The 284,210-nt window shown below is 40.6% G+C and overlaps 16 protein-coding genes and 1 long non-coding RNA gene across 30 annotated transcripts; 8 read left to right on the forward strand and 9 right to left on the reverse strand.

The window, feature by feature from the left end:
* The first annotated feature begins 4,508 nt into the window (after positions 1–4,508).
* On the forward strand, positions 4,509–9,549 carry bend3 (BEN domain containing 3). 3 transcript variants are annotated; one of them, XM_058090558.1, is made up of 5 exons: positions 4,509–4,679; positions 5,149–5,230; positions 5,331–5,385; positions 6,218–6,396; positions 6,623–9,549. In XM_058090558.1, exons 3-5 carry the CDS (start codon positions 5,334–5,336, stop codon positions 8,792–8,794), a joined length of 2,403 nt encoding a protein of 800 aa, XP_057946541.1. In that variant the 5' UTR covers positions 4,509–4,679; positions 5,149–5,230; positions 5,331–5,333; the 3' UTR covers positions 8,795–9,549. The 3 variants fall into 3 exon arrangements, with proteins under 3 accessions (XP_057946541.1, XP_057946540.1, XP_057946542.1); XM_058090557.1 differs by lacking the exon at positions 5,149–5,230 and having other exon boundaries at positions 4,510–4,679; positions 6,623–9,548; XM_058090559.1 differs by lacking the exon at positions 4,509–4,679 and having other exon boundaries at positions 4,702–5,230.
* On the reverse strand, positions 6,587–11,675 carry mtres1 (mitochondrial transcription rescue factor 1). Its single transcript, XM_058090567.1, has 6 exons — positions 11,571–11,675; positions 10,158–10,602; positions 9,863–9,935; positions 8,459–9,774; positions 8,282–8,372; positions 6,587–8,181 (listed from the first exon to the last, which is right to left on the reverse strand). The coding sequence occupies exons 1-4, from the start codon at positions 11,587–11,589 to the stop codon at positions 9,592–9,594; spliced, it is 720 nt and encodes a 239-aa protein (XP_057946550.1). The 5' UTR covers positions 11,590–11,675; the 3' UTR covers positions 6,587–8,181; positions 8,282–8,372; positions 8,459–9,591.
* Positions 11,676–11,876: 201 nt separating this feature from the next.
* Positions 11,877–17,933, reverse strand: tmem151bb (transmembrane protein 151Bb). Of its 2 annotated transcripts, none has more exons than XM_058090563.1 (2): positions 17,482–17,933; positions 11,877–15,893 (listed from the first exon to the last, which is right to left on the reverse strand). In XM_058090563.1, exons 1-2 carry the CDS (start codon positions 17,551–17,553, stop codon positions 14,484–14,486), a joined length of 1,482 nt encoding a protein of 493 aa, XP_057946546.1. In that variant the 5' UTR covers positions 17,554–17,933; the 3' UTR covers positions 11,877–14,483. The 2 variants fall into 2 exon arrangements, with proteins under 2 accessions (XP_057946546.1, XP_057946547.1); XM_058090564.1 differs by having other exon boundaries at positions 17,795–17,890.
* Positions 17,934–20,446: 2,513 nt separating this feature from the next.
* grxcr1b (glutaredoxin and cysteine rich domain containing 1 b) lies at positions 20,447–21,173 on the reverse strand. Its single transcript, XM_058091372.1, has 2 exons — positions 20,723–21,173; positions 20,447–20,593 (listed from the first exon to the last, which is right to left on the reverse strand). The coding sequence occupies exons 1-2, from the start codon at positions 21,158–21,160 to the stop codon at positions 20,549–20,551; spliced, it is 483 nt and encodes a 160-aa protein (XP_057947355.1). The 5' UTR covers positions 21,161–21,173; the 3' UTR covers positions 20,447–20,548.
* A 923-nt stretch (positions 21,174–22,096) lies between these two features.
* On the forward strand, positions 22,097–28,215 carry utp25 (UTP25 small subunit processor component). Of its 2 annotated transcripts, none has more exons than XM_058090561.1 (12): positions 22,097–22,268; positions 22,579–22,618; positions 22,882–23,062; positions 23,126–23,365; positions 23,917–24,005; positions 24,094–24,504; positions 24,711–24,918; positions 25,006–25,208; positions 25,720–25,902; positions 26,381–26,490; positions 26,846–27,091; positions 27,624–28,215. In XM_058090561.1, the coding sequence occupies exons 1-12, from the start codon at positions 22,168–22,170 to the stop codon at positions 27,877–27,879; spliced, it is 2,268 nt and encodes a 755-aa protein (XP_057946544.1). In that variant the 5' UTR covers positions 22,097–22,167; the 3' UTR covers positions 27,880–28,215. The 2 variants fall into 2 exon arrangements, with proteins under 2 accessions (XP_057946544.1, XP_057946545.1); XM_058090562.1 differs by having other exon boundaries at positions 22,098–22,268; positions 23,135–23,365.
* Positions 28,216–28,406: 191 nt separating this feature from the next.
* Positions 28,407–36,417, forward strand: LOC131140289 (b(0,+)-type amino acid transporter 1-like). Its single transcript, XM_058090565.1, has 6 exons — positions 28,407–29,172; positions 32,388–32,521; positions 33,829–33,958; positions 34,037–34,161; positions 34,578–34,665; positions 35,237–36,417. The coding sequence occupies exons 1-6, from the start codon at positions 28,480–28,482 to the stop codon at positions 35,465–35,467; spliced, it is 1,401 nt and encodes a 466-aa protein (XP_057946548.1). The 5' UTR covers positions 28,407–28,479; the 3' UTR covers positions 35,468–36,417.
* Positions 29,315–31,640, forward strand: LOC131140290 (b(0,+)-type amino acid transporter 1-like). Its single transcript, XM_058090566.1, has one exon. It carries the CDS (start codon positions 30,338–30,340, stop codon positions 31,124–31,126), a length of 789 nt encoding a protein of 262 aa, XP_057946549.1. The 5' UTR covers positions 29,315–30,337; the 3' UTR covers positions 31,127–31,640.
* A 26,151-nt stretch (positions 36,418–62,568) lies between the features above and the next one.
* On the reverse strand, positions 62,569–105,186 carry LOC131140275 (uncharacterized). Its single transcript, XR_009132380.1, has 3 exons — positions 104,968–105,186; positions 103,394–103,428; positions 62,569–62,702 (listed from the first exon to the last, which is right to left on the reverse strand). It is a non-coding gene; the product is annotated as an uncharacterized LOC131140275 (long non-coding RNA).
* fndc5a (fibronectin type III domain containing 5a) lies at positions 73,987–103,170 on the forward strand. Of its 4 annotated transcripts, none has more exons than XM_058090542.1 (6): positions 73,987–74,105; positions 91,769–91,884; positions 91,984–92,182; positions 96,044–96,133; positions 96,971–97,104; positions 98,833–103,170. In XM_058090542.1, the coding sequence occupies exons 3-6, from the start codon at positions 91,999–92,001 to the stop codon at positions 98,878–98,880; spliced, it is 456 nt and encodes a 151-aa protein (XP_057946525.1). In that variant the 5' UTR covers positions 73,987–74,105; positions 91,769–91,884; positions 91,984–91,998; the 3' UTR covers positions 98,881–103,170. The 4 variants fall into 4 exon arrangements, 3 of the variants coding, with proteins under 3 accessions (XP_057946525.1, XP_057946524.1, XP_057946523.1); XM_058090541.1 differs by lacking the exon at positions 73,987–74,105 and adding an exon at positions 74,377–74,889 and having other exon boundaries at positions 96,971–97,099; XR_009132379.1 differs by lacking the exon at positions 73,987–74,105 and adding an exon at positions 74,378–74,889 and having other exon boundaries at positions 96,971–97,168.
* Positions 104,761–107,757, forward strand: LOC131140272 (uncharacterized). Its single transcript, XM_058090537.1, has 6 exons — positions 104,761–105,073; positions 105,705–106,624; positions 106,698–106,813; positions 107,022–107,122; positions 107,220–107,310; positions 107,392–107,757. Exons 2-6 carry the CDS (start codon positions 105,728–105,730, stop codon positions 107,519–107,521), a joined length of 1,335 nt encoding a protein of 444 aa, XP_057946520.1. The 5' UTR covers positions 104,761–105,073; positions 105,705–105,727; the 3' UTR covers positions 107,522–107,757.
* A 190-nt stretch (positions 107,758–107,947) lies between these two features.
* ldlrap1b (low density lipoprotein receptor adaptor protein 1b) lies at positions 107,948–131,019 on the reverse strand. Of its 2 annotated transcripts, XM_058090539.1 has the most exons (10): positions 130,774–131,019; positions 122,578–122,720; positions 121,235–121,347; positions 118,861–118,975; positions 117,613–117,685; positions 115,086–115,181; positions 113,386–113,519; positions 112,969–113,003; positions 109,811–109,842; positions 107,948–109,502 (listed from the first exon to the last, which is right to left on the reverse strand). In XM_058090539.1, the coding sequence occupies exons 1-10, from the start codon at positions 130,856–130,858 to the stop codon at positions 109,456–109,458; spliced, it is 873 nt and encodes a 290-aa protein (XP_057946522.1). In that variant the 5' UTR covers positions 130,859–131,019; the 3' UTR covers positions 107,948–109,455. The 2 variants fall into 2 exon arrangements, with proteins under 2 accessions (XP_057946522.1, XP_057946521.1); XM_058090538.1 differs by lacking the exon at positions 109,811–109,842 and having other exon boundaries at positions 107,950–109,502; positions 130,774–131,015.
* A 3,663-nt stretch (positions 131,020–134,682) lies between these two features.
* On the reverse strand, positions 134,683–146,435 carry maco1b (macoilin 1b). Of its 2 annotated transcripts, none has more exons than XM_058090550.1 (11): positions 145,990–146,435; positions 144,249–144,390; positions 143,780–143,906; positions 142,833–142,956; positions 141,541–141,719; positions 140,738–141,290; positions 140,257–140,415; positions 139,881–140,063; positions 139,656–139,776; positions 138,193–138,367; positions 134,683–136,725 (listed from the first exon to the last, which is right to left on the reverse strand). In XM_058090550.1, exons 1-11 carry the CDS (start codon positions 146,067–146,069, stop codon positions 136,523–136,525), a joined length of 2,046 nt encoding a protein of 681 aa, XP_057946533.1. In that variant the 5' UTR covers positions 146,070–146,435; the 3' UTR covers positions 134,683–136,522. The 2 variants fall into 2 exon arrangements, with proteins under 2 accessions (XP_057946533.1, XP_057946532.1); XM_058090549.1 differs by having other exon boundaries at positions 140,738–141,293.
* Positions 145,777–150,949, forward strand: rhd (Rh blood group, D antigen). 3 transcript variants are annotated; one of them, XM_058090553.1, is made up of 10 exons: positions 145,777–145,950; positions 147,826–148,012; positions 148,096–148,246; positions 148,323–148,470; positions 148,765–148,937; positions 149,017–149,154; positions 149,231–149,358; positions 149,427–149,506; positions 149,615–149,688; positions 150,297–150,949. In XM_058090553.1, exons 1-10 carry the CDS (start codon positions 145,887–145,889, stop codon positions 150,321–150,323), a joined length of 1,170 nt encoding a protein of 389 aa, XP_057946536.1. In that variant the 5' UTR covers positions 145,777–145,886; the 3' UTR covers positions 150,324–150,949. The 3 variants fall into 3 exon arrangements, with proteins under 3 accessions (XP_057946536.1, XP_057946535.1, XP_057946534.1); XM_058090552.1 differs by lacking the exon at positions 145,777–145,950 and adding an exon at positions 146,932–147,076 and having other exon boundaries at positions 149,615–149,726; XM_058090551.1 differs by lacking the exon at positions 145,777–145,950 and adding an exon at positions 146,932–147,076.
* Positions 150,950–151,417: 468 nt separating this feature from the next.
* tmem50a (transmembrane protein 50A) lies at positions 151,418–157,820 on the reverse strand. Of its 3 annotated transcripts, none has more exons than XM_058090554.1 (8): positions 157,668–157,820; positions 157,145–157,248; positions 156,892–157,004; positions 156,149–156,216; positions 155,073–155,165; positions 152,980–153,039; positions 151,719–151,779; positions 151,418–151,637 (listed from the first exon to the last, which is right to left on the reverse strand). In XM_058090554.1, exons 2-8 carry the CDS (start codon positions 157,244–157,246, stop codon positions 151,592–151,594), a joined length of 543 nt encoding a protein of 180 aa, XP_057946537.1. In that variant the 5' UTR covers positions 157,247–157,248; positions 157,668–157,820; the 3' UTR covers positions 151,418–151,591. The 3 variants fall into 3 exon arrangements, with proteins under 3 accessions (XP_057946537.1, XP_057946538.1, XP_057946539.1); XM_058090555.1 differs by having other exon boundaries at positions 157,145–157,279; positions 157,668–157,799; XM_058090556.1 differs by lacking the exon at positions 152,980–153,039.
* A 683-nt stretch (positions 157,821–158,503) lies between these two features.
* On the reverse strand, positions 158,504–159,983 carry mgst3b (microsomal glutathione S-transferase 3b). The gene is made up of 4 exons (XM_058090970.1): positions 159,755–159,983; positions 159,521–159,643; positions 159,223–159,295; positions 158,504–158,855 (listed from the first exon to the last, which is right to left on the reverse strand). Exons 1-4 carry the CDS (start codon positions 159,878–159,880, stop codon positions 158,755–158,757), a joined length of 423 nt encoding a protein of 140 aa, XP_057946953.1. The 5' UTR covers positions 159,881–159,983; the 3' UTR covers positions 158,504–158,754.
* A 423-nt stretch (positions 159,984–160,406) lies between these two features.
* On the forward strand, positions 160,407–163,168 carry rsrp1 (arginine/serine-rich protein 1). Its single transcript, XM_058090968.1, has 5 exons — positions 160,407–160,643; positions 160,951–161,475; positions 161,549–161,718; positions 162,693–162,767; positions 162,843–163,168. The coding sequence occupies exons 2-5, from the start codon at positions 160,965–160,967 to the stop codon at positions 162,999–163,001; spliced, it is 915 nt and encodes a 304-aa protein (XP_057946951.1). The 5' UTR covers positions 160,407–160,643; positions 160,951–160,964; the 3' UTR covers positions 163,002–163,168.
* A 1,039-nt stretch (positions 163,169–164,207) lies between these two features.
* Positions 164,208–170,944, reverse strand: syf2 (SYF2 pre-mRNA-splicing factor). The gene is made up of 7 exons (XM_058090969.1): positions 170,837–170,944; positions 170,453–170,551; positions 169,834–169,959; positions 168,875–168,992; positions 168,180–168,270; positions 165,288–165,386; positions 164,208–164,514 (listed from the first exon to the last, which is right to left on the reverse strand). The coding sequence occupies exons 1-7, from the start codon at positions 170,852–170,854 to the stop codon at positions 164,349–164,351; spliced, it is 717 nt and encodes a 238-aa protein (XP_057946952.1). The 5' UTR covers positions 170,855–170,944; the 3' UTR covers positions 164,208–164,348.
* Between the last annotated feature and the right edge of the window lie 113,266 nt (positions 170,945–284,210).

Below are 284,210 nucleotides of genomic sequence, written 5' to 3' on the forward strand. Positions count from 1 at the left end.
TTTTATTGCGACACCGCCATGAGGTGCATGTAATGCTTCTGGGCGACGATGGCAAGCTTGAGAACATAAGAGGAGACTGTCTGCCCAACACACAGCTGCAGATAACTGCTGGAGAATAGCATACCATAAGAGCATCTCAGCGTTGCATTTTGCTTGGTGCACAAAACAGTTACTTAAGAGAAGTTAGCTAGCTAGCCCAAGAGCCTCTAAAGTTGAACGCCTTTTTAGCAATGTTACCGATTGTACAATTACACCGCCTCTCAGCTCATCCGTGACCCTGAACAGTATAAGTGTTGACTTCATTGCCGAGTAATTTTGCAAAGTTGCCGTTTAGTTTATAAAATATAACTTCATTAATTTTAGGAAAGGTCTTAAATTATTTATTCTCAGGGAATTTAATCAATCCCAACTGAACTGTTCGGGTTGTTTTAGAAGACTTTTTGCCTCTCATCTGAGCAGGCTTCATCATGCTCATTCATGCTCAAAGACTAGATAGGACAGCTCGAGTTTGAGCAGATGGTGTCGGACCCAAATATTACTTCTCTAAGGTAGAAAGAGGCACGGCCCAACCAAGAATGTTAACAGTCTGTAAGATTCAGTAGAGTGAGGCCTCTGCACCACCTCTAATTTATCCCCTCAAGCTAGAGCTGTCCTATCTACAGTAGTCGTTGAGCATGAACTGATGAAGGTGAAATGTCTTCTAAGAACAGTCCTGGTGCGACTGATTCAATACCCAGAAAATACAATGACCTGGATGAATAAAATGTATAAACAAATGATGCTTTCAGAGGCACACTATTTGTGACATTGACAAAGGCAGAAAGTCAGGTAATATGTTAGAAATGCGTTCCTCTGTTTACAAACACGTGTAAAGTGGTTAGGTTTTCAAATGCAGTTTGGCATGGTAGTCCATCCCTCGAGAAGGAAGGGCACACTTTACAGTATCAGGAGTAATGCCATCCACGCCGCCTTATTACGTCTGCCCCTGTGCCTGTGTATGTGATCCCAGTCAACTTAGGGGCAGGGAAAGGTCACACAGCCTCCTCTCTTGGCCCAGCCAGCCAGAACATTTAAGCTCCGCCAAGCAGTAATTATTAATGAAGAGACCTGAACAAATGGACAGGAAATGCAGAGCTATTGATTGGGCTTGACTGCCTTGCTCTGAGCCGTGCAAGCTGGCGCCAGCCTGGTGGCCTGTGGTTTCCTATGGCCGCTGTCTGCAGCGAAGGGCCAGCCAAGGTGTGAAACCATGCAGGCCGCTGTTGGCAACTGTCAGTCACAGCCAGGCCGTACCTGAAGGAGAAAAATCAGGAATACACGTGAATATGGAAGATGCAGAAGTACATTAGATCCTTGTGCACAATGCATGTAATGGATGCACCCAAAAAAATGTGTATTTCTGATATGCTCACATGCTTATTAAATTTTAAAGTGTAAAAGGTGTAAGAACACAAGACTAATGAATTATAAAGATAAACTAATTGAGTCACAGTCTAGCCTTTAGCCCTGTTGTCAGTCTACACTTCCATCCACTGTAGCACTGCATCCATCTCCCTCTGAAGCAGTTAGCACTGGTAGGCTGCTTAAAAGTAAAAGTGTGGTTGTAGATAATTATTTACCGAAACATCACCAGGTTTCAGATTATAACATTATCTCAAAAGTCCTCATTATTAAGGTGCAATTTATGACAAAGTGTCGCGTAGTTTTTTGCATCTTGCAATGCATTGATGTACCTTAGGAGGCAGTCATGCTTTACCAGCTCAATTCCAAGCTTCCTGTGAAACTGATGTTTACATCCACTATGTGTGTTTTTCCCAACCTACTGGTAACTCACTGAAACCTTAATGTAGAGTACTAGTCCAGAGTATGCTTTCATTTGCTCACATTAAAACCAAAGCCCTTCAAGACTGGTGGATAAAGTACAAAATGAAGGACTATTGCAGTAAAAGGGGTTCCTGATTAGGTTGTTCTGCATCTACATCCTCTCCTGTTTGGATTTCCTCTGCCATCATGTCTTCTTGGCTACAGCATGTGCCAGGGAAGGCCTCAGGCAATGCATGAAATATTTATTCTCGCCGGGAGGAGACATGAGGAAAGTTACCTGAAAAGTTAAAGGAACTAAAGAAGGAAGGTAGCAGGGGCACAGCTAGAATGGTAAATACTTACAAAACAAAACTTTTTTCCCCAAACAAATGGCCTGGACTTAGTTTCACTGCCACTATGCGCTCATAGAGCCTGAGACCCTTTGCGTGGTGCTGAAGCACCCTTAATCTTTAACCTATCTTTAAATTTAAAAACTGATAGCATTAGATTAATTACAATGCATGTGTTTGATCCTCAAGCAAAATGTAACTTGAGAAACAGCAAGCAGACGTCATGTTTTGGAATTGGAATTCTCCACCCCTCCAAACTGGTAGATAATACCTCCTTTGTTTTTAACATCATTAGCACTCTGTAGACATGAAAAAAACATGCCTTTCTTCAAAACTTAAGAAGCCAAAAACTTACCACTTCCACACTAGATGGGAGAGCCAGCACTCTATCATGTCAGATATGCCATGGCATGGCAAATATTCAATATTTGCATATTTACAAATAGTCTGTAGAAATATGGTAAATACAAGTAAATGTACACTTTATACAAAAGAGCCCAGACAGTGCAATAATTTGGTGAATTATCTTTTTACAGACAGTTGAGGTATTGTAGAGCTGCATGGCATGTGGAATGAATGATGTCATGAAGCATTTACTGTGTGAATGGAACTACAGGAGTCTTTTAGAGAATGAGCTCCGCTTTGTTTGTTTGTCCAGTATCCAGTGCTAAAACACAAACCTGAACGCCTGATGTCACTTCCTGTCCGGAATACGTTTATTGCAAACACACACAAGCGTGAGTTGTATTTTGTCTGAATTGGCTTATATTCTCGAGTATGTCTACTACAGTATGTTAGTTAATACAAGTGTAATGGTGACTATAGGGGTGCTATTTCATGTATATAGGGCTGTAATGTTACAAACTGACAGACATCACACATGTCGACAGCTAAGTGATAGTCTTAAGGGTGAAGCACGGATGCATATCTTTGGTTAAGACAGTTGATGTACATGTTTCAGTGTTATAGGAATACATTTAATTGGGAAAAAATGTGCAGGATTAGACAAGGTTGCGCACAATGGTTGGTGCGTCGGCGTGATCACAAAGGAAAATCTAAATATTAAGGACAAGTCAGTATGTGTAATGAGCAGTTAAATATTCATGACATTCTCCATGGGTGCACTTGCGAATGCCCCCTCAGTAAACACCCCTACAGAAATATGACCATGTATTTGACAGTGATGGATCGGAGTCGTTCTCATGTGATGGCAGCAGAATGGCTGTGCGCCCAGCTTGGCCCAGACGAGCATATTGACTAAAAATTGACACTCTAACGAGCTCTTTCCTGAGTTAAGTGCCGCACGCCATCGCCTGGCTGACCCCGGGCCGTGCTTCCTCACGCACAGGCCGCACTCACACGGATGGCTGACACATCAGACTGCCATGGAGACAGCTCATTAGTTCACTAATGAGAAGCACATCAGCTACACGTTGTCTTGTTAGATCATCGCTCTATCGACATATTTGTAGTCGAGACAGAACATTGCCTGCTAGAGTGTGCATGAAATAGACAATGATGATTCTGTGTGGTTTTATACTCATGTCACTGAACACTTTGGTCATCAGAGGAAACCAGTTTTAATAATGGCTGCAGCCATTTCCTACAGTCTGGAGTATGGTTTCCTTTCTTCAACCTATTGTTCCTCCTGTTAAGAGTTTCACCTGTCATTTCAAATATCCATCCATTTTCACATATAGACAAACCATTCACACTCACATTCATACCTATGGAAACCAATTAACCTAACATGCATGTTTTCGGAATGTGGGAGGAAACCTGAGTACCTGGATAAAACCCACGCATGCACGGGGAGAACATGCAAACTCCACACAGAGATGCCCATGAAGCGGAGGTCATTTCAAATAGATATTGCTAAAATGGGCTTTTGCAAACATACACATGCACTCTTATTTTTCATGAGATTACATGTTTTCACATTGTTTATTACTCTGAACATTAAAAGTTAATATCACCCTCCAAATAATAGACCTCACATGCATAGTTAGTACATGCTTTTGCCACTTGAGGGCGCTTTTTCCCACACACGATGCAAAACAGCTTTTTTGTTCAAGAACTATATAATCCACTTAATTTAACACGTAAAATGACATGAATCACAAATATACTTATCATTCGCAATTCATAACATTTGAAACAAGGCTCATGTCAGTCAGTGTGACGACCCAGAGAAACATTTATGGACACAGGAGGCGGGAAAAGCAAGTCACCAAGGTTTATTGATGTACATTGGTATGAAAAATACTGGCACTGCATTTACTTGTTCTATATAACGGATACAAAAAAATGCCCGTATTTTTCTTCCCGCAGCCATCCGGAAGTGACACATCGGGCGCGCTCACTGTGACGTCACGCGAGAACACACAGGAATCGCGCAAGAGAGTGAGTGGGGGAACATTGTCAACAACGGTAGCAACCGTTATCTTCAAATAAAGCTTGGTGACATTCGGTAGACATGTCCAATACAATGCTAACAACCCGAATGGATGGCACGCACTCATGAAGGTGAGCTTTACCTAGCTGGCTCGTCGTCAAAACTAGCAACCGCAGTACAGTTAGGTGGGTTTGTTCAACTAAAATTCGTCGCCAATATACCAGTTTAAAAACAATAAATACGTCACGTGGTTATGAAATACCCTTCCATCCGCGCTGCTGCTGCTTTAGCTAATGTTTTGGTTCAAGGGGTTACCAAGGCGAAAGAATGCGGAAGTGGTGTGGCTAATGAGCGGCGGCTAGCTCAGCTGACACTGATTGACGTATTTGCGTCATATCATCTGGGCTACAGTGACACGTGACGTGATGACACGCTACGTGCTGTGTCATGACGGTAGCGTTGTAACAACACGGACCAGTTTATGGCTATCTGATGACATGACTCTACCACGTTGTCATCGCTGTCAGTGTGAGCAAAATAATATACAGTACAGGTATAAGCAAACACCTCGTTCTTTCCCATTTCTTCCATCACCAACAGAATCTGAAATTGCTATAAAGACGAGGACAGTTCATGAGAGATGTAGATTAGTTTAAAAATCACATCTGGAAACATTTTACAGGTGAGTCTAAACAACAGTGCTTGTCAGTCAAGAGTTAAAACTAAGTGATGCAATGAATACATTTTATTGATATCATACAATAGTATTTTTTTCTGTTTAGGCTATGAATTCCTCTGAGTATGGGGAAGCTTCAGATGAAACAATGCTTGAAAAAGGTAAGTTGAGCGTCTGTTCAAATCTATTTTTAATGTAAAAATAATTTATGACAGAAGTTCCTTAAGGGTGTCATATAGGACTGAGCATTTTTTCTGTTTAATATGAATTTATTAATTTATTTTATTGCTCAAAGTCAGGGTGTGTTCACACTTGTCATTTTTGTGTGATTAAAATGGAGTTGAGTACATTAACTCTGCTAGTACAGTTAACATGGTTAAATGTGAACGCAGTCCAGACCAGACATGTGGACTGAGCCCAACTAAGAGATGGGTCTTGGTTCTGCAAGCGGACTCTAGTCCTGAGTGAGGCAAGTGTGAACGCTGATGGCACCAACACTGCAAAGCACCGGATATGATGTCACCAAATGCGATCGTAACCATGCGATGCATAGCAACACCCAACCGAAACCTGAGTGATAATCATCATAACAAAATAAGAGTTAAATGTTTGTCAGGAAGCGTAAATCCAATAGTTATACATAAAGGGTAGCATCAGGCTATATGTAAGGTCTTAAAATGTCCCAATATATAAATATGTCCATATATATTACTCTTTTAAACGCATATTGTTTTGAGAAAGTCATGCAAAGTAAAGTAAGGTAGAACACTTTACTGTAGTGACCCCACCAACTAGCCGGAACTACTTTTTTAACACCAAAAACCGACAACTCTGCTAACAGGACGAAGTGGGGGGACTTTTAATGCAGTACACTGCTGATGGGGATGTCATACAACTTCATGTAAAAACAAATCCAAACTATCGCTTTCACAATTCACTTTTTTCCCAATATGACAGAACATAAAGCATAAATGATTATGTGCTTTTTGGCAGAACACAAGCATGTTAAAAAATGTAAGGAGGAGACTGAGGACTTTGTCGTATGTGAGGCACCGGGAAAGTGTGGCGGCGGATCTCCTGGGGCCAATGAAGCCGGTAAACGGACCTCTGCAGAAATGGAGCATGACACTGAGCAGTACTCATGCAGCAAGCGAGTCAGAATCACAGGAGAGGTGAGTTTTTCATTCAACTGCTCAAGTTGTTGAGGCCTATTATTTAAAAAAAAGTAGGCTAATACTCCAATCTAAACTGCTAAAAACTAAAGAATTTGACTAACCATTACCCAGATTATTTTCCTGTTTCGAAAATATAAGCAAGCATGACTGCGCAGAAAAAAGGCAAGCTCTCAAGGTCTGAAGTTTACACTTTTTATTTGGTTTATTGTAATTTACTATCTAGATGAGGCGGCACTTGGCAGATGACAGCAGTAGACATGAGCCTCTATGTCTCAGCACGAATGGAGAGAAGAGGGACAACATCCATGGGAAATCCAGAGTTTCTTATAGAAAGCCTCTCTTCAGTATCTCCCACAGGATATCAGAGAAGAAGAACACACCAAGTTTAGATCATCGGGCTGGCTTCTTCTCATCCTCGCTTCTAAGTTCAGAAGGAAATGGCTTATTGGAGGCTTTGCCAAGCCTTGACTGTTCAGGCCAAGCGTGGTCAAAAGACTCTAACCTTTATCCTCTGATTGAGAAAATGTTTTTCATTCTCAATAGCCTCAGTTCCAGCATGACTCAGTTGCATAGCAAAGTGGACCTGTTAAGTCTGGAAGTCTTGAGGATAAAGAAGCAGATCAAACCAGTGGAGATGGTGGCAGACTTCCAGCCTCCTCCAGAGTATCTGCTAACAAGCGAGGAGTTGACTTCTTTAACCGAAAACATATCCAGCGCTGGGGAGCTTGGGTGCCGTTTACTGGTTCATCTATTCCCTGAGCTGTTCAAAGCCAGGGAGTGCTCCCATGACTGTGTGACAAGCAAGAGATCACTGGAGTCTCTACATCTGCAGCTGATCCGTAACTACGTAGAGGCATGCTATCCATCGGTCAGGAACCTCGATGTTTGGCAGGGAGAGTGTCTCCCTCAGATCAATGACTTTTTTAATCGTTTCTGGGCTCAGAGGGACATGGAGAGTGCTAGACTCTTAAGGAAGCAGACAATGGTTGCAGAAGATATAATAGCAGAGCATCCCCAAACCTATCGTTTCATAAACGAACAAGGCCGTGAGGAGCACATCTCTCAAGTGACCCAGCAGAGCACCTTGGTTGGGCCTTTAAATGACCAAACAACAGAGGAGCTGGATGAGCTCGCATCTCCTGAAGACTTGGTCATTTTCCTTATGCATCGACTCTTCCCTGAGCTTTTTGAAGAGGGTACTAAAGTGCCAGAAGGCTCGAATTGTTTAAACAGTGTTGGCCAGCTGATTCTAGACTCAGACAGGATGGAAATCATTAAAAAGTATATGGAAACTAATTTTCCTGATGTGCCTGAGGAGAGCTGGCTTCAGGTATGCATTCAGCATATGGAGGATGCACTCGATGGCCCTCACAGCAATGGCAATGGAAGTGAGCCCGACAACAACATTGACGAGAGTTATGACCTGGCCAGCATTCCTGAAGAAGGTTCTGTCTTGAAAGTTCGTGAGATGTGTGACAATGAAAGGACCTCACGAAAGGCCAAAAAGTCGCTGCTATCGCCTATTGATTTTGACAATATGGAGATTCCTTTACCAAACTTTACTGTTCCACAGGAGTTCCTCTTGTCCAAAGAACAGCTGAAGTACAACTATGAATGTAGCTTGTCAATCGGGAACTTCGCCTCCCGTCTGCTGGTTCTCATGTTCCCTGAGCTCTTCACCCACGAGAACACTCGGAAGCAGTACAACTGCAGCGGTTCTCTCGGGAAAAAGCAGCTTGATCCCCTTCGCGTGAACCTGGTCCGTCACTATGTGCAGCTTGTCTACCCACGAGCAAGGAATGATCGAGTGTGGATGTTAGAGTTTGTGGGAAAACTTGATGAGAGGTGTCGTAGACGAGACACTGAACAGAGAAGATCCTACCTGCAGCATCGCAAAGTGTATGGTCAAGATGCAGAACAGGATTTTCTCCTGAACCAGCTCCAGGAGGATCCAGAAATTCCCTCATTGCCACCTGAGAAAAGCAGTAAAGACTTTTGCAAAATTCCTCTGGATGAACTGACTGTATCTAAGCCCGACTTCCCAGTTCCTTCAGCTTACCTGCTCTCAGATGCAGAGGTCCGGGAAATAGTCCAGCAGAGTCTTTCTGTTGGAAACTTTGCCGCAAGACTGTTGGTGCGCCTCTTCCCAGAGCTCTTCACACAGGAGAACCTGCGGCTGCAGTACAACCATTCAGGGGCCTGCAACAAGAAGCAGCTGGACCCAATGCGCCTCAGACTCATCCGTCACTACGTGGAAACAGTGTATCCTGTGGAGAAGATGGAGGAGGTGTGGCACTACGAATGTGTGCCAAGCATCGATGAGCGCTGCCGGCGCCCCAATCGGAAAAAGTGTGACATTCTGAAGAAGGCCAAGAGGTCAAACACTGTGTTGTAGGCACAGCACTCCCCACCACCAGACAAATACTTTAGCATTGCACAGCAAATAAGCTCAAATTTTACAAAACTGTCCTTTTTAGGATGAAGCCAACCTGTCATGTGTTTCTTCAATTCTTATTCCCACTTTGGCTACAGATGTATATGACTTGTACTATTATTGTTAAATATAAAGAGTTTCAAAAGCTATTTAAAAAGCCAAAAGTGTTGTAGATTGTCTAACATAATTGTTGTCGCCTTCAGCAATTAACAATATATATCAGTTCATGCCATAGTTTTCTATATGAACAGAAATTAATTGAAAATATGTGATGTAGTATTAACATTACAGTTGCTGATGCATTGTGTCACCTCTGTTTTAATAGCAGTTTGCTTATATTAAGCCTTCTTATGGATGTTTATATTATAGAAAATTTAACATAGTAGATGAGCACTTATTCTAATAAAATGACATTTATGGGTTGTTACATGTTAATTGCTGCTTACCATTTGTAAATCTTATTTGGTTTTTACATTGGGCGGCAGTACCAACTATTGCATTAAAAGTGTCAGTTTTAATAGTTTAGCATTTCCATCAACATTTGTAAAAACACAAATCAGGTTCCTTAATCCAAGTGATGCAAAGTTCCAGAATATCCAAACATCTTTATTGGATAGCAGGGAAATGATATCTCTCACCACCATTTTTCATGTGTAAAACCACATTATTTCTGGACACTTTGATGATACCATACCATGTCATTGTATTGTTGCAGTAACTGGCTGACAGTATTGCAATCCAAATATTCCTTCTGTACTTCAAGGCTTAAAGGCCTGATCCTGAGGTAACTCTATAAACTTCCAGCGCCTTAACGAAACTTTAATTTTTTCCGCATTGTTGGATTCACCCAGAACCTTTTTGAGGATGACTCTTTTTAGAGTAACGGTCTTGGCATCTTGGTTCTCTGACATCACCAGGTCCAAAGTGTCCCCGACTCTCACCTGAGAGTACATAACAACAGTCAGGGCAAAGAGAAAACATACATGAAAGGTATCAACAGGTTGACTCATTATTTGTAATCGCACTCACTGTTTTACTTTTCTTGATGAGCTTTTGTCCGTTTAGTCTGAGATTGTTGCTGTAGAAGCTGTCTTCAATTTTGCTGTTGTAAAAATGCACATATAAAGGTAATACATAATGACAATACATTTTGACACATGCAGCTAAATAAGGTACAAACACCTCACAGTATAATGTAGTGCAGTGCTACAACCCCAATTATAAACAAAATCTGGCAGTGGGAATAAAAACTGAAATGTGAAATGGGTGGTGCCACCATTGTAAAGGTGTATCTAGTGTTGTGGTCAGACATAGTTTGACTTACTTGCGTGCTATGTCCAGGCCAGCTCGCAAAATGACATCATAGCGGAAGGACTGTACATATTTCTCAATGTCTTTATAGTCTTTTGGTACATTTGGATCCTCATCCATTTCATCGTCATAATCACTACTCTCAGGGTCCCTCTCCTCTTCCTCTTCTTCGTGTATTGGCTTAGCAGCGCTTTTCTTTTTGTTGCTTTTGAACCTCAGCTGATGGATAGACCACCTTCTGACAGCATCCCTGCTACAGAGAGTCGGCCTTGTGCAGCCCAATGTGGAATACGTGGAGCAGCCCCACAGTTGCCGAGTATGAATGGTTCTAGGACACCATTCAGCCTGTGCAGGTCCATAACCGGCAGCCAGAAGGTGGCGTGGGTTCAGCCTTCCGAGCTGTCTCATGGCAAGGACCTGGACCACCAAATTGTGCATGCTGGAACTCCGCACAGTGACTGCAACACAAAGTGGGGGAAGCATGATCAACTGACTGTGACTGTCTCAGTTTGTGTACTTCCATATTTAACACAACATAATCACACAGACATACAGCAAAATGCAGTGCACCGTCAGTAGCTGGATGTTGCACTCAGCAAGCCTCAAATAGTAAGTTTAGCAGAAGGACAAACTCAAGTGGTTGCAATTCACAACAAAAAGAGAGAAGAATGTGAAGTCGATAAATATTGCGATAGTCATTTTGTCATGAATTTTAAGACAGCAATACACTGTCAAAATAGTCAAGTCTTACACTGTCAGGAACCTAATACAGTGTATATAGTATACATTAGGCCTATCAAAACATTTTCCCACTGAGGGCCGCATACTGAAAAATACACGGATGGATTTTTCAATGTCATAAAAATATTACAAAAACAACTATAAGTGTTTAAAGACAATGTTTTGTTATTAGTATCAAAATCCCTGCATTTTCTCTTTACATTGTTTAAACTGGTTTGTTAGCCCCGCCTCTTCCGCTACATAGCCAAGATGGCGTGCTGCATTTTGCCATATTATTTCTCTCACTGAAGTATCCCAACTGAGATGCAGCTAACGGCTGTGGCAGTAATTAATTGTTTTGTTGCTTTACAGTAGCCCTTTTAAGTGCTCCCACGTTTAACGTAGACATTTTGTTGCCGTGACTACAGTAGTGTCGTATTAGAAAACAATTAAAATGTCATTAAAATCTACCACGAACAAACGTATATGCGATGCGTACGGAGTGCATAGTATGCATTTATGTGTATATGTTTGGTAGTTGGTAGCTAATTTGACTCGCTGTTTATCTACGCCGGGCTCTCAGCTAACTGTTAACGCGCAACTATTTTTACAGACTGGTCCTCCTTAACGCATCATTAAAAAAAACACCCTCACGCCATAAATATTTCTTTAATGGCGGTAAAATGAAATCTACGGTAATACTCACCAATGACACAACCTCTCATATCCTGCTTCAGTCTTTCGTCGCCTCTTACTGTTACTTGTGTTTTAACAGCAGCTGCCCCCTATCGGTTAGGAGGCTATATTTCCACATAACTACTAAATGCAATTATTAATATTTTTAAAGGGCTTTCTCTATAAAACTTGCCATTGGCATATACAAATGTTTTAGGATGGATGATATTAAATAACACTGTTACAATTTTCTAATTTATAGTAAGAGTAAATAAAATAATATAAAGTAAATATAAAGTCCAATATCACAGAACAGTTCTTGAGCCAGCTCCTGTTGCACATTTAATTAAGATAAAAGACACATAGCCTTGCTCCCACATTTATTGCAGATATTATTTACCAGCATATGATTAAAATGGTTACATTTTTGGAGGAGATAATCATATTTTATTCAGTCAGTTCAATAATATGACAACAATCATTTTGTAACCTTGTCAAATAAGATTAGATTTGTACTGTTTTATGGTTATTAGTTGCATGTTGTACCATATATCAGCTTGAATAATGCATAATGAATTTACGTCAACATTCATCTTCAGTCCAATTCATAAAATCCAATGTAAATTCAAGTGCATGATACTGGTTTCACTACATTGTGGAAATTATACATTTATTATTTTCTAGAATACACACAATTTTCACCTGTTAGATGTTGTAAAAAGGAACCAATATTACAAAATTTATATGGTGTATAAGTGTGTAAACATAAGTGGATTTTTGCATCAACTGTACTTGAAAGGGCTACCATATTACTGCATACGCTACATATTTGATATACTACATGATGTATGCTGGTGGTGGTTCATATTTAGGTTTTATGCTTCTTAACACACAAATGTTCAGACAATCATGCAATCATGAGCATTGGTCATTTTTTGCAGCTCAATGCACACTTGAGTTTGGTTTTTTGATGGTGATCACAGTTGTGACCTTTTCATGGTATGGTAAATTTAAATGTAAACATGTCCTTGTCTTGTCTGACCTCAACATTCATGTAGGTGATCATATTACAGTTTTTAATCATGGCCCCCAAAAACGTTACTCTTCTTGTGTGTAAACCTTGTTCAAATTCAATGATTATAATCAAATGAGACACATTCACGTGATTCCTAAATCTACTGTAAGCAATTATGTGAGTGACAAAAATCACACAATTTCCTAAAACAGCAACCAAACCTAGTATGTAAATCAAATCAGACACTATACATTGAGTAAGGGTGTCATGAGATCTTGTGGCGTGGCGAAGCTGTAGTAATTCTACATTTGATCAACTTTACTTAAAGATTTGTCAGATCAACCCTCATAGATCTTCGGACTTGTCTGCACCCTTAATAACCGAGCAATTAAAATGTCACTCATTGCATTTGGCTAAGCACTCACTATGAAGTACCGGCGATCAGTGGTTCCGTTTAATAACACACCTCATACATAGAATAGGAAGAAGAAGGTAGAGCTTGGACGCAATGCTCTAGTCACCCCACTGCATCACACCCATGTTGTCCAAAGTGTAGCGCAAGGGCCATTTGTGGATTGTGGCTTAAATAAAATAAACAAAAAACCCACCAAAAGTGGAAATTAGAGCAAAAAGGCACACTGTAACTAGGAAAAGCTAAAATGTTAATACTAATAAATAATAAAAATAAAGTCAAGATTTGTCTATCAATGTATGTATAATGTATGTATATGTATACAGCCCTGACATGAATACACAAAAACAGTGCGCTATATTATTATGATTATTATTATGCAGTATATTATCATAATAGTGGTTATTTGGTCTCAAAAAATGTTACAATAATATTTAGAATATTTGTGGGACAATAAACATTTCAGAACGCACCTGCATTGTTTTTTATAATAATAATAATAATAATAATAATAATAATAATAATAATAATAATAATAATAATAATAATAATAATAATAATAATAATAATAATAATAATAATAATAATAATAATAATAATAATAATTACCCCGCCTGCTTCCCACTGCTCGCACCGGGGCTTGAACACAGAACATTCCTGAAATGACACATTTTAAACTGACATAACAGACTATTTCATGTTTATTGTTTGGCATAAATAGTATTATATGATATGATATGCATTAGTGTAACTAGCCGACTTGACATATTTGGTGTTTTTGTGATTATTGCTGTGGTTGAAATTCCTAACTTGACTCTTCCGATACTTTTGTCACCGATATTTTTTAATGACAGATATTTAAATCTGTCCATCGCTTCAGTCCAGCTCCTGCCAGGCAACTACACTGCCACTTTTACATGTAATCTCTCTACAGTATTTTAAAAGCTATGGCAATGATATGCAATGTTAACAGTCTCCGCCCACTAGCAGGTTTCACATGTCACTAAGTCACGCTTATTGCTTTGGTCATTCACACATTCATTTGCATTTGTTTGAGAAATGACAACACATAAATTAGTGTATCATGCTACAGATAAAGTTCCTGTCAGATGTGCTCATCATGGACATGAATGTCATATCAATTTTTATTTTATTTTTTGTTTTTGAATTGTTCTTTTTCCAAGGTGGTTAAATTAGACAACATTCAACTTCAATGATTTTTGAAGACAAATGTGAATTAATTTCAGTTTGTCCAATTTACATAGGGTCGGAATTACATATGTATATAGTCATCCAAGTCTATATAAATTTTGACCCTGTGTAAATTTTTGAAAATTCTAAATACATTCAAACTTGGTTTTGTTTTTAAAAATGTTGTAGATTCATGTTGTATAATCATTCCACTAACAGCTCATATAGATAATTAAGCTCCCAAAATGAATATGACACTGTGTCCCATGATGAGATTGAGTAAATGTCTGACTAGAGCTGTATGCTCATGTGTTCTTTCAGTGCAGTCATAGTGACGTTTCCACACAGGAGCCGTTTCGATGGAAAGACCTGTGATTGTGACAATTCTCGCTGCAATGGACAATAAGCACCGGGTAGCACAATGCATCGTCATAGTCCGGGGGCTCTTCATCATCTGTGGTGAGGCGCTCCGACAGACATCGTGTGTTTTCGCTGGGGCTCTCCTGGTCGTCCAAGCTACCGCTTCTCCAAAAGCAGCTTCGTTGTGATCCATAGCGTCGGGCCAGAGAGAACCTGCTGCCACTGAAGGGGATTCGGGAGCTGGCTCCTGTACAAATGCTGAGGGCGCTTCTGGAGAACACTGAAGAGCAACTGATGGCTCTGTGGCAGCGCTCACAATTCTGACGAATTCCACTAAAGTTGGAGGGGCACTGGGCTAAGTCCATGAGGCCTGCCTCTGAGTAACTGGGCACCAACTGCTGGTTGGAGCGAATGTGCCACTCCAACTCTGTGCTATCGATGGTGTTTACACGAGGGATACGTCTCCAATATGGGCGATCATCACACGGCGTCACTGGGATGTAATCATGTCCAAAGAGTTTCTCAACACGATAGTGGACATATGCGGTGCGGTACTCCGTGAAGACTCGTAGAGGCCATGAGAAGGTGAGGAATGAAGCAAACCAGAAGACGTAATGAGACAGATACCAAGGGTGGTGCTCCGGGTCGGAGAGAGCCATGATGTATTCCTTGAGCTCGATGTTTTTCAGGTGCATGCCCTCCCGGGCTTCCATGTAGTCATCAAGGCCCTCGTTGTCAGTGAAAAACCTGGCGCGTTGAGTAAGGTAGGAATTTTCAGACTCGACGTTGGCAAAACTAAAACACTTAGTGAAGCGCATCTTTGTGAGGGCGGACTTCTCCAAATTGAGGAGCTGTTTGGAGACGTCTTTGACTCCGCAGTGACTGTAGTCGAATTCCGCTTCGGCGACATGAGTGTTGACTCGTTCGTGGTAAACCTGGGTGCTGGTGTACGCATCGCCATTGCGATAGCGCGTGACCTGGCGGGTGCGACGCACATAGTGGTAGCTGATAGCCTTCCACCAGATGCACGGCTTGGCTTGCTGCATTCGCTGGATTCGCTCATAAATCCCCTCCACGTCTACTTTGTGCTGCAGCTCATTCTTGGCGTGGCAGTGCCAGCACTCCACCAGGTAGACCAAGTAGAGCATGCCCAGTAAGGCAAGAGGAATGTATATGTAGCCATCAGAGCAGGGACTGTCATGGTACATCATGGATTTCCCTTTGAATGCGCTGTCAAATGTGAGGCGGGTCACCTCTGTGACATGACACCAAACCATCGCCCCCATGCAGCCGTACATGAGAACGGACAGGAGAAGACATTTCCAGAAACTCTCCCGACACAACGACTTGCTCAGCGATTGCTTGAGAGGTCTTTGCTGAAGAAGGAAAAATAGAGAAAACGATCATTAAAAACCTCCTTGTTCTCACTCCATAATGTGGCTGTCAGGTGTAGTTTTACTCTGTGCTACTTTAATTTGACATTGTTTAACTTGTTTTTCTACTTCTATTACGCTTCATGATGTTAAAATGTTACTTAAAACATTGCTTGTACAGAAACAAATGAATTCACTTGATATTCATTTCTATGACAAACTTTTGTGTTTGACTTTTGTGTTTCACCGAGCAGGCAGCCATCTTTCTGTTTTGTGTCACAATGTTGGGGACCACAAATGGACACTAAGCAGTTATAACACTATAATCTGACACATTTACATCTGTATAATTAGCAGATGTTCATTAATATGCATTGTCCCTAATTAATAAATAAATGGCTACACGGGAGAGGTGGGTTCGATTCCCAGCTCGGCATCTGTTTGCATGATCTCCCCATGCATGCATGGGTTTTCTCCGGGTACTCCGTTTTTTTCCCACATTCCAAAAACATGCTAGGTTAATTGGCGACTCCAAATTGTCCATAGGTATGAATGTGAGTGTGAATGGTTGTTTGTCTATATGTGCCCTGTGATTGGCTGGCGACCAGTCCAGGGTGTACCCCGCCTCTCGCCCAAAGACAGCTAGCATGCCTGCAACCCTAGTTTTGTGGCGTAGTTTTGTGTTACGCCTTTTCTTATTAGGAGGTTTGCTGTTACGATGTTTCAAGTCTCAAAAATATTAACGTAAAACATGTTTTTCTAGTTTGACGTACATAAAACAATTATCAAATGATGAATGAATGGAATAAATAAACATTGAAGATTACTTTTACCTTCATTGAAAAAGTGATTGTAGACAAAGACACAATGTGGCAGTGAGATCAAGCGCTTTCAGAACATTGGAGGTGGAAAAGGAACACCACCTCCAGGCTAGCATATGTTACCGATAGTAGTTTCATATATTGTATGTTTTTCTCAATTAGGAGTTAAACAGAATTGGCCCTTAAAGGGGAAAATGGCTGTCACTCACTCATGGCTCGTGCACATGCATATGCTCATAATGTGCACGCACATACACACAATTAGCTGCCATGGCTGAGCAGGAAGAATGCTAGCACCCCCATTGTGGTGCCTAACCATTACAGACAGCATCTTTTATTGTGGTATTATCTGGGTACAAGTAAACCTGTAGAACCTTCTGTATGCATGTATTTGGACTGGGAGTGGGAGTACCCACTCAAACATGGGGCAACATACAAACTCAACACAGAAATTTGTTTTTTTTAATAAAAATGTTTGCTCTTTTTGTCTTGTTACTGTGTGCCATGAAATGTATTGCTTTTGTAACCCTAACATTTGACTCTCATAGCTTGGAAACCTGCAGCCTTCTGAGCTGCTACATTAAAGGAAATAGAAATAAGACTCCTAGTGTATGTATGGTATTCTATGACATTATGTGCTTGGGTGAGGTGTTAAGTCGTCATACCTGTAGACGTTTTATTGTTCTGACAAAAAAAACACATTCCTATATCAGTACAGTATCTCATGCTGTGCACCAATGCACTGCAGCATGCATGTTTGGAAATGATACCTCCTCTCTGGTGTCCTCTTCAAACACAGTCGTGGTGCTGCTTTCACTGGCAGCCGACGCCGGAGGGGACATGATGCTGATTAGCTATTGACGATAATGACAGGGCGTGGAAATGCCTCGCTAAGACCACCTAGACGCTTCAAGGAGGTGAAGAAAAAATCCAAAAACGTGTGGAAAAACGCATTCTGGACACAAATAACAGGATGCGGTGTCTTGAAGATGGATACGCGAGTCTAGGAAAGCCCGCATCCCACCTCCCTCCCCGTTTCCGGTGTGCAGCAGTAAGACGGAATCAGAGAATATTTACACATACTTGTTATTCCAAAGACAGCATGAACATTGGTTCTGTTTGCAGAAACATGAGGCGTCGTGTGGGGTTTATGGAGACTTGTCACGGCGGCTGTCCGTGGCACTTGGAGGGGGTGCAGGAAGCAGGCACACGGTAAGGGTGAGCGAGTCCATCCTAATGTCGATAGTGTCGATACCAAAAGTCGAGACAGTATCAACTGATACTACAGTGATGTGGTTGTTGTTTTTCAGTTCTCTTCTGTACTTATTTTCACAAATATAAATGTTTCCAGTAATTACTGTGACACAAGGTAGGGTTAAATCTGTTTCTTCCTGCTCCTTTTTTGGATTTTGCGCCAACTAACCATTATTGTCACTATTATATTGTCTTATAGGGATACAAAATATTGTTAAATTGTTCATAATTAAGTGTATGAATTTTCTTTTCTGTTTCCCTCTGCATTGTATTTCCATTATAATAAATTGGACGCAAAATAGCAAAATCATTCAATGAGCTTGTAGGATTGGTATCTGTATCGTCATACCTGCCTTTTCATGCGCTTGGTATCGGATTGATACCAAACTTTTTAGTATCGCCCAGCCATAGTACACAGAAGAGACTGTTGCTTAAATCACTTAAAGGGAAAGTCCACCCCAAAATTGTACCCCTAATTGATGAGTTTGTCATATTTGCCATAGTAAATGTGTTTTTAAAATGTGTATTGTTGTGAGCACTAGCGCAGGGAACAATAATAGATGCATTTATTTTGTTAAGAATCATCTTCATCAGAAGCTGAATGTGTGACATGTTAATGGATCATTTGGTATCATTTCTTCATACATGTCTGACCATACAGGTAGAAATTAATTTCTTTTGGTGGCATGGTACATACTATTAATATAGTATGTAGTTGTATTAATGCTATTGTACAAACTAACACATTTGAACCAAGTTTATTCAGGAAGGAAGAGTTGCATCTTTTTCTGCCATTGTGGTAAAAGCAGTACTGTATATATTCCTGTTGGTCTCATTTTCAATATTCAGATATTATCTTTTGTCATCCTCATGCAGTGTGTGTTAAGGGCTGCACGGTGGTAAGTGGTTGGAACGCATGCCTCACAGCTAGGAGACCCGAGTTCAATTCCACCCTCGGCCATCTCTGTGTGGAGTTTGCATGTTCTCCCCTCCTCTTTTCTCCGGGTACTCCGGTTTCCTCCCACATTCCAAAAACATGCTAGGTTAATTGGCGACTCCAAATTGTCCATAGGTATGAATGTGAGTGTGAATGGTTGTTTGTCTATATGTGCCCTGTGATTGGCTGGCGACCAGTCCAGGGTGTACCCCGCCTCTCGCCCGAAGACAGCACCCCCCGCGACCCTTGTGAGGCTAAGCGGTGGAAAATAAATGAATGAATGAATGGTCTGTGTTAACTGTGATTTTGGGATGCATTCTGTTACCATTTTTCATTAAATTACAAAACCTCACAAAAAAAGACCACAGGTGTTTGACTCACATGGAAAGTGAAGACATTCTTCATCTCTTACATTTTATTTACAGAAGTTGCAATCAAACAGTCATAATGTGAATGTGAATTAATGTCAGACAGCATATTATCAAACTGCAGCACAGAAACTAAAATGCATTTCCTCATTAATAAAGGAAGATCAACTATTATTTGGGGAACTACAAATGAAGAGATGAGAGCATCATCAATTATCATTAAAAATGTATGCAAAACATGTCAGTTAGTCCAGCTAATATATTGCATGTACCATGCAGACCTATACATCCATCTATTTGCTATATCATTTATCTGGAGATAGTGACGTCTGTGGAGTTGTGGACACCTTGAACTTAAAATGTTCTGCTTTGGCTTCAGGTAAATGGTTGTTTTGATAGCTGTAATGAAGTTCACTATTGGGAGTTGTTTCTTTTTCCGTCATCCAGTCACACCTGGCAACAAAGGACTTCAATTTGCTATATAATTTGTCTGGAGATAGTGACGTCTGTGGAGTTGTGGACACCTTAAACTTAAAATGTTCTACTTTGGCTTCAGGCAAGTGGTTGTCCACTATTGGGAGTTGTTTCTTTTTCCATCATCCAGTCACACCTGGCAACAAAAGACTTCAATCTGACACCCCGCAATGGACATTCCCACCGGAGACATAAATATGGGAACTCTGCATCTAAGCATTGAGTACTGAAGACATCTTTTGGATTAAAGGTAAACCATCTTGATCTAACAAGAATAAGTCCAGTTGCCTCCATTCAGCTTTTGAGGAGTGCCATGACCTGGATGACTCGACAAAGACATCCCAACTGATTTCAGGTGAGAAGCAAGGAGAAGCAAGGAGACCAGGGTTCAATTCCACCCTCGGCCATCTCTGTGTGGAGTTTACATGTTCTCCCCGTGCATGCATGGGTTTTCTCCGGGTACTCCGGTTTCCTCCCACATTCCAAAAACATGCTAGGTTAATTGGCGACTCCAAATTGTCCATAGGTATGAATGTGAGTGTGAATGGTTGTTTGTCTATATGTGCCCTGTGATTGGCTGGCGACCAGTCCAGGGTGTACCCCGCCTCTCGCCCGAAGACAGCTGGGATAGGCTCCAGCACCCCCGCGACCCTCGTGAGGAAAAGCGGTAGAAAATGAATGAATGAATGAATGAATGAACATGCGTATTATGGTTTTCATACAGAATCCTTGACTCAATCAACTTTGAACGACAATGAATGAAATGCCATGTCAGGTTTATGTTTCCAGTCACTTCCAAATTAACTACTCCTTTTCCCAAGGTCTCCTTTTATGATGACGTAGGGGTCCCTTAAAGAAAGAGGGAATATGTGTTATGGCTAAATGTCTTCACCTGAAAGACACATTGTTGTAAAGAACCATACATCATAATGAGGGTTTATTTATCAAACTCAAACATTTTATCGAGTTTCTACTTACGGAATACATTTTGGAGAGGTTGTTGAAAAGTACTTGGCCTGCGCTCACTTTGTTTCTCACCCCTCTTATGGTTCCATTTTTGCTGCAGATATTGATCCGTGTGTTGCTGAAAAGTATCTCTCTCTTGGCACTGGCGTACAAAAGCAGGTCATCGGGTTCACCACCATTCTCCTCCAGAGGAGATTCCACCACCAAGCCATTCAGGTGGCTATTAGCCTCACTGGGGTTAGACGAGACCCTCTGCTGTGTTTCTGGATTGTGCTTGCTTTCGAAGTCCACAGGTTCCGACACTGACCCACACCACCTTGTCTCATCCTTGAACACCTCGGCCAGCACGCGTCCACTGTTGGCAGACGCTACTCGGAACCTTACTGTCCTCCCACTCTTTTCCTCTTTCATTTTTGACCCTTCCATTGGAACACAAAAGACTTTTCGCATCCCGTTAAAAAAAGACGACACATATTCTATCACCCGAAGCCATTCAGTGCAATTATCAAACAAAAGCAACCCCACGGACGTGCCAAAATGGAGTGAAAATACACAGAGTAGAAAAACCAGACACTAGACTGATAAATAATAAATGTATCTCTGCCATGGCAACAGTTAAAATGCGCAAACAGTAAATTGATATCACCATCTTCAATAATTGACCGTGGTTACTTGTCAAAGAGCAGATATGTGTGTCTTTGTCTTTAAACACACAAGCTAAGCAGTGAGCAACAATTACAGTCGCTGATGAACTACAGATAACCTTGTGTTTGGACTCTCTGCCCTGCATGACTTTTCTTTGACCCTGCAATCTTAGTCAATTATGATGGGGATTACTCCATTCAGGAAACAACAATTAAAACAAACAAAATAAACAAGTGCAAGTCAAATGAACATTGTACAGTAGTATGTTGCATATTGAGTTACTTTTTATATTATATATCCAGTACAACTGCATCTAAATAAATTAGAATATAGGTCTTGCGTAAACCTATATTAAATTATAAAGGTTAAATTATATTTAACAAAAATCCTTAACTTTAAATATGTACAGAGTGCGGTTATGCGAGTAATGGACCACACGGCGGACTTTCACGCAGCCGGCTAAGTAATCGGTTCTCTCTCAAAGATTGCAGATGTGGATTTGAGTATAAATGGTTGTCCCTATGATCAACTGGCAACAGTCCAGGCCCAATATCAGCTGGGATAACCTCCAGCCTCCCTGACACCAAGATAAACAGTAGAATTTGTTTGTTTTTAGTTTAAAAATATCTGATAAGAACGCAAATTGTGAGTTATGAAGTGTGGGGATCATGTGGTTCTACTTAAACATACAGTACTGTAATTTCCTAAGTTTTACATGTATTTCCACCCCGGTCCTGTAGATGGCAGTAGTGTGTCAATATTGGCACTGACTATCAAACGAGTAAGAAACACACGTGGTACACTGTATCATCATGGGGAAAAGAAGGAGCAAAAAGCAACTTTTTAATAATCTGTCCAAAAAACAAAAGAAGCATTTAAAAGAATTCGGAGAGGAGCATCCATTGCATGATACGTAAGTTTACCATTTACGTCTAAAGGCTGTGTACAGTTTGTTGTAGCCGATAAGCTATGTTTTCTATTCTGTCATTCTCTATGTCTGAGACTTAATTTCGGTATTTATCGACCAACACGACACTTAAATGTGTGCGAAGTGTTTAAAATAACACAATAACTGCATATTAGAATTGGTGTTGAACAATGAGTACTGTGTCAAGGCTTCCTTCGTTCATAACAAAACAGGACGTACCCTGTTTATTTTGTTTGTCTGGGTTTTAGCGGCTATTTATGACCTGTCTTAACTTTTTGCTATGTTCACTTCACAGGGTCAGGGAAAGGTCCGAAAGGACACAAATAGTGGAACAGGTGAGTGAAACGTCTACCAATGTGCACTGAAGAATGTTTTATTGTGGTTCTAAGGCAGTGGTGTCCGAAACTCATTATTTATTAGCCCTGGCATATTGTAAAAACGTAATTCCTTCCAATTTAATGAGATGTATCATTAGACGGTCACAATCCTTAGTGGGAAAAGTTTGGACACCCCTGCCATAAGGCGTGCAGATGATATCACTGCACCTCAAAGTGCTTTTAATTGATTATAGATGCATGCTAATATTTGTAAATCCAAGGCACAAAGCCCGGAACACTCTGATGCTGAGCTGGACCATTTGGAGGCGGGAGAGGATGAACCAGAGGAGAAAACCGCTTATCAGAAACTTCTGTCAACACTCAGCCAACCCAGTGAACAAAGTGAAGAGGACAGCACTGATGAGGAAGACGATGAAGAAGAAGAGGAGCTTGTTAAAGAAGGTAAATGTTATACATGACATAAATTTCTTAAGGACTACAGACATGGCCAATTAATTGTTGCAGTAATTACAGAAAACAGCAATGATGTTCACCAAGAGGAGGGTGGTGATTCGGAGTTTGAGGAGGAGGAGGAATCAAAAGATTCAGGTGTAATTCTACCTCAAGTCTTAGAAGGTGAAAAAGAGGAGCAGGGAGGAGGTGATGAGTTCACTGACAAGGAGTATGAGTCTCAATTCTGCCTGGAGACCAACTTTATTGGTGAAAGAGAACAAGAAGACACTGGGAATGCTGACCAGGACAAAGGTGAGAATTTCCTGATTTTTTTTTGGTGTAGTACATGTGGTGTCATGTGGTTCAACCTCAGTGTTATATTAGTTTTTGCACAACTGGATGTTTTCCAGTGAGGAGTTGATCTGCAAAAATGATCCCTGACCAATTTGTTTCGTGGTTGAATTTGAATTGGTAATTAAACAGTCAATGATCAACCGTACCTGGCCATTGTGAGGCTTCTAACAGGTTGTCCTCAGTGGGAAGTGGCTGCTTAGCTTAGGGTGTCACAAAGTTGCATCATCAAGTTGCAAAAGAGATATAAAGAGAAGGGAATGTAAAAAAACAACGTAAAAGCCCATTGTTGTACAACAAAAGTACGGAAACATTTACAGTTGGACATGTGCATTCCGAAGATAAGATCACATGAAGTTCACCTTATAGTTGTATCGCATTTGAGCTTCATTTTGAAAGTTCATTTTCAATATCTAATATTGCTTAATTTTTTAGTGAGCAGTGTATTTTCATAACTTTCAAAATGTCTATCTTCAAATAAACAACTAAAATGTATATCTTTTTTTCCCCAGACATGTTTTTCCAGCATTTGGGGATGGAGCTCACTGAAGATGATGTGCAAAAGATCACATTAGGCAATAAAACAAAGACTCAGATCACGGTACAAATTAGCATAATGCCTTAAATATCTAACATGTATGCTGTAAGTATTTTCTCATCTTAACCACACATTGTGTTTTTCTTTTTAGTGGCCAAGTTTTGGCTCACTTATTTGCACCAGTCCCTTGGAGAAGTTTGGTCCTGTCAGCTCACACAAAGACACCGACCTGCCAGCTTTCCATAAATTCTTGGAAACCAGTTGGAAGAAACTAAACCGGACTGTAAATTCCCAGGAGGAAACCGAGGAAACCAGCGCTTTCCAGTTGGAGCTTTTGGCTCTCATGGGTACATATAAAGACCTTTACTACCCAGAGAACTGCCCTTTGAAGGTGGGCCCGCAGGTTCGAAGAGCGTACTGCCTCCACGCTCTCAACCACGTGCTGAAAGCCAACTCCCGGGTCCTCACTCACAACGCACAGCTCAGAGAGCAGCAAGAGCAGGCTACGCAAGGAGGAGACCTACAGCATGAACCAAGAGACCAAGGTTTGACTCGGCCCAAGGTAAACGACTGTTTACATCTGAGGTATTCTGTGTCTTGCCTTAATTTAGGTTTAATTTAACACTTGTGGTTACAGGCCACTTTTTAGGTAAACCTATGAATTGGAATCAATGGAATCACTTCAATATTTAAATTAATTAAAACATCAGTTTCATCAAGACTTTACACTTACAATATGCTACTTTAACATAAGATATTGTTTCACAGGTCCTAATTCTGGTGCCATTTCGAGGTGCAGCGCTACATATCATCCAAACTTTCATCAACCTACTAGAGTGCAAAGGCAAGAAGGTGGTGGTCAGCAACAAGAAGAGGTTCAAGGAGGAGTTTGGAGAGGATTCGGATAAGAAGCCGCACAGACCAGATGATTACCACGCCATTTTCTCTGGCAACGTAGATGATCACTTCAGGATAGGTGCGACTGGACTGAGTCGACCGAGGTCGGCCCACCTATATGATAGTTGTCCTTTTCTGTCTAATGCTGAGCTTGCTGTGTTTTCAGGCATCTCCATCATCAGGGGCAACATGCGCCTCTATGCCCCTTTCTACTTGTCAGATATTATCATCGCCTCACCGCTGGGCCTCCGCACAGTCCTGGGAGCTGAAGGAGAATATAAGCGGGACTTTGATTTCCTCTCCTCCATCGAGATGCTAGTAGTAGACCAGGCTGATGTCTTCCTCATGCAGAACTGGGAACACGTCTTGGTAGGAATACACTCACTTTCTGAATTTAATAGTCTTACATTTTATAATATATGTTCACTTCAAATTTCACAGATTATGCAGTAAACCCTGTCAGAAGTCAAATTGCAGCCTATATATATTTGTGATTTACGTGACTGATTATGGTCGTGAAGGTGTTTTTTTGAGATTGCAAACAAAAACAATGTTTTTGTACTATTGCGGTCAGAAATTTACAACACATCATGGGTTTAAACGTCATTTGTTTTGGACCTTTTAATTAATTAAAGGGGTCTTAAGTTGGAATGCATCACCTGCAAATCGCAGGGATCTTCTGTACATTGTGGAACCATCAACACCACTCAGTAAGAAGGTTCAGATGATTATAGAGCGTGGGCCAAAAGTAGGCTCACCTTAATAATCATGTTTTTAGATAGCCATCCCTTTTCTATGTCGCTTATCCTTATTTGGATAAAGCCGTCTAATTCAATTTCAGTGTTTTTGATCAATAATTGTTTTTTTTCTGCCTCACCAGCATGTGATGAAACACATGAACCTGCAGCCGCTGGATTCTCACGGAGTGGACTTTTCACGGGTTCGAATGTGGAACCTTAACAACTGGGCTCGACATTACAGACAAACACTCGTGTTCAGTTCCATTCAGGACCCACAGATCAGTAACATCCTCACCAAACAGTGCGCCAACTACCGCGGACAGGTACCAGTACTTCATTTCATTACCCATACTACGTATGCCCTGGTTTTGGTAGCACAGGTTTTCGATGACAATGATCGCTAAAAGTATATCTCTGTTTTTGTACCATTGGATTTTCAAATGTTTCAGTTTAGTCTGGCTTTTTGGAACAGATTAGTGACAAAAAACAAGATTCCACTATACTTTATTGTAGTTAGGAAGCCAAAAAGAGAAACATATGTACAATTGCATAGGCCCCATTGTAATTTTTATGTGACGTGCAAACTTTAATTCTATAAAAAGCTAAGACTATAATATTAGAATGTTGATTCATTATAAACTTTTTCCAGCAAATAGAGTTGGGGGTTGAATAATTTTGTGTGCAACCAAATGTTCATAGTCCTTCACAGTATACTGTCACACCTCAATGCAGACTGCTTATTATCCCACTTAACCGTGTATGTAGGTGTGATTACATGCGGTCTGTGTTTTTCTTCCTCAGATTTGTATTAAGAACATCCCCAAGTCAGGCTCCATCTGCCAGGTGCTGGTCCAGCTGCCACACGTGTTCCAGATGTTGTCTTCCGATAGCTTCATGGACCATGATGCACGGTAATGTAATTTATGATGCTGAAGTTTGTTTTACCACTAACTCACAGATGATGGTGTCATCACACTTCTCACACATTGCTCGGGATGAGCATTAAAAAACGGGAAAATGACTGTCTTGATATATCTTGCTTCATAAATTTGATATGAATGCAGGAAACGCTAAAGAAAGCTTTTTATTGTGCTTTTTATTCACATAATATACAGTGTATATTTCCTTTTCAACTCGTTGTTGTTTTCTTTGTTTCAAGATGGTTTTAATTTTTTTTTATACATTGTACATTGATTTAATCAGTTAAATGAGACATTTTAAATTAACTTACTTCCAAATATGATCACATTTCTCACTCTCTTGCAGGTTTCAGTACTTTGTAGATGAAGTGCTGCCTCAGTACAGGGATTCAATTATGTCGCACACGCTGATCTACATCCCCTCCTACTTCGACTACGTCCGACTGCGCAACTACATGAAGAAACAGGAGTTTAACTTTGCGAGTGTGTGCGAGTATTCCAGCAAATCAGAGGTGTCTCGAGCAAGGCACTTCTTCCTGAAAGGGGATAAACAGTTCATGCTCTTCACAGAACGCTTCCACTTCTATAAGAGGTCAGTCACACACACACACACACACACACACAGACTTTTGTTTTTTCTGTGATATGGTTATAGTTTCTTTGTTTCAGGCGTGTTTAACAAGTTACAGAGAAATACAATTTTTTTTACCTTGCACAGTTCACCATGTTTGAAAAGAAGTAAGAAGAAGCAAAGCTTTAAAAATGATATGCAAACAAGCTAACCACTCGCCAGCGTGCGGCCCATCTTTAACTAATTGAATGACATACATACAATTAATACATTGGAACCTTGGTTAGCGGCATTAATTCATCCCAGACTTGACTATAACTGAATTAATTGATATTAGCATGTCACTTGTTCAATTCACTGCTTCCTGAATCTGCATCATGGGAAATGTAGTTATTTTAAGCCATAAGTTATTTGCATCTCTGTTTAAGCCACAAGGTTCAAAGCGCGTATAAAAAGTAGCATCTTGTAATCCGGAATATATGGTATTTATTTAGGTATATTAAAAAATGTCAGGTTTAATTGACTGTTGTGTTGCATTCTGTTCAAATTTCAGGTACATCATCAAAGGAATTCAGAACTTGATATTTTACGGGCTACCATCCTTCCCCCACTTCTACAGCGAGGTGTGTAACATGCTGGCAGCGGGGGGTCAGGCAGAAGAGGCCAGCTGGACGTGCACAGCGCTCTACTCCCGCTTTGATGCTCATAAACTAGCTGCCATCACGGGGGCACAGCGAGCCAGACAGATGCTGCACTCGAACAAGAGCGTTCACCTCTTTATTACCGGAGGAGAAGATAAATCAAATTAAAAACGAGGACTGTTTGACTCTTCAAGGGGTCATGGGTGAGCTGGAACCAATGCCAGATGACTGACCACACCCTGGACCAGTGGATAGTGAGGTCATTACAGGACAATTGCAAATGTCAAATTCAGTTTCCGACTGTTTGTGGATGTCCCGATTACTAAAATCGTTTTCTTAAAACAAAACAAAATTAGACAGATTGGATAGATCAGGTTTGATTGCTGCCAGGATTGGGTTGCTCATACAGTGCAAATCCTGATAAGAGTCTTAACCTTCATATCAGTCACTGGAGTTGATCCATAAATATTGTGGAACAGCTGGCTCGATGTAGTATGTTTCAGGAATTTGAAAATAAATGTTTGATTGGATTTATTTAGATACGGTAGATTGTGTTTGGTGGTGCTAGTAGAGACTAAAGCACTTACTGCATGCCTGAATACCGTCGAACTCCAGATGCCTTTTTGCTAAGTAGCTTTTTTTTTGTCCCACCCACGTAATTATTAACTCATGGCTTGCTGCTAGCGGGACCTTGGCCACAGAATATTTTTTTCTCTAGTTTAGACAAAGGTGTGAGGCAGCCGACATTGTGTTACAGCAGCCGTCATTATGGAGGCTCAGAAGCTCAGCCTGAAACGTGATGTGAGCCTGGTGGGAGCCGTGTCCCTCATTGGAGGGACAATGATCGGTTCTGGGATCTTCATGTCACCACAGACGGTGCTCGCCACCATCGGCAGCCCGGGAGCCAGTCTGGTGGTGTGGGCTTGCTGCGGTCTGCTGGTCATCCTCGCTTCTTTTTGTTATGCCGAGCTGGGGACTGTCATAACAGAATCGGGGGGAGAGTACATCTATATCTTGAGAACGTCAGGCCCGGTGGTCGCCTTCATGTTAATCTTCAGCTCAGTCTTATTTGCGAGGCCTGCTGGAGTTGCCGGCATCGCTCTTAGTTTCGCTCAGTATGTAGTAGCTCCCTTCTATTCGGGGTGTGCGCCTCCAGAGCTGCTAGTCAAGTGTGTGGCTGCTGCTGCAATTATAACACTGGCTACAGTCAACTGCCTTAATGTTCGATTCTCAATGTCTGTGCAAGTGTTTTTTATGGTGGCCAAGGTCCTGGCACTGGCAGTCATCATAGTAGGAGGTGTGGTGATGCTCTGGAAAGGACACACTCAAAACTTTACAGACTCTTTTGAGAACACCAACGTTGGCATCAGTTCAATTGGAATTGCTTTCTACCAGGGGCTGTGGTCATTTGACGGCTGGAATAATCTCAACTATGTAACGGAGGAACTAAAACGTCCAGAGGTAAGCAAAAAACAAAAAATCAACACCAATAATGATAAACATTTTCATCGTGGTAGTTGCTGTCATGGTTACAATAGCTTAATTTATTTAGAACTATACTATAACTATACTATAGAACTGTACTATACAAGCTTATAATGAAGTATATTGTAGAAAAAAATTAAAACTCCAAAAATTGCTAAAAGGTAAAGAGAAAAAGCTGACATGTTAACTAATAAAAGAGTTGTGCCGTTTAGATATGAATTTAACTTGGAGACTAATAAAATATCTCTTCAAATCATAACTTTTTTTAGACTTGTAAAAAAAATGTTTTTACCGAACTTTCAAGACCCACAGAACCCAAAATAATGACAAAAATAATGACAAAATAACTACATTTATCATTCTACAAGGGCGTCATCAACGTTGTTCGATCCAAATATCGACACCAATGTTGGTATCGGTATTGATCGATATCATTGTGAAAGGATCGATACTTGGGCTTCAGTTGTTTCATGCAGTATAATATAATACTACATTTATTTCATGTTTTACGTTGAAAGCAATTAACACCAATACATTGCAAATGTAATGATCTAAAATCAAGGTGAAATATACTTGATATTTTACTATAGAACTATTTGTGTATTTTGAAAATGCACTACAATCTGAAATATGTTTAAAAAAAATGCTTGAAACAATCAAAATATCAAATGGATTTTAACTAAAACATTTCAGATGCAAGTCCATCCAACATTACTACAGAGAAGTGTCTTAACAAAGAAAGTGATTTTTGCCCACCAAACAATCTCCATTCACTTTAAACCTCAAAATTTGGCAAATGTGGTTAAATATCAATTTTTATACTTAACTTTGTATTTTTTTACTAGATTCTTACTTTGTGCTTTTATTGCCTTACTTTACTGCCCTGCCCTGCTTTTATTTTTATGAGCTTGTTATATTGTCCCAGCTTTAGTAAGCATTTTGGTAGACATTGTGTGGTCACATTCAGATAAGACTTTCGGAATTATGGATAAACATTTACAAGTTGAGCGGCGTTAACTTTTATCACTTTGTACCTTGATGTTGTTGCTCATCCTGCCCTGATTTTTGTCCTCGACTCAAAATTGACTATACTTTGAAGCGTGAACAGCGACTTAATTTAGTCTGAGCTATTTTATGCACCATGGCCGCCAAAGGGTTGGAAGGTGTGAAAATGAAGAGGGAAATCGGCCTGATTGGAGGAGTGGCATTTATCTCGGGGACCATGATTGGATCTGGCATATTCATGTCGCCACAGTTTGTGTTGGCCTACACAGGAAGTCCTGGAGCAAGTTTGTTGATATGGGCCCTCTCTGGGGTTGTGGCCATGTTTGCTGCGCTGTCTTTTGCTGAACTGGGGACTCTTATTCCCGAATCTGGTGGCGAGTTCATTTACATACTTCGTATCTACGGGTCATTTCCTGCGTTCTTTGCCGCCATTACGTTCATCCTGATTGTCAAGCCTTGCAGCGGTGCAGCGGTAGCAATCAGTGTTGCAAAATATGCAATGGCGCCCTTTTACAGCGGATGTGATCCTCCACAGGTGGTGGTGAAGTACACTGCGGCGGTGGCCATTCTGATTGTGATCATAGGCAACATCCTGAATGTGCGGCTTGCTGTGAGAATCCAAGTAGTCTTCCTGGTAACCAAGGTCTTGACATTGACCTTGATTGTAATAGGAGGACTAGTGGCACTCACACAGAGCCGTGATATCATTGTGGACAACTTAAATGTTGAGAATTCATTCAAGGAAACTCAGTACTCCTTCAGCACTATTGGAATGGCTTTTTATCAAGGACTCTGGTCTTATGCTGGCTGGTCCAATTTGAACTATGTCACTGAGGAGGTGAAGAGACCACAGGTGAGGCAGATAAAAGTTTCACTTCCTGTTCCAACCATTGTTCTGCGGTCAAATGTGCCAAAGTTTTACTGACGTCTTATCTCTGTGACAAAGGTGTGTTGTCATCTGTAAGGATACTGCAATGTTTCCTCAAGATCAGGGGTCTCAAACATGCGGCCACTAGTTTGAGGCCCCCACCTTGATATGAAAGTGTTAGTGCGGCCTGCGCAAGTTTGATATGGATGCTGTATGGTATCATGTACCCAGAAAAAATTATTACGTTTGATTAATGTTCATGTTAAAGGTTAAATAACTGTTAATAGTTATCCTCCCTATCTGTGTGGAAGTGGTAAGTTTTTGGCTATTTAAGTTTAAAGGAAATAACTTGAAGGCTACCGTTTAGGCCGCTAGCTCTCTAGTTTGCGAGTCAGCATGTGTCTCAAGACCCTGCAGTTGCGCAATATGTTGTAAATTTAAAAAAGTATAAATGTGACTATAGTCGTGTTTTGTCATGTCTACAGGGCTCTAATAATGCTTTGTTAATTTTAATCTGAAAAAAATAATTTGTCTACCCACCAACTATATGTGGTTTCTTAGGTTTTTATTATTTGCCGTTTTATTATGATTATTATATTTATTTATTACTGATTGATTGATTTTCTTTATTCTTGATTTGTTTATTTATTTTTCATCTTATTTTGTGTAGAAAAATAAAAAGTAACATATTTGAGAACAGTGGAATGTTTTATCAGAGCTTTTCTTGTAGAAAAGTGGAACCAAAGCGAAGTTTAAAAAAAAAATTGTTTTTAATATTTTTTTTTTTTTTGGAAAACCTGATGCGGCCCAGTCTCACCCAGGCCCGAGCTCCAGTGGCCCCCAAGTAAATTGAGTTTGAGACCCCTGCTCAAGATTGAGAAGATATTGTAGACCCCTGTAACGTGTCAAATTGAAGATTTATACTCTATGCTTCCATTCATTCATTTTCTATACTGCTTATGCGTCATGTGTGAGATGGAGCCTCTATTTTAGATTGTGGGAAAAAACCTGAGTACACAGACGAATGTACTACTTGAAGTACTTCGCAGAATTGCCCAATGGCGCTCTTTAAAAGTAATATTTTTGAAGCTTTTTGTGAAGTCTGAGCTGATTAGAAATGGCAGAATATAAAATAACATATTCAACCCAGCAGATAGCATTTTGGGAGGCCCATTTTCCTCTTTGGAGGGAAAAAAGGCTTTTAGACTGATCATCCGTCAATCACAGGCTGTCACAATAACCTCTTTCTCACTGTCTGTAAACATTTTGGTCTATACAGAACAGCAATGGTCACGCCTTTTCTTATTATTTCTTCCAGGTGAACCTTCCAAGGGCGGTTGTGATCGCCATTTCTCTGGTCACCGGCTTGTACCTGCTGGTGAATGTGAGCTACCTGACTGTAATGACACCCAAGGAGCTCATTTCCTCCAGTGCGGTGGCAGTGACATGGGGGTAAGACGCACGTGTCTGCACCAAAAAACGTCTTTGATTTGCTTACTTTCCTTTTTGTTTGACAGTTTATACAGTAATTATCTCGGTTAATTGGTTCCAGACCTGACTGTGAATTTTTGCAAAGTAGAATTTTAGAGCGCAGAAAATGCCAAAAATGTGGGTTTGAACATTATTAGATACATCTAGACATGAAAAAACAGCCCTATAGTCACCGTCACACTCATATTACCCAATATAGTATATATTATTATATTATTATTATAATATAGACATAAGCCATTTAAGACATAAATAAGATTTATGCTAGGCTGCACGGTGATCGAGTGTTAGCATGAAGGCCTCACAGTTAGGAGACCAGGGTTCAATTCCACCCTCGGCCATCTCTGTGTGGAGTTTACATGTTCTCCCCGTGCATGCATGGGTTTTCTCCGGGTACTCTGGTTTCCTCCCACATTCCAAAAACATGCTAGGTTAATTGGCGACTCCAAATTGTCCATAGGTATGAATGTGAGTGTGAATGGTTGTTTGTCTGTATGTGCCTTGTGGTTGGCTGGCGACCAGTCCAGGGTGTACCCCGCCTCTCGTCCGAAGACAGCTGGGATAGGCTCCAGCACCCCCGCGACCCTCGTGAGGATAAGCGGTAGAAAATGAATGAATGAATGAATAAGATTCATGCTTGTGTGTGTTGAAATAAATGTTTCTGACGTGTGGAGGACATCTTGTGACGTCGAAGTTCAGAGATGAGTTGAGGCCGCAGCAGAAGCTATTATTATTATTATTATTATTATGATTATATGCCTGTTGTGAGATAATTCAAACCTGCAATAAAAGCCAGTTGTTCCGGTGAGCCAGTCTAATGCTTGCGTGGCTCACCAAACATTACAGGAACATTACTGGCCCCTAGTGACAAGTGTAGAATATGACATCAGTGTTTTGGAACATTTCTTTTGAATGCTTTATATTTGCATTTTTGTTCATTTACACATTTTCATGTTTGAAGATACTTAATTTAATCACAAAATACATACAATTTGTGCATGTTTTTTGACTCGTGATTGGCACTGTGGGTAACGCTAACAAGGATACCATCTTAGAGTTTTTGGCTTTGCAAAGGCAGCTGTATTTATTGGGAGACTGGTCTATTGGAATAACCCAAACAACAACATCTTCTCAAGTTGAATTCTGCTTTAGATTCATTTTATTCCATATTCATTTGAATGGAGAGGAAATTCCCACTTATACAGTATATACTAGAAATATAACTAATAAGGCAATAACATCTGTGGTGATGGCTTATTTTTCCACAGGCACAAAGTCTTTGGTTCCTGGGGCTGGATCATGTCTATAGCTGCAGCTTTGTCAGCGTTTGGGTCATTGAACGGCACATTCTTCAGTGGTGGTCGGGTGTGCTTTGTCGCCGCACGAGAAGGACACATGGTGAGAGAATGTTTGTCTCCTGAGAGATGCTGTAAGCATCATTTATCAGAGTTTCCCCACTGTGTTTTTTTTTTCTAGCCAGACATTCTAGCTATGGCTCACGTGCACAGACTGACTCCTTCACCAGCACTGATTTTCACCACCATCATCTCCCTGCTGGTGCTCATTCCTGGAGACTTTCAGAGTATTGTCAACTTCTTCAGGTGAACACAGGCTGTGCATTTCCTGGTCATTGTTAAAAGAGATGGGCTGCACGGCAAACGAGTGGTTAGCACAAAGGCCACACAGCTAGGAGAGTTCAATTCCACCCTCAAGCATCTCTGTGTGGAGTTTGTATGTTCTCCGGTTTTCTCCCACATTCCAAAAACATGCTAAGTTAATTAGCGACTCCAAATTATCCATAGGTATGAATGTGAGTGTGAATGGTTGTTTGTCTATATGTGCCCTGTGATTGGCTGGCGACCAGTCCAGGGTGTTCAGCTGGGGTAGGCTCCCAACCCCCGCGACCCTCGTGAGGATAAGCAGTAGAAATTGAATGAATTAATGTTAAAAGAGATGCGTCGTATGTGTGGTTTTTGTGTTTGTCCCAACTAAATCCTTTTTTTTTTGCTTTTGTAAGTTTCACTGCTTGGTTTTTCTACGCTATCACACTGTCTGGGCTCATCTATCTCAAGATTAAGAAGCCGGAACTCCCAAGGCCGTACAAGGTCAGTGTCATACATCTCGCCTGAGAAGTGGTACATATCAACCCAAAGTCATTTTAAAACATCAGTAACCGCAGAGAACAAAAGTGTGATGGTATTCATAGAATCGTAAATTGAACTTATTTTGACAAAGTAGGTTCTAGCTGCTCAGTACAGTATAGTGGAACTCGCTTACTTTGCCAACCTGTCAACCAATTCATCAAGTGGTGGCCTACGTGTTACTACTAAAAGGGGCCTGCTAAAGACCACTTTGACATGCATGGTCCACCGTTTTTCTCGACACAAAATTTGATACCCAAAGGGGTCATTTCCTTGAGAAAATCGGGCTTGTGCTGTTGGCTCAGTGTTGTGGACGAGCAATGGCGGTTGAGAGAGAAAGGGAGACCTTTCAGTGCACAAATATGACAAAATCCGACATGACTTAAGTGAAACCATAGTGATGATGATGTCGCTCAGCCAGTTCAATGGGACTCAAAATAAGTGGGTTCCACTTTATGTATCAATTTGCTTACACAAATTCATTTCCTCAAGTAAATAACATGCAGCTAAAAGCTTAATGATTTTCTTCCTTCAGGTCCCCATCATTCTGCCCATACTGGTTCTCATTGCAGCAGTGTTCCTTGTGGTGGCTCCCCTCATTGACAATCCTCAGATTGAATACCTCTATGTGACTTTATTCATCTTCAGTGGCGTTATCATATACATACCTTTCATTCATTACAAGCTATGCCCAGGTGTGTTAAGCAGGTTAACAGTATTTCTGCAACTGTTTTTAGAGGTTGCGCCAACAGAAAAAAACCTGTAATGTTATTTTGTTATATTCAAGTTTTTTTTAAACATATATTAATGTGTTAGTGTTTTACCTTGACATTTTTTGACTGTCACCTGCAAGTGATAAAACACACTGGTAGATATGTTTTAAGCCATATAGTCACATAAGGAATACTATATCAATGGTTCCTTTCACAACTGTCACTTAAAGTGTTTTGTGGGCTCCTACTCTGTGGCTGTTAAATCAATTAAAGAAAATCCACATTTCTACTTTACATTTTACATTTGAATTTCGTAGTAATGATGACAAAATACAATATTGTCTGATAAGTTGAATTACCGTCCAAATCATCTTCACTTATGCCGCAAGATGGGGCCAGAGTGACGTCAAATACCAGCCAAAGAAAGAAAGGTGAAGTAGTGCCGAGCCAAGAGGCAACAAAGAGTTAAGAACGAATTGTTTACAAAAATGTTTAAAAATTTGCCGAAGGAGTGACTAATGGCGGCAGCCAATACAAGTTTTACAGACATCATACTAGCCCTACACCCTTTACTGTAGTGTATACTTCCGGCTGCCTGCTGTAGCGCTAAGCCTTTTGGGCAATGTAGTACATCTTGACATTTACCAACACACCAGCCACTATTAATACGTGTTGTGTGACACATTCATTGTACTGCTTTGTATTGGTGGTTATCCTATGAACAGGATTACATAATGAAAGTGTTCAGGTATATCTAAACTTATTACTATTGTTGCACTTTGGAACAGAGTGTCATGTTGACCAGGTTCAAATTCGTGGCTAATGACACATAACACAAGGCCAATAAAACTGATTCTAAAGATGGACTTTAGTGGTACTAACAATGACATTTTCAATGTATCTTTTTGTAATTTGTTTGCTATGATAAATACAAAGCTTTATGTTGATAATTTTTTCTTTTTTTGTGTGTTGTTTTGTCACTTATGCGGCCCACAAGACAAAATATTTGCCCACCCCTGGTATAAGATCAGCTGACAGCATCCATGCCTCAGTTGAAGAGGCATGACCCAGAAACACATTTCGAGGCTATGAAAAAAAACATTTTTTCTTCATGAAGTAGGAATTAGGACCATGTATTTATATTTTTTCTTCAAATTTTCTGACGAAATGTCGATCTGTTGTGATTGTGGATTGATGGATGTATGCCACAAAAGCACTGGTGAGAGTGGAACTAGGAAGTGCAAGATAAAGATAAAGATAGAACTTTAATGTAAATACAGTATAACCACGTGAGAGTCACTTGCTCTGATCGTGTAGCCTTTGTGGCTCAGTGGGTCTAATTTGCTGCAGGCTAGACCACATCTCCCATGTGTATGTCTCTGGCCTTTAAGGGAGCTAATACAACACTTTAAAGGTTAGATAAAGAAAGATGAGCTCCCGAAGGAGTCATTCTGAAAATTACTAACAATGTGTCCTAGATGAACGAGGCTTGATATGACTTGACTGAGTTTTTAAAGTGTTAAAATGGAACTTTGATGCATAAGCTACATTTACACTATGCAATGACTATATCCAAAAACTACACTAAAAATGTAGGCAGAGTAGGTGTGTCCCATTATGTGCATTGATGAGCTGTCTCTTTTTATGTTTGTTTTTATATCTTTAAAATGCACATATGCACATTATTTAACATAAGGATTGTGGATGAGGTATTATCGTGGGCAAAATTAATAAGTTCTAGACAGTTGGGGAAGTGAGGCGGAAGGAGCGCCTGTGGAGAAATCCCAAACATATGCTGAACTGTAAACAAAAGATTGTGACTGCAGGGATCAGGTTAATTGATTTGCAAAAATAGTATTGTCTTTGTCGACAGCACAGGAAGTAACTTCAGGGTTTATTTCAACAAAATAAATGCACTGGAAATGTCATGGAATGGAAAGTTAAGATGGAAAGTTGCCATGTAAAGAGTGTGTTTATGTTGTAAATGTTACAAAAATAAGCATTTTAATGTTGACCTTGGGGCTGAACCCGAGTTCAATTCCACCCTCGGCCATCTCTGTGTGGAGTTAGCATGTTCTCCCAGTGCATTTTCTCCTATATAGGCTGTTTTTTTATAAGCTCACAATTTTTCATTTGTATGTCTTTATGCTTCACTGATAATGTTTATTCATTATGTGTACAGATTTGCCACTTAGTTTGGCAGTCCTTAAACGCACCATTGTACTCTGAGACGCAGTGAAATATACGCAGTGCCCTGCAGAGGTGAGGTCACTTTCTTTATTTTTGCTGTGGACTAAAAACATTTTGGCTGCACGGCGGCCGAGTCGAGCCAGGAGACACAAGTTCAATTCCACCCTCTGCCATCTCTGTGTGGACTTTGCATGTTCTCCCCGTTTCTCCGGGTTCTCCGGTTTCTTCCCACATTCCAAAAACATGCTAGGTTAATTGGCAACTCCAAATTGTCCATAGGTATGAATGTGAGTGTGAATGGTTGTTTGTCTATATGTGCCCTGTGATTGGCTGGCGACCAGTCCAGGGTGTACCCCGCCTCTCACCCGAAGACAGCTGGGATAGGCTCCAGCACTCCCCGCGACCCTCGTGAGGATAAGTGGTAGAAAATGGATGAATGAATGAATTTTGATGTTGATCTTGGGGCTGAACCCAAGTTCAATTCCACCCTCGGCCATCTATGTGTGGAGTTTGCACGTGTTCCCAGTGCATTTTCTCCGGGTACTCCGGTTTCCTCCCACATTCCAAAAACATGCTAGGTTAATTGGCGACTCCAAATTGTCAATGTATGAATGTGAATGTGAGTGTGAATGGTTGTTTGTCTATATGTGCCCTGTGATTGGCTGGCGACCAGTCCAGGGTGTACCCCGCCTCTCACCCAAAGACAGCTGGGATAGGCTCCAGCACCCCCCTGCGACCCTCGTCGCAAAAGGATACAGAGCTTCATGAATGTGTTAGTTATTCAACTCCGTCAGAGCAGGACCTAATTAGCATTCAAAGAAATGTGAAGACGCTAAATGACTCCATTAGAGAAGGTGATAATGCCGTGCTAATGGCTGAATCGTGTTACTGATCAACGCCTGCTGGGAACAGTTTGATGGGTTTCCACAGTGATGAGAGAGAGAGCTGAGGTATCTGTGAGAGGTGGTGGGTGTGATGGGGTCTCCAGGGATCGTTGTGGAGGAGGATAAAGAGTCTCCGCTGAGAGATTTAAAAAAAAAGAAAAAACCCACGGGTGGAAAACAAAAGTGTCTCATCATACTCAACATTTTAATGACCAAAAAGTCCCCCAAAATGGCAGCCTTTCACATCCAAAGCCCAGATGATCAAAAATATCTCCAGCTTTTATATGCACTATAAAAAGCATAATATGTAGTAACCTAACCTGCATCACATTAACTGTTCACAGTTTTTTCCATTCTCGCCTTGAACCCGCTAACTCTCTTCTAATCTTGTGTGTCCCCATTGTGGGTTGGGTCTAATTAGCTGCGCTGTGTGTAATGGCCCACTCTCTCTGGAGCCCAGAGAGGTCAGCTAAGTCAGGGTTCATTAGTGTTATGATGGAGGAGCCACCATAAGCCCTGAGGGACATGTATGGGTTTGTAGTCTATACCTTTGTGTTTTATTTCAGATGCCACTCAGAATACAGGAATGGAAAAGCAGCTATGCATACTAGCATGTTGCTGTCTATATGTACATATATTTGTATTAAAAAATACCCCAAACTATAACTACAGTTTGTTGGACTAATACCTCCTTTATCCTGGTTAAATGGTTCCAGACCAGATCATCAGGGTTGCCACTACATGTATGGTAATTGACTGTGGTGCAGTGCCACGACAATATCAACACAGCGTTCCCTCATTTATCGCGGGGATAAGTTCCCAAAATAGCCCCCAGTAAGTGAACTCTGCAAAGTAGCCAACTGAATTTGTTTACAATTATTATATACTGTATGTTTGAAGGCTGTAAAACTCCATCGCCATAGTTTGTTGTATACACTTTTCTCAGACGTGCATTCATATTTTCTCACATTTCTCTCTTGTTGAAACACTGTCAAAGTTCAAATTGTGTTTGCATTTTAATTATCAACATACATGGGCACAAGAAATTATTAAGTGACTCATCAGCTGTAGCGTTTTTGTATGCTTGTTAAAACATAATGCTCTTGTTAAAGTATTGTTATAGCTGCATAACTTCTGTCTTCCTTCAACATGTCCAGAAGTCCAACTTTTTGCATCATGGGTGGATTCCTCTACCTTCTGGCTGCAGAACGTTTCATCGTCATTGTGGGTTTTATTAAAGAAAACGTAAAAATATAAGTGAGTTCAGAATCACACTGCTGTTCTATTATTGCTAGCAAACAACACAAAACATGGCAGTGCTGCATTGAAGGTCATTGATCGGCATTAGTCTACAGCCAATCATAACACAGAACACAATGGGCGGGTTCTCCCTGAGCCAATCAGGACTGTTATGGCTCTATATTTAGTCGGCTACGCATACCGAGATGAGGTGGAAGGACATCTTTATTCTAGCTGCACACTTCATCAACTCTCACATGAGTATACAATACCCTCTAGTGGTAGCAGTAGTAAATACAACTACATACATACAACACTCTAATACACCACAAGGATGTAGAACACAATACACGTTCATACAATACAAAAGGGTTGGTCCACCCTTGGCAGCAACAACTGTTCCAGTGAGGCTAAGAAGATGGATAAATGAAAAAAAAACACGATGGAGCAAAGCCACAACATTCGAACCACGACATGCCGAGGAATGACCAAACCTTGACCCCTTTGTAAACTCACGCCTCACTCTTTGCACACACATCACATGCACAGCCACATGCTATTATTCGGGTCCTGGTTTTCCAGGGTATGGTTGTCCCAGAGTCCCACAGGCTCCCTACTTGTACGGCGTTTCTTACTGATGGGCTTCAAGTGATGGATGAGGCACTCCGAAAGCACAGAAAATGAACCTTTCATTAGACAAGGAAAGAAAGCAGTTGTAAGCCGTCACCAGAGTCCATCTCCCCCACACGGAGACACATTACTTGCACCTTGCACAAGAGCGTCTTTTCAATGGAATCAATGTGTTGTTTTCTGCACTCGGAGTGAGCAGAAGAGAAGGAGACTGTTAATGCATCAGCAGGTTCTCACTGCACTGCTTTCTTGTGTGAGTGGGGTTTTAATATCCGTCCCCTGGCTATTTTAGGCAGTAATGTAAAATGGATACAACGGTGGGAGTAGCTGAGGACATTGATCTTAACTAGATCAATGGCAAATTATTGATTTATAGAAAGACTTTGACCCTTAGGCTAGTGTATATACACACAATTCAAAGGAGGGGAGGTGTTTACAGAGTATGTAAATACCAGCATCTGCAAAGTGGATGGATTGCTCAGCTTTATGAAGCTAATATTCTTATGCAGGGCTCTGTATGCTATGGTTATTGTACAGTCAAAAGGACATGAACTGTATATTTTTTTAAACATAGTTTCAGTTGGAGTATTTTTTTTCATCTCAACACAATTTGTAATATCATTTTGTCTTGACACTTTTGAGGAATACTTATGGATTGGACTGTCCAACTATGAAAACGTGTACAACAAGCCGAAGGTGAATTCAAGTTTGTTTGGTAATACAAGAAGACGAGAAAATTTGTGCTACTTTTTTCTGAAACTTTGAACTCTGCTGCTTTTACAGTTTGTTTTTTTTTTACAGAAATTATGACCATGTTGTAATCTGGAACATCTCCTATACTTCAGAGCTACTACTAATCGTTTAAACAGTGAGACACTTCTGAATCAGTGTTTAACAGGAGCCAATCATGAGCTATAAATGAACTCACAACGAGTTTGTCAACCTACATTACTCAATATGACAGTCTGACTCAAGGTGTGATTTTAGGTAGTAGGCTAAAATCATCACACAGTAACTTAACACCCAGACAATTACATTAAAATGATGGCATTTCAGTGCTCACTTCTTTGGCTCTCTTCAAGCATGCTTGATAGCACTTTTGCTGTCTTTCGGGATCTTTTGGAATACAGTAAAATGATCTCACCTTCCCATTTTCTCGATTGTCCTGGCATCCTGACAGCTATCTAACATTGCTGCCTTGCTTTGAAAAAAGACACTGAAAAGAAACGAACTGCTGGTAGATGTTCAACTCTCGCTTGCTCCTGCCAAGATGGCTGTGTTTTGATGCGTGATGTGCAGAAAATGCTTGTGAAATTACAGAGTGCCGACCAAACTCATTGGTATGATAAGTTTAAGATAATCTTTGTTTCAGCATATTATGGGTCACTTTAAAGGTATGGTGAATGAATTCTATATGTAACAAATACCAAACAGTGTGGCTATGTGCAAGTCCAGGGTGTACCCGGCCTCTCACCCAAATATAGCTGGGATAGGCTCCAGCATACCCCTGTGACCCTTGTGAGGATAAGCGGCATAGAAAATATATGGATGGATAGATGTTTATGACCAAAGGAAGAATGTTAATTCATTCATTCATTTTCTACCCGCTTATCCTCACACGGGTTGCAGGGGGTGCTGGAGCCTATCCCAGCTGTCTTCGGGCAAGAGGCGGGGTACACCCTGGACTGGTCGCCAGCCAATCAGAATGTTTAATGAATGTTAAGTTTTGAAACATAACCAATGTGTTCCGGAAAAATGTGTCCTTTAAGTCACAAAAGAATTCGAACCTCCATCAATTTTAAGGTCAGAGGATGAACTGTGTGCGTATGTGCATATGTTTTGGTTTTTCTTTGGCTTTTTGCTGCTTTTTGGCAACACTAATTCATAAAGCCGCCCACACGGCACGTGTAAGGTAGCAGAATGCTCACTAATGTTGCTCATTTTAATGGCCCAATGAAAAATATATTATAAGTGATGAATATTTTCATCACTTTCTAAAAAAAAAACCCAACAACAAAAAACAGGACCAGTACATGATGACAAAACAGCATCTTTGGTCACCCTGATTCGTGGATGATCTTGATATACCATAATGATTAAAGTGTCTAAATCATGTGTCAATAGTGCATACAGGATCTCGGGTCATTGGCTGCACTTTCATGCCAAATGCTAAAAAATAATTTAAAAACATAATAATTGTGTTCATAACTTCATCAAATTTTATGTAAATGCATATATATATTTTAGAAATTAATGCTATTGTTTTGTTTAAAAAACTATAAAGAATGTGTCATTGTGTTTCAGCAAACGGTGACCCTTCCCACTTTGTTTAACGGTCCTTGAATGCACCGTAGTAGTGCATATTTATTTGTTGCATAACCTCAAACTTCAGACTGTATTCATTTTCTGCTTTGAATTTGATGTTGTGCCTGTTTTAGATTTCTACACAATACTTATGAAATACATAAATAGCATCACTTTGCTACAATGTACAAAACACCCATACTGTACTTTCCTTGACTTGAAACTTTGCTCTTTAAGAATTCAGACGAAGATTATAGAGAGAAAGACAAGAAATCTCTATGGACACGTAGGCCGTATCCAAATGGTCAAATTCACCACTTTTATAGCAGCTTGACATAAACTGTTAATAAATGAGAAAAGCGACAAGGTTAAAAGTGCTTCTTGCTGTAACTGTAACGACAACCTGTAAACGTGGGGAACGGTCCGATCATAAAAGGTACCACCTCAAAAGGTAGCGAGGGAGACGTCTAAGTGTGTAGGGCAGAGGTTTAAAATATGGTGATTGTGACAGAAGCAATAAGGCAGCCTGGCCCTGCTGGCTCTTTGCCGGTCAAGCTCATCGCTGGGGGACCCATTTCAATCAGACCCATTTAATCAGCACCGCATTCACAAGAAAAAACTTTATGTGTCAGCGTGGGGCTTTATGCAAGGACCTGTTTATAGTCCAGAGAGCTCTCATCGCAGTTGCATATATGCAACTCATATGAAGTCATAAAAAATGTCAAATAAACTTCAGACATACACACAGTGTAATGAGGAAATTGTCATTATATTATCCTAATATACTGAATTCATGGAAGGTGTGACACTCCTATATAAGCACAGTGTGCCGTGTTCATGGAATTGATGTGTTTTATAATGTAGCAGGTAGGTCACCTCTATGCACACACCTATAACTGCATCCATTTTAGTAATTGCATAAGGAAAGATAGAAGATAAATATATCGTAGAAGTCATAAAATGACAGTAAGTCAATAAACTGCTGCACTACCATAGTGCTTAAGGTAAAAGAACGACCTCTTTGTCCTCGTCATTAAGATGTCCCGTCTATATTGTGGATTGCATTGCTTCATGAGGACCTTCAGTCAGTCTCATTTAGGAGGTATAGTTTCAGCCATCCTTTTTCTATATAGCCAATTCTCACTTGGTCGCAGGTATGCTACCATCTGTCTGACGTGAGGTGGGATACACCCTGGGCATACTGTACAGCAGGGGTCTCAAACTCAATTTACTTGGGGGCCACTGGAGCTAGGGTCTAGGTGGGACTGGGCCACATCAGGTTTTCCAAAAAAAACAAAAAAAAAGCATTTATTAAAAACAGAAAAAGTGCTTTGGTTCCCATTTTCTACAATAAAAGCTCTGATAAAACATTCCACTGTTCTCAAATATCTTAATTTTTGTTTTTCTGCACAAAATAAGATGAAAAATAAACAAATCAAGAATAAAGAAAATCAATCAGTAATAAATAAATATAATAATAATAATAAAACAGCAAATAATAAAAACTCAAGAAACCACATATAGTTGGTGGGTAGACAAATTATTTTTTTCAGATTAAAATGAACAAAGCATTATTAGAGCCCTGTAGACATGACAAAACACGACTATAGTCACATTTATACTTTTTTTATTTACAACATATTGCGCAACTGCAGGGTCTTGAGACACATGCTAACTCGCAAACTAGAGAGCTAGCGACCTAAACGGTAGCCTTCAAGTTATTTCCTTTAAACTTAAACAGCCAAAAACTTACCACTTCCACACGGATAGGGAGGATAACTATGAACAGTTATTTAACCTTTAACATGAACATTAATCAAACGTAATAATTTTTTCTGGATACATGATACCATACAGCATCTATATCAAACTTGCGCGGGCCGCAATAACATTAAACTTTCATATCAAGGCGGGGGCCTCAAACTAGTGTCCTGCGGGCCACATTTGGCCCGCGGGCCATGTGTTTGAGACCCCTGCTGTACAGTATATCCATTAAAAAACATTCACACTCGCGTTCAAACCCATCTGCAATTTAGTAATGTATGCATTTTTTGGCATGTGGAAAGAAGCCGGCCTACCCGAAAAGAAACCACGCACACACACATGCACAACTCCACACAGAGATGTCCACATGCTAACCACTCGTCCACCGTGCGGCTTGAACAGAAAGTTAATAAAGATCATTTATTGTGAAAATAATTGTATCTCGGCTGCACAGTTGACAAGTGGTTAGGAGATCTTGGTTCGATTCCACACTCGGGCATCTCTGTGGGGAGTTTGCATGTTATCCCCTTGCAACCATGTGGTTGTGGGTTTGAATCTCAACTTCTCGGAATGGTGTTAGTTTTTACCAAATCCAGAGTTGACTTTAGAGTTGACTCATGCCACTTCATGGTTTGAATTCCGTGCCTTCACTGTACCACTTTTGGTGGTACAAGTGGTTAGCATGCAGGCCACACAGCTAGGAGACCCGAGTTCGATTCCACAGTTTCTAGTTTGCACGTTCTCCCCGTGCATGCATGGGTTTTCTCAAATATTCCAAAAACATGCTAGGTTAATTAGCGACTCCAAATTGTCCATAGGTATGAATGTGAGTGTGAATGGTTGTCTGGCTGGCGACCAGTCCAGGGTGTACCCCGCCTCTCGCCCGAAGACAGTTGGGATAGGCTCCAGCATGTCTGCGACCCTCGTGAGGATAAGCTGCATAGAAAATGAATAAATGAATAAATAATTGTATCTCCAAAAAAAAAAGTTTGGGAACCACTGGCAGCTTTTGAATATTGTTTCCAATTTAAATGCCAGAAGAATAGTTTGTACCGGAGGAATCACTTAATTACAGCATTTTCCGTAAGCACTTTGTCTGATAAGGTCTGCAAGGCGGGCCAACTCGATGCGACTTTCCAAACAGTTCCATGGGCGAGATCAAATTGCAGCGCAGGCCAGATTTGCCCCCCCCGGCGTGAGTTTGACACATATGGCTTAGAGGGTGTTTTTCATGTATGCCAAAGAGGTGGTTCTCAGAATAAGGCAGATGAATATTATCAATGTATTTCGATCATATCAGTTTAGATACACAAGCACACTCAACATAGAAAATAAATCACTGACTGTAGTGAATGTAGTGCATGAGGCTTCTTTCCTTTTTTGACCGTTTCTCTCTCTGGTTTTGGAGCTCTTTTGAGCAGGTGGTGGAGTGTTGACAGGAGGATGGAGGGATGTGAATTATAGAGAGGCTTGTATCAAATGCTTGTCTAATGAGCCATCTGTACCAGCAGCCCTGTGGAGACACTCTGACCCACTCACTTTGAAAATTTCCACACCACACGTGAGATGACACCCACACATCACTGCATGTTGCTGTTGGGATTACATGTAAATCATTCCATCTATCAAAACCTACTAGTGTCAGAATCTCAGAATGGGAATGTTTGGACAATGCAGCACGTTGGAAGTGTCATCCTTGCAACCACGTGGTTGCGGGTTTGAATCTCAACTTCTCGGAATGGTGTTAGTTTTTACTGAATACACACATTTAGAGTTGACTCATGCCACTTCATGGTTTGAATTCCGTGGCTTCACTGTACCATTTTTGGTGGTACAAGTGGTTAGCATGTAGGCCACACAGCTAGGAGACACGAGTTCGATTCCACAGATTGCAGTTTGCATGTTCTCCCCGTGCATGCGTGGGTTTTCTCCGGGTACTCCGGTTTCCTCCCACATTCCAAAAACATGCTAGGTTAATTGGTGACTCCAAATTGTCCATAGGTATGAATGTGAGTGTGAATGGTTGTTTGTCTATATGTGCCCTGTGATTGGCTGGCAACCAGTCCAGGGTGTACTGAGCCTCTCGCCCGAAGACAGCTGGGATAGGCTCCAGCACAATACATGCATTTTGAAACAAATTTTACATTTTTTGCTTATATTATATTTGCATTTTTTAGCATAAAAATGGCAAAATAAACTAAAATACATTTAGAGTATTTACAGTACAATCCTAGGCATTGGAAGATGCTGTGACAGTGTAGTATTCTACACTAGTCACTAGGCGTCGCTGTACATTCACATTCGGTGAGACACAAACATCAGACTTGATCAATAATAAACAACAGGCACAATAATCCTTAAAAAACACTACTTTTGCTTCATAACCTATGTTAAGCTAAAACTCAACTCTGAAACCCAGACGTCACTTCCTGTTCACCTGCCCCTCAGCTTCCCTTAGTAGAACACATTTATAGTAACACACAGGCATGAGTCTTTATATGTCTTAGATGCCTCAGTTACTCCTATAATGTCCATTACATTGGGTAATACATATGTGAATGTGATTATAAGGGTGTTATTTAAGTAAATATACCTTTTTTTTGGAACAGAGAGACAAAGTTCAATGCCGTGTATGGGTGATGCACAGTCAGGTTGCAATTGATTTAATGCATTGAGACTAAAAAAGATGATAATATACGATAAATTAGGGGTCGGCAACCCATCCATCAATTTCTGGTCTATCCCGAAAAGGAATACCACATACGCCATACGCCTCACTGCTCAACAGCCATGCACCCAGCCAGCCACAGCCCTGAACTCACTCTCCAAAGCCTGTAGGTGCCAGTGAACGTTACATGTTCACACCGTGAACAACCAGCATTGCATGATGTGCACATAAAAAAAAAAACAGCTGCTCCAAAACTCCCCTTCTTCCCTCAATCCCCATCGCTCCCCATGACAGGAAGCCATTCCTAGTTTCATGGCAGAGAAAGAAAATCTGAAGAAACAAGAAACAGGAACAGGAAAGGAACTATCATCTTGTGGAAAAATAAATAGTCGTAAGATAAAGTTTGACAATCTTTTTGCAGCATGCATGCCTATTTTGTTCAACACCAACTGATGAATGACTTATTTCATCCTTGAGCAAGTTCATTACTTTACACAATTTCACAAAAAGGATCACATCACCATTTTTCCCTCTGTCCTGCGACACATCGAACAATGAACGCAAGCGTCCAACTCTCTGCCAACAAAATAATGGTGCCTGTAGTTAGTTCTAATAATTGCTCTCTGGAGAACTGACCTAAAATAGACCAGCATACGTTTAGGTAGACCACGGGAATCTAACACAAGAGCTCATCAAAATGTGTTATTTTTTATTGAAATGGATTATTTAATTTAACACTATATAATATATATATATATATATATATATATATATATATATATATATATATATATATATATATATATATATATATATATATATATATATATATATATATATATATATATTTTTTTTTTTTTAATTATTATTATTGTTTGCTTGCTGTGTATTGCTGTAGTAGTAGTTAGCAGTGGCATAACACTGCACAACAAGAACATTTGATTTTTTTTTTCAAAGAACATTTGATTTAATACATGATGTAGTAAACTGCTACTGCACATACAGTACATGTACAGTACATACAGTACATTTACATACACTCTAAATACCATACTGTAATTACAGCTAGGGCTTTTATTTCCCTAAACGCCAAAGAGGACATTAATAACTGGAGAGAAGCTAACGAAATTTTAATGTTTTTTTTTTCCCAATTTTTTTACTTTTGGAGCGCATGGGAAAGTAAAAAGGAAAGAGTGTGATTTTTTTTGACCATGTGGTCATTTATTCATTCATTCATTCATTCATTCATTTTCTAGGTCAAATAACAGGCAACTGCATGATACTTCAAATGCAGCCTACATGTTATCGCCGATGTTTTTTGACCTGGTGCTGATTAGCAATGCCGGCAGTTGTTTATAGACCACACACACACACCCAGCAACGGTATGAGACTTGGCACTAATTATAGGAATTAGTGCATTTATTGTAACCACATCATGATAATTATATGGCATTCTAAACATAATGATGAGCCATTCCTGATGTGCACATGCTCAGAATAAGAACAGGAAGCCTTGGCTTTTGTGCTCATGCAGAACAGAATTAAACTTTCAATTGCTTCCAAAAGCAACCAGCTGCCACTTTATCAATGCATGGCCCAAAACCAACACCCATGAATACACTAAATTTACCCAAAGGGGTGGATTACATTCAATGTGGCACAGAGAGAGTGAGAGTTTCTTCTAGTTTCATCCCAGGCCAACAACAGAGGGAATGAAGGCGAGGGTGAGCCGGAGGTTAAGGAGTCGATGTGTGAATTGTAGCAGCGAATGGACGCCTCATCGATTGAGGAATTATGATGATTACAGGGTTTGCCTGCTGTGTGTTAAAGCAATAGGCAGAGCTGTCACAGCCTGTGCTATTATCACGGCCGGTGATTTAGATGCCTGCTGCCTTAATGACGGCCATCCGTTCCGCTCAAATAGCTGAGAATGTATCTAACATGAATGCGTCACACATGAACAAACCAAACAACAACACACACCCATGGAGAAGACGGGCATAATAGCTAAAGCGTGCTATGAGGCCTGACGATTTACAGCAAGTAAATGCAGTAAAGTAAATTGCAAGTAAATGTTTGTATTTATGTTAGAAGTCACAGTGGAACCGTTCCGTTCCGTTACGGCAACATATCACCACAGGAAGCAGGGATGAGATGAACATGGACAATAATTTCAAAGTGTCCAAACCTGTCAGGCTTTAACAAAGACCTGGTGATTAAATCCGCATCTTTTTTTTTTTTTTTTGAAGCAACCTCTGCACAAGTGAGGCAATCAGTCAAAAAAAAAAAATCACTTGTTCAAGAAAAATGAAGCACACTGTGCAAGCTGACGTGCGTACTGCTTTGCTATTCATGGCTTCGGTCCCTGTCCGTTTATTATGGAAGCCTGTGTTGAAAGCTTCTTGATGCTTGTTAAAAAAAAAAAAAAAAAGATAAGAGCGTTGAATCACCACGGTCCACAACGCAATTAAAGCTCAAACATTAATAACTTTGGCAGGAGGGAAAAATGAAACACAGACAGGATTTATTTCCTCATTTCGACAGCAATAGTGAATCTTATTTAAACTTTTCATGCTGCTATTCATTTTCAAAGCGGTATTAAAGTCCCTTTTGGACATATTTTTAGTCCTTTGAACGCAAAAACAGCTAAAATTCCACATGATTTATGTGTCGGTGAATTAGATCTTTCAGTTCAGTTGGCTGACTTGCAAAATGAATTTGGGTCAATTCATTTAATTTCCATTTGTATGTCATTTTTGCCTGATGTTGTCAAAGTTTTATTTATTTGAATAGTTCAGTTTAGTCAACAAATCTCGATGAGGATGTTATACATCTCTCCTCCCTCCCTCGAGCTCGGTTACTCTTACTGGCCACAATATTGTGTATGAAAGAATGACAGAAGGATGAAAGAAAAATCATTCATTTTCGGGCAAAGAGGCGGGGTACACCGCCTGTCACAGCCAATCAGAGGGCACATATAGACAAACAACCATTCACACTCACATTCATACCTATGGACAATTTGAAGTACCAATTAACCTAGCATGTTTTTGGAATGTGGGAGGAAACCGGAGTACCCGGGGAAAACCCACGCATGCATGGGGAGAACATGCAAACTCCACACAGAGATGGCCGAGGGTGGAATTGAACTCGGATCTCCTATTCCCATATCAGGCTCCAATTGGACCACCTGTCCAGATGCTGCTAGTTCTTACATGAAGAGAAGGCTGGACAGGGTAATCGGATGCTGAAGTACAGCCAATGATGAGGGAACATAAGCATTAGCTGACAGAAGGTTTGGGCCACCAGCCAGCTCTACATTTGGCTCTTCTATCAACACTGAGGTGATGAAGGTGAAGCTTTTATGATCCTCTGGAACGCAGACAGACTTTAAATAGTTTTGCGGAAATATTGACCATCTTCAAGGATGATCAGGCTGAACAAACTTTAGTCATACATATAGAAGTTCTGTTTTTAAATGTGACAAAGATGCTATTAAAGTGCAATATCTTTCTGAAAGAGCATTTTTTTCACATTAATTTAGCAAAAAATGTAAATATTGAAAATATTATGGACTACATAATGACATTACTGTATATTTATTCTCTCTTTATATTATGTGCATTCTTCTTTACAAGTAAACTTCTGGGGCAAAGCACAACATTTTCTATGATGTTGGATGACCTCTGATTTTTTTTTTTTAGGATTTTGAAAAAAGTTTGAAAATGAAATGAAAATGAAAAACATGCTCGGTTAATTGGCGACTCCAAATTGTCTATAGGTATGAATGTGAGTGTGAATGGTTGTTTGTCTATATGTGCCCTGTGATTGGCTGGCCACCAGTCCAGGGTGTACCCTGTCTCTCGCCCGAAGACAACTGGGATAGGCTCCAGCACCTCTGTGACCCTTGTGAGGATAAGCGGTAGAAAATGAATGAATGAATAAAAACAAAATTAAAACTAGGAAATTAGCCTTTAAGTATTTTTTTGTATGCGGCCCTCGATGGAAAACAAATGCCAGCTTTATGAAGAGCTGTAGCTCTTCAACTTCAGAGGTACCAATTGAGATGTAATGTTATGATGTAATGCCATACTTCTGTTTCTGATCAAATACCAAAAAGCGTACCGGAGCAAAGCATACAGCACCTCCATTAAATGAAACATTTTAGATCAACTGGAACGTGCGTGAATTCCATTAAAGGCAAGTGAAAATATTCCCTTCAAGCATTGGCTTACTGGAACTGTGTCACCAAGTTCCAACCTTCCCCTGGACTCCAATTAAATAAAAGCGGGCCTCGTCTGGTGAAATCATTGAACCTTTTATAGTCATTTGCTCATATTGTCAGTTCAATTCTTCAAGCATTGCATCAAGGCTTGTGTGAGCAGGAAAGAAGTGCAGGGACATGATGCTGCACGTGACATACAGCATCACTCACCTTAACATAAATGCTGCCATTGATTTATATGATGAACATAACGCAAAATGATATCTGTGTGTGCCACTAGTTCTGACATTCCCTTCAAAAAGGAAACAGCCATCAGGTCTGCATCTGGCCACATGGCCTTTTTGGGCCTTTTTGACAACAGATGGAGCCCATTCATCCATCATTACATGGCAACATCCGGACTTACACTTGCTACTCGTCAGCTTTGGAAGCAGTTTTATCTTAGTTTTTTACTTGTATCTTTAATTCACAGCCACAATACACCTAGAGCAACATTAGGGACACTAAAGTGTAAATTTTCAAACAGCTAAAATAATGCATAAAGCTAAAAACATCCAATTACCTAAAAATGTCATCCAATACTTCTCTACAAGAGAGGAGAAATATGATCTCAGGGAAGAACTACATTTGAAACACTTATATGCTAGGACTACGTTAAAAAGCCATAGCATTTCAGTATGTTTTTGTTCAGATTTTGTTAATACTTGGGTTATTTATATTGTTTATTTTTCTATATTGTGTATCTTGTACTGCTTAACTGTTTCTGTACTCTTGCTGCTGTGCGATACAAATTTCCCCACTGAGGGACGAATAAAGGCATATCTTATCTTATCTTATGTGGAATCAAACTATGGAATGGATTGAGTAAGGACCTCAAACAATGCACAACGATGAGCCAATTCAAGAAACAATACAAGCAGTTGATGTTTGCTAAATACAAGGATGAAGAGTCTTGAACCAGTCATGATATATATCACTATATTGACACTTACTATGGTACCCATTATGTCATTGTATGGTCATATCACCTCGTACTTCGGTACGAGGTGCATTATTAAAAAAAAAAACAAACAAAAAAAAACCTTAAACTATATTATGGAAAGCAGGAAGTGAACAAATGTAACAGTTACTGATTGTAAAAGTACCAGATGGAGGGGTAGGATTTAATAAGCTTTGCTTCTTCCTACTCCTTTTGGACATGTGGAACTGTGAACTGATTATGGGATGCATTCAATTGTAATCTGATGCATGTTCAAATGAAATAAACTTTGGTAATTACCATAACCAAAGTGTTTTAATACAATAATTCTTTCAAAACCTTGACAGGTAATATTGCTATTTTGATTGATTATGAGATTTTAACAGGTTTATTGTTCAGTTTAGAATTTATACCAGGATGAGGCAATCAGAGATTACAAAGAAGAACATAGCAGGGATTTGTAATCTCGCCAGAAAGATATGTCAGCATCGAATAATTATCACTGGCTTAAGTTTAGCAGAATATTCTCCCCTAACTAGTGGCTGGCTAGCTTCTGCAGCAAACAGGGACTGCAGTTTGTCAATAATAGGCCTTTCTTCTGGAGGAATCCCTGACTGTTTGATAGAGACGGCCTCCACCCTAATTGGGAAGGCGCTTGTACCCTTTCTGGAAATATAGATCACCGTTTGGGCCTCAACTGACAAATCGGGGCACATGTGATTAGCGAGCCCGTTAGAATGGGCGTGGAGTCTGTAAGGTTAACAGGCAACAGGCTGGACTTAAATAATACACATAGCTCTTTATGTACAATAAAAGTACGTATTATGCATATTGATCCGCAACCCAACTAAATCGACAATTAGCTATCAGACTGCTATGGTGTTAACTTCTTATTGTGCATACAACAAACCGAAATATAACATGGGTTCTAGACAAAGCAATCTTATTAATATCACGACTATGAATTCTCTGTGGGTGAACAGCTTCACCCGGCCCACTTTAATGAAAATTGGCCTTATGAATATTAGATCGCTCTCCTCAAAGGCTGTGGCCTTTAATGATCTCATACGAGACCACCATCTTAATATAATCTGTCTTTGCGAGACCTGCTTGAAACCAAATGATTTTATATCACTTAATGAGGCACCCCCCCCCCCCCAAATTTATGAGTTTTCAGGTTGTGTGTCCTAATAGGAAAGGCAGTGGCATTGCTTTCATCCATGAATCCGTTCTTAACCTTCGTACTCGTACTTCCTTTTACGATCAACAGCATCACCGCCATTTTATCTGGCACTTCCCTATCGTCCCCCTGGTCCCTACTTGGGCTTCTTGGATGATTTCTCTGAATTTATTGCAGACTTGGTAACTCACACAGATAATATTGTACTCATGGGTGACTTTAATATTCATGTAAATTCTCCAGAGTAGTCCCTCAGTGTGGTTTTTCAGAGAATAATTGATACATTTGGTTTTGTTCAATTAACACATGAGCTGACCCACATTAAAGGAAATAACTTAGATTTAGTCTTAACTCAGGGCATTATGACCTCCAATATAATGTACTTTCTTATACAAACATTATGTCTGACCATTATTTCATAAAGTCTTAAAGTCTTAATCCACCGCCGCCGCTCGATATGCCAATATTAGTTCTTCAACCGTTACTGTGCTACTGCCCTCAGCAACCATTTCCTCTTATGCGGGTCCTATTGATAATTTCACACATGACTTTAACGAGGTTTTATGTAATGCTCTTGATATCAATATCGTAGCACCATGGTTTACGAATGAAACTTGACGTCTTCCGTCATGGCATGGGAGGGATAGTCTGACAATATACAAATAGGCTCTTCTTGCGGCAAAAAAAATATTATTTTTCTTAATTAATCGACCATAATACTTACATAGTATCCTGCAACAGCTCCGCCTTCTCAGGTGATGATTTGATGCATTTTTTACAAATAAAATTGAGCTAATTCGCCACCCTGCCTCCAGGTTGGTTAAACGTGTTGGCCGCCAAAACTACTGTTGGCGGAGAACATCATGTTTATTCTCCTGGCCCCCTATCAGTCTCATGTACCTCCACAGGTAAGCCAAGGATGTTCGTCTGTGCTTGGTAGTCTCAAGTGGCTTGGTGGTGGACATGTTGTAGTTTTTGGGAAGTTTCCTTTTTCACACTTTATTTGAAGGTCCTTGAACACACAGCCACAAGTGAAAACATTCATTCATTTTTTACTGCTTATATTTACAATATATGGGGTGCTGGAGCCTATCCCAGCTGTTTTCAGGTGATACGCAGGGTACACCCTGGACTGGTCTCCAGCCAATCACAGGGCACATATAGACAAACAACCATTCACACTCACATTCATACCTATGGACAATTTGGAGTCGCCAATTAACCTAGCATGTTTTTGGAATGTGGGAGGAAAACCGGAGTACCCGGAGAAAACCCATGCATGCACGGGGAGAACATGCAAACTCCACACAGAGATGGCAGAGGGTAGAATTGAACCCTGGTCTCCTAGCTGTGAGGTCTGCGCGCTAACCACACAACCGCCGTGCCGCCCCCGTGAAAACATCTATTCTTAAAAAATACATACAGAGGAAACTCCACAGCTTTTTGTTGGAGAGTAAAAAGAAGGTTTTGACTATTTAATTAGAGTACTTTGACAAGTCACAAGAATGAGGAAATTACAACAATTTGGGCGCAGACAGAGGAGATCGATCTCAGACGGAGCTTATATAAGTCCAATACTCACCCTCTGTTTTAGTGTCTGCTTTATGCTGCATTGAGTTCACCAGGAAGTCATTAACTTGGTCTGCTATGTGGTGTTTGGACAAGCAGGAAGCAGCGGTAATGAACAAGTTTGTTCAACTGTGGCTTTAAATTGAGAACACTTACCAGCCACAACATTAGGTACGACACTAGGTAGTTCTATTTAATCTAGAGGCGAGAGGCGGGGTACACCCTGGACTGTTCGCCAGCCAATCACAGGGCACATATAGACAAACAACCATTCACACTCACATTCATACCTATGGACAATTTGGAGTCGCCAATTAACCTAGCATGTTTTTGGAATGTGGGAGGAAACCGGAATACCCAACGCATGCATGGGGAGAACATGCAAACTCCACATAGGGTGGAATTGAACCCTGGTCTCCTGGCTGTGAGGTCTGCAAATTATTAAATATATTAAATTTATCAAATTAATCACAGTTTTCACACAATTTAATCCGATTCATCATCATTTGGCAGTACTGTGTACTGTACACTGTGTCCTGCCAGTGTGAAACATATGCCAATTTTTTCCTAAGCCAAAGATAAATGATAGGACAGTATTATTATAGGACAGAATTATACAGTATACTGTATGTATTAACAGCGCTAAATGAACTGAAAGTTTAAATCAAGCTAAAAGATAGCATTCGGAAAACTTTAGTGATGTTATTATGAGCCATAAAGAGTTGCATTCAAAGTATTCTGTAACTTTGAATTCACATGTGTAGATGTATTTTCTTGGATTTCCAAGCATACTTACAGTACATGCGGCAAATTATAGTTAAGAGTTATGTTAGTGAGAGATAAGAACATATGTACATGCTGTTTGTCTTTGTGTTTTTTTTGTTCATTTAGACCAAACATACACACATAATAAAGGTGTTGTTGTGATCTTCGGAGTATCTGTGATTGCATCTACAGTAAATTGTGGTGTGTGTCTATAAAAATGGTGACTAAATAAACAATACATTACACATTCACACTACGCCATACGCCTATTTACAACTTGTCTGATATTCTGATTACATACAGTCCCTTTCCACCACACCTTCTTTTCCTAGCTAGATTTCTATTTTCTTTTTTTTTTTTTTTTTTACCCCTGACAAATCCTTTTAGTTGTGTTGTTAAGTCTCATCTGCACCACGGGCAGATAAAGTTTGTGCCGCCCCCTCCTTGTAATCCCTCAGAGAACGAAGGCCGCTGTAATCCTGCTATTGTGCTGATGCCTGAAGAGCACAGACAATCGTCCGCACTGCCACATATTCAACCCTGTGCTTTTTTTTTTTAATACAGGGTAGCATCGGGCTCTTTATGCTAACTATGCTGCCTGGTAAAAGCAACATTCATTTTGATCTTTATCAGATCATTGTTTAGATTCCGCTTAGAGAAAAAAAGCTTGTCTGCAGCATATTCATTATTATTCAAGATATGTTGATCAGGATACGCTTGCAAAGAAGTAATCATTGGTTCCCCAGTGGTAAAACTAATAATATCCATCTTAGATGTTGCTTATCCTCACTAGGGATAGGCTGGAACCATAAATGGGTGCAGATTCTGGAAGATCTAGAAAGCTTTTTGTGCAGGTTATTGTGTGTAGCTGCTCTATGGAAGTCTATAACTCAAAAAAAGGGCAAAAAATGAGCAAAATAGATCCCCTTTAACACAACAAAGTACACCATTCAAGTAAGAACAGTATACTCTGCCCAGAAGGTATTTTGGAAAAGAGATACTGTACACTGTATTCTTCAAACAATTATTGTCATTCCTGCTGAGAATTAGATGAGAAGCCTAGCGCTCCCCTCATGTTTGTAGAAATAAAAGTGCTGCCTGTTAATTTAGCTTTAGTGATGGAAACAGTGGGAAAGAACGATTGGTACCAGGCCATGTGGTTTGTTATTATTGTTGGACACATACAATTGTGTCTGTAGGCTGTGTGAGTCTGCATACTTTGTGTGCATGTAGTTACAGACGATGGTGTCTTTCGTATGAATTGTTGCTGTGATGAGTGCAGCTTTGGGCTACCAGATGGAGAAACTCTTATACCAGTCTGCTTTCTAATGAGTGCAAAGTTGCCAGGAGATATTGGCAGATGCTGTAAAAGGGAAGCCATTCCAAAAAGTGCTTTTCAGGATATGCTTTTTTGTTTCAATTGTTGCCAGATTTACAAAGAATTGCAAAGATTTGTCAACTTAATGACTCACTCTTATTTTGGCACCATATTCAAATTTGTTAGGCTGATGCGCCAGATGGATTAGTGGAACAGAGTCGATAGAAAGTGTTTGGAAATTGGCAGACACTTTCAGAAAGAGTGGAAGGTGATTGGAGGTCTGTCACATCCAGTAATACTTATGGGAATGTGAAAACTTCCAAGAGTAAAGTCGGGAAAGTCATGTTTCTGTCAGCGATAGTGTTCACTTGATTGACTGTCGATTTCAGTCAGAGACTCTAAGGCAGGGCCTCAAACATGCGGCCCGCGGGCCAAATGTGGCCCGCAGGGCACTAGTTTGAGGCCCCCGCCTTGATATGAAAGTTTAATGTTAGTGCGGCCCGCGCAAGTTTGATATGGATGCTGTATGGTATCATGTACCCAGTTAAATAACTGTTAAGTTATCCTCCCTATCCGTGTGGAAGTGGTAGGTTTTTGGCTATTTAAGTTTATTTATTTTTCATCTTATTTTGTGTAGAAAAATAAAAATTAAGATATTTGAGAACAGTGTAATGTTTTATCAGAGCTTTTCATGTAGAAAATTGGAAGTTTCTTAATTTTTTTTGTTTTTAATAAATGCGTTTTTTTGTTTTTTTTTGAAAACCTGATGCGGCCCAGTCTCACCCAGACCCGAGCTCCAGTGGCCCCCAAGTAAATTGAGTTTGAGACCCCTGCTCTAAGGGCTCTAATTTCATGACACAGCGCAAAGTGGCGCAGAGTGAAGGAGCGTGGCGCAGCACACGCAGTAGTGATTTGGTCCAGTGCACCACTGTGTGCAGTCAATTCAATAATTTGGTAGATTGGACTGCGCCAAGATGGGCGTGGTGGAGTCCACATTTTCAGCTTGGCACAGTGACAATTTTGTGATAAAACAGCCCGCCAAAGCTGCGGAGAAAGCTCGTCAACTTCGACCTGGTCTATTCAGGGCGCAGGCGAAGCGCAGCCAGTGGTGTCCCTTCCAAACCTACCTGGCCCTGTGTGATTGCCTTGTAAACCTAATAAGTGGTTTATCCGTTAGCTACCGCCAGTGTGCCTCGGAAAGTCGTCCCGGGCTGTAAGTGATCTGGGAAGGCAGAACAGAGAACTGAGGGTAGGTAGCAAAACAACAAAATAAAAAACAGAAGAGACAGGAAATATCAGACAGGAAAGAGCAGAGGTTATTGTGACCCCCTTACAAATAATACTATCCAATAAGGAACTTCGCCAGATAAAATCTGCGTACCTGTATTCTCTGAACAGCAGCACACCAAAAAATCAGAATGCAATCCCATTTTTGCTGAATTTGGTTTTGCCCAGCATGTCACTACGGCTCAGAAATAATTGCTTCTAATAATAAAAAAAGTTTTCCGACCTTAATAAAATCCATGAACCATCATTATCAATGACAGTAGAACTGAGGATTGTTAAGAATGTCATAACAAAGCTTGGGTCGATTTTTTTTGCAAGTAATCTCCCGAGAAATTGCTCAAAAAGAGTCCACGATAAAGTGACAATGTTACATTGTATGCGAGGGTGTCTGCTGAAGGAGAGGGAACGAGCACGAGGGTTATATTTAGAGCTACAATCTGGCATGAGATGGGGCAGGATGTGTGGGCGATGGGGGTCATATGAATGATTAATACGCTCTGCTATAACATTGAACCTGCGCTTTAAGTGACGCTCCTCAAGGCCACTTAGAATACTGAAGACTCAGCTAATCACTGTTTCTCCTCAGTTAATTCTATTAATTTAATGATGCTATTAGGATAAATTCAAGTTGAATAAAAATGATGAATTATTCTGCAAAGACCTCTCTCGTCCAAGAGTTTAGAAGAATCTCGTCTTTTGTACTGAATGACTTTCCCAGCTGGCGCAGCACCAACACATAAAAGTATATTTAGCACGCAAGATTGAGAGTTTGGAGCCGTAGTGCTCGGCCTCAAATCAAGAAGAAGCCAATCAATTAAAATAAGAGTGAAAGTGCTGGTATATTAAAGGCAACATGTCCCAAAAAAGGCAGAAATCATTCTCAGCTGCAGGATTAACCGCCAAGCTAAAGCTAAAGTGGTTGCTTCATCTTTGCTGTCTTGTTCTATATGAGTGGACTCAATGTGAACAAAAGCAGAACGCTTCTAATGAAGAGGGCCTCTTCATTAGTGCCACCTCGGGCTTCCTTTTCTCGCTTTCATCTCCATGACCACAAGTTCATTAAGTGCTGAATGTCGATGAAATGGCTGACTCGGGCTGTCTACAATGACGGGTCCGGCACGGAAGCTAATGGACTTTGGGGTCTTCTTCTGGTTTCCAAGACTTATTCGGATGACGAACCAAAATACTTCACTCCTCTTAACTTTATTCACTGGAATGTTGTCTTTTATTCATTCATTCATTCATTTTCTACCGCTTTTTCCTCACGAGGGGGGGTGCTGGAGCCTACCCAGCTGTCTTCAGGCCTGGAGTCACCAATTAACCTAGCATGTTTTTGGAATGTGGGAGGAAACCGGAGTACCCGGAGAAAACCCACGCATGCACGGGGAGAACATGCAAACACCACACAGAGATGGCCGAGGGTGGAATTGAACCCTGGTCTCCAAGCTGTGAGGTCTGCGCGCTAACCATTAGACCGCCATGCCGCCCCATAAAATTAATTAATTCATTCATTCATTTTCTACCGCTTTTTCCTCACGAGGGTCGCAGGGGGTGCTGGAGCCTATCCCAGCTGTCTTCGGGCGAGAGGCAGGGTACACCCTGGACTGGTGGCCAGCCAATCACAAGGCACATATAGACAAACAACCATTCACACTCACATTCATACCTATGGACAATTTGGAGAGATGGCCGAGGGTGGAATTGAACTCTGGTCTCCTGGCAGTGAGGTATGCGTGCTAACCACTCGACCACCATGTTGTCTTTTATTATTGTTGTTGCAAAGGCTTCACACTGACAGGCCTAACAGTGGCCTATTTCAGCTCCTGAGTCAGGAAAGTAAAAAGGCTCAGCAAGGAATAACCCCCCCCCCCCCCCCCCCACCCTCCAGCCCCCCCATGCGACTGCCAAATTCCATTTGGCGATTGTGTTCCACATCATTCATACAGAAGTCAGCATGCAGCGTAGTATATTTTAACAGTGATGCTGACAGGTTGATGTAAGCTGCTGCACCGGTTCAGCATTCCACCTTTTAGGCCCCTTGAGTAGGTTAAAATATACCAAAGATTGATTGCCTGTCAGATGTAAATTATATTTCTACTGTGAAGAAATTTATAACCGCAGGTACTAAAAACACCTGTTTATTCATACGCAGTATTGAAAATGAGTATTCTATTTAATTGAGAGCTAAATATTTCAGGCTGAAAAAAATCCATAATAATCTGTAAAATAGAGACGAGGTGCAGACCTCCATGAAAGTTAAAGGAAACTGCAGTTTTTGGAAATTTCAAAATGGGTTTTTTGTTAACATTTTTTCATTCATTTTCTACCACTAGTCCTCACAAGGGTTTCGTGGGGGGTGCTGGAGCCAATGTTTTAAAAACTGATTCAGTTAGAGTACGTTTTGGTTAGAGTCAGACCTTTTTTTCATTCATTTTCTACTGCTAGTCCTCACGAGGGTTTCGGTGGGCTGTCTTCGGGTGAGAGGCGGGGTACACCCTGGACTGGTTGCCAGCCAATCACAGGGCACATATAGACAAACAACCATTCATAGTCACATTCATACCTATGGACAATTTGGAGTTGGCAATTAACCTAGCATGTTTTTGGAATGTGGGAGGAAACCGGAGTACCCGGAGAAAACCCACGCATGCACGGGGAGAACATGCAAACTACACACAGAGATGACCGAGGGTGGAATTGAACTCGGGTCTCCTAGCTGTGAGGCCGGTTACCATTCAACACAAACCACTGTACCTTCTTGATGTCGGCAACTATCTCAGTTGTTCTGGGAAGCTTGACTTTTCTAAGCCTATGAATGAATCTAGGTAATGGGGCAAAATGTGACCTCTAACTAATTTGATTCCATCAGATTATTATTCTATTATCCTGCATGTACTTATATGGAAGCGCAGTGTACAAAGTAAATATCTGTGCAAATGTATGCATTACATATACATGTACATGTTTAAATATTCATGCAGGTCTCATATGGGAGTTCAGGCATAACATTTCTGTGAAAATAGCTTTTTCCCCTCTATGTCCTGAATATTTTTTCAGACGCACATTTATACACGCAAGTTTCTTTGATGATTCATCAAAAAGAAAGATGCTCAACTTGTTCTGCACCTCACTCCCTAAATCCTTCTTTTCTTTCATCCCTTTTCTCTACGGCTGGCATCATCAGTATATGTCACCTCTGGAACAATTTCCATCCTCTCATTTTTCACTGTCGCCCGCCGTCTGTGTGCATCCATCACTGTCCATGAGTCTGTCACTGAATGTACTGCTATCCTCCTTCGGAAAAATCAGAAAGTGAGCCCCATTTCCATAGAAATACTTCCATTTTTTGTGGTTTTCTGGACATTATAATTATACTGTATCTAATATATAATTGCGCATCTAATTGTTTTCTCATTCAGTCATCAATAAGCTTTAAAGGAAAACTGCACTTTTGGGAATGTGAAAGTGTGCATTCCCTTTTTTGTGCATTCTGAAGAGTTAGCATGAGGGAGCTAAGAATGCACATCATTTATCGTTTTATATACATGCTGTGACTATGCAGGTACATTCATGATAACTTACAGTATTTTGCCCAAATTCGATCATTTTAAAATCATGTAAAACATTCATTCATTCATTCATTTTCTAACGCTTTTCCTCACGAGGGTCGTGGGGGTGCTGGAGCCTATCCCAGCTGTCTTTGGGCGAGAGGCAGGGTACACCCTGGACTGAAATTGAACCCCGGTCTCCTAGCTGTGAGGTCTGCGCGCTAACCACTCGATTGCTGTGCCGCCCGACAAATAAAATTAATTAATTCAATTAATTAATTGTTAAAATTAATAAAATAAAATTGTTCATACGCTTGTTCTTGTTTTGTAGTCAGTCCAGATTGGTTTGTTTTGAACAGTGCGTGAGGCACTGTGACACTACACCAGAAAAATAGTTCTTTGTGGTAATGCTAGAATAATGTAGTAATGTGGTGATGTAGTGATGTTCTTTGGACGTTTTCTTGAGAGCTTTATAACCAAAATAGGTGTGTCCTGTTCTGTGCATTGTTAGCTCCCACATGCTAGCGGCATTTTTAGAACATGCAAAAAAGAGAAAGACTTATTGGTCATGTTTCATATCAGGATTGTGGATGATTGGCAAAATTCCAAAAGCAGTTTTCCTTTCAATGTAAAGAGAATTAATCAGTCAGATTGCATGCGTGTGGGTGTTCAGTGCCTGGTGGCTGTATCAGCGTGCAGCAGGCTTCACATGCTGAATCATGTCCAGTTGGAATAACCTGGCAAACAAAAGAGCCATTTTTGTTTTATAAAGCAGCACAAGGAAACGTTTGGCCTCGTGGTGAACTAGCACAGCAATTATTATTTTCATTTTTGTTCTTGAAAATTAAAAGCCGTAGTCTTTTTTTTTGTTGAGAAAATCACATAACAGATGCAAATGAACAAGAATAACTTCATGAAAATCAGATGAACATGACATGTTTTTATCAACCGAATACATTTATGACTAACGACATGGTCCATTCTTCTTTATTTCACTGTTCATTTTATTGCCATTTTATAGCTACGCACGTCCTTCATTGAAATGCGGCTTTTCACCTATTCATCTATTCATTGGTGGACTGACAATGTTGGCAATCTTAATGATCATTTTAATGGAACACAAAACAAGTTTTATAGTGACATCATAAATTAGCAACTCAACATATAAACACAATAAGAAAACATAAAAGCGTTTTAGTAGATGTGCAGGCAATAAATGTAATTATTTTGTTCATAAATGAATATTTTTGTGATATGAATAATGTTGTGGTAAGTGTTTTGTATTACCGTAGAGCAGGGGTCTCAAACATGCGGCTCGAGGGCCAAATGTGGCCCACAGGACACTAGTTTGAGGCCCCTGCCTTGATATGAAAGTTTAATGTTAGTGCATATGGATGCTGTATGGTATCATGTACCCAGAAAAAATTATTTGATTAATGTTCATGTTAAAGGTTAAATAACTGTTAATAGTTATCCTCCCTATCCGTGTGGAAGTGGTAAGTTTTTGGCTATTTAAGTTTAAAGGAAATAACTTGAAGGCTACCGTTTAGGTCGCTAGCTCTCTAGTTTGCGAGTTAGCATGTGTCTCAAGACCCTGCAGTTGCGCAATATGTTGTAAATAAAAAGAGTATAAATGTGACTATAGTCGTGTTTTGTCATGTCTACAGGGCTCTAATAATGCTTGTTAATTTTAATCTGAAAAAAATAATTTGTCTGCCCACCAACTATATGTGGTTTCTTAAGTGTTTTATCAGAGCTTTTCTTGTAGAAAATAGGAACCAAAGCAAAGTTTTTTTTTAATTTTTTGTTTTTAATAAATGCGTTTTTTTTTTTGAAAACCTGATGCGGCCCAGTCTCACCCAGACCCGAGCTCCAGTGGGCCCCAAGTAAATTGAGTTTGAGACCCCTGCCGTAGAGTCACTGGTATTTTCATGGTGTTTTCATTTATTAGCTTTTATGTGATCCTCTTGGGAAGGATTCTTTTACTTGGATTCACACTCTAACCCTAATCTTATCCAAAATAAATAAATAGAAATATCCAAAAAAAGAAATATCCAAAATGCTTATATAAATATTAGGATATGTTTTGTATTACATTACATTACATAGTTCTGCTAACCCTAACCCTTAACGCTAACCTCTATCCCCCTAATGCCTAAGCCACTGACCTCTAACCCTAACTCTCTAACCATTAACCATAACCCTCGAACCCTAGTCTCTAACCCTAACCCTAACCACCCTAAATGAACCATCACCCTCCACTCTATACAGCTCATCTCTGGTGCAGTTACAATGAAAATGATCATAAACAGAAATGATTATATCTATGTCTTGTGTTTTGTGATATATTCTTATATATATGAATATATCTGTAATAAAAGTATCTTCTTACACAGAAACATGTGCTGCCACAACATGACACCTACTCTATCTTGCAAGTCCACCAGTTATATTAGTGGTTTGGTAGTCACAGTGAACTGGTGTTGCCATGGCAATTACAGAGACCCAGTTGTTACAAGTCAGTGTACCATGGAAATAATTGCAACGTTGTTATCCTAAAATCAAATTTGTATGCATTGATACTTAAAGTTGTCAAAACACGTCTGCTAGTACTACAACAAATAAACATTTCCAGTCAATTCATTCAGAAGGGAGAATATTAAGAAGTGACGTGTTACAATAGAGAGAAGCGTTGCACTCGCACACTGATGTGAGCATCAATACACTGCGGGTTACATGTCCCCAGAGGCCTCGCTTCCTTGAATACCTTCATGCATGCGTCAACAAACACGTGCATGCAATGTGGTTTATGCAATTTAAAGCAACATGGAGGAACAGAACAGGAGAGGAGTGACTTTAAAAAGTCAGTTGTTTGCTTGACTTCACATAAACTCAAAACTCCATGTCCGAAATGTTTTTGTGCCCATAGCGCATAAACTAAGATAAGCTGCTGAGTCTGAAAAAAAATATTACCACCAGACTACCAAAAACATACAGTCAATGTTTCTCCATTTTGATAGTCATACAAAATCTGTCTTTGGACATGGACAGTGGTGCTTAGTCATCCATTTAATTGAGAGAGACATTGATTGACAGGTGAAAAGGATGACAGGGAGGCGGATGCCAGACTGAGGTGGAGGTGTGGGAAATCCGCTAAGCTTTGATGCACTCAATTTAGTGGCCTGCTTCAGTCGCGGAAAGGAGGAAGACGGCCCAGAGCTAATGTAGCCCTGTCTATCTAGTGGCAATAATTGACTTTAAGAATCTTTTTAAGAATCTTTTCCTTGTCAGGGGTTGTCAGAGTCAATCAATCATTGTTGGCTTAGATTTGAATTTTTGTATTCAACAATAACATGAACATGGCACTTACCTTTTTGCTCTACAAAAGCAAAAGCAATAGCAAAAACAATAGTATTATTATATAAGCAATACTATTATGGTAATGGTTTAATTTCATTTGAACATGCATCAGATTACAATTGAGTCAGTTCACAGTTCCTCATGTCCAAAAGGAGTAGGAAGAAGCAAAGCTTATTAAATCCTACCCCTCCATCTGGTGCTTTTACAATCAGTAACTGTTACATTTGTTCACTTCCTGCTTTCCTAATATAGTTTAAGTTTTTTTTTGACCATACAATGACATAATGTGTACCATAGTAAGTGTCAATATAGTGATATATATAGCACATCATGACTGCTTCAAGACTCTTCATCCTTGTATTTAGCAAACATCAACTGCTTGTATTGTTTCTTGTATTGTTTCTCTTCCATAGTTTGATTCCACGTACTGAAATGCTATGGCTTTTTAACGTAGTCCTAGTGTTTCAAATGTAGTTCTTCCCTGAGATCATATTTCTCCTCTCTTGTAGAGAAGTAATGAATGACATTTTTAGGTAATGGTTATTTTTGGTTATTTTTAGCCATATGCATTATTTTAGCTGTTTGAAAATTAACTATATCATCAAATTTAAGTATTTGTGATTTAGAAATAAGGAGTTAGTATGTTCTTTGCAGGCGGCATTATGTATTATCCTTACTGACCTTTTTTGCAGTACATTTAGCGAGTGAAGATTGCTTTTATAGTTATTACCCCATATTTCCACACAATAAGTAAGATATGGTAGAACCAGAGAGCAATAAAGAGTGTAGAATTATTTCTGAATTAGAACAAATTTTGCTTTGTTCAATATTGAAATATATCTGGTAATATGAGGTTTCCAGTTCATATGGTTATTATTATTATTATACCTCAACACCTTATTGTTTTGTTTCAAATTCATTGTGTTGGTGTAGTTGAATACAAAGGCAAAAAACATGATAAAAAAGTATTTTGATAAATCAAACTGGGAAGACCTGCGATTGGCTAGCTCCACTACATCTGATGTTCCATCAGAGCCAAAGATGTTCACGTGACCTCTCCACTGTCACTTGTCAAATGTGTAATTTCATCATGCCTTTTTTTTTTTTAAACACACCCACACACATACAACATTCTCATGCCTGTATGACAGCCTTCTCTGGCCTTCCTCTCCCTCCAAGTGTGTGACAGTGCAGTCACTCCCATCAGCCTCATGAATATGCAGCACTCCAGTGCTAAGGTGTCTTCTTTTATTCCCAAATAGGCCCATTTTCTTCTGAGAGATTTGCACATAGAGATAGCAGAAAAAGTGCCGAGTTGAATAAAAAGTGCAACAAATCTACTTTTTACATCCCGATTTCTTGATGAGTTTGGTGTACGAGCGCCTCAGCAACTCATCTATTGACCCATTAGGAACAATTAAAGAATAATGCTACCCCACACCTGGGATTATACTTCAGACCTCACCTCTCATATATCACATAATATGAGGCTGCTTGCCTTTAGCAGCAAGTAGGTCATTCCCTCCACTTTACATCGTAAGCATTAACTCTCTCCATTAAACAAAGGATGATAGTCTTAGTTAAAAGAAACTGCAGCAACAATCAGAAAATGTGAGAAAGGCCAAACAACAGAAAAACCAAGCAAGCCTGTTGTGCTCTGTGATGCAAAACATGACCAATTAATTTGGCTTCTTCACCAAAGGGGAAAAGCTATTCCCCTTGCAAGTGTAACTATTCCACCAAATCCAATCATTTGACTGTGGCCAACATGAGAGCAAGGCGCCTGTGGCACTCATTTGAACACAAACAGCACCCCACTATAGTTTTATCGCCCTCTTAGCACAGGGACTCACACCAGCAAGGTTAGTTAAAGGCAGAAGTGCTGACCGTGGTGCTGAATCCAGTGGCTGTCTCATTCACGCATTGATTCATGGCGCTCATTATTTGGCTGGACTGGCCGTCTGCCTGCAAAGAACGGGCTGAGCAGCCGTGACCTGAAAACCTGCTCTAAATCTCATTGTCTCATAAAGGCGAGAGCTTAAAGACTGGAAGATCACGTCACAGAGACGTTCTCCACAGAGTGGAATGGTAGGAAGGAAACAAATACAGGAAGGTATTTCAAGATGTTGAAAGAGATAACAGAGGGAGGAAAACAATACAGAGAGACCTCGAAAATAAAGTCAAGATGATGATGATGTGTTGCAGTCAATAAGAGGCCAATCAGTGAGATTATAATTCTTCAGGTTCGATAAACGTGGAGCTTCAGAGTGGGGAGCGTGGAAAATGACACATTAGTAAGGATGGGGAGGAGGCAGAGAAGATTAGGTTGATGGTTCCCCTGACCCAGGATGCTCCTCATAAGGTCTCCGCTCGAGAAGAGAGTCAGGGCAAGAGCGTTGCCATTGATGATTTACTACCTTCTGGCCTTCACTTCCCGCTAGTGATGTGTTCATGGTCATCTTGGCCAATGTCAGCGGGGATTGGCTGCAGCTTTCTGTGACCCTGCACAACATAGGTGTATATTATAATGGTAGAACGGATTGAGGGATTTGTGTGCAGCTGACAGAAGATCAATTCCTACTCAACTTAGTGGTGACTAGTCCAAGTTGGAGCCAGACCGCAAAAACAAACATCCATACATTTTCTATACCACTTGGCTTCATTAAGGTCAGGGGTAAATGAGAGCCTATCCCAGCTGACTTTGAGCAAGAGTCATAGTACACTTTGGTCTCCAGCCAATCACAGGGCACATATTGGCAAACGACTATTGACACACATTCTGATTTTGGATTCTCCAATTAACCTTAACATTTACTTTTGGCGGGCTGCACGGTGGATGAGTGGTTAGCACGCAGACCTCACAGCTCAATTCCACCCTCGGCCATCTCTGTGTGGTACTCCGGTTTCCTCCCACATTCCAAATTAATTGGCGACTCCAAATTGTCCATAGAATGAATGTGAATGTGAGTGTGAATGGTTGTTTGTCTATATGTGCCCTGTGATTGGCTGGCGACCAGTCCAGGGTGTACCCCGAAGACAGCTGGGATAGGCTCTATCACCACCCGCGACCCTCATGAGGTAGAAAATGAATGAATGTACTTTTGGAGTGTGGGAGGAGATGTCCAAAGATTCAAATCCTCTCTGTCCTAAATGACGCCTGACTGTGCAGCCCATATGCTAACCACTAGTTCACGGCGCGGCCCTGAAGAGAAACAATGGCAATCAAATCCGAGCAAAACACCACCGCAAATGGAGTATAATGCATAAAATGATTGCTTGTTTCATTTTGTTATGCATGGCTACTCTTACTTCCATAAACACTAATGTACTATATAGTCTCTGTGCACCTTGGGCACATCACGTGAGGTATTGTGTATGTAGTATCCATCCATACATATTATGTACTGCTTGTCCTCACAAGGGTTGCAGGTATGCTGGAGCCTATCCCAGCTGTCTTTGCAGGAGAGAGGCAGGGTACAGTCTGGACTGGTTGCCAATTTCAGAGTACATTCACATGGACAATTTAGAGCAGGGGTCTGAATTCAATTTACCTGGGGGCCACTGGAGCTAGGGTCTGGGCAAGGCTGGGCCACATCAGGTTTTCCAAAAAAAAAAAAAACGCATTTATTAAAAACAGAAAAATATACAAATTTTTTCAGTGCTTTGGTTCCGATTTTCTACAATAAAAGCTCTGATAAAACATTCCACTGTTCTCAAATATCTTCATTTTTATTTTTCTGCAAAAAATAAGATGAAAAATAAATAAACAAATCAAGAATAAAGAAAATCAATCAATCAGTAATAAATAAATAAATAAATATAATAATAATAATAATAATAATAAAACGGCAAATAATAAAAACTTAAGAAACCACATATAGTTGGTGGGTAGACAAATTATTTTTTTTCAGATTAAAATGAACAAAGCATTATTAGAGCCCTGTAGACATGACAAAACATGACTATAGTCACATTTATACTCTTTTTATTTACAACATATTGCGCAACTGCAGGGTCTTTGCTAACTCGCAAACTAGAGAGCTAGCGACCTAAACGGTAGCCTTCAAGTTATTTCCTTTAAACTTAAATAGCCAAAAACTTACCACTTCCACACGGATAGGGAGGATAACTATTAACAGTTATTTAACCTTGAACATGAACATTAATCAAACGTAATAATTTTTTCTGGGTACATGATACCATACAGCATCCATATCAAACTTGCGCGGGTCGCACTAACATTAAACTTTCATATCAAGGCGGAGGCCTCAAACTAGTGTCCTGCGGGCCACATTCGGCCTGCGGGCCGCGTGTTTGAGACCCCTGATTTAGAGTCTCCAATGTGGGAGAAAGCCGGAGTACCCGAAGAGAGTGTGTACATAGTATTTTTTGAGATGGTAAAAGTTAATAAATGGGAACTGATTGTATGTTGAAATATTTCAATCAATTCAGCAATAATACACTCTAATTGTGCATAGTTTTAATATAAATGATATTGTTGGCTGGTTATAGAAGGCTTGGTTCAGATGGTCTTGAGATGCCGCTGGGCAGAGTGACAGCTAAAATTCATTTCATGTAATCATCAGTCAGTTACTAGCTTCATCTTTTCCAAGATGCTTTGAGTCAGAGAGCGGCTGCCATTTCAGATTTGGCTCATTTTCAGACAGGAGCGTGTCATTGCACAAAATATACAAATGAACTCTGAACGTGTGGCACCGTAATGGGATTATGAATATGAACTCTATCATCCAATAGCTACATACGGTGCACATGGAGAAAGATATCCAATTGAGGCTTCTAAAGTGTCAGCTGTGTGTGCCAATCAAAGTCCGTTTTCACATCTCCAAGATCTAAGTTTCCAGTACTTTGAATTTCTACTCGCCATGTATGCAAGCCTTCCCCCCGCTGCCACAGATCAGCGTGTATTCATTTCTTCAGTGCCAATCCTATCCAACTGAAACTGAAACATAGATGACTGTCCCCGCTTCGCCCCTTCCACTCAACACCAGAGGAAACAGTCTGTCTTAGATCTAGTCTTCACCTCCACATGACCTACCAGAAACCATTTAAGCTCACTCGGAAAAGTAAGTCCCAATGCTTCTATAAATATGAGCTTGAGTGTAACATTTGTACCTCAATGTTTCGCTTCACAGTTTGAAGCAGCTGTCTTTTGCAGGATTACAACCTTACTTGGCAAAGCTCCAAGTTTGTGGCCAATCAAAAAGGACTTGATCAGATGTAGACGCATCAGGTAGGTGTTCAAAAACCTCAAAATATTAAGTTGTATAAAATGCATGTATTTCAGATGTGTATAAATGCAGTATGCATTCATTGCTCTATTTTTTTGCCAGCTTTGCATTTGTTGTTCAGTTGTGCTATTATGGTTTGCTCCTGCAGCAAATGTTTAATATGTACACTTCTGTATATTACCATGTATTTTCATATTCTCATTACATGATCCACTTTAACAGGTTATTGCCTCTCCAAAAAGGTGTCGTTTTTAGGTCGACGTCACCTTTACTAGAGCAGTTCGGTTTGGTACACCTCATGCAAATTTGTATTTCATTCATTTTCTACTGCTTATTCTCATGGGGTACACCCTGGACTGGTCGCCAGCCAATCACAGGGCACATATAGACAAACAACCATTCACACTCACATTCATACCTATAGACAATTTGGAGTCGTCAATTAACCTAGCATGTTTTTGGAATGTGAAAACCCACGCATGCACGGGGAGAACATGCAAACTCCACACAGAGTTGGCCATGTTTTTTTTTTATTTTTGTCCTTCAGTTCATTTAAAGGTATCCTGGCCAAATTCCCAAGGAGGATGGAACTCTTATAACCTCACTTGGGACTTTTCCCGTAGTCAGCCGAAAAGTGACTACTTTGGCATTTTCAGTTTCAGTTTCACATCACAATACTAAGTCTTGCTGGAGCTACATGACACCATCGATAAAGTGTAGCTTTCTTAATGTTTCTGTGCAAGATTTATAATCATATATGATAAGAGCATGTGCTGATTTGGTTATTGGTACAAATACAAATCATGTATGCATAAGACGGGACAGATTTCCATGAATGTTTGCTGTTTCATTGTTGTGCATTGTTTCTATTCATTGGTTTGATTTGCTAGGTGCAAAAATATATGTGTGGCATTTGGCATCTATAAACCGCAAAATTGTCTATTTACGTCACACAAATACAAGTGAAAATACTAAACCAAGAAATGGCTTGGCTTCCTATACATTTGCTTGCAGTGCTGTGCTTCAGCATATCTTTCCACATGGGGGACATCATAGGGCTGCGTAAGCTGAGTGTAACCTATATAGGGTTCCACGTCATGGTTCCTCTGCTTCCAGCTTTGAAAAATTTCTGCAGGGACCAGTCCAATCCTTCTCCCTTGCCGAAGTCAAACACCGCCACACACACCGACACACACCGACACACACTCCCACACACATGCAGTGAGATAAAAAGCACCAGGAACATAACATCATCATCAAGGATGTCAATGAATGCATCAGATTCAGTGTTTCCATTTGATATGATAAAAGACTTTACTTTCATCTTTGACATGTACTTTCTTTCATAATTGACATTATATAGTATTTTAATGTCACCACATTTAGTCAACTAAAAAAATCCTGGCCTATTGTTCTACAATAGCTACGAATAATATAGCCTTCCATAATTATGCAGACGCCACACAAATGTACATCACTTGCAGCAGGTGTTCACGGATCCGCTGAATGACTTTGTCAACGAATCAAACGAATGAATGCGGCAACGTTGTCTCTAATTAAGCGGAAATAAAACTGTCTTTAGAGAACAGAAGGACAAACATAATGTTTGGCCTCACCTTCACTCCGTAGCTATCATTATCCATTGCCGAGCCCGAAATAAAGACGCTATTTAAACTTCAACAGCCACATCCAATAAATACTTTTAGTATTTTACTACATGTCGGTAGTAATATTTAACCAGAGTTTAATTATATCAAAGTAGTTGTTTGCACAAAACCTTTTAAGGAGGCCGTGGACGACTGGGCTATAATAAACAAACACTTTCTACTCGCCACAGGTCTGGTACATGTGGAGATGTTGTGTGTGTGTGGGGGGGGCATCCCTCATGAGTAAAGGCCCTCGTCTGGGTGGTAATGACTGGCTTTTTCAACAGGATAATTAAATAAACCTCACTCTTTTGGACCATCCTGAGTGGCCCACAGATCTAAATCCACCTGAGAACATTAGAGGATGGATGGTAAAGGGATGTTTATAAAAATGGAGGCCCACCGTGAAGCCATCATCCCATCTGGAGAAATGTTCACAAGCCTATGGAAACACCGGAATCAAGCATTCTGAGAGTAATTTTTGAGGTGATGAACAAAAATGGCGCAGCTACACATTATCTTTTTGGAACATTCATTCATTTTCTACTATAATAATAATTTTTTCTGGGTACATGATACCATACAGCATCCATATCAAACTCGCGTGGGCCGCACTAACATTAAACTTTCATATCAAGGCGGGGGCCTCAAACTAGTGTCCCTAACCCTAACCCTAAACGCATTTCAGGCCAACCAGCATCTCAGAAAAAAAACGTTTTCAACCTTAGAAGTTTCACTATTTTGTTTTTAAGTGTTTTTGTTTTTAATCCAAACTAGCGCTTATTCAGTGCAGGGTCACGGGAGGTGGAGTCTAGGCTTTCTGACCCTGGATCGAAGATGGGATTCATAAAAAAAAAACATGCTGGTGATTGAAATGTTGTCGTAAATCTATTTCACACACTAGTCATGGGTCGGTTGCCGGTTTCAAGGTATGTAAGCATACTTGGCCAATAAAGCTGATTCCGATATAATAAATGACAAAATACATGGATATACTATAGCATTATTTAGTGTAAACATATGAAAGATTCCCTCAAAGGGATGCATAGTTCAAAGATTTACAACATGTTTCCTTTTTATACGCATGTGCCGCAGTTCTATACCCAGCAGACTGGATGAAATCGCACGTGTCATCACGCCATTGTCATCGTTGTCGGTCAACATATGAATCAAGTCATGGGTCACCAAATGTGGAGGTGTGTTTCAGAACGACACACAAGCCCAGGATAAGTGGTATAAAATGAATAAAAACCAAACAATTACACATTCACCATGTTATGAAACAATAATGTAACATTAGGATTTTTTTCAAAGATATTTTTTTTGAGCCAGTGATCGCATTTATTTGCATCTTGATTTGTGTTTTTTATCGAATTAGCCACCATAGACTGTATTAAGAACTGTATTTTATGGATTTAGAAATATTTTTTCTGTTATTTTAAATATGTTCCACTTCCATCATGTTCTATTATATTGTTTATAAATGACTGTTCAACAGAGATATTTTCTACTATAAGATACTTCAAAATTAGTGCTGTAATTATACTATAGAGAGAAACTGTCACACCGTAATGTTTTAGTCCAAGGTGATGATACTGTCAGGATTTCATATCAGCCCATGGCCACAACACACACACACACACACACACACGTACATACAAACTCTGGTAGAGCAGGAACAGCGCACTAACAGTGTTCTCCTGTAGCACGTCACAGGCAGCAGGCTATGAATTCAGGTGCACAGCAGCATGTGAAAAACACTTCTTGGAGAACCACCCGGTGGTACAGATGACCCCACTCCTCACACACTTACACACACACACACACACACACACACACACACAGTCCAGGATGGTACACAGTAGGCGTTGAACCTGAAGTTGAGGTACAGTATTCAAACTTTACATTTATGCTGCGGAGGCCTCATTTGTGCTTGTATGTGTTTTGTTCTTGTTGGATCATGGAGGTTACAAGTTGGGGGTCAACATAGTGGTGAAGTGGACAGGCACGTGTTTGATGTTAAAGTGGGGAAACAATCTTTTTCAAAGCCGGGCTGCAGGGGACTGCGTGGGCTACTGTATGCATATTTAATGCGCGAGTGGGCAGCAATGTTTCAGAGATCATCGGGCAAGAGAATGAGAGAGCATCACTCTTTCTTCTACAATCTTTACACAATATCTGTAATTACTTCTAAATGCAATGACACCGGTTTGATGCTTTTAAAAGCTTCAAAGTGATGTAAGGTATATATTTTTTGGGTGGTTCTCTTGCTGTATAATACAGCTTTGTGGTGTAGAGGCAGGCTCTCATATACAACACCAGCACGTTTCAGTCGATCTGCGGCAGCCTCCAGCATCATCAGCATCATCATCAGGTGGAGATCGAGGGGGCTTTTTGGAACTCAGCTGGTGCACGGAGAAGACACACACACACACGAGCCCATTCGTAATAGTGGAAGCTGTTCAGTAAGGAAGCAGCTACCGGTGTTCCAGTCCAGACGTGCTTCTCACTCGGACTCGGATTCGGACTCGGACATGACAGCCGGGTGGTTAACGCAGCATCCCCGGTTGGAGGAGTAAATGGGACCTCACGTCGTCCGAGCGTTAGAAAGATGGAGCGATTTATTCTGCTCGTTGTCAGCTGTTTTGGCGTCTCACAAGTCTCCGCGGGTAAGTTGATGTTCGAATATGTATTCGGGAAGCGGGTATATTTTTTTTAGTGTAGTTGCGTCCGTATCAGAATGCTGTTTGACTATGTGACTAAAAGAGCCATATATGTAGAATCTGCAAGCATGTGCATGGCTGAAACATTATTTTTGCACCGACGAGAGCATTGCTGTGCACACTAGACACGATAGGCATTGTCTCTGGAACCTGTGGATAGCGTCTGCGTGAACAACACGCGTGTTTTTAACCCCCCCAAAATAATCAGAATTATGATTCTTTAGATTATTGTACAGGCGTTGGGTTCACTGACTTGAATGAGGTTACATTTGAACTGTTGCTGTCTGTCATAGAATGGGGCTGTCTGGGTGCCAGAGTTCCATATAAATGCACATTATGAATTTTGTCAGTCAGTGCAAAAAACCTATTCATACATAAATTACCCATGATGTTGTTTAAATTTCATGGCAACATCACTGATGCTTGCTGAGTGTTAAGAGTGCTGAACATTCTCCCTGCTAAAAATCCACTGTTTCATATGTTCATCAATGCAATCATGCAATTTCATGCTGGTCATATTTTCATAATTAATGTTGAAGAAGGAATCAATTTCTCTCATTATACTAATCAACGAACCAAATTATAAATAAAGTATATATTCTCTCGAAGAGTAGAAAAAAAGAACAATACCAAATTCCAATGCAACCAATATATAATTTAAACCCCGATGGCGGATGTCAGCAATTATCAAATGCTGCAATGCCCTTGTGTCCCAAAGACAAGGGAAAAAAAAAGATAAACAGAGCTTAAGCAAAGCTTTAATTGGCTGCCTGTATGTTTACATTCAGCTTGAGTGTGCACACTGGATCAAGTAAGATTACACACCCAATTGCTAGGAAAATTGATTTGGTTGGAAAGTGTTTAAAAACATGACGCACGACTTCATCCGTAGTTAAATGTTAACACTGAAATATTAGTGTCAAGTGTGTTTTCCGGAGCGCCATGCACTCCATGTCCAAACCCCTGGAGCAATGGTACTGTACATACAGTACGTTAGGGCTGCAACTAACTTATTTTCTTCATCGATTAATCTGTTTTAATATTTTCTTTACCTTTAATCTAGGTTTGTTTCTTTTGGATTTTTCCCTGATTACGGAGTCGCCACAGCGGATATTTTTGATCCTCATACTGATTTTTGGCTTGAGTCCTAGGTACACAATCATAAACATTGAGCATTATCAATTTTGATACACTGTGATTGGCTGGCGACCAGTCCAGAGTGTACCCTAGTGAAGATAAGCGGCATAGAAAAAAGATGGATTTTTTTGACAGAGGTCATGAGATTGTGGAAGTGGTTAAAATGTTGCCGTATGATGCACAAAAAATGTTGCTACAAAAGTGTTTTTTGTTTTTGTTTGATTGTTATTTGATCGATAGAACTGATTTTATAGTCATGAATAGTTCTAAAAACGATGAATACAACCGCAAATCATGTCCTCGGAATTGAGTGGAACTACTCTTGATGTTGACGTGCTGTTTTGTTGCCGCATTGGTACACATCATGTTTCATTAGTTGCTTTGAAAGTACACACAGACTATGTACTTATGTTTGTTCAATCTTATATCAACGATTCGGCTTACATCTGTGCTAATGTTTTGCTTGTAAAAACATTTCCTTTGCTGCACACTTTGTGGATTGAGTGTGTGTCCACCTAAAGCGCACAGGTTTAGTAACAGAAAACAGCTCATGAATATGCTTATTTATCATATACTGGGGATATATGGAAACCTGCAGAGGCTGCCGTGTATTCATAATATTTTTAGAAACCAATTAAGGCTGCACTGTTTGCAGGTTCACAGTATCGAATGTGTCCAGACAGTAAATGTTGAAGACCCTACTGTGTGTTATCATTCATTGAGTGTGTTGAAATCTCACCATTATCAGGAATAGATGTTAAAATGAAACATTTTGTAAAAAGAAAAGCACCAGAAAATCCGGGAGACATTGATGTCAAGTCTCAGAGTATCAGCCTGGCAAGAGTGAGTCGGAGAGAGAATATAAAATTTACATCATGCTGACGTCTTTACTGCATCTGTGTTTATAGTAACTCATAAACAGCTGGTTGAACCTGGGAAAGGAGAGGTAATGTTTCAATTTAAAATGTAAATTGACTCCTTAACACATTTGTCTAAATGAGGCCATAAATCCTCATGGGCAATTTTCCTTGGGTTTTTATCAATTCCAGGTTTGCAGTGGAAAGAAAAAAACGGGAAAATCAATTAATCAATTAACAAATAGAGCACTGATGCATAAGTGCTTCTGGTTTCCCGCTTTGTCGGAGAGATGCTTTTAATTAGAATGCTGAGTCTTTCACTTCTCAATCTAAAGATCTTTCTCACACATCCCAAAAACTGGAGACTGGTTGTATGTGTGACTGACCGTAATGAGGACAGGTAGTATAGAACATGGGTGTATGGATGGACGGATGCAGTCTTTCAAGAAGTCAAAAGATTGGAACCTTGGGGATCCAAAGTCATTCAGGTAATAAATTCACAGTGAGTCGAGTGCTGATCCACCCACATTTATTGGTCTTAGCTGTGGAAGCCAAGTTTTCTAAGAGTTGTTGTCCATCCCCTTGCAGCAATGACCATCAATCAGAAGCAATGTCAATATTTAAGGCATGCCCAGAAATACTTGGCTTTGTAAAATTGGTGATTTCGTTTTGTTTTTTTTGATATACCCACATATAACATTCATTCATTTTCTACCGATTATCCTCACAAGGGTCGTGGGGGTGCTGGAGCCTATCCCAGCTGTCTTCGGGCGGGGTACACCCTGGACTGGTCGCCACATATAACATTCATTCATTCATTTTCTTCCGCTTTTCCTCACAAGGGTTGTGGGGGTGCTGGAGCCTATCCCAGCTGTATTCGGACGAGAAGCGGGGTACACCCCGGACTGGTCACCAGCCAATCACAGGGCACATATAGACAAACAACCATTCACACTCACATTCATACCTATGGATAATTTGGAGTCGCCAATTAACCTAGCATGTTTTTGGAATGTGGGAGGAAACCGGAGTACCCGGAGAAAACCCACGCATGCACGGGGAGAACATGCAAACTCCACACAGAGATGGCCGAGGGTGGAATCGAACCCTGGTCTCCTAGCTGTGAGGTCTGCGCGCTAACCACTCAACCGCTGTGCCGCCGCCACATATAACAATTAACATGAAATATATTATGATATATAATCAAGACAGGCTCTCAGTCTCGGTCCAGACCAGGACCCAGACATGTTACTGATTAATTTTGTCAAACACGCACACCCCGTGCATGGGTGGGTTTTCTCCGGGTACAGAACAAACAAGCAGGGAGTGGCTTACATTTCTGTGAGTACCAAACTGATTAACACCGGCATGTGTCAACATGCTAGGAGAACTTAATTTGAATACACAAATGATGAGGTTATGGTATTGTAAAGACTTGTAAGGACTCAAAAATTTCAAGTCTATGACTTCGTATTTGGCTCAACCTGACTTATCTTGGCTTGGACTTACACGTCTTTACTTAAGACTTGCAAAAACACTGACTTTCTCCCACAGTGTTCACTGTCATGGTTAAATTGGATCGTTAAAGAGCTCCTTCAAAAGCAAAGAACAGTACAGTACAGTATAATAAATCTATGAGCATAATGGAGTGTCGTGTCATTTGCATTAGTTATGTTTTGTTGTTATGAAAAGACCTATGTCAGTGCATAATTGTGTCTATAGTCTATTTTTTTCCTCACTTAGTCTGTAATTCAAAAGAAAGATCTAATATATATGAGCTTCACATACAAAGATGCAAACCTAAGCACTCCTATTAACCAGGCATTGAAGATTTTAGCGTATGGAATTCAAACGAAGGCCAATGGCTCTGTTTTTCAATCAGCCCGACTTAGATCATCTTACTTCACTGCGCATTTTAATTAGCACCTGACAAGCTGAATTAACGCAACTGACACGAGAGACCATTTTCCCCGGCGTCCTTTCAAATTCCAGCACAAGTCGTTTATATCAACACGGTTGCTCTTTTCGTCTGGTGCGCTGTCTCGATTCTCCTCAGTTCAAAAAGCCTCCTTGAGTTCTCCTTTGAGAGCTCACTGGAGGTTTTGTGAGGAACGGATGAATGAAGGGATGACCTTGTGTTTAGTGAAGACTGCTTTGTGCTCAAATGTGCAAGGAATCAAAGACTGGTGTCTCTGTACTGTACGTATATATATATAGGATTTGAAATGGGATATAGGTAGGTAGCGGGTTTTGCAGGACAGTGAGCCACACCCCCTATGGGGGGGGGGGGGGCAATGGATCAATAATAAATCAATTGTAAATCTTCATTATTACGCCTGTCAAGTGATTACAAATTTTAATCAAATTAATCTGTTTTCAAAGTAATTAATTGTGATTAATCACCATTTGCCGCTATCTATGCCCATTTGTGCTGTATTTTATAATAATACATGTTTTTTTTACATTTGTATAGCGCTTTTCAAAATACTCAAAGACACTTTACAGACGAATGGAGTCGAATAAAAGCAAGTAAATAGAGTAAAAGACATTAAAATACAACATTCATTTGTTAATACACAGTTAAAACATGAGAAAAAGCAGAGCGGGGCAGCAAAAAGATAACTGGCAGGACATAAACATATACATTTGTGTGTATTAACAGATCCAAATGAACTGAAAGTTTAAATGCTAAACGATAGCACACGTTTTAAAATGTATTTTCCCTAACGCTAAATTCTTTAATAGTAGCACAGCATTGGAATCACACTTCAACCATATTATGTGCCATTCAAATTTTCCCCATCCATATCCACATGCCAGACAGAATTCCGAGTGACCTGCTCACAGGTTCTCCAACCCACAAAGGAACCATAGACCATATTGAGGAAAACCAGGAACTTGAGAAGTGCTGCCATGAGACTGTGGCCAGGAGTTGATTGGGAGATGCAGTTTATTACCGTATAACTTAAATTGATGCCTCCAACTTAGATTAAATTAATTAATTAAATTAATGTGTAAAAAACTAAAAAAAACAACAAATATAATGAGGATTAGTACATCATGATGGAGAAGTGATGTCTGCATGATGTCTGCTTCACACGCTAAATACCTGAAATACATTAGTCTCTCCATTTTAGAAGCTGGTAGCATTTTAATGTGTGTATAAATGACATCTGCTTTACATCTGCTTTGCTCCCCAAAAGCATAAAACAAATCACTGACTGCTACAATACTTTTATATGACATTAAACTACAACGCACGGCTTGCAAATGCAAATGTAAAAATATGAAGTGGTTTCAATAGATTGTGAAGGATTATATCGATTGTTTGAAAACATGTTTCATGGCTGCACGGTGCTCGAGTGTTTAGCGTGCAAGCCACACAGCTTAGGAGACTCGAGTTTGATTTCACCCTCGGGCATATCTGTGTGGAGTTTGCATGTTCTCCCTGTGCATGCGTGTTTTTTTTTCCAAAAACATGCTAATTGTTCAGGGGTGTGAATGTGAGTGTGAATGGTTGTTTGTCTATATGTGCCCTGTGATTGGCTGGCGACCAGTCCAGGGTGTACCCATGACAGCTTGGATAGGCTCCAGCATGCCCGCGACAGTTGTGAAGATAAGCGGTAGAGAAAATGGATGGATATTTAGAACATCCAGTTGTTGACGTCCTGTGCTGTTGATGCTCGGAGTTCGCAGTGTCTGTGAATGCAACCCCATGGTAGTGCGGTGGAGTGTTGTTCCAAAGCGGACACAGAGATGTGTTTGCAAGTTGGAAATACATACTGTATACGTTGTTGGAATTGATAGGAATAAAGTTAAATCAGATTCTGTGTATATAACAACCATTTAATTATGCTAAAAATATTAATGTAATTCAGTAGTTACCCCCTTTTATGTTTATTTTCCCTAACGCCAATTTGTGGTCTGCTTCTGAGTGTTAAAATATGCATTGTTTTCGGGCTCCACTGTATTTCAGAGGTTGATTAGGTGCCCCCCAGGTTAGTACCTGCAGTATCTTTGTTCTTTTCTGTGTTTTTCATGGTTTTGTGTGATCCATTGAAAAACCTTTGAACAGTATCTACTGGTGTAACTGTGGTCACCTGTCTATCATCTCCACATGACAAATCTCTGTGCCCGAAGCTACAAGCCTGGTTTGTAGTAGGAGGCTTCAGACTTCAGTCAAGGGCCAGCAGTCATTCACGCAGCGTGTTCTGTTTTTAGGGGAATAACCGGAGAAGAGGAATTGACTGGGTGAGAGTAAATGATTACGTGCAGAAGTGAGAGCTGAACAAAGCCGAGGAGGCAGCAGAGAAGGCTTGTGACAAAAGCGCGGAGACAAGCAAGAGCGAGAGAATTATTTATATTCCCCTCCCTCCACCTGCATGTGACAACATTGCACTCAGGCAGCTATACTGGAGGCGCTACTATAGCAGCTATTCCAAAGTCTCCCCTGCGAGGCTGCAGAAATCACTGGGGAAAAATAAAGTCGTTGGGAAATGAAAGACAGGAAAATGTATTATTAGTCGCTAATATCATATTCATAACATTATGCCTGGCTGTGAGCTCTTTAAGCTTCATCAGCCCCCATCCTGCAATAATGCCTTCTCCCCCTGATTTGTGAGTTGATTTCATTAACAGCGAGCTTGTCAAATCAAGTCTCTCAGTCCTCTTTTGTCTGCTTGTATTAGCTGGATTGCATCCCCCTGTGCATACAATGCTGCATCTTTTTTCCGCACCCTGCCTTTTGACATTTAATTAAAGTGTATGTGGATGTGGATACTGATGAAAAGACTCTCCACATCTCAGCACTGTTATGGTCAGCGGGAGTGAAAAATTCGATGAGTAACTAACTTATTCTCCACAAAGGAACACAATAACTCAAAGGTACTGAAATTGAATGGAAACTCATCAACCAAAAGTGGACACAAAAATGGGACCCCTGTGGCTGCTTAAGGGTTAAACCATGAACTGAGGACCCCAATGAGGCGAGATTACCTGACATTGCCCCTTTACCATCGCTGAAGATACCAACCTTCGGTGGCCATAAACCCTTTGGAGCCACGGTTTGTGCTACTGAGCCGCCTCTATTTTTTTTTTTATGTTTTAGTAATAGTAATGATGTCATGGAGGCCGCACGGTGCATGAGTGGTTAGCACAATCGGGAGATCGGGAAGATCTGGGTTTGATTCTCCAGTTGCATGTTCTCCGGGTACTCCGGTTTCCTCCCACATTCCAAAAACATGCTAGGTTAATTGGTGACTCCAAATTGTCCATAGGTATGAATGTGAGTGTGAATGGTTGTTTGTCTATATGTGCCCTGTGATTGACTGGCGACCAGTCCAGGGTGTACCCTGCCTCTCGCCCGAAGACAGCTGGGATAGGCTTCAGCATCCCCTGCGACTCTAGTGGGGAAAATGGATGGATGTCATGTCAAGTCGTTCTTACCTCCAGTTGTGCACAAACTACAGTTACATCGAAATGTAAAAAATAGTACATCGAAAAAGTTATTGAGTATTGGTCTTGAGAAGTGGTATTGGTTTGAAAAAAAAAATTGTGCATCCCTTTTTAAATGTGTGTCTATTGAGAGTATTGCCTTAAATTGATTCATATTGATCGATATCCATATTTCCTTTCAAAGCTGCACATCCAGCTACTTCATAAACCAGATAATCAGAAATGAGATTGATCAATAGTAGAATGACTGTCATAGCCACTCTTCACCCCATTTACAGAAGTTTACACAAAGGTCAAAAGGTCATGTGCAAGACTACACAGCGCTCATATAGAGCCAATCCACACAGACACATGCAAAGTGAACTCTCTTGTCATCCAGCTGGTGGAGCACAGAGAGACTAACAGTTGGTGCAGGCATCCCTAATGATAAAACACAATACTTGTATTGGATGTAAGACATGCATGCATTAAGGAGGATAACTAAATTGTCGACCTGATGTTTTACCTTTCATAGCCTCTTGTTTTCCTGCTGTACAGTGTCTCTTGTGATCTACGGAGTGCGATACGAGTGTACAATGTGTTCACCAGGATGAGCTCATGTGCCAAGGTCTCCTCTGACACAGGTGAAGGCAAAGTCTAGGTCAGCATAAACCCTGATGGTTCTATCATGGCACATTAAGTATGAATGAGGGAGCTGGCCTTCCACCCTGAATGTGCGGTAAACCACAAGAGCACAGTGCAACTGCAGCCCACACACCTCTGACACTTAATAACATGTTAGCGGGGGAAATAAGCATCCCTATCATGTCATAAGACAACATTCACAATTATCATGTGTTAAATTATTGCTTCTAATTTCATCAAAGTCGTTATGACTTTCATATATTTCTCAGTGGTTCTTGCTGCTGTTTTGATATGTTTTGTTTCTGACACATGTCTACATGTCTCCTACATTCCATGTGTTGTGTGGAAGTGGTAATTCCCAATTCCACATGTGCGGTCCCCTACACCTGTGGTTCATACCCCAAGAAAAAGAAGCACAGCACAGATCATCGCAAGTGTTATCAATCCAAAATGAAGACATTTGCATATTGTACTGAACCCAAGCACATTGGTGCTTTAGCACGGAGATATCATAAGTGAAATATAAACACTAGAGACGTGTGCCTTCCTCGAATGTGCTGGGCAACATGTAGCTATGAGGCAGTTTTCCTTGCAGGCTCACTCATTAGCATCCTGGGGTTCAGCACCACCATGACTATGAATAATGTTTTTCCAAGGGTAGTGGAGCTATAATAATCAGCAATATCTTCTCATAGGGATGATAGACACTGGGGAACCACCCTGCTTGCTTTTACGAGTACTATCGTATGTGTATTAGAATGAAACCATTTTCAGTCCTGCGGAGCCTAAAGTGTTAGGTACATTGCACATTATAATATTGTCCTGGAAGCAATGTATAAGCATTATATTGGAAATGGTATTACATGAATTACTGTGTGGCACACTGTCCATGGTACACATCTATGAGGTTTATTCTTGTGGTTAATTTCAAGGCCTCTAACAATCAGTATGCAGATCAGGTAATCAGGGATTGCCTTAAGGAACACAGTTTATTGAAGATGCTTGCTGGGTTAATTAGACTTCAGGAACATGGCCACTAATCAAAATGGGATCTGGTTAGGTGTGGGAATCACAGAATGGGGATAAAATTGACACAAAGCACACTTATGGAACCATGGAACCGGACTTTACATTACACCAGGGTTTTATGTCACGGCAGGTGACAACATGGATGTAACCGAAACATAGCAACAGATGGTCAATTTTCTGCTATCAATGGCGGTGGATGTAATCATCGACACGTGTATTCCACTGTATGAGCACTACTGCTTCAAAATAGCATGACATCTCAGATAAAGCACGCGATTTAAGGAAGCAGGAGGAAATTCAAAGCCCCTGAGCACCAACTGCAAAATCTCCATAAAAAATTCCTTAACGTAACATTCATTCATTCATTTTCTACCGCTTTTTCCTCACGAGGGTGCTGGAGCCTATCCCAGCTGTCTTCGGTGGTCGCCAGCCAATCACAGGGCACATATAGACAAACAACCATTCACACTCACATTCATACCTATGGACAATTTGGAGTCGCCAATTAACCTAGCATGTTTTTGGAATGTGGGAGGAAACCGGAGTACCCGGAGAAAACCCACACATGCAAACACATGCAAACCCGACACAGAGATGGCTGAGGGTGTAATTGAACCCTGGTCTCCTAGCTGTGAGGTCTGCACGCTAACCACTAGCCCATGTCTGAAACAAATAAACCATTATCCTTGTGAAAGGTTGCCAATAGTAACAATAATAACATAAAACAGCAACTACTGTCTATAATAATCAATATGATATGTCTCGCTATTCATGTAAGTGACGCTGAAAACTGAAAAAACACTTTAAAACATCAAAGAAATATCAAATAAATAATACATTTAAAGCCCAGAGGATGAAAGGGAAGAAGTGATCTTGACACTTAAAAACAACAGATGGCTCCAACCTGGATACATTCGCCTAAGGGGAGGCTTGATCCGCCCAGGCATTGAACTGTTGAATGTGTTGTTGTGTGATTCCCCGACATTAGCAGCGAGATATGAGCCATTCTGGGGTGTTATTGGTTGAATATTCAATAGCCACGTATACATGGACCCAAATATTCCAATTCCATTCGGGTTATTTTCTCAAACGGAAAGAATCTAACCTTTGTATACACCTCATTCCGAAAGAAAAGTGCCAATCCGAATGAATATATAATCGGATTCACAGAGGTGGAATATTCCTTTCCCCAATCCGATTGAGGTATCTTGTACCCGCTCAAACGGAAAGTTGTATGACTGTGTTCTTCGTGGTGTTTTTCCACCACGGGGTGCTGGAGCCTATCCCAGCTGTCTTCGGGCGAGAGGCGGGGTACACCCTGGACTGGTCGCCAGCCAATCACAGGACACATATAGACAAACAACCATTCACACTCACATTCATACCTATGGACAATTTGGAGTCGTCAATTAACCTAGCATGTTTTTGGAATGTGGGAGGAAACCGGAGTACCCGGAGAAAACCCACGCATGCACGGGGAGAACATGCAAACTCCACACAGAGATGGCCGACGGTGGAATTGAACCCTGGTCTCCTCGCTGTGAGGCCTGAGATGAGGATAATGTTAATTTTTTTAATCATAAATCATCACTGTTTGAACGTTAGAACTTCCTCTCCTGCCTTACAATTTTCCACCATGCCTTCATACCGCAGTCGTTCACTAATGAGTAGGGATATTGAAGTGCTGTCACCCTTGACTTCACTCAGCGTGGAATAGACAACAGGCTGCCATCATGAACAAACACACACTCACCAGGACGCCCAACATGGCTCAAAGTCACACCCATATCTCATGGTGAGGCGGACTGCGCCAAGAGACAGTTTATAAAGACACGCGTGTGTGATGTTTCATTAGGGCTGACGTTTTCCTGTCACGTAAATATTTAAAGCCTGTGCTCACTGGAAGTGTTCATTGTCTCTCAGGGTAAGGTAGGAAAGACAGGAACACAATGTACAGAAGCTGAGATGCCATTGAAATGTAGGAGGTTCTAAGTAGTAGAGTAGACTCCTTAGTGATGAGTCTATTCATTCATTCATTTTCTACCGCTTTTTCCTCACGAGGGTCGCGGGGGGGGGGGCTGGAGCCTACCTCAGCTGTCTTCGGACGAGAGGCGGGGTACACCCTGGACTGGTCGCCAGCCAATCACAGGGCACATATAGACAAACAACCATTCACACTCACATTCATACCTATAGACAATTTGCATGTTTTTGGAATGTGGGAGGAAACCGGAGTACCTGGAGAAAACCCACGCATGCACGGGGAGAACATGCAAACTCCACACAGAGATGGCCGAGGGTGGAATCGAACCCTGGTCCTCCTAGCTGTGAGGTCTGCGCGCTAACCACTCGTTCGCCGTGCCGCCCGTGATGAGTCTAGTGTCTGTTTTTATTTTATTATTATTTTATTTTTAAGTACTATCATATGATTATAAAAATAAGATTTTTGTCAATCTTGTCTGTGGGTGTTCATTGTGTAATTTGAACCTACTAATATACTCCATAGTGATCAAATTTCCCACAACAGTAAGGCTCCAAAAGTCATCCTTAACTTGCTATAAGCTGCCATCCCCTGCCTGTTGTAGTGGAGAGACTGCAGGGGCGGATAGTTTATCCACCTTAGTGCAGCATGGCGGTGTTGTCTGCAGAACTCATTGATCCAGTGCTGACTGAGATTTGAGCAATCCAAGACGCACAACCACGGCTATGAAATATCTGCACTGTGTCTGTAGTGATAAATATATAGCAGAGTCAGCGGTGCTGAAGTAACACATACATTTCAGACCATTTTTCTTGAACTTATCTAAAGTACATAGCCCTGGAACAATGTACGAGTTTCCAGTAGCAATCCGTCTGTGCAAGAGAGTACAGAGACTGTTTTGATATGTTCACACTTTTTCTTAGTGTGGGACACATCAGTTTTCATATTCCATTAAACATGAGAGCTGCATATCAAACAGTGAAAAGGGAATTGAACACAAAATGCAGTTTTTAGATAGATAGATAGATAGATAGATAGATAGATAGATAGATAGATAGATAGATAGATAGATAGATAGATAGATAGATAGATAGATAGATAGATAGATAGATAGATAGATAGATAGATAGATAGATAGATAGATAGATAGATAGATAGATAGATAGATAGATAGATAGATAGATAGATAGATAGATAGATAGATAGATAGATAGATAGATAGATAGATAGATAGATAGATAGATGGATAGACTTTCTTTATTGTCATTGCACAATAACACAGCAGTCAAATTGCCAACAAAATGTTGTTGCCTGGCTCCCGTATAATAATAAATAATAATAATAACAATGTGGAGAATAAATAGATGAAATATACAAACTTTTTCAGTGCTTTGGTTCCAATTTTCTACAATAAAAGCTCTGATAAAACATTCCACTGTTCTCAGATATCTTAATTATTATTTTTCTGCACAAAATAAGATGAAAAATAAATAAACAAATCAAGAATAAAAAAATCAATCAGTAATAAATAAATATAATAATAATAATAATAAAATGGCAAATAATAAAAACTTAAGAAACCACATATAGTTGGTGGGTAGACAAATTATTTTTTTCAGATTAAAATTAACAAAGCATTATTAGAGCCCTGTAGACATGACAAAACACGACTATAGTCACATTTATACTCTTTTTATTTACAACATATTGCGCAACTGCAGGGTCTTGAGACACATGCTAACTTGCAAACTAGAAAGCTAGCGACCTAAACGGTAGCCTTCAAGTTATTTCCTTTAAACTTAAATAGCCAAAAACTTACCACTTCCACACAAATAGGGAGGATAACTATTAACAGTTATTTAAGCTTTAACATGAACATTAATCAAACGTAATCATTTTTTCTGGGTACATGATACCATACAACATCCATATCAAACTTGCGCTGGCCGCACTAACATTAAACTTTCATATCAAGGCGGGGGCCTCAAACTAGTGTCCTGCGGGCCACATCTAGCCCGCGAGCCGCATGTTTGAGACACCTGATCTAGAGATTCATCTAAACCTGCATGGCCTTGTGTGGAAATTTCATTGTGATTTCCCCCCTAAATCTAATCAGGGTTGCGTGGGTACTCCAAATTGTCCATAGGTATGAATGTGAGTGTGAATGGTTGTTTGTCTATATGTGCCCTGTGATTGGCTGGCGACCAGTCCAGGGTGTACCCCACCTCTCACCCAAAGTCAGCTGGGATAGGCTCCAGCATACCCCTGCAATCCTAATGAGGATAAGCAGCATAGAAGACGGATGGATGGATCAATTTGGGGTCAAAACACGAACACACAACAAATCAGTATAATCAGATCTATATCAATACCATCTATAAGTTCTATTTTTCTTTTGTTTTATAATGGTATAGTAGTTGAACAAAGTGTTCCACTAGATATTTGTTATTGACAAAGTGGTCTTTTACCTGAGAAACACTTTCTCCAGCCAATAAATCCATAATAAAATATTTAGGCAAGGTATTGCAACAGAAATATTATAAAGGCTTCAAGCAACAATATTCTTTGGACGTTGGTCATGCCGTATGCATGCTTTGGTTTGTGGTGAGAAAAAAAAGGGGTAAAAAAATGTGCTGGATGTAATTGTACAATTACAGAGCTGCCCTTTAATATCGTATAAGGTTCCTGTATGAATCACAGTCCTAGAGGACTCAAAAGGTTAGCTCACTGTGTGTGTTTTTCAGATGTGAGCACAATATAGAGAGAATGAAAGAGCTGAATAATGAGTTTGATTTGTGACCTCTTAACTTTCATTCGGCACCTTTCGCCTCGGAGACTACAGAGGAAATTACAAACAAATAGTTTAGAGGGAGCAAAAGCAAAATGACTTTACACACAATAACGGCTTGTGATAAAGAGATGCAGCCGGCCTCCTTTCTGTCACCGTCTCTTATTCCAGCTATTTATCAGTGTCGACAGCAGGTACCGTGGAGTATCGCCGAAGCTTCTTTGTGTGTGAGTTCATGATCTACAGCAACTGTCCATTAATTACCAAGCTGTGTCATTTATTAACTTGAACAATATCCCATTGAGCTGGCTCATTATGTTTATATCCTCATCATGACAACAGCGTAACATCATTGAAAGTGGCCACTTCTTATTGTTCCCGTTGATCTCGCTCAGTCATAAAGCCCAAATATGTATGTATCACTCTTGGAGAAAATCATTCACTTAGTAAAGCTGTTTCTACATAACGATTATATGTTATTTAATAATAATAATAATACATTTTATTTGTATAGCGCATTTCAAAATACTCAAAGACACTTTACAGAAGAATGGAGTTGATTAAAAGCAAGTAAACAGAGTAAAAGATACATTAAAATACAACATTCATTTGTTAATACACAGATAAAACATGAGAAAAAGCGGGGCGGTATTAGTATTATGTGCTCCGACACAGTGTCAGCTACAACAGTGGTTCTTAACTGGTTTGACTGGGACCCACCATCACCCCTCAATGACGAAAAAACTTGTTAAATATCTTATACATTGGGACCTTGGTTAGTGTTATTAAGCTGTTATGGACGATCTGAGTCTCACCAAAACGGACGGTAACTGAATCATTTTTTACTATACAGACAGACAGAATACTTTTTTATTAATCCCATTGGAATTCCCTCAGGGAAATTGGCAAATATAAATTATGTAAATCCTACTAAGAAAGCCAAAGATGTGAACACAAATATATAGTTTTACAATTATAGTTTTGTATTTTAGTTTTGCAGAAATAATTTGAAATATTAATATTTGTTAGGGGCGGCACGACGGTCGAGTGGTTAGCGCGCAGACATCACAGCTAGGAGACCAGGGTTCAATTCCACCCATCTCTGTGTGGAGTTTGCATGTTCTCCCCATGCATGAAAGTTTTCTCCGGGTACTCCGGTTTCCTCCCACATTCCAAAAACATGCGACTCCAAATTGTCCATAGGTATGAATGTGAGTGTGAATGGTTGTTTGTCCATTCCAGGGTGTACCCCGCCTCTCGCCCAAAAACAGCTGGGATAGGCTCCAGCATCCCCCACGACCCTCATGAGGAAAAAGCGGTAGAAAATGAATGAATGAATATTGGTTGGTTGCCATGTTTCTGGTGATCACCGTTGAATGACGTTGCCACGCACATTGAGTACCTTACATGGTGACGTCATTCCATCCAACTGGAATGAACATCCTGTCATGAGAATGAGAAGAACAGCTCATGAAGGAATGAGCCTGCCTGCCTGTCCAGTGAATTATGCGGATATAGTATGATAAGCACAACATTAAGTTCAGTTTTTTTGAGAGTCTTACAAATATCATTGGACTGTTAATACTTTAAGCGTATTAGATGGCTCTCTACCGTAGATCTAAACATAAAATTTTCACATCATTTGATTTTATTGTCTTTTCTTCAACCGAAACATCACCACTTTCGGTCAACACACAAGACCTCTGACAGCTCAGAATGTTATTAGAATTCAATTGCACCCTGAGGCATGCCATGCATCCTCATGAAAACCCAGATTACTCTCTGGGAGCCGTAACCGATTCAGTTCACATACCAATGTGATCCATGGGGAATATTGCCACATTTTTTCTGTCACAGATGTCAAGGCATGATAGAAGACTGTACATGCATATCAGAAAGATTAATATGTATACATTTGGTTTCTAATGGTTTTTGCATTCTAAATAAAAATGGACTGAAGAGGTTATTGTAAATGAAACAGCTATATTCACAAGCCATCAGCCAGTCAATAATTAACATGTACTCTGCTTTTCAAAAGTAGGATGCTGTTGAGTTACAATGTTTGTTAGGTGGGTAGGTCTACTGCCACAATGGCATCATTAAAGTTTTGTCCAGGTACTCCGGTTTCCTCCCACATTCCAAAAACATGTTAGGTTAATTGGTGTCTCAAAACTGTCCATAGGTATGAATGTGATCATGAATGGTTGTTTATTTATATGTGCCCTGTGATTGGCTGGTGACCAGTCCAGGGTGTACCCCACCTCTTGCCCAAAAATAGCTAGGATAGGCTCCAGCATACCCACGATCCTAGTGACAAAGCGGTATAGAAAATGGATAGGTATACCAGGGATGCTGTGTTCCGTTCAGTCACAATCCACCCTCATGGATGAATTCAATTAGGTTAGTCATTTATCACACTTGAATTTTGACATCTCTTAGGAGGTTCTCACACTCACACCGTATTTTCTGGACTATAAGTCGCTCCGGAGTATAAGTCGCACAAGGCCAAAAATGCATAATTAGGTAGAAAAAAATATACATAAGTCGGCCCCTGGGTAATTTACTTTACAAACTACTTGACCAAAACAGACATTATGTCCCTTTGGAAGGCAAGTTCTAACAATAAAAGAATGGCGAACAGGCTGAATAGGTGTACGATATGCTAACACAATAGTTATTCAGCTACACAAAAAATAAACATGAACAGAAAAGGTGTCCAGTGTTTATCTAACATATACAGCTTTTCATTTATAAGTCGCAGGAACAGCCAACCTATAGAAAAAAGTGCGACTTATAGTCTGTAAAATACGGTATTCTCACACCGGATGTTTGTTTCTTTGCCTTCATAGTTTTGGGGAAATTGTACCGATATCCAATATCAGTATCAGATTTGGACACCCCTTTTTATTGTGTCCTTCAACATTAAAAGTAACTATTTGGTTTCTCTGTTCACAGATAGCTTGTCCCCTCCTGTCAATGTTACCATCAAAGCGGTGAAAGCCAACTCTGCTGTGGTGACATGGGACATCCCAGACGGAGATCCTGTCATTGGCTTTGCCATAACACAGCAGGTGATCAACACATCAACATCAACAAGAGAAAAACTGAATGAATTTGTTCTGCCATGTTTGTGACACCAAACAACCAATCAACCTCTTGTTTATCCACAGAAAAAAGACGTGCGTATGCTACGATTCATCCAGGAAGTCAACACCACCACCCGCTCCTGTGCATTATGGGACTTAGAGGAAGAGACAGACTACATCGTCCATGTCCAGTCCATCAGCATGTTTGGGACGAGCCCACAAAGCGAGCCATTACGCTTCCGAACGCCAAAGGAGGCCGAGACTCAGGGTTCTAAGAATAAAGGTAAACACACATAAAATACGCTAACGTGACGTTTTTGTATTTGTTCTCAAGCCAGAATGCGCAGAAAGAACTTGGCCTTTTGACAATCTCTTGACTGATTTTGTCTAAGGACCAATAAAAATCAATATGCACACAAAGCGTGAAATGAAATTTCACAACAGAGTGCTCCTACACGGCCACAGGGGTGTATACTTCATTCTGTATTGACATGCTGCTGCGGGCCTCACCTTGCGTGCACTCAGCACCACTGCACAGTAAACCAAAATGCAAGTGGGAGGGGGGCATTTATCAGTCTTCGAGCAGGGGAAGTCACAGCTGCAAGAGGTGGTAAATCGATGGGCTTTTGGCTGAAGCCTTATCTATAGTATTCCAACTCATTCCCCATGTGAGACACTGTGCTGAATTCAGACACTTCCCTGAAAGTGCAGCCAGAGAGTCTGAACTTTGTTTATAGAGGCAAGTGGGAGATGTGCAGAATATAAATAGCATCGCCACAGAAGATTGAAGATATGCTCTTTCTACAACAGAAGCCCTAATTACCTCTGGATGTGTTGTCTGAGGCTCGTTTCTGCAGGAAATAAATTTACAAAAATCAATAGTGGTACAGGCTGAACTGGACGAACAAGTGTTTTTTTTCCTCCCTTTTATGAAGTTTTGTTTACTGTACTGCTATATTGTCATCTTCTTGACATTTCTGCTGAATAAACTGTGACAAAAACTGAACAAAAAATATACCGTGACTCGAAAACAATATAATCTCAGGGAAGAAGTACATTTGAAACACTTATATGCTAGGACTACGTTAAAAAGCCATAGCATTTCAGTATGTGGAATCAAACTATGGAATGAATTGAGTAAGACCCTCGAAAAATGCACAACGATGAGCGAATACAAGAAACAATACAAGCAGTTGATTTTGCTAAATACAAGGATGAAGAGTCTTGAACCAGTCATGATGTGCTATACATATCACTATATTGTATTATGTCATTGGATGGTCATATCACCTCGTACTTCGGTATGTGTCAAAAAATGTCCAAAAAAATTAAATAAATAAATAAAAAACTTAAACTACATTAAGAAAGCAGGAAGTGAACAAATGTAACATTTACTGATTGTAAAAGTACCAGATGGAGGGGTGGGATTTAATAAGCTTTGCTTCTTCCTACTCCTTTTGGACATGTGGAACTGTGAACTGATTATGGGATGCACTCAATTGTAATCTGATGCATGTTCAAATGAAATAAAACCATTACCATTACCATTTATAAAGCAGCTGAAGCCTCTAGGACTGTTGCTCAGCTAACTTCAGTTATGGCTAAGGCAAAATGAATAAATTTTTAGTTCCCATGGTGACGGATTAGAAAACACCACATAACATCGAATGAACATCGATTGCTTTGCTTTGGAACAGAGAGAGTTGATAGTTTTTTGTTTTGTTTTGGCAATTAAAAATGTTAAAGAGTGAGACGTGAGGTGTATCTTTTACATGAATCGCCTTTGCATTATTATGCATCCATCCATCCATTTTCTATGCTGCATATCCTCTAGGGTATGCTGGAGCCTATCCCAGCTGACTTCGGGCGAGAGGCGGGGTACACCCTGGACTGGTCGCCAGCCAATCACAGGGCACATATAGACAAACAACCATTCACACTCACATTCATACCTATGGACAATTTGGAGTCGCCAATTAACCTAGCATGTTTTTGGGTATGTGGGAGGAAACTGGAGTATCCGGAAAAACAAACAAACTCCACACAGAGAATTGAACCTGACTGTGTGGCCTACATGTTAAACACTCGTCCACCGTGCGCCCCGCATTAGGGTCATTTGTTAAAAGGTTTTATAGTTTTATGTGTTCATATTGTTGACTGTAGAGGTTTGACTGTGAGTTCCACAACATACATACCGTATACACAAACTCTCACACATAGACGTACTAATCTATCCCTATACTTCCCCACGTATACTTGCACACGTTTCACAAAGTGTCTCAGGAGAGAGCATGTCTGCAGCTCATCATCCTTCATTCGTCCTGCACGTCACATTTCAGCACCGCTCTGTCTCATTACGATTTCTTTCTGAAGGATGTCTAAAGCGCTTATAGTGTTTAAGCAGATGTTCGGTAAGTGGCCGCTCAGAAGAGCATTGCTTAATAGTCATTTTAGTGTGTTTCATAGACAGTGAAAAAAAAAAAACAATACGGGTAAAACACAGCAAAGTAAAATCTAAATCTTTTCATGTAGACGTTTGAACGATCTTTAAAATTAGGTTTTTATGTATCCTTGCATTAGTTATCTCACTGCTGCTTGTGTGCACCCCCAGACCATGGTAGTGATACTTCGGACCAGTTTGGCCCAGTAAAGTCAAGCGCATCAAGATCCTCTGCCCCCCCTCTGGGTAGTGGTGCTTTGATTTGTTAATACTAGGCAACAGAGACCGATCAATCAGCAGAATCGCTTGTTTCTAAAAGCTACTGGAGCATGGGGTGCCTACCACATACACCGGGGCCTCAAAATGTCACCCGGTGCATCAAATAAAACGATGTGATTGCTGCATGTGATTCCCTACACACTGGTGAACTTTACATCAAGCCTGTGACTTCCACGACATTCCACAACCCTGATGAAAATATGAGCTGGAAACCTCATATTACAAATATACAACATAAGATGGCCAGAAATATTTCAGTATTGAACAAAGCAAAACTTGTTCTCAATCTTTATTGCTCTCTGGTTCTACCATATCTTACTTATTGTGTGGAAATATGGGGTAATAACTATAAAAGCAATCTTCACTCGCTAAATGTACTGCAAAAAAGGTCAGTAAGGATAATTCATAATGCCGCCTGCAGAGAACATACTAACTCCTTATTTCTAAAATCACAAATACTTAAATTTGATGATATAGTTAATTTTCCAAACAGCTAAAATAATGCATATGGCTAAAAATAACCAATTACCTAAAAATGTCATCCAATACTTCTCTACAAGAGAGGAGAAATATGATCTCAGGGAAGAACTACATTTGAAACACTTATATGCTAGGACTACGTTAAAAAGCCATAGCATTTCAGTATGTGGAATCAAACTATGGAATGGATTGAGTAAGGACATCAAACAATGCACAACGATGAGCCAATTCAAGAAACAATACAAGCAGTTGATGTTTGCTAAATACAAGGATGAAGAGTCTTGAACCAGTCATGATGTGCTATATATATATATCACTATATTGACACTTACTATGGTACACATTATGTCATTGTATGGTCATATGCATTATTTAAAAAAAACAACCTTAAACTGTATTATGGAAAGCAGGAAGTGAACAAATGTAACAGTTACTGATTGTAAAAGTACCAGATGGAGGGGTAGGATTTAATAAGCTTTGCTTCTTCCTACTCCTTTTGGACATGTGGAACTATGAACTGATTATGGGATGCACTCAATTGTAATCTGATGCATGTTCAAATGAAATAAAACCATTATCATTATCTTTACCATTACCCTCCAGATGGGTTATCTTTATCTTATTGATTCATTGTTTCTCACTGCCTCATATTACAATACCAAAGCATCCTCCATAGTCCAGATCCAGATTCGTATCACAGGAGACCAGTACTGATTAAACACAGTATATGCTGACCTATTTGCCTCCAACCTGAGTATGATTAGTTGTCGGTCATCAAGCAGTAAAAACATTTTGCTGATATGTTCAATAAATGTGCACCTCGCCATCATCATCAGTTATTGTCCGTTATCACATAAACTGAAATACTACTGACTCGTAAAGGGAAATTAACCGAGGCCAAACCATTTCAGTAATAACTGAACAATTGCCTTTTGACTCTCACAGACGAAGTAACGATGGAGGAAGTAGGTCAGACCAATCAGCTGAGAGCGGGGGAGCTCATCATAATCGTTGTGGTGCTCATCATGTGGGCAGGTGAGGATTAGATGCAGTAAAATACGAGAAAGTTGAATGATGGAATGATTGGAGCACAAGGTGGTTGTGAAGCTATGTCCACAAGAACAACATACGTATTTTAAGAAAGCATATATTCTGTGTGTTTTAAGTCTTCGTATACACATAGAAAAAGGCGTTTGTAAGACCAGGGGGGACCGAGCCTTTTATGTGGTTGGCCCCAAACTATGGAACTCTCTCCCCTCCCTAGTAAAAAAGGCCCCCAACATCGAAAGCTTTAAGTCTCGTCTTAAAACCCACTTTTATTCTCTGGCTTTTAACTCAGAGTGAGTCATATGGTCCTGTGTCTTTTAGTTCTTTGTTTTTATTGTAATTGGTTTTATTTTTTATACTTTTATTGCTTTGTTTCTTGTTTTTAATATTTTAATATCTATTTTACTATTTTATTTCTTAAATGATCTTTTAGTTTTGGATTATTACTTTTTAATTTTACTAGTCTTTCCAAGATCTTGGGTTTCAGGTTTCAAAACAGGTGGACTGGAAGTGACGTTGGGGGTTCAGCTTGGCGTGGGTTACGGCCACAACAGTAGCCCGCGTTTTTATTAGGGATTAATTCTACCATAATACTGTGTGTCTCACCGAATTTTACAGTAACATTAGTGACAAGTGTAGAACGCTACATATTATCAAAGTCATTGAATGCATCATCCGAATGCCTTATATTTGTGTTTTAGTTCTGGTATTTTAGTGTTCTTGTGGACATGGCATAAATTGAACCAGAGAAATCGGAATCATTGCTCCAAAAATTTTTTTCCACGATTCCTTCTTAATCTTGCGTCTTGATGCTCTTCTTTCCAGGTGTGATCGCTCTCTTCTGTCGTCAGTATGACATCATCAAAGACAACGAACCCAACAACAACAAGGACAAAGCCAAAAACTCCTCGGAGTGCAGCACTCCTGAACACCCGACAGGGGGGCTGTTGCGCAGTAAGGTATAATCCACCAACCCCCTCTTCCCCCGAGGTGCCTCCCCCCTCCCTCAACGGCGCCGGGCAGGTGAATGGTGCCGGTCGCTACAAGATCTCATTCATGTGCACTCATACAGTGTTTCTCAATGTCAAGTATGGTTCCTCAAACCCTCAAAATAATTTGTCAACGTTTCTGTCAAGTATACAAAAATATAAGATTAGGGTGGACTTTGAAGTCATAAGAAAGTTATTATATGGACACTTAAAAAATTTAATACAATACAATACAATATTGACCTGGCTATAACAAATATAAGACAATTCGTCTTTCCACGGTTTCTAAAGACTCGCTTTTGGGGGGAAAATTCAAACCTTGAGGTGGCGAAGGACGACCGCTGTGCGATCAAAATGAAACTTATCATGTAAACATCGCTTATTCCTTCAGCTGGATTTATCTTATCTTCTATTAAAATCTAAATCTAAATCTGAATTTTTATTACTTTTTTGTGATTATGTATATACTATACTATTATAGCCCTTATTATAGCCCTTTCTTCCTGCCATTCTCCTGCTCTCTCTGTGGTATGTGTGGGCTTGCCTGCCTGCTAGCCAGGCTGGTAGATAGTAGTGGGTGGTATTGGGTTGCCTGTCGCTGCTCAGTCACGTGACGGTAAATTAAACACAAGAGAAGGTGGTGATGGTTGGGAGAGGGGGCATCTTGAATGAAACTGCGGCAGTCGATAATGGGATTGATCCGCTCACCACTACCAAAGACGGGTTTTTTTTAACCCAAACGTGCCCAATGTATTTAATAATATGGGGTACTGTTGTGGCTGTACAGCTAAAACTCAACTCTGAATCCCCATCGTCACTTCCTGTCAAGACATCCAGAACACATTTATGAGTCTCATTTGTCTTAAATGACTTAATTTATCTACTATATAGGGTAATATGAGTGTTAAAGGTTGTTGTTCTATTTCTACAGGCCACACAGCTAGGAGACCCAAGTTCGATTCCACCTTTGTGCATCTCTGTGTGGAGTTTGCATGTTCTCCCCGTGCATGCGTGGGTTCCTCCCACATTCCAAAAAACATGCTAGGTTAATTGGCGACTCCAAATTGTCCATAGGTATGAATGTGAGTGTGAATGGTTGTTTGTCTATATGTGCCCTGTGTTTGGCTGGGATAGGCTCCAGCAACCCCGCGACCCTTGTGAGGATAAGCGGTAGAAAATGAATGAATGAATGAGTGTTAAAGGGTGTTGTTGTATTTCTACAGGGCTCTAATAATATTAGAATATTGTAAACAGGTTTTCTATGCGTTAACTATGAAAATATTTAATTTATGAATAACTTTGCGGAAATTAATTTACCTCGGTTCGGTCTGGAAGCAATTAGCCACGATAAACAAGGGATTACTATACAATATGAAGGACCAGGGTAGTAGTAGCGAGAAAAATGCTTGACATTGACAAACACCTAAAGTGTCATTTGAACATCACCTTCAAGCTTAATTGAACCATGACTTCAAATTTGACTTCATTGTGCATGACTGTACGAAGGATCAAACACACTCAATTCAGCTCTTGTGATCAATGCAGAGGCCAATACTATAGTCATTTGTACAACATATGCAAAGACCTTTCATTGTTATCTCCAGCATAAATACAGTACAGAGGCATCCTCATGCTCATTATGTTATTCTTCAGAACGCTGCAGAAGCTTCAATCCTGACATCTTCTGTTCTCTCACAGTTCCCCAAGAACAATAGGATGCCATCTGTCAACATCATCGAAGTGTGACTGTCTTCCCCATATGCTGAAGACGTTGTGTTCTGGCAAATAAGCAAGTCCTGTTAAGCAAATCTGCTTGTCAAGAATGTGCCGCGTACGTCTCCTTTGCGGTGGGCCTGCCAGTGGAGCAAAGTTTGCAGGCACACTGGGAATCAGGAATGACTTGGCCAGTACCATTCTGATAGGAGATCCCAAAGTGGAGAGGATTGAACGGAACCACGAGGGCGGCAGAAATGAGTGCCAAATGGTCCTGGCGGTGTGACGGACTGCTGATAAACCAACCCCAGGGACCAAAGTCGATAAGGAGAGCCAGAGACCTTTTCATCCACTCCCTTGTCTGGCTCCAGTCTTTTAGTGGGCAGTGATTGGCTTGCACATTTGTGGGTGGCACCCACAGTTTGTAAGTATTCCTCTGTGGTGTGATTTTAATCTCATCCTCTAGATGTTGTTTTGTCCGAACATGCTCTAAATCAAAGTTTCTTACGAGTGAAGGTGAACTGTAGTTTTGTTACAGAAGGTACTGCCAGTACATTTCTGTTGCTCTGGTACTTTTTACACCCCCACCGAGGCAGAGAATTCTGTCGTCCTGTGGGAAATATTTTCAGGCTGGTGAGCTTGTTTCCCCCCTCAGGGAATCCAGACTCCACCTGTTAAATTTAGAAGCGATTTCTAAAAATGAGCCATAGCAGCTCAGTTTGGTGTCCGATTGGCTGGCATTTGCTTTTTTAGCATCACCACTTTGACTCTCTTTCATGGTTGTAAAATATTCTATTCCTTACATTCCACATCCAGAATGAGCTGTCTTTTATTTCTCTCTGAGGGTGATGGATTTCTCAGCATTCTGGGTAAAACAAAAAGGACTTGACCCAGAGTGCCTCATCTTAAAAAAAATAATATATATTTTAAAAAGGGATTTTGGATGTGTCTACAGAGAAGTGGCCTTTGTAGCAACATTAGCGGAGATTCCTTAAGCAATAACAGCCCTGACACGAGGACTTCATGTGCAACGAGGTCACATTCTGTAGAGAAACAACACACAAACATAACCTCTCGGCATCCAATGTTATATGATGTGCCTCATTTTCAGACATTTGATTTCGTGTAAATTGTATGGGTTCAGCTTTGAGGTTTTCTTATCAACAGATGTCTTCAAGGCAGAAGGGCTTCTGACGAGTATTTTTTAATTCAAAGTCAGTATTTATCCATGTAGGTTAGATATAGTGCATAATTTTTAATTTGGATTATAAATTGAGTAGAAACTCAGTATCAGTATTATCTGTACATTGTATGGACCCATACATGGCCAGTATCCTCTGTAGTATGTATAGGAGCTATTTTTTATATTTGGGGGGGGTCACATGTCATACATTGCCCCATACTTTGGACAGCCACTTAGTATATTGGCTGTTATGTTAAAAATGCTATTGTATGATGTATTATCCCCCAAATACTAATTGATTTCTTCTGATTATGCATTCTAAGTGTGCTATGAATCCTCTTAACAACACAACACTCAAATATTAAGTAAAAAAAATGTGAAAATTAATCATGAAATCCATCAATCCAAGTACCCGAGGGCTAATCCCAATGCCCTGCCTTAAAAAAATCACCTTTATTTATTGATAATATGGATATATGTGCTCTATGTCACATTTATAGCTGTTATCATGATACTTTTCATTAAATAATGGAATGACTTTGTACAGTAACTAGAGAAATTGACATGCAGCTGCAAATTCAGGCTGGGTAATATTTAGATATTTAATATGTAAATACATTATGAAGTATGACTACAGTATTGTGCAAAAATATTTGGCCATCGTTAGATTATTCTGTTTTTAAGTTTGGAATTGCTCACCTATTCTACTATGTATTTTCAAAATTAAAAAAAATTTATTGGCCTAAAACTTTTACTTTTACTTTTTAGTACTGTAAATAAGTAACCTTAGAGGGTGCTATTCCAGTATTTTGTGTCATTAACTGTTCATGCCCTACTAATAAGTATTGTTTCAAAAGCACTTATCGACTGTAATGTGTTTATGTTATATTTTGTCATTGTGTTGTTAATGTGAAATACGAAAAAAACTATCTAAAGTTGATCCAAATATGTTATATGAACCATGTAGCTTATTTCAGTAGAGACTCAGTATGTCACAGACAGGAATATCTGTGCATGCAACAATTACTAAATAAAAGGTTCCCAGCTAAGGAGTGTGGTAAACAAGTGGGTAAAGCTAATGGGATATCACCAAATTGTTACCAAACAACCTTCTCAGCCCTTAACTCAAACCTTTTACTAATTTAGTCATAGATTGGAAAGCGACTTAGGCGGTCCCTGCAGGGTTTGTCAGTGTTATTTTACGCTGCAGGAGAAGAAGAACTTGAATAGAGTTACTGTTGTCAACTGTGGTGGGAACCTTTTGTTAGCTCCTCTTCTATTCTTCATATGAGTGGCAAGATTAGTACTGTACTCCAACAAGCACTGACTCATAGAGACAGCAGTTGCCGTGGAGAACACAGAGTGTGGAATGCTGCATCCATTTTTCTCCAGTCTAATCAATTCAATCTGTCAATAAGCATTCATCGGGATCGGATGGATTCAAGTTAGTGTTATTTGGACTATTTGTAGTTTTTTAATAATCTTCAATTCATATGCATTTATTTTGCACTTTTCTTTACTTTTAGATTTTGACAAAAAAGTTAAGTATAAAGTATTAATTCTCTCTCAAAATACACGAATACCCACTATTCTATATGTATACTTAACGGAATTGTCTCATAAAATCAGGGGTAAAAATGTCAAAATATTTTAAAAAACTATGACAATTTTGAATTTTTTCCATGAAATCTTATACAGTTGTCCCTTGCCACTTTGCAGTTAGAATTTAGCAACTTTTCTCAACCACGGTTTTCATATTCATGCTGTTTCATGCGCGAGCACAGTCTATTATGATTCAAAATATGCATTTTTAAGATAATGTCAGATATAAATTAAGCATTTTCAAGCAAAATCATGTCTAAATGAACTAAAATATAAATATATGTCATTCAAAAGACACATTCAAAGATATTGACGTAGTATTCTACACTCATACAATCATCAGACTTGATTGCCCGAACAACAGGCTTGAATTGCAGGTTCGAATGATCTTACATAGTAGAATAATAATAATCCCCAACAAATATGTAATAAAATCACAGGCTACTGTTGCAGCCGTAACCCACAGCAAGATAAAACTCAACTGTAAAACCCTAACGTCCCTTCCTATTTGCCACTCGAAACACACAGGAACACACTTCCTGTCCACACGTCCAGACGATATAATTGAAATGCAAATGAGCACAAGTCTTATTTACGTCTTAAATGTCTTATTTACTCTGATTATGTCTACTACATTGGGTGAAGGTGACTATAGGGGTGTTACTTCATGTCTATAGGGCCCTAATAATGTTAAAAATTTTATTTAAAAGGACTTTTTTGTGTTATAATTCTGAAAATAATCCATTCAAAGAGAAGGAATGCTACTTGAGGGATTACTGTACGTATATTGATTGACATGTTTCGTCTTCTGCCACTTAATCATTCAACAAATTAAAAAGCAAACTTGGCCAGTAATTGGCCAATAATTTTGGTGCGAACTGTAGCTTCATTTATCGACACAGTGCAGGGTGGCGTTACAAACCACACATTTATATGAAGGTGCCACAAGTCTGGTGTCGTGATGTGTCAACATTTGTTTATGGACACTGCTAAAGAAAACAAATGGCTCAGTTATATTCAATCTGTGTGAAGATCTTTGAGTGGTGTATTTGGCGAGAGCAGGGTACACACTGTATATTAACACCGGTTAACCGCAGCTCTATATAAATATTTTCCTAAATCAGATTAAATAATGATGTGTACTTGCAGAACTCAATAACTATCTATTTAATTAACGTCCTCCAGTCAGGTGGAAGTTCTTCTTAAGATGCTGGGACTTGCTTTGAATGCAAAAGGCTCACCGTGGTTTATCATGCTTCTTGCTCTAAATGAGTTCATGGAACATTATTTTCTGTGGATCCGAGACAGGTTCAGTTGTGAAATACGGTTGGACAAGAACGCATGGTTAAGAAAAAAAAAAAAGACTGCTTTATTAGTGCTAACATGTTTATATTGATTGTATGCAGTGTACAGCAGTTATTGCTTAATGAGGGCTAGCATGGGTTCATTAACTATTATGCACAAGGTTACACAGCTTCACTTTTGAAGTATATGGTGTATGCTTACTTGTGTTTGCTTCAAATAAAAAAAATATTTTCTCCAAATGAATGTCTGCACTCTTTACTGTGAATAATAACTCTCTGAAAATAACTTGGCTGGCAACACAACACAGTTAACATGTCTAAATTGTGGCCAAAGTGTTATGAAGTAAAGAAAAATCATACAACATTACATTATGTCATTCATATCTAGATGTACATTAAATTGCATATCTGATTAGTTTATAGAAACACAAATAAAAAATACATATGGAGGTCATACCTGCATTTTTGCATTTGTAGGTCAGCCTTTTTGCCCTGGAAGAATGGAAATAACATAAAATATAACACATTTGGCAATGTACAGGAAGAAAATACTGTATGAACATCCTTTTAATTGTATATGAACGGTTTGTAGTGGCACTCAACATGAGAATTGACATTATCCAGTATGTATAAAAATATACATAAAGACAATGATGATTACTATACTTTTGATTGTCATGGTTTGAGACGTATTAAGTGAACGGTATGTTTATTGTTGTGGTGTGCAGCTCTACACTGTAGAATAGCTCAACTAATAGCCCGGTTAAAAACTGTACCTTATCATCTTAAGTCACTTCATTATCATCGGCAATAATAACAGAAGTGATCAGTGCAATTACATTCTTAAGAATGGTGATCCTCCATGTGAGAACCTGAATTAAATCTGTAAACACGCTGGTAATGATTGGGAGTTTATGTTTTATTTATTTATTTACGGGTGTGTTTGTCGGTCGACATGAGACAGCATGTCAAGTCAAACAGAGCGTATAAAATATTCATACATAACATAGCATGCTTCACTGAGCTGGCCTGACACCATAAGGAAGAGATCATTGGATTACACCAAGTCCTGTAAGAGGTCATGTTCGCTGCATTAGATGGGCTCACAGCTCCCCCTATCGATGAATATGTTCACTGCAGTTAACATGTGCAAGCCTGTCATGTCCTGGATCAAAAGGCGATGCTGTTGAAAGAACATACAGTACACGACGAAATGATTTCCCAAGGAAGGGTATCATGCTCTGTCACGACACACACAAGTAGCGAGTAGTACACTTGATTACTATTGTACATCCTGCACTTGCGCCTGATGTTGTGCATATTCTCACGTGTGTCTTAACAGCCAGGTGAGGGCGCTGTTTTGCCACTCGCAGCTTTTTTTCAACAGTGCAGTTAGTTTAACCTTTACCTTATAAATGCAAAGTTTGTCTTGTTTCGATCACAGCGGTCTGCTATTTTGCTTGGTGAGATATTACAAAATATAAGATACACTATAGACACATATTTTATAGTAGTAGATGGTCACGGGCAACATCGCAGTGGGTATGTACGATAATTTCCGAGTGTGGGTGTAATTATTATGCTGTCTAAGCAGTAGCTGAGATAAAATATTAAAAATAATTTTATTTTGATGAAGTAATACCCAATTTAAATTAACAAACGAAGAGGCACGTTTATTTGTAGGTCTATTTTTTTTGTAGGTCTAAACGTAATTAGTTACTTTTTGTCTCTCCTCGCGACATCTAGCTACTTCTCAGTCAGCCAATAGCTACTTTTGTTACTGAAGGGGTTGGCAACAGTGGCCAGTAAATGGCAGTGTGGTCTCAGCTGTCACAAAAATGATTTCCTCTCTAGCTTGTTTTGCTGCCTTTAAGTTTTGACTATCTAAAATTATTAGCTCATTAAAACGTCCCTATGACACATTCCTACAATGTCAATGCAGAACCAAGTATTACAAATAACGGTAATATCGCAATTAAACTCATGAACCTCAACAGCGACCCCACCTCTGAACATTTGAATACCACGTACCTGGCAGTAACAGAGGGTGGTTCCGCACAAGTCGCCGTCGTGGTTATTTTAGAGACGAAGTGCCTTCCACTGAGTTGGCTAAATGTTTGTGGGTATCTAACATCAGGTAAGTTTGTTTTCATGTCGCAAATGTCTTCTTGTTGGCGCCAAAGCCGCCTTTAGTCATGAATTGGCGTGAGCTAACGCCGCCTAGCTAGGTGCTCGATAGCTAATGGCAACACAAACGCGCGCCTGGCTGTTGAGCACTTCATTTGAAATCCAACTTCTGACTTATTGTTTGGAAATAAAATATTATACATTGTAACTGCACTATTCTACGTTTAAATTACTTATATCGTACTTATGTTGTGGCTGTTTTTTTCTTTTACTTTATCGGTCAAATTTGGACTACCCCATATCCGACATACAAACCCATTGGATCAATGGCTTTATCAGCTTTAATTGTGATTTAAACCTAGTTAATTGTTTTGTTATTTAGCTTTTGTGCAAAAGCATGCATATATTTTTCTATTAATACGCTATTTCATTTGGTCTTTAAATTATTTGCAATAACAAAAAATCAAAACGCCATATAACAGATGGAATGGGGAAATGCTTCCAATGAAAAATCCATTTGGACAATGCTGCATGTTTGCACCACTGTACCTTTTTATAAATGTACACATTATGTCGTAGCTTTCAAAAAACAATGATGTTGCATTTTAACTGATCATGTTTTTCTTTTATTCTCTTAACAGATATGGATTAAATACAAACAAACATGCAATCTCAAAAGAAGGCCACAATCATTCCGGAAAAAAACGAACACCTTAAGCCTTTGTCAATGTACTCCAGGATTAACATTGGCAAAAGCAGCCTTTCCAATTTCCCTGAACCATACATTAATTATAAATTTGAGCTTGTCGACAGTGGTGCGACAAAGCGGAAATTAGATGATTCCCACCCGAAAAACCGCTCCAAGACCTCTGCTAAGAAACAATTCAATCCAAAGGCGTTGAAGCCGGATTGCTTCTCCGTGTTTTGCAGATCTCCAGTGAAACAACGCTCCCGTTTAGTCTTATCCCAGGCCGCATCGTTGGCTAAAACGCCAAGCAGCTCAGGACATGTTGCGTGTGAGTCAACCCCAACACGATGTGATCACAAGGGGATTGATCCTTGCATGTTTAAGGATGAAAACTTACAACAGCAACCTGCCACTGATGCCGATGACCTCTTGTCCGTCAAACCCTCAGACACTTGTACTCCGAATGTAAAACATAAGGATGAGGATAACGGATATTTATCCATGTGCCTCACTCCCTCAATGCTGACCCCACCTACCTCCAGTCCACCTCTAAAGGTGGCTGAAGATAATCTCCAGCTTGCTTCTGAGCTACAGAAGGCAACACAGGTTGCACAGAAAGGATGCGGTTTCTCTCTTGCAATGAGAGAACAAGACTCCACTCTAGGTGGGTTCTCATGGCATTCACCTGTGGAACCATTAGGGGACTTTGTAGAGGAGGTGTGGAATATCGGTCCCCCCATTATGGAATCATCTATATGTACGAATGAGGGTGAGGCTAATGGGAATCGGTCGGGAGTGGAGGTGATGCCAAATGAGACCCAATCATTACAAGAGGACAGTACACTTGATACGGACACCAGTTTCCAAGTTCAGGTAAGCAGTAGAGGACCCTGGTGTATTGATGGTCATTGTTCACATCATGCATTAATTTTTTTATTTTTTTTAGGTGAAATCAGTGGTGCAGATTCCTCGTCAGGACAACCCCAGTGTTAGACAAGCTGCAACTTCCACCAAGTCTGACTCAGAAAGAAGTACGGGACAAGTTTACATCACATCCAGGAGGTTGGTACTGTTGGGACATCAGTTCCCTCGGGGAGAGCCACACCCACATTCCATTGGTTACAATGGTTGGCTGCAATATTAAGAGAAAATCTGCACAATCTCATGAAGTGGAATATGTTATGCATCTAAATAAGATACCATGATGCGGTGTCAACTGTAAACTTGGTGGGTAATATTTCTGCCAAGCCGTCATTGATGTTTTTTGTAGGCCAGTGGTTTTCAACACTGTGGAGGATTGGGAGAGAGAGAAAGGAGTATATGTCCAGTCAGTCCTGAGACACATCAATGAGGGTTCTGGTGCTGCTCCAGGTACTCCCATGACCTCTCTACTCCAGTCTCAACGTAGGGTGCATAATAGCGGAAATCTATGCACTACTGACTTCTGATTATTGCTGTATTTCTCAAGATGCTGTTGGTGAACTGTGGAACCTGATGGCACAAGTCGGACGTGATTCTTCCGGGAGACGATGGCGACATCCCTGCGACCTAACATGCAGGTACAATTTTGCCTTCTTTTTCTTTCAACTTTTAAGAGGTTGCACAATTTGAACCATAAAGCTTTGGGGTGTGTCTTTCAGGAACTACCAAGCACGGTTGGGGAAAGTCATACCAAAAATGACACTCTACAAGTGGCAGGCCAAAAACTCCTTAACACACAAGCACTTTGACAAGGTGCCGAAAGTGTTTGAAAGAAGTACATTCCCCTAACTGACACCAGCCCTTTTTTATTGTTCAAGTTATAATAGCTGTTGTGTTTGCACTTTTTTTTATATGTTTGTACTATTTTTCTATTCTAAATGTGTGCAGTGTATTGTTGTTTGAGTTTAAATATAGTTAGAAGACTTTATATTGCATGTGACAAGGAATAATGTTTGCTATAGTTGAATTTGAAATTCCACTGAATACAAGAAATTGTCATTTCAAACAAGTCATTAAAATGTTTGGTTTTTGTTGAATGCAGAAGAATTTATATTTTACTTGTTGGATTTGAAATAAATAATTGAACTGAAATCATTTTGAGTTCCTTGACCTTTTGGTTTTACAGTACATCTGAATTTGTACAATCAGTGGTTAAAACTGTCAAGTAAAACAATTGTATTTGCTTTCTACATATTTATTTGCCAACCAAAAAAAATTACTTCATGTTGTGACCTTTTTTTAAACCATTGCTGAATAATACACTGTGACTTTATGAATACAAAGTTTGTTTTAATTATTACAATGTTTTGTTACTCTTCCTCACGGGATATTACAAAATATTTCATTGGAAGCGACCTCTTTGTACGATGTGCTGGAAGAAACATAAAAATATATATATATATATACACAACTTAATATAGCAATAGAAACCTCATGAAGTTAAACTTTCTGGACATGGTCAAACAAATTGAGCATTCAGCATAAAATACAAATCTAAGATATGTTAAAAAAAATTCACGATTTGATCTAAAATGTAGTTTACAACAAGAACAGATATACATAAGCAAATAAAATTAATATGAATTAATTTCATACATGAAACAAAGTGTAAAAACACGGGGATGTTTTAAAATATCCTAAAGTCAATGCAGCACTTTATCCAAACAGTGGTTACCCTTTGGATGTTGTATTTTAATGAAGTGGCTTTGACTTTTATTTTGTTGTTGTTTTTGCACAAATGTCTTTGTGGTACACTTTATTTATAGACTTAACTTTGAAATTAAGTCACTAAATGCACCATATTTTTATAATGCAGAAAAGGTTAATCCACTGTAGATTAATGAAGACACATGTCTTACACAAATAATTACTTTGACATTTAATTCCCTTAGACAACACTGTATGTGCTTTTAAACATGGATACATGCACAGTGCAAAAATAGATTTTGCATTTGGGACCAAAAAAAAAAAAAGGATTGTCTTGTCTTTCAAGCACACACACTTTGACCTACACATACACACTTTTCCTTAAAGCTTGTATTGCCCTATGACAGGCAGGAGGAGCCTTGGGGCACAAAGGTAACTAGTTTTGCCCAATACAGGTGAGTTTTGGTGCTTTGGTGATATTCACCAGTGAAATCAATCTGTCTCCATCTCCAATCAGACTAAACATCTCCATCCTTAATAATGACAGCACCCTTGTTGATCATGACCTTTTGTGGTAAAAGTTATAGTTGCCATGCCATAAGTTCTATCAAATACACATATTCCATTCCAACATGGTGTAAAACAATGAAACGTAACAAGCACAACACATGCAGTGACTGGCTAAGGAGGTGCTGAGAGACCAAAACCAATATACTGACTGTAACAAACAAATGGTGACTTGGTGCATGATCTTGTACAGATAAAGTGGTAAAGTGGTTTATATTGCTTTGGCTTGTTGAGTGCGAAGCCTGCTCATGTCAACCTTCTCTGGTTGTGTAGATGCAGAAGCACCTGAGAAACGCCAGTCTGAGCCAATCAGAAGACGTCACCGATCTTCAGGGTACGGGCGGAGAACCTGCCGGCATTCCTTGTTATTTTTCCCCCTTGGCGGTCGGCTATCTGAGGGGAGGCCTTTATTTAGAACCCCAGAGAGTCTTTTTGTGCTGGAAAGTCTGTGTCCTCTTGGTCCCATTTGCCTGGGGACAGGCACTCGTCAGTGGTAAAATCCTGAGGGTTTACCCCAATGTCCAGGACCTGGGGGTTAGTGCGAGACTCAGCGAGTCTGTAGGGACACAACACGGAGAGACAAGATGAGACTGGGACATGATAATGCACATTTATGAACACATATTGATAAAAGATGAATTATAAACTCAATGACTCCTTAAAAATCTAGATGAGAAACCACACATGATGATGGGTCAATTTCAAATGAAACCTTTCCCTTCTACATCTCGACCTCCATCTAATGGTTTTTGTTTTGTCCTTGAAGGAAAACGTATAGTAATGGATGTGGTCACATGACTATCCAGACAGATGAAGGAGGACAATGAGGTGATTGCCACTACATTCAGTGAATGACATTGTTACCTGAGCAGGATTCAAAGCTATCCAGACTGCGGCTGGGGAAGTGGTCAAACATAGCAAGTCAGGTGACAGTTTAAATCTTTTCTAAATACACGCATGTGCAGTAACCCACTTTAAAAGCCACTGTGTGAGGCATAATAACTGATTGTTATTGAAAACATTTCCACAGACAAATGGACATGGTCAAGTTCACAACAGGGAAAATATGCCATTTTATACGGGAGTCATGAAAATGGTCTCAACAATTGTGACCTTCGCTCCTTCGCACTCTCCTGTAAGACCAAGCTCTGAACCTGGGGAGACAGAGCTTTCTCCATTGCTGCCCCCACCCTCTGGAACTCTTTGCCCCATTCACTCTGTGCTTGCCCCGACCTTCTCACCTTCAAAAAAACAACTCAAAACCCACCTATTTAAATCCGTTTAAATGTCTTAACTTTTTATACCTGACTGCTTACCGCCCCGCTTTTAGCCTTGTTTTTAGCTCTGAATGAATGTATGGATATTGTATTTTAATGCATCTTTTACTGAATTTTTACTCAACTCTATTTTTATTTCTTTTTCTCTACTGTAAAGCGTCTTTGAGTACTCTGAAAAGCGCTATACAAATAAAATGTATTATTATTCATTCATTCATTCATTTTCTACTGCTTTTCCTCACGAGGGTCGCGGGGGTGTTGGAGCCTATCCCAGGTGTCTTTGGGCGAGAGGCGGGGTACACCCTGGACTGGTCGCCCAGTCAATCACAGGGCACATATAGACAAACAACCATTCACACTCACATTCATACCTATGGACAATTTGGAGTCGCCAATTAACCTAGCATGTTTTTGGAATGTGGGAAGAAACCGGAGTACCCGGAGAAAACCCACGCATGCACGGGGACAACATGCAAACTCCACACAGAGATGGCCGAGGATGGAATTGAACCCTGGTCTCCTAACTGTGAGGTCTGCGCGCTAACCACTCGATTATTATTATTATTATTATTATTATTATTATTATTATTATTATTATTATTATCATTATTATCATCATTAAGGATAAAGATTAGGAGTGTCCCAATCTTGTTGCCCATTGGATATCGAGTCGATATCAGTAAAAAAAAAAAAAAAAACAAGTATGGGATTATATTGGCCTGCATCTAAAATCTCTCATGTTGGCTCAGATAGTAGTAGTCGACTACAGACTCCGCCCCAGCATGTCTATCAAGCAGGACAGACATGCCGGGGCGGATAGCCGGATAGAGCCGATGTAATAGCATGTGCTCCAGCATACCCATGACCCTAGTGAGGATAAGGGGTATAGAAAATGAATGGATGGATGGACACTATCTGGGCAGTAGAGGGCAGTGCAGTCCCCTTTATAAGGAAGGCATAATAAATTCCATGGTCATATAAAACCACAAGACAATAGAAAGACAATACAGTTGTGTATACAAAAGGGTATAGTTAATACATTTGAGTGTGATGAAGCCATGACATATACACTATGATGCTTAGGATAATGTATCATGAAGCAATATATGTTTGTAGCACAGGTTGTCCAACATGTCGATTGTATGAGGAAACCACCGCCCACATCCCTCACTTTGGGGGGAGGGCATAATCTCTGCTGCCACTTCAACCACCTTATGCTGATGGACAAAACCACCAACCTGGCTCTAAAGCAACCTTCAATTTGAGAATAGATCCAAGTGTGCTGATACCAGGAGCATCCTCATTAAATGCAGTGTAGGAGATGTACAATGTTGCAGTGTAATTACAGTGTGTGGAGACAATCACATCATAACAAAGCAACAAAAAAAATATGCCTCTAAATGTGTCATTGCGCAAAATGTGGAGCCTCTCCCCCTTCACCAAATGAAAGCAAACACTCTGGGGAAATTCATGCACTAATGAGGCCTCAATGAGTCTTCATGGTGGTTAAGAATAAACAGCTATTAACAAATGAACCATGCAAGAGCAGCTGATCACACCGACACATGTGATAGCTCTTATGATACATACTAAATTGGTCAGTTGTACTGAGACACGATGCATGGTGAATGCAAGCTTGAGAAATGCTAATCAACCTAATACACATCAAAAAATGATATTGTATCCGAATTCATCTCTTCAACACAATGCACTTAAAACAACAACCACTAGATGGCAGAAGAACTTCAAACATCAACTGTAAGGCACAAGATCTTCCATTCATCCATCTATCCGTTTTCTATACCGCTTATCTTCACTAGGATCGTGGGGGTATGCTGGAGCCTATCCCAGCTGTCTTTGGGCGAGAGGTGGGGTACACCCTGGACTGGTCGCTAGCCAATCACAGGGCACATATAGACAAACAACCATTCATTCACACTCACATTCATACCTATGAACAATTTGGAGTTGCCAATTAACCTAACATGCATGTTTTGGAATGTGGGAAGAAATAGGAGTACATGGAGAAAGTGCACGGGAAGAACATGCAAACTCCACACAGAGATGCCCAAGTGAAGATTCGAACACAGGTCCTCCCGATCTCCCGACTGTGTGGCCACTCAAAGCACAAGACGCACAATTACAATGTTTGACTGACACCACAATTCATAATTATGGTTGATTCAACACTGCACTGCATCACATAGTAAACTAATTTAAAAGAACAAATAGCTGCCTCAGTAAATACATGTGCCAATCTTAGAGTCCGAGTACGTCTAATATGTCTTATTTTCTGTTACTATGTCTACTATATTGAGTAATATGAGTGTAAGGGTAGCTGTAGGGGTGTTATTTCATGTCTAGAGGGCTTTAATTATGTCAGCCGTATTAAGAATGTTGGAAACAGGTTTTCTATACTCCAACTACAAAAATCTTCTATTTGTAAATAAGGCTACTTCATGGAAATTCACTTTTCATGGTGTGGTCTGGAACCAATTAATTGCAATAAACAAAATAAAGAGAAATAGACTACTGTATACATACAACACATATAGATTAACACTACTACTGTGTATTTTTTACGTTACTTTCCGGTGAGTTTGTGCTATACATCCTTTAGCATACAAAAGCAGCATGATTTAGGGAAGGTGTCAAGTGTGTCGGGGGGGCCTACATGCCGTGCCTGTTGGTGGGAGTCAGATAGGCAACATCTATGCAACCGCTAACAATAACATATCTGCTTACCTTGAGAAAGCCTCATCCAGACCGTCCTCGAGTTCCTGTAGGATACAAAAATGGTTCATTTCTAAGCCACAGTAACAATGTCTACTTACACCTACTGTATTATCTTACCACTTAGTCCACTGACACAAAGTAGGCATGAGTTGTGGTTAACAGTTCAGCTACTCCCTGGCATGCACTAACTTTCCATTTCTGTCTATTCTCAACTGAAAAGTAATTGAAGAGCCATAAGTGAGTGACATCTATTCTCTCCCTCTGAAACTGTATATTAACAATTAACAAGGTTCTACTAACAAGGAATTGTTGGCCCCGTACAGGTGCACAGTTGCATAATCAATCATCCAAACATGCGATTCCTGTTTTTTCATCTAATCAAGCCTTTGCAGCTGAAACTTACTGACCAGCCCACTCTTTTCTTACCCAAACGGTATTGTTGTTCTCAGTTGCACGATTATGCACCATGAAGGGATTTGATTCATTTTCTATTGTTCCTGAGTGGACCAAAGCTACGTCAGCCCCTTCTGCCAAATCCAGGAGTTTTGTTGTAGCTACATCTAAAAAACAAACACAAAAAAATAATAATTGTACACATTTACCAGGTATTTGTACATAACAGTAGCATCTATATAACTCAGTGATGCCACATGTTAAATTTCACTTCTCCTTATTAAGCACCTAAATGCATCTCATTGAGGCTGCCATCTGGGCATTATGTGACGTTGTAATAACCTCACTACACCAAGTTGACACCATGACCTGTAACGAGCTATGCGGATAATGGCTTTCCCTGGTGATTAATGTGTCTCAACCCTAATTTCAGACTGCTCTTTCAGTTAATGATGTCCATCGAGAACACTAAAAACTCCACGCTGTCTCTAATGCTAACATTGTGGACTACTGCGAAGCTAAACTCCCAACGTCAAAACTCAATATCCTTAACTGACCTTCTCCTGACCTAGCCATTTAATAAAAAGAGAATTGCATTGCCTGGCAATGCAATTCACATCAAACTGTCTCCTTTGTCAGCACAGACTTTCAAGTAGTCACATAAATGACACTTTGGATGATGATGGATCTTATATTTGTTATAGTAGAAGTGGGTTGCAGATAAAAAACACTCAGCAACTGTTAAGGTGCTGGGAGAGAGTACAGTGTCACGTCTCCTGGATAAAGCTGACTCACCACTAACAGCGTCACTAATCCCGAGTCTCCCTGACTCAGTGGCATGTCGTAGGATCTGGCCAAGTAAAGGGTGCATAAATATAACCTTGTGATGGCTCCAATGTGTCTCTGCCATTTAAGGCGCACAAAGGCTTACACCATGCAATTATGTCAATTGTATTTACAGTACAAGAATATTTTCCACTGGTAGCCCAATGGCACATAGTCTGCTCAGAGCCATAAAGTAGAATCCAAATGCCCCTTTTACCCCAAAATTCCTCTAGGCTTTCTTCATTTTGACACCTTCAGTGGCACAGCCCAAGAATAGCATCAGGATGGATTTTTTTTTTCTATTTCATTGTAGCTGTGGGCCATGCTGCTGGAGGGAGAGTTACAAAGATAATGCTTTCACATATCTCCACGCCCTCCATCATTAAATGAATAAGGAAAAATGTGAGCATTTGATGTGGAGAGTGTGACAGCAAAAGGGCATGCACAAACACACTCAGCGGAATGGCTGTGCGGCCATTGTGCCACTGGCAGCCGGATGCGCCTCATCTCAGCCTCGACAATACCCACAGCTAATGATGCCTTCAAGGATGTCTAGCTCAATGAGATGTCAACAACTTCCTGTTTAGAAGGCACAGATAGTGGAATCATTGCGGGGTGGTTTGAGGGATCAGTTTGAACAATGTGACACAAAGAGCATAAGCTACTTCTGCGATTTATAAACAAGTGTATGCTGTCATATTGTATTTTTCCTCATGAATGAATCATAACAGCGTTTTATTATAAAGCACATTTAAATCGGTTGTGATTTTCAGCACATTACAATGAAGCTGAGGAGAAAGAAGACGCAGGCTGTCAGCTGACCTCCAGCCTCAGTGTAAGCCAACCGTTGACAAGCGGCTGAATACTCATTTTTGAAAGGCAGCATGATGTTAGGTGACAGGACTGACCTCCTCCCTTCAGGCTGCCAAGGCTTGCTGAGCTGTCTGAATGGGAGCTGTTGGCTCCTTCACCATCTGAACCAGATTTCACTCGCTTCTCCTTCTCTGTGTGGGTGGAAACACAAGTGTCCAAAGGGTGAGGACAAAGACATGCAGGAGAGCTGTAACAATAGAGTGATTACCCTTGTGACTCAATTCAGCCAGCCGCTGACAAATAAATGCGCCAAATATTCATATAAAACAGTTATAGAGATAAACAAATCAGTAGGAATAATCGGGAGATAAGGTTTGCATAATTATTGAGCTGAAATTAAATTGGCAATCACCCCCATTGTCAGCGCTTTTTCCTATTTTTCTAATCTGCTATGTGCATCACAGCAACAGATTCACTGGAATAGTATTTTTGGATCCCAGAAAGTAGTCTCTTTACAACTGTGCCCATCCTCACAAAATATACCACAAGCATACACCAATCTCTGGACTTACGCAGCCTGACAGGTTAAAGCAATCGTGCTAGCGATATCACCATGCTTAGTCAGACTTCTAAGATGCTAAAATGCTTAAATAGAGTAACAATAGTAGTAGTGTTTTCTCAGCTAGTACAATAAAATACCACATGGCTGCATTCTACTCCTTGTTCCATGAGACTAAGCAGCCTGACCGATCTGTCCTCCGAGGTCCTGGTTGTGATTTGATTGCAACAAACAGAACTCCATCTGAAGATTATGCCTGTTAAGAGTCAGTACACGTCATTTTCTTCAATATTCTATAAATGCACATATGTTTTGAAGAAGACTGGAGCTGTAATATGCAGAGGAATGTGGGTCAGGAGAATGTGGTCGACTCCGCAGAACCACTGTGGGTGGTGGAAGTCTTTGCCTGCCTACTGTTTCTTCTACAGAAAGCCTTATCCTGTTCAAAGCCTCAGCTGCCTTGAAACTTCAATGAAATTGATTCAAGTGGAACACACTAAATATATTATTTTTAAAAACATATATTCTCCCTTCCACACCCAACTACCAGTAAGCATCAATTCCTCTTTAATATTTGCTAAGAGTGGGTATGCTTAGGAAAAGGCTTACAAAAAAGGTGAGACACTTGCACTCTTTCCATCTTGAGAAAATGACAGCAATCTCCAAAATGGTGATGTATCCACATGACACAGACTTCTAGTCCGCAAAGTAGAGGACGGCAGCAGGGTTGAAAAGTGGTCTCCTAAAGGGCTGAATAAATAAGATTGCCTTCCAATGAGGGCCACACGGTGGCCACAGTCATGAAATCAGGAATATCTGTGGTTGAATTGCCTTTGGGTATCTCCGGGTGGAGGTTGCATGTCCTGCTCATGCGTGTGTTGGTTTTCTCTGTGTATTCCAGTTTCCTGCCACATTCCAAAAACCTGCATGTTTCCTCCATTAACTAGAGACTAAATTGCCCAAAGGTGAACGTATGTATGTGCATTAGCTAGGATAGGCTCCAGCACAGCCCAAGCGGCATTGGAAAAGAATGAATGGGCCTTCAAATGAGACAAGTTAGTATAAGTAGCATATTTCCTTTCAGATTCACTATACCAACACACCCACCCTTCTCCTCTCTCCCTCCATCTATCTCCTCTTCATGAAAATAACTCACTTAATTCACAAGGTACCCTTGGAAGCAACACACACAAAAGACTAACATGGCAAGAAGCAGTGATACAAATATGATACCTTCCTTGCCACCAATCATCTAAAATGAAGTCACATATGCAGTAAATTACATGAATGTTCTGCTGAGCTGTGTGAAAAGAACAAGCGGTGTGTGTGTGTGTGTGTGTGTGAGAGAGACCCTCCTTACACAGCAATTTGATTGTCTGCTGTGTCCACAGCGGTGCCTGCACACACGCCTGTGCTCTTGATGTGGTCTGAAAAGGTTGGATGATTTGGCCAACAAAAACAAAAAACTATAAATAAACAATGACGACAAATCATCAGCTGATTTGTATTCTCAGCGGAAAGGCAGCACGGCAGATTTACAATAGTCTAACCACCTCTACGCCTGAGGCTATAACCTTAGCTCTTTCCTACCATTCCCCCCCGTTGATACTCTGAATAGACTTTAAACAACATAATTTGAACATAAAGAGGAACTGCTTTGTGTTTGTGGATTATGATTAGTTCCCTCGTAGAATATCAAATTGCTGGATCAGTAAACATTGAGTGTTATGTTTGTTTTGCCACAATGCAAATGATTGATAATGTCAAAGAGGTACCCATAACAATATGTGTATGTGGTTGTAGTTTGTATTGTTTTTGAACAAGAGCTGTTCTAATATTTTGTGCCTCTGAAATGTTCTATACGCCCATAGACTGTGATTGATTTTGATTGAGTGTAGGTGCTCCACATTGCCAGTATGAAACCTGGTAGTATGAGCATACAATCGGAGAAAAAAAAGAAAGGTTAAGGAAAAGTATAACAAAAGTAGGGGGAGGAATGGATATGAGGGGCGTGTCCACTCATGCATCACACTCCTCTTGTGGTCGGGGGCAACCATGCGTACCTTCCTTGGCAGCCTGCCAGAATTCAAACGCAACTCTGAAAGCCTGGGCCACTGTTAGGGTTACTGCCTGCGCCTGTTGGGAGGAAGCACAGACAGAGAGGGAAATGATTAAAGGAAGACAAATGATAACTACTGTACAATAACTCCTAACTCTCTGGCCAGGGGTCAGGAACCATTTTGGCTAAGAGGACCATGAACGCTACATATTTTAAAATTATATTTCCATTAGGGCTAGATGATATTTTAAATATTAACATTGAATAATTTTAAAAGTGTGCATTATTAAGCAAGACCAACAATTTTAGAATATAATAAGTCTCTGAATTAATTCTCTATTCTTAATTCTAATAATGTTCTTTAATAATAATAATTTATATTAAATAAAATACCTCTTACCAATAATACAACTTCTGTCTGGTGCTGCATGGTTTTGCACCATACTCCGTATCTTCCTTTCTTTTTACCATCTTTGTTGTCATATAGGGTTGGCTCTGCAGATTTAGCGAGCTGACTATTTGATTAAAAAAAGGGGCGTCTACTTCTTGACCCATCAATGACCTGAGTAGGTTACTGCTTTATCCTGTAATAATCGAGTTTTGGTGACAGGTGAACTTGGCTCTGGCCACCCACAATGCAGTAGAAAATGGATGGATGCATAAGAAAGTTTTATATATTGAACATTTAACACTGTGTTTTCTATAATGTTTTACTTGAAAATGTCAAATTCAAATCCTGTTAAAACATGTCTGGAGCCGGATGCAGTCATCAAAAGAGCCATGGGTTTCCTACCCCTGCCCTAGGCTCTTACGTACGTCGTATGGAAAGAATATTTAGGTAGAGAGCTATGGATTGAGTAAAAGAGGAAGTGACGGCTAAAAGAAAAATACAAACTTCCTTTCAAGAAGGAAAACGAGTCACCAAGACCTGTTGTTTATATAGATGGAACGCTACGTGGCATTTCGGCAAGAGCTAATTTAGTGAGGGGAAGGAAGAGGAGGGTGTGGCTCACTTGCTAGGGAAACCTCAAGGGAAGGAGGAAATGATGACAACCTATCTTCCCTACATGTTCTCCCTCCTCATCTTTCTCCTGACTTAATGCCTAAAGCGTTTCAAAAAGAGTGTGGTTCTTGTGAAGAATCTGAACAACAATATGCATGTTGGGTTTTTTTTAACAAAAAGGAGCCTCCACAAAAGCAATGGATGTGATTGCCTTCCATAAAAGGAATAAACAATGTCTGAATCGCTTACCACTTTTCTCTTTGTGCAGAGGAAGGCATGACACTCAAGAGTCTCGTTATGCTGGCTCTGGACGATGTAGGCAAATACTTTATCGTGCATTTTGTCTGCTGTGCAATAAGAAATTCTGAAAAACAAAACATGTACATTATAGAAAGCCATGATGCACTGACAAAAACCTAAAGTAACTTCATCCAAATTTTCATCTAACGTTACTAAACAAAAACTCCCAAAAACCTCCTTCGACCTGTGTTGTAAATCTTGATGAGGAGACTTAAAACAATAAAAGGAAATAGTATAATGAATGTGTCCTTTGTCTGTGCTGTGAACGTCAATGTACATTGATGACAAACATACTTATCTTATAATGGTACAGACATAGTAAATCATTAAGACCAAAGGAGAAAAGGTTTGGAGCAGTTTAATGATTGCAGAAGCCTAATACTTTCAACAGAGATATTTAGCAAATGTTTGTAATGGAGGGCATTTGAAAATGTGGTGTCTAGTCAAATCCATTTCCTTGACTGATCATCCATCTTCTTAGGCTATATCAAGGGAGGAGAATGGAGATGGCAAGGGAGATAGAAGCTCCTTTATGTTTTCACAGTGTTGAGGACATGGCAGAAAACATGAAAAAGCCACCTAAGGTGACTTCCACTTCCGCTACAAAAAAACAGAAAGACTTGGAAAATGAAGATAATATTTAACAAGCAATAAAAAAAAATGGCAGGTTGATGAGCATAACTGTTGTCAAGGCTGCCTGAAATGATGTTTTACCATTCTGTCTCGGTCCTCCTTTCAGAGTGAAATGTTACTTGGATAAATCCCAACACTGCAGAGAGCAGATTTAATATAGATAAATGGTGTAAAGCTGAGGCATTAACACCATCATGAATTGAGCTACAATTACTCTGAGACATAATAGATCAGATGGGAAAGCTTTCTTGCAATTACACCCAAAGTGACATACAACATTAAGTATACCTGAACAAGCTAATGAAATGCAATACAAGTATTCTGTAAATAAACAACCTTGACACGACACTACTACTACTATGTTAAAATTTTACTAGCCAGAGAGTTATTAGTTTAACGATAAGTTAATATGGTGGTTGAAGTTTGCAGTGGTAATGACTGCACAACTGTGTTTGGCCCAGCCATGTAGCGAAACAGTAACCGTACAACCATGCTGAAACTATGCATACAATTTTGGTTATGGTTTAATTCGTTTTGGACATAATACAGTTGAAACCTAATCCCCGGATTCCATATCTTTGATATGAATGGATCCATAAAGATCCATAAGATGTACGTACTCACCCATGCAATTCCAAATGCATATGTAGATGTTTTTATGACACTCTTGTTTAAACATTTAGACAGCAAACGGTGCTTTTATTTTGAACGCGGGTAGTGTGTCCCCTGGAAGACTCTATACCGGTATATACATTAACTCATCACACAGCAACTTAACACTCAAGGTAGCTAGGAAATATACAATAGAAGCACCAATAAGAGTTTAAAAAAAAAAACTCTTCCCCGTAATGCATTGCATCCACGCAAAGCATTCATTCATTGGTGCCTGCCAGTGCGCTGCAATGATGTCAACCTCCCTCTGGTGGACAGAGCCTTCTTTGTAAGGTGACACCGAGTCATACTGCTATATTGAGTAATGACAACATGCGATTTTAAATGAGTTGACAAGCTTGTAATGATTTGTTTTTTCATAGCTATACTAGTATGTTCAAATCTGTTTTTCTCTGTAAATTTAGTGGGTCCAATCTTGTATAGACGGAATTGTCTAATTGTTGTTGTAATGCTTGATGCTCCTTAATGTGATCATGGAAACTGTAGTTATTTTTGCCATAAATTAGCCACATCGTTAAGCTGCAGGGTTCAAAATGTGTGAAAAAAAGTAGCATCTCATGGTGCAGAATTTAGAGTAACTTGTTAATTATGTCCAAAACAAATAACCCATACAACATCATAATGTTGTACATGTGGAGAAAATTCACCTTAAGGCCAACATAGGCCATGCAGGCTGAGGCAGGCAAGAGTTTTCTGTGAGAAGTGTAGGAATGTTTAACTTATGTGTCACCTGGGTGTGAGAGGATGTGAGCTTGTCAATCAGTCATACCTGCTCTAAAGCTCAGTCATACAGCTGTTGTGCGGCTCCCAAGACACAGACATACGGCTAACAGATCCACATAAATGCACTGAGAGCCACACCTATTGATCGTTCAAAATGATCCAGTGACGCATGGGTATAGGCATGTGATTTAAAAAATTCTTTTAGTCTGAGAAATAAAATTGAGACTGACAGTGTTTAATAACCAGGACCGCCCAGCTGAATTATGAATTCAAAACATGTCAAGAAGTGACTGACCTGTAAATGGAAATGTTTTCTATCAGCTGGTTGGAGGCACTGTCGTAAAGGATGATTCCACGAGGGGATACTGTTAGCGAGACTTTCTGGAGTTTTTTTCCACTGGCTTTGGCCTGGATGAAGGACAAACGGGTATAAGCAATATGTAATTTATAGCGAGACAGTCAGATAAAATTAGACTTCCACAATTTAAGAAGATGTAACATGAGAGATACATTTAAAAGGAAACATGCATGCATTGGTATAAAAACGCTTTGATTCACACTGTGGTATTTATTAGGGGTGCAGGCCGACATGAGGAATTATGACGGCATATCGAAAAAAATAGATAAACAATTAAAAAAAACAGCTCCAATGAGGCAATATTGTACTGCAGATGGGTTTGTAACATGCTGTAAATGGCTGGTCATAACTTCCCCTGAGCTCACTTATAAATTCCAGTGAATTTATTATTGCTCTTTAACCAAGCAAATTTTTTTCTGATTACTCAAAAAAAATTCAGTACAATAGTCGATTACTAAAATAATCAATACCTGGTATTTGGTAAGGACAAATCCACAAGTACAGTTTGTCAGATCAAACTTCATTTGAGTTGTTCTTACCTCCAGGTGTACACAAACTACAGTTAAATCTAAATGTATAGCTGTAAAAAGTTATCAGTTATTGGTATTGTTCACAGCGCAGGAAGTTATCAGTATACATGTCTGGGAGGGGCACAATATTAGGATTATTCTATTGGTATTTTATGGTTTGATTCACTAAAAACAAATTATCCCATTTAGTAGACCTGCATTGGGGTGCATTCACTGTGGGGGGTGAGAAGATTAAAAGCCTCCTCTTCCTTCCTCTCGCCATAAATCTCAAAGTCCTAAGTTCTACCATTGTTTCAGCGCTAACTAAATTATCCCCCCGAGCTGCCAGATCCAATAACAGTAAGCCTTTTCTAGCATGATAAAGCTGTCTGAGCCATATACTGAACAAATGTCCAAACTAATTGCATTCTCATTTAAATGTCAGCCTGAACCTCGGGGGGGTGTCGAGGGGGGGTCAAGAGCAAGCAAGTCGGGAGCAGGAGAAAAACATCCATCCCTCCATATATTTTCTATGCCGCTTATCCTCACTCGGGTTGCGGGTATGCCGGAGCCTATCCCAGGGTGTACCCCTATCCCAAGTACAACCTGGATTACATGCATGTTTTGGGAATGTGGGAGAAAAACCACACAAGCAAGAGGAGAACATTCAACATTGTCCCACGATTTTGAATGCTATTCAATCATGTTCTTATGCTTACTCTATATATTTTGGAATGATAGATATATATTTGTGTGTGTGTGGTATCTCACTGTGGCCACTATTCTCTTGACAGCAGCAGCAGACAGCTCTTCTCCTTTGGGTTGCTCAACCATTGTGACCCCCAGGTACTTGAGCTGGAACACCATGCCCTCCAGAAGGGTTTCCCTCGTGTCTGTCCAATTTTCAGGAAGCTCTGCAAATAAGAGATGTTGATGAGATACACGCTCAGTGACACATTCCACACTGTGTACTCCAAGTCAGCCTGGGGGAGTGCCCTGTTTTAGAGTCACAACACTTGACTGTGCAGTGCACAGACTTCTCTCAATCAACTGATGGCTGACTCAACACAAGAACATTTGGGAGGACTGTCAATGTCATCATGTGTGTTTGTTATGGTCTATTTGAACTGAAACTTTCAGGCAAAGTGAAGGTTCGCAAAATAAAATCAGTCACCAATTTCTGCCCTACCATGCATCCAACATTCAGTGACTTTGGAACCATACTGCTTAACCAACCCCAACGCTGCAAAGAAATGTCAGGGGAACCATAATTATGTTCTGTATTTTACTTCCACATAACCATGCCGACTTCTCTTTTATGCGACACAAAGTGGACACAAAGTCAGTGGATTAACCATCATGTGTGATGTGCTTAAAAAAAAAAGTATTGTATTTTTATGACAAAACCTCCTGTTAGCATCCTTAGCTCACTAACAAAATGGTAACCGGGACTGGAAGTCAGCTGTGTCACCCGTACGTGATATCATCAGCAGTTGATTCTCAAAAATGTTAACAACAAACACATTTTGATGCATAAAATAATTTAAAACTCATATACGGTTGTTCCTCGTTGATCATGGTGAATTGGTTCCAGACCTGACCGCAATACGTGAATTTCAGGAGCCATTCTCTTATTCAATGTCAGCACGGCTACATTCTTACTTTCCTGCAACCCAGACAAAGATAAATGTTATAATGAAGGTAACAGCGCATGAATGAATGAACAAAAGAAACGAGTCAAGTGCCAGGAGTTTCCACTGCTGTACACACACATGCTGCCAGGAGATTGCAAACAATTTAGTCCAAATTGAATAAAATGAAAATTACACACTGTACAGTACTTACATTACTTTGAAGTGTGATGGAAAATGTGCTATTTTTAGACTGGAGCATAAACCCAGCAAGCTCCTTTGTATGGAATGGTAATAATCTATGTTCGTATTGGTCACATTTGCATTTACACAACCAACCCCCCATCCAGGCCTTCCACTGCATCTCACTGCAGCACTGATGCTGATTAGTGCAAACTTCAAAGGCTTACTGGCTGTGCTGGAGCTGTGGCTGCTTGGCCAGTGAGCACGGCTCGCATGGGTGATGCCGCCTTGAATTTAAAAACAACTTGTAATGGGCAATGATATTTGCTCAATGGGTGTGGATTGCCTTTAGAGAGTAGGATGCCAGCTGCTTTCAATATCACGGTGTGCAATTTTCATTTAAGAATAATTTTGTCAAAATCGTTGGTTTGAGTGGTCTCGTATTGGCAACCAACTTTGCAGTCCTGGCAAAGCCTTGATCCTGCTTACAATTGCCCAGTTCACACCAACTCTGCACACAATTAAAAAGGCACCACATACACAACAAAGACTCACTTATGCATAACATTGTAATGAGGTGGTGAGAATGGAAAATATTTAACAGATCAAATCTTCATGGAACCAAATAAATTAATGTGTTACTTCCATTTGGGCTGCAACTAACAATTATTTTCTGGAGTTGATTAATTAGAAACATGTCGTTTTAATTAATCGGTTAGGCCGTGCACAGACCAAATCAATCTGAACCAAACACAATTAGTCGTATGGTCCACAAGATATGAGAAAAGAGACAAAAATGCTGATTACTGTTTTCCCAAGTGAAAATAGGTCTGCTTTCATGAATGAGTCAACTAAAGAATTTCTTTTAATTCACATTTGAGAGACTGAAATCAGATGTTTTCATTTTAAAATCATAAAATGATTAATATTATACCAAAAGAGTTGTCAATTACTTGCATAATGGATCATCAATTCATCGATTAATTGTTCCATCCATCCATTTTCTATAGCACTTACACAATAACAATACACGGTCCGTGCCTTGAGGTGGTTGTGTTTTTCCAGCACTAAAGCTTCCTTTTACTTTGTCAATGTTATTCAAGTACAACACACAGGAACCTCCTGTGAAAACAACCAAACTGACCATTGAGTAGGGATTATTTACAGTTATGTTGAAATGTAACCAATCATATCTGCAGCAACGGCTGTTAGTTGAATACGGTGGACTTTGGACTTGAAAACCCTAATTCCTAATCCCACAAACTATGGATCAGAAATGTTCTGGAGATGCTAAGTACACTGCGCATTTTGTGTAAATAACCCATAGTAATGTGGTAACAAATGCTGCAGAACATTGGCATGAAATACTTTGTTATGCCTCATTCTAATGATGGATATAAGTCATAAAACATGAAGAACAAGCAACTGGGGACAGACAAGGTGAGGGGAATTACAAAATCCCAACTAAACTAAATTAGGCCAACAGTAATCTAACTGCAGCCTTCCAAAAATGGAATTGACGGGACAGTTGAATTCCACTAGAGTTAAATAGCAGATAAACAGATTACGCATTGTAACTAATACAGTTATTACTATGGGATGTCCAGCAGTAAGGCAAAAGTCATGTTCAGAATGTGCCAAATCCTCCAGCAACATCAATCAAAATATGCTCAAGCTCTTATTGACAAATGATACACAATCAAGTCACCAGAGCTGAGAGCACATTAGTAAGCAACTAAAAAACAGCATGTAAATAAATCCTATCCTATCCTTTATGGCAAAAGCTCCAGCAGTCTCCAGAAGCTACACCTGTAATAGTGACAGATTGCCTTGTTAAGATTTGAACGGTGCTTCTGAGTGCTTAGTGCATGTAGTGTCGTACTGGCACTCGTCAACGAGAATCACAGCACATTGGACCTCATCTTTTTCAATCTAATATCATTGTTTATTAGATTTGATTTGGTTTGGTTTGATGCCCATGGCTCCCTCTGTGATGATTAAAAATCACAACAAAAAGAACCTATGAATTCTTGTTTTAGGTTAGATCCAGTACTTGGTTAGTTAGAGTAGTTTCTTCATGTTATTTCGGGATCAGCAACCAGCTTCAACTGTGAAATGGCATTATTAGATCCCAATTGGGACAGCAGGTTAATTTAGAAACTGCCGACTCAGACAAAGAAAGATACCTGGAGGCGCAAACAGACATAGCATAAAATTATTTTAGAGACTGTGGAAAAATTATTTCATTATGCAACATCTTCGACTTCCCTTGCAGCCTAATCTGTGGCTCTAACCAACTCATTGTATGTATTGTATCATAATGTGCTAATTCCAGTGCATATCGCAAATGACAAGCATTATTTGTTGAGGATATTAGTCAAAGAGAGAAGTGTGTTCCGATCCAATATTTATATCAGATATTAGGCAATAAAATGAGTATCAGATTATGCCAGCCTGCATCTAAAATCTCAAATATTGGCACTACGACACAAGTAGTTGATTCCAGACATGTCTATCCAACAGCGGCTAGATATGATCGTAAAAACGTGTGCCAATGTAGGAGTGACGCGGAGGAGGATAGCAGTGATTTTTTGTTATGTCCTAAAAAAAAGGTATAGCAGCAGAGTGCAAAGCTTGTCATGCACAAGTTTTGCTGTGGTGGAACATAACCGAGGAAGTTTAATATGACCAAACTCATTGCGTTTTCGAATCAGTGTTACATGGGAAACTCCAAGGGTACAACAAGAAGTCATTAGCTAAAAAGTAAATGGATCTGGTTTCCCTCATACCTCCTGTTGCTGATTATTGTTCTCCGAGTAGTATCACTTAATCAAGCTTTTTCTAACATTCCACACTACAAAATAAGTAGTTTAAGTATGGCTGATTTGTGCCAATATCCGTATTGTTCACTATTCACAACTGCAAAAGCATTATCGGATTGAAAGGAAGTTAACACGTGGGGCACCTGTCACTGGACTTGGCTTGTACAACGGATGACCCAATACTATTGTTCATTGATAGTTGCTACGGAACGGATACAGGAAATGTTTTACAAACTATTTAAAGCTTGGGTGTGTGGCTTTCTGTGAGAAAAACAGAACATTACTACAGAAGATTACAGGCAGACTAGCTGACAGAACAATCAATACAAAGTAAGTAAGACACACAGCCAGTGGAGACCAGTTATGGCTAACAGCCTGTATCCTCTTTACTATATCCTTAGGCACCCAAATGCTCCTCTAGTTTCATCCATTATCGCAGCAGGATTGGTATGTCCTGACATGTTCAAGTGGAGAAATGTCCCAAAATAAAAAGGAAAATCTTCAATGGCTATGGCTAGGTTGCCTCCTAAACGATTTCAGATTAGTAAAAAAAGGATTTACAGAGGAAGAAAGTCTTACAGGCAAAGTCTATGTCAAAACACGGCGACACATGTTTCTCAGAGTGTTAAACCCTCTCCAAAACGGCAAAGTGGAGAGGGAGCCAAGTAGAATGAGTGGTCCTGCCAGTCAAGGATTATAGCTGATGACCATCTGAGGCCAGAATGTACTCAACAAGAATCATGGTTATGAAACCAGAACAGAAACAGAAACCTGGGGTCACCACACAAGCAAATTAATCCCCACTCAGCAAATACAGAATCCAAGTGCTTCAAAACAAATACTATTATTATTATTATTTATGTTGTGCCCTGAAGTCACTTGTTTGAATTTATTTGCATTTTAAGTAAATATTTATGGTGTTGTGACTTGAGTTGCAGTATTAGCCAGAGTAGACAATATTAAAAGCTGTATTTATTATTCAGTTAGAAATAATTCTGTTACTTTGTATATTTATTTTAAATACATATGTTCCACTTCAATCACATTCTAAGATATTGTTGAAAAATCTATTATTTTCGATAATTTCAAAGGGTGTAATTATGATACCATGACATTTTTGCCCAAAGTTATCACATACCTCGTAGCGACGTGACGTCGTGACAGTGCAAGATGGCGGCACATGTATCTGTATTCTGACTGTGTCTTATACACTCAACTTTCTTACAATCCAGCCTCAAAATGTGCAGTGAGGTGAACACTAGTTAATATATGACAACAGGCAAGCAACGTGGATTATGTAGACATATTTTAGAGAAATGCCCTCTCCAACAGCTAGCTGGGACATCCGAGGAGCCCGCACTGCAGTGGGGCCAAGTAGCACTGCTAACCGCTTTACAGAGAGATGGAGGCAACATATTCAAGAGTCAAACTGCATGTTGAGTACTATAGAGGTGTAAATGTTGGTAGGTCTGTACTGAAATGAAAGCTTAATGCACGCTTTCGGAAAATCCTATGAACTTCATTTCACTTCTCATCTATCACTGTGTTCGTCTGCTATATCAAATATTTAACTGAAATGGCTGACCCCAACAACCAGAGTATTTCATCTTATTTTACACGAATACAGTGCAACTGAATGTAGGACGACACTCTAGAGTGCAAACCAAACAAAGCACGGTGTGCAGCTTAATAGTCTTTTGTGTTCATTGGGCAATATTTTCAGAGGACCTGTTAAGATGACCAGGAGATTGCTTCATCAACTTAATCAGAATCTCAGATCAATCCGCCAGACACCCCCACCTCCTCAAGTACCACGAGCTTGACTAACAGGTTTGACAAAAGGCACTGAGGGACAAGTGGTGAACCCACATACCGTATCTTCATATAATAAATACTTCAACATAACACAAACAAAGTTGGGCCAGGAATTCCGCGATGACAAAAGCACACCAAAGCTGCTGACGATACAACGGGGATATGGCAAGCATCTGGTGGTCGGGCCTGCACCCATGGAACCCGGCTGGGCACATCCCAAAAAGGCAACATGTGTCCCCCCTCCAACCACTCATGGATGGGGCCAACACTGAAGTCACTTACACAAGTGAAACAAATCTTAGGGTGTAAAGTGTGCCCACGCACACCAACTCAACACATTTGTTATTGCATCTACCACACTTATTTCAAAGACTGCCTGTGCAGTTATGAAGTTGTATGAGTTTCAGGTTCTCTCACTCTTAAAAAGCTATATAATCAGTCAAAAGTAAGTCATTTGCCACGCCAAACAGTATTAATTCCTAGTGTCGTCAAAGTATCAACACCATCACACGTCTTCAGCACGTGTTAAACGTGATGCTGTTGAAATGGGTTCCGCTCACACTCCCGCCTCGTCACCCATCTGCTGGAGTCTGTGGAGCAAATATCCTGATTTCAATATTGACAAACCAGCTTCATCCTTGACCAAGGTAACACGCTTGCTTTGCCGTCTCCCACTCATTTCAGTACAGCACAATATGCAGCGTCTAAAAAGATCCTCCTGACCATTAGTAAAAAAAAATGGTAGCAATAAGTGCAGAGCAGGGAAGGACAAAAATGTAAACTCAGCAGAATGCCAAAACCCAAATGAACGGTTTGAAAAAAAGACAGGAAATGACATACTGCAGTTGTCGCATTCTTTCCCACAAAGCGACACAAGACTGACATGGGAATAGTCATGTACAAGAAATAGACAGTTTGATTAAAACAAAAGTGGAAGCTGCTAAAATCCCACTCTTACAGTGGAAAACAAAGAATGCAACTCTACACACCTCCTGCACACCAGCAAAGGGATTTTTCTCCTTTGGCAAGGCCAGCCAGGGCCACACATGGGGGAGAGCAATAATACTCCTAAGTTCAAGACTTTGCTTCAAATAACAGATGATGCAAGAAGAAAGCTGTATGTATATATTAATACATCACGTAGTTCTAAATATAAGATTCCAAGTTTAAATTATTTTTGGTCCCAAAATCAAGTCCTCACCCACATACAAAATTTCACAAATATTTGTTGTATTTCAAATTAATATCATGAAAGCTTTGGAAGTTTATGCAACAGCATAAATTGTAGCCGAAATCGATATTTTAGTACTGTTTTAGCCTGAAGGCCAGTTGAGTCACAGTTCTTGTGGTGCCGCTAAAGCATTGCAGTTTCAGTCATTTGTTGGTCCCCAAGCTCTCTGACCGCTGCCCGGTTAGATGTGGACGATCCCCACTGAAGCATGCATCATTCCCCCCCAGGGAGGAGTACTGTGCAGTAGTCAATAGGGGCAAACACGCAGCATCATCATCCAAACGCTTCAAACACAGAAATGATCCAAAACCAAAAACATGCTCTCCTGGTAACCTGGTCAACTTCTATTATGTTGCATCAACTTTCAGAATTTCTCTCACGTTTGTTTTTGCTTTTTTTGCCATTAATTTGATTGCAACATTTTTAATATTCAGAATTTTACAATTGCATTTCTTTTATGGTGTTTGGATCGTTTCTGAAGCGTGTGACCACTGTAGAGGATTCCACACACAAAAGCATTGATTACACTGTCTGACATCTTGCTGCCAAGTGCACCATTGTGTGTGTGTGTGTGTGTGTGTGTGTGTGTGTGTAGGGTAGAGGTCAGGCATGGGACACCCCCCCCTTTGTGTGAGCAAATACTGTATAAAAAGGATGCATGGAGTCATAACCGTCTACAGGTGAAGTAGCTTTTGCGATAATGAAAACTCAAAGTTCTAAAAAAGATCCTTTGTTGAAAGATCATTCATTTGACTCATTTTTGTTTTACATGGTGAAATCGCCTAGCAACAGTGGGTTGCTAGGATTGTACGGCCATGCCAGAAATACGGCCACTCATTTCCCAGCCGGTACCTCTGTTGTAAAGCTCAGACGTGACGTGGCAGGCAAATACCGGGTTTTTAGCTCCAAGAGATTTGTTCCACGCAACCCTGTGGACAAACAGTAAAGCATACTCGACCACCCGTGAGACAATAATAGGAAGGGCACGGCTAGTGTCAACTTGCTTTCCCCACTCAACGGATGTCCATTATCGAACTACGAGGTGCTGTCAAGTTCAAAAGCATAAGACTTTAATTGCCCACTCAAGTCCACGCCTGTTTGTTGCAGTTAGCTGCTCTGTCAAACACCAACCAGGTTGACTTTTAACTTGTGCCAACAAGTGCAGCTGGCGATTTTAAGATACGCGCCGGTTGTCCCTGTGCTGCTAGCTCGGCGAAGCCATGTTAGCACATGCTAGCGGCTTCTGTTAATGAACAGACGCCTAGTAGACATTACATGTACTTACTTTTATGTCTACCGCCTCCCCACGACTGTTTGGCGATGCTGGGGCTTCGTATTATGGCTCTTCCAGCGGATTTCAAAGCGTCCATGTCGCGGTGTCAAGTGGGGCAAAACCCCTGTCAAGCCTCACACAGTGTGTCGAAACGGCGCTCCTCCTCTTTAACTTTTGTCATCTGTTTTTGTACCTTCCTTCCGAGCCGTTGTTGGACAGATGGCAGATCAACATGCTCTGCCCCCTGGGCGGTGTTACGTGTGTAAATTGACCTGATCGTGACGCCCGGCTGTGGAAAAACGTGAGAGGAGCGGTCGTTGTAGTGACGCCAGCATCCCCGGCGGGCGGTGCTTTAGAGCGTACATAGAAATCATTTGGTGTACTTGTGCGCTAATGCAAGGGTGTCCAAAGTGTGGCCCATGGCATATACGTAGACAACAAGTTGAACAAAAAACAGCAAAAAATATATAAAAAAATCATTTTTTTAAATATAAAATATATTTTAAAAAATCAGTTAAAATATAAGATATTCAAAATATTAAAAAAACATATATAAAAATACAAAACATCAGTTGATATTAATAAGTATAAATAGCACAAAGCTTATGTCTGTATTATTAACCTGCACACATAGTATTTTTCTCACAAAAAAGTCAGTTTATTCCACAGAAAGTCACCATTAACCTATAAATATGTGCTAATACAAGTAAAATATACAGCACACCATTTTAAACGTTGACGTCTTCAAGTTTCACTGATACTTTGGATTTTTCTGTGGAGCGCTGAGATCTCACACTTTGTTCAGTAGTCATTGAACACACCATACTTGTTTTATGGTCATATTCATTTTGTTTTTACAAAAGATTTTTTAGTATGTGGGCCTTGGTACAAATAAATTAAGCATCATTTGTGTACGTTTTAGAATAATAAATTAAATGTGCTGATAAATTAAACTAAATATGATTAAGGTTAGTGCAGTTTTAAATATACAGTGATAATAAATATATATTGAAAAAAAAAACATTATATTGGGTGGATTCAATGGTGGTTGGAAAACATGACATTTTCTTCATCAGTAAACCTTTTGAAATAGTAAATCAAAGCCAGTAAATGAATCACTCTGGCTTTGAAAAAAAAATCTAGCAAGACTGGATTTCAGAGAGTCTGACAAGCTCAGATACAAAAGTGCAACAGGCTAAGACGTCCCCAGGGATTTACGGTGTTACATAACAATCTCACAATCTCTATTCTCAAGCTCTGGTGGCAGTGACTAAGTGCAAGAATGGCTTCATTCAGAAGAAACAATTATAGAGAATCATTACTACATGAGCATGAGGGTACAACTACAATGCTGTTGAAATAGTGTGTATTTGATGCAGTAACAATAAGAAGCAATAAAATATGAATGAATAACTCCTTAAAAATGGAACATTATGATGCAGCTTTGAGATGCATCATAAGTACTACTTATTCAAAGAGTGCAATACTAAATGCTTAGTGTAATTAGCTGTGAATGTACTACAAATTACTGAGGAGATTTACCCTGATTTGCTCCTTCGCTGTACTGGTTTATCAAGACTATTTGGCAAAACCTGCAATGTGACAAAGTGCTGAGTAAATGTTTCTTTCAGGCATTGAAACTGGGTCCTTATCACATCAACATTCATCAGGTGAGTAATCAGTAAAATCGGAACGTGTGGAGCCTGTGGGCTCCTTTTTCATGTGGTTACATCTTCATTTAAATTTGATCTTTGCATATAATTTTGTAGAAAAGCTAAAAAAATGTGATATATATACATATATACTGTTTATATTGTATATAAGTCTCTTCCTGATTTCTTACTTGTTTGCCTGTTTGTCACACTTAAATATTTCAGATCATCAAACAAATTTAATTTGTCAATGACAACACAACTATACACAAAATGCATAATAAATATTATTAAGGGGGAATCCAAATCCAAACCTACATGGCCCTGTGTGAAAAAAGTGATTGCTCTCTCTGTTAAAACACAACTTAAGTGTGATTAATTGAGATTAATCCATCCATTTTTAAAGCTTTAGGACTCACAATTTGCAAACCACAGTGAGAGCCATCATCCGCAAATGGTTAAAACAATGGAAGAGTGGTGATCCTTCCCAAGAATTACCCTAAAAGTGCAGCGATGACTCCAAGAGGTCACAAAAGACCCCACAACATCATGCAAAGAACCGAAAGCCTCACTTGACTCAGTTAAGGTCAAGAGTTGTTTTGCCGTTTCAGGATCTGGAAGACTTGCCATGGTAAGGAACCATGAATTCTGGAAAAATACTGAAGGAGATCTGTTTGTGACCTCAAGCTGAAACCAACTTGGGTTCTGCAACAACAAGTCCACCCCTGAATGGACAAAGAAAAACAAAATGAAGACTCTGGAGTGGCCTGAATCCTATTGAGATGCTGTGGCATGACCCAAAAAAGGCGGTTCATGCTGGTAAAAAATGAGTCAGCCAAAATTCCTCCACATCACTGTAGTTGTTTCTGCTAAGGATAACCCAACCCGTTATTACTGTAAATTGACTTTTTTCACACAAGGCCGGGTTTTTTCTTCTCCCTTAATAACAAGTTTATTGAAAACTGTTTTGGTTCAGTTGTATTTCCAACATTACACCTAATATTTACATTTGTTTGATGATCTGTATTAATATATTAATTATATATATTAGTAGTATTATTAGTATTTCAACATCGGTATGAGTATTTTTGGCTTCCTGTATGTTTACTAGTGTGCCAAGTTTGCCGTGTGATTGTTGTAGTCCTTTTATGAGAACATGATTGTAGTTAGCATTCTGTGTATAGTGACCCCCCGCTGCTATTTTGTTGTGTAATTTCCCTCCATTTTTGAGTAATTTTCCCAATTTGGGGTTTTATTTCTACACAGGCCAATAAAAAAAGGCCCCCAGGGTGCAATTTGGACACCACAGTATGTGTAATTAACGTGTGCATCAGCAGTAAAGAGAATACATGGCAACTGGTACTTGGGAATCTGGGGACCCCCCCCCAAAAAAAAATAAATTGCATGTTGTACTTCAAAATCACTGTACACGTCAGGTCTGTGTGGATGTGAACTTTTGCACGGAGTGCCTTCTAGTGGTTGTGGCATGTTACTGCACCCTAAAATATACATTTCCACAGCTATGCACTGTACGGGAGTGTACTTTACATTAGGATTGCGTGGGTATGCTGGAGCCTATCCCAGCTGTCTTCGGGCGAGAGGCGGGGTACACCCTGGATTGGTCACCAGCCAATCACAGGGCACATATAGACAAACAACCATTCACACTCACATTCATACCTATGGACAATTTGGAGTCACCAATTAAACTAGCGTGATTTTTGAACTGGAGTACCTGGAGAAAACCCACTCATTCACCGTGCAGCTCAAAGTTAAATTATGAATGGCAAAATAATAAAAAATGTATCAATAGTAATTTAATTGTTTTTACATTTTGACAAAAGCTTCCTTGTCTGTCATGTCCAAAATTCCAGTTCTAGATTAGAAGGCTCCAGATTGTTACAACCTGCCTGCCGGATCCTTTTGAGTAGTCCAAGATTCCTACATTTGAGCAATAAGATCAATGTACCTAATCAATGTAGCTTCTTAAATTCATTCCCAGTCAGCAATACTGTACTACTAATACATTCCAAATAAAAATGTACTGCAACTCAACATTTGGGCCATCATTTTGGGCGTAGCTATACAGTAAATGTAAAATATTGTAATACAGTTTTTTTAAATGATGTGCTGTAACATTGTTTTACATAATTACCTAATTAAGTACAGTTACAGTTACATTTAATCAATTCAGGGTGCTAGTCAATTTCAAACCGCTAGCATGGCATCACTTTGGCTATCCACTCAAAGCAATAATCGTAGACGATCATTCTGCAAGAAAAAAAAAAGTTTATTCCTTGTAAACCTCACAGAGCGAGAGCGCAGCCAAGGTCAGACCTGGAGGGGAAGAGCGTGACTGGGCATAGAAAACAAAAAAAACAAAACACTTTTCTATACTTTCAACAATCAGTTGACCAACAACCAGCTAGACTGTTATTTTCACAACACTTGGTTCAAGAGCCAATAACAGCAATCAAGCAGAAAAAAAACCTCTCCATACACAGAAGGTGAAAACCACACACACACACACACAACAATGACCATTTCAGATGATGGTGAAACCTTATCAGACTCAAGCCAGTTGCTTCCTGCAGGAAAATAAACCCAGAAAGAAAACTACTTGGAAACCGAGTTGCAAATACTGTAACATTCATGAGAAGAAATGAGATGTCCAAGACCCTTTGCTGACAACTACTCACAAAGTCCAAACAGGTCACAACAGAAATATTCAATGTGATTCAGCCAATGTATTTGCAGTACATTCTCCAATGCACTACTGGAAAAAAAAAACTAGATTTGTATTCTTGGCACACAAACTGAAGAGGAGGATCAATTAAATGCAGTTACAGATTTGGCATTCTCAGAGCTCTCTTATTTCACATTGCATGGTCCATTTTTGTTTTTCCCTTTCAAATATGTTTTCTGCAGTGCAAGCTTCAATTGGAAATTGAAAAAGAAAATAGGCAGCAACTAAAGACAGTTTAGGAGGAGTTCCAACAGCAGCAAAGCTGTGTGATGAGCCAGATACCGGTCTGCGTAAGCCGAGCAGAATGACCAGGACTTTTTCGTTTTGGAACTGAAATCATTATTTCAGGAAAAAGGAATAAACCTTTAAGTGCTCACGAGTGAGTTTGACATCCAACACAAGCCCCCCCCCAAATTATCCTTCTTGCATCAGTTTCAATTCTGAAGGGCAATTTGAATTTGATTCCTTATTAAACTCAATATGTCCTCCATCATGAGAACAGCCGAAATACTATGCGAAATATTGACCAACTTATCCTGCACTCTTTTTAACTCAAAGTTCACTCTGAAAATACAGCACAGAAAACATTTATATACGATATATATATATTTTTTTTGTGTACCAGTTCAAAATTTAATGTCTGCCTGTATTTTATTTATATGGGCCTGCTTCTGCCTATGTCAAGCTTTCTGAACACATCCAGCTTGTTGAACACCAGAATCTTAAAAAAAAAAAAAATCACTAGACAAAATCACGCCATACAGCGTAAAAACCCCGAAAGCAACAGAGAGCAGGGTTTACTGGGTGTCTTATTGTATATTAAAATAATAAATTAAATACAACTCAGTGGGTCTGTGCTAATGTTGCACTACATTCCTCTGATTGTACAAATGTTTCCTTATTACATTGGGAGAAAAACAATCTGTGGGGTATAAGCTTGGAGTCTGTTTCATGGTTTAAGGGGAATTTTCTTCTCCACTCCTAAATCATAAAGCAGTTACTCCCAAGGACCAAAGTGCAGCTTATTGGTTGCCAGGGGTTGCAATGGTGATGAGAGCTGAGAGCAACACTCTCGATGTACAGCAATACATCCCCGGATCTGTGAGGTTTTACTAAACACTCATGGGGGAGGGGGTAAAAAAATGGGACTTCCTAATTGATGTGTCTGGTTTAATTATTTTTTGTCTTTTGTTTTAACTACACACAATACAACATCCTTCTGACCTGGCGAGGAGAAAAGAAAGACCCAAGATTCTCAGCCGCAGACATGCCGAGCAGATTGAAAGAAGACGGTCCGGGATCCCCCCCCACAAAATGAAGAAAAAAAAAGAAGGGCGAATGGAGGGGAGATAGCATCAAGCAGTCACTTTTTGAGGGGCTGGTAAACTGAGGCATTGGGGTCCAGACCAGAGGGGTTGGTGTCCATGAACTTGGAGGAGTAGTGGGGGGCCACCGGGGTCATGCTGCTGGTGTCGGTTGTGTATGAGATGCTGGGCATGACAGCCATTACTTCGGCTATCTTCTGCTTCAGATCTTTTATTTCTTGGTCTTTCTGAAGAATCTGACCTGAGAACAGATACCAACAAGTGAGTCCATAAACAAGGCAGCACTGAAACTATTGCAGTGTCCCAATTCAGGGGATACATTTCATAGCTGAGATAAACACTACATAAAGGCTGTCCCAATTCAAACATCAAGTGGGGCCCTTTTTTTCATTTCTTCTAGGATGCCACGCTCGTATCCATCACCTACCTTATATAGCTTCAAATTCTTGCGCCGATTAGGGATGTCCCAAATAAGTCTGATACTGATCCAGGGTATAGTTTAAGCCACATTGCCGTGGCGGCTAGTAGGAGTGTCACAATATCTCACTTTTTTTTTTTTAAGTGGGACAAACATTTTTGCGTGTACGAGGCCTGAGAGGATAATAAATACATTCATTAATCACCCGAAAAAAAGAAAGTTAATTCAATAATTTTACCGGCTTCAAAGTGTTGCCGCATATATGTGTCCGTTTTCCTCCAAACAGTGCATTGGCACATTTGTTCAATTGAACAACGGCATGAACAGAGTGAGCCCTCTTCTCAGCGGAATGATCACAGAAGCATTTTCAGGTCAATACTGCAAAGTAATTTTATTGTTTCAGTCTCTCATCCACACGGAAGAAGCATTCTGAGTACCCTGAAAAAAATATTGTTTTGGAAAACTTCCAGAGTGGGAAAATCTCAAAATGTCGGCTCATTGTTTATGTTTATAAACAATATCTTTTTCTGTCATATACTCCCAAAATGACGCTCCAATTTGGACAAGGCCTCAGTCAGTGGGTGGTAGCGGAGCCGATTGCATACACCCAGATTGCAGCCTCCTGAGTTACAATGCAAGGTAACACAGTTTAAATTTAATTTGTGCATTGCAATATATTGTTATGCGTTTAATTTTTTTTCTTTAAAATTTAAAAATGTAAAAATCTTGTCTCACCTAGTTCTTGTAAACCCTATCCCGTGTCTCATCTCGTGACACCCCTTGAGGCTAGGCATAATATAGCTAGGATCGAGGTGCTAAATTAAAAAGTTTAAACCAGTTATAGCTAATGACTTCATGTCGTCCTGTGGGAGTATGATGCACTTTGATGCACCTGTGCATGCGTTTTTGCGGACAAAAAAAAATACACACGGTCGACATCACTCCTACTCCTTGGTATTATGTTAACGTGTTTATATACTGTGGTTGTGATCATGTGGGCTCTATCTGGCTGCTGCTGGACAGACGTACTGGGGCAGAGTCTGGAATGGACAATTTGTGTGCCAACATCAGAAATTCTAGCTGGAGGCCAATATAACCCATACTCGTTCCTTTTCTGATATACTATATTAATAACGGATTGTGTTATTCACCCTTAGTGAAAGTGTAAGCATTTCTACTATTGCAACATTTAATACCAGATATGTAAAACAAGGGGCCTTAATATTTATGTCCCCTAAACTGGGGAACCAAGCCTAAACACAATTCAAACATTTTGATGAAGCTACAGACCTTGCGCAATCTCGAGCTGTCTCTTGGCATCCCCCAGTGCAGAGAAGAGGTCCAGTTTGATCCTGGTCTCTGCACTGAGGCTGTTTTCCAAGTGCTGGGTCTTGTCCTGCATGGCTGACAGAGCTGACATCAGCACTTCTGTGTCTTTTTCATTCTCCTTGTATTTATGAAGCTCCTAAAAAGTGAGAAGATGTTCAGTCAGAGCAAGGAGTATAATCTTTTCATGCAGGTTTTACTAAGCACGGTGGCAATGTTGGTCAGCAATGTCAAATTGTTTTGTAACTTGGGATAGTGCATTGGGTTTCTATTCAAAATTGAAATACATAACAAATGTCATCTATCATCTTAAGTGATATAACTATGGGCACCACTGAAGTACAATATGAAGTGGAAAAAAATAATACACCGAATAAAAATTAATGAAGGACAAGATTTTACAATGTATAGAACATACACACAAGTCATTCTGATGTCTATTTCAGTTCTTTGTACGTTGTCTTCACAAATGTGATGGCACAGGTTCATGTGGTAGCTACTACAGTTGTCCCTCGCTACATTATGAAGCATCCCGACCTCACTTCATTGCAGTTTTTCAAAACTTAATAAATGATAGCCACTTTGTGGTTGAATATGGTCTACTAGTAAAAAAAAATGCATATTTAAGCAAAATGTACCTATATTCTTGGCCTAAAGTAAGCATTTTCAAGCATATGCATGACTAAAAGATCTAACCAAACAAACTATAATACAAATGCAAGGCTGAAGAAACATTCTAATTATGAATGTAGTATTCTTCATTGGCCACCATGTGTCAGTACTTGTTCAGTGAGACAAGCACCAGAAGAGGCATTATTTGCTGGTTCAAATGATCTCAACAGGCACAATAATAACATATTCACACAAGCTGCTGTTGGGGCCTTAACATCTGACTTCATATCCTGTCCGCCCACCCGTAAAGACCCATAGGGAACACATTTACTGTGACACACGAACAGGAGTTTTAGTCACTCAACAAAGAGTGAAACTGCTAGCTTTGCTTAACGGGGTCTGAAAGGATGCAAAATCTAGCAACACAGTCACATGGGGCGCTACGCCGGGTAAAGTGACAGGCATGCATGCGCATAACCTCTAACCCTTTCACATTCACGCACAAGGCAAGGGGAGGAGGAATTCTTTTCCAGGATAACTTAACCGACACTCAATTTCCATGACTGCAAATTTGGTCAATCGTTATCCAGGGCACGACCCTACAAAGACAGGGTACACTCCAGACTGATCACCAGCCAATCAAATATAGAAAACTATTTAGAGTCTCCAATTCACCTGACATGTTTTTAGACTGTGGGAAGAAACTCTTATGACCAAACTCCACACAAAAAGAAAAAAAAATCTATAAAGGCAAAAACATCTTTCCTGATTGTGTATTCTGACAATCAACACAAACAACCACAAATTTTTATTACCTGGACTTTCAAGTCGAGCTCCCTAATCTGGTCCTCCTTTAACTTGTTGTCCAGGGTTAGTTTCTTACACTCCGATTCTAATTCTGTTATCCGCCTTCGCAGCGTGTCTGTGCACTCCCCTCTGAAAGACAGACAGACACCTCGTTTTTATATACACATCTGATCATGAATAGCACCTAATGAATAGCAGTTCCCAGAACCAAATGAATGCAGACGTTGAGCTACCTGGAAGCAGCAGCTAGTGCTACTGCCCTGGCTGCTGTTGCCTCCTCAAGCTTTTTGCGCTTCTTTTCATCTGTGAGCTGTTTCTCTGCAGTGGCTCGAGCTTCCTGCTCAGCTTTGAGCCTCTTCTCAAGTTGTCCCACAGCCTGCTTGTCCTTTTGCTTTGCCTGCACAGCATTATGAAGCCTGAGGGTGCATATACAGTACGTGTTATTAATGAGGGAAATATAGGAAAAGACTAAAAGAAGAAAGTGTCAATGTGATGATTTTCTGCTCTTTCCTCTCGTGTTTATTTATACACTTTCCGGTAATGATCCTAAACCAAAAGCTTCACAAGTCTAACCTTGCTGGGGCCTGCTGAATTACTTAAACCACTCACTTGTTCTGCAGAAGCTCGTTCTCTTGGCGCAATTGGCCCAGCTCAGTACGTATTGAGCGCTCAGCACTGCCCAGTGAGCCAATCTGGCTGCGAAGGTCCTGTTCGACCTGCCGGCTCGCCTGCAGGTCCGCCTTCAGCTTCTTAACGTCCTGCTCCAATCTGTCCCAGATAGGAGCATGAAGAGAGGAGCGACATTAAGACGTGCGCACATGCCAAAATTGTCACACATGCACAAGTTACTTTACATCTTATCAACTTATGTTAAATGAAAAAGCAGCAACAAGAGAACTCAAATAATCATGCTGGGTAACAATATGTTTTGAAACTGTTTTGTTCAAAATTATGGGCAATACATGTACATATCAAAGGTTTGATATGGACTGGACAGAGTGGTAAAAGTCACAATTAAAGAAACTTCACACACACGATGTATCTGGAATAACACCCACACACTGTGAAAGTGCTGTGGGTGAACACTTACCTAACAAGTGCTTCTGGCTTGCTAAGCTGGTTGTTGGGGATACAGTTGTCTGTGGGATCCCTGTTGGAGCCACCTGACGTCCCTTTCCCCACTGCTAACTTGTGCTTCTTCTCGTTCTTCCCTGTGGAAGAAGAGGAAGGCGCAGAAGAGGGCACACTGCCATTTGTCGCACTGTGGCCACGGGGCGAGGAGTTGAGCGCTGTGGCATTGCTGTTTTTGTAATTTTTTGAGGAGGAGGAAGAGGAAGAAGAGGACGAGCAAGAGGAATTGTTGTCCTCTTTAAGCAACAGGTTTTCTGTGCTGCCCAGTTCTGTGGTCAGTCTTTTGCTGTTCATATGGTTCTCCATGTACTCCATCTCTTGGAGTTTAGAGTCCACTGATGATGGCAGGATGGTGTTGCTGTTGTGCTGCTTTTTAGCCTCCCCACCACCCTTCCCCTCTTTCCCTTTTTCTCTATACTCTAACTCTGGCAGAGGCGCTGAGGTCTTTTTATTGGCAGGGGCGCCGTTCTGTGACACTGGAGGTGTGTCCATTTCAGATATTCCTTTAGCTGCTGCTGTAAGAATAGAAAGATTAATAAGATGCATATCTCTTGAAATATTAAACACAAACTTTACTTGTAGTTTCTGTAATTACAACTGTTAAGATATTAATGGAATGGATACAAGGAATGGAATCAACAAACAAAAAAAAAAAAACATTGCAAGCTACAGGTATATTACGAGAGATTTTAAATTGGACAACAGCACTCAGATTTGTGATTGAGAATCAACAATTACATCTCACACATGCTTCAATCTTACCTTCTTCTGCTTCTCGTTCCTGCCTTTGTAGCATCTGTTGCTCTGGAGGCAGAGCCTGCTGCAGGAGCTGCATGTAAAACTCATTCTCCTTCTGTACCTCCTTCTGTTTCCGGAGGCGCATCTTGTAGCTTACATAGCTCTTAAAGCCAAAGCCCAGTGTCACCACTGGATAGCCAATACTACAAAAACACAAAGACAGTCATTAAGAACTATTTTAAAAAGTGAGTTGTTTTAATGAAAGGAGACATGGTTAGAAAGTCCAAAAGAAAAACTCCAGCTTAAAAGTCCAGAAAATTCCAGCAGCATAGACTACGTATACGCTATGGTTACTGTGAGAACTTTAGCAACACTCATCATGAGTGTAAATGACTTTGAGGCCCTTAATGATTTATTGGACCTGTTCTTTTTCCAGGGTAGAATGACTTTACATTGTCAATAGGCTCAAATACTGTATATGGATCAGTCTCCAGAAAGGGGAACCAGAGAGGGTGCTGTCGCTTCAAGGGACATGATGCACTGCAGTGATTTGTACCTCTAACCGAATGAAAATGTACTGCAAACACATTGAATGAAACAGTAGCAATGGATCAGTTAGCGGTTTCAAGGTATACCGCCATATGAAAAAAAATTTTTTTTTTCACTAATAGTCCGAACTGGGTCATGGGGTATGTTGCCAAAAGTTGGACACCTTAACTGTTGCCGCATAGCTCGCACCGTCAACCCTCGCAGAGTTCTGCATCCTGTGGTGTGTGGCTTTAGTGTGTATTCCACCTGGCTTTGCAGCTATCAAACTAATGTGTACGTGTAAGTAAAACTATTGAAGCACATTTCCACATATTGAATGAATATCAGAACCTAATAAGTCTTAAATGCCAGCGTTAAATAGGTTGCAGTGTTAACGAATAACCATTGACAGTATGCCTTGCAGACTAAAACATAGTAAATTACAAAATACTCTAACATAGCATTATTAAATGAAAATATTGTAAGAAAATTTACTCAAAATGTATTAAACATGTTTAAAATAAACCAATGATAAAAAGTGATGGGACGTTCATGTCTTTGTAATGGGGTACACTAACAAAATCAGCAGGGGAGGAAATAATGGTCCCCTGCCCCACTGTATGTGCACTTAGGAAAACTAAAGTGATTGTCAGGGTCAAGTGACAAATTTGACCCTAAAAACATTACTCAACGTTGTACGCACATCCACATTTGGAAAAGAACCAAACTTGGACTCTACTAAGGTCATGCAAAGCCAAAACGCCAGTTATGATAGAGTAGTGGCTCACCAGTGTGCAGCAAAGGGGCGACACAAGTCTACATGAAAGTTCTTCAGGTCTTTGAATCTGATGGCTGCCTCTATGTACACGAAGAGTATCCATAGTGACACTGTGGGCAGACAGACTCCTCTCTCTGAAGAAGAAGAAGAGTAAACATTAAAATAGGATATAATTGAAATTAGGTTCACTTGACATAGTGTACCAGTTTTTAGAGTTAAGACAATCTGACAAGAAAGAGACCAAACATTTCATTGTCAATAATGGGAGGGTAATTAAACTTGATTGTGGCACATACAGTAATTAATTCCCTTCCTCACTTTCAAGCATGCACAAATTAACAGACAATAAAAGCCACCAAGGACTAAGTCCCTCCGTTGACAAGTACTACAGGTTTTCCATCAGAATGAGCTCTGCACTCAATTTTAAGAACAGTTGAAAAATTGCTAAAATTTACATTTTCACTGTTGGATCTTAACGAGATTCAAAATAGAGCTTAAAAATGAAAAATGTTTTTCAACAGGACAATCTTCCAGTTCACAATGCCTTCTTCCAGAGGAATAACATGACTCTTTTGGACCTTCCTGTGTGTTCCGACCTAAATCCAATTGAAAACATTTGAGGATGGATGGTAAGGGATGTTTACAAAAATGGCAGTTAGTACCAGACAATGGATGCCCTCCATAAAGGCATCATCACCACCTGGAGAACGACATCAAGCATGTCCAAACCAATTTTTGAGGTTATGAAAGAGAATGGTGCGGCTACTCATTACTGAGTCCTTTTTTCCAAAATTGTATTTCAATTTTAGGGGGATTTCAGGTTTTTTTAAACTATGGTCTTGAACAGCCCATTTCAGATTAATGGTTGCTTTCTTGTGTGACTTTTGGCATTTTAAAGCTCTACTTAGGATACAAGTACAAAATGTAAATTCCTTGAAAGAGGGGAATGTGCATTACCTGTATGCCATACATACTGCACCCATACATAAGTACTGGCAGCAAAGAACAGCCATTGTACTGGGATGAAGAGGAGGCAAATGAAGTCCGAAGTAAGCGCCACAAACACAAAGAATACTGAGAAGGCCTGTTGAGAGAAAAGGCGGTTATAAGTTCAAAAGGCACACTGGTTGAATTTTTTTTTTTACTGCTTTCCAGAATGATGTTCACTTTATTTTGATATTTTCTACATTACGGGGAGATTACAAGTAATTTCTATGCATGCTGTGTGCATACTAACTTAACGCCTGTTAAAGCTACTGGCTGTCTGTGTCACAAGAGGAACACTACAGTAAGCAGGCACAACAGCCATGAAAGGACTGAAACCAGTTTGTTGACATCACATAGTTATGCTTCAGACCTTTTTGAAACCTAGTTTACAATCTACCAGGCCAAGCTTTGCAAAAAGGTTTAATAGGTATGCACTCACCAGCCCCTGGTATCTAAAGGAGTCGTACACACTCCGGAGGAAGAGCCAGAATGGCCAGAGGTACTCAAACCTGAACTCCAACACAAAGTCAGCCAGCAGCACCAACGCCCACACCACCAGGAATTTCAGGTACAGGAAAGTACTGCAAAAATGGGACAACATACTTTGTAATTAAAATAAACACTAAACAAAAATAGCTTGAATGCTGGCAATGTAATGTTTAACACCCAAAGTATGCTGGATCACCCTTGTTTCTTCAGTTTGTTGTTCATTTTAATGCCTGTCACAAGTAAAGGTACCTTCATTTGGACAAATATGATGATGATGACGGCGTCTGCTGCTTTAGTGCGGTCTGGTTTGCGGTCACGCTTGTTCTTTTTGCCAACGGACCAAACAATGCTTTCAGTTCATCATATGCATAAAGGCACCTCAACTGAACGAAGTATGTGACGTGTATATTGTCCTATGACCTCACGCATCTTAAACAACATGACCTCTTTCCAGGTCACATGCGATCATAGGACTTTGTATTGCAGATTTTTACCGGCTGAGATACAACAAAGAGCATATACAGTAAACGATATCTACATATGTTCCCAGAGATGCGCTGCAGGGAAAATGCGTTTCCGGCAACTTTACCAAACTGTGTTGAGCACCACAACCACTTTAAAAGATTGGTATGTTTAACTGCTGTATTCATGCTCCTCGGAATATTTTTCCGTTTCATCACTCAGCTTTCTGTTGGGTGTTGCAATGTACTGCTTGGTTAGAGTTGCATTTGAGGACATCATATCTGGTGTTTTGGAATATTAGTGTGTTCAGACTAGATTCCATTGAAAAAAAGAGACTGAGACACTCTCTCAGGTGGTCTCAGTCCTGGACTGTGTTGCCAAACAAACTGTACTAACAGAGCAAACAGACTCTAGTTCATTTTAACAGGACCAAAAATGACAAGTGTGAAAACCCTGAGTTTATAACCCAGGAGTTGTTTGATCTACAAAGAATGAGCGTATTATGGCTGTGCATCTTATCAGTAATTCAAGGGCGGCCCTACATCTCTACGATATGATTCCACGTGTATAGCTATTGCCCTTTAGCATTTGGCTCAGGGTTAGACCTGTCAGGTGTGGCTGGAGTGAGTAACCAATCACGGAGTTGTTTTAACTCAACTGTCCACTATGAGCACAACATACAAACTTATTTTGAATCGTAGTTATGTTCACTGTCATAATGGATAAAGAAACCTTTATTAGTTAGTTGACATTAAGTGTACAACTGTTGATTGGAGTTACCATAAAATGCTTTAGCAAAGCGGATAATATATCCTTGGTAGATGACAACGGGCCTAGGCTAACAGTATACATTGTCACTGCTCATCAAGTAATTGTCAAAGGTGTACTACAGTGCATACTCAACTACCTAATAATGTGTGCAAAATAATTTGTGGTATTGTTCAAATGTTCAATGTTGAAATCACTGTTGTGTGGCCTAGCGCTATAAGCTAGCTCTATTGCTAGTTGCTAACGTGCAACAAAAACAGACTTGTACCATACGCCGAGCTACCAGTAGCAGCTAGTTAGCCGTGTTAACAAGCTAGATAGCGCTAGCAGTGTGATTGTATGAATATAAACGTTTTTGATGCGTGCTTGTTTTTCAGCTATAGAGTCGTTGGGGTTCGAAATTGGGAGTTCCATTTGCTGTCGTGAGTAAGATATCCCCGTCAACCTCCATAATACATTACCTGCCGTATATACCCTCGGTGATTCGGTTCCGTTTTACCGGCCGTCGGAGTTTGCTGCAGTCCGCAATGCGCCGCTTCATCCTCCTCCTCTTGGCTTTGGCCTTCGGCTAAGCACTGTAATCTTATCCAGTTTTCTGGTGTATGCGGACAACGTCAATAAATGAAGTGCTGTAGGATGTGTCGCTGTAATTATTTTCCCGACTGGAAACAATGAAATAATAAATAAAGGGCTCTATTCGGGAACCTCCTCTTTTGCTCTCAGCGCAGGCTCACTGGGAGCAAGCCGCGCTGTATTTTACGTGTGTCTTGTTGCCAGACGTTGGGAATATCCAATCAATCCATTCGTCGAGGCCTTTCTCGTTGACGGATACCGAAGCGAGCCATTAATGTTACGAGGCGACCGCTCGATCACTTCCCCTCTACCATGACTCTGGAGCAGTTGCCTGTGTAACGTCTCACCGGGAAGCCAATCACATTGTTTGTGGACAAATCGGGCATTGCTCGCTGACCAATCAGCTGCTCTTGGAGGCGGGGTTTGTTTAGTTATTATCCCTGTGCTGTAAAACTACAAAACATATATTGTCACTTCAAAATTTTTTGTTGCAGTCTGTGTTTATTTACTGATCCACACACGCTCATTTATATTTCAAGTGGATAAAATGGCTGCAATAAACTTGTCATTGTTAAAATTATATTTTTGTATGCAGTGCATTTGTGAAAAGCTGCTGTTGATATTGCTTTAAGTTTATACTGATTACACTCATTAGGGTCATTGGTGCACCCTGGATTGGTCGCCAGTCTATAACACAGGGTGCACAAAACATATCTGTCCCCAAGTTTTCTCCCCTCGTGTAGCAGATGATAAAGAGCTGCTCAGTGGGTTGTGCCCCATTTCATATCACCAGAGTGAAACATGCGTCTGTTGGGACTAAATAATCTACTATGGCTCCGCAATACGCCCCAAGTCTGCGCTCCCGTTTGGCTCCTTTGCTGCTTCTCTTGCAGATAGGCTTTATTGTAATATATTATTTTTATGTTGAGATAGAAAACAATGTAAATGGGATTACATTCAGCAACCTTTATCCAGGTAAGTAAGTCATTGCCAGTGTGAGTAACAAATAACTATAATCCTGTATTAATACAATTTTCGAAACTGACATTCACAGGAAAATGTACATTTTTTTATAGTTATTACCAATATATAGATTTTGAAATCTCTTGATGCGGAAGCTGCAGAGTTGGGATCCAGTATGAAATATGTCTGAAATATGTCACACACAATCTAATCAATTTAAAAATCAATTTGTCGAAACATTGCCTCCTTAATAGTAGCAGAACATTTGAATCACACTTTAAATTGTGTTATTGTGAGCAATGAGGGATTGCGTTCAAATACATCACGTAATATGAAGTAAACGTACTTATTTTCAGTGTATTTTCAAGCATACTTAAATGTAGTGTAAGTGCACATCCGAAATAGGAGTTACAAAGTGATGTGTGCTTCCATGTTTTTCTTTCCCTGTTATCTACACACACACACGCGCGAGCGCATTGTAAAGCTGATTTTGTGAAGTTCTGAGTGTCCCTGAATGCATCTCGCGTTTTTTTTGTAATGAGAACGAGAAAGTGTAGTTACCAGGATTAACAGGCCAGAGACGTGTTTGAGTTGGAGATACATATAGTATGTTGTTGGGATTGTACTGCTGTTCTTCAGGTCGTAATGACGTTATAAAAGAACATCAAATTCTAAACCCTAAACCCCTTTCTTTACAGTCTTAAAAAACAGAGGCAACTCATCAAAACATTTTCAAAAACTGTATCCATCCTCCTTTGCAGTGTTCCAGGATTTGAATGTAGTGGTCTTCCTGGGGTTTGGCTTCTTCAGCACTTTTTTAGTGCGGTATGGTTTCAGTGGATCAGGATTCAACCTTCTTGTAGCAGTCATAGCCACCCAATGGGCACTCCTACTCAATGGTATTGAGTCCTGGTATTACAGAGGCAAGATCTGGGTTGATATGAGAAGGTACGGTATCACATTTGAACTACAATTAGCGTTGCAATGTATCTTGCAGCTATACATGTTGACACAAAGATCATTTCACAAAGCTTGGTGATTGCGGAGATGTGCACAGCCTCGGCTCTCATCTCTATTGGAGCGGTGCAAGGCAAAACCAATCCTGTCCACCTTGTCCTCGTGGCCCTACTGGAGGTATTTGGATTTGTCCTGAATGGATGGCTCCTCCAGACTCTGCTAAATGTAAGGTATGATCTTTTATTTCCCAATCAGAAAGGACACCCCGGTAAACCATCATTGCGTTGTTTCATGATTACAGGTACGGCCTTTGAACAACATCATGCTGCTTCACATCTTTGGAGCTTTCTTTGGGCTTGTACTGACGTGGGTCCTGTATCGGAAAGAATCAAACCAGGGATATGAGAAGGAGAAACTCAGCCGCAAAACAGCACTGTTCTCCATGTTGGGTGAGTATTGCTTCATGAGAAGCACTGACAGTGTAGTGGTTCACATAGCTGATCAGGGTGGCTGACCCTGAATAGCAAACGTTGTATAAAAAGTGGATGGATGGTCATAATTTAGTCGGTGCTTTAAGATCAACCCCATGTTGTCAAGTGGTCTTCGATCAGTTAAAAGGTAGCCTACTCCTCCAATTGTTACAGTGCAAAATGCATGAGTTCCATTAAAGTGCATGTGTCTATGTAAACAACTGATCACAGTATGTGCGACAAGCTAACGACATCCCTGTAATGGTTCTGTAGGGACTGTGTTTCTCTGGATGTTTTGGCCCAGTTTCAACTCTATCCTCGTGGACATTCATTTTCCTGAGAGAAGGCTGAGAGCAGTGTGCAGCACCTACTTGGCCTTGGCTGTCAGTGCTGTAGCATCTGTTGCTATGTCTGTGCTCTCCAGTCCCATGGGAAAGATTAACCCAGTATGTTGAGGCCATAAATAAGAATTATTTTTTTTCGTACTTATGTGGAACTTAGCTTTTCTTGTCACTCTCCCATTAGGCCCATTTGCTGTCATGCTTACTATCTGGTGGTGTTGCTGTTGGGGTTCCCATATCAGTGATACAACACCCTTGGGAAGCCATGACAATTGGACTGACTGCAGCTGTCGTGTCAACCATTGGATTCCAGTATTTCAAGGTGGTGATCACTGCAATAGCATTTAAGTTATCTAATCGTTGGTACAAATTACTGAACACAATTACTTACCATCCAGAACCACATGCTCTTTGCCTTTGCCTGTCATGACACGTGTAGTGTTCTGAGCACACATGGACTCCCTGGACTACTAGGATGGCTGGCTCACCTCCTCCTGCAGATCAAACACTGTGATGATCACACAATGTACGCATGGACATTTTCCCCACATATAAGACTGAACACTGTTTAATTAAGTCACCTTTCATTTGCAGAGCCACTCGGTTTGCCGTGTATCATATCTGTGCTCTCCTCATCACCATAAGTATCAGCCTGATCATGGGGATCATAACAGGTACAATAATCACAATTTTGCTGCACAGCAATGTACAATTGTGTAGAGCCACTAAAGGATCATAAGAATTCCCAAGTAAATCTGACTTCTCCCTGTGTGTGTTCAAAGGGCTAATACTTAAATGGGATATTTGGAGACCTCCGCAGGACAAAAAATGTTTTGATGACCAAGCTTACTGGAAGGTAAGCTGAAACAAGATGGAAGTAGCCCCTGAGCTAAGGTGTGATAAGCAGGTTTCACAGAAAGGCACAAAAGTTGGTTGATGTCCTTTGACCACATTTCACGCTGATCACGCGGGAACATTGTAGAACCAAATGATGAATGCCACTCTACCTCAGGCACATTTAAGGGAAGCGAGCGATACCTAAGTGTTGTGTCAGGCTGTTGGAAACCGTTTATAGCGGTGTGGTCTGCTTGTCAACATTAGTGACGTGCCCATACTATATGAATAACACATTTTCCAGTCATTGGGCCATTGTATAAACAGAGGCCATCAGTAGGTAAAAAAAACCCTACAGGAACAGCTGATGCTCAAGTTCACAAGACAACTTAACATTTAACACAGGATCAGCTACAATGATACAAAAAAATATGACACATGCTTTTGGTTGGCCAGCAGCTTTGCGCAAGTATTACTACACGTATGGGAACCATGAAACAGTCTGAAAAATACAAAAAGTGCCAACAAAGTTCCATTCACATATGTGACATGCATATTGGCAAAGCTACAGTAACATTGTTATTGTTAACATTGTTAAACCAATCAACTAAACACAATTCTGTTTTGCAGTTTGACCATCTTGCAGTGCGCCTGTAATCTGAAGTTGACGCTGGATATACATGCACCCCATGTTTATAAAATGATGAATGCAAGACTTGTTTCCTGCTCAAAATGTTTAATTATGCCATGGTAGAGTGATTAAAGGGGGTTGGATGTACATAAGAATTATATCAGGCAGTGGTGATAATTGTGTACCTCAATTCAAAATGTAAGACGGATAATTTAATAAATCTGTATGACAAAATTCTGACCACACTTGATGTTATTTCAGAGATAGATATTTTATGACACATTATGTCATTGCATGGCAATTCCCTCAATTATATTATACATTAGCCCAAATATCTTCTGACTGACCTGACAGGTTTGAGAGTATGCATGCACACAAGAGGTTTGGACATACAGGATATTATTTCCCTAAACACTAGGGATGCTCCGATCAATCAGCATCGGCCTATTTACATGAAAAGTCATGTGCCAAAAATCCAACGCCCATGGGTAGTACTATTGCAGCCAGCAGCGACCCCTGCGTGTATAGTGTCTTGCATCTTGGGCAGTTGTTTGGCATGCCAGACAAACACATTCATGTCCGCCGTGTAGAACTCAACAGCCAACACATGCCACAAAAACTTTCGTACGAACATGTTAAAAAGTTTTAAATACTTTTGAGCATGGCGAGTTTGAGGCTCACTGTGTGATCATCTAATGGCAGCTTACGGCCATGTGGACACTCATCTGTATTTGTGCAACAGAAGCTAAGCTAATAACCCCAAAAAATAACAGAACTCATCAGACGAGATGACCCAAGACGAAACCGGGTTCACAGAGTGCTCTCCACCCCGCCGGACATTGAAGTTTCCTTTAAGAAGGCATCTCATCCTGTTTCAAGAGTGATATATGCTGTCTTGAAAAAGTAAGTATGTTTGAGTAAATTAGGTGATTTTATGGTTCCTTTAAATACATGCGTGTATACGTATCACAATCAGCAGCATAAACCCCAGATCGGAGCACCCCTACATATCTATTACAAGCTGTATCCCATTTTAACACGGCTGCACAGCGCAGACACACAATATAAAATGTCTCACAGTTGAAAATATTCAACTTGTCTGATTTGTGCTTGGTTGTGGTTTAGTTTTTTTTTTTTTTTTAAACGGCAACAAAAAACATAAATTAAATATGAAAATTCTGAACTCTAAAAAATAAAACGTATAAAGCGATGAGTAATTGCTGAAGCCGGGAGCATACTGTCTCATACAACATAGCTGTTTTTTTAACGATGGACAGATACACTTGGGAGTCAGCTATTGCCACAGATCCTCTGTACGTCCAAACTTGAACACCAAACCCCTGAAAAAAAAAAAGGTTATGTTATTTGGCAAAATGCAATATCTCAAGAATAAACATGGTCACAAAGAACTGTTCACTTACCCGAAAAAAATGAATGCATTCTGAAAGAAAATGGCTATCCCTGGGTACACAACAGGCTTTGCTGCAAAAGAACATAGGATATTAATTTATATAGTATTTATTTGACAATAACTCAAATGAACGCAAACAAATACCTTTGATTCCCTAAACGTGAAATGTATTCTGGATGAAATGGTTTTTACCATACTTCGGCAGTAACTAGGTGTCTCATTTCAGTGCAAAAGTGCTAGTGAGTTCCATGCAACAGTCTTACGTATGTCTTAAACACAAAAACAAGATTAAAAAAGAAAAAAAAGTAAAAATTTAACTCGTATACAGTTCACAGCCAGCGGCACAAACCTGAAATCCCTTTAAGAACTCATGAGTGTGACCAAACACAGCGGAGTGGGCGTGCCTGGAGGTGGGCCGTGGGTGGAATACATTAAAACAGACCGTTTCCGCGGGAACCACAAAATCCAAAGAAATACAATTGACTAGGTGCAGATTCCGGAAGACCTAAAACACTTTCTGTGCTGGTTATCGTGTGTAGCTGCTCTATAGGAGTTCACAACTCAATACACAGAGCTGAAAAATGAGCATAATATGCCCTCTCATAATAAGAACAGTAGAGTACAATCTACCAAAGGCAAAAGTTGAAATTGAATCACATGTGGGAAAATGCTGTTTGTTCTGTTTGTTGCTGGTTTTGCTATGATAATCATGACAACTTATTAATTACTTTTTAATATCTATATATAATATTAATACTATTTAATATCTCTATCCCGCTTATCCTCACGAGGACCACAGGAGTATGCTGGAGCTTATCCCATCTGAATTCGAGCGAAAGGTGGGGGACACCATGGACAGGTCGGCAGACAATCGTAGGGCACAATCATTCACTCACAATTTAGGAAACCAGAGCACCCAGAGAAATCCTCATAAAATGTGTATTTTTATATGCTAACACTTGGATAGGTTTCATATGAGTACTGATAGAATAGTTTGGCCCCTTCCTGATATTTTTTTTTTGCCTGTCACACACAAATTGTGATGTTAGTCAATGACAAAACAAATGAACACAAACTGCAGTTTTAAATTTTAAGTTCATAGAAGGGAGAAAAATATATATAAAAACAGTAATCCAAGAGGTCACAAAAGACTCCACAACATCATCCAAAGAACTGCAGGCCTTATTTGCCTCAGTTAAGATCAGTGTTCATGACCTTAAGACAACAAATTTCTGTCACTGACTGACATGTCATTGAACAGTGTTGCTCACCTTCAATCGTACTTGGAAGGGTAACGTTAGTGGGAGGCTGGTCTGTTGACTCGTTTGAATCTGGTAAATGGGGGAAGGACAACTGATTTAATACATGCTAAATATTTTCCTACGCTGATTAAATTAAGTTTAAAAGGGAGTGAGACAAGAGCGAACACTCAAGTGCAACAACCAAGAATTATGGTCCCCATGAAAAAGAATTCCATCTCTGAAGGTATGCTAATGTCTTGTTTTGTTCAGTACTACCAACATTTACTGCATATTTGGTAACATTTACTGCTAGTGAGTTGTCCGTGCAACAGTTTGCATATACAATGCAATTCACTAATGCAAGAGAACATAAATGTGCTACAGTATGACAGTAATTTTAAAAAGGTTGTTACATTAAAGTGGACCTATTATGCTCATTTTTGAGGCCTTTGTATTGAGCTACACACAATAACAACCACACAAAGCATTGTAGTTCTTCCAGAATCTGCAGGACTTCCGGTTTGTGCCGGTCAGTGTAGAGGAGGAATGCCGGACACACCACATGGAAACCGGGGGTAAAAATTTATATATATACAGATATACTGTATTCACACATAAATATATATGCTGTACATACACATATCCATGTATATACACGCATATGCACACCTTTTTTTCGAGCTGGAAGGGCTAACCTTTTTGGGAGGCTTGGCTGCTGATTCTTTTGCTAAATCTGACACCCTTTTAATTTGCTTTTCTTCTCTCACCTTTCTGCCTTTCCACTCCCGGACATTTTCCTAGACACTGGCACTATACCACATTATTTCACTCTACTCTGTCACAACTGCCGACTGATAGGCAACCGGCAACACACACTGTTGCCAATTTCTCTGTAAGAAAAGTTGCTATTGACTGACCTAGAAATCGCTAGATGGCATCATTGGCAAATTTACATATCATTTGCATATGACATTGTAACAGGTGCTGTAAGGTAAAAAGCATAACATTGTAGGCGAGACAAAAAAGAGGAAATACAGTTTATGTTTAGAACTACAAATAAACTTGATTCTTGGTTTGTTACTTTAAAATTGGCCATCACTTCCTCAAAATAAAATAATTACAATATTTCATCTCAACCAGCGCCTCTCAGTGTCTAGACAGCGTAATAATTCGCACTCGCTTCCAACCTCCACACCCGCTATGCAGTGTCCCGTCCTCCGTATCTCCGCAGGGATCTCCGATTGCTACACGTAGCAAAAGGGTGCTAAGAAGCTAACAGCTGCTCCCGAGTGTAAAGAATAGAGCAAACTACAAACGTAACAAAATGAGCATCCACAGCTGCACACTTGGGGTCGGCATGGCACAAAAAACCCCACAAAAGTCATAAATGAAAGCACTATTAAACACTAAAAACTCAGCAGAACACACAGAGCTGCCTTAACAAGTATAACCCTATTTTACATATTGACCACAATTAATGTGAAATAAAATGTCAAATATTAAAACATAAAACATTATTTTTTGTAAAACATGCACAAAATCACCTGTCTGCCATGTTGGCACTTGAGATAAGGACAGGAAGAAAAGGCAGTGAGAAAGCTATTTAAAGTTAACTCATGCATTTGTTGTTCAGGCCAATGAAAACAACCCTAATGTTGACATTATTGACCACAGTAAATTTGAGTATTAAAAAAATGTTCTACCACAATGATGCAGCAGCATTGCAGACCACTACCACGGCTTCAAAACATCCTTGCGGAAACCCTGTACCGCCAAATACAGTCATGGAAAAGGTAGATCACCCCAGTTTGTTCAGTTCATTGATCAATTTTATTGCCTGGTAACTAAAGGTTTGTTTAGACAAATATGATGACAGCTCATAAGAGTTTAAGTAAGAGCTGCCATCTAGCAACATCCATACATTTCTTGATAACAAAAATCGGTTAAGTTTGTACATAAATAACTATGGCATTGTACTGACAAAAAAATGTTTGCGAGCTATTTTTGTTGTCACCATAATTTGTCCAAACATAGGTACCTTTAGATGCACGCATTAAAATGGGGTGGTGCAATATTTTTTTTCCATGACTGTAGATGTGCCAAGCAGACAAAATATGACTTACCGGGGACGACAAAACCACCAAACAGGATCCACATGGAAGCAATGAGTGAGCCAAAAGCCAACATGAAGCCAATGAAGAGCCACACACGAGCGCCTGCAGAGAGCGATAAAGGGTTGACTTCTTCCACAAATATAAATGTATCATACATAACCTGGCATACTACATCCCGTACATACATGTACAAATCTACTCATAGTCACATAATATCACTTCATGTCACATGCAATCACATTACTAATAGGGCATTGTCCGTACGGCCAGCAAGTGTCTTTGGTACACTATGCTGTTGTCATGTTAAGGCAAAATGTTCATTTATGCTGTGTTTTGTGGCACATCAGGCAGGGGCTGACTTCCACAGTGGTGCACACACACACGGGACATGTGAAAGTGCACTCCAGCCGCAAGCCCCTCGTGACGGCTTGTTGACTAAATGCATGACAAATTAAACACTTCCTCGCTTTCTTAATGAGAGCATATTTTACAGTGCATACTAACAAAAAAAAGTTACCAACAAGTAGCAAGCCATGCACACAGGAGGGGACAAGCGGCTGTTACCAGCTACACCTGTGAGTGACGTGATCCAGAGCAAAGTGTTTCACCCACAGTTTTTGATGTGGAGGGAATTTGGTCATAACAAAGTAGTACCGGATCTTGCTAGTAATGAAGATAAAATAAATGTCTGTGTCAATTAATGTAAATTTAACCGCAATGTTTACTCTGGCACCAATGACATCTTTCCTATTTTTAATCATTGCGCGTGAACTTTCCCGTTGCACATTAGTAGGTGACAACTCCATGCTTAGGGATACGATGCGCTCTTTTACACATTTGAAAATACTCTTGAGTTCTTTAATTCATAATTATAGGCATGACTGCAATACAAAGCAGTCATTTGTGTTGGAAGTACTGTACTCCACCATGCTTAAAGAGTTGTACATTAGCAAATGCTATGTGAACTATTAGAAATAAAAGCAACTTTGTATTATTATATTTTTGATGCAGCTCTTGGATTTCACCACACTTGGTGTACCTTGTGAAATGTCCTGAGATTACACATTATCTCCTGTCTCTCATACCTGTCTGTCCCATGCAGCCTTCACTGTAGCTGTCACCTCTCACCTGGCCATTTGACACAGCGTTTATCCTAAACAGAAAAAAATACACAATTCCATTAAAATTACTGTATGAGTGACAACTGCTTATTGACTTGTGGCTTCACTTAACAAGTGGACACTTGGAATTATTAAATAAAGGTATTGGGGATTAAAATTTAAACAATGTACTAGTAGCAACAGGACACGTCTCGTCTGCCATCACATGTCACATGACTGACCTAAGTGGACTTTGTGCACCTCCTGTGTAAGACCTTGAGAAAGCCACATGAGAACTGAATGCTTCAGAAATGTTGCGCATTGATATCTGGATTAATGGGGATTTTATTTGTTGGAGGCTAGTTCAGATGCCTCCCAGACATCTCTCTAAGCGAGGTATACCCAGCATGCCCAGTCGGGAGAAGGCCCCAAGGCAGACCTAGGACACGCTGGAGGGATTATGTCTCACAGCAGGCCTAGGAATGCCTTGGTGTGACTCCTGGTGGAACTGGAAGAGGTGGGCCAGGGACTGGGAAGTCTGGGCTTCTCTACTGAGATTGATGCCCCCTGGCCCAGATAAATGGGGACGAAATGGACAGATGGAGTTAAAATCATGCTGAAACATGTTTTACTCGTGCCCAATGATTCATAAACTCAGTGTGGTATGCATATACAAAACATTAAGGAAAACAAAGTAATACATTGGCAGTGTGTTAAGCCAGTCTTACATGAGAAAAGCCAATGTAGCAATGACTCCACATGTGTGATAAGCATGGGGGAACTCAGCCTGTTGCGGATACTTCACTGCTGCATCTATGATGATCCACCAACCAGTAAAGAACTGCAATGAGACAAGACCAATATTTTGGCACAGCATAAATCCATACATCTAAACATGGAACATTAGTATATTACACAACACCAAAACAAATAAACAATGTGTTCAATTGATAGCGGAATTATAGTGTCCAGGAAATATACCAGAACTCCAGCAGCTATGGAGGCGATTGAGTTTCTTTTTTCGCCCCAGTCCACACTGCACTCGCAGTCCCCGCATCGGATCCCGTCCAGAAACCCAGACATGACTGAGGGAGGAACTAAGCTCCGTTAGCGTTTCTATTCAACAAGAACACACAAGCATTACAGTTTGTACACTACGACAAAGTAATCTTAGCATGATACAGCTACAGCATAGGGATGATGCTCCATTTTCCGACAAACAACAGTGTCATTCCGGATTGTCAATCAGAAATTAAAACCTCTGACACATTCAGACGACTACAAGTGTTTCGAGACATAAAAAAGAAAGTATTTTAAGTAAACTATTCAGACGACGCAGGATTCTTTTGTTCGTCGCTTTGATACGAGCAAACGTTTCCTCAATGGTGTCCATTTGCTAAGACGTAGCTGACAATTATGACAAACCCTTACGACAGGTTTTAAAAACACATATTTACATTCGTGACGTTATATGCCGTAATATCGCTTTGAAACGTGCGAATACCTCTTATTTTTGGATATTTTTGATGTGGACCCCTTGGATCAGCCCGACTTTGCTTCGTTGAGCTCGGTCACGCGCATGCGCTGTTCACCCACACCATTTGTTGAAAGGAACACTGAGCAGCTATTGATAGTGGTGCCTTCAAGGGTTGTGGGACAAAATGGGCTTTGTTTTGAATATACGGAAGACAGCCGGGGATACTTTTCAGATTCTTATTATTGTATCCACCGACTTGGAAAAAAATGCTTGACATCGGCTAGGTCTTTAACTGGGGTATCACAAGATCTCGCGAGATTAAAACATGGCAATAATAAATTAATCAAGCAAGAAATTAAGCTTTTGCATGCTCGTGCATGCAAGGATTTTCTCCGAGTACTCTGGTTTCCTCCCACATTCCAAAAACATGCTAGGTTAATTGGCGACTCCAAATTGTGCATAGGTATGAATGTGAGTGTGAATGGTTGTTTGTCTATATGTGCCCTGTGATTGGCTGGCGACCAGTAATTTTTTTTAATTTTGCTGGACCTTCACTGTTCAGACACACAGCATTTGATCTGAAAAGAGCTAAGAAAAGTTCACTGATTGCAGTCTAAATTTGTAAATAAAAAAAATGAATTACTGTGAAATATAATCATCTAAAATTTCCTGTCAAATGGTAGCTGCATTCAGGAAATCGGTCCAATCTGAACTAGTTGGTATTGAATCACACCCCCCCCCCCCCGACCCCCCCCCCCCCCCCACACACACACAGCCTAGTGCACAGGGACTGAACCACTATGGGACCACAAAGCAAACAAAATAAAATGCTTAAATGCTTAGTCAGTTATTTAAAAAGTAAAAATGGTCAAACAAAGCACTGTGTTTTATTTTATATTTATGAAGAGAATATCAAGGAAAACATTATGTTAAAAAAAGCATTCATTATGTCATCAGTCAATAAAACATAGCATATCACAACAGCATATTTGGTAGTAGCAAAGGTTTGGAATTAATGTTGCAATCTAATGGAACTCTGTCACATTGCAAAATAGTGGTAAATTAAATCAGTGATATTTTCAGTTACAGTACATGGTAAGAGATGAGAATGATCTTAAAAAACGCCAAGCAACTGCAAGGCAACAGATATGGAAAGAAGGATGACCCCGAAGTATCCAATGTAGCCATAGGCACCATTCATCCTCTTGGCAGGATCTGCAATGAAACAAAAGTATGTTATAATACTGCTTATTATATTGCTTTCTTTAAGTTACATTAAAGTAACTTAAACTATCATGCAGAAGGTGCTCAAGCTGCAACAGTCTGTTGTCAGCTGGCTGTACCTACACCTAAACGTTATCGGTCACTGAACAAAGTTCAGGTGGTTGCATGTTAGGTTAATTGGCGACTCTAAACGGTCCTTTTGTCCTTAGGTGTGAATGTCAGTGTGAAAAATTGTATGTCTATATGTGCCCTGCGATTGAATGGCGACCAATAGGCTCCAGCATACCCGCAACCCTTAATGAGGATAAGCAGCATAAAAATAATTGATGGATGGATTTATTGCAAATACTAGTCTTACCTCCGGTGTAATAGCCCCAGGCATAGGAAAACCTGCTGGTCACCCAAATGGCCCCCAGCACTGACGCTGACAACTACAATGTCAAGCAAAGAGGCAAAGAACAAGGGGGATTAATGAAAAAAAAAGTGAAAAATGTGCCAACTCATTGTGACAACTTCATTTGGCGCTGACTCTTATTATCAAGGGGATTTGTTTCAAAGTTCAAGAAGGCCACTCCCACGCAGCTGGAAGCGTCAATAAAGCATTTCAATGCATATACGTCTGATCTTATGAACAAATTATAAAATACATTACATACCGGGTAGACAAGGGCTGCAATGGTCTGGAAAACAAGCCACTGAGGATACACCTCAAGGGTATTCTGGTGTGCTCTCTGGATACAGTTGAATACTTGCTCCTTGTCACTGTACATCGATGGATACTGCACAAAAAGCACACGAAACGATTACATACAGAAAATAAACACAGTGAGTGTCCCATACTATTTCTGCAAATTAGAAATAGTGTTGAATGTAATATCAAAACATTGTACCTTAACATTGTACTTCTTCCTTGCTGCTCCAACTTTTACAGCGAGATACCCGAGCATAATCCAGCTGTACAGATACGTGAATATAACATACCCAAAATTTGAGGGCAAAACAGTCAGAATATCCATCTTTGGTCGATATTTCTAGGCCTTTACAGAAGGAAAGGAAGTTTGCACTTGACAGAATCCGACTCGCAGCGCGATGATTGCGCGGATATTTATTGTGTAAAATATCGCGAGACCTTTCTTGACATTACTGTACGGAAATTATGAATAAAACATCGCGAGACCCTTTACATAAGTTAGGCTGACGACATATCGCGAGATTTCCAGTGAACCATTTAAGTCATTTAAAAATGCTGATACATGGTATGTGATGTTTATATTCCGGATATTCTTATCGTATATCAATTTATACAAATTACCCCGTACATACTGCATTGCACGGTTCGGCGCTTTCTATGAATTTGTTATTATTTCTGCCAATATTCACAAAATTCCTCTTGTGAAATAAATGTGTGATATTGTGATATATGTGTTATAAGATTGGGTGTTTTTTATCTTTTATAACATATTTAGAATGCGTTAATTCACAAAGGCCGATAGAGGGCGTCGAAGAAGCAGAAATACAACTAACAAAGTAGTAGAAGAAGAAGTAGCTGAGTGGAATTTTCCAGAAGAGAGGTACTGTACGCCCTGTGCTTGAATTGTAGTGACGACAGCAGAAGAGTAGAGACGTGAACGGTCGCGGAAATAGATCGGTTTTATTCACGATATTTTCAATACCTTCTCAAAATCTTTCGCTGGTTACTTTTCAAAAGGTGTCCGCATAGTACTGGTTAATATCGTCGTTACCCCAAATACGGTTTCAACTCAAGCGCTCGCTTATCTGGTAAGAGTCTCATTTTTTATGTTGCTTGTCTTTGTCACCTATGTGTACCAAATGTGTGTTTTAATGTTCTTGTGATGTTATCAATCGACATAGCTCGAATAGAGAGAGAAAACATGTCAACTAAAACTAGCATGCTAGCCTGCCTCGTGTGGAATTTTCCAGTACGTTGTCATTACGTAACGTGTTAGCACGTGACCAACAAGGCAAAACACGGTTGCGCAATCAACCTTCGAATCGCAGCGTTACATTTTTGTTTTTGCACTTTACTTCGGAGCACTCAGTAACATGTTTTGTATTCTTCCCTCAGTTTGTCCCAAGACAATGACCAAAGGAGACGAGACTGATCCAATGGCCAGCATTGACCAGAGTGATGGTCTCAGTGGGTGTTCTGATCAGAGTAGCCCTTCATCTCACTACTCCAGTTATAAAAGTAGAACCTCCCCGACCTGTGACACCTACAGGGGACAGCACAGGTCTTCATCATCAAGCAGTGGTTCCTCCTCTCGTTCCAGGTCACGCTCGCATCCTCGTTGTCATAGACATTCCCACTGCAGCAGCCATCAAAGATACAATTATGACCGCCACCGCTCATCCCGCAGCTGTAGGGCCCACTCTCGATCCTACAGCCCCTCACCCTCGCCAGACAGGTACTGCAGGTACCGTAGACGCAGCAGTTCCAGGTCATGCTCCAGGTCTTATTACAAGTCTTCAATGGGTTGGAGGAGGCGTGGTACAGCTGAGAGTCGATTTAACAAGTTTTCCAGATCACCAACCAGAGCCTACAGGAGCTCCTCGGGGTCATCCGGAAGTTCAGTCAGTTTGAGCTTGGAAGGTAAATAAAATCATTAATATTGCATGCACACTTGAACACGATTACATTTTCGGTATTTTTTTATCTCCCTCAGATAAACGAGAACTTCTGAAAACGGCAAAAGTCAATGCTATGAAGCTGCTGGGTGTGGAGAAACTGGAACTTCCTGAGAGTGTGAAACCAATTCTGCCAGAGGAGCCAGAATGGACGTTGGCCTCTCCAGAGCCATGGGTGAGACCACACCCTGAAAAGATGTCATCAAAGGTGGGTGTCTGGTACACTATACACATCATACTCCCAAGATTAGGTTTGGTCAGTGTCCAATGGGGAGAGTAAGTACCATACTGATAGCAAATTATTGCAGTAAATGACGTAGGTGCATCAGTCAAACATTAAATACAGACACAATGAAAGCATAAATGGGGGCAATGTCAGTTCAATTATGGAGTTGTAAATGCATAGTAATATTCATGATCGTGTGGATAATTTGATATAAAAAATATTTGAAACAATAGTAAGCTCCACACATGGTGACAAAATGTTTACAAACAACTGTCAATACAAGTGCGTGTTTGTGATGTATTTCCTGTGTCTTGTGTTGACCTTTTGGAACCCTGAGGGAATGCACATACTTTCTGTATTTATTCCTGTCTTCGTAGATAACATGACACTGGTCTTCTTCACTCATCGGCACCTGGGATTAAAAGGCTGTCATGTGACTTGGGTGACGACAATAAGTTTGCGTGAAAGGTTGACTGATGATTTTTGTCCTGCACACAATGCGTTCTTTAAACTGTAAATGGATCAACACACATGTAAATGATACACATAGAAATGTACACACGCAATTTGAGGACAGTTGCGCTACGTACTACAGAAAGTACTGTGTTGACATGACAAATGTATCTATGGTTTGCAGTTGAAATGGGTCGTCGTTATTTAGCAGAATCCACCACTCGCTGATGGAGTGCGGGAGTGTGCTATGTAGTATTCCTGTCAAGAACTAAAACCTGATGAAGAAGTCTTCTCCATATGCCAAAGATAAGTTGGTACATGAGGTGCTTGCCGAGGAATCGGCTCAGACAACAGTGAGACTAAATAAATATGCATGTGGTTTTTGTGCAGTAGAAGTGCTAAAGCAGTAAAATGAAAACATAGTAATATGAGTATACAATGCAAAAGTGAAGCACCAATTCTCCTGTCTTACTAGTTGTGCTACTTTTGTCTTTATGAAACAGAGCAATGATCCGGAAGCCACTACCACCAGCCTGAAGATGTCCCCAAAATTAAAAGCCATAACCTTCAACATCAATGTAAGCGGCCACAATCAGTATTTGTTTTATTTCTCCGAATGTGTTTTTATTTCAATGATCATCTTGTTTTTCCAGAACTGTGTGGCGAAGCCAACAGCGACCTCGCCATCTAGTACTGAGGTAACTACCAGAGTTGACAGCTATGAAAGCAGCAGGCCCTATGGCCACTGGATCCCAGTCATGTCCAGCCAGTCCTCCAGTGCACGCAAACAAAAACGCAAGAAGACACATTAGGATGGGCATCAACAATGCTGCAAATACTGTACATAGTCAGTTTATCGTGTTTTTTTTCCCCAGACGATTTAAGTGGGCAGAAGTGTTGAAATCATTCAGGTGGGATTATTTCTTTCCCTTGGTTCTGTGTTTATGTTGCTCCAATAAAATGTTGTGATGAAACTAAACCTGTGCAGTCTTTGCTCCATAGACTAGGGTTTCCCAAATGGCAAAGTGCAGGGTGTACATGGAAACCTTTAATTCCCATTATGAAAAATATTCTGTAATTTCATATTCAAGCCAGACCAATAAATGGAATGTGTGCTACAACTACTACTGTTGTTGGTAAATATACAGGATATGGAATGGAAGCATAATAATGAAGCCATGCTATGCAATCTAGCTACAGACTTGCTTGTATGGCATTAAGCACGACGTCTTCCTCACAAGGTCAGACAAGAGCCATAACTGTTTTTTCTCTTGATAACGTGATCCAATCAGAATACTTCCATATTACTGTGGACAAGTGTGCACAAAATTACCCAATGTAGTTTTTATGAAGGCCACACAGTGTCGCTGTTGTACCATATATGGATTTTTTCCCCTAGGGTATTTATCCAATTGGCAATGAGTACTGCTTTCTGTTAACCCTTTTAACATAATATATTGGGCAGCCCACATGACGAAGTTGCAAATGGCACATGGAGTCACTTTTGACTGATATCGATATTGACAACTTTCAACCTCATGTATAGACAAGATCAGTGTTGACATGACTGATATTAAAATGCTTGCATGTTTTTTCTTCATTGCGTGCTCTTTTTTATGTGAATGGCAATTCAAATTCAATTCGACTGTTACACAATCATAACAAGTAAAACTGAGTATTATTCCGATAAGTAGTTAACAGCTCAAGTTAATTAACTGCTGTAAGAGCCTTAGTGGGACAATGTGGCATGGGAATGACTTGCAATTCCTTTTATCTCCTCAGTCACAAGGCCCTCTTGCTCATGTTGCTGCTTGAGGCAAGTTAGACAAGACAGGAATGATAATGAATTGAATTACGCTCCTGTTGCTCCTTATCACTGCGCTGACATCAAACATATTTATCAGTGAACATTTACCGCCAAACAAGCCCTGCGGTTTGATGCCACTTAATGGCAGTTAATTCTCACGCTCACAATTGAAAACGCGGGCTGTCATGAGACACGCAAATCATAACTAGTGTTCTTTATTGATGGATCATTAGAAGTGGTTTATTTAAAAAGTAAGGGTGAGAAGCGACTTCTTAAACTGTACATAAAAACACATGCAATAAGCCACTTATTTTCATGACCTATAATGAAACGCATCCACAAATGGGACAACTCAGACAGCAGTGCCTCTCTCCAAGTTCTGCTTGATCTCTGCCGTGTATTTGCCATAGAAGCGTTCGGCCTTCTTGTTGAATTTGGCGTTCCTCTCGTTAATGTAGTCAATATCTGCATCGTCGTTGTAAGGCCTGCGTCGGCTGTATTTGGCCCGCTTCTCAATTCTGCAGAAATGCAAATACAGCGGCTTAGTGGTTGATAATTAGGAGAATGAAACTGGGCTAACACCAACCAAGAAAATACAGTGAGCTTTCAATCTTGTACTGCAGTCCCGTAAGCTAACACAACATGCACACCATATTGTATGCTAACTGGGATATTTACGTAAACTGAGGCAACATTTCTGTTTGCAATTTCAACAAACAGAAAAGTAGGCCAAACGTATGCTAACAGAGAATTCCAATACACAAGCACTTTAGAATACAATTAAGAAAGCCAACTCCAACCTTGTCTAGTAAACATCGCTAAATCGATCGACGATCAACCCTTTGGTTAAAAGGTCCCTTAGTCATAAAAAAATGGGTTGAACTACAAAATGTGAAAGTTTACCAAAAACAAAACTGTTCCGATTATGGGTAGTGCGCTAATATAATAATAAATCTGGTAATAAATCTTTTCCCCCCAATCTGTCTAATTTTGTGGCTGGCAGGAGATTTGTTTGTGTGTGGGAGAAATTCATCAAAACCATTTGGATTATTTGGGTGTTAGAATTGAATAAGGCAGCCACATTCACACAGGCTAAGCATACATAGTGCCTTTGGGAACATTCTTGAGTTAATTCTATTCATTCCACTGAGGAGAAAGAATACTTTCCCATCATTTCAGAGGACAGGCAGAAGGCAGCAATAACCACTCAGCACAAAGGTGTGTTGAAGAGAAAGGGCGGGATGGGAAAGTGTGTGATTCCAGTGCCATCTCCTTTTGACTGAGGACTTACTGTTTCTCGACGTCTTCCACCATCCGGTCAATGCTCTCCTGGGCCGGGACATGCGTGCCGTGGATCAGGCTATTGGCTGTGGGGTGGAAGTCCTCACCACTGTGGAGTACGGCAAAATAAATTATAAATGCCCGACCATAACCAATCAGCATTTTACCACACTTAAAAATGGCTTCTCTATTCTACTACTGTGAGCTTGGTCATTCTGAGGAAAGATGATAGTGTTGCCCAAGGCAAAATGTGTCGGTGCATCATTCACGGTTCTGCATACGGCAACATTTAAGGGCAAAAAAACCTGCAGGCACTTGTTTGACCTTCATGTGCATGAAGTAGATCTAGACCTTAAAATCTTTAAATTACAGTACAGTCTGGATGAAACTATCCCAAGGGCAAACTAGGGTGCAACAGTTTATGTACAAAATGTACTTTGTACACATGTGATGGAGTGAATACCAGGATGATTAAACCAAGCAAATCCTTGTGATTGATTATGCTTGACTAGTCATGGTTATTACAGCCTAGATGGGCACATACATCATTTATGTCGGTCTTGTCAGATATTTGTATATATACACTACCGTTCAAAAGTTTGGGGTCACTTAGAAATTTCCTTATTTTTTTAAGAAAAGCACTGTTTTTTTCAACGAAGATAACTTTAAACTAATCAGAAATACACTCTATACATTGTTAATGTGGTAAATGACTATTCTAGCTGCAAATGTCTGGTTTTTAGTGTAATATCTACATAGGTGTATAGAGGCCTATTTCCAGCAACTATCACTCCAGTGTTCTAATGGTACAATGTGTTTGCTCATTGCGTCAAAAGGCTAATGGATGATTAGAAAACCCTTGTGCAATCATGTTGGCACAGCTGAAAACAGTTTAGCTGGTTAGAGACTCTATGAAACTGACCTTCCTTTGAGCAGGTTGAGTATCTGGAGCATCACGTTTGTGGGGTCGATTAAACGCTCAAAATGACCAGAAAAAGAGAACTTTCATGTGAAACTCGACAGTCTATTCTTGTTCTTAGAAATGAAGGCTATTCCATGCAAGAAATTGCCAAGAAACTGAAGATTTCCTACAACGGTGTGTACTACTCCCTTCAGAGAACAGCACAAACAGGCTCTAACCAGAGTAGAAAGAGAAGTGGGAGGCCCCGCTGCACATCTAAGCAAGAAGATAAGTACATTAGAGTCTCTAGTTTGAGAAATAGACGCCTCACAGGTCCTCAACTGGCAGCTTCATTAAATAGTACCCGCAAAACGCCAGTGTCAACATCTACAGTGAAGAGGCGACTCCGGGATGCTGGCCTTCAGGGCAGAGTGGCAAAGAAAAAACCATATCTGAGACTGGCCAATAAAAGAAAAAGATTAATATGGGCAAAAGAACACAGACATTGGACAGAGGAAGATTGGAAAAAAGTGTTATGGACGGACGAATCAAAGTTTGAGGTGTTTGGATCACACAGAAGAACATTTGTGAGACGCAGAACAACTGAAAAGATGCTGGAAGAGTGCCTGACACCATCTGTCAAGCAAGGTGGGGGTAACGTGATGGTCTGGGGTTGCTTTGGTGCTGGTAAGGTGGGAGATTTGTTCAAGGTAAAAGGGATTTTGAATAAGGAAGGCTATCACTCCATTTTGCAACGCCATGCCATACCCTGTGGACAGCGCTTGATTGGAGCCAATTTCATCCTACAACAGGACAATGACCCAAAGCACACCTCCAAATTGTGCAAGAACTATTTAGAGAAGAAGCAGGCAGCTGGTATTCTATCTGGAATGGAGTGGCCAGCGCAGTCACCAGATCTAAACCCCATTGAGCTGTTGTGGGAGCAGCTTGACCGTATGGTACGCAAGAAGTGCCCATCCAGCCAATCCAACTTGTGGGAGGTGCTTCTAGAAGTGTGGGGTGAAATTTCTCCAGATTACCTCAACAAATTAACAGCTAGAATGCCAAAGGTCTGCAATGCTGTCATTGCTGCAAATGGAGGATTCTTTGACGAAAGCAAAGTTTGAAGGAAAAAATTATTATTTCAAATACAAATCATTATTTCTAACCTTATCAATGTCTTGACTATATTTTCTATTCATTTTAAAACTCATGTGGTAAATAAAAGTGTGACTTTTCATGGAAAACACAAAATTGTCTGGGTGACCCCAAACTTTTGAACGGTAGTGTATATAAAAAAAAAGTACAGGAAATCCTCTGGTTACGTAGGCGTTTTGTTCCTCGACTGATACAAGTTGAGTTTTGATCCAATTCAAATATACCTAAATTGAATGTAAATGAAACCAATCACCACTACAGGTGATTGTGACTGTATTCATGGATTGACTGTAACTTTTTCTATTTATTTATGAAGAGTGCTATTGACCAGGGGCACAATTAGGGCAATTCCACAGGCCTGACTGCCAGCCCCCCTTGAAAATGGGCAGTTAAGAAAATAACCCCCACCCTATTTGGCTGAATCCCCGCTATTCTGATATGAAAAAAAAACACATAATAATCACCTAGACAAAAACTTATTTTACTTACTTTTTCCAGACATCTATTACTTTGGACGAGACGCTTTCTTTAAGGAGACTTTCAATGTCAGTAACTTCCAGGTAACACATAGCTGGGCTTCAAGTGAGAGAGCAGTCATCTAGTCCGACTAATGCAATTAGTTTATGGGGTTATTTACTGCACATACAGGCGACTGTTGCCCAGCGTTGGCTGCGACACACCGTGATCCTCTTACCGTGTTGAAAAGCTAGAATGACGTAACCCGAGGACGACCTGTATGTGTAAGTTTCCATACGTGTTGCGGAGACACGTCAATACCTGAGTCATATCGTGACACACATATGCTGTACCACTGACCAAATACATGAACCAAAATACACTCACCATTCTTCTCGCTGTTTCTCATAGTTTTGCATGTCGGGTCTGATCTGCTTGGTGAGCCTCTGGTACTGTCTGAATTGTGCCTCAGCATAACCTGGATTTGGATATGATGATGATGTGTAAGAGAACATTTCAGAGAGCTCACAACAAGTAACCTCTCTTTCTCTGACATGTCATATTTGACAGAGAAAGCTCTTTTAGTAGATACACACCCTAAAAAAGAAGATCACTAAAGTTCCATATCCCTTCCTGACAAAAGTTAAAGCATGTTAAAATCATAGTGGCAACACTAACTCTATTAGGAGTGAATGTAAACGGGGAAAGCAATGTGTGACCAGATCAATTTGAAGCCTTCTTCTGCTATCTTCAGCAGTATTTACCATTAACAGACAGGGTTATTTATGAATTAAGTGAAGAGCACTGTGTCATATGTCGACTGATGACAAAAGGCACCATTGAAATGAAAATGAAAGATAATGCAGTGACTTAAAATGCTCAAGTGGCGTTGAGGGGCCCAAAGTGCGCAAGAAATCAACTTTTCACAAACATTACAGTCGTTACACGATTTTCTTTTTTCAGTTAGACTTGCGACCCACTTTTGGGTTGCACCAGCTGAGAATCACTCCTCTATGCTGTACCAATCGCAACAATAAAATAAAAAAAGAGCTGAATCTGTGTGGACTCCAGTGTATACAAACCTGCAAATCCGGTGTCTGGGTTTTTCTTCTTTTTCTTTCTCTCCCACCGCTCTGCATCATCAGCTGTGATGTCCAGGAGTTTCACTCTGTTGTAGTCCTCACCCCTTGTAGCACATTCCTGAAAAACAAAGTCACAATACTTACAAAACTACCATAAGCAAAGAGGAAACAGATAAAACAGATACACTACCAACGTATAATGCAGAATATTAACCAACTACTATGTGAGCTCTAACCATGTGCTTTCCAACGTATTACAAAAAAATGTACAGCAAAGCACTCTGGGAAACAGGAAGTACTTATTTTAAATTGTTTTTTTTAATTATTCGATAAACCCATTATTGTGACAGGCTTTATGATAATATAATGGAAGTGGCGGTGCGAGAGGCATCATTGTAAGCACACAGTAAGTGCTTTACGCACATCTGGCAATCCAATCCAACTTGGTGTTCACAGCATAAGCAAGTGATGTGCGGCTGTTTTTTCCCCCCTGTCAGAGTTAAACAGCTGCTTGTTACTTGTTGATATCTGAGCAGAAGCTGTAGTAATCCTGCATTTGATCAACTTTAGTGTTTCTTGCAACATGCATTTCTGCAATAATTAAATAATCAACAAAGGTGTAGCAACCCCTGAGCATGCACGCAGGAGTGAGCCACACCTCTGTAATGATGTGCAAGGCAGGTCTGAAAGTTGTTAAAAAAAAACAAAATAAAAAAAAATCTCCATAATCCAACTGAGCCCCTGACCAACATTGCCAAGAAGGCTTCGACATAGTCGCCTTCCCGGCAAAACATGCACCAGTGTCCAAAGTGCGGCGTGGTTTTTGGGAGGAGAAACGCAGGCCAAATTAAATGTGACAGAACTGAAGCCATCAATACACCTATACCTTGTGGCAACAAATAACCATGCAACCTTTAGTGCTTCATAGATATGTTTACTTTGCGTACAACTGTACATACCCGTTTCCTTTCATCTTCAGCAACTTCCCACTCCAGTCTGGCTTTTTTAGCCTCCCAGTTGGAGGGTAGTTTCAGTCTCTTATCCTCCTCGACAACTTCCTGGTGATTAAGCTTGCGTGCTTCATTCTGTACAGGTAAATAGAAAGTAACTGTCAAGACAAGACGCCATATAGTATGGTTGCACAAAAAAGATGTGGTCTAATTTCGAAACGTGATTTTACACAAGCGCAAATGTTGCATGGTGCTAGTTAGCATGGCAGCCGACATGTCATCCACCCGGATGAGGAGGTCTGACTATGCTGGTCTGTGCCCTCTCCCTCATTGTCACCAAAAATTTGGTCCAGAGTTTGGTTCACTGAGCTTCTTCTCATTCTGTCCATTATGCAAATTGTAAACATGAAATCAAATGGCCTCAATTCACCTCATGTCTGGACATGGCTGTCTTTGTTTTTGTGCTGGTATACTAGAAACACGGTCAAAATGAGAACAATCTATGGGTATACACGATTTACAAGAGCCTGTTAGCATGGCTAATTGACACAGAAGGGACACTTAGAAGTTAGTCACCTCCATATAGCTGACAACAGGCAAAACCTATCATTACAAACCCAAATCTTACCCGTTTAAAATGCAACTCTCGGAATTTACGTAGTCTCTCCTCTCTCTTCGATGACGTGATACTTTCAGTCGGCTCCTGCTCGGTGGGTGTACTCTTCTCCTGGAAGCCACATCGCTTAGTTAGTAAATCCCATAACTCTAACATACACAATGACAAATCCCGAACAGAAACAAGTCAAACACGACCAAAAATCAGAACGATTCTTGAGGATTGTAATGCTCTGCCGTTAGCTCACATTAGCCTAACAACCATGTCGGTACAACGCCAGAGCGTTTCTATTCATACACTATTAGGCACAGTATACAAACATTTTAAGCGCAACACATAAGTAAAACATAGCTAATTCGAGTCAATTGACATTAAATTCGGAAAACAAACACTAACCTCGGTACTGGACGCCATTGCTAGCACACGGTGGACGACGACCGGAAGTTACGTACATGGAGCGGATGTTGCGCGGTTTGATTTTTTTGTTGGTGTTTTTGACAGTACACTATGGCGCTTATCATTTTACCTCGAAAAACTGTAAAATACTTTACTTATACTGTCTTAGTTTTAAAGATGTTTCAAAACATTTTTTACTGTATTTAATGATGTGCTATTTTGTAAACTAATTTAAGATTTTTATCGTATTTGGTGAACTGTAATGATGTGTGATATGTATATAATAATAATTATTAACAGTGATATTGATATTAATTCATATTAATATTATTATTGTCAATATTAATAATTTTATTATTACCCACGACCCTAGCGAGGATGAGTTGAATAGAAAATGGATGGACTATAATAATTATCATGTTTAAAACAAATTTTAAAGTAACTTTTTTGTGCATACATTACAATACATCCATTGAATCGTAAAACCAGGAGTAGAATTCAGGAGTAGAATTGCAAAGCATCTTGTCTTCTCACAATGATGCCTCTGTGCTTACACAAATCCATCGATCCACTTTCTACCGCTTATCATGTTGATGCCATGCTGCCTGAACAGAAGTAAGGAGTGTCAACCATTCGACCATCAGTCACTTTTCAAAATATAATTAAAGAAAATTTGAAAATTACAGCTTGACTAATGAAAACTGGAAAGACAAGACAGACATTCGTATTATTGGGGGTTATGCAAGGAGGCATGAAAGCTCAAGCATGCAGCCACGTGCTACATGAAAAGTCTGTGTCGAAAACAGAAAATTAATTTTCATCATTTTACTAATGAAACTATCTCCAGAATATAATTCCATGTGCTGAAAAAAAAGAAATACGTTCAAAAGACATTTGACTTACCAAATGGATGCACTCTGTATTTGATTGCATTACACTAATAGAACTCCTTTGTAGGATGTAATTAAATGGAGCTTTGTCTTAGATTAAAGCATCCTCATGATCACAGGCAAAGTTAATAGATTGATGCATCTTTGCTGGAAACCAGATGGGAGCACATCACAACCATCACTGGCAACACTAATGGACATGCGTGTTCCATTGTCTTGAAAAAGAGAAAACATAAAAAAATGCTTCTCCAATCACTAAAAACAGAGAAATTAAACACACTGCACATTTCATTAGTACTGCATTTTTAGCAGGCTGCATGGTGGCCCAGTGGTTAGCATGTTGGCCACAAAATATGATCAGGAAAACCTCCAGTTTCCTCCCACATTCCAAAAAACATGCACGTTAGGTTCATTGACGACTGTAAATTGTCCATAGGTATGAATGATTGTGTTTTTATATGTGCCTTGTGATTGGTTGGTGACCAACCCAGGGTGAACCTTGTCTCTCGCTCCAGCACCAAACCCTAATGGAAACAATCAGAATCCATGATACATTATGTTTATGTCAGGTTGTGTTCAATTATTGACAATTGCTAATGTTGTACACCAACATATCTTCAAATATTTCACTTCACATTGAATGTTCTCGAGCTCACCATTAAAACTCTCACACTCTCATTTCAACATTTACACAATCAAAAGGAATTTAAATATCATATTTGTTACACATATGAAATGATTTGCACTGTGCATATGTGATTCATATGACACATGAAATAAAATCAAAATGCATAGCGGCGCAGTGCCAGACAATATGAGGATCCCAGTCATGCCGTCTCTGTCATTGAGTATATCGTGAACTTGTGCAGTACGATATGGATCTCATATGTGCTCAGGGAGGCCACCCAAAATCGCTGAACAGCCACTCTCCAATATTAACTTAACCAGTCAAGCAAATCATGCCTGAAATAGAGTAACATTATATCTGCAAATAAATTACACTTGAGGGACACATTCATAAATACAGAACAGACCTTCTGGTGCCGTATAGCCATCACATGTTAATCAAAGTGGATGTCATATGAAGTGAGTTTCGGACGTGGTGAGAATGCAAGTTCGTATATTATTGTACTCCCAGAAATCTGACTGGCACTGTTATCTTACTCTTAATAAAGGTTTCTCCAGATTGTACATGGGGGGTGGGCAATGTTGGCCGCTTAAGGCGCAAGCAGCTGTTTCACATCTGGAAGCTAATATAAACATCATGGCCAATAAAATCATTCCATTTCCTTAATTACTATTCCTGTCATTTCCGCACTAAATGAAAAGTTATTAATTCAAGGCCAAGGCAAACATGCTTCTCCAAGATGAGGAGCTGCTCCTGAAGCGTCGCCACCCTGACTACAGCCTGTTGTCACTGGAGTGGAACCACAAGCTCCAGCCTGCTCTGTGAGTGTGTGTGAATGTGTCAACGTGAGTGTGGGAGTCAACGGGGACTTGGGTTGAAGCACAGCAGACATAAATGGAACATAAAGATGGCGTCTTGTTTTCCATCTCATCCAGAATGTTCCCCACTGGTGCCAACATGATCAAGACCAGGGACAACTTGACTTGTTTCATCTTTTGCCATCTCCTTGCTCCCCCCTCCGCATCTTCCAAACGGGTCTTCTCCTGCAGCTCTGAAACATGTTTTCTCCACTAAATGATGCTTTTTGCTTTAACCACACCGTCTTTCATTTCCTTCTGGAATGACTCCAAATACTACAACTTTGATCCCGCTTGAATTTTCATCGACAAAACATAATACAAATAAAGTCTGCAATTATTTGCATTTTTTTAACCTATTCATAATGGAAAACAACATGAGACAAAATATCCAATGTTAAATCAAGAAATTGTATTGACCTGAAAACACTCAAATATACTAAAGATTGATGTTGCATGTTGGGCTCAAAAACACTAACTTAAACATTTGCCACTACCGTGCAAAGCAGAAATAATATCCACAACTTCCACAAATGGAAAAGAGCGCTGTGGTCTGTCATGGAAATCAATGGGTGTTACTTCCACCAGGATAAAGAGGAAAAGGAACATCCTATTACCAGTACAAAGTTATACAGCATCTGTGATGCTAACTAGCACATCTGGGAGGGCGCCATGAATGCTGAAAGGAACATACTTTAAGAGGCTGGGTCGACAGATGCTGCCATCCAGATGATGGATTTTACAGGGAAGTCCACAAGCAATGCAGAAAGATACTTTGGTTACTACTGCATGGATACTCAACGTCCACACCAACCTCTCACTGCAAGCTTGAAAACACACACACTGATGTAAGTACTGTGTAGTAAGTAAGTACAGTGGCATGCAGTAGAGTTGAATTGCAGGATACCTACAGTAGACAAACAAGCGTGGGAGGATACCGGAGTATACCGGAGTATACCCGGAGAGAACATAGAGGTCCATTGGAGATTCAAACCATGTCTTCCAGATCTCCTGACTGTATGTCCAACAAGCCATGTTGTGTGAAAACTGTGTGGTTATTAGAATACTAATATTGATTATTGTATTTACTGTATAATTTAGTACTTTTAAGGGTATTTAAAGTGTATTTCAGATTTTTCAGAATTTATAATTCAGTAAGCACATAAATTTGTTATCTTCCAAATCAACAGTTAAAACAATGTGATTCAATTTCTTTTGTAAGCATTCGTAAATCTGCAATGGAGTGGGGCACCATATAAAATCTTGCCTATAGGACTGGCTCCATCCTGCATATCGCTCAATGAGTTATTCAGAAAATGTGGTATTTTAAACACAAAAAATGAAAATAATCCTGCATCCACATATTTGATTTGATTCCTCATTAGAATACAAATCAACATCGGTAGATAGCAGAGACAAGATGCTGAGGTTCTCATTGGGAGTGACCATGATGGATAGGATCAGGAACGAGTACATCAGAGGGACATTACATGTTAGAGGCCCTGGAGATAAAGTCAGAGAGGCCAGACTGAGATCAAATCAAATCAACTTTATTTGTATAGCACTTTTCCTGCAAAGACATGCAACACAAAGTGCTTTACAGAATTAAAACAATTTCCACAATTAAAAGGAAAAACCAAAGAAGAGATGGTTCGGACATGTGCAGAGGAGAGATAGTGAATATGTTGGTAGAAGGATGCTGCGTTTAGAGCTGCTAGGTAGAGGAAGACCAAAGAGGAGGTTTATGGATGTAGTGATGGAATCAGCATATTGTGTGCGACTTCAGTTCAGCGAGCATCTAATAGATTAGCTACGTAAGCTTGCCTCCGCTTTTTCTTTGGCTTTTTGTGTTGATTAGGGCCATAATCAATGCCATCACAAAAGCATACCAGCGATAGCAATGTAGAAAACATAAACAAATCCATTTAAGACATTCAGTTATCCCTTGTTATTCATCTGATTAACATAATACAATTTAGGAGTGGCTAGCTGCCAAAACTTTAGTGGAGAGATATATTTGTTGTAAAGTTCAACCGGACTCTCTTCCATGGTCATGTGTCATTAAACACATTTCATCTGGAACAGTTCCTCACAGTATATTATTGCCAGTCACCCCAGCAGTCAAAATGCATCCTATTGATGTTTGAGCTGCTGCTGCTTGGCTACATATCCAGAGGGCATGGATCAGTGGAACAAACACCGAGCTATTTAGGAAAGTATCCCTATAAAACCCCTCACACCAAACACATCTTTGTGTCATCACAGACGCCAATGCATGCGGCTTCTCGATTCACAAATTAACTTAAAAGAATGCCGATATTATATACATCATGATGCTTTTAATTCGACATGGTGCTCGCTTCTTTAGCCTGCATGAAACATTTCAAAGGCAAAGCTGACTTGGTGAGGAACTACACTTATTACAAGTAATCTACAAAAAAAAAATGCATGTATGCACTCAAATACCACCAGTTTTGTAGCAGATGCTTTTCCTTCACCGCACACAATTAAACTTCCAATTAAAGTCCATTATGGGTTTTCCACTAGCAGCAACCACAGGGAGAGCAGCTCCATGGCTCATACATTGCGGGCACATAGATGTCTCTTGAGTTGTCATCCAATGGAATGATCCACCAACTTTATGGTCATAATTACTGATGAAAATTAAAGTGCAACAACAATATCAACTCTAAGGACAGCAATAAAAAAAGTTTGAATGATTTTGATAAGTGGGAGGGCCAAGTGGGACTGTGAGGGATAAGTGTTTGTGAGAGAATTATGGCCACAACATTAGGCACACCTCCACATCCATTTAGATCCAATACATGAGCTGATCATAAATTGTATTTTTAAAGTAAAATTTTCAGGACATTGCTGCCTGTCAAATCTCAAGTAACCACAAGAGGGAGACCTTTCCTTCATATTTTCCCAAATTTGACAATTAAACTTCTTATAATATGGAATGAAATTCCTTCTTGGTTTCCTCAAGCCAAAAAGAAGTCACAACCCTTATCTGAGATGAAAGCTCTGAGCAGTGAACTATTCACCATGGCACCCACAAAGTTCAGCATGAGTGTCTTCCCTTGAGCACTGCCCAAAAGTGTAATGCTAAATGAGTTCAATCGACTGAGAGTAAGGTTCTCATTTGGACAGACAATATTCTGTTGTTAATGTCTGGGATCACAGAGAAAAGCCTCCGGACAAGCAGCTGTGTGAGCCAACACAGCCGCCACAGGCATCTTCCACAGATTTGTCCCTGATATGACTCCCTGTATTGGTTTTCAGATAAAAAAAACAAACAAACAAACCTTACAAACAGATACAGTGCACTCACAACCGATGCACGGAAGTGTATCCTTTTCCCAGCAAATAATTTTCTTTGGTGAGAACCACAAAATTCGTTCAAAATTGTAGTTCAATTCATTTCAAATTGCAGCCAGTTCCCAATCATTTGAAGGTGATATTTTGATTTTTAATATGATGACATGGAAACCAGCGCTGGATATCTGAAACAAATGTCAACAACAACAACAACTGTGAAGTTACCTCTCATTGATAAATGACTTGAGAGTTGGCTTTTGGAGCCATTGAGGGGTTGAAAAGTGCTTTTATATCCTTTAATAACATTATTTTGAATTGAGACATTTTCCAGGGTGGAGTTCAATGTCTTAATGTACTTATTTAAATTTGTGAAAATCTAATTTATAATGTAATCTGCATTTTTTTTTGGTATGTATATTTTAATCTGATTTGTATTAGTTCTAGCAACTATACCTGTGTTTTTCCACACTGTATTAGCCAAGCTGAAACTCAACTCTGAACCCATGAGGTCACTTCCGGTGTGCCCACCACTCAGCTTCCCTAGGGAACACAACACACACACAAGCGAGTCTTATGGGACAATTGCACTTTTTGTGGGGAATTTTGCCCATCATTCAAAAATACTTGTGTGAAACATGAACACATATAGTATTTCTGTCCCTTTTCTGTGCATTCTTGTGTGAGAAAATGAGTTAATATGAGCTAGCTAACAATACGAATCTGGCGACCCCTAACACTACCCCTGTGTGAAACTAGGTGGATTCCTGTTGTTGCAGGAAGTGGTGTTGCCAATGCATACTCCTACTACTATATTGGGACGTACAAGTGTAAAGGTAGGGGTGTTCTTTCTTGTCTAGAGGGCTCTAATAATGTAAAAAACTGTGTAAAATGTGCAAACAAATATCCAATTTATAAGGACTCCTACTTTGCAGAAATTCACTTATCACAGTTGGGTCTGGAAGCAATTATCCACAATAAATGAGGGATGACAGTGATCCCGCCCAGCAGCAACAGGAGAGCAAAAATAAACTCTCGCCCAAAGACAGCTGGGATAGGCTCCAGCATATCCCTATTGAGGATAAGTGGCATAGAAAATAGAGGATGGATACATACAGTATATAGCATAAAAATATGAAGTAGAACATGTAGAACAGCAACTTGAACATGTAGAAACCAGATAGGGGTCAATGCTAAAAGAAATATACAGAGAAAATGTGTTTAGCAGAGTCCATTAAAGCCAAAAGCCTCTGAGGGAACGCTCCACCTCCAGGTTAGCTGCTCGGCCTGAGTAATGGACCAGGGTGTTTTCAGACTCTGATGGCCCATCACGAGGCCCGCTGAGCCCCTATGATGAAGTTAGAAAGGGCTGCGCCAGTGAGAAGGATGTCTGCCCATCTCGTGTTGTTGCCTGCAATTTAAGATCAGATTGCAGCGGAGGCGCAACTAAAAGAGGAGGAATCTATTGAATTCAGCTCAGAGGTCACAATAATATTGAATCTTGTTTATGAACACACATTTAGGATGCTTGGAGAGAATAATTTGTTTGAAAACGGCAGTGATGAATGTACTGAAAAGTACCTCAGCATCCCGAGCCTATAATGGCTATTTCAAGTAGTTACAATACAGTTGCAATCATATATAATCTAGTTACAATACATTTGAAATGGCTAAGAATAACATTCACTATAGTATAACCGTTCTTTGTACATAATCATACTCAACATAGACCATAAACTATAGAACAGAATTTTTACGTGTCCTAACACACCAGATCTGGAGCTTTCTGTGTGTTACAGCTGGTGTGCGCCAGTGACGTAAACAGTGACAACAACCTTCAGTGTAGTTATTTTAAAGGAGACCTATTATGCTTTTTCCACTTCTTTGACCTATACTTGTAGTTAGATGTAATATTCTCGTGTTAAACGATGCCAAAGTTCCAGATGTGTTTTCAGAAGTGAGCCCCGAAAGACGTTTTGGATGACTCAAAACGCTCGGTTTCAAAAGGCGTGGTAAAACTGCCCCTTTGTGACATCACAGAGGGACGGATTTCCTTATATATAAACACTCTGCTCTCTCCTAGCACTGTTCCGCTGTTTATGTGCTAGCATAAAAAGCGACATTTGTTTACAATTCCTAAAGAAAATAGCTTTCTCCCACCACAATTAGTGGCTCTACTGAGTTTTTTTAAACACTGGTTGTCCCTCAAAACACATTACCGATGCTGTAGAAAAGCTAACGCTAAAATGCTAAAGCTAATTACCATTGAGAGACGTTTTGAAGTAACCTCTTTTATTGAGAAACTTCGGATGGTACAGATTGTACTTCCGGGTCGGAAGTATTGATCAACTCCTATAAAGTTGGCGGCACAAACCGAAAGTCTCGGCAGTGGGACCAACCACAGCAGAGTGGGTGTGCCTGGAGGTGGGCCGTGGGTGGAATTCATTAAAATAGACAGTTTTCCCGGGAACCACGAAATACAGCTGAATAGGTGCAGATTCTGGAAGAACTAGAATGCTTTCTTTGCTGGTTATCGTGTGTAACTGCTCTAAAGGAGTCCATAACTCAATACAAAGGGCACCATAACTGTCACCATAAAATGTCCAATCATTGTCCAAAAACGAAGGTTGATACATGAGTGTTTGTACTCTGTACTACAAATGCGTGTATTCACCTGAGAATCCCAGCTGTCTTCTCTCATCATTAACTGTGGCCCCATGTCTTTTCCTCGGTGGTTAACCAATTTTTGGATGTTGGATGTGAGGCCATCACTATTATAATGCCATCATAGCTGTGTGCCAAACCATAGCCAATGATGTCACTTCCCCCCATGGTCATGGTGGTTTCAGTCTGGCCACTAGCGCTTGTGACAATTTGTGCCCTACTACGAATCGCAGAAGCTTCCAACTTGGCAATCAGCCATGACATCCACACCCTCCCAAAGTCTCACAGCAAGACACACATCCATGCAGCTGTTTTGACTCACCGGAGGCCTTTTTGCAGGGCTCGTGTTGCTTCACATGTTCACTTTTGTTCCTTTGTGATAAAAAGTCTTCTCTTATTTCCCATCATGCCTGACTCCAGACTGTTGCTAGGCCCGTGCCTTTGTAGGCATGCTGTGAGGTGGAAAAGGTGCTGAGGCGCAGTGGTCTATTGCAGCTTCTAGAGAAGAAACAGGTGACGAGAGAATGTGGAAAGGAACATATCCCACAATGCCCACTGGTGCACGCGGCACTATTTCTTATGCCATATGAGCGGGTTGCCAACTGGGCCCCCATATCCCTTACGAAAAGAAAATATATTTATCAATATATTACTTTAAATATATTGTATTATATTAATATATTATTTTTATATATTATTTTTCCATTATATTTTCCAATACATTATATATTATAAATACATGGAATAATATATTTTTGTACATATATTATACAATATATTATATATTCATGTAATATATGGCAATATATTGCAGAATATACAAATGATTGCCGCTTTCAATATATTTAAATATATTAAATCCAAATATATAATATATGAGTTTATATATCCCAAATTATATGCAATTTTATATATGTAAAATATAGACTTTTTTTGGTCTTGATCACAAGATATTTTTTATATGTATCAATATATACACATATATGATCTATGCATATATTGCAATATATTGGAAAATATAAACATAAGATCCCATATATGGAAATACATTTCCCAATACATTGCATTATATTGCCAATATACTGCAATAAATTTTTTTCCCATAAGGGATGAGGGGTTATTAACTGTAAAAAATATGTAAAATATGATTTTCTATTACATGTAATGCTACGGAGTCACTCCTCCAGCAGTGTTTCATTTGTATAACTGTCAAATTGTAAAAACCTTGGCGATGTAAATGATTTGAGAAACACTTCAATGTGATATATTTATAGTTTCACACATGTGCTACTTCATGGTTTACAAATCATACCACACTATTTCACTTTGACCATTGTCTGTAATTTGCCATTCGACAGTATCGCTGTCCAGACTCTGGTTCTGCATGCAGGATTTGCGGTTGGGAATTTCTCATACATGTTGCCCTCATGTTGCGTCTGTGAGCAGGAGCCTTGGTTTTCCAGAGTGTCTCATTATCTGAGGGACTCCTGGGGGGGGAAACCCAGACCAGACGTAGTAGTGGTGAGGATAGAACACATAGAACTGCACCACTCACAGGCTTGAGTCCAACTGGGGGCTGACACTTGTAATTCGGAGGCTCGGGTTTGATTGCTTCCAATTGCTTAAAGGGGTCCCTTTTACACCCATGTCGGAGGGTGCAAACTAAGAATGAGATGCTGGGAAAGTGATAGTAAAACCTTTCACCATTTGCCTCAAGTAACGCCAATCCACAGCATCCCCAACATGCTCAATGGAGATAGAGCGGTGGTGGAATTATGGTATGAGCGGGCATATGTTATTAGTCAAGAAACACAGAATGCACAGAGATTGTCACGTTTCGGCATGTCTATGTTGCGGTGCGACCCCAGGATGCAGAGAGCAGGACCAAATGCAGGTAAAATAATATTTATTCTTGCTATAATAGCAGCAGAAGAAAAGGCAACTGAACTTGCTGACGGACAAACAACAATAATGATCCAACAAAGGGAGAAGGGCACACCTGAACTAAATAGAGGACAAATTAGGGACAGGTGTGGGTGACCATGGCAACGAAGGCAGACGAGGCAAAAGAGGAAGTCCAATACAAAATAAGAGTTCAAAACGGAAACCAAAGCCCAGACAGAGAACATAGACACACTGTCACGCACGAACCCACACAGGGCGTGACAGTACACCCCTCTCAAGGACGGATCCCAGACGTCCAAAACAATTCTCAGTCAAAGAGGGATGGGTGGTGGGGGGACCGGAGGTGGGTCGCAGACGGGACCCTTCTGGGGGCCGGCCGGGGCGGCAGGCCCGGCGGAACCAGCAAGACCCCTCCAAGTGATGGAGGGAATGGTTGGGTCGGTATACACCCTCCGGGGGGCGCCCTCGACCAAGCGCGAGGTAGGCATCCTCAGGCGGGCGCCCTGGGTGTAGAACCAGGTCTCCGGCAGAAAGTCTAGAGGCTGTCCGGCCCTGACGCGGCGACGGCGAAGATGCAGGCGTCCGGCCCTGATGCGGCGACGGCGAAGATGCAGGCGTCCGGCCCTGACGCGGCGACGGCGAAGATGCAGGCGTCCGGCCCTGACGCGGCGACGGCGAAGATGCAGGCGTCCGGCCCTGACGCGGCGACGGCGAAGATGCAGGCGTCCGGCCCTGACGCGGCGACGGCGAAGATGCAGGCGTCCGGCCCTGACGCGGCGACGGCAAAGCAGCAGGCGTCCAAGCCAGAGCCTCTTCATCTGCTCCAGCAAGCCCTGCTCCTCGTCTTGCAGGTGGAGTGGGCTGTGCCTCCTCACTCCCCCTGCAGGTGGCGCCTTCCCCCCTCTCCATAGGCAGGCTGGGCTGTGCTTCCAGCATAGCCCAGCAGGTGGTACTAGCCCCCCCTCTCGAAGGCGGATCCCAGACGCCGTCTGCCGCTGGACGTGGAACCAGGGACGGGAGGAGGGGGACCTGGAGGAGGGTCTTGATTTCCGCCTGCTCTGCTGCCCGGACCAGGTCTAAAAGGGACCGCAGGCGGAGTTTGGGCTCTGGAGGGGTCTGGAGCATCAAGCCGCTGCACACGGGAGCCAAGGAATGCTGGGGCTTGGGGCTGCGCGGCTTGGGCACAGGGGGAATCCGGGGGGTCACGCAGCTTGACACGGGAGCCGGGTTTTGGGGAACCTTGAGGCTGCGCGGCTTTGGGACGGGAGGGATCTCTGAGGCCACGCAGCTTGGCACGGGAGCCGGGTCTTGGGAACCCCAGGGGCTGCGTGGCTTGGGAACTGGAGGAATCTGTGAGGCCACGCAGCTTGGCACGGGAGCCGGGTCTTGGGAACCCCAGGGGCTGCGTGGCTTGGGCACTGGAGGAATCTGAGAGGCCACGCAGCTTGGCACGGGAGCCGGGTCTTGGGAACCCCAGGGGCTGCGTGGCTTGGGAACTAGAGGAATCTGTGAGGCCACGCAGCTTGGTACGGGAGCCGGGTCTTGGAAACCCCTGGGGCTGCGTGGCTTGGGAACTGGAGGAATCTGTGAGGCCGCGCCGCTTGGCACGGGAGCCGGGTCTTGGAAACCCCTGGGGCTGCGTGGCTTGGGAACTGGAGGAATCTGTGAGGCCACGCAGCTTGGCACGGGAGCCGGGTCTTGGGAACACCTGGGGCTGCGTGGCTTGGGAACTGGAGGAATCTGTGAGGCCACGCAGCTTGGCACGGGAGCCGGGTCTTGGAAACACCTGGGGCTGCGTGGCTTTGGCACTGGAGGAAGCCGGAGCGCCTCGCCACTTGGCGCGGGAGCCGTCGAGGAATGCACGACGGGCTGGGACTCGGCAACAGCGAGAGGGTTGCGCTGTGCCGTGGCGTGACATGGCGAGGCGGAAGAGGGCGGCCACACCTCTTGGCGACGTGCCGTGCGTCGGCGACGCCGCCGCGTCGGAGGGTGTGCAGCGGGTACTGGGAACACCGACGCCATGGGCACTAGGGTGCCGTCCGGCCCCCACACCATGGTATCCAGTTCCTCCGGCGTGTACCTTGCACATTCCTGCTCCATCGCCTCGAAGAACTGCCGGGTCCATTCGTCGAGCTCCGCGGGATCGTCATCGGGTTCGTCGAAGCCGGCAGGGCATGAGAGCGGGTGCACCTCGACTTGGCGTGGAGGGGAAGGCGAACTAGGCGTCGCTCTGTGGCGCCGCGGCTTGCGTCGGCGTCGCGAAGGATTTGGAGCGTCATCGATGGGTCCGGGATACAACCACGCCGTAGCGACGAACGTGTCGTCCGGACCGCACACCAAGTCCTCCATCTCCCATAGCGGTATCGCCATTTCCTCGTCCTCCATGGCCTTCAAACGCTGCCAGGTCCAAAAATCGCTCTCCGCGAGGTCGTCGTCACTTGGTGGGATTATTCTGTCACGTTTCGGCATGTCTATGTTGCGGTGCGACCCCAGGATGCAGAGAGCAGGACCAAATGCAGGTAAAGTAATATTTATTCTTGCTATAATAGCAGCAGAAGAAAAGGCAACTGAACTTGCTGACGGACAAACAACAATAATGATCCAACAAAGGGAGAAGGGCACACCTGAACTAAATAGAGGACAAATTAGGGACAGGTGTGGGTGACCATGGCAACGAAGGCAGACGAGGCAAAAGAGGAAGTCCAATACAAAATAAGAGTTCAAAACGGAAACCAAAGCCCAGACAGAGAACATAGACACACTGTCACGCACGAACCCACACAGGGCGTGACAGAGATACCGTGGCGGGATGCCTGAATGCACGGCCCCACGGATCTGTACACAATTCCTGAATACTGAAAACATCTCAGTTTTGGCATGGCCAAAATACGGCATTTCAGACAAATGGGGGTCAAACCAAATACCCACTGGTTTTTGTACACTCTTTTGTAGACAGCAATAATTATGCTGTCTAATCAGCATCTTCTTATGTGGATAAGTGGATGCATTATTAATTAGGATTCCCCGACACAGATTCTGATAGATTTGTGAAAAATAGTTCTACAAAAACTTTGATATCTTTGAGCTTAGCTCATGAAAAATGGAAACATAAAAAAGTGTTGCGTTCATATTTTTCTTGAGTGTATAAATAAAGTATTATTTACAGTTTGCTTTGGTTTAGACGGCAAACATTTTAGCCTGGAACAAATGAATTCACTTTTATTATATCTTTTGGAAAAAGACGTAAGATTCCACTGTTCTTTGGCTTCCTTTTTTCTTACTATAAGGGTGGTCAAAGGTCAAGGCTGCAGCACTAGTTCTGCTTCATTTCAAACGTTTTAAACACTGAAATATAAGTAAAAATAATGTTTTTTCCGGGAATAACATTCTTGTGTGACAGAGATGTCAATGTCTGTGATCAAAACCAGACATTGTTTAGGAATTTCTGACTATACATCTGAAATTTAACCGTGTTTGAAAGCTGACTGTATTTCATGGAGAAACCCCCGGGTTGGAATGCATAGTCAATGTAATTTTTGTCTTACGTTGCGCTGTTGCTATTATACAGTACCCTCCCTGCCTGCTCGTCTGTCCTCATTTACAGTCCAATGCAGTCGCTATATTGGCTCAGCTGTTCCTGTTCTGAAGCCCAGGGACCTTGCCAGTCGGCGTGGTTACTATAAAAACTAATCATTTCAATTTCCTCGTATCTTATTTCATTCATTTGCTTTAATCACAGTCTATGGGAGGCGCCAGTGTTTCCCCATGAGTGGCGTCTGCTAAAGGGAGCAGAAATTTGGAGCTGGCACTGGTGCAATGACAGCCATATTACAGTATTTAATGATCTAGCTGGAGTCTCAAGTGATTAGAGCTCATCTTGGAGGATCTACATAACCTTTAGATCTCTCAGTCTTGTAAATGAAGTCTAACAGGAAAGACATTGACGAATCACCTGCGGTTTTGGAAACCTTTCAGAATGGCCCTGTTCTCCAAGTTGATTGAGGGTGAAAAAGCCTTGATCTCTCTTTTTCTCTTGTTGCATGTGTGCGGCATGGAAGAAAAAAAAAAAAGTAAGGTGGCTTCACTAATGCACTAATGGACACGCATGCCTCAAAACTGAAAAAGCACAATAATTCTGTATATGGATGAGTGAGGTCACAGAATGGCTTGTAGCATTATCAGACCAGAGAGTAGCGATGGCTTTCGTCTGCCGCATTAATTAACAGGAAACCAAAGCCAGCTCTTCAGTCGAGTCCCATTTACCTGCAGAAATCTCACTTTTCATTATTTACTGTCACTATTATTATTTAAATGCAATCATTTTGCAAATATATTGGCATCTGTTAGTATAAACTCATAGTCGGCTGTCACAGCATAACATTAAAAAGGTGGCTTTAAAAAGCAACACGTCCAGGCGAAACAATAATGAACCTCAGGGACTTTGAAAGCACGGAGGGTGAAAGTGTTTTATGATCTGACAGTGCCGCGGACAAAGCAAATAATCGCCCGACACAGAGCAGCAGGTAGTTTCACTTAACCTCTGCTCAGGACTGAGGGCCAACTTAACTGGAAGCACATGGCTGCAGAGCATATTAGACAGGAGGGAGATGGATTATTCCTATTGCCTGACTCAACAATCAAATATCAGTCATTGCATCGAGTTGGGAGAATGCAAGCACGCCAATGACACAGTTATTCCACAGGAGCTGGCCCATTTGCCTCTACTGTATACAGTGATGTTGAAAAAGAATGATGGGGCACCAACCACGTAGGTAGGCTACATACCAGGAAAGTTACACTCATTTCTCCTATTGTCATGGTCTCCTTGAAATTCCGGTAAAACTTCCACATTATCAACTGTCACAACTGAAATGAAATTTCATTACAGCAGCAGAAGAAATGTAAATCAATAAAATAACTGCTTATTTTTCTCGGCCATGTCACATATTTATCCCACACACCAAAAATATGCTAATTGGTTAATTGGTGACTCTAAATTGTCCATAGGTATGAATGTGAGTGTGAATGGTTGTTTGTCTATATGTGCCCTGTGATTGGCTGGCGACCAGTCCAGGGTGTGCTGGGATAGGCTCCAGCATGCCCACGACACCAGTGATGATAATCGGTATAGAAAAAGGATGGATGGATGAACAACAAGTAATCAATAAATCATCAAAAAAATTTACTTAAAATTACCTAAAATTAAAAAAAAAAACCCATAAAATTACTTAAATTTTACCTAAAATTACTTGCATTTTACTTGTTTTTTGAGTAGCAGGAGATAGCTTCAATAGAAACCTTGCATTTTATGTATTACCTATACTGTATCCATGTAGTAACAGGTACATTCATGATAACATTTCATACTTACAGTATTTTTCTGTATTTGGTCCTTTTAAGCATTACTGGAACTTGAAAAACGAACACTTTTCCAGACTCCAAAACAAAAACACAGCAGTAGAAGCGGCTTTTGGTGGTGGCCTGACACATTGAGAGTGAGGCGCTGGTGCGCTGTGGCGAGTAACTCGCTTGTGCGGTATGGAAAGGTGTCGATACGCAAGTAACGTAGTTTGATAAGCTGTTAGTAATAATAATGACAATGTCACTGTAGGGCTGCATGGCAATCGAGTGGTTGGCACGCAGGCCACACAGCTAGAAGACCCACGTTCGATTCCACCCTCGTCCATCTCTGTGTGGAGTTTGCATGTTCTCCCCGTGCATGCGTGGGTTTTCTCCGGGTACTCCGGTTTCCTCCCACATTCCAAAAACATGCTAGCTTAATTGGTGACTCCAAATTGTCCATAGGTATGAATGTGGGATGGCTGGGATAGGCTCCAGCACCCCCGTGACCCTAATGAGGATAAGCAGTAGAAAATGAATAAATGAATAATTTAAAGCACGAGTGGCGGCAATAATTAATTGAGTTAAGCTTGTTGTGATGCAGTTGGGCACATAAATTGAATGTTACAAACTTTGTAATACATTTCAGACTTGGAGACTATGTGTCTGTAAGTTATGTGCAACTATAATTATATGATACCTGTGTGGATTGAGATTGAAATTTTACCAGTTTTGAGTCATTCGACTGTGGATGTTTTACTGTCCAAACAAATAATACAGAGTCACTACTGGCATACCTGTACAGCCCCCCCAAATACTAATATCCCAACAAAGACTAGTGGTGCCACTGTGTGCAATACCTGAATGCTCATTGAAATGGAGGCGAGAGCTTACATCTTGTGGACTGCGGTCTGCTGTTTACTGGATGTCTGTGGCCTGTGGCTTTGTCTCACTCTCATTAGTGTGTTTGGTGTTGTTCGCATGCCGACCGGCCGCTACAGTAAATGTTCCTTATCGCTCGGGCCACTCCTGAGGGCAACGCAGCCACAAAAACCCTTGAGAGCATGTAGGATGGATGAGCTGTATGCAGGAGTGCAAAGCGATAGAGCGTGCGTGTCCATCCAAACTAACTGTGAGCAAACATGTAAAGGATGATTATTAGAGCATGCATTGCAAAAGGGTCATGTCTGGTGGCAAGTGACCATCCATCTCAGAAGTCTGCCACACTGCCCAAGTTAAGTGCTCTACCAAGCCAAGCTCCACTATCAGGTTCCTCCATGTGGTTCCACTTAGACCGCCGAGGGGCTCCAAGTATGGAGTCTGCAGACAGACGTTCGGGCCACAGGGTAGGAGCGTTGCAAGGGAAGGCCCCTCTGACATGGCTGGATAATAAACCACATAATGACGCACACCTCATTGCTAGCAACTGGTGCCTTGTTGCCTCTTTGGGGCATTAGTCCAAACACTCCTTCCTTCCATGATAAAATAGACTATTCAAAAATAAATCAAAATGCTTTTCTTGTCTGTGGGACACAGCAAAAAATAGTAATTCCGGAGAGGAATATGGCTAGAATTATGATTTATGAGCACAATTTATGTGTTGGTGCTGAAATTACAGCTTTCTTATGTGTCTCAGCACTGAGATACATCCTTCCTTCTGTCCCAGTTATAATCGTATAATTGTATTGATGAGGTCTGACAGCACCACCGTTTCATTGCAGCTCGAGATATCCGATACGAACACCCCTCCCTCAGAAACGAAAAAGAAAAGAAAAACGTACCTCAGTCTCTGTCACTCCATTCTGTAACAGCAGGTCCTAATTTCTCTTTCCAGTCATGGAATATGATAATTTTCTTATTTGCAAGAAATATCAATTGCTCAAGGCGGACACATAATCATTGGGGAGGAAAGGAGAAGCTACCTGTGTAATGTGTTTAACAGGCTAACCCGTTTAGCCGCAGGCGCTGTTTGAAAATGAGAAAGTGCTGATGGTCAAAATCAATTTTCCCTGTGTCCAAATTACTCCCTGCCCGGCTTAGAATTTCACCTAAATGGCCAAACCTTAAAACACAGATACTAATTCTATCATATTAGAGCCTGGTCTATATAGTTGAAGGTCTTGCTAATGCTATTTTGCTGTATTTATTGATGTTGCACAAGCGCAGGAAGCACTGTCTTTGTGTCTGTGTGTTTGAGTGACTTTATGCGGCATCAAACCGAAGCAACCCATTAAGGACTTCTACTGAAACTTACGTTGAAAAAACACTTCAGATTCTCCATTGAAGTTGAGCAATGTGTTGTAAACAAAGCATAATGGGAGTGTAAGGTGACTATAAGGGTGTTATTTCATGTCTGGAGGCTCTAATAATGGTACAAATTGTATCGACAAAGTCATATTTTTATTGCAAAAACCAATTAAAAGGGGGATGACTCCATGTCCATACATCCGTTAATTTTTAAATTATCCTTTGCAGAGTTGTGGGGAGATGGAGCCTATAAATTGGACAAAAAGTCAGACTACTCCATCTCACAGGTTTCATGCACCTCCTATTAAAACTCCTGCACCACAGTTACTTTGTGACCTGGTTCTAAAAAAAAGTTTGTCATTCCCTTTCAGTGCAGACAGACCTACACTTTAGTCTTTCATACAAACTGGGAAGCCTGACGATTTTCATTGAAGCATATAATTATGGTTACTTCCAGGAAATATTTTGAATGATGGCTGATATATAAACAGCTATTGAGGAATGAGGTAACCTGGAAACTGAAGAATTAACTTATTTGTCCCACAGTGTTATGTAGGTAAGACATAGACATACGTACACTTATTCAATACATTTGCATAATACAGGAGTGTCCAAACCTTTTCCACCAGGGGCAACGTAGTGATAAATGTTTAAAGTAACACATGCTATGAAGTTATGCTGTATTTATACTACAGCTCAGCTTTGTGATATAGGTGAAAAAGCGTATTATTAGTATGAACGATTGCCCACTTTATAACTTTGTCCCCAGAAGAATGACAATATGCGGTAAATTTTCTTTGGCTAATTTCTTATAATAATGTAATAATAATGTAAATAATGTATTTTTTTGTTAGTATTTCAAGTCTAAAATGGCATTATTTTCCCTCATAATATTATTCATTTTTTCTCGTAAAATTGCCAAATGTTTTACTTTATTCTCTTAATATTTTGACTTTATTTTCATATAATTACAGCATTTTTATTTTTAATTGTTAATAAAAAAATATATATGGCTTTATTCCCACAATACTTTGACTTCATTCTCCTAACATTATAACCATTTTCACGACCTAAACTTCCAAAAATGTAAACTTTTTGCACTTTAAAAACAGTTATTATATGCTACAAAAACAACATTATTCATTCATTCATTCATTTTCTACCGCTTATCCTCATGAGGGTCGCGAGGGTGCTGGAGCCTATCCCAGCTGTCTTCGGGCAGGAGGCGGGGTACACCCTGGACTGGTTTTCCCTCAAAATTTAACAATGGCATTCTTGTAAAATTAGTCTTTTTTTCATTAGATGATGGCTATTTTCTTTAATATTTTGACTTTTTTTCTTGTAAAATTTTTAATTGTTAATTTTTTTAAATTACGGCTTTATTCCCACAATACTTTGACTTCATTCTCCTAACATTATAACCGTTTTCACAAACTAAACTTCAAAAAATGCAAACTTTTTTCAAAAAATTATTATGCTACAAAAACAACATTTCTCCCGCAAAATTATTAATTTTTCATTAGAAGCTATTTAGAAAGCTATTTTTTTAAAATATTTTGACTGTATTCTTGTAAAATTATGGCAAATCTTTCAATTTTTGCTTTTGTTGTTTTTCTTTTCTAAGCTTTCCCGTTATATTTTTAGAGCAATAAAAAAGATAATGAATCTCTCTGTCTAGAATGTCTATTTGGTATTGTCTATGACCCTTTTGGGTTATGGCTTATGGTTTTGTGCTATGATCTCCATATAGTAAATAACCTTTGCCGGTCTGTGGGTTCCATACTTTTTCTTTTCAGTTGTACTCAGCTGCTGGTGTTATTCCAAGAATAAGGAACCTTTCAGCTCCGTAAAAAACCTTACACGTACAAACTCCCATGACCTGGTTATAAAATGGCTATGCATATCAAGTATAAGCTCAAATACTCGATCAACACAAGAGATAAGTGCTTTTCTTCAGGCTCCGTACATGTATAAGCAGGCCAATGAAATGAAAGAGCTGTAGGGTGAGAACACAAAATGTGCAAAAACAAGTCAAAAGACGCTAAGGGCCCCCAAAAAAACACAGCACATGCAAAAGTTAACAGCAAAGCTTTCACAAGGAACTGCTGATCAGAAGAAAAACAACTAGACCTGGCAGAGAAAGCGGGGAATCACAGACACTTTACATGAAAAGAGGAAGACAATAAGACACAGGTGGACTGCAAGACGTGGATGAGTGGAGACACTCATTCAATATTAGATTTTTCGGAATGGTTGAGCCTCTCAGCCTAATAACCTTTGTCATCTCTTTAGGCGTGAAGAAGGTATATTGTAACCATTGGGCCAGAAACCGTCCCGTATTCCCGATATTGACTCAAACACACCGAGGGGAGGAGGAGAGGAGGTGCGGAATAAAGTGACACTAATGGAACACTGATGACAAAACATGGCGCGCACAGGGACCGCTTTCTCGCATTTTTAATTCTTAATGCCGTTGCCTCGGGTTTCAATCTGTCTTGAGCCGAGGAGGCCACTTGGTCCCACGGATTAGGATTTCTTTGTGAGGAAATGGTCACGTGATTTACTGTTGGTGGAAGCGTTCTACAGGTGTCCTCACTGGAGGAGGGAGGGATTAGATGACCGAGAAGTCGTCTCTTTGGAACCACACTACGCTCCTCAGCCGCTCCGGAATCAGCTCTATTGTGACTGGACTGAGAGATTGCAGTGTCACCCTATACTTTGAAAACACACTTTGATGGCAATTAAATATTAATACAGGGAATCATAGCTGGAGAGCTGTATCCACATTACATGGTGCATGCAAATTGCCTCAATCAGTGAGCCAACTGAAATAGCATCTGGTAAGTTGTACAAATAAGACAACCTTCATTTTTAATACTATTAATATGAACTAATCCAACTACAGACTGAAAAAAAAAATAATTTTTTCTCACCTTCCTTACGAACATGCTGGCACTTGTGACTTTCTTTGGCTCCATTGCTGCTCCATTTAGCAGCCAAGATCAATAAAAAAAGCAGACTTGTGCCGTAACTGTGTGAGGATGGATGGATTTTCATTGTAAACCAAAACCGGGTTGTACGCTAACCAAGGTTCTACTGTATCAATGAATCAAAATACTGTATAAAAATTATAAGTCACTAAGCATTGTTTTAGTAGGCTACTTAACTTTTCCGAACAATCATAGTGATGGGAATTGGCAAAAATAAAATTATATACTGCATTATATCTGCTCTTGTATCTCACCAAATTTTAACGGAAATAAACACCTTCCATACATACGTACATTCCGACAGTACTGTCATATTTATTTCTTATAAACCTAAGAATAGGATTGAAACTCTGTGGGGAAGAAGGACAAACTAACAGGACAAAACATACCACTTCCACAAGAAATGGGAGGAGAACTTGTTTTCATTATGTCAAGTCGGACTACAAGCTAAGGTACTGTAATGCGTTACTGATGCTTAGTGACCAGAACAATATAGGGCAGCACGGTGGTTGAGTGGTTAGCGCATAGACCTCACAGCTAGGAGGACCAGGGTTCGATTCCACCCTCGGCCATCTCTGTGTGGAGTTTGCATGTTCTCCCTGTGCATGCGTGGGTTTTCTCCAGGTACTCCAGTACTCCCACATTCCAAAAAACATGCTAGGTTAATTGGTGACTCCAAATTGTCCATAGGTATGAATGTGAGTGTGAATGGTTGTTTGTCTATATGTGCCCTGTCATTGGCTGGCGACCAGTCCAGGGTGTACCCCGCCTCTCGCCCGAAGACAGCTGGGATAGGCTCCAGCACCGCAGTAGAAAATGAATGAATGAATATATATGTATATATATATATTTTTTTTTTTTCTGTCTAATCCTGCTCACTGTATCTGCCCAACTATTTATTGTTTAACTATTTCAAAATAACCTGTTATGAAAGAGGTTATGAAAACAATGAGGCTAGCGGTGCACAATATCATATGTTTGTTGAAATATGTCACATTTTCACACGTTTAAACATTTAATCTGCCAATTCTTTTGTTTTTTTTTGTTGGCTGAAATTGGGCCTTCATAATCTGGTTTCCTCCCCAAAAGAAAAGCATCCCTCTTTCCTCTTTGACTGTAACTGTCAGCAATTCTGTGTGGGCCTGAACTTAGTCTGGCCAAAAATATCCTCCTATGGCTCCTTTGAATGGGCCGGGCCAGATAGACCACAGACACACAGCCCTAAAAATACAGAACAGCACCACCAAAAGCTCCCCTCGTTTCATTCATTAACTCTTAAAGGCAAGAGGAAAATAGGCCCCACCACATGGCTGTGATGCAACACTGAAATATCCCAAACAGTAGGTGTTGAAAAATAATAGCCGTTACCCGAAACACCTTCAAATTTCATCAATGCCCGAGGAAAAGCTGAAGTCTTTTGGCAGCCGAGGGAAAACTCGCAGTTACTGCCAAATAAATGCACCCTGGAGACCAAGACCTCCCCTGGTCCAGATTCCAAATCTTGCATGTGGGTGGTTGAGAGAGGACGGTAATTCATTAAAAGTTAAATAAAGCTGTCTCATCCACAGGAGTGATTGCCCTGTGGCTACATCACAGAGATAGTCATCATCTTGTCAAATTGTGCCACCCATCATCACCAAGAGTTGATCATAGCGAAAGTATGCGCTTAATTGCAGCGGCATTGTTTCTCAAGTTATTTGTCTGCATTCCTCTCCTGCTATTGCCTTGCTGCACCTCCTGCAAAACTGCTGGAGGAGGCCGATTTGAGCATTTGGGCGGCTGCTCGATGTGTGGGCACAGTTTCTTAGACATTCCATTCCTTCAACTCGTCAACAAACTCTGCAGGCCCGGGCCAAATCACACCATGTACGGTGGATGTGTGCATTTTCAAATATGTCCGTGTTTATGTTATATGCAGTGTTGTGTGATGACTGTAGAACACCACTAGCCTTCTTGTTTTAAAGGGGACCTATTTTTGGCCCTTTGTATTGATTTTTGGCACAGAAAGCTTTCTAGATCTTACAGAATCTGCACCTTTTCCAGCTGTATTTCTTTGGATTTCATTAATTCATTCATTCGAGGGTCGCGTGGGGTGCTGGAGTCTATCCCAGCTGTCTTCGGGCAAGAGGCGGTGTACACCCTGGACTGGTGGCCAGCCAATCACAGGGCACATATAGACAAACAACCATTCACACTCACATTCATACCTATGGACAATTTGGAGTCACCAATTAACCTAGCATGTTTTTGGAATGTGGGAGGAAACCGGAGTACCCGGAGAAAACCCACGCATGCACGGGGAGACATGCTTCCCGCAAAAACGGTCTGTTTTCATTGATTCAAGTGTTCACAAGGACTTCTGGATAGCTGCCGAACCCAACTTTATAAGAGCTAATAAACGGTATAGATTTGATAATAAAGCAATTTCATTCATTCATTCATTTTCTACCGCTTTTTTCTCACGAGGGTCGCGGGGGTGCTGGAGTCTATCCCAGCTGTCTTCGGGCAAGAGGCGGTGTACACCCAATATACATACATTCCAATGAATGAATGGTGGCATTCAACCACAAAACAGCATGATTTAATAACATATTTTTGAAAAACGTGATAGATTGAAGTCACAAAATGGATGACTGCATGCATAACTGTACTTCCGTGTCATTTTGTAATGCAGAACAAATTAAAGTAATGGAAATATTTAGAAAAAAAAAGTGTATATTACGGAGAAATACCTGCTGCACATCTTTTTTTCAAATGTGTATAACTGTGTTTCCGTGTAAATACCTGGCAAGCCTTCCTGTGGTGCTGTGCACACACACGTGAAGATATTCTGGTTGAGGTTATGCAGACGGTGGGGGCTACATATGCCCCAGGCTGAATGAGGCATTTAGTGCGGACAGTTAAAAATACTCCATGCTGGCCATGAGCAGCATTGGTTGCAGCTAATGTTGCTCTCAACACGCCTCACTCACACCTCATATCAACCGCATATTTCAGGTGTGATCCGGGCTGAGGCGTAGCACGTAAAACATGATTAAGATAATGGTTTAACAAGACTGGAGAGTGCACGCTCCGGCGCGCACTAAGGATCTTGAACCTTGTGTTTATGTATTCAAACCGGGCTTTATTTTCAAGAGTGAACCTAAAATGTCATCCATTAAAGTTCAACAAATTGACAGGTGGGAAAGTTCTGCCCCGCACGGAGGTCTAGTGGTTAGCGCGCAGACCTCACAGCTAGGAGACCAGGGTTCAATTCCACCCTCGGCCATCTCTGTGTGGAGTTTGCATGTTCTCCCCGTGCATGTGTGGGTTTTCTCCGGGTACTCCGGTTTCCTCCCACATTCCAAAAACATGCTAGGTTAATTGGCGACTCCAAATTGTCCATAGGTATGAATGTGAGTGTGAATGGTTGTTTGTCTATATGTGCCCTGTGATTGGCTGGCGACCAGTCCAGCGTGTGCCCCGCCTCTTGCCCCGAAAACAGCTGGGATAGGCTCCAGCACAGGAAAAGCGGTAGAAAATGAATGAATGAATGAAAAGTTCTGCCCCAGTGTCAATCAGGTCACATACTAGGGAAGTTATCCTGAGTTAGAGGCTTTGCCCTTGGCCTTTCCTATTGGCTCATCCTGAGCTGCTTATACATCTGGGCTGAAAGAACAATTTAATTTCCCCGATTCAATCCGGCCATTAAATGATTTTAGTCGGAGGCAAATGGAGAGCTGTTTGCTGTTTATCAGGCTGAAAGGCTTCCTCGCGCTCGTATTAATGACAGCATTACAGTAATATAGGTGTTTATGATAGATGTGGGGCTTATTCAGAGTTAATAAAACATTCTCTTTCCTATGTGTTTGACATAAGTGCTTTTTGTTTGTTCTGTTTGGTCTCATGTGTGAGCAGAAGACCATTAACTGGAGACAAACATTTTTACCAGTGGTTTGTGAAAGTGTTCCCTGAAATGTAGACTGGGGATGCACTGATAGACTGATAGAACAGAGGAAAAAATGAATTTAGTTGGGCATATCCAGCCACCTATACATTATTATACCACATGTCCTCATTAGGATCATAGGTGAGCTGACAAACAACAATCCCCAATCACATTCACACCAATGAGGACAATGTAAAGTCTCTAAGGAAGCCGGAGTACTTGGAGAAAACCCAGGCATGGACACTGAGATGACCGAACTGAGATTCGAACCCTCAGTCTCTTGAATCTGGGGCCAACATGCTAACCACCTGAAGGAAAAAAAACATACAACAATAATGTTGTCTAAAATATAATATTTCTCAATCCACACAAGTATCATATAATTATAGTTGCACATTACTTACAGACACATACGTAGTCTCCAAGTCTGAAACGTATTACAAAGTTTATTTATTTATTCATTTTCTACCGCTTATCCTAATTAGGGTCGCGGGAGGCGCTGGAGCCTATCCCAGCTGTCTTCGGGCGAGAGGCAGGGTACACCCTGGACTGGTTGCCAGCCAATCATAGGGCACATATAGACAAACAACCATTCACACTCACATTCATACCTATGGACAATTTGGAGTCGCCAATTAACCTAGCATGTTTTTGGAATGTGGGAGGAAACCGGAGTACCCGGAGAAAACCCACGCATGCACAGGGAGAACATGTAAACTCCACACAGAGATGGCAGAGGGTGGAAATGAACTCGGGTCTCCTAGCTGTGAGGCCTGCATGCTAACCACTCGCACGCCGTGCAGCCCCGTGCTTTAAATTAAACACATCTTAAATTACATGGATTTTTTTTACATGATTGACAGATATGAACTGCATTTTTGTGATTTCATTTAACAGTGAAATGAATACTATATATTGATAAAAAAAATAACCATACCGTATGTACAGTATGTTGGATAAAGGTCTACATTACAGCATAATGTTAAAGTAACACTGCAGGTGCACCTAATGGAGTATAGTGTATATGTACATGACATGTACTATGTATGTACATACTGTACTATACCTGTACTGTATATTTACTACATGCCTGATGGGCAATACAACATTCTTGGAACACAGTAGTAAGTCTTTGGGTGAAAGTTTTATGGTTGACAAAATAAAATAACAAATTTTTTAAAAAGGCGAAGTGTGTTCTTGTCTTTAATTTGATAATGTTCCCCTCCGGTTTCCAGGAGCTCACAGATTGGGCTGAGTGCAGAGCACAGGACTGAGCTTCAAGCAGCAGCTATTTAAAAGTCCACCTTAACAGGACCCTCCAAACAGTCAAACCGCTTCAAATGTCAGCCAAACAAGTTCCACTTTGTTCAGTCTTTGCTTAAAGTGGCCAGCACCCGAGCACAGGGCCATAAACAACTCCTAATTGGTTTAATTATCATATAATTTTAAAAATACGATTTAATATGTGTCTATCCTTTTATTTACCTAGAGTGAAGTGGAAATAAGCAACATTTTCACTACACTCTTTATGGAAACACCTTAGAAAAGCTGTGAGTGAGGAGGAACAGATTTACTCTCTTTTCCCTTGCTCAAAGGGAAATATAGAGACTCAATCACATGTTATATTTAATGTTAGCACCCAAACAAATACCACTATAGTGACAGTAATTGCAATGGTCATTATTAACATTATTAACATTTTTTTCGTGTGTAACCAGCATCATATGCACTGCAATAGCTGGCTTTAAAAATCATTTAGCCAAAACATTCAACTGTAGAAGTCAACTTTTTACTCGTTAGGGTAATAGAATTTCAGCTCTCAAGGTCAGAAGTTAATAACAATATATAATGCTGACATATTATGTCATCCATCCATTTTCTGGACCGCTTATCCTCACGAGGGTCATGGGTACGCTGGAGCCTACCCCAGCTGTCTTCAGGCGAGAGGCGTCGTACACCCTGGACTGGTCGTCAGCCAATCACAGGGCACATATAGACAAACAACCATTCACACTCACATTCATACCTATGGACAATTTGGAGTCGCCAATTAACATGCAAACTCCACACAGAAATGCCCGAATGGGGAATCGAACCCAGGTCTCCAAGCTGTGTGGCCTGTGCAATAACCACTCAACCAACTAATTAAAATTTCACACAGCTTCACATATTTCCAATGGGTTTAAGCAGCTGCATCGTACACCCAGCAGGAAGTGCAGTATTGCAAAACAAGAACACGGGACGGGAAGTGACAATTCCTGTCCTGGGGAACATGACAAAAAGTATTTGATTGTACTCAAAAGCAGAGTAGAAAAAAGGGTCAAACTTACCGGAGGCATTTGACACAAACAAGCAAAGCAGGCTACAATGTACAGCAAAGCAAAAACAGTCAATGCGCCCACAAAACGAGACGCCACCAGCTGAACTAAACACAAATTAGAGACAGGTGCGCAGAAACAGAAACGTAAAAAAAAAACTGAATATGTGTGAAATAAACAGAACTAAACAGGAAATAAGGCAAAATAAGAGCATGGAAACCAGAAAGAAGGAACAAACTTAGAGTCCAAACTGTCACATAGAACGTGCCAGTAGTGACCCCATGTCTGTGAATGCACCTCACATTCTCCTCTGTGCTCAATCACCTCAATCCACCAATCAGTGTGACGTGTTGTACTAAGCACATACGTGTGGTTACATCAGTTGATGTGAACAAAGTTGTGCATTCTGGGATATAACCTCATTTCCGACATATTGATAAATAAAGCTTGAATTTAGGAAAGCGGCGGTAGCAAAGTACAGAGGTGGTATTTGTGAGGCTGTCTTTGGCCCTCCTCCCTCGCTGCTCATTGGTCTTTCTCAATAAGCCTTTAATAAAAGTAAAAGTGCTTTAATTCCATGTCTGTGAATACACCGACTTTAGAGACGTAACGTGGTGTTACGCTGCAGATATTTGCCAGAAAGTGTGACAGCCACTCACTGCTAGAAGCTCACGTTGTGTTGCAAACATTCCCTTTAGATATAACATATTTGAGAAATTTGAGTTGAAACATGTCATGGAGGGGTGATGGTGGGTGCTGCAGCTAAACTTGTTGAGAACTACTAGAGAAAGAGATAGTGTGTGTGCGGAAAGGAGCTTGTGCGTGTTGGTGGCGCTTGAATGCAACTCAAGACATCACAATATATCCACTTCAGTAAGCTTTCATTTATCACGGCAAATTGGTTCTCCACCCAACTGTGATTATGGAATTTCTGTGAAGTAGAATTCCTTATTTATACATTAAATATTTCTTTAGTTAGAGCCAAGAAAACCTGTTTACCACCTTCTAAATATGTTTTTTTAAAAACATTATTTGAGCCCCTTGGCATGAAATAACACCCCTTAATCACCCTTACTCTCATATTATGCTTGTGTGTGTGCTGTAAATGTGTTCCCAGAAGAGCTGATGTTGTGACGTCGGGGGTTCAGAATTGAGCAACAATAGACCATTTAAGAGATTCAATGTGCCTGTTGCGTGATTATCCAAACCAGCAATAAAGGCATGTTGTTCTGGTGATCAAATCTGGTGCTTGTGTAAACATTACAGGAAGATTACTGACACTTAGTGACCAGTGTAGAATGTTACATGGGCTCGAAACACATTTTCCGTTTTTTTAATGACTGAAAACTATTAATTTAGGTAAAAATTTGCATATTTCTGATTAATAATTTGTATTCAACCATGGAAGAGCATGATTTATTAATTAAGAGGCAAGAGATTACTGTATTCTTTCTTCTAATTTCTAATAGTGATTAAAAATATGATTACTATATATTCCAGCATTCAAGTACTATGGAGTGTTGTACATTTTGTAGGATGGATCGTTGCCCTGCAAGCACACCACAACACTTTGAATGCCAAATAGAACAACGTACATAATGACTCGGGTCATTACTTCTGTTTTTCCAACAGAACTGACAGAAGATGAACAGAGGGAAAAACGGCTGAGTGTTTCACAACAACAGTTTCCTTCCTGGTTGGAGTTACGAGTGGCAGGGAGGGATAAGAGAGGTGAAAAAGTCAAAATCGACAAAGAGGCCGTTCAGGAACATTTGTCAGCCCTTGCTTTCAAATTGCCAATGTCAGAGGTGAGTAAATAAACCATCTGCGTGCTGCTGACCCCTCATCAATTTTCCTACCCCTGAACCTTAACTGTTGAGTGTTGACATGCTGAGGGCGATACGTGCTTCTGGCTCAGACTGCACATGATACCACATTCACAACACACAGGAATGCTCACATGTTTATTTTTAATGCTGTCCTATTAGCAGTCTAACACGGAAGGCCACGAATGTTGGTCTGGCATGACAACAATGAAAACATATCAATGTGTCTGCAAAACCCAAACTAAACATTTGTAATCATGTCTAATGATTCGGAATTCACTAAAACGCTAATGTTTTACAACAAAGCCCTAGAGTGGAAGTACGGTCAAATGCTCTGAATGAAGAAGAAATATACAGTACGTTGCTTCAAAAATTGTTTTATTTTCTTTTAGGTTTTACACTTGTACCCACTGTATAGTCACTATCTAGTCAAGTCAGTCATTAGATCAATCCACATTCAATCAACATTGCAAAACAAACTAAGCATGCAACCTGTGCTGTGAACCTCGGGCCCGGTGTCTGGTGTGCCACGCCACCGAGCAATGCCATGTGTTCGAATGTAGACATGAACAATGTAGCAAAAAAAGCTAACAGGCTAACTGGTAGTATGCTAGCACCCAGCAAGATGGCACTGAATGGCAAAAGTGCCAAGGCTGCCATAATGTAGTATATGCATCATAATCATCATGCATCATAATGTATATGTATAATGCATCATGCCATGTCTGTTTTAGCCTTTCAAACTGAATAAATTAGCTAAAATGCTAACAGTTAGCTTTGTAACATCAAAACTAACAAGACTGTCCTAAAGCATTCTTACATCGTGTCATATGTGTGTAGGCCTTGAAACAGGAGTAAAAAAGCCAAAATGCTAATAAGCTAACAATTAGCATGGTAGCACCTAGCAAGACAACACAAAGTGGCGAAAGTGCCAAGGCAGTTCCATACTGTCCATATATCATGCCATGTGTGTATTTATATTTATAAGTATATTAGCTAAAATGCTAACAATTAACATGTTAGCACCTAGCCAGATAGCCTTAAGTACTGAAAGTGGCAAGGCAGTTCTCTCATGTCTATACATGATTCCATGTGTGAATTTGCCTTTAGACATGAAGAAATTAGCTCAAATGCTAACATGCTAATAGTTATCATGCTAGCACCTAGCAACATAGTGGTTTGAACCAAAATGGCCAAGGCTGTCCTATTACGTCCCTGCATCAAGCCATGTGTGTATTTGTATTTATACATGACTAAATTAGCTAAAATGCTAACAAGTACCATGCTAGCACCTAGCAAGATAGACAATCACTTAGGGATTTTGCAGGATTTTTTTTGTGATTGTTGTGTGATTTTGCAGCCGCTTTTATAAAGTGGCAGCAAAATGATTTTTTTTCAATAACTTTGCATCAGCATGTGATACAGCCAATTCATTATATTTGTTGATGATGACTCTAAGATTATCATTTGCGTTAGCCAAATGAATGTGCCTGACAGGATACTATAGTATTGTGTAATGCAGGGTCACATTAACCTTGCTGAGAATATTAAACAAAAAAATATATTACATCAGTGCCCTCCTCTTCCGGAAAGCGATCAACAGGCACTTTGAGATTGAATATACATTATAATACCCCCCAAAGTTACAACATTAGATTCCAAACTAATTGATAAATGAGAAAATAATAATGATCTCCGTCGATTTAATCCGAAAACCGAACCCTTCCATTCGGCCATTCAATAAAGATGGCACCTTGCCGGTACACCACTCATAGTACACACAGTATACAGTATACAACACAAAAGGGCAGTTAAGACAGTTAGGGCGAAGACAAGAAGTGAGGCAAACAGGAAGTCGTATTTGGCACCAGAGAGAGCTTTCAGAGTATTTCCTGTATGGGATCCTATTAAATACAATAGTTCATTAAAATATCACAGTTCACAGTTAAAATAATATATGTTTATGTTTTCTTGAAAGTACATCTCATTAACCATAATTTTGTAAGTATGTGATATGCGATACAGCCAAATTATTTTTTTGCAGTTTTCTTTTTTTTGGTTGACTGCTTTTGTTGAGTCAACTCAAATATTTGACTCCAATGTAAATATATCTGCTGTGCATATGTTGCACTAATTTGCTATTTATGTCCATGTGAACAATGTGAAGAAGTCTCTACAATCTGAAGTATTTAAAATCCAATTGCTTTCAGTGTGACTGCACGGTGGAAAGTGGTTAGTCCACAGGCCACGGAGCTAGGAGACCCGGGTTCGAACCCCACTCCGGCATCTCTGTGTGGAGTTGCATGTTTTGTGATTGGCTGGTGACCAGTCCAGGGTGTACCCCGCCTCTTGCCTGAAGACAGCTGGGATAGGCTCCAGCATGAACCATGAAAATTAATGAATGAATGTTTTCAGTCTGGATTAATTTGATTTAGATTACTTCTTATGGGAAAAATTGGTTTGGTTTGCGCTTCAGGTTTCGTCTGACCTTTTGGAAAATATTAATCCCAAAAGCCAGGTTCCCGCTGAAATGGTTTTATGTCCAAAACTTGATAATGTTAGATGGTCCTGAGGGACAGGTGTTGGGCATGCAGGTTACTTGAGACTAAATAGAACATGGATGTAAATGTATATGACATTAAAAAAAAAGAACAAAAACTAATATATATTCACTGGAAGACGAATACATGATGTACACACTGCAGCTTTATTTTAGAAGAGGTGCACATCCTCTCCTCCTTTGTCTTGGGTGAGCTCCAAAATGTGTGTTTGATTTGCAGCTTTGACCTTGCGGATCACATCATAATTTTCAAAACTCCTCATTAGAAGTGAGAAAAAGTCATCGAGCGTCAGAGGGTCGGGACGGAGAAAGTACGAAATAAAGATAAATGAGACACGGGGGCGGATAAAGAGAGACAAACGGCAAGGAAGAATGAATGAGTGTTTTGGTGTCTGGGAGCCAAATGGCAGGCGTTGGACATGAATTTGAAAAACCTAATGGGCCTGGTCATTGAAGAAAAAATGAAAAGCCTATGGAGCTGGCTGCAGTGATGGATGAAGCGTTGTTCTCGCTGCACCTTGGCAGATTCTGGGAAAGCGCTTGAGTCGTCTCCAATTCTGATAGAGAAACAAGAGAAGAGACCATATCGCTTGTCTCACTCTGGATAATTTTTTCTGCAAACAATGAAACAAATTTTCAAAATTGCAAATATGAGTTTCAGGGTAAACTGATGCTTTTGATTTCTGCCTAAATGACTTTATCTTCTTCATAAAACCCATTTGTCCTTGTTGTAATTGGTACCATCTTCCCTCAGAGTGACATCATTGGACTCATGGCAGAGGTTATGGGGACCAGATGGTGAAGATATGGTGCCAATTCACTCCTTAATGTCTGCACTCTTCACCTTTCATCCATGTGTGTTTCTTTCTATGCTTATTCATCAGATAAGGTGACTGTTTGTCCTGTATAGTGATGCCATCAATTTAACTATTGCTTTTGGTTTCCCATACAATTGCCACATAGCAGTTGTAGACAAAATCAATCTTTATGTCTGTGATTGATTGTATGGGCTCAATTTCTTTTTATATAACATAGATGGTGGATGACTCCTTTGGCGAGCTTTGGACATCGAATTAACACCCTTTGAGATGCTCCCCTCTTCCTTCTCTTGTCCGTTATAAATAGCCGTCGGATCAAACCAGCAAGGTCGAATCTCTTCAGCCCCTCACACTCTCACAAATAAACACAAACAGGCGAAGATACTCATTGATCTTCGGGACCGGTGTTCATTTCAAATTCCTGTTAGCATCCATCCACTTCATTGATTTCACCATCTCCTCTGATTAGGCACTTGAGGGGAGCATTCCAGTGTTCCGATTGCCTGATCAGGAAGACTTGCCCCAAAGGAGCAGGAGAGGGGAAAAAAAAAAACGGAAGGTAGAAAGAATTTCACTGAGGCCTGGCGCAAATGGACTGTTCCTTGGGCCATGATGGCTACTGTCCAAAATGATTAAAACCGATAACTTTAACTTTTTTTGTTTACAAAATTTACATCAAGTTAATAATAGGAATATTTTTATAGCTGTGGAATAGAAAACCTATGCCATAAACACATTTTTAAGTATTATTAGAGGCCTCCAGACCGGTGATTCCTAACTTGTTTCGCTGTGGGACCCACCATCACCCTTCAATACCAAGCAGTGACTCAAATTGTGGACTTTTAAAGGAAATTTAAAGGAACTCTTTGCAACTGGGGCTGCACGGCGGTCGAGTGGTTAGCGCACAGACCTCACCATGGTTCAATTCCACCCTCGGCCATCTCTGTGTGGAGTTTGCATGTTCTCCCCGTGCATGCGTGGGTTTTCTCCGGGTACTCCGGTTTCCTCCCACATTCCAAAAACATGCTAGGTTAATTGGCGACTCCAATTTGTCCATAGGTATGAATGTGAGTGTGAATGGTTGTTTGTCTATATGTGCCCTGTGATTGGCTGGCAACTAGTCCAGGGTGTACCCCGCCTCTCGTCCGAAGACAGCTGGGATAGGCTCCAGTGCCCCCCGCGGAAAAGCGGTAGAAAATGAATGAATGAATGTTTGCAACTGCCTCAATTGCAAGCCTCAATTATTTGTGGTTGTGAAAATTAGTTAAGTTTTTATCCACAAATGTAAAAAAATATTTCAACAAAAAAGTAGATTTTATATAATCTGGAGAGTTGAATCAGACTAAACAACCCAGGATGTGATGTGAAACAAGATGTCAAAAATCAAGTGAGTCCAGTTGCTCCGATTCAACACCTTATTGAGTTTAATAATAATAATGATAGGAGGACCATTTCTTCTGTGTGAATAGATCCAATTGGTACCGTCCTACCGTACCTGGTAGTCCTCGTTGTGGGCGACATTCCCCCGTGTAACAAACCGTGAGCTTTCCCTTTATGCTGTGCTGTTCTGCAGCAGGTATGTATGTAGCTATCTGGCACATTAATTCCACATTGAATGTCCTTCCCTCCCCGTATGCTTGACCAAGTCGGCCATAAACATGTGAACAGCACCGAGGAGCATTCACAAACATTGGGTCATTACATTATTTTTTTTTTTTAGCAAAGATTCTGTGACCTACTGAAAACAGTTCTACGACGAGGTCCGGCAGTTGAGAATCACTGGTCTACAGTCAGGTTATTTTATCTGCATATTTTTTTTAAATGTGAATTTACTTGAAAGCATAAACTGCTTTTGAATCGTTGTTGAAAAAAACTGACCTGAATAACCCTTAACCTAATAGTTTGTTGCACAACCCTTCGAAGCAAATACTGCAATCAAGCACTTCCTGTAACTCCCAATGAGACTCCTGCACCTGTTGACAGGTATTTTGGCCCACTCCTCATGACCAAATGTGAACAAACAGAAGGTATTGTCAGACTGCTTTTACTGATGGCTTTATAAATTGAGTTGCATATACAAGTAGAAACCCACTTACAAAATAAGGACCAACACACTCTAGAAAGATTTTGGTGTTTATGTCATATTATAATTTTCATGGAAACAGCAACAGTATATTTCTCCAAAAAACCCTACAAATATGGGGATTTTTTTTCACTCATGAATTTACTTAGCGCAGCATATAACTCTCTCGCTCTTGAGAACAGGTTAAAGTGTCTCTGCCAATACTTAAAAATAACATCATGTGCTGCCACTCCCAACGTAACATGGCCGTGGCTCACCTGGGAATGTGGTTCAAGTGGCTGGGGATGCCAAACATGCGTGCTGAGTGTTCACACCTGTACGCACCTGGGAAAACTACAAACGATACAATGTACTGCTCTACTAGGATTTATGAACTTTGGTTAAATGCTTATGTTAGATATTGCTTGTAATTTTTGAAAGCAAATGGTAAATTTGCAAAAATGATATTTATATTTCAGCTAAAACAGGTAGTTTGTTAACTTGGTTCAGTGTATTTTTCATCAAAATAGTGGTATGCCAAAACATTGTCGTGCTGCTGGATGTTCATAAAATCCAAGTGATGCTGTAGGTTGTTGTTTGCAGTGATCATTTTACTGATGACTTCTTCGAAGGAACAAGAATTTAGCTGGAAAGTTCGGTATAAATACATTTCAAAACGGGATGCTATTCCGCTGGTAAGAAAACAACAATGACCACAGAACAGTCTAAGTCATGTTTTGTTTACATACTGATTTCTAAACACTATTCCTCCATAGCGACTAGGCTGCAAAGCATTATGCATGTTACATAAACAGAAGTGGTGGTGGAGTAACACAGCGCCTCACAAACCCTCAAGCCACTACCGACTGGTAACACTACCTACTGAGCTGCTACTGTGTTGTTTATGAGTTTAGTACTTATTGCAGGGTAATAAATCATACCTCACACGTGTAGGTTGTAGCAATAAGCAGTAAAGTCAGTTTAGATTCCACACGCTGCCAACTAAATAACGGGCTATACAGACTAAAGCTGTGGATATCGGCTCTCAACTTCGACCTGAAAAAACTGGTAAAGTCAGACTCAAAAGGTAGGATTCTGGTGTCATGTATATATGAATACATTATACAGTTAGCATAGGAATATCAATACTTGATTATACTTGAGGGTGGCACGGCGGTATGTAGTATGTAGTAAATATACGCGGCATGTAGTAAATATAAAGTACAGGTATAGTACAGTATGTACATGTCATGTACATATACACTCACCCACTCCATTAGGTGCACCTGCAGTGTTACTTTAACATTATGCTATAATGTATTTATGCTTTATCCAACATACTGTACATACAATTTTTTTTATTAATATATAGTATTCATTTCACTGTTAAATGAAATCACAAAAAATGCAGTTCATTTCTGTCAATCGTGTAAAAAACAATCCATGTAATTTAAGATGTGTTTAAATTAAAGCATGGCGTGCGAGTGGTTAGCACGCAGGCCTCACAGCTAGGAAACCCGAGTTCAATTCCACCCTCGGCCATCTCTGTGTGGAGTTTGCATGTTCTCCCCGTGCATGCGTGGGTTTTCTCCGGGTACTCCGGTTTCCTCCCACATTCCAAAAACATGCTAGGTTAATTGGCGACTCCAAATTGTCCATAGGTATGAATGTGAGTGTGAATGGTTGTTTGTCTATATGTGCCCTGTGATTGGCTGGCGACCAGTCCAGGGTGTACCCCGCCTCTCGCCCAAAGACAGCTGGGATAGGCTCCAGCACCCCCCGCGACCCTCGTGAGGAAAAGTGGTAGAAAATTAATGAATGAATGAATTTATTTAGAAGATTAGAAATAATCTGAGGAGAGATCTTTTTTGGGACCAATTCCCATCACCAGTGACAACAACGTGACACAACTCTATTTCCTCCTCTCACTGTGCGCAGAGAGGAGGACACCAAAGAACTTATGGCACACTTTTATTGAAGGCACTTCACTATGTCGGCCTTGCTTTGGATGATTCTGCTTCCTCTTGGTAAAAAAGCAGCAGTTAAAGAAGTAGCCCACCCTAGGGGTTGAAAGCTTGTATTCCATCCAGAAAGCTGTTTTGATTCAAAACATTGTCAGCGTGCCCAAACATGTCAGAGGAAGTTATTTGTAACAAGAAGGATGGATCCTTTAGATCTGTCATCGGGGGCTCTGGAGGGGAAACTCTCAGCTCAGTGGTCACGGATCTCCTTCACCCAATCAGAGAGAGGCAAGGAGAAATAAATGGAGCGCACTGTTACTGAATTGAACGGCTCACACTGGTGGTTTCATCATCCTGTGGGATGGTGACATGATTTCTATGAAGGCTTTAGAATTTTCCATGTACTGTTTCCTTTCCTTCATCTTGTGACCTTTTATGCACAAAGCATCATTTCAGTTTAACCTGAACTAATTCATGGTTTTACATAACCACTTAAAATGCTGTTCTGTTGTGTGCCCCTTAGTGCAATAGTGGGAATTTATTTTAGTGTGGATTTCACCTGCAACTAACTAATGTCTGAGTAGATATTGCCGTAGGAATAAATTATGTCATATGTTTACATGAATAACCTAATAATACCATCTGATTAAAATCTGCTTTGGTCAGAGTTGGACCTTCTAGAACAAATCAATGACGCTAACCAAGGCTCCACTGTAAATTGTACATTTCATTGTTACATTTACTAGTATTAAACATCTATAATAATTTACAAAAAAACAACCTACTTTGGTGGTCCGAGCATCCCTCACTCATGATGTGTGACAATGGACTTCAACAGCTGCTGCCGTGTAATAATGTAGTATTTACAGAAGATGTATTATTTTTACATTTGATCAATGTTACTAAAAATTTGTTGATCAAAACACAATTGCCGCATTAGCCTTGTGTCGGAACGTGTGATTGTAGCATGTATTTCACTACAACATCATGAGAGGCGTAGTTCTTTTAGCATAGTGTGCGAGTGATTAGCATGTAGGCCACACAGTCAGGAGAACAGGAATACCTGGGTTCGATTCTCCATGTTTGCATATTCATCCCATACGTGAGTTTTCTCCGGGTACTCCGGTTTCCTCCCACATTCCAAAAAACATGCTAGGTTAATTGGTGACTCCAAATTGTCCATAGGTATGAATGTGAGTGTGAATGGTGTACCTGTCGCCCCTGCTGCAGTGCTGTAGGCTGGGGAAATACAGTAATGGTGGACAAATGAATTAGAGAACAACAAAACCTATTCTCGGATCCTCACCAAAACTGAATGGGTTGGCCTTGAGTCCTTCTTCTTGGCCCACGAATCCTCACAGAATGCATACTGCCGCCAGAGGAAAAACTGGTGGAATATTATATTTTATATTGTACATGTAATATTCAATATCCAAAAGCCTTTAAGTCAGAATTAAAAAGATCCATCTCAAGCTTGTGACAGAAGATCACGTCACAATAAGTAACTCTAACCAGCATGGTGGACGGAAAAACAAGCTTTAATAAAAGATGGCAGGAGAGATGATTGACAATTTGGGGAGTCATTTATCAAAGGTGGAACAGCTGCCACAGCATGTGTGGCATGATGGAGGCTTGGCTGGAGAAGCATCAGCAAAAATAACTCATGCTTTTCCAGATTTGTGGGTGCAGTTTGATTGCATCTTCTCCTCCCTCAGCAGGAATGTCACAGCTCAAAGAAGAAGAGCGCTAAAGGCTCACTGTTGAGCTCCAGTTAAGATGAAATCATAAATGCAGTAATCAGATGGAATTTGTCAAGAAATAACTTACAGGAAACAATCCAATGTATATATAGTGAAATAATTGTAATTCAGCATAAATAGGATTTATTTTACAACATTTTGATAACATTATATCCATGTTTGATAAGTTCAGGGTATTGAATCGATCGCAACTGGACTGTTCAGGTTGATTCTCATCAGTTACTGCTTAAAGACTGCTCATCACTTTAAAAAAATTGCTGTATCAAAATATCAATATTTCTCAGATAGTCATTTCTTGGCAATGTTAGTAATTTCTCTCACATTTTTTTTACTATTACTACATTATTATGGTTGTTATACTGTCATTCATTCCCAATAGCGTTCTATATTTTGGATAGATTTTCATACCCTTCAGTATATTTGCTAATATTCACTAATAATTCTATATTTTTCATTTATTCAAAGCATCTAACAGTATCGGCTTGCGGTAAAAGTCATAGTAAGCTTAACGTTTTTTTACATACAGCCAGTTTGCTAGCTAGCTTGCTTCAGGCTAAAGTTAGCTTTGAGTGCTAGCGTCATTAGCTTCATTAGCATATGTGTGTGTTACTGTTGACCATGCAGGGAAACATGGAGGGAAATGTAGCATTTTAGACGTGTTGCTGTTCCCTATGTGTCTAAATAAACAGTACACTTGGCTTCTGTAGTAGTTATTGGCTGTTCTAGAATTCGCTAGATGACGGCATTGTATAATTTGCATATCATTTGCATATGATGCTGTGAAATGCTGTACGGAAAAAGTATAACCTCGTAGATGAGACGATAAAAGTGAGTAAAAATACCTTAATTACGTTTTGAATTACTTTCCCATTATGTGCATTCTTACTGCATCTTTTTAGATATTTTTAGGATGGACAGAAAAGAGAAAGACATACAGTATGTGATGGGCAAAATACATAGAAGATGGATGGATGGATAGATATAGATAGACTTTCTTTATTGTCATTGCACAATAACACAGCAGTGAAATTGCCAACGAAATGTTGTTGCCTGGCTCCCGTATAATAATAAATAACAATAATAACTATGTGGACAATAAATAGATGCCATCAAATATGAACAATAATGTATAGCGTAAACAGTAAATAATAATTTTGAATAAATAATAATAATTTAAAGTTTTGCGTGTGCGTATGGGCAGGTAGAGGGGCTTATTTGGCATTCATCAGTCTGATGGCCAGGGGGAAGTAGAAAATAAAAAACAAAGTGCAGTTTTCCAGTTTTTAAGTACAGGGTGGGTGCTCGTCGTGTGATTAAGATATCAAAATCATTTTTTTTTGCTTTCTTTCTTCAACTAAAAGTAGACTAAAACGTTATTTTTCGACTAAAACTATCAACTTTAGAAATGACTAAAATATAAGACATTTTGTGCAAAAGACTAAAACTATGATGGCTGCCAAATACAACACTATATGACACCAAATAAAATACTGCCAAAATATTTGTGTTAAATCTGTCAAATATTGTGGTTCCAGGCATTAGACCATAATGCTTGATAAATTTCCTCCGCTAATTTATTTAATTTCACTTCAATTCCAGCCTGCAGCCTGATCGTGGGTCTTCACCTAATCTTTAGGAATTTGGTTTGTCAGCCGCAATCACTTATTGCAACCAGTATTCATTGACACACGCTGCTACTTTGTCCTCTCCTACTCAGACAGATACAACAGAGCTGAGGCGGTCACATCCAAGTCCTATCCAAACCATCGCAGCCACAAAACACACAAGATAAACGTTGGCACTCATTCTTCCTCCCTTCATGCATCCTCTTGATGAGTATTAGCAAGGATACGGTCGAGCTAGAAAGCAGCGAAATCATCACTGCGGCAGCTCGTGACATTCACACATGCAACTGAGCTTTTCCAGGTACAAAATATGAAAACGTCTGATGTTGAAGCGTAATTAAACTAATTGAACCCAGTTAAATGTGTTGGAGCCTGTGGTTGGCGGAATACAAAGAGAAGAGTCACAGCCTCATCCAAAACCCCAGACATATTTTTCAATGCAAGAGTACTGACCTAAATGCGTACACACACACGCGTGCTCTGTGGGTAATAGCGGCTACATGGGTGTCAGAGGGGCGCCACTGTGGTTGGCCCAGGCTGTCTGGGAGTATAAAGTGGCCTTCTCATGGTTCCTCACTTGCTTGGGTGGTCGGATTCTGCTGCTGCTAGGTGTGTGTGTGTGTGTGTGTGTGTGTGTGTGTATGTACGCACAGGGATGGACAGAGACTCATCCTGCTAAGGTGAGACGGCTGAGTGTGTGGTTGCAAGGCATCCTAGGTAGTGCCCACACATAGAGGGGCACAAGTATCTCTCTTCACGCTTTGAATAAATATTTTGACAGACACGGGCAGACGATGGGACGTCTACTTCTGGTGTTCAACCGGGCCCAGACCTGAGGAAACCTCAGCTACTTTTAGAGGCAATCACAACTCCTTCTTGAGCAAATACCGATCAGACAGCAAAGAGCGCAGAACTGCATATTCATAAGGTCTCTATTTTAGGACCTTCAAACACAGGTCGATAGCCTGCTTGTAGTTACATTAAAAAAAAGCAGTGTCATTCTCTCTCACTCATTAGATGCGAGTTATTTTGGTTTCCCAAAATATTTTCTAAGACCTGAAGAGCTGCTTTTATATATGTCTGTCGCTTGCTCTTTCAAAGTGACTGTGTCAGCTGAAAAGAACCATTCACTGGCTTGAATCAAAGCGGTTGACCATGTGAAATGGTCCTCTATTACCACGTGAACGGCAATAGAGCGCACAGATTCTACCACTGATCAAAATACATGTACATTTAAGCCATTAATATGAATCGTTAGAGGTTGTGCTGAAATAATTCAAACCCACTACCTGAGTACAGTAATCCCTCGTTTATCGAAGTAGAAGTAGCAGAAGTAGTATTGGTTATTCATGAATGGAATATTTTTGTAATTACAGCATAGAAAACCTACTTATGACCTTCTAAATACGTTTTTTAAAAAACATTATTAGAGCCCTCTTGACAGGAACTAGCACCCCTATAGTCACTTTTACATTACCCATTATTATAGAAATAATAAGCCATTCATTCATTCATTCATTTTCTAACGCTTTTCCTCATGAGGGTCGCGGGGGGTGCTGGAGCCTATCCCAGCTGTCTTTGGGCGAGAGGTGGGGTACACCCTGGACTGGTCGCCAGCCAATCACAGGGCACATATAGACAAACAACCATTCACACTCACATTCATACCTATGGACAATTTGGAGTCGGCAATTAACCTAGCATGTTTTTTTGGAATGTGGGAGGAAACCGGAGTACCCGGAGAAAACCCACGCATGCACGGGGAGACATGCTTCCCGCAAAAACGGTCCGTTTTAATTTATTCAAGTGTTCACAAGGACTTCCGGATAGCTGCCGAACCCAACTTTATAAGAGCTAATAAACGGTATAGATTTGATAATACAGCAATTTATCTTTTTAAAATGTCCGCCATCTCAAGATGACAAGCTTTGTTTTGCTTAGTTCTCTTCTTCATACATAAAGACAGCAACACATCATTCAATATTGATCAGCCTATTTCCTGATGCCTTATTAGATAATAAACAGTCATACATAGACAGTGAGCGTGCATTAGTGTCAGCGCCAGACAGACAGTAGAGGCCCCATCAGTCACCATCACTCACCGATTAGTGGATATTATTAAGCTGTATTGTTTAGGAAATCAAACGCTGGTGAGGCTCTAGAGAAGACCTTTAGAGTTCCTTGCGCCATGGTGCACTTTATGGTCATATTGTGCAGTATTAAATGTGTTATAACCATTGTTGTTTTGTTTTGTTTTTTTGCACAATGCACTAAAAAAGTACTTCAATGTGCACCAAACACTCAATGACTCTGTCTTGAATGAATCTTGCATTGCATAAACTAAAAGTAGTGTGGCTCTGGGGCAAAGGTGCAAAAAGCAATATTTTGGTAGGGGGGGCAGACAAAGAGCAAAAAAAGAGGTGCGATTACGCTGACTGGCCTGGTAGGAGAATGTGTGGGTAGACAGAAAGAGAAGTTAGACCTAAAAGCAATAAGAAGCGACAACAGCAGCAACACAACTTCACCTGATAGGAAGCACTTCAGGCGTGTGACTAAACTATAAACCATATAAGGAAGTCCGTCCCTCTGTGATGTCACAATGGAACAGTTTTACCACGCCTTTTGAAACCGAGCGTTTTGAGCCATTCCTAAGTTCTTTTAGGGCTTGCTTCCAAATACGCAAACGTCATTATCTGAAACTTTGGCATCGTTTAACACAATAATACAACATTCTAACAACATTTATTGGTCAGAAAAGTGGAAAAAGCATAATAGTGGACAGAAAAGGGGACAAAACAGATTTGTGTGAAATTCTGAAATGTCTGTCCACTTTGAAGCTGTAGTGGTTCTCCAAGTTCTTTCCAAATTTGGCATTTAGCAGCAATTAAAATTTAACACACACAATTCAATGTAACATGTTTAACGTGGGCGGCACAGCTTGGAGAACCAGGGTTCGATTCCACCCTCGGCCATCTCTGTGTAGAGTTTGGGTACTCCGGTTTCCTCCCACATTCCAAAAACATGCTAGGTTAATTGGCGACTCCAAATTGTCCATAGGTATGAATGTGAGTGTGATTGGCTGGCGACCAGTCCAGCCCAAAGACAGCTGGGATAGGCTCCAGCACCCCCCAGCGACCCTCGTGAGGAAAAAGCGGTAGAAAATGAATGAATGTTTAGCGTGGATATGATTATTATTAATTGCTTACCTTTAATTTTTATAACTAAAAGTGAGAAATGGCCTACAATGTGATTCCAATTTTGTTTTTTTTTATAGTTAAAAAATGAATAATAGCACAGTCAATGCCAATGTTTCAAACTTTTATTTGATTTATAAGCTGAACATTTCACTTCATTGCTATGTTTGCGTCTTGGCTTTAATTCCAGGCATGTTTCAGAGAAATTTATGGTTACCATCACATTTCATCAGTGGTTTTTGCGCTCACATTACAATAATTACAGCTGTCCAGTTATTGAATAAACTTTTGAAGTGGTAGCTCTGAGATGCCAGAGCCACCCCAAACATACCACTTTTGGGGGCAGAGGGAGCGGCTTACAAGCGGTGGAAGCCATGTGGGTAACCTATGCTGTATACCACTTTGTCCACACGCGGGCACAAACACACACTCGCATACAAACACAAGCACAAAAACCATTCTCTCCTCCAAACCGATCATTATACCCACCCTACCCACAGCTCGAGAGTCCAGAGAACATACTTAGTTGTGGTTGAAGAAGCACTTACATCTACTCAGCACTCCCTGCCCAAGAAGAAGCAGTTTGGGAGGAGGGGGGGGGGCGTCTTTTACGAACTTCCTGTGATCATCCATCAGCCTGCTAAAAAGAAAAGATGTGCATGGTGGCCGCAGTGTCTAACCTCAAGAAGAGTCTAATGCAAGCAGCCATTCTTGGCGAGCTCCTTGGCTATCGCTGCAAAAGAAATTATGTCTATTATTAATGTTTGACTGCGTTTAATATTTAATGGTTGTGACATGTAATTTACGCTCATGCTCGAGAAATTACGGGATATGAACCATATAGTAAAGATGGAAGTAAAAGTGCACTGAGGTTGTTACATGATTCCAATATGATGGGCTCTGATTTCATTCATTCATTCATTCATTTTCTACCCCCTTTTCCTCACGAGGGTCGCGGGGGTGCTGGAGCCTATCCCAGCTGTCTTTGGGCGAGAGGCGGGGTACACCCTGGACTGGTCGCCAGCCAATCACAGGGCACATATAGACAAACAACCATTCACACTCACATTCATACCTATGGACAATTTGGAGTCGCTAATTAACCTAGCATGTTTTTGGAATGTGGGAGGAAACCGGAGTACCCGGAGAAAACCAACACATGCACAGGGAGAACATGCAAACTCCACACAGAGATGACCGAGGGTGGAATTGAACCCTGGTCTCCTAGCTGTGAGGTCTGCGCGCTAACCACTAGATTTGACGCAACAAATTAAAAATAAATATCCCATCTTGCTGATCAGTAACAAATAGGATTCCTCCCCAGCTATAAACCTGCTGCTCCGTTCCAGAGATTTGTCATATCATCACAAACGACGTATGTCCACACCTCTTAATCACATGCACGGTTGCATAGCGTCAATGTCATCCCTCACCCAGACCTTGTGTTTGTCTGAACTCAAGAAAAACAGCTTTCTCTCTTTTCAGAAATAGTCTGAGCCAACAAGACTTGTCACTGTTTGCACATGACTCAGCTCAACTGAGCCCCGGGACTCTCACCGGGGACTTTAAATGAGGTGGTGAACTTTGAGTTAACACCTTTTGGGGTTACAGACGACCAGAACATGTGTTTTGAGTTTGAGTGAGCCATGCATACCGCCGTAAGAGCAGCCCAGTGACCTTTCAAATGTGTAACACCTCCTAATTTGTTATAAGGAGAAGTTAACGATGCCTACCGGGGGGATAAGGTCATTAATGCCCGCAAAGCCCAAGAAGCTGAGTGTGTGTAGGATGACTTGGTAGAAGTCAAGTTGTTATATATACATTCACCGGCCACTAAATTAGGTACATGGAAGCTGTATTTTGCTTGATTTTAACTGATACTGTCAGAGAGGTACAAAGTGTTTATTGTAGTTTGTTACATACGTAGATTTCTCTTATTGGGTTGTAGAGATGTACCTCATGACCTCAGCAGCATTCCGACAGCATTCAGCATTCAAAGAGAGAAAGCTTTTTTGCCTTTGCTATTAAGAGATCATGACAGTGTGAATATCTGACTCAAAATGACATTGAATCCACATTTATGCCAAAATTTTAGCTTTTAAAGGCTGTGGTGGTGGTTTCCCTTTTGCATTTTGAAGCTCTACTTAGAACCTCATTAAGATCCAATAGTGCAATTTCTTGCAATTTTAATGTATTAAAAAAATTATTTATCCGGAGTACATGCAGTACCTATACTACATATTTGTATTATTTTATAATTTATTATTTATTGTATTATTTTTATTTATTTATTATTTTATATTATTTATTATTTATTGAAAGATTATATTGTATTAAATGATATATATTAAATAAAATTAAAAAAAAAAAATATATATACATATTTTGTTATTATTCTTTATTTATTATTCAGTACTGTATGTTTTTTGTTTTTTGTATGATTTTCGGACCCAGACGCAAAGAAACATTCCAGGAGTGCAATAATAAAGCACTGGAGCATAAGTATCAAAAACATAATACACACAAATTACAAAAATGCAAAGACACAAGGAGAATTAGGAGAATAAAGAACACTTGGGAAAGACTCACTACATATGGCATCAAGCAGGTAATGAACAAACCAGCAAACAAAATACAGTACATGTATTATCAGTACATGTATTATAATGTATTTATAGAATATTAACAACTTGGAAGAAAAATAGAGTTTTTTGGGGCTAAAAATCTGCAAATGCAGTACAAATGTACACGGTAGCCATCAGTCAGTGAGGCACACCCGGGCTACAAGCGAGTGGACGGAGAGAGGAGACTGGAGGAGCAGGACAGATGCCTGAGGACATGACAAACCAAAAAGGTGAATGTACAATGGTTCAAAGTTCATTCAAAATTAGACTCAAAACATAGAGGACTTCCTTCTTTGCAATTCACATTTTGTAATGCAACCTGCTGTGAATTATGCTTTCTAAAATTATCATCTTGTTTACTTGTGGGTGTGTCACACAAAGTCTTTTCTTGGATTATGATCAACGAGCATGGTGCTGATTGTGTTGCCTGAAGTGGCATTTTCTTTAATGCAAACATACCGTACATACATCATTTTTCATTGTGAGGTTACTAAAGTACTTACTAAAGTTATATTGGAAGACAATATAAAATTCACATTTTATACAATAACAAAAAGTGATGAATTGAATTTCATGTCCTTGCACCATTGATGTGGTATTAACCGTGAAAGAATGGATGAATGGAACTTGAAGCTCACTTGTGGACGATTTCATACAACTTTGACTCTTTTTCAACTTTTACTTTCACCTTTTGCACTGCCACAGCAGCGAAACCACAGCCCATGCTAACAGGGCAGCATGCTTACCACTGATAAACATTCCACAGACTGTGGTGGAAAGGGAGTTTTTCTTTAAAAAAAAAAAAAAAAAAAGCTGCACTGTCTGCTTTTGTTAGCCAGAAGCCCTTGACTACAACAGAGAAAGAATGCATGTAAAGCTATGTGGCCCTGAAGCCCCCCCCCCCCCCCCCACCTTTTTTTAAAGCTGTTACACCACTGGAGGGCACTGCTCTGTCTCAATTTCCACAGAGTGCTCTTTGTTGATGCTTTTTGATGCAGATGCAGACAAAGTCAGATAAAGTCAGGTTGCCAGATATGTGCCACTTTTTGGTTATGCAGGTTTACTAAGTCATTATGAAATAGTAAGATCACAAAACATCAACAATTACTCTTTTATTCTGGGTGTGATTTCATGGTTCGGTCATAACATCATGCAATGACTACTTAACGGAAAACCACAAACATTTGTTGATGGGTGTGGCATGGACCAAAGAAGAAGCTATTAAGTCTGCTTTGTACGTGGATAATGTGTGAATCCACACATGTGAATCCAAAAAAACATAACGTAAACAACAAGGTCAGACGTGTAGGAGGTGGGTTCTAATGGAGTTGCACACCATAATGTTATAAACGCACCATAGAATAAGACAGTAATGAGGCATAGAACCTAATGGACAAAGCAGTAGTCACCGTAATACACGCCAAAGGTACTTGCTAAGATGAAAAATAACAACATACAAATTCCACACAGCATGACGCTTTCCTCTCACAGCCAACGATATGGTAGTTCCCTTTTCCTTTCCTTGGGCAATCAGTAGGCGGTTTGTCTACATTGGAATGCTACTAAGGTTGCAAATAAAATGGTTTAGCATAAACACCTTCACTTGGGCCTCCGGGCCACAAAGTCGGAAACATACTGAACATTTTTTATTTAAAAATTGCACCACAATAGATTTCCTGACGTATTATTTTTGTAATGCTTGCATTGCTACAGGGTTTCCTCGCTGGAAATGTTGTCAAAATGAAACCTTGCAGTTACTAATTACAGAAAATAACAGGATAAAGGTGCATATAAAGTGTTTAAATGTGAAGGATTAATACAGTAAGTTATACAACAAAGGGAAAATCCTGAAAAGAGTATACTTGACTGACTCTCCATGACTGATAACATTCAGATATGAGTGATGGAGCCCCCCCACGCTTGATGATGCACAAGCTGCAACTGACGCCTGCAGAAGCTCCGGCTTTATTGGAAGTGGGCAGACATTCAAGTTTTACTTTGACGCTCCTCCCTGTGAGCAGCTTTTATGGGCCTGTTTACTAGCACGGGCTTCCAGAGATCTTTATCCAGCGTGCCTTTGATTTGCCAGAGATCTCATCCCACATCCCATATGCAGCAGCAGCAGCGGAGACACAGGCCTTTCAAGATGCACAAATAGAAATCTGGCAGTCATTTCACAGTCCGTTTTTTTGGTCTCCGTCCCCCCCACCCCCCTCTCTCATAAACCCCTTCATCCCCCTTTACTCTGTCTCAACATCCTCAGATATAATTACTAAAGCACTTTGCAGATGTTCGTCACCCTTCTCCAAAGTCTGAGATGAGTAGAAAACGTGACATCGCACCAGTGAAGTGCTGCTGTTGCATTGTTGCAATACGTTATTCTATGATAACCTTCAAAAACTTAGTTGACAATAAATAGAAATAGCAATATCTCTGTAACTATGCTGATTTACATTCACCCTCACTTTATTTATTGCAAAATCCTATTATCAACCCCATACAAATTATACAGGTTAAATACCACAGTATTTATTAAATTGGACAAATATATGGTTAAAAATGAGGGCAGCACGGTGGTCGAGTGGTTAGCGCCCAGCCCTCACAGCTAGGAGACCAGGGTTCAATTCCACCCTCAGCCATTTCTGTGTGGAGTTGGCATGTTCTCCCTGTGCATGCGTTCTCTCCGGGTAGTTCTTTTAGCATCGTGTGCGAGTGGTTAGCATGTAGCCCACACAGTCAGGAGAACAGGAAGACCTGGGCTCGATTCTCCATGTTTGCATATTCATCCCATACGTGGGTTTTCTCCGGGATTCCAAAAACGTGCTAGGTTAATTGGCGACTCCAAATTGTCCATAGGTATGAATGTGAGTGTGAATGGTTGTTTGTCTATATGTGCCCTGTGATTGGCTGGCGACCACTACAGGGTGTACACCTGAAGACAGCTGGGATAGGCTCCAGCACCCCCACGACCCTCGATAAGCGGTAGAAAGTGAATGAATGATCAGACGTTGCTATATTTATTGTTTTTGCTACATACAGTAGCATACATATACAGTCGCTACATCACGGTTTGAACAGCGCTCCCTCACTCTATCACAGTTTTTCATACATTAATTAATTTTGTCTGTCGGAAAATATGTATATTTGAGAAAATGGTTATTAAATTTGAGTGGTTAGTGCCTAGGATTAATCTAGGAGACTCAGGTTTTTACCGGGTACTCCGGTTTCCTCCCACATTCCAAAAACATGCTAGGTTAATTGGCGACTCCAAATTGTCCATAGGTATGAATGTGAGTGTGAATGGTTGTTTGTCTATATGTGCCCTGTGATTAGCTGGCGACCACTACAGGGTGTACCCCGCCTCTCGCCCAAAGACAGCTGGGATAGGCTCCAGCGCGCCCCCCCCCCCCCCCCCCCACGACCCTCGTGAGGAAAAAGCGGTAGAAAATGAATGAATGAATGAATGAATGGTTAAAAATACAACAATACTCTGCATATAGCTCTGGTAAAAAAAGGACCAGTGGAATGTTAGTGATTACTCCGTGCTGTAACAAAATCATACCAACTGTAACATTCAGCCATTGTTAACATCGACCACTGTGGCTCGTCATGTGGCGAGGAAACCAGGCCAATCCAAAGTCGGCCACAATGCGAACAAAGAGACCAGATGAGGCCAGAACACCAAACCACTATTGTCACATGACCAAGGTCAGCAAGAACTTTCACGGGCTATGACACAAATTTAGCAAAGTTTAACACAGCAATAAATGACAACCTCGCTTACGTTTCTTTTTCCATCTGCTTCCTAGCCTACTCATGACCTCACAGTAGACCATTGACCATCTTTTGAGCGCCACTATAAGTTGACTGCATGTGAGTGCAGTGGATCCCGGAACAAATGTGAGTCAGCATTTGGGAATGCTGCAAATTCACTCATTTTGTGTATTAATATTGTGATGTTAAAGGCTGCACCGGGACTCAGATTCCATATGATCATCTTCTTCATCATCTTCTTAGCATTTATTCCAGATACCACTATATTTTTGAAATGTATCACGATATAATGTCAAAAATGTTCCTTGCATTAAAGCCCTAAAACACAATGTGGTGAAAATATACTTATTGAGCTCACAAAACCACGATAGCTTCCACTCACACTCTTGACAAGGAGATTCAACTAACTTAACGTTTACGTTTATCATTTATACCGGGTATTAGTAATTTTCTTGTCATTGTAAGAATCTATACTAGTATAGTTACTATATCAAAAGCATATCGCCCAACCCTACTACATACATTATTATTTATTAATGGCGAATACCTACACATTCATTCATTCATTCATTTTCTACTGCTTATCCTCGTGAGGGCCGCGGGGCGGTCTGTCTTCGGGCGAGAGGTACACCCTAGACTAGTCGCCAGCCAATCACAGGGCACATATAAACAAACAACCATTCACACTCACATTCATACCTATGGACAATTTGGAGTCGCCAATTAACCTAGCATGTTTACGAAAACCCATGCATGCACGGGGAGAACATGCAAACTCCACACAGGGATAGCCAAGGGTGGAATTGAACTCAGGTCTTCTGGCTGTGAGGCCTGCGCGGTAACCACTCGGTCCACATTTGATGCTTTAAAATATGTTTAATGTGAGGCATATATTTGGGCGTAAACCAGGATTGTGTTTTGAACAATGAAAAGGAGGGTTTGGAGGCTGGGGGGGTGAGAAAGCAAAACAAAAGACATTTTGGGGGTATGGGGTGTCAATTACTTGGGGATTTTTGCCAATTGCAGGTGAGTCTGGAAAAAAAAAGTCCCTTGAGAAGCAAGGCTCTACTGTACATGAAGGCATTGTCATGTTGACACCCAATTTCCCAACACCTCACTTAGGTACAGCCATGCATGAAGAGCTCTACAATAAGATGCTTAGAAATACGATATGGGTTTTATTCCCCTACAAAGTGAACAGGCTAGTACATGCACTAGGTGACGGCCTTAGAAATTGAATTTGCCCAAAAATGTGAGTGTAACTTTAAGTCCTCACACTTTATGTGAGCACCAATGAGTCCATCATCTAAAATTATTAACTAATCTATTAAAAATGGTAAAACCTTCTCCTTAAGTTAGGAAAAAAAGCTCTGTTGATGCAACAATTCATCGCTTCTGTCTTTCTCACAGTTGTGATGAAGCTGAACATGGGTGAGGGGCGGGAGGCTGTAAATGAGGAAGCGAGGGTTAACAAGTCTGAATAACGGTTTCCGAGAGATAACTTCTAAACTGAAAAAAAAAGAGACCCCCACTTTTAACCACCCCCCCTTGTGGTTTCCTTCCTCACCTCCTTGGCCCCATAACATGAATGCACACAGCCTAACTTAAAGTATTGTTGTCCTCTAAAGTGTCCTGTCCTGCCTCCCCTTCTTGATTTCTCTTTCTTTTTTGTGGTTTAAAAAAAGATTAAGATTCTGATCTGGTTGTGGCACCCATGGCTCTGCTCCATGGGAGGAGATGTGGTTTCTTCAGTGAATGCAGCAGTGAAGGTCTTCCAATGAAGCCATGCTTAACTTTTGTGGTTGGGGCACTGGATCACTCCCTATTTTCCTTCGAGCTTCTGCTTTACATTATGGTCACTGCTTATCTTCTGCATAGCCTCCTATCTCGACAAATGACTTCGGAATGAGCCAGTTCTGAACATTTTAGGTTTTAATTTTTAGTAGCTCTACCTCTGTTAATTTGATTGTAAATTGCAATGTAAATGATCTGTAAATGTAAACGACATGATGTAAATGACATTATTTAAAGTCTGAAATTCACATGAATTGATCAGCTCCATTATGCTCACTGTGCCGTGGGAGATGACCACTTGTGAGTGCTTTGGGGTGGAACAGACCTCTCAGCAGAACCCGCTGCTGCTGAGTGAGAACAGAAACTGTTGAACAATACGTGCTTTCACTTTTAAGTCCCCAAATACCAGAAAACCTTTCAACAAAGCCAGAAAAGCCACGTTTGGAGGGGTTGGCATGACATATGACATATATCACGTGTGATAATAGAACCATGGTCTTACTATAACATGTTTGTCATTTTGGATAATAAATTTCTGTAAATAGGCGGCACGGCGGTCTAGTGGTTAGCGCGAGGGTTCGATTCCACCCTCGGCCATCTCTGTGTGGAGTTTGCATGTTCTCCCCGTGCATGCATGGGCTTTCTCCGGGTACTCCGGTTTCCTCCCACATTCCAAAAACATGCTAGGTTAATTGGCGACTCCAAATTGTCCATAGGTATGAATGTGAGTGTGAATGGTTGTTTGTTTATATGTGACCAGTGATTGGCTGGCCACCAGTCCAGGGTGTACCCCGCCTCTCGCCCGAAGACAGCTGGGATAGGCTCCAGCACCCCTGCGACCTTCGTGAGGAAAAAGCGGTAGAAAATGAATGAATTCTATAAATAAATAATAACTTTACATATTCAGACTCGCTCTTGTAAAATTGTCGTCTGGTGTTCCCTAGCCCCAAAGAGGAATTATATTTCATGAAGATGCATTGTTGTACATGCCTTGATTGATGAGCCAGTGCCCGAGTCAAAAATAAATTACAATAATAAATGGAACCATAAACCTCAGCCCAAGCATCAGGAAAATTGCAAACAAATGGAATACTTTAATAGGCGCTGAGACACTGCCATGTCCAAATATAAGTCCCATTTACATCTTCTGCACGAAAGACTGCCTGATGTAGTGATCAAAACATTACATAAGACTTCTGTGGCGGTAGGATAGGAAGTCTGGCTGGGATCCAGCGGCTTTCTGGAGTGCTGGCTTCTCTCTGTACATTATCCAGGATATTAAAGGAAATGCAGGCTCCCACAGACTCCACTGCTGTGGTTTGCCATCAGCCAGAGCAAATGTGTGTGTTCTAGTGGCACGCTTTGCCTGGTCTTGTCTTGACATTGGGACTGTGTGTATGTGTGTGTGTGCACGGCGGGGAGAGGATGGGGGGGTGGTAACTGTACGAACGCTGTGTCCCGTTCTGTGTGGCCTGTCAGCAACTGGTCACTATAACAATACTCACTCATTAGTGCTAAAGGACAAAATAGGAGGCAAATGTAAAGCACATACACTGCCAGGTCATGTTTAATCATTCAATCACCACCCCCTTCTTATTTCTTCCTAGTCTATTTTCTTCTTGCATTGAATCCCACCCAGAGTGTGTGAGGAACTTATACATGCGTATTTAATAGCTGAATATGCATGCGGGTGTTCATGTCTGTGGGATTTTTCTCCTAATGTAGTTAAGCTGTGAAATCACCAAAGTTGTTGGCTACTTCCCACACACAGTTTTCCCCTCCTTTTACACACACCACCCTCACCAGAAACATTTATCAGAACCAAACAGGGGCTGCATGCGAGTCATAAGCCTCTTTGGAGCCACAAACAAATCAAGCAGGGCTCTCCATCAAATAAACTTTGTACTCGACTGGTGGTTACATAAAGGTTACACTCAGGCTGTGTAATAGCATGTTCCAGTGGGATGGATTTTCGATGAAATACACCCATACATAACATCCATACATAAGTAGGGAAGATAAATGATCAAAACTCACAGAAGGGGGGAGGATGACTGTCAAACATTTTAAAGTTTTTAATCAATCAAAATGTTCCGCGACCCAGACCTGGAAAAGTGGAAGAAAATGGATGGATATTCATGTTGGGGTTTTTTTCTTTCACCATAATATGGATTATATGTGCTTATATTAATTGTTATTTGTAGTAAATAAATAAATAAAAATATTTCTGAGGCGGCACGGGGGTCTAGTGGTTAGCGCGCAGACCTCACAGCTAGGAGACCAGGGTTAAATTCCACCCTCGGCCATCTCTGTGTGGAGTTTGCATGTTCTCCCCGTGCATGCGTGGGTTTTCTCCGGGTACTCCGGTTTCCTCCCACATTCCAAAAACATGCTAGGTTAATTGGCGACTCCAAATTGTCCATAGGTATGAATGTGAGTGTGAATGGTTGTTTGTCTATATGTGCCCTGTGATTGGCTGGCCACCAGTCCAGGGTGTACCCCGCCTCTCGCCCCAAGACAGCTGGGATAGGCTCCAGCACCCCCGCGACCCTTGTGAGGAAAAAGCGGTAGAAAATGAATGAATGAAAATATTTCTGTTTGTGGTGTGGAAATGTTTGCCTCACTTTTACCAAACCAGCATGCCCAATTATGATCCGTTTGCCATTGGTTTTTAGTAACTGTATTTATTGAAACATGATAGGCAAACCTCCTGCCAGGAAAGAGTTAGTTATGTCAAATTTGTGGTTATTATTCTATTCATTTTCAAGGATTTACAGTGGAACCACCAACGGTCTGCATAAATCAATTCTCGGATGCTGGTCGACTATTTTCTATACTGCTTGTAAGTACTTATTTAGTGTCACAGGTACAGGTCGCAGGTTGGGTACACCCTGGACTGGTCGTCAATCAGACACATAACAAACAACCATTCACACTTATGGACAATTTAGAGTCTCTGCATACTGGAGTACCCAGACAAAAACCGCCACACAGAAAGACCATCTACTACTAGATCGGTACTGAAGTCTTGCCATGCACATTTAGACTTTGACTGACTCAAAAAAAAAAAAAAAAACACAGGAGGCTCAGACCTCCAATCTATGGCTTTATTAGCCCTTAGATGCATAAGTGGGTCAAAAATGACCTGGTCAGGTTGTTTTCTTGAAATATCTTCATAATGAATTTTTTTTAATCATTTCATATTCCAGGTATTCCTCAAAAAACACGTTTTTGATATCATGTCGTTCACATTTTTAACTTATCTTTTATACATTTTAAGATTTTTTCGTTTTTCTGTTGCTACCCCAATCTTCCATAAGTGGGTCAAAAATGACCCGGTCAGGTTGTTTTCTTGAAATATCTTTGTAATGAAAATTTTTTATCATTTCATATTCCAGGTATTAGTCAAAAAACATATTTTTGATATCATGCCATAACATAACATATAACATGAAACATCATAACATGAAATCATTCTTGTGTGGTCCTAAATATAATTCTAAATATCATAGAAGTGATTATTCCTAACCAAAATGGCAAAATTGGCATAAAAACGCACTTCATATTCCAGGTATTCCTCAAAAAACATATTTTTGATATCATGGCATTCACATTTTTAACTTACCTTTATGCAACATACAATGGATCCTCACATTTTTTATTGTTGTACGGGGTCATTTTCTTTTTCAAAGATGGAAAAAAGTGAAAAATTAAGATGTTTCTAACATGAAATCATTCTTGTGTGGTCCTAAATATAATACAAGTGATTATTCCTAACCAAAATGGCAAAATTGGCATAAAAACGCATTGATTCTAGTATGGGTCATTTTTGACGCACTCATGGAAGAGTGTAGGGTCCGGTCACTCGTGCATTTAAGGGTTAAAGGAGTCTGATATCTTCACAGCTAAAATAATCCAAATTAATATCAGCAAATCAGCCATCCTGCAAACCCTGAACTTGCATTAAACCCTATTAAACCATGTATTCCTTGAGACCGTTGCTTTAACATCAAGGTCAATGCTGACCACGACCACAAGGCTTGACACACATGGATACATCACGGCAAATCTGGAGGTCCATCGTTTTGACAAAAGCCTAGGTCAGGGCAAAATGTGCAAACAGACGGGACTTGAATTTGAGCCTAATGCTTTGTGGTTGTGCTACAGCTGGAAGGGACACTCTGACGACTTGACCTTCACCTCTGGACCTGACCATGGCTTTGGAGCTTTGAGAGAGGGGCTGTACTTTGGCCTGATGCATGTGACTCCATTGGTAATGGCATTGATTACTGCTTCTGGACACAAGGGTTTTGATCTTGGGTCAACATTGCAAATACGTGAGATTACCTGATGGCCTTAATTCAGGGGGACAAAATGGATGTTGGATTGCTCTTTAGAGTATTTTCAATGATTCATGGTGATGACAAATAGTGCCTACCTAGAGGCGTAAAATACAATGTATACAGTCCCTTGTGGAAGACAAAGGGGCTTTTAGGGCCCTTGCTAGGATGCAGTCTCATTGCAGTGTCACGGGGTGAAGGACCTCTCTCCATCTCAGCTCAATTACTGCTGTCATTAAGGTGGAGAGGACTGGAAGGAGGAGTCATCCCTTGGTGACTCTTGCAATTAACCTTTGGGAATGGAGATGCTTTTTCACTGGATACATACAGAAGCCACAAGAAAGCATGATGTTTTTGTTTACTATTATTGTTATTTTTTCATTGGAAAAAGAATTATCTTAACTTTTAGAATTAACTTTTAGCATATCAGTATCAGTAATTATGGCTGTCATTCAGAAAGGAAAACTTCCCTTTTTCTGGAAATTTGCCACAAGGCATCCACAAGGATCGTGGATGATAAGGCATGATAAGGCGTTTATCTTGTGCAATTTTAAAGATATAAAAACAGCCAAAAACAGCCAGCTAATTAACGCACTTAATCATATCATCATCATGTACTTTTTGTTCAACAGTTTTCGTCTTGGAACATTTTTGTTTTCTTATAGTGGAGTCATGAATGCTGACCTTAACTGAGGCAAGTGAGGCCTCTGAGTGTTCTTGTGGTGTCTTTTGTGACCTTTTGGATAAGTCACAGTGCTCTTAGGGTCATTTTGATTGGGAAGGTTTACCACTGTTCCATATTTTCGCCATTTGTGGATAATGGCTCTCACTGTGGCTTGCTGGAGTCCTAAAGCTTTAGAAAAGGCTTTATAACCTTTTCTAGACTGATAAATATGAATTAATCTCACTTAAGTTATGTTTTAACTTTATGTGGGCAATGGCATTGTCACACAGGGCCATGTAGGTTTGGATCGCCCTCCAATAAAAACTGCCTTTTGTATTCAAATGAGTTGTCATTGGCTAATATTTACAATTATTTTATTATTTGAAACATTGAGTAAGTGTGACAAAGATCCAAAAAATTCGCCATTTGTGGATAATGGCTCTCACTGTGGCTTGCTGGAGTCCTAAAGCTTTAGAAAGGGCTTTATAGCCTTTTCTAGACTGATAGATATGAATTAATCTCACTTAAGTTATGTTTTAACTTTATGTGGGCAATGGCATTGTCACACAGGGCGATGCAGGTTTGGATCCCCCTCCAATAAAAACTGCATTTTGTATTCAAATGAGTTGTCATTGAATATTTAAAATTATTTTATTATTTGAAACATTTAGTAAGTGTGACAAAGATCCAAAAAATAAGAAATCAAGAAGGGGGCAAACACCTTGCATATGGAAGACAGACCACTTGTCTCATCCCTTGTCTGTGGCCTCCAGCCAATAGAAGAGATTGAGATGCGTTTGACAAGAGGGCAGCTGGTTCTTCTTTTCCTCTAATCACTTCCAGAAAGCTAAGCAAAGTTTGATTTGTTTTTTTTTTTTTTTTTTTTACAGCGTGGCTCTTATTTTTTAGATCCGCAACATAAATGCCCCACTCAATTCCTCCCTTCTCCACTTTTGATCAAATTTGCACCATATGAAGGGAAATGAAGCAGTGCGTGTGCTTCTTCTTAACTTTCCTTCCCTGTGCACATGTTTTGATCAGGCACCAACCCTGATGGGGGCAAGCTCCCAAATCCTACGACAGTATTATGTTCCCAAAATTGCCTAACTGGAGATAATGAAGGCTCATGATTTTTTTTTTTTAGGAAAAGAGCTCACATCTCGAAAAAGTTGACTCGACTAAGGATGTGCTCAGTAGACCGTTACTACCAAATCAAGTTTCAGCAGTAGAAAAGGCCGATAGGGGCATCAAAGGAACGACATAATCACCTCCAGTTTGATGTCTGTCCTTCTACACTTTCCCATCCTCTCACAGCCGCAACCAATATGGTTTAAAGAGTTTTATTTCACCTTGAATTACCACACGCACCCTGCAGTGTAATCCATATTGAAAGACTTCTGGGAAGAGTTTGGGCAAATGGGAAAAGGAAGGAGGGAAGACGGGGCTGATTGCTGAAATGGATGCCGTGGTACCCCCGTATCTTTGTCCCAATGAAACCCTTCCCTCCTTCAGAAGGAGAGCCAATCAATGCCCTTATCAGCTGTCTCATCAAGCCGACAGGTCAAATTAGCGATTCACACAGTGACGCATCATATGTGTAATCAGGGCGAAATCAACATTTAATGAACATCTAAAGATCAGGAACTTATGAAGAACACAATCAAATTAACAAATAAGGACTTAATACAAATCTAAATGTGCTTATAGATGACTGGTAGAACCAGTTCGTCCTTCATTGACTGAGGCGACCAACTGTGTGTGTTTGCCGGTTTTAGAATAGCCTGATAATTCATGGTGTTTGGAGCTGGGCTTCCCTGCTTCGTTGCATTAATATCATGAATTCCCTTTCTCCCACTCCTCATCAGTGGCAACCAAAATCTGCTTCTGCTTCTCCACCGGTTGTCACAGACATTTCCGAACAGCTGTGAGGATTTAACGGCTGGAAAACAATGGCTTATGTCCTTTTTTTTTCAGCTCTCAGGCGCAAGCGTTTGTTGGCTGGAGTCCTTGACAGGGTATTAAGCACAGAGTTACTGGCCTCCGAGGACAATCAACCTTTAATTACAGTGTTCAGCAGCAGCGGGAGCAACGGGAAGCAGCTCAAAACTATGCATTTTGATGGAAAGTTGTATAGTATAACTCAGTGTGTATGGTGTGTTCTCGTTTATAATGTGAATAATGTATTTATATGGAAATGAAACACGGCCGGCTATGCATGGGATAATAGTTACAATGCAAATATGCATTCTGCAACAGATGAGTTTACTTATTTTTAGTGCGTGTGTATGCACATAGAACACATCATCAACGTGCTGCAGCATGCTTATCAGCAGGGCATCGCTATTGATTTATTAATGCTAGAGAATGCTGCCGCACTAATTGAATTGAGATCCAGGAAGTCAGTTAATGTAGCTGACAGCGATACAGGAATTTAATCTCCCCGGTGCATAGAGTTATTACTCTTCCCTATGTGTGCTGTTGGAGGGATAAATAGTAAATCAATTCTTTTTTACGGTGAGCCCCACTCAGTGCTTGCACAAGGCAGATTTTGACAGGCTCATTCTGTCTTAAATAAATAACAATCACAGCTCAAGCTGTTCAATTGTCTCCTCCTGGAAGAGATCAACTAAAGCTCTAGAAAGGACACCACTAGTTCTCCTGCGATGTCAGATCAACATTTGCAATAACATTGACTATTGTAATAATGACATTAGATTCAGGAAATACTATACATATGTATTCAAAATATTTTCTCCATTCATCGCTTATCCTCACAAGGGTCACAGGGATGCTGGAGTCTATCCCAGCTGTCTTTGGGCGAGAGGCGGGGTACACCCTGGACTGGTCGCCAGCCAATCACAGGGCACATATAGACAAACAACCATTCACACTCACATTCAACCTAGCATGTTTTTGGAATGTGGGAGGAAACCGGAGTACCCGGTAAAAACCTGGGTCTCCTCGATAAATCCTAGGCGCTAACCACTCAAATTTAATAACCAGTTTCTCAAATATACATATTTTCCGACATACAAAATTAATTAATGTATGAAAAACTGTGATAGAGTGAGGGAACGATGTTCAAACTGTGATGTAGCGAGGGACGACAGTATATGTATGCTACTGTATGTAAGTTGTACTGTATATGAAAATGTTACATCTCATGCTTTCCTATCACATATACCACTCAAATTTAATAACAATTTTCCCAAATATACATATTTTCCGACAGACAAAATTAATTAATGTATGAAAAACTGTGATAGAGTGAGAGAGCGATGTTCAAACCGTGATGTAGTGACTGTATATGTATGCTACTGTATGTAAGTTGTACTGTATATAAAAATGTTACATCTCATGCTTTCCTATCACATATACCGTTCAAATTTAATAACCATTTTCCCAAATATACATATTTTCCGACAGACAAAATTAATTAATGTTTGAAAAACTGTGATAGAGTCAGGGAGCGCTGTTCAAACCGTGATGTAGCGAGGGATGACAGTATATGTATGCTACTGTATGTAAGTTGTACTGTATATGAAAATGTTACATCTCATGCTTTCCTATCACATATTCAAAAATAATTGACTTAGGTTAAATAAGATGTTTTCATGTTGACAAAAACTGCCTATTTTCAAAGAAATAATCAACCATCCATCCACTGTCATAGAATAACTAATTCCTTTCTGTACAAAACACAGTTTAAATCGCCGTCATGCATGATGTCACGCAAGACGTCAGTATACATCAGAAGATCAGCTGTCTGATTGAACAATGACATAACGTTTAATCAGTGACTCAATGGAAACTGATGCAAAACAATTAAAACTAATACTCGATACACACTAGAATACACAGAAGTACTGGCCCCCTCCGGTACTCTGTCATCCCTCACACCTGTTTGCTATCGTGAGGGGAGTCATCTGACATCAGCAGTAATTACACGTACAGTAAGACCACTTCAACAATGACTTTGATGTCCTAAAACAATAGAACATAAAGTTACGTATTCCGTCTTGATGTGTGCATGTTTGCACAGCTGCTGTTTAGCTGCTGTTTGAAAGTTTAGCAGAGTCCTATAAAGCCAGCCTGTCTCTCTCTGCAGGAGGACGCCAACTGTCCTGAAGAGCAAAAGCACACACTCCTGTTGGCGAGGTCGGCGCTCTCGCGGCGCCAAACCACTACAGTGTTCTCACCGGCAACACCACCCAGCCCACCAAGGTGTGTGGGCCTCCTGACTGGAATTAAATGACTGTGGACAGTAGGCTTATGGATGTATAAAGAGCAGGTCTGGACTACTCCTATAGTGCATACAACATAAAAAAGCAGAACCCACAAAGGACACTTATAGCCCACAGAGAGTGGGATATTGACATGAAGTGAATATATTACATATTTATAATACAGACTAACCGACCGGGGGGAGTGTTGAAAAGAAAAATATATTTTTTTCACTCTTTTTGTTTCTTTTCCCAGTGTTTAATGGATACATGAACTATATACAGTACTTATTTTAGGCCCTTTAATCATGAGCTTTTATTGCATGCTCTGCCAAGACCTTGCTCTCAGTTACTGGTCGTGCCTGCCAAGAGAAATGAATGAAAATGTGGAGAAACCAAATATCGTGGAACCATGGCTCACAAGTCAAAAGTCATCTTTTTCTTCCTTTTACAAATCTGAGCTATAAAAGAAACACCTAAGCGGGACCAGGTATTGTAACCCGACATTGCGGGGATGAGAAGTAAGGGAAATGTTTTAATTGTGTTGTGAAAAGAATCACCTGGATTTAGCATTTTTATATGATGTAGCCTGAGAACTGAAAAAACATCATCATTCATTATTTTCAGCATCTGCAAAAACAGCAAAAAGTGAGAGGTACTACTCAGCAAAACCTTGAAAAATGTTTTTCACTTTCAGATAAGACAGGGGTCTCAAATGTGGCCCGCAGGACACTAGTTTGAGGCCCCCGCCTTGATATGAAAGTTTAATGTTAGTGCAGCCCACGCAAGTTTGATGGATGATGGATGCTGTATGGTATCATGTACCCAGAAAGAATTATTACGTTTGATTAATGTTCATGTTAAAGGTTAAATAACTGTTAATAGTTATCCTCCCTATCCGTGTGGAAGTGGTAAGTTTTTGGCTATTTAAGTTTAAAGGAAATAACTTGAAGGCTACCGTTTAGGTCGCTAGCTCTCTAGTTTGCGAGTTAGCATGTGTCTCAAGACCCTGCAGTTGCGCAATATGTTGTAAATAAAGAGTATAAATGTGACTATAGTCGTGTTTTGTCATCTCTACAGGGCTCTAATAATGCTTTGTTTATTTTAATCTGAAAAAAATAATTTGTCTACCCACCAACTATATGTGGTTTCTTAAGTTTTTATTATTTGCCGTTTTTATTATTATCATTATATTTATTTATTACTGATTGATTGATTTTCTTTATTCTTGATTTGTTTATTTATTTTTCATCTTATTTTGTGCAGAAAAATAAAAATTAAGGTATTTGAGAACAGTGGAATGTTTTATCAGCGCTTTTATTGGAGAAAATTGGAACCAAAGCACTGAAAAAGTTTTCTGTTTTTAATAAATGCGTTTTTTTTGGAAAACCTGATGCGGCCCAGTCTCTCACCCAGACCCTAGCTCCAGTGGCCCCCAAGTAAATTGAGTTTGAGACCCCTGAGATAAGAGAAGATCAGGCCAACATTGCTTGGAATCATATATGATGCAAAAATGTCAGGTGTTGATCACCATTCAAGCCTTCTTCGGAACGTCCTTAATGGATGGCTGGAGTGTCTCTGGTCAGCTGATTTGCAGCCTGATGCATTAGCTTTACAGACACTGGAGCTCTTAGCTATGGGCAGAAGTACTTAATACTTAGGGCGGAATGGAAGACCTTCCTGCCCACAACGCCCTGCCCCATGCCCCTTGGAAAACCACAGCTGTCCAAAAGGGCACTGGGAAATGAAATTGAGGAAACCACTGGCCAGTCGAGAGCTGCAAATACCAAGATAGAAAAAAAAAACAAAAGAGCCAGGCCTATCAGCGGCTTGGTGGTTGGCGCTGATGGAGGTATTAAAGATATTAATTGCTTTTGACATGATTTTGTTAAGGCAGAGGGCAGGGCTGCGGCTTCTCACACAATGACGAGTGTAGGTCTGAAGAGCCCTGACTGGACTGGCTCCATGCTGAACCTCACAAGAAGTTTAGGCTGGGATTTAGGGTAGGTGACTTAGTAAAAGCATATTTTTAATTCACTCTGTTTGAGTACAGTATGAGTGTTCTAACCCATTATCAGCACAAATGTTACAACTCTAAACCCAAGGTATGAATGTGAGTAGGTGTTTGTCTATATGTGCCCAGTGCAGTCCAGAGTAGGCTCCAGCTTACCCCCCCCCCCCCCGCCCCCCCCCGAACCCACACAGAAAAAAAGTGCTGACATAGCATTCAGTAGTTAGTCAGTGCACAGAAATGTAATGAATGGTGAATGAATGGTTGCTGTCTGTACATGAAACTATTGCACAAAGCAAAGCACAAAATGTTCCAACTTTTACTGGTTTGTTGTGTAACTGTAGCTTAAGCCTCTGATTTAATTCACTGAGGTACTAGTACGTCAGTTGGGGGCACAGCCTACGTATAAAACTGCAGATATAAACAGCAGTGCACCAAAACCTGATGCAAGGCCATAGCCACACACACACACACACACACACACACACACACACGCACACACACACACTGGGAGTAGTGAATCACCAGAAGACTGGACCTATACTTATGGTTTGTTGTGATGGTGACACACTGCTGTAAGTGGGAGTGGATGGTGAATCCGATCCATATGGATGGCGAGGGTGCATTACCATCAGCATTTCTATGGATCAAGGAGAAGCCCCCGGTAATCCTGGCCTCTCTCCAGGTTCCAGCACACCGCAATTAGGAATAATCCCTTTCTCCTCCCTCCCATCAGTCAGAGCAGTGGTGTTTTTTATTTGTATTTTTTGCACATACATATGCATGGGTGTGTGGTGTGCCTGTGGGGAGCAATTAGTCAACTTTATACTGTACATACAGTAGTTAGGAGGCTCCCTACACTACCCCCCCCTCCAAAAAAAAAAAAAAATACTAGACCATTTACTGTGACTGTGCCACAATGTTCAGCTGGTGATAAAGTGTGAAACAACTACAACTATGGAACTATTTTTTAAACTGTATTGTATTTTACTATATAATTTACATTACATTACGTCAGTTACTCAAATGTAGTCATATCGTGTATTTCAACAGTTTTAGTTACAGTTTTTGGTCACCACAACTTCCAAAAACTCCAAAATATATCTCATTTATCCATTTGTATGCTTGAAAATGCCCAATTTAGGCTTTTGTCATAATTAATTGACAAGTTATATACAGTGTACAATTTTAGTGTGTGTCACAGCAAATATGGTGCATTTAGTGGAGCATAAAGACATAAACATGTGAAAATTGTGGTGTTTTTATTTTGTAGTGGTTTGTGTATGCTGTGCATGTTACTTGTATTATCACATATTTATATGTAAATACGGTCGTGGGGATCCAGTGTATGCCTCAATATTTCTTCCATCCATCCATTTTCCATCCTCAATCGGGTCACAGGGGTATGCTGGAGCCTATCCCAGTTGACTTCAGTCAAGAATGTCTCAATATTATTAAGACTTAAAAAAAAAGGTAAAAAGTACAGTATATCAAAAAAATCACAAAACAGTCAAAGAAAAAGACAGATGGGTACAAAATGTACCCAGTTGCTTGCAAAAACTAGAGTTTCAAAATCACTTCCAGACCATCACCACATTTTGTATCAAGTAGCACAGGGACACAAAATAAATCAACTGCAAATGTTTCATCAATCGGGAAAGTGGGCAAGATTTGGCGTATTTATCTTTGCTGATAGACAAGAAGAGGACAGAATACATTCAATCCAGTGAAGGATGGGGAGAAAGTAAAAAGAAAAGGAGGGATCAGCGGGCTGTTACATGGGCATTTATGTTTGAGTGCATCTGAAAGCCGAGTCAGAGCTGTTAATCTTCAAGAAAGCTGGCCTCTAGAGGGCAAGGAGGCTGGGGGTGGAAAGTTGGGAGTTAGCTTTTTTTGGTTGTGGTTGTGACAGTGATGAACGGCCTAAGGAAATAGACTGTGGAGATCAGTCAAACACCTGCCCTTCCCTGCATGATTTCCTCTCAACTCAAACAAGATGCAGGAGCAGGGAGTGAAGTATGCCAACTCAAGGAAAGAGAAGCATGCCTCCATGCCACTGACGCATCTGACTCAATTTTAATGCTTGATTTATCAATACAATACAAGACCACAAAATGGCGTGTATATATAATACGATATTGTGACAGGATTCAGATACACAATCTAAGCCCAGGCTACACGTTTCCCTGCAAAAGACTCCTAACAGAAACTGATTAAGCTGAATGTCACACGCTCAGATTAATTGGTTCCAGACCAACCATGATAATTGAAATTCCGCAAAGTCGGACTAAATATTATTATTTTTGTAATTAGAGCATAGAAAACCTGTTATGACTTTCTAAATAAAATCTTTACCATCATTAGAGTCCTGTAGTTGCAAAAGAACACCCCCTGTAGTCACCTTTACACTCCTATGAGTCTTTGTTTACACCACATTACTTAACACAAGCTACAGGATCAGATACGGACATGGCTTTAACCATTAGCAAGCAAGCTAACTACCATATTTTCTGGACTATAAGTCGCTCCGGAGTATAAGTCGCACAAGGCCAAAAATGTATAATTAGGTAGAAAAAAAAACATACATAAGTCGCACTTTTTTGCCGGTAATTTATTTTACAGATTACTCGACCAAGGCAAGTTCTAACAATAAAAGAATAGAGAACAGGCTGAATAGGTGTAAGATATGCTAACACATAGTGTTAGCATATGATAGTTATTCAGCTACACAAAAAATAAACATGAACAAAAAAGGTGTCCAGTGTTATGTAACATAAACAGTTTTTTTTCCATTTATAAGTCACTCTGGAGTATAAGTCGCAGGAACAGCCAACCTATGAAAAAAAGTGTGACTTATAGTCCGGAAAATACGGTATTTAGCATCCAATTTTCCCCCCCTTTCATTATTTTGGACTAATAATACGCTATAGTCAACCACGAAACAGGAGACAACAAGGAGAGAAAAATGTGTAACGTGGACATTACAACTAGTATAGTTAGTAACAACTACATTCACCGTAACAATGTAGTTTTTACTCCACTAAATATGTTTCGACTCACTTTTTACATATATTGAGTTTCCTCCAAAGTTGCTAGGAATCCAAACAGGCTCGCTTCTCTACCAACGTCCGCTCCAGCAGACAGACCCAATAGACCTGCCAAAGTGAATTTACCTAGTAAAGTGAATTACAGGGTGATAAACGATACTTTGGCAGCATGGCAATAAACTGCTGAGAGAAGCTAAATACTAATGTGATTTGTCGAGGAGTTTATAAGCTGTAAGTGCTGCGATGAAATGACTGGCCCCATTGGAAGACATAAACACGGAGAAAAAGTTTTGTTTTGCAGCCTCGCTGAACCATCACACGCTAGCAGAAAGGAAATAGTTAACGTTTACGTGGCTTGGTCGTACGCATAGACGTGCTACAGTGTTTTTCTTATGCTCTTAGCAAGAATATGTAGACTGCTGAGGTATGGACTTCTCATGAATAAATATTTTCTGGTTCAACCTCTTCATTTCCATATGGGAGGTCTCTTATACTGGAGGAAAATACATCCTTAAAATATCTCCCTGGGCTTGTCCTCTCCAACAGACCTACATGGATGTACACACACAATCGTTGCGGCACACACACACACACACACACACACACCCTATCACTGTAGCTCTGCTGTGGAGGCTGAAGTGGCCTTTGTGGGTTGAGCTGAATATCTCAGTCGACTCTGGCAGGGCCTCAGAGTGCCTGCTCCCGCCTGAGCCCGGGGCACGGGCTGCCAGCCGGCCTGCCGACCAACCTCGCTGAACTCCTGCCAAGCTCCTGATGCCATCCTGGGTGGTCCCGCTTCATGCGGCTCTGGCAGAGCGCTGCTCCAATGCCCCCTCTCCCGCCAGCCCCCAAAAAGCTCCCGCAAACAACCTCGCTATGTTTCCCAATGTGGAGCTCCACTGAGAATCAGTCAATGTTGCAAGTTATATTTTTATCATAAGGGCGGATGTGGATGTACTGTATATTTGAGGGTTTAGGAGAAGTGCAAATTGAAGAAGAATGTCTGCACACAGAGACGTTTATATTTAGTCTGCATTTGAATTTGAGTTTATACATTGAAGCCACTGAGTCAGGAAGTTACTGACAGTCGAAAGGAAGCAAAGACGTCCTCTTGTCTTGTTCTTGTTAACCTTGGGCCTTTTCTCTCTTCACGCTTACACTAACCATCCTCCGGTGCAACACAACCCTGTCACTTTCTATACCCTTCTTTCTAGCTTCCTAAGTCAATGAACCACAACCAAAATTTTGAAATAATCAGGAAAGAACACTCAAATCATCTGCCAAAGTAGAGTTGGAATCTAGCTGTCAAATTAGAGAAGAAGAAAGATTTAAGATTCTCCTGTTACAGATACCACATCATGCAGCCAACAACTCAAGCATACTCGAGCATGGGACGCTGCTCTCATTGCGCTTGAAGTCGGGAATCATGTTCCCTCGGAGCTCTGGAGGTAATTGTGCCAGGATCATACACGCCATATGACAACCCTCCCTGAGATTCATGACTGCCGTGCATGATTGCGGACAATTAAGATCATTAGAGGTCGTTAGCGGGAGCCACTTACCGCTGAGCTCGCTGTGAAGCTTGGGTGGGATTGTGGAGAAAAATGGACTGAGAAGGATGTTGGTGGGGTGGAGGGTGGGGTGGGAGTCATGGCTTCTATAGAGATGAGTGAGGTTGGGGTGTCAAAAGGGAGATGAGCACCACTCTCTTGTAATTGAACGGGCAATTAAAGGGCAAATATCCATCTGCTCCGCCCATCCGACGCTACCAACAAACAAACTGCCGCTGATATCATCAGAAAAAGTCACAAAAGAAAAGTGCCAGCATGTGTATTAGTGGTGTGTGTAATCACTGGGCCTTTGGGGGGGCTTAATGGGTTAGTCCGCTAACACCCTGTCAACTGTGCGCCCACTCTTTCACACAAAGTGACTTACATTGTCAAATGACACAATCGCTGTACTGGAAAAGTTCTAATTGCCCCTGTGAGATGTCAACAGAGAACTTAATAATCCTCAAATGACTCATTTCCAGGCCAATGTTTGTGTCTGATGATTAGAGAAGGCAACAATACAAGCAGTATATTTACAAGCAATCATCAGCAGCTTTATCACCATCAAAAGAGTGTGGCACCCACCTTTTTTTTTCAGCGCACAGATGCAGAACAGATGTGTTTGTGGCAGTTAGACACACTTCAGACGGTTGAAGCAACATAGCATTGCCTATTGTAATGATATCACTGTACCGAAAATTATTCTTTTACATTGACACTGTTTTTCCTTACTCATAAAAATTCCACACACAATCAAGATAAGACCCAACCTCACAAATGAAACTCTAAAATACCAAAAATAATGCATTAACGCCAGTAACTGATTTATATCAATGATTACAATACAATTTTTTTCTGTAGTTATCACTTATATGCATTATGGAAAGCCACACCCCTGCATGGTGTGACGTCCCCACACTCACACATAGCCTTACACTCTTTACATAACGTTATTCCTACCTGAACACAACAGCAGTAGTGCAATTCCAACACCATATATGGATCCCCAACTCAAAAACACATGTGTAGTTGGTTCAGCAATGGAAGATCATTGCCGCAAGGTGCATTCAAGGACACTGTAAACATCATAACATCTCTATTATGTGTATGTGTGAGAAAGACAAGCAATACATGGATATTCTTATCACTGGCTAGTGTAGTGCTTCTTACATATTGGGCCATGGGGGCAGCCCTGCCAACATGTACTCATTTATAGTACTCAACATGCAATTTGACTCTAAATGAATGTATATGATCAGTTTCTTGAGTATTTCAAATCGGGTGGGGTGCAAAAAAATTTGTGAAGCACTGGACTAACGTAAATCTTACTGCAGAAGTACAATTTATGCGTACTTACAAATCCCAAAAAAATACATACACACTCAAAACATGTGAATTCAATTGAAATTATGTGTTGTCACTTTCAGATCAACACCATCCAACACATAGATGTGTTGTACACAAAAAAATGAAGTAAAATATATTTGTATTTATTATTCTTAAACAGCAGCTGAAAGTTAAAGTATTTAGCAACAAAAGTTGTATTGAAATAAATTCTTACAAATACGTAAATAACTACATTGAGTCCTGCACAGGGGCGGCACGGCGGTCTAGTGGTCAGCGCGCAATCCTCACAGCTAGGAGACCAGGGTTCAATTCCACCCTCGGCCATCTCTGTGTGGAATTTGCATGTTCTCCCCGTTCATGCGTGGGTTTTCTCCGGGTACTCCGGAGAAGAAAATTCCAAAAACATGCTAGGTTAATTGGCGACTCCAAATTGTCCATAGGCATGAATGTGAGTGTGAATGGTTGTTTGTCTATATGTGCCCTGTGATTGGCTGGCGACCAGTCCAGAGTGTACCCCACCTCTCGCCCCAAGACAGCTGGGATAGGCTCAAGCACCCCCCGCGACCCTCGTGAGTAAAAAGCAGTAGAAAATTAATGAATGAGTCCTGCACAGTTCAAATTCACACAAATCAAAACAATGAAAAGAAGTGTTTACAGTACTGCAGTTTACGCTATTCTGTCTGGATCTGTCCCGAAAGCTCCTGTATCTGAATGAAGTGTCCAGTGAGATAATGAACTTGAATGCAGTTGAGATCATCTCAGATCAGAGACTGGACAGCTGCTGTAGCCGATGTGTCCTGTGAGTCGTTCACAACGTTGTAAGGCAATGAATAATAGATGCTGTTTATGAGTGTAGGTTTTCCATCTGACCCCTGGGTCTGCAGCAAAAACTACGGCAGGCCTCTTAAGGGGCTGAAGGCAAATCGGAAAAAAGCGAGACAGATGAGAGAGACAGATGCAGCTCAGCCTCAAAGGTGAAGGTTTGTTTGGCGCCTGGGGACCCCCAATCAGCCATCAGTGACATGCTCAATCAGGATATGTACGCTATACACGGGAACACACACTAATGTGAGTGATACAGGACAATGACACAATGTCGCACAGCCTGCTCATATTAATTGATACAACCAAAGCGGTTGTGAAGCTCATTTGCGACACACACTTTTAATCACCGCCATTGGTGATCATTGGATATGCTCAGCACACAATAATGACACATGACACAGTCAGTGAAAATGGAAGAAAATATAGATAATATAGTCAACTCTTTTGGGAATACTTTCTACAGTATTTAGGGAGGTCCGGGAGGTTTTATCCATTTATTCTGAGGAACACATTTTCCAGGTCAGAGCTCACTGACTGACTCTCTCACTGGCATGACAGAGGACCTGGCTCACAGCCGCCATTGTAGTCCATCCCAAAATATATTTTATGTTTTACGTTCTTCCACACCAAACCACACCATGTCTTTTTAGAAAAAAAGAGTGTGAAGTTGGGAGCCTCGAATAGTCCAATTGCAATCCCCCTTTTGCAGTTTTAAGCCATCCCAAACCTTCCAAATGCACAAACTTCATTATCTGAAACTTCTCAAACAGTGGGGCGGGTTCCCCCCACGGGGGACCTCACGGGGAACTGTCAGGGGCGACGCAAGAGGCTTTCATTTCATTTCATTTCAATGCAGACCTACCAACATGTACACATTTATAGTACTCGATATGCAATTTTCTGGTTTAATTTTTAAGTTCAGTTTACAGTACAGATAAATGAATAAATATTATCAGTTTCTCTAGTATTTCAAATACTAGGTGAAAAAAATATCTGTCCATTATTGGGTGCATGACAGACATTTATAGGTATGCATAAATTTATAGGTACAAAAAGTGGAAAAAGTATAATAGGTCCCCTTTAAGCATTGAGCAGACACACCATTTCATGGGAAAGGGCTTTTTGATTGATTGTTTGTTATAATATTTGTGATCTTTATAATTAACCCAGAAGTATATAATGATGATAAGGCAATTCATGATATACTTTCGTAGGTTTGGCTTCTTGGGCGGAATCAAATTTCCCAACCCTGCTCTATAATTTACATTGATCTAGCTTGTTCATTAGCACTGCACCTGTTTTTGAAATATTTTCATGGTAAAAACTGCACCATCCCTCCACCCTCCAGTAAAAGTTAGACAGGAGCCTAATTTGACCTGACTAATGAAGCTCAGGCCTCTGGTGCAGGCTGTAATGGTCCAGAGAGATTTAACCTGTCCCCCTTTTCAATTAAGGCAGCTTCAATCTGCAGACCTGAAAATTCAGGCTTCTTGCCGAGTGGCTGTTCCTAATGACAAAGAACTGCATTCACTTTACAAGGGTGGTTATGGTCTGCGGGTCTTGACCAAATTTTCTTGTGTGGAGAGGGTTTTGGTTTAAGGATCAAGAGTCAAGGAGGAAACAGAGAGTTAGTCACAGTTTTGATCATTCAGCCTGTAAACTTCAGTGGAACCTTGATCCCCGCTATCAGCTACGCAGCTTGCTATAGTGCTCACTTTCATCTTTAAATGTGCACTATATGCTGATAGCTTTGTTGTACAGTTTATGGCGCCGTAATTGTGAGCTTACCCCATGCTAAGAAAGGCTGTACAGCTTGCAATGCCACTAGATGGCATGGCCACTTTGCACACACAACACAACACAACACACATCGAAAACAGGAATCACAGCTTTCAACAGAGCTTGATGAAGTTGTGCTGAGTAGCTCATAAACAAGCTGATGCATACAAGAGCATTCTAATCACAGAATCTGACGTTCGGGAGCACAAGCTGTGAACTTTAAAGAACATGACATTCAACCATGAAATATGCATTATATCATGTAATTGTCAGGATGTCATGTCTTCACTTGATTGTACCTCAGTGTTAACAAGTGTTTGTTGTCACTGAAAATAGGAATAAGAGATAAGTTGAATAGTCCACAATAATATCTACTAACACAGAGGTCTCAAACACGCGGCCTGCGGGCCAAATGTGGCCCGCAGGACACTAGTTTGAGGCCCCCGCCTTGATATGAAAGTTTAATGTTAGTGCGGCCAGTGCAAGTTTGATATGGTTGCTGTATGGTATCATGTACCCAGAAAAAAATATTACGTTTGATTAATGTTCATGTTAAAGGTTAAATAACTGTTAATAGTTATCCTCCCTATCCGTGTGGAAGTGGTAAGTTTTTGGCTATTTAAGTTTAAAGGAAATAACTTGAAGGCTTCCGTTTAGGTCGCTAGCTCTCTAGTTTGTGAGTTAACATGTGTCTCAAGACCCTGCAGTTGCGCAATGTGTTGTAAATAAACAGAGTATAAATGTGACTATAGTCGTGTTTTGTCATGTCTACAGGGCTCTAATAATGCTTTGTTAATTTTAATCTTAAGTTTTTATTATTTGCCATTTAATTATTATTATATTTCTTTATTTATTACTGATTGATTGATTTTCTTTATTCTTGATTTGTTTATTTATTTTTCATCTTATTTTGTGTAGAAAAATAAAAAGTAAGATATTTGAGAACAGTGGAATGTTTTATCAGAGCTTTTTTTGTAGAAAATTGGAACCAAAGCAAAGTTTTTTAAATTTTTTTGTTTTTAATAAATGCGTTTTTTTTTTTTGGAAAACCTGATGTGGCCCAGTCTCACCCAGACCCGAGCTCCAGTGGCCCCCAAGTAAATTGAGTTTGAGACCCCTGTACTAACACAAGCATGCTGCACGTACGTATGTGACTGTGTGTGTCATCTGTGAGCATATCTGTGTGATCACAGTTGTACCCTTCTGAATAATTCAGTGTCGCCCCCAGTGTGAACACTAACGCTAACGGAGGGGAGCCATTAAAGCATCCAGGAGGACATCATTATGTGCCTTCTCCTTTTGCAGCCCCCCTCTTTCACTTCCCTGAGGCGACTCCCTCTCCAAACAGTGGGGCCTAACCCCTCAACGTGAGCTCACTCTCTTACTCGTAGCAGCAAATGGAGTTGTTGCGGGGGTTAGAGGTTAGCCAAGCAGAGGCGTGACCTACAGCACTAATGCACTTGTAACACTTTAAAACACTTAAGCGAGAGTTAAACAGAACACACACTCAAGGAGGACCACACAGAGACTGGCTACTATTTCTTGATTCCTTTTCATCTCCATCAAATTTATGTGCTGGTGATTGACATAGTTGGCATGAACGGGAATATGCCAATTTACAAATGGACTTTGGAGCACACGTGGGCCATAAAATCTTCTGATGATCTACAGTATCTGCTAGATCAGTGCATGGATCCCAAAACTGCATTCACAGTTTTCCAACTTAATCTTAAATTTTTTTTATACCTGACTGCAGTGCCCTCATGTTTTAACTGTGTATTAACGAATGAATGTTGTATTTTAATGTATCTTTTACGCTTTTATACAACTCCATTCTTCTGTAAAGTGTCTTTGAGTATTTTGAAAAGCGCTATACAAATAAAATGTATTATTATTATTATTAATTTCACCTACAAGTAAATTTACATAAACTCCCAACTGTACTAAGTAGTGTGAAATCAAGGTGATGCTTTTTAATTATTCCATGGCTGTTTTTAACTATTATCATGTATTAGTGGTTGGCCAGAAGTGCTTTATTTTGGAGAGCAGAAAGACTTTCAGTACAATATGAGGCACATTCCTAATTTTCTTGTCACATTTGGCTTCTAAATCACAATTAAATGTAATGTAAGTTGATAATACTTGTTGTTGAAAGTCACTATAAAGTAGTGGCTAAACACATGGCAACAGCACGCAGTCACAGAGTACTGAAACGCTTTCTTTTAAGCCATTTCTAAGGCTTTGGGACTCCAGCAATCCACAGTGAGAGTTATTATCTTTCCCAGGTGTGGCAAGTCAACCAAAATTACCGCAAGAGAGCAGCGCCGATTCATCCAAGATGTCACAAAAGACATGTTAGAGCACTATAATTTTCATGTTTTTGCACCCCATAATATTGTGTTTAAATAAAAACACAACTGAAATATTTATTCTTGTGTTTCATATCAATCTCCTTAGTTGTGTTTTTGTGTTAAATTATTCTAAACTGATATTCTGAAACCCCAACACCTACTACTCATTCCTTGTCATTGCAAAAATGCTATTAAAGGGTCGGGTTGGGGTCATTGCTTTTGCAGGTGTCAGAGGGTCAGCCAACCACCAGATGTCGAGATTCTCTCTCCCCACCAGGAAGTCGAGGTGTGTTTGTGCTGGAGGCTGTGGAGTGTGTGGTTAGCTGGCAGGTCAGTGGTGGACCTGGAGTGGTCTGGCTCCAGCCACCAAGGAGCTCTCAGGCAGCAGTGGCAGCCCAGAGCACTGACTGATAGTGGGCATTATCATTTGTTAAGTGCCCCCTTCGCCTCTGGTCAGAAACACTTAACACTGCCTGTGGTCAGTAAATGCTGCGTGACTGCCGGTAGCAAGGTAAAATATTCATTGTCGCCGAGTGGTGGTTTTCCTCTGCAGTAACCCTAAAAGCCTGGCTTGGTTTTGTGTTTTTAACCAGAGCCCTAAAACCAGCCCGCATAAGAGTGGCCTTTTACTGGACAATCTAATGGACATCAATAGAATCAGCAGGCCTCACCACAAAATCAAAGGCATTGACGAGACTCAGCTGCAGGACGTGGGCAAATGATGCAAGAGCGTTTGAAATATTGGCAAAGAACTGTAATCAAAAACATTAAAGTAAGAAACCCAATGCCATACCATATTCGTAGCAAGACAACATTGATCAGGGATCAGGGATACCTATTTGTCCAGTGACAATTTGACTGTTTTTATCAGGTTTCTAAACTGGTTAATATGTTTATGTAATGCTTTGCTGGCATTGTGAGCCTTGTGAAAACATGTCATTTCACCTTGCTGAACGTTGAATGGATGTGAAACTACGGTGCGAAAGCTGAAAAATGGAACATTCACACTTTTAGTTGTGTACTTTTAGAGGGAAATTCTTTTTCTTTATACAAAGAATCACTGAATTGAGTGTGGTTGGCGTGGCTATTGACCTCCATTGCTGTCGTAGGGGGACTTTCCAGAAGACCCTAAAGCAGAGGTCTCAAACACGTGGCCTGCGGGCTAGTTTGAGGCCCCCGCCTTGATATGAAAGTTTAATGTTAGTGCGGCCCACGCAAGTTTGGTATGGATGCTGTATGGTATCACGTACCCAGAAAGAAATATTACGTTTGATTAATGTTCATGTTAAAGGTTAAATAACTGTTAATAATTATCCTCCCTAGCCGTGTGGAAGTGGTAAGTTTTGGGCTTTTTAAGTTTAAAGGAAATAACTTTGAGGCTACCGTTTAGGTTGCGAGCTCTCTAGTTTGCGAGTTAGCATGTGTCTCAATACCCTGCAGTTGCGCAATATGTTGTAAATAGTATAGTATAAATGTATAAATGTGACTATAGTCGTGTTTTGTCATGTCTACAGGGCTCTAATAATGCTTTGTTAATTTTAATCTGAAAAAAATAATTTGTCTACCCACCAACTATATGTGGTTTCTTAAGTTTTTATTATTTGCCGTTTTATTATTATTATAATTTATTTATTAATGATTGATTGATTTTCTTTATTCTTGATCTTATTTGTAGAAAAATAAAAAGTAAGATATTTGAGAACAGTGGAATGTTTTATCAGAGCTTTTCTTATAGAAAATCGGAACCAAAGCAAAGTTTATTCATTTTTCTGTTTTTAATAAATGCGTTTTTTTTTTTTTTTTTGGAAAACCTGATGCGGCCCAGCCTCGCCCAGACCCTAGCTCCAGTGGCCCCCAGGTAAAGTGAGTTTGAAACCCCTGCCCTAAAGGCCTTCAAGCCCCCCATTTAAACTAAACCACATTCCATTTTCAACTGTGTTGACACACTGTAGAAAGCGTATTAAGAACATCTTGGTATTGTTGAGTTATTCTGTGCCGTTGTGGATCTTAAATCAGAGTAGTTGAACAGGCCCTCTATGTTGCTTGCTTTTAATGGGGTCGACAGAGGAGCTCCCACCTGTGGTGAGTCTGGCATTTAGCAGCCCATAAACTTCTCCCCCATTTTTCATTCCCACTCCTCTCTCCTCTGCTCTCTCGCAGCCAGACACGCACAGACACATGCGTGCACCGCAGTTAACAGGTGCTTGCTTCCATATGATCTGTTTCCAGTTTTGTCTTTTGTCCCAAGTTGGTGCAGCTCTCAGGCTCTGGTGTCTGAGTACCGCAGAATCCAGTTAGAGGCACAAGTGGTTTAACCCCAAGTTACCTCAGAACTGAGTCCCTCTGGTGGGTTGGGGCTCTGGGCTTGTAGGGTTCCTGCTGAGGGGACCCAAGGGTGCTTGGTGACATGCTTGGTAAACCCAGACACGGCTCAGAGGACACTTGAGGCCAAAGCTGTGGCATCAGCGGCTTCGGGATTTGGACAGACTCACACTGCAAGATGTGTTGTCTGCTGTGCACTGCCTAAGTTCCACTGTCAGAAATAGGGGTACAGTAGCTGTCCAATATCTGTCCTTTAGGGAAAATCTACACTAATACACTCTATAGGGCTGATTGCTGGACACTAGCTAAAGATGTTACACAGTCATCCCTCGTTTAGCTCAGTTAATTGGTTCCAGAATCAACCGAATTTTAGCAAAGCAGGATCCAATATTAATAAACAGAACGTTTTCGTAGTGATACAGGATCACTGTTGGGGGAAAAAACAGATGGCTACTGCTAGCATAGCAAGCTAACAAGCTAACTAGAGTGGGGAACCAGGACAAAGAAGCCAAAAACGTATCTTACCCAATCCAATTTTAAGCCCTTAATATGCCTCACACTCTCATTAAATGTATATAAAGGGGACATATTATGCTCCTTTTTGGCCCTATGTATTAAATTGTGGACTTAGAGCAGCTACACTCCATAACCTGCACAGAAAGCATTCTAGATCTTCCAGAATCTGCACCTGTTCCAGCTGTATTTCCTTGGATTTTTCCAAAACTGTCTGTTTTGATTTATTCCACCCGTGGCCCACCTCAAGGCACGCCCACTCCACTGTGATTGGTCACACTCCCAAGACAAAACAGTGCAAGCTTGCCCATACAAGGAAGTCCGGCTTACTGTGACATCACAGTGAGTCAGTGTTGGGAAAAAAAAACTCTCTGAAAGTGAGTGTTCAGCACCATCCCAAACTTTCAGAAGTGCAAACCTTATTATCTGAAACTTTTGCATCGTTTAACACAATAATACAACATTCTAACTGTGGAAAAAGCATAACAGGTCTCCTTTAAAGTATAAAATGCATAGGTACTCGCCCGAAAAGAATAATAATGGAAGATAGCTAGCCAGTGCTTCTGTAGCCAAACAACCATAGTTTTGGTGCGTTCAAAAACTGACGATCAAATTGTGAAATCTGGACACCTGATGGAAAAACATTATCACTGAAGCATAAACAAAATCCATACTTTTGTGGAGCTGTGAATGCTGCATGGCAAACGTGCGGAGATCCACTGTGCCAGAAAGGTGTCATAAAGTAACTTTTCAAGGTACATGACATGAACAAGGTTGTGGGTTGGGTTTCCGGATTAAACTAATGGAATGTTCAGCACAAGAAGGATGGAAAGTTCATATGATTATTTTTGGCTTCATTTTCATACAAGAAATGTTGAGCATGTGGGAAATTATACTTTTTCCAATAAAGCAGCAAGCTTGAAAAATGAGTAAACTCTTGGGATTTAAAAAAACACACTTAGTGGTATTTTAAGAATGCGCTATATACATTTTACAGTGATGTATTATTTAATTATTCAGTACTGAAATACACTGAAAGAAAAATCAGTCTTTCATAGCTGCAAATAAAAGGAGAACTGAGGAGTTGAAGATTATATTTCATCAGTGTTGCAAGATTTCTTAGTTTATACCATACATGCACCCACTATGAGCCAGACATCCATGACAGTAATGATGCTGCTATTGTATAAGAACTGTGTACTAATGTACTGTATGTGTTTTTTTTTTTCCACCCTGTGCTGACCTGCAATGACACCGATTACATTCCCACGCTGGTTGAGCGTCTGTGCACCCCCGTCTGAGACAAGGTTTTTCTCATGAAACTGCGGCGATGGTCATCAAAAAACCAATAACTTCCTCAGTGTCAGCTCGCTTCCGCCTTTTGTATGCGAGGACCTGCCGTTGCCATGGTTCCTCAGCCAGCGTTTGCGTGCGAGCAACTTAGACGGCCGTCTGGGGTTTTGCGCACACACAACAGGAAGACGCTTGTCGCAGTTTTCAACCGTTTCTCACTTCTGCCTTCTTGATTTCGGAGAGGCGGGGGAGGTATGCAGACACAATACAGAGTACTTGTATAGAACTGTTAGATATTAGATAGATATTAACTCGGTACTAGTTTTTACAGATAATCCAACCTAACCAAGGTTGTTTATGTTTTGAATGAGATGAGTCATGTGCGTTCTGGTTTAAAGGCTGCTGACCGTTGGCTGATCAGTGTTTCTGCAAGCAATGAGTCACTCCACTCACCGCCGTACAGCCGTGGAAGAAACCAAACACATTTTGTTGACAGACACTTCATTAAAATGAATTAAAGGTGAACAGAAGGAATCCATCTGTAAATGTTAACCAGACCATCCTTGATGTATTCAGTAGCTGTTTGGGATGCGCATACCATGTTACTTTTCTCTCAGTGTACAGAGCTGTCAAGCCACACAGAGGTAAACTACACTGTAAACTCACACCGGAACCCGTTTGCGGGCTGAGCTGTGCCAGGTCAAGTCTCTTCCAGTCTGGCTCTTATTTCTGTCAGCTGTAGCGGGCCGGTCAGTCTGCAGGCTGCTGTTAACAAACAAACCCGAAATACAATACAGCACGCATGCCTTTGCCTTTCAGCAATACCTAAAACAACTTCTGGGCAAGAAATTAAAGCCTCTTTAGACTGCACAAGTTTCTGAATGGTCACTGCCTTCATTTATGTTATTTTGAAAAAGGTTTCAAATTTCTCAGGTCAGCTAAAATTCTAATATATTTCATTATATGGACACAGCCAAACAAAACACTTTCTTTAGCTGTGCTATCATAAAAAGTGAAAGGCTCCCTTGCTATCATAGCAGGCTGATGACGCACACGTGAACACAAAAGAGCCAAGAGGTGACAGATTTACAGCAGACAAACTTACTTATTTTCTCATTTTATTCAGACCTTACAGGGCTCTACGTTAAAAACCAAAATGACTTGCCCATAGGGAATCCTTAAGGTGAGAACTACTTGCCCGAACTTGCCCCATGTAAAATGAAAAGACTGCCATAATGATATCATATATCAATATATGCTGATAATTCATCAGATAATAGTACTGATGCATTGTATTTGGAGGAATGTCTGAACATTTGTGGAGATGTATGTTAACATGGTAAGCCATGCTACCTTACAAATGGTAGTCGTAGTAAGCAGTGATATTTATAAGTTGTGCACCACAATGAAACATTTGACACATTTGTGTACTAGTAAAGTGTTTTTAATCCAGAAAAAAAAACTCAATGGTCAAACAATAATTTGTGAAGCAAAGGTGAGAAAAATCCACAGAGAAATGGAAGCGCTAGATTTTGTAGCTTGTGCAAAATCAGCACTTGGTATTGGATCTAATGGGTGGTGTTTCATTGTGACCACTTCAAATTGTCACAGCAACGTGATTCACTCACCTTTGCCATCATTTGATTTGCTGCCGCTAATAAAATACTTGTTTAGGAGGCACTAGTTCATCACTTTTTGCTGTTTTCCTTCACAAGTTGTTGAAGAATTAGACGATGTTGGCAGGGACGCCATGATAGATGTTTTCCTAGTAAAACGATCGCTGATTGGTTGATCGCGAACAAGAACGGGTGTGGGTAAAACGCGGATGTGGATTACGGACCGCGGTCTAAATAAACGATTCTGATTGGTCCATTTCAAGATTTGCAAGGATTGGTTTGCAAATTACCACCGGAATTACGCAGTCCGTGTTTTACCAACACCCAACAAGAACCGCTTTAGAAAAAACTCTTGGCAGTACGGCATGCTAAAGTGCACTTGCCCGACGGGAATATTAATGATTGGATTTACTTGCCCGAATTTTGTTTTAACTTGCCCCGGGCCATCGGTACATCGTTATTGTCGAGCCCTGCCTTAAATTCTGTGAAATGTAAGCAACCGCATCTTAATTTTATAGCGCTGTTGTATGTAATCCAGTACATTTGATATACAGTATTACAGTTGACACAGTCCTAGTCCTACCAGACAGAGACATCAGCATTGACGCTGTCAGTCAACTTAGTTTGCATATGTTTGTATATTGACTTGGTTTAAAATAATTAATTTATCATAGTTAAATTAATTAATCATATTTAATCACAGCTGCATGGCGGACGAGTGCTTAGTACGCAGGCCTCACAGCTAAGAGACCTGAGTTCAATTCCACCCTCGGCCATCTCTTTGTGGAGTTTGCATGTACTCCTCGTGCATTTTCTCCGGTTTCCTCCCACATTCCAAAAACATGCTAGGTTAATTGGCGACTCCAAATTGTCCATAGGTATGAATGTGAGTGTGAATGGTTGTTTGTCTATATGTGCCCTGTGATTGGCTGGCGACCAGTCCAGGGTGTACCCCGCCTCTCCTCCGAAGACAGCTGGGATAGGCTCCAGCACCCCTGCGACCCTCGTGAGGAAAAGCGGTAGAAAATGAATGAATGAATGCCCAATTTGGATAGAACTTGGAGAACCACTACAGCTACAGCTACTATAGTGTTAACACTTGCCTCATGCAAGACTAGATTCCAGACCAAGAACCATCTCTGAAGCAGTTTTGGTCCTCTTTTGAGCTGGTGGTGTTGGTTCTAGACTGCGTTCATAATTGATGAAAGGACATTACTCACAGAGGAAACTCACTCCAGTCCGTTTTAACTGGACCAAAATGGTAAATGTGAATGCACCCTAAAGATGACCTTGAGTAAAACGTGGACTTAAGACTGTAAAATAAACTTTCCTCTCGAGAGACAGGAAATTATTTTTCTATAAATGATAAAAATTAAGAAATAACAAGTGACATTACCAGACCAGGAATGGACCAAGGCTACATTGCATGTGATGGTGGATCTAAAACCAATATTGGACCTTGTTGATTGTTGTGCTTTATCACTAATACAATGACTCTTCATTAGCGTGAACAGTTCCAGTGATGCATCAAGACCCTGACATGAAGCGTATGACGTATAACAGGTTCACACGTCTATGGAAAAGTGTATGCATGTGTGGTCTTCGGAGAAACTTCGTCTTTGGCATGCAAATTACCAAGAAACTTTTAGTGTCTTTGTGCCGCTTGAGCTCTGCATTGAGCCAAGGAAATTCCAAATAATCGGAACGCTGTTGGATGTGGTCAATTCACAACTTTGATGTTGGCTAATTGGGAGAATTAATGTAGGTGCCGGTTTGCGTATGTCTTGTCTGTGACTTAGACAATACTTAGTGGTTTGTGAGTGGGTGACACTGAAGCCTTTGTGCTATGTCGAGATGAGTCATCTTTGCAGAAGCTAGCCAAGGATTCTGGGTAGAGAGGTTAGGTTCATCAACCACCGTGAGAATGTGGCGATGTGTGTCCTATTCTGTGGTAGTGTCAGCCATGTTAACATCTGCATGTAGGTGCTGCTACATCTGAGCACCAGGTTTTTGGACTTTTATGTGTTGAGTGATGAGGAGATGTACCGTGGGGGGATTTGTTATCTCTTATCCACTCAATCAGCTCTACACAAATGTTTTGCACTACAATTTACAGACTTCCATGTGATTTGCCACATGAGTTTGTGTCTCTGCCTTTTCTTCTGCTTTGTTGTGACTGTTTTTGTAGTCCTGTCTTCTTGCACAACTTAACACTACCATCATTGGCCGTCTTTTCAACCATGCAATCATAGGGCAGTATGCATATTGATCATGGACTCAGCGGTTTCTACTCGGAGAAGGAATCGTACGATATAACTGCGAAAGGTTCAAAAATAATAGCGGTATGCTATAATAAATAGCCGCCACTTTGAATTTCAGAGCTTCACTCTTTTTCAAAATTATATTATAATTATATAATCAATCATGCAGTTTCATGGTTGAATACGGCCTAGGATTAGTCCAAAAATATGTATATTGAAGCAGATTTTTGAAGCATAAAAATAAAAAATGTGAACATAGGGGTGTTATTTCATTTCTAATGGGCTCTAAAAATGTACAATGTTTGGAAGGTCGTAAAGAAGTTTTCTGTGTTCTAGCTACGAATCCTACTTTGTGGAAATTCACTTATCTGGAACAAATTGACCTCGATAAACGAGGGAAGATTGTATGAGAAGAAAAGCTGTTAATAAAAAATGAAACACTTGTAGGCAACAAATATCAAATATCAATAAAATGTCTGTCTCTCTCCCTCTCTCTCTACATTGGATTGGTTTTAGTGTCTTTGCACAGGAAGCATCAAAAAGTTTTCTGTATGCGTCCCTCAGTGGAAAAGGTATAGACACCACCGCCTTCAATGTTCACATGCACAGGTTGCACAATATGAAAACCCAATGATATGTCAGTATATAAATGGTAGATTAGAATTAGAATACACACAACAACACAGTCACAAACAGAGCATATACGTATATAAATAAGGAATAAAAAGAGACGGTTCCCTCTCAGTTGTCTGCACAGCAAGCAAGACCACAACCACAAAGCCTCAGTGTGTCAGCACGCACCTGGCTGCACCCGCTCCCAGTCAACATGCACGCACACGCACACACACACACACACACACACACACACACACACACACACACACACACACACACACACACATCAAAAACAGTATCAAAAAATGCACTTTGGTTTTACTTCCAAGGAAGATGTAAAAAGCACCTGCTTCTTTCACAGTATACGTGTGAACTCTGGTGTCTTTGGACTGACTTATAGTAATTTGCGTGGGAAAACTCATGAGTGCAACATTTGGTTTTTGAATGCAAGCTAAACAAACTGGAAAGTTTGTATTGGTTTGTGTCCACTCAACAGTTACAATATTATATATATATATATGCACTCAATATGCTTAGAGGCATTCATTTAACAACTTGTTCACAACATTGTATGTCTTGTATGGTGTTTGTAACATTCTAAGCAATGTGGATCTACAACACAGTAAACTACAACCACAATGAATCATATTGTTAAAATTATACCTTTCTAACAGGGGTCGGCAACCTTTGTCTTCTCCGGCTTACATTTATGCTTCCTATGTGTCGAGGAACAATACAAAACACTGAAAGTCTTTTTCAACACAAGCACTCAATACGTTCTGTAAAGTTGGAGATCCTTGCAGTCCAGCCCTGCACACGACAGGCTCCAACGAGCGACCACATTTCATCGATGGGCACCACACGCAGTAGGTGTGCGGCTCCAGACTATTTTTCTGTAGTGTGCAAGGGGGAAAAATGGCTCTATTGATAGTATGGGTTGCCGATCCCTGGTCTAAAGAGTCTAATGAACCTTTCATTACAATACTGTGTTTTGTGTTCTGGAAAATTATACTTTGTGAGTCCTTTTCCTGGAAATGTTTAACTTGTACTGAATTTTAGATATTTTATTAAATATTATATAAAATATACACTCCCGAACAAAGTTTTGAGATCAGTTGAAAAATTGCAAGAACTTACAATTTGCACTGTTGGATATTAAGAAGGCTTTAAGGAGAGCTTCTACATTTTTAAACGTTCTAAATTAAAGAATAAATGGGAGTAAGAAAAAAAATAATTTCATGAAGAAATGTATCAAATGAAATGGCTTTTAAACAGCCTTTAAAAATCCCAAATCTTGGCAAAAATGTGGATTAAATGTCATTTTCTGTCAGTTATTTACACTGTTACGTTCTCTTGATGGCAAAGGCAAAAAAGCTTTCTCTCTTTGAGCATGGTCAGATTGTTGAGTTGCGTATGCAAGGCCTCTCGCTGCACCATTGCTGCTGAGGTTGGATGCAGTTAGACTCATTTTAAACTTCTGGAACAAAAAAGTCAAGTGGTAGAATAATTCCACCAGCACTGAGCCAGATGATCTGATTGGTTGTCCGATCCTCGGCCCAAATGTAACATCTGTGAAGGCCTTTTCTTCTTATACATCACAAAATTGTGCATTTTGACATTTAAAGGTTGAAGGAAGTTTTATTCTCTCAGGGGAAAAAAAATAACCTTGACAGTCCTTGTGGGTTCCAATGTTACTGGCATGACGACGAGATCCAAACTTTGCTGTCAGATATTTTTCTGACAGCAAAGTTGAGGGAGCGCCACCATGATCTGATTTTTTATTCAGGTTGTGCAGGGGCGTCAAACGGCAAATGGATACGTGGAGATGTTAGAAGAGGCATCCCTTATGACTAAAGGCCCTCGTCTGTATGGAAAAGACTGGGGTTTTTAACAAGACACCACAGTTCCCAATGCCCACCTGACAAAGGACGTCTTCCGGAGAAATAACCTCACCATCCTGCGTATTCGTCTGATTTAAATCCTATTTAGAACAATTGAGGGAAGTTTACAAAAATGGGCATCAGCCAGACAGTGAATGCCCTTTATGAAACTTTTGATCAGCTGATGTCTATTTCTCAATCCCATTTCTTCTTTTTGCATTTTGATGCTCTACTCAGAACCTCCTTAAGATGCAACAGTGCAATATGTGTGAATTCGTGCAATTTAAAAATGTATCCCAACCCTTAAGGCCAATAACTAACTTCTGTATATTGCACTTACTATTAGTGGTCATTTTGCAGGTATTCTATTATGATTTCTTGCACAATTTTTAACATGTGCAAAAGTGGTGAGGACCACCCGATTTAAATGAGGGTTTTGTGTGTGGTAACGGCTGTCAACACAGAGAGCTGGGTGGCGGTAAATAAAAACTGAGGTTTGAAACCATGGAGTTGGTGATGTTAGTGGAGGATGTAAACAAACACACCGGTGTACTCCAGCAGAGACATCACATCATCAGAATGATACTGTGTTAATGGATTTTGTCATTTAATTTACATGTCATGTTAATTCATATTTTGCACATTTTTATACTAACAACACAATTTGCAATTTATTAGGTTATGATATGACATAATATTTAAATATGTTGAGTGAAAAGGGTATCTCTGTGTGGAGTTTGCATGTTCTCCCTGTGCATGCATAGGTTTTCTCCAGGTACTCCGGTTTCCTCCCACATTCCAAAAACATGCTAGGTTAATTGGCAACTCCAAATTGTCCATAGGTATGAATGTGAACGTGAATGGTTGTCCAAATGTGCCCTGCGATTGGCTGGCGACCGGCCTCTTGCCCGAAGTCAGCTAAGATAGGCTCCAGCATACACCCGCAACACTAGTGAGGATAAGCGGTATAGAAAATGAATGCATGGATGTACTTATTGGTGCGTATTTGCCACAAATCAACAAGGTAGTCCATATTTTGGACATGCATCTCACTTTGAGCACTCAGTCAGTTTTCTTTTTGATTGGCTATTGTTTGTTATAAAGCTCAAGCACCCTACAGGAAATTACAGAAATATTTAATTGACACATGAAAGAGTTTGAGCATGAGGGTCTTTCATATGACACAAACACTACAGAAAAGATTTAAGAAAGTAGTGAATTTACCACATTTGCGGAACATAACTACTGTGCTGCCCGCTAAAGTTCTGGTGGCCTGGGATGCATTACAGGCTGGGGGCAAGACCGCCCTGAGTGGCCTTCATTAGGAGCAGCATACCCCCAACACACACACCCACACACACACCGTCAAAGGAAACACTGTCTGTCTCCGTCAGACTATAAGCCAGCCCTGGATCATAGACTTTAAGTGTACTACTGAGGAAGTACACACATGTACACACATACATAGTGCAAGCACAAAAGGACTACAATGAATGACAAAGAGCGATGAGCTCTTATATTAAAGAGCACAGTGGATGGGGTGGGAGGATGGGGTGGGGGGGGGTGCAGAGATACATCTGTGTGTATGTGTGTGTGCTCGAAGAGTTGAGACAGGGCTGTAAGAGTGCCCTATGTCACCAACACCTCATAAAGCATCCTAATGGACATCACACACATTTGTCAAAGAGGGAGACAAATGAAAGAGTGGCGGCACGAGGGAGAAGGAAAGGGAGAGTGAGAACAACATTTTGGAGAAAAATGCTTGCTATCATGTTACTGGCTTTCAAGAGACTATGGAAGGCTTACACACATATGCCTGCATTTACAGTGTCACAGGCACACTTGGATTTCCTGAGCCCCCTTCCCTTGCTTGTTCTAGGTCAGTCAAACTCACAGAGGTATTGAAACTTGTGGGCTGCTAGACAAAAGCAGGTCACTGCTACACACAAACACACACACACACACATACACAAACGTATGCACGCACAGGGTGGCAGCGGTATGATTTTAATGCTCACAATCTTGAATCATTTCATAAAAACTTAGAGCTTGTTTAACTACCTAAATGCATCTAAGCCATGTAGTGTCAATAAATGAGACCACTTGTTGCATTTGAATGGGTCGTTAGAAACAATGACCACCACAGCTATGCCATCATATTTGTTAGTTTTAGGAGTATTAGGATTAAATAGATTTAAAAAAAACAACTTTAAAGTAAAATGCTGGAAAGCTTGAAAAATGACTGGGAAAAAAAGCACTGTTTCAAAGTCTTAATAAATGTGCATTAAATTAAGGACTGAAAAAGTGCATGAGTGCGTGTCTACTACTGACTACTACAATCTTTTGCATTCGTATGTACAGTAATCCTTCATTTATCACGGATAATTGGTTCCAGACCTGATATTTATGAATGAAATATTTTCATAATTAAAGCACAGAACACTTGTTTACAATCTTTAGTTTTAAGCTTACTGGAGCCCGGTAGACATAAAATAACAACCCTATAGTCACCTTTACACTTGTATTACTCAATATAGTAGATATAATAAGAGAAAATAAGCCATTGAAGATGTAATAAGACACAATATGGACTCACACATTATATCTAGGGGTGCAACAATACGTGGGTTTGTATCGAACTGTTTGATACAGGGGTCACAGTTCAGTACGCATGTATATCAAACAATATATAAGACAATGACAAACTTCCAGTTGCGTCCACAGAGGTGGGAACAACCAGACAACCAGTACGGTCAATGTACACAATATGCTTTTCAACTTGCGACACAGGTGCTCCTCCCCTACCTTGGCCATGCGACCCGGCTTTGGGTAATGTGCATTTACAAACTGAAAAGTGAATTTATGATCTTGGTAAAGTGACTCATATGGAATACATTCATATTGATAATGCTGTAGAAAATGTGTCAGGAGTTCAGAGTTGAGGATTATTATTTTTTTTGTAGCTTGGCGTAGGTTATGGCCGCAACAGTACCCCCTGTTAGCCATTATTGTGCCTGTTGCTCCAGTGATAGAAGCCACAAACAGCATGAATAATTAATATATTTTATATAAATTTGGGATTACTGTTAAAAACATTTTGCATGTTATGTTAATTGAATACTTGAAATTGTTCTTAGGTGTGAATGGTTGTTTGTTTATATACTGTATGTGTACCCTTCATTATAAAGTAAAACAGTCTTTCAAAACTTGGGAACTACTAACCAAACCTCCTTCATTACAGCATAATTATTCCAAAATATTTTTAGCTGAAGCTGTTCTTAAAGAAACACTACTGACACTACTTCAAGTGTTTAATGCAGAAGTGGTGCGCTCACATGCACACAATGTTTGATTTAACCGCTGTGCATCTGCAGTAGAGGAACATCCTGCCCCACACAGACAAGCAGGCTTGTCTGTCACATCCAAAAGCCACGTCTGAACCACAGGAAGTGCGTATGAGCACGCACAGGATCAACTACATGCACAGGTACTGCGACTGCAACTCTGCAAAATGTAAACTCACATTTCCATCGCAAATTAGATTTTATTTCACAATCAGGTGAAAAATAGGAAAATAAAAGCTCGCAACACTGCAGCATTCCAGCGGTGTTAGCTCAGACTGTGATGATACACTGAGGTCACCGGGATCAGTTGGGTTTGTGGCAAGACCATGAGCTGCTCTATTCTGGTCTAGCGTATGTGTGTGTGTGTGCGCCGCATTGGGGCATTTGGGGTAACATAGGTCTCGGCTTTACGGGTGCTTTTAAGTGACGCTGCCGCACTTTACCCTGCAACTACTCACTTGCCATGATGTGGTACCAGTGTGTGCCTCAAAGCCGAGTGTGAATTCACCACTTTGGTAAAGATGAGCGGTTGAGAAAACACACACACACACTCAGAGTGAGAAGTAGTGTGAACCTAGGCTCTGTCCATATGAACACGGATCTTTTAAAAAATACATAACTTCCTCCCCTGGGGGTCAGAATGATCTCTGTTTGTGACATTTAGATGTACTGTACATTCATCAGTGACATTCAATGAGGTTAATCACTGGTGAAGTACTAAGTCCTTTGGATTTCTTTTGTTTTGTTAATATAATTTTTCCTCATAAAAAGGGTGACAAACACCTAAACACCTGCTCTAGCTAGAGCTGCTGTCAACACTGGCATTTTCTTTCTGTGGAAGAACGGCAGTGACAAGCACCCTTCAGCTCACGCACCCCCTCGTTTTTATTCTTTTGACTAATCTTCTGACTAATTTGAAATATCCATACTCTACAGGATAATGCAACAAAATGAAGAACATACAAGCATATTCAAGAGTCAAATTGCATGTTGAGTACTATAAATTTGTACATGTTGGTAGGTCTGCATTGACATGCTGACAAACAAAAACTGGCACATGCACACCAGTTCAATTCAGTTTTCTGCCCTGTATTTAATCAGGAAATGTTCATATTCAGTAATTTTTACAAAACAAAATGATTGTAATCATACAAAAAAAAATACATTCCTAACAGGTGAATATTTATTTCATGTTGTATTTTTAAAGAAATCTTTCATTATGCCTCCCCTGACCATTATGCCTCCCCTATTGATATGCATACATCATGATTCAACTCCATTCTCATGTAGTTCACAAGCCAAAAAGCTCAGCTCAGCTCTGCTCAAACGCAGAGAAAATGTTGCGCTTTTGAAAACATGTGGGTGGCCATGGCCTAAAATATTCCAAAAAACCAAGAGGCTTCGAGTTGTTTATTTTGTTTTGCTTATTCCTTGGATTTTATTGTAATTTGTGTGACATTGTCTTATGTTATGATCATGAGCAGCACGGTGGCATTGTGGTTAGCATGTCTTCCTCTTTGAAGAGTTTGTATGTTCTTCCTGTGCTTGCGTGAGTTTTTTTTTCTGGGTGCTCCGGCTTCTTCCCGCATTCCCCCTCAAAAAATGCAAATTGGAGACTCCTGTGATTGCCTGTTGAACAGTCCACAGTTTAGTCCACATCTCGACCCATCTCACTCCACTCATCCTAAATCCAGCGGTTTATTACAATTATATGTCTGTGGACTAAAAGGCTCAATTTGAAATATATTTAATAAAAATAAAACGTGGTGCAACAATAAATGTATCAATGTTATTGTTGAAATACACTCCAATATGTCATTGCAGAGAGTTCCACTTTGCAGCAAAAAAAAAACACACTTCTATTCTTTTGCACTATTGTGCAAAAGTTATTTTACTTGAGGAGTTCAATCAAGACTAGGAGAGCAATTGAAGGCTCAGGATGTTTTAGCAGTTAATTTGTTGAGATGAGCTTCAGCTAGTAATTACAATATCGAACTTGTGACCTAAAGTGCAGGTATAATGCATATTAAAATAACAACGGCTGCAGTGCAGGATACCAGTAATGAGCAGTTCAATGACAACAAGCATCAACATCCGACAAACTCAAAGAGCGTGCAGTAAGTGAGTAAGTGAAATTAGCAGCAGGTGTGAGTGACACCACAGAACAGGGCAAAACAGGAAGTCAATAAAAATAAAAGCATCAAAATAACGGAACATAAACAACCTGTCACACTGACTAACTCATGCCGTGTGTAGAGAATCTGTGGAATAGTTTTCTTTTGCGACTTGAACTACTGAAATATAACTTTTCATATATAGTAATTGAAAATAAATCTTACCTTTTTTGTTTTATTGATATATAAATACATCTGACTTGAGGTATTTTTATTATGGTATAATAGTCACTGCTAGGACTCGGGTAATGTGACCAAATAAAACGTTTATTCTGTGCTGTATTTCATAAGTAAACAGGGTCTATTTCACATCTATAAATTGTCAAATTAGCTTCCTTAGCTCATTGCCAGGAGTAACGATGCTTCTCAACAGGCTTGCTGGGTAGAAACCTGGATGTCCACTCTTTGTTTTGGCACAGCTTTTACATAACAGGAAAAGCTAAAGTGAAGAAGTTGGGGCTTATTTATTTTACCTGTAAGCACTCATCTACACATGTGACAACCTTGTGGCATCCTCATCCGTGTCCCGGGAGGGATCCACTTTGTTTATAAAGGTCATTGCAGTCGCCATGTTCTCCTCCTGTGACGACTGTTGACTGGCCACATGCAGCGTGCAGTGCGCCCTGACACATCGCCTGCAAGCCCCGTCTTCCCCTCCTCTACGTGTGGTTAGCACAGTCTCCATGTCGGCTGGAGCCAATAAATAAATAATGGGCCTGGTGATCACTTCCAACCGTGATACTGCATGCTAAAACCACCGCATCTGGGAGTGCCTCGCTCGCAACGACAGCAGCACACACGTACTGTATGTCGACGCACAAACACAGAGTAAGCGTGAGCTCACTTCTGTACTTGAGTTTATTGACAATTTTAGTCATTCGCTCATAGTTTAATGTAATCCAATTTAAGAGATGGGTTCTCTGCATGCATCAAGAAAATAATACTCAGTTTTGATCCACTGTATTCAACAATATGTTTATTATTGTGGTATAGTTTGCAGTGGTGTAGCGCTGCACTGTGTTATACTCAAATCTGTTTCTAATGTTTTGCCTCTTTCATGCAGCTGTAAGGTAATCAAAATATTAGAAACACATTTAGATATAATGCAATGCAGTCTTACAGAACTGCAAAATACAACCACAATAATAAACATAGCGTTAAATCATTGCCCCTTTGATAGTGTCAGTCAAAAAGTGGGCATTATTCCACTTTGGAACCTCCAAAGTGGAATGCTTTCTGGTAAAAAAACGCCTCACCAAAACAGACAAGTACCAATCATGGCACAGCAAAAAAGAAATGTGTGATGATGACCATAGAACTTGGAATGGATGGATTATACTGTGAGGTCACGTCTTTTTATGGAGGTAACATTTTATGGCGGGCTAGTGGTTAGCGCTTTTTGTTGTACTTGTTTGGAGTATTTTTGGACCATTTTTTTGGAGTGCGCTTTGTTAGTATTTTCAGGTAAACTCTCTTTGGGGTCCAATTTTGGCTTCCAGCTGCATGCTTCATATCATAACTATTAATGATGGTTTGCGTTTGTTTTTACATGTGTACCTAATGAAGTGTCTGGTGACTGTTTATCAACATGAATTCAAACACTTGATAGGTAAATGCGTTAAGTGCACTCAAGTAGCAGTGCTTTAAAAGCCAACCACATTCTCTTCATTCTCTGAACGCTAGATTAGAATTATATTACACACACACACACACACACACACACACACACACACACACACACAGTAGAAAGAAGTGTATGTTTTATTTTCTATTATTATGCTTACTATATTGTGTAGTACAAGTGTAAAGGTGACTATAGGGGTGTTATTTCATGCTAAAGGTCTCTAATAGTGTTTAAAACTGTCGTAATGTCCAAGTTGTAATCAGGTTTTCTGTGCTATATTACAGAAATATCCCATTAATAGATTAGGAATCTTACTTTTACTTCAATTTATCACAGTCAGGTCTGGAAGCGATTAACCCCTGATAAAGGAGGGATGATTAAACTTTTGATGAGACCTTTATACATCACGGTGCCACTGAGGAGAACGCCCCTTCAATATGTCTGTATGTAAAGGTGTAAGAATAGAATATGGGTGGGTTGTGGTTAAAACAAGCAGGGACCCCGATTAATGGCACCAAAGGTCCACTAGAAGTGCAAATGACATTAAGGACACCAGACCTGTGCATACAGCCTAAAATGGGCTCCTAAGGCCTAACCCAGAGGCAGGAAGGACCATGGTGTTTGATTCAATGACGGCCACTTCATTATAAAAGCCTCCTCAAGTCCCACGCTGCATTCCACGTTTATGGGGAACATATGGGGAAGCCTGCAATTTTTAGACCACAAAATAAGCCCCTTTGCAGCTGGACGCACGACCGCACTGGGTCCTTTTTGACTCGCGAGCCACACCCGAGAGGCGTAGGACCACTGACAGTGATTAAACCACCACAGTTTTCTCAGCAAAACAGGAGTTATATTAAGCTTAAATACAGGGGCTTGATAAACAAGGTCTGGGCAGAGGAAAAAAAGAATTGAGTGAAAGACAGCCACAATGATCTTCAGACTATTTTTCCCCTCACGGTCCTGGGCCCGTGCAAAGCCATGAGATAGATTTCAAAACATGAAGCAGATGTTTACCTAGACACGGAAGAAAAAACAAAGTAGAAGGCCTTTCGTCAAACGTCGAGTTTGGACAACATAGAATGGTGCCAACTCTGATTCTTGCTCAAAGCTGCGGGATGGTCCGGTGTTTATTTTGTTTTTCACAAGTGAAAACCCATATTCAATATTTGTCTTTCCAGAAAAATCTTGAAAAAAATGTAATACAAAGCAGAATGAATAACAAACAAAGCATGTATTTTTACCTGAGCCTCACACAATGCATGTGGGATACATTATTTTAAATGTGGGCTGTAAAACCAGTGATCCAATGGCTGAGTTCCTGAGGTTCACCCTTTCTAAACAAGCACAGATGAAACCACGTCTGGGACCTGCACACTTACCGGACCAAAAGGATTGGGCACCTTTTGTTTGTTTCCAGCTTCCTAATTTGTTTCCAGGTCCTTCAGGAAGAAGCTTAGAATGCCAAGCCTTTATTGGACAAGCCAGCATGAGCCAGCGTAGCGGCAGCAGAAGCTGAGCTGTAATCTGTCGCTGGGCTGGCAGGCCACGGCCGAGGCCATGTCGGGAGGCAAGAGAGGTGTCAGAAGAGGAAGCCTCGCTGTGTGTGTGAGGTTAAGTCGGAGGCCTGCAGTGGCCGTGTGGACGCACTGATAAAAGCCCTGGGGCCACGGCTGTGGCCTCAGTATTCGGCCACACTTGCCGACGCGCCGTGTCATTTAGCCCGCGTTGCCGCCTAACTCCACGGCAACTGCTCATTTAAGGGGCAGTGCGGGCTACCGGGAAGAGCTCTCTGACACACACACTCATTCAGAACATGGTACTGTATATACACATACAAACACATGCTGTGGTCCGTGCAGCAGTCGTGTCCAGCAATTAACAGAACACACCGTGGGCTGGCATCTGTACACAAGGCAGTGTGAAAAAGAAACCATGGGAAATAAAGTGGGTCACATGAGTGACCAGACGGTGGTTTGGGTCTGCTCTTCCATCACCAGACGTGGTCATTGTGTTGCTGGGAGACACCAGAGAGAGGAAGTGAGGATACCACAGGTTTGCAAAGGCCAGTGATTTGTGTTCGCGTTCACATTAACTGGCTCAAATACGGTACACACATGCATGCGCTCCGCCATCATTAACGTCACCAAGCTCCCTTTACGACCTCGCTCATCCGTTTTCATGAAATAAAAGAAAGAAAAACATTATTGTCCGCTATTCACATCGCAGCATGATACGCTGCAAGCAGCGGCCACAACAGAAAATATAGTTCCGTTATAAAATCAAGCCAATAACTAGAAAAAGGATGAGGCAAGATACTACACAAGCCCACAAATATGATAAATTCCACGTTTATCATAGCCTAAATGGATTAGGGAAAAAGAAAATATAGTAATAATAAAAGAAAATGTCAAAATGGGAGAAAGTTGGTCCCCAGTTTGCAGCTTTGACAACTTCCACTCAGCAATGAAGACTCTCTATAACATTTGGGTGTGTGTGAGTTTTTGTCCATTTAGGTCAAAGGTTACTAATGCTAGACCTGAGACCATCTCGGTTTTATTTCTTCCCAAAGGTGGGGTTGAGTTCAGAGTGCTCGTATTCCACCACATTCACACTATTTGTAGGCAGTTAAAATACATTATTAAAGGTATATCCTGCTATTGAATGTGTTTAATTCATGCATACTAATTGAGTGGCAGTGACTCAGGAGGTGGAATCTGTATATACAGTATAGCACAGCCGGTGGAACCCTCCATGCCCACCAACTATGGGTTAAGTAGAGGCCAAAGGTCACACTCTTAGTTTGGGTTTTGGTCTGTTCTGACATTTGGCGGGCTAATTTTGATATTTTGATTTCCTGTTCAGCTCTGTAAGCTTCAGGTTTACTTTGGTTTAAGGTAGCGAGGAGCGTGCCGGTGTGCTATTGGTAATTAGGATTCTATTAGGTTGTGGCTGGCTTAAATTTGGATGTTTGGACTCAAGTGATGGACCAGGTTTGCATCACCGTTAGCAATATTAGTTTCTTGGATTCTTGTGGGTTTTCCTTTTGTCCACCTCCCATTTTACTGCATGTGATGTGATGTGATGTGATGTACTGCACATGTGATAAAATACTTGGCTTGTCCTTGCATCCTGGGGTAACACTACACTAGGGTGACAAAACGTCCAGTTTTCCCAGGACTTGTCCTGTTTTCATGTTTTGTTTTGTTTTTTGAAAATCATAAAAATGTATTGGGGTTTTTTCAGAAGAGACATTATTCCTATCAATATTTAATTCCATAACTTTTAATGTTACTTTTGGATTATTGAAACTTATTTTTTATAATTTTTAAATTACTTTAGGCATAATAAATCATTTTAATTCCCATTTTAAATCAACAATTCTTGAAGGTTTCATCCAAATCCATTCAGAAGTTATTTTGAATACAAACAAACAAACGCTTGGAGGGGGTAACTAATTGATTGATTGAGTGTGGTGCTCCTGCTTGCATAGACTCACACCAATTACTAATAGCAAATCGCAACACAAGCAATGGACAATTCTATTGGCTGGCCTGGTGAAATTAAAACAGTGGCAATTATCGTGCATATATATATATATACACACATATCCGAGACTTCCGTTATGTTGATACGTATTTGTCCAAAGAAGAAAAGAGACAAACTGTAACATTTTTAAGAAAAGATGAATGAAGTGAGTGAGACAGTAGATCTTGTCGGAATGGAGCTAGCTACTGCTACTTACTTCTAATGAGACAAAGATTATGATACTATCAAGTGGTAAGTGAGGGCGGAGGTTTTGCAGGCCCCAAACCACTGTTTCTTACAAACACAGATGTGCCGTGAGTCAGAAAACATAAAACTAGCACAGGACACACAGCACATGTGCAAACCAAGAGCAACACACTCTTTCCTCTCTTGTTTGCCCCCATCTTTTGGCTTTATGTATTTTTATGCCGCCACACTTCTGGTGCGCTGATCTAGGGGCTCTGTGAAAACCTCAGTGCAACCACCGTGGCGGATACCGCCGCCTGGTTTGAACTGAAAAGAAAATAGAATGTTTCCAAAAACTTGGGACGCCCAATGAAAAGTGAGTGCCGAGTGAGGGAATGATGGAAAGTAAAAAATGAAAAGAAGAAACTGGAGGGATTAAAAAAAAAAAATAAGCAAAAGACGATAGGAAAGGAAGCGGGTGAGGGAAGGAGGGAAGGGGAGGGAAAGGCCCGGTGACCTCACGTCACATGTGACGCAGGCTCCACCACTCACGGAGGGGGAGAGTGCGTGCCTTCGTGTGTGGAGGATGGCGAGGAGGATGCAGATGCACTGTGGCTTTTAGCGTTTTACTAGCACTGAAGCCTTAGTCAGGGTACCAACGTTGGGCGAGAGAAACAAGGACCACGCTATCAGGCTACCTTGCTAACCTCAGACTCCCGCAGTCCTTCGGAGAGGACCAGGAATTGAACCCTTCCCATCCTCCGAGGTCAGTTTGGTGGGCCTCCTGTTGCGTCCACCTCTGGTGAGCCCACCTGCAACACTCGGAGTCACCACGGCTTCTGTTTCTTACTGTCACTTTCACTTTGCCCACATCATTCCCCTCTCTGACCTCCACCTTCTCTCTTCAATCTGTCCTGGCGCAAACACATGCTGCTGCTCAGTGCTGGATTGTGGCTTCTGGGATTCCTGCGGTAGTCACAAACCCCCGGATTCTTGCTTGCAAACAGGCTGGGAACTGAAGGAGATCTGTCCTTCCCTGTGTTCCAGAAGGTTGGTGTCCTGGAGTGCCGAGAGACGTTCCCTGTCATGGCATCCAACAGCATCTTTGACTCCTTCTCCAACTACAGCAGCAGTCTGCTCAGAGGTGAGTGCTGATCCGCCCCCATTTCTCAAAACCCCCACCCCTAAATCCTGAAACCCCCTCCCCTCTGGCGATCACACTCAATGTCAAACTCTTTTTAATATCACCGGTTTCTGCATGACATTATTTTCAAAGTGAGCACATACAGCATGGTTTGCTTCTGACAAAGATCTCCTTCTCTCCTTTGCCTTTCCACTTATAATGTGCCATAATGGGATTCTCACCACAGACATTCATTATCAGGAGAAAATACAAGCTCCATGCGATCGAGCTCTTTACTGGAATGCAGCAATACAATAAAAGCGAGGGAGCGAAACAAACATATTAAGATGCTTTCCTTCCAGAAGGTACTTTTGGTCTGTGTGGTGAGGTGAGTGCACTATACTTGGCGCTGGCCTTAATGAGCAAACCATTTGTTGCCATGGTAATTCCAATCTCATAGCTTTCGCTTTCCAAATAGCAAAACAAGGACTTTGGAAGTGAGGACAAGTGGCTTGCAAGCATCTTTGAGTCGCTCGACCGTTTTTCCCGCCACTCCTCACACAAGGCAGCCAATGGAAGCATCGGAAGAACACTTAAATCTCCCTCCCAATTAAGGTCTTTCTGCAGTGTTAATTAGAGACAGCCACAAGAGCGACTAATTGTTTGCAGAATGTATGTCAAAACGTGTGGAGCCTCACACACAGTCAGTAAACAGTACATCTGTGGCTCATATGAGAGCAATCCTCTGATAGTTTCGATGGAACCACAGTGACAGCGGATGATGTTCCAGTGTTCTTTCAGCCCCTACAGACACTTTTATAACTTCCTCATGACAAGTTTTTCAACCTTTCTTCTATTTAACAACTGGATCTGGACTTCTTTAGCTCCCCCACCATTTCTAGCCCGCCAACTTCAAGTTTCATCCACTCACTATGAGGCTGCTCTGACCTCTAATGTGATCCGGGGATGCCTGATTTTGATTTACAGGCGCCCCTGAAGCACCGAGACGGGATGTGAGACAGTATACGGTTTAAATGTTGGTGGGGGGGGAGGAGTAGAGCATTTAAAAGCGTAATCACCATTGGAAATCATTAGTGAATATGCAATATCCTTTTACAATTCAGAATGTCAGTATTCTTTAACGGAAGTCTGAGAGAACAAAGGCCAAGAGTGATTAAATGTGAAACCATTCCAAATGGGGGCAACCTCATGTAAGAAGAATACTATGGTGGTTAGTTTAACAACTTGCACTGTGCAGGGAAAGCAATTTGGCAAAAGCTGCTTTTTTTCAGGCTTAAATCAAAACAAAATGAAACGGAATGTTAAATGCCTCCGAAGCTTTGACTTTAACAAGGTGCAACATGCAGCTCATGGAAATAACGTCATCATGGATGAAGGAGTCGGGAGATACTGTTGTATGGGACTCTAAGTTGTGACACTTATTTGATAAGATTGTTTTAAATATGATGAGTTCCAGTCATGCCACCTTGTCATTTTGTGTAGTGATGTCATCTCACAGGGTAGACTTGCCGCCATGTGATGGGCAGCATCAGCTGCGATTTGGCGTGACAAACCTCGGGCCTTTGCTAAAACTCACACGCATTAACAAGCACCCATAAAACATGTGACACATGTGCATCAAGTCCCTCGCCAACCAGACAGAGCAGCTCTTGTTGTCAAACTATATAATGTGCCGCAAATGTGCATGCAAAGTGACCGTTAGTTTTGATATAAGAAAGCGCGATGGAGAGCTTTGCGTCAATGAGGCGCTAATCTGATGCAGACTCGGTGCGGCTGCTGCAGCTCTCTGATTACCACAATGAGGCTGCACCTGCTACTGTGCCTTTAATGGCCAAGATATGAAAATGAAGTAGACAAATGTAATACAGTCAAATGTTTTGTTAAAATTTTACCTTGGTTTTGGTACACTGCCTCGGTTTACATACAATATTGCACTTTACTCGCCTGTTTGTCCTGTAATGTTTTATTCTGCCCAAACACAAAGCATGCCTTGCTGACTCAGTGCATTTTGTGTGTGAGTGCTAAGTAACCGCCATGGGGGCAAAAAAAGAGGAATGTTGTGAGGGCCAACACTTTAATCATGAAGTTAATCATTTGTCATTCATTATTATCCATTGTTTTCTGCATGGAACACTATAATTAATATTATTATTATTTGTTAATATTGTTGGTGAATTGGATTTACGTTTAGTTTTCTTTGGGATGATACTCACGCACCCACTTTTGTGATGTAGGCTAGCTCGATAGCTAAAGTCTGACTGTAATTCATTGATAGGTTATAAATAGACCATATAATATTCCATCCATCCATCCATCCATAGTTGAATGATTCTTCATTCTGTCTACTTCACATATTGCCTTCGTAATAACATTACTTGCTGTATGCCATGTTATTTGGATGACCAAACACTAGTGGTGCATATAGTTATGGATATGCAATTTGCAGTGGACAACCCCCCCTCCATGACAGACTTAGCTATTTTCCTCATGTTTTCATTAAAAGAAGAGCATTGATTTTCAGTCTTCTACCAACTGGTTTTGGCAAAGGACATTGGGTTACTAGCTAGTGAATTGTAGTTTACTAAGTAGCAATGCTTTATAATTGTTGTTGTTTGATTGGTCCATAAGGACAGCAATGAGTATCCCTGCGTATGATTTGTTATAGTCTCTTCTTGTCTGGAAGCTTCGCATTTCCCTCCATGCCAGCCACAGTAGCCCACTTTAGAATGTTACACACTTGGGCCAGTCCTTTTTGTGGCAGAATAAAAAGGCCAAGGTTTATTAGGCTGGGAATGGTTTTATACGTTTGGCCTATTCCACCGTATGAATGGGAGCGAGCGACTTATGTGTGAGAAATGCACCGTGCCTCACCGCGGTTGTAACAGGGTTATTTTTTTGAAGGACTGTGGGAGGAGATACGGTTTGTTCAACACATTTTAGGGGGAGTTTAAAACCGAGAAGACGGATCCACGGTGTGGAAAAAAAAAAACAGTTTATATGCATGTGAATCACTCCCAGGGGATAAACCTCCAAACAAAGAACCACTGATGCATATAAAAACAAGGTACAGTAGCTGAAAAAGAAAGATGATATAACTGGCATCTGGCAACATTTAATAATTATTTGATTAAGATTATTTATATGACTTGAAAAAAAATGTGCTTGATTGGAGACGCAAGTCCTGCTGAGTGTGAGGCCCCCCCCGCTCGATGCCAAGCTGAGCAAGCTGAAATTTGTAACTAGATATTAACAGTTTCAATATTCTAAAGTGAAGGCAAATAATAGAAAACTGATGTCTACTACAGAGAAGCACAATCCTGTCTCCAATTTAGCTGGGTATAATATCTATTTATAAAACTCTGAAGGCATATTGGATAGAAGAAACACTCTGGACTTGATTATGTCTGTAAACGTTTTGGAGGTACTTATTTACTTTTTGGTCTGTCTCGCCGTTTTCACCGTCTGTCAACACGACTTTATGGGGAACACTTTTAGGGTTTGCCAGGAAGATGGCTTCCAGGTAAAGAGTGCAGAGGGGCGTTCTGATTATGTGGTTGACTAATCCGAAAGCTGCCTCCACCCTTCTACACTTTTGCCTCAAACCACCGTGCTGAGCCTGGTGGAGGTCAGGGTTAGAGTCGCGTTAAGTGTAGTAGTAAATACAATTTTCTGGTGGTTACGGTCCAAATTCCTTGATGCCAATCTGATAAAGCCTTTCTCCAACTGGGGGCGGGGGATGTACAGTACATTTTTTGAGTTACTACAATCAACAAGCATTCCTTTTGGACAGGTATAGGTGTCATTGCAGGATTTACATTCAATTCATATTGCACATGCTGTAAAACTGCTGTAAGATCAGTTTTTTAAGAATTTACTAACTTTGTTGAAAGAAAATATCACCTATAGATGGCTACACACCTTACTATTATGACGATTATAATTATGACTATTATATTAGAGAACTTCATTTATGGATGAGTGGTTAGCGTGGAGGCCTCACAGCTAGGAGATCCGAGTTCAATTCCACCATCTCTGTGTGGAGTTAGCATGTTCTCCTTGTGCATATATATGTGGGTTTTCTCCGGGGACTTCGGTTTCCTCCCACATTCCAAAAACATGCTACGGAATGAAATGGGCTTTATTGTCATTATACAAGAAATGCCATTCCATTGCGTAGCATGTTTTTGGAATGTGGGAGGTTGGGTTAATTGGAGACTCCAAAACTACCATAGGTAGATCATAGGTCCATTGACCAGTCCAGGGTGTACCCTGCCTCTCGCCTGAAGACAGCTGGGATAGGCTCCAGCACCCTTGTGAGGATAAGCGGTAGAGAATGAATGAATGAATGAATGAATGAATGAATGAACTTCATTTATGCAGTTTTGTACTATGCTGACATGTTCTGCTTTGTTATCACATATTACCAACATTTGGGAAACACATACTAGATTATGTAGGGTATAGAGTAGGGGTGTGAATCTCAGCACTGAGGACGATTCAATACACTCGATCTCGATGCACTGCCAGCGATACATTGAATTTTCTAGCGATACGATGCAATGATCATTTAGTTCAAATCAATGAAATCCAATATGATAAGGTGCAATTTCTTGCGATATGATGCAAATAAGCACAGGGAAAAAATGGAATTCAGTATGGTCCTACAAAAAGTATTTGGCTTTATTCCTTATAGGCACTTGGCAGTACATTCAACTAAATTGTTGTTTGTCTTTTTTACTATACACCACTTCTTGATTTTTCTTTTTACCATCTTAAAACAGCAACAACCTTTCACAAACAACTTTCCTCACTTTCACATGAGCTATGCAATTACAATAGCAGTGGTTCAGTGGTGGAGTAAAACAATTAAACAATAATCACTGCTGTAAAAAAAATACAGTACACAGCAACAACAAAGTTAAAGTGACACTTTCAACAGTGCAATCAATGTTTGTTTATATTCCTGTCTGCAAAGCATACTGCTAATATGAATGTGCTAGCAGCTAAGGTAATGCAGTGAGTGAGGAGCAGAAAGTGGAAAACAACTTCTACCCTTTTAAAATTATTTCTAAATTCAGGAAGAAGCCAACTACTCTGCTGTTCTAATGTCTAATGAAAGCAGTGGAAGATCCACTGACCTGATTTGCTTGGTTCTTCCCCGGTGTCCGACGTGTCTGCTGCCGTTGTACTGTTTCTTAACGCGGCATTCTTTGCAAATGACGGCCGTTTTGTCTAGCTTTCCTCCGTTCTTTGACAATATGTGGTGTTTCCAAACATACCATTTAAACGTTGCGGGGAGGGGGATTAAATATAGAAACTTCCTCGCTGTTGCTTGCGTACGAACGTCCATACTGTTTTACTAGTAGTAGCCGCACGGCTTCCGTCCGTATTCAATACAAAACGCGAAATAATCATGGTGCATTCAGGGCACCTGGGGAACAGCCTATGGGGCGAAGTTGAACAACAACAACAACAAACGGCGCTTATATCGGATTTTACCGATACCCACAAACGCATCGCGATGAATCTAGATTTCACCCGTCAATTGCATCCATAACCCAGTGAATGAGCCTATGCACTCGCATGACGCGCATGCGCATCGATGTATCGATTAATATCAATTATTACACCCTTAGTATAGAGGGGTTTGCAAGTGTGTACTTATGGAGTAATTTGTGACACCAACACTTATATGCTGCTCGCCCTCCATTGGAAATTGGTAGCTTTTAGAAGGTGTGTTTGGTGTGTGACTTGTACGTTAGGGTTAGGGTTCATGTCTTATGTTATACTCATAGTACGTATACATAGTATAGTACACGTATAGTACGTACGTGTGTGGGCATCAAAAGAGCCATTTTACCCCCATGTTTGTTGGGGTATCAAAGTAGTTCAGATGAGGAAAGGCAGAGTACTCTTGCTAGTATCAGATCTTGCGAATATTGAAGATAAATGTACACAAATATCTGTGTAAATTAAATGTAAACAGCAACAAGTTCGGGTGTTAAATACTTGAGCATTGCGAAGAGAGCCACAACGAACGTTTGAACAAAGAGCAAACCTCAAAGGATAGAGAGAGAGATGTTTCTCACAGAAAAAAATGTTTTCACTGCCATGCTGGATTTTTACTTTATAGTTAAAATCTTTAACACCCTCATAGCTTGTCCCCATTCCCATAACAAATAAATAAAGAAAAAATGTAATTGCGGTCGAGGAAAAATGCAGATAATGATAGGATTGGACAAGCTACAGACTATGAAATGAAATAGTTTCGGATTCTTTAGTCTGTTTGTCTTTCAAGTTGTTTACTGTTAATCTACAATTAAACATGTTTTTGGGGTTTGCTTCTCTTTTTTGCATCAAAACAAGCATAATGTAAAAAATGTTTAGAGCTTTCGGAATGTGATTTTCTTTTTTGGCCTACACGCTAAGGACCATCTTTAAAATCTGTGTGTGAATGCAGCTTAACTTTTAACAACTTTTAGGGCCGGTCCACATAGGAACATTTTCAGATTGGAACGAAGTAACTTTCATCCACACGGCAAACGAGGTCACCGTCAGAACCGGAATTGATCGGTTGTGTATTGCCCCCAACATAATATTGGAATATTTCTCCCTGCTACAACACGATTCAAACATTGCTCCCTCCTTTTGAACTTGAATGAACAGTTTTGTGGTTATCTATGTACTACTATTAGTCAAAAGACTTGTAAGGCAAGTTATATGTCGTATTCTGATCAGTATGGTGAGACATTACATTAATAAGATCACCTTCACACTGAATGGAGAAAAAGAGAAAAAGTTATCCTCCCATTCTGTGTGGAAGTGGTAAGATTTTTGTTTTTTAAGTTTAGAGTAAACCTAATGGAGGTTAAGTAGTTACCTCAGTAGCATGCTATGTTTAAAACGACGGCCATCTCTCATGTCCCTGCAGTGATCCTGTATCCTGCAAGCTACAGTTGAGCAATGTGTTGTAAACAAAGAATAATAGTGTAAAGGACATTATGTAGTGGTATTTCAAGTCTACGTGGGCTGAAATGATGGTAAAACCCCAGTTAGAAAACCATAAACGGGTTTTCTAAACAACAGAATGTTCCATTGACTAATATTGAATCATCTCTTTTGGTGAGAGGTGGGGTACACCCTGAACTGGTTCTTTTTCTTTTTGATGATTCATGAAATGTTTTAATGCGGAATGCTGGCAAACAAGCACCAGCACTGCTGGTTGCGACCTGGTGGTGCTCTAAATTTTTAATTGCTTCAACATAATATCTATTCTCTATGACGCTTATCCTCACAAGGGTTACGGGCGTATGCTGGAGCCTATCCCAGCTGTCTTTAGGCAAGAGGCGGGGTACACCCTGCACTGGTCGCCAGCCAATCACAGGGCACATATAGACAAACAACCATTCACACTCACATTCATACCTATGGACAATTTGGAGTCACCAATTTACCCGACATGCATGTTTTTTGCAAGCGGAGATTCATCAACAATCAAGTCCACGCAACTGGCAGAATTCATGTCAATTTCTATAATAGCTACATTAGGCACATTGTGAAAGAGATTCCCATTTCAGCTGACTGTCTGACTACTGCCGTATTGTGATGTCACACTGTCTGCTTTTTTTCTCTGGTTTCACGGTCACAGCAGTCATGAGCACAAATGTCATAGGGCCTGTATGGTCTATACCAGGGGTGGGCAAATATTTGGACTCGAGGGCCGCATTGAGTTAACAAAATTGTCTGGGGGGCCAGAACATATATTTAACACACACACACTATTTTATGCTTATCATTTTCCTTGAATTATTTGTCTAATTTTATCTGTAAAAGTGTTATCCTATATCAGTTGCATGTCCCTTTTTTAGGAGCACTTTAAACATCACACCACATCAAACTATGTCATTTAATTTTACAGTTTTGTTGTTTATTTTTTACTAAATCAGACATCCGACTTGCAAGTCATGTTGCCAGTTTGTATGTTAAAAGTTGAAGTTACTTAGAAAGCAACTGGCGGGCCGGATTCAAACGCTTGGTGGGCCGCATGTGGCCCCCGGGCCGTAGTTTGCCCACCCCTGGTCTATACTGTAGTTACATCCTCAAAAAGCAACCAATGTCCCCCACATGTGTATTCACACCCTGTGTTCTTTTCTTGTGCTGAGTCATGAAGACAGCGTGCATGTTGACATGATGACTGTGACTTTTTGCTGCTTTCTAAATACTGTCTGACCTCATGGTAATAACTAGTCAAGACAAACATATGGTCTGCTCATGTGTCAGCCCAACAGCATTACCCACAAGGTGACAAAACTATGGTGGACTTCCCTCTTCATGTTACAAGTTTGCAGTGTGGAAATTCAACAATGAATTAAGATAGTAACTGGATAACTTGGGTTAAGTGGTATTTGGACTTAATCATCTATTTGTGAGTAACTACAACAACTTTGAACTTTGCATTTGAATGTAGAAAAAATAAGTGCAAGTCCTCCTCCCGTTCCGGGTGGAAGTGGTAGTTTTTTGGCTTCTTTAGCTTTGTTTACACTTGCACGCATTTTGTCCCAGATGGTGGCGTACGATGAGTAAATTGGTCGTTAACTGGTGTGAAGTGTGTGTAGCCTATGCAGGGCAAAATTTTAAATGTTCCTTGAACTTGTCGTCAACATACCGCAAACGCTTCTTGGAGCAAGTGGGCCGATGTGCACCATTTTCGCTCACTAATTGCATTCCACCGCGCGGTGGATGATTGGTAAGCATTTAGGCCACACAATCAGGAGATCAAGTTCGATTCCCCACACGGGCATCTCTGTGTGGAGTTTGCATGTTCTCCCCATTTTCTTCGAGTACCCCGATTTCCTCCCACATTCCAAAAACATGCTAGGTTAATTGGCGACTCCAAATTGTCCATAGGTATGAATGTGAGTGTGAATGGTTGTTTGTCTATATGTGCCCTGTGATTGGCTGGCGACCAGTCCAGGATGTACCAAAGTCAGCTGGGATAGGCTCCAGCATACCCCCGTCACCCTCATGAGGTGGCATAGAAAATGGCTGGATGGATAATTGCGTGCCAAGTGTGGAATTTGTGCATAAACAGAAGGTAAATAATGCTTTTCAGATGTGCAATAAATAAATAAATAAATAGATAGATAGATAGATAGATAGATAGATAGATAGATAGATAGATAGATAGATAGATAGATAGATAGATAGATAGATAGATAGATAGATAGATAGATAGATAGATAGATAGATAGATAGATAGATAGATAGATAGATAGATAGATAGATAGATAGATAGATAGATAGATAGATAGATAGATAGATAGATAGATAGATAGATAGATAGATAGATAAATAAATAAATTCATTTTCTACCGCTTTTTCCTCACGAGGGTCGCCGGGGGTGCTGGAGCCTATCCCAGCTGTCTTCGGGCGAGAGGCGGGGTACACCCTGGACTGGTCGCCAGCCAATCACAGGGCACATATAGACAAACAACCATTCACACTCACATTCATACCTATGGACAATTTGGAGTCGCCAATTAACCTAGCATGTTTTTGGAATGTGGGAGGAAACCGGAGTACCTGGAGAAAACCCATGCATGCACGGGGAGAACATGCAAACTCCACACAGAGATGGCCGAGGGTGGAATTGAACCCTGGTCTCCTAGCTGTGAGGTCTGCGTGCTAACCACTGCGTGCCGCCCAATAATATAATAATATGGCAAATTGCTGGACAATGAGAATCCAAACTGAGAGTCCGAGTTATTTTATTCTATATCATGATCCAGTGTGCACGGCAGGAGCTCAAATGTAACTGCTCTTCAATCTAATAGGGACAAGTGCCTTCCATTCGTCTCCCATTTCTAAAAACATGACAGCTATCTCCGGACACTGCCAAACTGGCAGGGAGACATTTGTGCATGAGACTGACAGACTCTTTAATCAGCGTGATGACATAAGAGTCAGACAGCGGGCCAGCCAGCCAGTCAGTCAGTCAGCATAGAGTTTGATCAACCCAATCACCAGGCAGCCAGACTCCTTGCTACTGATTGGATTTACAAACGCTCCTTGTCATCGTTGTGTCATTAGCTTGTCGTTAGCTGTGGCCGCCTTGACGTGGAGCAGCAGCGAGCTGGGCCTAAACACTGCAATCAGGGGATTAGCGAGCAGTCACAGCGAAGCCTCATGTGGACGCCTCGGGCTCTGAGTGGAAGAGGGAAAATCCTGCCTTCGCCGTGTTCTAGCTCCACGTGGCGTGGGTGATAATGGTACACAGGGAACGCCACAGCTGATTAGCGATGGAGATGATGAGAGGAAACATTTAGTCACTTCAGTCACATGGGTGGTTTCCTGGAAACCAATCAAGTCAGGTCCTTGACTCTTGCAGGTTTAAAAGGGAGTTTCATTTTGGTGAATGCGGGGCCGGGAATGGAGCCCAGGGTTGTGTGTTGAAGTGCTGCATGCTGAGCTGTCGCTCTTTGTACTTACTGAAAAAAAAAAAGTGACATGTGGAGGTAGTCCATTTTCTTTATTAGATTTCATTTAGAAATCAATTGGAATAACTGACAATCATCTTTTGCTGCCAAATAATGCTTTTTTTCTGAGACATGACAGTATTGTATGTTCAAGTCGGCTCCAAACCTCCTTGACATGCAGGCTGAAAGTCGCCACGCCTTTGTTTCCTTACAATTAAAAGCCCCGAAGGCCTGCCAAGTACTTTCCAAGAGTTGTCTCGGGTCTGCAGAGGAAAGTGGCATGGACGTTTGTCAGGAAACTAACATCAGGCTTGCTGCTGGAATCTGGATGGACTGTGGTCAGTCAGATGCCACTCGGGAAGCAGAACTCCTCTGAAGAGGGAAATTAATGCAAATTCAATATTGGAGATCCCTTTGAAGTCCCTTTGCGCTTGAATGAGTGTGACAGAACCTGGAATGACCCTATAACGGTGATGTAGGAAGCTAAAAAGGGCAAACGCTGATGATGATTGTTGACATTTAGGAAATGCACTCACATCCAGTGTGGATTCTGCAGTTTAGATTTAGATCTGAGCGATATTAATTTAACAACATGTCTGTTATTGTGGTTGTAGTTGTTCCAGATGACAACCGCCATAAAAAAAATAACGTCTATATCAAGATAAAGCAAATTAAAGCATTATATTTACAGTTTCATCAGTTGATAACAAATCAAAAAAAGTTGCAGATTATCCCCCGAAGGTGAGAATAAAGAGCAAGAGGAAATACAAAGATACCTCTAAACGTGGTGCCACCACCCACTATCACTTCTCTGTGCATCTTCTGGCTCTTATCTCCAGTTTTTTATGCTTTTCCTCCAGCGAGACAGCCAAGTACAAAGGGGCATTGTCTGTTGGTAGAAATGTGGTTTACAGACCTCACTTTAATGTCTTGGCGGTTGCTGGAAGCCAAGCATGCTTCCTAATATTTGACTCACATGCAATTTCGTTTTGAGGAAAGACTGAGCTATGGGGGCCTTGTCTTTGTGCTTCCCCACCCCCCTCTTCCTCTCTATGGTGGCATAACTATATTGTGTGGAATCTCTAGCGTAAGGAGCGTAGAGGCGGACTCCGTTGCCAGTCAAACGTGTTTGGGTTGTCAGACTGAATGGCTTCCAGCGCTGCGATCTGTCTCCTTTACTCGTCAGTGGGAGCTGTTTGATCTGACAGAAAGACTCCATTAGAGACAGGAAAGTTCAACTGCTGGGAGGTTGGATGGCTGAAGCGGTGACGGCAGCAGCCCAGAAAGGAAAAGCTTTGCACACACAGTCTGGTTGCAATCTTGGTTGTCTATGCGTGTGTATCTATAAATGTCTTTGAGAATTACTGGTCACTTGGTTAGGTGTGTATGTGGTTTTGTTTTGATTAAAAATGTCTATATTAGTTTCCTTTTTCATATGTAGGACAAACATACTGATAAATACCCCCCCCCCATGTGATGAATTGATTAAGAAATCAGGCTTCATCTTCATGTCATGCAAAGCATCCAATTTTATCAAACAGTGGGGCCCCTTCTGTACCAGCATTGCTTTACCTCAGAACTGCTGGATGAGTTTGGTGTGCATATTGAAGGTGACATAATCTCAACAACAAGGGGAATACAAGACACAACTCATAAGACTTGATGTAGCTTGAAGTCATCAACGATCAGCACTAGCAACTCTTTAATAATCACATAGATTATGCCTAATGCAACAATAATAATCAATACATTTCATTCACAGGGGACCTATTATACTCATTTACGGGACTTTACGGGACTTTGTATTGACTACTATAGAGCAGCTACAGTACACACGATAACCCACATAGAAAGCTTTCTAGATCTTCCATACTCTGCGCCTCTTCCAGCAGTGTTTTATTTGATTTCCTGCCTTCTGCCTGAACAATCTGTGTAATTTGCTGCACCCCCAGCCTTCCTCTTGCAGAGCCCACTCGGCTGTGATCAGTCACACTCCCAAGCGCTCCTGAGCACTTCCGGATACATAGGTGCATGTTTAGTGAGTGCAGGCAATCTGCAGCTCATATAAGGGAGCCCGGGTTGCAGTGACATCAGTAGAACTCTGTAAAACCGAGCGTGCAGAGCCATCCAGAACTGCTTTCAGGGCTCACTTCCAAATGCACAAACCTCATTGTTTGTTTGCATCGTTTAAAGGGGCACTATTATGCTTTTTCCACGTTTCTGACCTATAAATGTATTTAGAATGTTCTATTCTCATGTTAAACAAAGCCAAAGTTTCAGATAATGAGGTTTTTATGGTTCATAGTTAGAAAGCACGTCTGATGATGAATGAAAACAGACCGTTTTGGCAGGAAGCACAAATCAAAGAAAATGCAGCTGGAATAGGTGCAGATTCTGGAAGATCTAATACGTTTTCTGTGTGGGTTATTGTGTGTAGCTGCTCTATAGGAGACCACAAATCAATACAAAGGGTTGAAAAATAAGCATAATAGGTCCCCTTTAACAGAAGAGTACAACATTGTAACAAAATGTATAGGTCAGAAAAGAGGAAAAGCACAATAGATCCCCTTTGTTTCTTCCTTCCTTTTCGAACATGTTGAATTGTGTAATTGTGATCACGTGATGTTCCTTCATGTCCATCCATAACTGTCTGAAATAAATAAACCATACCATACCCCACCTTTGTAACAAACTTGAACTAACATTGTCAACCAGGCCTCTAAACTCACAAATGTCCCCCAAACACTTACCAACATCCTTTGTCTGGTGAGGTCTCTGACTAATTTTCTCTATTTAGTTAACATTACTTTGTGACTTTGCAATGAGACAAAACGTGATGACGCATGCGGGGTAAAACTGACGCAGGGTGATGTGTAAAGGTCCACCCACATAGTCTCTCCCACCACTGACACCCGTTAGTTTTAGTTTTGATGACCTCATAAGTCCCAACAAAACCCCAAAATAGAGAAAAAAAAAGTGGTGTCAAGTGGTGAGAAAGGAGGCGATGTCTTCATGAATGCATGTAATAGTATGGCCGCAGACTCTCACTACAAGTTACACTTCATGTGGCTTCAACTTCCACTAATCCTGAGGAACTCCTGACAAATATGACTCACTTGGGGGATAGTCATGTAAGACCCGAGGGTAAATATATCACCTGCTTGCTTGTGTCATGATGTATATAGTATGTAGATGTTCAAAGTTTAAAGTGAGAATGAAGCCAGTGTGATGCTGCAGACTCCCTGATCTTTTTGCGTGGGAGCTGGCATTAAGGCTGCATGGCAGTTAAACTGTCACCGGCAAAAATGACACACTTTTTCGCAGAAGATGAATGCAACATGACAGCACACAGGTATATATGTGTGTGTGTGCATTCACCAATTCCCATTTTGTCACAATAAAACAGTGACTTGTCTCTGTTAGTGTCTCTGGCTTGCAGCCATCCTGAGATTTAGGCTCCAAATTTGAGTTGGACACATTCGGCAAAGTCAGAGTGAGTCAGGATATTGTGTGGCGTGAGTGTGTTTATGCGTGGGGGGGTGGGGGTGCTGTCACTTTGGCAACGCAACTGCACATATTGCAGCGATTACCACAGCGGAAAAATGTTTTTCTGCAACATGCAATTACTACAGATTACAGATTGCCGTCCTTGCATCAGAAGCTCTCGCCAGCAAAGGAGAAATACTGCGTTTGTGTGAGTGAGTGTGTGTGTGTGTGTATGTGTGTGTGTTGTTACACACAAAGAGACAGACAGACACAAAGAGACAAAGAAAGATGAGAAATGATTATAGCTTGCATGAAAAACCACAACTAAAAAAACGGGGGAGTTGATGTATTTATGGTAGTCATTTGAATGTAAACGTTATATGGTGTAAATAAAGATAAAATGCAATGGTTATTTTAGTAACTCTTTGCACATAATCAACTTTAAAGAAAACTTCTCACTGAGTACCCACATTGTATACTTAACATCCAGGTTAAAAATGCTGCTTTGATATCAAAAAGCTTCCCTCTTCTAAACAATATATTTGGAAAAGCGGTGGCCACAATAAGGCGGGACCTTATTTACAAACCCACTAGATCAAAACTTATTTCAAAGTGCTCCTATTATATCACAGGGGCATTTTGGTGAGCTTATACAGTAATGCCACTTTTAGTGGGTTTCCAAAGAATAAACAGGCTCGGGAACCACATGACAGACTGCTTACTGTCATCATTGGGCGAGTGTACCCGATGGATGATGTGAGGGTGGAGCCGCCATGACACAGGGGTTTACAGAGAGTGTGTGTTGAGTGGAGGGAGGCAGGATTGGGATAATGAGGGCTACCTGATCTCTGAACACTGATCTCAAGGAGAGGGCATATCACTATGTAAATCATGCTCGCTTATTTGGTGGTTTGAATGCATGCAGTGTATAACTGTATATATAGTGCACACCTGACATGCAGCAAGTCACTGTAAATCCTCTACAGCAGGGGTCTCAAACTCAATTTACTTGGGGGGCACTGGAGCTCAGGTCTGGGTGAGACTGGGCCGCATCGGGTTTTCAAAAAAAACCCAAAAAATTTTAAAAAACTTTGCTTTGGTTCCAATTTTCTACAAGAAAAGCTCTGATAAAACATTCCCCCATTCTCAAATATCTTACTTTTTATTTTTCTACACAAAATAAGATGAAAAATAAATAAACAAATCAAGAATAAAGAAAATCAATCAATCAGTAATAAATAAATAAATATTATAATAATAATAAAACATCAAATAATAAAAACTTAAGAAACCACATATAGTTGGTGGGTAGACAATTTTTTTTTTCAGATTAAAATTAACAAAGCATTATTAGAACCCTGTAGACATGACAAAACATGACTATAGTCACATTTATACTCTTTTATTTACAACATATTGCGCAACTGCAGGGTCTTGAGACACATGCTAACTCGCAAATTAGAGAGCTAGCGACCTAAACGGTAGCCTTCAAGTTATTTCCTTTAAACTTAAATAGCCAAAAACTTACCACTTCCACACGGATAGGGAGGATAACTATTAACAGTTATTTAACCTTTAACATGAACATTAATCAAACGTAATAATTTTTTCTGGGTACATGATACCATACAGCATCCATATCAAACTTGCATTAAACATTAAACTTTCATATCAAGGCGGGGGTCTCAAACTAGTGTCCTGCGGGCCACATTTGGCCCACGGGCCGCACTTTTGCTCCATGACTTACACCAAATAAACACAGTTAGGACACTGATAAACTGTTTTTAACTATTCCTCTGACTCTTCCACACGACCAAGTAACGTTGGAAAGGCGTATAGCTTCAGCAAGTTTATCGGCTAGTCCAGCTGCATAGTGGCCCGTGTTCACAAAACAGTCCGGTGTGAAATGCCCTTGACAGATTAAAATGCATTTCTTTTGCTGGTAGGGAATCAGGAACTCCGGCCACTTGTGATTGATGGAGGCGTCTTTAGGAATTGTAAACAAATGTGGCTTGGGAGGGCAGAGAGTTTATATATAAGGAAGTCAAGCCCTCTGTGATGTCACAAAGGAATGGTTTTACCACACCTTTTGAAACCGAGCGTTTTGAGCCTTCCCAAACATTTTTCAGCACTCACTTCCAAATATGCAAACCTCATTATCTGATACATTTATCGTTCAGAACAGTGGAAAAAGCATAATAGGTCATCTTTAAATTGTTCCGATTGCAATTTTGGCAACATTTTAATCTGTTCTGTTTTTGTAAGATCTGCAGAGAGCTGCTGAAACCAAGTCAGAGTAGCATCTAGCCATCCAATGTCGCTGCTGGGTAGAACCATGTTCAGTCTCAAATTGTTACACAGACTGTAATAAGCCTGGCACATTGAAAATTAAGTCCTTAAGAAATCCATTTACATTGCAAGCTGAAATATAAACATAGGTGGAGCTGTCCCCCAACAGCCATTATTTTGTTCAATTGATTCAGGAGGCTTTAATAAGCCCTGGGCTCCACTCTGCACCTTTTATAGAAAGTAAGCAGATTATTAAAGATGCATGAGGTCGATGGGCTCAATATCTTCTTCAGTGTTTTGTCTCAACACATCAGGCTTCCAGTGTATATAGCTGCCAGGTTTAGATATGTTGACAATATATATTTATATCAACTTATAGACATATGTCAAATCCGTATGTTACTGTAAGTACTTTCATATTATATGAATATGATAAATGAGGATGTTGCATATCTTGTCTTTCATAGCCTGGTTCATGCCACACACACACATGGAGAAACAAGCATCACATGTTCTTTACTATTTCTTCTCAAGGCTCCGTGGAACATATTTTTTCCACATTTTGGGTCACAGTCATGTCATAAGGTGGCATGGTGGTCAGCATGTCTCACAGTCAGGAGATTGCATGTTCCCACCGTGCATGTGTGGGAACTCCGGTTGACTCCCACATCACAAAAAACATGCATGTTAGGTTAATTGGAGACTGTAAATTGAAAATGTGAGTACGAATGGTTGGTTGTCTATATGTGCCTTGTGATTTACTGGTGACTAGCCCAGCGTGTACACCACCTCCCACCCAAAGTCCAAATCAAAATCAATGGGTCAAAAATCAAATTTAAATATGTATGTGATGACATAAGGTGTACCCCGCCTCACGCCCGAAGACAGCTGGGATAGGCTCCAGCAACCCCTGCGACCCTCGTGAGGAAAAGTGGTAGAAAATGAATGAATGAATGAATGAATGATCCTCTTAGGCTGCACGGTGATGAGTGGTTAATGCGCAGGCCTCACAGCGAGGAGACCCGAGTTCAATTCCACCCTCGGCCATCTCTTTGTGGAGTTTGCATGCTCTCCCCGTGCATGCGTGGGTTTTCTCCGGGTACTGCGGTTTCCTCCCACATTCCAAAAACATGCTAGGTTAATTGGCGACTCCAAATTGTCCATAGGTATGAATGTGAGTGTGAATGGTTGTTTGTCTATATGTGCCCTGTGATTGGCTGGCCACCAGTCCAGGGTGTACCCTGCCTCTCGCCCGATAAACGGATAAACGGTAGAAAATGAATGATTATATAATATGTACAAAAGCACTCCAAACTACAGGATTATAGAACTAGGCTTATTAGTAACTTGTTAGGAATTTCAATTAAATTAGAATCAATCAAATTGGTTCATGTTTTTCCTACT

Source organism: Doryrhamphus excisus, chromosome 13, assembly GCF_030265055.1.
Source record: "Doryrhamphus excisus isolate RoL2022-K1 chromosome 13, RoL_Dexc_1.0, whole genome shotgun sequence".
NCBI classification, from domain to species: Eukaryota; Metazoa; Chordata; class Actinopteri; order Syngnathiformes; family Syngnathidae; genus Doryrhamphus; species Doryrhamphus excisus.

Excerpts from the sequence above, each read along its gene's own strand:
- bend3 (XM_058090557.1), top strand. Across the intron at positions 5,386-6,217 it reads TGAAACAATGCTTGAAAAAG|AACACAAGCATGTTAAAAAA; the intron begins GTAAGTTGAGCG and ends GCTTTTTGGCAG. Across the intron at positions 6,397-6,622 it reads GAGTCAGAATCACAGGAGAG|ATGAGGCGGCACTTGGCAGA; the intron begins GTGAGTTTTTCA and ends TTTACTATCTAG.
- mtres1 (XM_058090567.1), bottom strand. Across the intron at positions 9,936-10,157 it reads GGCCTGGACATAGCACGCAA|CAAAATTGAAGACAGCTTCT; the intron begins GTAAGTCAAACT and ends TTTTTACAACAG. Across the intron at positions 9,775-9,862 it reads TCATCAAGAAAAGTAAAACA|GTGAGAGTCGGGGACACTTT; the intron begins GTGAGTGCGATT and ends ATGTACTCTCAG.
- tmem151bb (XM_058090563.1), bottom strand. The coding sequence starts at position 17,553 with ATGTCCCCTCCGGCGTCGGCTGCCAGTGAAAGCAGCACCACGACTGTG. Across the intron at positions 15,894-17,481 it reads AAGAGGACACCAGAGAGGAG|CAAAGACCTCTCAAGCAATC; the intron begins GTATCATTTCCA and ends TTCCTTCTTCAG.
- grxcr1b (XM_058091372.1), bottom strand. The coding sequence starts at position 21,160 with ATGCGAAAAGTCTTTTGTGTTCCAATGGAAGGGTCAAAAATGAAAGAG. Across the intron at positions 20,594-20,722 it reads ACCTCTCCAAAATGTATTCC|GGACCCCTACGTCATCATAA; the intron begins GTAAGTAGAAAC and ends TCTTTCTTTAAG.
- utp25 (XM_058090561.1), top strand. The coding sequence starts at position 22,168 with ATGGGGAAAAGAAGGAGCAAAAAGCAACTTTTTAATAATCTGTCCAAA. Across the intron at positions 24,006-24,093 it reads AAACAAAGACTCAGATCACG|TGGCCAAGTTTTGGCTCACT; the intron begins GTACAAATTAGC and ends TTTTCTTTTTAG. Across the intron at positions 26,491-26,845 it reads TTCATGGACCATGATGCACG|GTTTCAGTACTTTGTAGATG; the intron begins GTAATGTAATTT and ends ACTCTCTTGCAG.
- LOC131140289 (XM_058090565.1), top strand. The coding sequence starts at position 28,480 with ATGGAGGCTCAGAAGCTCAGCCTGAAACGTGATGTGAGCCTGGTGGGA. Across the intron at positions 33,959-34,036 it reads CCGCACGAGAAGGACACATG|CCAGACATTCTAGCTATGGC; the intron begins GTGAGAGAATGT and ends TTTTTTTTCTAG. Across the intron at positions 34,162-34,577 it reads AGTATTGTCAACTTCTTCAG|TTTCACTGCTTGGTTTTTCT; the intron begins GTGAACACAGGC and ends TGCTTTTGTAAG.
- LOC131140290 (XM_058090566.1), top strand. The coding sequence starts at position 30,338 with ATGGCCGCCAAAGGGTTGGAAGGTGTGAAAATGAAGAGGGAAATCGGC.
- fndc5a (XM_058090540.1), top strand. The coding sequence starts at position 74,832 with ATGGAGCGATTTATTCTGCTCGTTGTCAGCTGTTTTGGCGTCTCACAA. Across the intron at positions 74,890-91,768 it reads CGTCTCACAAGTCTCCGCGG|ATAGCTTGTCCCCTCCTGTC; the intron begins GTAAGTTGATGT and ends CTCTGTTCACAG. Across the intron at positions 97,105-98,832 it reads GGGGGCTGTTGCGCAGTAAG|TTCCCCAAGAACAATAGGAT; the intron begins GTATAATCCACC and ends GTTCTCTCACAG.
- LOC131140272 (XM_058090537.1), top strand. The coding sequence starts at position 105,728 with ATGCAATCTCAAAAGAAGGCCACAATCATTCCGGAAAAAAACGAACAC. Across the intron at positions 106,625-106,697 it reads ACACCAGTTTCCAAGTTCAG|GTGAAATCAGTGGTGCAGAT; the intron begins GTAAGCAGTAGA and ends TATTTTTTTTAG. Across the intron at positions 107,123-107,219 it reads GGGTTCTGGTGCTGCTCCAG|ATGCTGTTGGTGAACTGTGG; the intron begins GTACTCCCATGA and ends GTATTTCTCAAG.
- ldlrap1b (XM_058090538.1), bottom strand. The coding sequence starts at position 130,858 with ATGGACGCTTTGAAATCCGCTGGAAGAGCCATAATACGAAGCCCCAGC. Across the intron at positions 117,686-118,860 it reads TCTGCACAAAGAGAAAAGTG|GCGCAGGCAGTAACCCTAAC; the intron begins GTAAGCGATTCA and ends TCCTCCCAACAG. Across the intron at positions 115,182-117,612 it reads CTGGCAGGCTGCCAAGGAAG|AGAAGGAGAAGCGAGTGAAA; the intron begins GTACGCATGGTT and ends CCACCCACACAG.
- maco1b (XM_058090549.1), bottom strand. The coding sequence starts at position 146,069 with ATGAAGCGGCGCATTGCGGACTGCAGCAAACTCCGACGGCCGGTAAAA. Across the intron at positions 141,720-142,832 it reads CGCCCCTTTGCTGCACACTG|TATTGGCTATCCAGTGGTGA; the intron begins GTGAGCCACTAC and ends GTGTTTTTGTAG. Across the intron at positions 136,726-138,192 it reads ACAGCTCGAGATTGCGCAAG|GTCAGATTCTTCAGAAAGAC; the intron begins GTCTGTAGCTTC and ends ATCTGTTCTCAG.
- rhd (XM_058090551.1), top strand. The coding sequence starts at position 146,932 with ATGGCTCCGCAATACGCCCCAAGTCTGCGCTCCCGTTTGGCTCCTTTG. Across the intron at positions 149,155-149,230 it reads TTGGATTCCAGTATTTCAAG|AACCACATGCTCTTTGCCTT; the intron begins GTGGTGATCACT and ends CTTACCATCCAG. Across the intron at positions 149,507-149,614 it reads GATCATGGGGATCATAACAG|GGCTAATACTTAAATGGGAT; the intron begins GTACAATAATCA and ends GTGTGTTCAAAG.
- tmem50a (XM_058090554.1), bottom strand. The coding sequence starts at position 157,246 with ATGTCTGGGTTTCTGGACGGGATCCGATGCGGGGACTGCGAGTGCAGT. Across the intron at positions 153,040-155,072 it reads TGGTGGTTTTGTCGTCCCCG|ATTCAAACGAGTCAACAGAC; the intron begins GTAAGTCATATT and ends CCCATTTACCAG. Across the intron at positions 151,780-152,979 it reads CCTTCCAAGTACGATTGAAG|CAAAGCCTGTTGTGTACCCA; the intron begins GTGAGCAACACT and ends GTTCTTTTGCAG.
- mgst3b (XM_058090970.1), bottom strand. The coding sequence starts at position 159,880 with ATGGATATTCTGACTGTTTTGCCCTCAAATTTTGGGTATGTTATATTC. Across the intron at positions 159,296-159,520 it reads TTGCAGCCCTTGTCTACCCG|TTGTCAGCGTCAGTGCTGGG; the intron begins GTATGTAATGTA and ends TTGACATTGTAG. Across the intron at positions 158,856-159,222 it reads CTGGGGCTATTACACCGGAG|ATCCTGCCAAGAGGATGAAT; the intron begins GTAAGACTAGTA and ends GTTTCATTGCAG.
- rsrp1 (XM_058090968.1), top strand. The coding sequence starts at position 160,965 with ATGACCAAAGGAGACGAGACTGATCCAATGGCCAGCATTGACCAGAGT. Across the intron at positions 161,719-162,692 it reads CTGAAAAGATGTCATCAAAG|AGCAATGATCCGGAAGCCAC; the intron begins GTGGGTGTCTGG and ends TTTATGAAACAG. Across the intron at positions 162,768-162,842 it reads CCATAACCTTCAACATCAAT|AACTGTGTGGCGAAGCCAAC; the intron begins GTAAGCGGCCAC and ends TTGTTTTTCCAG.
- syf2 (XM_058090969.1), bottom strand. Across the intron at positions 168,271-168,874 it reads CCCAGACACCGGATTTGCAG|GTTATGCTGAGGCACAATTC; the intron begins GTTTGTATACAC and ends ATCCAAATCCAG. Across the intron at positions 165,387-168,179 it reads GAGAAACAGCGAGAAGAATG|TGGTGAGGACTTCCACCCCA; the intron begins GTGAGTGTATTT and ends CGTACTCCACAG.